Source organism: Coregonus clupeaformis, chromosome 29, assembly GCF_020615455.1.
Source record: "Coregonus clupeaformis isolate EN_2021a chromosome 29, ASM2061545v1, whole genome shotgun sequence".
In the NCBI taxonomy this organism is placed as follows: Eukaryota; Metazoa; Chordata; class Actinopteri; order Salmoniformes; family Salmonidae; genus Coregonus; species Coregonus clupeaformis.
This window is the reverse complement of record NC_059220.1, coordinates 51,099,946-51,388,303: the sequence shown is the minus strand read 5'-3', so window position 1 is coordinate 51,388,303 and position 288,358 is coordinate 51,099,946. Positions and strand designations below refer to the sequence as shown.

Genomic DNA, 288,358 nt, shown 5'->3' with positions numbered 1-288,358 from the left:
TTTGGTCATGTAGTGTATGTACAAATGAAGTACGCATTCGAGAAGTGCCCTCCGTGCTCCATTTGGCATACTTTGATTTGTACTCACACTCCGACTCTCCCATGCTCCAATTTGCATGCTCTGAGCACAGAAGTATGCATTTTGAGAAATACCCTATGTCTGATCTTGCAAACAATGTAAAGTACGTATAGATAGGTGTAATCTGATTTTTAATCAGAGATATCCTGCTATTGACACACTTGTTGAATAGAACGTGACAACAACAGTTATTAATGAGGCAGTCTAAACCGTGCAGGTGAGTGCAGGTAGGCCTAGACAGAGGACGTTTTTGTGGTTGCAGCCCTATTCCACCCCTGTATGTTAATGTCTTCAAATGCACCCAGTGGATTTATGCAAATAAGGCACATCTAATGTTCTTTATTTTAACACAAAATATAAAATAAATACCTGATACCATTAGAAAATGTATATATGAGTTCATTCTAAGAAAACAAAGTGACATTTTACAATAAATGTAATAGCTAAATTCCCACCAAAATCCCTGAAATCCATTATTTGTGTATGCCAGTAAAATGTTTTATGTGCTATAATTCAGTCAATACCTGATGGATTTTTGTAATTCAAACAGTTTGGAGTATCTTTATCTATTGTCGAGCTGTTGCATGTTGTAGAATTGTTTTTAAAACCTTTTAACAATTTTTAAGACCTTTGCTACATACACATACAGTAGATGCAAGGACTGTATTGTTGTCTGTATTACTTCCTCATTTTGCCACACGCAGCACTTTACAGACAATGCAAAAATGCATTTGATGATCCCAACACACACGCAGACACCCCCTCCACACATACAACTCATCCCCAACGACTCTTTGCGTAACAGTGCCTCTCAGACCTCCGACAACAGAACCGATTGCTGTTGCTCATGCAAATCCAAGAATTAGACAAGACTAATTGTTCACGTGTTGGGCAGCTCACAATGTCCCCATTCTGGGGCCAACACACACACACACACACGTGCGCGCACACGCTGTACTTTCCTAAAACAGCACCTGGATATGTTTCAACACCCACTCACCACCGCATGTCTCTCCAAGCTTCAATCCATCGCGCCAGCTCTCCACAACAAGTTTTCGGCTGATCTACAATTGAGGTGAACAGTGTAGAGTGTACCTCTTTTCCCTTGAACACTAAGCCTGGCTCAAATTACCTGCCGCTGTGGCTCCTAGCTGCTGTGTGTTCGAAAAGGCATGCTCTCTAAACTCGTATCGCTTGTGGGGTTTTTTGCTTGTTTGACTTATTTGTTCCAGTCTCTGCCTCCCTAATGAGTTAATTAGGACTATTAATGATTACGATTGTGAAGCTTCAGGGGGGCTAAGGCTGATTGGAGCTCAGGGTTTTAATCGTTGTTTAATTCTCTCCCTGTGGTTTGCAGTATGTTGGGTTTAAGAGTTGCACCCCAAAAAGTGTGCCTTATTCTCGATGTACAGGCCATGGTTAAATAAGATATTAGATGTACAGACTTGATATCAATTGAGATTTAGCAAAAAGGGGGGTGGGGGGTAACTTCAGTTTAAAGCAGTCCTTTGAATTAGCAATCGTACCTCAGATCAAATACTTTCAAATTTGAGAGAACCCACAGATGCTGAGAAATACAGACTATTCTGGTCGTCTTACATCTGCGGTCCACATTTTCGGCTGTGATAAATCAAAGTTGCGGATTCTTAAGCACTTATGCCAAGAGATGTTAAAAACCTCATAAATGTAACTAAATGTAATTGAAAATGTAATCTACGTAATCCCCAAAAGTAATTATTTATCATGAGAGGGCCATAAACAATAACTAGTAATGTTGCATACTCCAAGAAAGGTTAAAATCTCACCTTTCTGATAAAAATTGTTATAAATTGCTGAGGTGTAGTCACTATTGATGACACAAGCTCAAGCACACAGTACAAATATGATACAAATATGAAAATATTAAATGTTTTATATGATGTATTTCCTATTCCAGAAAACTGTATGAAAAAAGCTTGAAATTACTTAAATTTTTTCTAAATATTGTCAAATCAATTTATAAACTATAAGATTGCACCTTCCTTATAACTGTAAAATACATATTTGTATATTTTGTTTTAGAGAAAATGTACATATTTTCTAAAGGTCTCTATTTAACAAAATGTCTGCCCCCATCGCTGTGAATGTCTCATAGAGCTCAGGGCTTCCTGAACTCGTTAGGAACTAATCTTTCATCTCATACTAATCTTGTCCGTCTATGACAAACAGAAAGTGTTTGATGTTTAAAATCTATTAATTATTTTAGATTACTGGCTATAAATCGATCTCTGAATGTGCTACAGCGATGAAACCACCCTCTCCTGCTGCGTTACAATGTAGGGATTCCAGGCATATGTGTTGATAGTGGCGGTGACGCAGGGTTCCGCCAGGAGTTGAAGGACAGTCGGAAGAGGGAATGTAATGGTAGGAGGGACATCCCAGCTTCAAGTGGTGTCAGATTTCACATCCTGCTTCACACAGACATAAGAGACATACTCCTGTGTCCGTGAGAATCAGGCCTACAGCTCAATGCAAGCCATTTTGATCTATGGTGTCCACATACACTACATGACCAAAAGTATGTGGACACCTGCTCGTCGAACATCTCATTCCGAAATCATGGGCATTAATATGGAGTTGGTACCCCCTTTGCTGCTATAACAGCCACTCTTCTGGGAATGCTTTCCACTAGATGTTAGAACATTGCTGCTGAGACTTGCTTCCATTCATCCACAAGAGCATTAGTGAGGTCTGGAACTGATGTTGGGCAATTAGGCCCGCAGTCGGCGTACCAATTCATCCCAAAGGTTTTCGATGGGGTTGAGGTCAAGGCTCTGTGCAGGCCAGTCAACTTCTTCCACACCGATCTCAACAAACCATTTCTGTGTGGACCTCGCTTTGTGCACAGGGGCAATGTCATGCTGAAACAGGAAAGGGCCTTCCCCAAACTGTTGCCACAAAGTTGGAAGCACAAAATAGTCTAGAATGTCATTGTATGCTGTAGCGTTAAGATTTCCCTTCACTGGAACTAAGGGGTCTAGCCCGAACCATGAAAAACAGCCCCAGACCATTATTCCTCCTCCACCAAACTTTACAGTTGGCACTATGCATTCGGGCAGGTAGCGTTCTCCTGGCATCCGCCAAAACCAGATTTGTCCGTGGACTGCCAGATGGTGAAGCGTGATTCATCACTCCAGAGAATGCGTTTCCAGTGCTCCAGAGTCCAACGGCGGCAAGCTTTACACCACTCCAGCCGACGCTTGGCATTGGCATTGGTGATCATAGGCTTGTGTGCGGCTGCTCGGCCATGGAAACCCATTTCATGAAGGTCCTGACAAACAATTATTGTGCTGACTTTGCTTCCAGAGGCAGTTTGGAACTCGGCAGTGAGTGTTGCAACCGAGGGCAGGTGATTTTTACACACTACGCGCTTCAGCGCTAGGCAGTCCAGTCCTGTAAGCTTGTGTGGGCTACCACTTTGCGGCTGAGCCGTTGTTGCTCCTAGACGTTTCCACTTCACAATAACTGCACTTACATTGACCGGGGCAGGTCTAGCAGGGCAGAAATTTGACGAACTGACTTGTTGGAAAGGTGGCATCCTATGACGGTGCCTCGTTGAAAGTCACTGAGCTCTGCAGTAAGGCCATTCTACTGCCTATGTTTGTCTATGGAAATTGCATGGATGTGTGCTCGATTTTATACACCTGTCAGCAATGGGTTTGGATGAAATAGACAAATCTACTAATTTCAAGTGGTGTCTACATACTTTTGTATATATAGTGCATCGATTTATAAGCATACATATCTGTCAGAACCGGTACCAGAACCACGCAGTCCCCAAAACAGGGGACATTACATCTAAGAGGTTATCATTATTCACATTCAAACGCAGCATCTTATTTTCATCTGATTCCTACAGATTGCCGGGCCTTAAGGTAAATCCAATCTTGATCGACTCCGCTCATAAGAAAGAACATGTCTATTAGCCTGTCTCCAGGTCTATACGAGTTTGACGGTGTACCATTTGCATTCTGACACACTCCTTCCTTTTGTGGCGTCTTCCCTGCACTTGAGAACAGCGATTACTCAAGCTGTGGCGATGTGAAAGACAAGATATTCGTCAGCTAGCAGCCATGCGGGCCAAATTAATTGAGCAATGTGTCAAGTCTTTTTCATCCTATGCCATGCTAATTAACTCATCTGTCAAGGGGCCAACAAGTGATTCCCATTCATTAGCCAAAAACCAACTTGAGCCCCGGTGTATCTATCTCTTAAGCTCATCGTTCCCTTTGACAAGTCGAAATGTCTTGGGCATATCGTCGGTGACACATCTGTATTTCTCACCGGCTGCTATATTGGAATACAGATGAGCTGGTTATTCAGGAGAATCACAGCCTTCCGCACTGTTAGCATCCTCAAGTATGTCTCGCACGAAGCAAACAGGAGTGTTAGCGAAGGGACTGATGGATGAGTTCATTAACAGATCTCAGCAATAACAAATGTGTTTCAGCTTGTCTTTGTCTTTGACCCTGGTTGCGTATTAACACTGGATTATCAATTGTCATATTTGTTAAGTCCTGTTTATACACTTCTAGTTTGTTTCACTCTGAAGATATTTCTATTACTTACACATTGTCACCTGTCATTTTCACAGATGGATAAGTACCTCTGACAAGGCAGCAGCAAGTTCCCTTGGGGGACTTGAACCTCTAACCTCCTATTCCCTGCCCCATTTCCCCAACCCTTACACCATGCTGCTGCAGGCCTCTAATGGGGCGTTACTGCAAGTCTATACTCAGTGATTAGGTACACAGCGGCGGAAGGGAGTCCCCTGGCCCATCAATCACTCCTTTCCTGGGGAGCCTGGGGAGTGAAATTAGTTAGGAGATGGGTGGTGGAGTGGACAGAGTGTGTGTATATGGATGGATGGATGGAAGGACAGGTTGTAGTAGCAGGGTAAGAGGCTGGCCACATTGTTAGAGAACTGTAGACTCATACCACTGCAATGGCTGTGTGGCATTGAAGAATATTGTGTGGTAACTATTTTAGAACAAAATATTTCTCACGTACAAAATGTGCACCATGATTTGTACTGTTATGCTGGTTGCCTGTGAGATCTACCAAATTATACATAGGGTAGCAACAATGAGCTCCAATAGACTGTTACCGCACATGCTTAACCGTCCTCTATCAATTATCAGCTTTTTTCACAATTCTAGCATCTCTTTGAATTGATCTGGAATCAAGACCACCAGTTTATTGTAAACTAGTTGTAAACACATTTTCTATTTCACTAATAAACAGACTAGGTGTCTATCCTCTTGGTGAGATAAAGTACAGACATAGGCTTGCGTCCAAAATGGCACCCTATTCCCTACATATTGCACTACTTTTGACCAGGGCTCTGGAATAGGGTGACATTCGGGACACAGCCATAGATGAGAATGACATTAAATTAAATCAGTGGCAGGGACAACATTTAGAGACCCAATTGTAATCGAATAAGAATTGATTGATTTTGGTTAGCATAATTGTGATTTTATTTCAATCAGCGTAATAAATGTTAGGCCCACTGGTGAAACACTCATGAATCAATAAATGCATTGGGCTTGTAGATATATGCTCAGCCAAGTGGAGAGAATGTACATTTTAGTCATTTAGCAGACGCTCTTATCCAGAGTAACTTACAGTTAGTGAGTGCATACATTTTCATACTGGCCCCCCGTGGGAAACGAACCCAGAACCCTGGCGTTGCAAGCGCCATGCTCTACCAACTGAGCTACAGGGGACCTGTAAAATCACAATGCATGATGAGGATATTGGGGAATGGAAGTAGTAGGAGGGACACACACTGTAGCACACAGAAACAATTCCAGTGTGTGTGTGTGTGTGTGTGTGTGTGTGTGTGTGTGTGTGTGTGTGTGTGTGTGTGTGTGTGTGTGTGTGCGTGCGTGCGTGCGTGCGTGCGTGCGTGCGTGTGCACATCTGTACTACTGCAAATGTAAGATACGTATTTAAATAGTGTTTTGTTGCTTTTTTGGATTGAGGTACAGCTTTATTTTCATGTCATCCAACAAATGTAAATGCCTGGAGTTTGCAAAATTTGGATTGGAACCAGTGCTATGGTCAGATGACATGAAAATAAGAGGTCTTTGGCCATGCACACTAGTAGTGGTTTTTGAGAAAGAAAGATGCATATGCAGAAAAGAACCCCATACCAACTGTAAAATATGGTGGTGGATATTTTATGTTAAGGGGTAATTTGCTTCACTGGTCCTGGGGCCCTTTTTAAGGTCAACGGCATCATTAACTTTACCCAGTACCAGGATATTTTTGCCAAAAACCTGCTTGCCTCTGCCAGGAGGCTGAAACTCGGTCGCAGGTGGATCTTCCAGCCAGTGGATCATCCAGCAAGACAATAGCCCAAGCACACATCAAAAACCACAAAGAAAATATTAATTGACCACAAAATCAATTGGAGTGCCAATTGAAGATGGCAGTCCATAAGCGCAGATGAAGGATATCAAGGATCTGGAAAGATTCTTTATGGAGAAATGGTCTAAATCACTCCCAATGTCAAAACAAAGGTGATATATTGAAATCAGGGGTGTCAATAATTTTGACCTCTACCTTTTTGAAGAAAAAAAATATTACTTGTTAAACAAAATTTGTTTCTCTATGCAATTGTATTAGTATAAAATAAAACATGTTTTGCATACAATATAGCTTAGTATCAGTATTTTTTGCTCATCTTTATCAAGGGTGTCAATAATTTCAGACCCCATTGCACATCTTACCCCACAAAAAGACAACAACATATAAACAATCACTTTAATAGCATCAATAAGTTATGTTTTGCCTTAAATCTCATTTATCCACAACTTAGCTCAAATATCCACCCTCCCTTCTTTATCTTGCGGTTCTCAGCCTCATGTCCTCTTCTATCCCTCTGATCGCTACCTTTGGGCTCTTCAACAAACATCTTATGTGAAATGTTCCACTCTTTACCAATACAAACTGTGTTTGTATTACAAACCCACCCTCTCGGAGGCAATTATATCTGCGGGTCTTATTTGATGATATTGAGGAAGTCTTCAATGTCCCTGGGCTAGGTGGGTGGAATATTAATACAAAGACAGATGCCAACTACAACAGATGTCTGGATCAGCTTCCAGTCAGATGATAAAACATCTTACAATTAATTACATGTCACATGTACATCTTACAATTACATGTCACATGTTTTTACACAAAGAGGTCATGATAAGTGGCTTGTTCATAATAGTATTTCATGAGCCCATACAGAATTCAAGTGCAGTATGATTTTGATAACTTCACTTTGGTGGATGACTATAAACCCTGCAGCCCTTTTAGATCTTCAGTAGACTAGACAGTGGATCAACCCCAAAATGTCTCAAAACTCCCCGTACTTTAAAATCCCTTCACATGTCTGATGATTTCCTTTGAAAGGTACTAGAGAGCATCACTAGCTCCTCTGTGACCCAACGGATAGAGAGCCGTACATCAAGGACATGGGACCACCGAGGTATCAAAGCTGACTCCGTGTAGCACAGGGTGCTTTACAAAGAGACAGACAGCCGACCCCTTTCACACTCCCACCATTCTGTGGTGCTTTGATGTACCTCGCCATTCTGTACACTTTTGGTAGCTTCATATTTCTTTTAGCTATCCCTTTACTCCCCACTTCCTAAACTTCGCTTGTCCACATTAGTCTCACCATTTCATTCCATGAACATATAATTTCTGAGACACATTGTACACAAAAGTATTTTTAAATGAAAGGAAGATGTTTCTTTCTGTTTCTTTTCCATTTTGTCAAATTGGTCACCACACTCGCAATGCACCGGGCATACATCCCCCTTCTTCTCCTACTGAGCGGCATCCTCTGACAGAGATGGATCATGATTGGGCTCTACTCTGACCAATCGAGCGTGTCTCTGGACAGTTAATTGAATTCTTGAGCGAATGCCTCCTGTCCGCTGTCCAGAGGGAGCGTCAGGGGCATCCATCTTAGGATCCTTCCAACTGTAAATCTTCATGAATATCCCCCTTCTGCCTCCAGTGGATTTGCATGAGTGAAGCGCTCGCCCTTGTGTGAACCCTGACAGGCGCCCAGAGGCCCCTGGAGAGAGGGAAGAGCCCAGAGAAAAGCCCAGCATGTAAACAACGTAGTCGTGTGGTAGTACTTAATTTCAGCAGGTATTTGCCTGGTGTTTACAGTGAAACATTGGGGTACAAATGGGTACTTTCTGGTACATTCAACACAGTTGGTAACTACTAATTGAACAGCCCAGTATGGAAGCAAAGCAGTGGTGTGGTGGTAATCAGAGCAATATACTGTAGATACAGTGTTGCTCTGGGGGTAGCACATTTTACTGTCCTGTTTCAGCAGGTGTTTGCCTAGTGTTTACAGGGAAATATTGTGGTACAAATGGGTACTTTCTGGTAGTTCATTCAACATAACTGGTACCAAATAGTACAAAGTGGTGCTTGTTTCGATAAATCCCAAAGCAACCCTACTATTTAGTAATTATTGGATAATTATTACGTTACCATGTAATTAGTAAGTAGAACACCAGATAATAGGAGACTTTAAATTAAACCATAACCATTGTCCTTATTGGCGATAATAGGGACGGGGAAAGGGTTCAAACAAGAAAAGAGAGAAAATGGATGGGATAAGAAAGAATGTGAATAATTTAATTGGTATGGATATATACAGCATAAAGGCATACAATACATAGGGAAATTAGTATGGAATTACAACCGCAGAGAAAATACATGGTTCAGTTCAGTTCATGATATAACTCCGGAGTACTTCTACTAGTTTACTCACACGAATGGTTTAAAGTCATTATAATGATAAACACTAATAGGGAAGTCCATAGCATTAATATTGGTGTAATGTTGTTTGTATATCAGCAGGAAGGGATACTCAAGAAGATTAACTGAGGTCCTTATTAGAGGCTTGCAAAATAATGAGCTAGACATGATGGAGTTGTGTACAGAAACGTTTCAATTCGTTCCCCCAGACCTCAGGCCAGACACAATCATTGTAATTAACCTCTTAAGGATCAGACCCTTTTTTTTTTCAATTTTCGCCTAAAATGACATACCCAAATCTAACTGCCTGTAGCTCAGGACCTGAAGCAAGGATATGCATATTCTTGATACCATTTGGAAGGAAACACTTTGAAGTTTGAGGAAATGTGAAATGAATGTAGGAGAATGTAACACATTAGAACTGGTAAAAGATACAGTGAGGGAAAAAAGTATTTGATCCCGTGCTGATTTTGTACGTTTGCCCACTGACAAAGACATAATCAGTCTATAATTTTAAGGGTATGTTTATTTGAACAGTGAGAGACAGAATAACAACAAAAAAATCTAGAAAAGCGCATGTCAAAAATGTTATAAATTGATTTGCATTTGAATGAGGGAAATACAGTGGGGGAAAAAAGTATTTAGTCAGCCACCAATTGTGCAAGTTCTCCCACTTAAAAAGATGAGAGAGGCCTGTAATTTTCATCATAGGTACACGTCAACTATGACAGACAAATTGAGAATACTTTTTCCAGAAAATCACATTGTAGGATTTTTAATGAATTTATTTGCAAATGATGGTGGAAAATAAGTATTTGGTCACCTACAAACAAGCAAGATTTCTGGCTCTCACAGACCTGTAACTTCTTCTTTAAGAGGCTCCTCTGTCCTCCACTCGTTACCTGTATTAATGGCACCTGTTTGAACTTGTTATCAGTATAAAATACACCTGTCCACAACCTCAAACAGTCACACTCCAAACTCCACTATGGCCAAGACTAAAGAGCTGTCAAAGGACACCAGAAACAAAATTGTAGACCTGCACCAGGCTGGGAAGACTGAATCTGCAATAGGTAAGCAGCTTGGTTTGAATAAATCAACTGTGGGAGCAATTATTAGGAAATGGAAGACATACAAGACCACTGATAATCTCCCTCAATCAGGGGCTCCACGCAAGATCTCACCCCGTGGGGTCAAAATGATCACAAGAACGGTGAGCAAAAATCCCAGAACCACACGGGGGGGACCTAGTGAATGACCTGCAGAGAGCTGGGACCAAAGTAACAAAGCCTACCATCAGTAACACACTACGCCGCCAGGGACTCAAATCCTGCAGTGCCAGACGTGTCCCCCTGCTTAAGCCAGTACATGTCCAGGCCCGTCTGAAGTTTGCTAGAGTGCATTTGGATGATCCAGAAGAGCATTGGGAGAATGTCATATGGTCAGATGAAACCAAAATATAACTTTTTGGTAAAAACTCAACTCGTTGTGTTTGGAGGACAAAGAATGCTGAGTTGCATCCAAAGAACACCATACCTACTGTGAAGAATGGGGGTCGAAACATCATGCTTTGGGGCTGTTTTTCTGCAAAGGGACCAGGACGACTGATCCGTGTAAAGGATAGAATGAATGGGGCCATGTATCGTGAGATTTTGAGTCAAAACCTCCTTCCATCAGCAAGGGCATTGAAGATGAAACGTGGCTGGGTCTTTCAGCATGACAATGATCCCAAACACACCGCCCGGGCAACGAAGGAGTGGCTTCGTAAGAACCATTTCAAGGTCCTGGAGTGGCCTAGCCAGTCTCCAGATCTCAACCCCATAGAAAATCTTTGGAGGGAGTTGAAAGTCCGTGTTGCCCAGCGACAGCCCCAAAACATCACTGCTCTAGAGGAGATCTGCATGGAGGAATGGGCCAAAATACCAGCAACAGTGTGTGAAAACCTTGTGAAGACTTACAGAAAACGTTTGACCTGTGTCATTGCCAACAAAGGGTATATAACAAAGTATTGAGAAACTTTTTTTATTGACCAACTACTTATTTTCCACCATATTTTGCAAATAAATTCATAAAAAATCATACAATGTGATTTTCTGGGGAAAAAAATCTCATTTTGTCTGTCATAGTTGACCTGTACCTATGATGAAAATTACAGGCCTCTCTCATCTTTTTAAGTGGGAGAACTTGCGCAATTGGTGGCTGACTAAATACTTTTTTTCCCCACTGTACATGAAATCCAAATAAAAATCAATTTAAATTACAGGTTGTAATGCAACAAAATAGGAAAAATGCCAAGGCGGATGAATACTTTTGCAAGGCACTGTATTACTTGTTAGATATTACTGCACTGTCGTAGCGAGAAGCACAAGCACTTCGCTACACCTGCAATAACGTCTGCTAAACACATGTATGTGACAAATTAAATATGATTTGATTTGATAACGTAAAATGTAAGTTTACACACTTCCAGGAATGTCATACATGATGGATCATTAGCTTATACACTAACTTTCACACATTTAGATGCCCGGGCGGGGTGGGTGTGGAGCCAGAGACTGCAGGGGTTCAAACTGTAGAACCCAGTTCCTACATTTGAATATAAAAATGGGTTTTATCAAACAAAATTATTATACATTTGACCTCTGGGACCCTTAGGATGACAAATCAGAGCAAGATTACTGAATGTAAGTACATTATTTACCTTCAGAGGTGAATGTATCAAACCAGTTGCCGTGATAAGTTTTTAGTTGTTGTGCACTCTCGTCAAACAATAGCATGGGATTTTTTCAATGTAATAGCTACTGTAAATTGGACAGTGCAATTCGATTAACAAGGATTTAAGCTTTCTGCCCATATAAGACAGTCCTTGTCCTTGAAAGTTTGCTGTTGCTTACAACAGTCATGCTAATCACATTAGCGCAAGTTAGCTCAACCATCCCGTATACGGGACACCGATCCCATAGACATTAAACTAAGGTGACTCAACCTCTCATGGCAAATAACCAAAACAAAAATTCATCACCCCAGAAGTTAACTTTCATGTCTGCCATAGACTTGTTGTTGTATCAACGTTAATGATGCATGTTCAACAGACCTACTCGGTCAGTATTCAAATCACTGTTTCATTCTAAACACAGCCAGAGTGAAAGTTGTATTCAAATGAGGTCTCAGAACTTGTTTTCACGTGACCTTGCAATGAAAATATTGCCCCCAGACGTACTTACCGTCCTGATGTCAATCTCTGTCTATTCATTTGTCGTACTGAGCATGTCACAAGCACAGTTACATGTAAATCTTTTGGCAAATGTGGGTTGGTGTGCTATTCTTTTTTGTTCATTTTTTGTCCTGTTGCATTTTGTTTGTGCATCCATACAGACTCTGAGGCAATCCTAGTATGGACACCGTACATCCATATTAGCATCATCCAAGTATTATTCCAAGTTGTTTAGAGTAGGTTTGCTTGATGAGTTAAAGGGAAATTCCACCCAAAAACGATATTTTGGTATTTGTTTCATTAGTCCATAGTCCCAAAATGTTTTGCTTGTCAGCAATCAAGTTTTCAAGATATATAACTTTCAAAATACAGAAATCGCAAAACGTAGCAACATATGATGCCAAATGCATGGCTGTTTTTCATGGTTTGGGCTAGGCCCCTTAAATCCAGTGAAGGGAAATCTTAACGCTACAGCATACAATGACATTCATGCCTCCAACTTTGTGTCACCAGTTTGGGGAAGGTCCTTTCCCTGTTTCAGCATGACAATGCCCCCGTGCACAAAGCGAGGTCCATACAGAAATGGTTTGTCTAAATCGGTGTGGAAGAACTTGACTGGCCTGCACAGAGCTCTGACCTCAACCCCATCGAACACCTTTGGGATGAATTGGAATGCTGATTGCGATCCAAGCCTTATCGCCCAACCTCACTAATGCTCTTGTGGTTGAATGGAAGCAAGTCCCCACAGCAATCCTCCAACATCTAGTGGAACGAGATGTTCGACAAGCAGGTGTCCACATACTTTTGGGCAATGTAGTGCATCTTGAAAGGCTTTGGTTGCAAGTGTAACACATGGGATATGAACCCAGGTCTCCCACGGGATCAACCAACGTCTTAAACTGTTTTACACTCTTGGGCCAAGGGCAGACAATGGTTTTGAAGTTCGCAGGCGGGGCTACCTCTTCACGTGGCCATGACCGACTCATGTCCGCTACACAAGCAGGACTAAGTAACACATAATCTTTTAGGGAGCGGTAATGAGGTGACCAATAACGTATGCAATTGAGATCAGCTGTGCGGGTTAATTCAGCTTGTATTCATGGTTTAACGAGACAATAGGCTACATTCTGTAGGCCACCCGTTTGCCTATCAATCGTCATATAATGAAAGGTGTGTAAAACGATAATAGGCTACTGTTTCCCTGGCTGAGTTGATGAGCTGATTTGAGCCATCAGTTGATTGACAGATGTAGGCCTACTGTAGAACGATAAACTTTCCTCCAGTGTGGATGCTCGCCCACGTTTTATAGTTAGGCTATGTATAATTTGTCAATTTAGTTATGGTCTTTGGTGTGGATTGAAAGCCTGTATTGTGTGGCTTTAATATTTAATTTCGTAAAGCTGTCAAGATGTTTATGCATTTGAGCCCATCCAAAGACAATTCTGTTGAGCTGAGGCACGTTTCTATGATGTAGAAATTATCAGACTATTCGTTTAACTTCTTGAAAACATTGAAATAAATGCAATTAACTTGTGGACCTAATGTAGGCTCAGGCTTGTCAGTAGATCGCCCAGCACTGGGAGCTAATTCATGAGGCTCGGAGCTAGAGCGCGCTGCTTATACCACTGAGCTACAGCAGGTCACAATGCTAGCAATTAGAATGCTATGAATACTGATGATACATACTCTAGGCGCATTGTTTAAAACTATTTTGTTTTAAGCTTTCCCCAAACCATCCCCCACCCCTAACCTTAACCACTCAGAATTATGCCTAAACCGTTAACCTGTTTTTGTGTTAACCCTGTAGCCATGTGGAATTAACCCTGTAACCATGCAGAATGAATGCGACTCTGGCATATGTGTGCAGGGGTAAACCGCTGGACCACACAGGCACTGCGGTAACCAATAATGTATTCTCCCTATTGCTTGCCTTCAATATATAATATAAAACAATTGATCTAAAAAAACAGATTTTTCCTATCAAAAAATACATCTACCCCCTGCAAATATGTCAATTTATTATAATCCACATAAGAATTCACACGAGATGTGCTGTAGCCTGCATAAAGTACAATGTAGGTGCGGTACTGCATTGTATACAAACACCGCTTCCAGCTGCCCCCTGGCAGCGATTCTAAATATTTTCTTCATATATTAAAATCCTCCTTCTGCAAGATTATTTTCCTCCTGCAATGAAAGGGGTCAAATTAAGATCTGACATCTTTAGTTCAAATGACCTTGATGTTTATGATTTATAATATTTTTCTTAAAGAAGTACACCAGTAAGGTCAGTGTCAACAGCCTGACTAACATTCTTGGCACGATATTATATTAATTGAGTCTAATATTATTGTTCATTACTTAAATGTTGGCTGTTTTGGCACCTTTCAAAGAACAATAACCGCTCCCCACTGACACTAGCTTCATAAAATCTATCATATACTAATTCTTATCATCACTCTTTTTGACAGCTTGATGATGGCAACAGGAATCATAAGGGGGGAAAAGAAGCTTTAGATTACTAGTGCTCCATCATTCCTTGTCTCGCAATATCTTCTCACAGTGCATCATCACTTTAACAGGACCAGGCAATCAGCATTTCATAAGAGAGCCGAGCTATCACCGTACCTTATGGGCACAAACGTTGTCCACTGGTGGCTGCTGTAAAATATATATTTGATAACAAATCAAATCGCAGGACTGAAACAGTGGCTTACTGATTCTGGGCGGTGATATTGGAAATGTCATCATGAGGTGAAACTTGTTTGTGACCTGTGCTTTTCTAGACCTTGAGGCGGTATGAGAAAAAGTGAGTCATATGTGTTGCTTTGTAGCTCAGTTGATAGAGTATGGTGCTTGTAAAACCAGGGTAGTGGCTTCGTTTCCCGCAACCACCCATACATCTATCAGTGTTTGTGGCAGCCGTCTGATTCCAGCGGGTAAAGTTGATTGAAATAACATAATTAAACCATAACTGGTTGTTGTCTGGCTGTCATGACATAATTTCAACCAGAACTGGTTATTATCTGGTTATAATGACGTCATTCCAACCAGACCTCATTTTTATGTTTGTAATGACGTCACCTCAACCAATTTTGCCCGCTGAGATGAGAGTCCTCATTTTAAGTGGATATCTGATATAACTCAAAAAGAACATTCACAGAATGTTGACAGAATCCACTCGGCGGCCATTCACAGTGGCCTCTCCTGTGACCTCTTTGCCTTTCCTCCCCACATACATAATTACTAAGAGCCAGCACAGTCCTGGGCGACTGGGATTACAAAACCCGCTGACTCCCCTAGGCAATTCGTCCCGCACCTCCCGCTTGTTTTCAGAATCTGACAAGCATGACTAAGGCAGGCCAACTGCGGTCAGCTCAGAGGCACGTGTCTGCCTGGCCACAGTTAGTTGCTCTGTGAACTGAAGTCAAAGTTAGAGGTCTGCTTTGGTTTTCAACATGGCCTCCTTAAACACAAGGGATACAGGAAGTCTCACCTGAGACAGATATACAGGTAAGTACCTAGCTCCAAATTCTATAAGACGGTCGATGGTGCTACTGACACATGACTGTAGACTACAGCCATATGAGTATACATCTATGTCTCAAGGCGAGGTGCGATAATGAGGTGTAGGTTATGGTCTAGAAATCATGTTTTGTTTTCTAATCAAGTTGTGGAGTTGTCAGTTCTTCACAGTAAGCAACCAGGGAGTCAGAATCACATAATTACTATTGTCAAAATACCTAAACACTCAAGGCCATATAAAGCCCATATCATAATACTTAATTAACTGTATACAAAAGAGCTCACGTATGACCTTCCCCCCCACATAATACACACAGAACACTGGCATATAGCTCTTATTTCTACTATACTTTTGGCTAAGATTGTTGTTCTCATTAAACTCAAGGTGAGCATTAGCAAGCCTTTTCACTCCATCTAATGTAAGGGAAAAGCATTAACTGCCATGGTGATTACATGAGGTGGTGTCTTTTTACTCACTGTATGTGAATGAGGCTTTATAGCCAAGCGTTGGGAGAAATAAAGACCTAACACAAAAGAGGCAGAAAAGAAGGTTTATATTCATTTAGCATCTTTTTTTTTACTGAACATAATTGAAGGTCATTGTGAAGGAAGTCATTATTTGCGGATATACCCTACTGTGCTAACAAGTGGGGGGAAAGCATAGAGTTATGTCCCAAATGGCAGCCTATTCCCTATATAGTGCACTATTTTTAACAGAGCCCTATGGGCCCTGGTCAAAAGTAGTGCACTATATAGGGGATAGGGTGCCATTTGAGACACACCCCAGATTTACAGTTAGCTGGCTGTATATTTGACCACACAATTAGACCTAAGAGTTGTATCTTTCTAAAGACATCTATTGGAGCTATTTTTTTGCAATTTGCATTTTCGCTATGACACGTACATCATTATATTCCTACACCACCTGGTTTGTATTCAACAGAGAGTGTAGAACTGACTCTCAGCGGTCTTTCTTTGGTGTGTACTCATACTCGTAGGTTTTCAGGCCTAACTTAATCTTATATTGTCCCACACAGATCAAGGGCAAACTACGGTACAGTACACGGACACAGCCATCCGCGATAATATCGCTTTTTCTTTCTTCCCTATGAAAATGGAAAAAGTGATCCCCATCAGCAAGCTTCCTGCTTTTCTTTTTGTTCTCCCTTTATCGACGATCATCAGCTTCCGATGATGAACTCGGAGCGAGTTGTCCATTTTTACAAGGCTGCGTTCCAAATGTCACCCTAGTCCCAATGGGCCCTGATCAAAAGTAGTGCACTACTTAGGGAAGAGGGTGTCATTTGGGACGCAGCCAAGTCTGTCTGATGATGCTTCTGTTCTACAATTTGCATAGATATGCACATTTCCCCCAGCTACCATCTCAATGCTCCCGACCAATGGCCATGGTCTCATGGTGACATCATACATTTGTCAGAGATGCTATCCCCCTGTGCCACCCTACTGTATGTAGATCATTGTTTTGACAAATTGTGCTCCAGAGTTTACGTGATTTATGATGAGTTGGACTAAAGATGGTATTCAGATATTCATGGCTAGACTTATGGATTATCCTTATGATATACTTTGTCACAGACTTTACAATGTTGATGACTTGGACCGTGTACTCCAACACAAAAACATGCTGGTTTAAAAACATGGGTAAATTTGACCATCAGTTGGGTATTTTTTACATTCATGCTAGGTTGACCTAGCAGCTTTTCCTTTTTTTTATGTAATCCTTAGTTTATTTCCAGGAGGCATGGCTTATTAGGGGCGTGGCTTTCAGATAGATTTTATTGGCTACTCGTGAGAATAAAAGTAATTCCTGTTCATCATATTAAGTTTATATACTGCAAATACTAGTTTTCCTAAATAGTTTTTCATTTTACACAGTATTCCAGAATATTCCATTTATATATTTCATATTATAATAAGGTGGTATCTATCCCAACAATGCATCGGTAGTACCCAACTTACTAAGAACCGTCAGTTCACTAATGGCCTGGTACTCAGTGCTCTATTGTCCCTTTAACCACTCTGACATCAACGCAAATGCAATTGAAAATCACATCAAACACTTATCATCAAAACAGTATCATGCTGTGATGATCAATTTGAAGAAAGAAGTTCAACAACAGGTTGACACTGAGTGGAAAGCATGGTTGTTGTGGATGTTGTTTCAAAGCCAAACACAACGAAATGGACAGCGCTTTCTAAGGTGATGATTAATTCAAAGCATTTAAGACGTTGCATGTAGAACACCCATAGCCATATTACAGCTAATGCATATGGGAATTAAAATAATGATTGTGCAGTTATACAATACATAGCCTACTGCATATTACGCACTGCAGAAAAACATTAAAAGAAACAGATTTAAGATGTCTTTGGTACATAATTGGCCTAGCCTCGCCTCCAAAATTAAACACATTCTAGTAATCGCCTTTGAGTGTGGACTGTATTATTACACATACTGGATGGACTGGTTACCTTATGCTATGCGCCAAACATTATAATCATGAGTCTTTCGAATAGCCTAGTAATAGGGCATTTTTTATATTTTCATAATTAACCTTTACGGGATCTTACTATAAAATAATATAAAATAAAATAATGGCACGGGACAAAAGCCCCAAAACATCACTGCTCTAGAGGAGATCTGCATGGAGGAATGGGCCAATATACCAGCAACAGTGTGTGAAAACCTTGTGAAGACTTACAGAAAACGTTTGACCTGTGTCATTGCCAACAAAGGGTATATAACAAAGTATTGAGAAACTTTTGTTATTGACCAAATACTTATTTTCCACCATAATTTGCAAATAAATTCATAAAAAATCCTACAATTTGATTTTCTGGATTTTTTTCTCTCATTTTGTCTGTCATAGTTGACGTGTACCTATGATGAAAATTACAGGCGTCTCTCATCTTTTTAAGTGGGAGAACTTGCACAATTGGTGGCTGACTAAATACTTTTTTTACCCACTGTATCTTGTCAGCTAAATAAACAGGCCTACAGCCTATTGCATGGTGCATAGCCAGATAACATAGGCCTGCAGTAGGCCAACTCATATTCTATTAATATGCTGGTATTACCTTTAGCTACAGAAGATCTCACTACCGTGCGTTTCCATCTCCTCCTCTCTCTCCTTAATTCCTTTCACAAGCGTGCAGAGATAGTTTTATTAAATATGTTTCGTTGTGAAAACATGTTACTATCGATGTTCCCGAACAGATTTCACATGGTTTCCCAAATTAAGCACTGGGTAACTGCAGGAACATGGTTGGAGAGCCCATGACATATCACGGAATATCACCTGTCACGCAGCGAGTGGCTGCATGCCATTCAAACAGTGGTTGATGCATGAAGTGAAATAAGGGTTGTTATAAGCCCAGACATTTCTTTATGCAATCCCATGTGAAAGTTTTGATGGTTGCCACTAAAAAGAGGAGGATCCTAGCTGCTACTATTTGTTTTTCAGCTGCTGCACTATAAAACCGGAGTAGTCTACCTGGCTTTTTTTTTTTTAATGGGAAAGCATATGGATGTATTTTTTTCCCCTGCCCTTGTTCCTGCCCTGGGCCATTTTAATACTATTATTATTTTTTTTTTTTACATATTAGTAAAGACAAGATTAAATTGAGAATAGTCTGATGGGTGAAAATATGATCACTTGATGAGAGAACAGGGTGTGAAGCCTGAGGCAAGGAACAGAGCGCAGGCCTTTTTTGTGACTTTTTCAAATAGTCAATAGACTATAGTCGCATCATGCAGCCCATATACTGTATGTTTCGATTTCTAAGACATTCTAAGGTTTGTATCATTCACAACTAAATTAGCCAAATAACTCTAAATCTAGCATATAGGACCTGTTTCAAATTATCACTTTTATGCTCAACATAGCCACTTCATATGCACACTTTCTATTTTATTCAGCTACAGTGAGGGAAAAAAGTATTTGATCCCCTGCTGATTTTGTACGTTTGCCCACTGACAAAGATATGATCAGTCTATAATTTTAATGGTAGGTTTATTTGAACAGTGAGAGACAGAACAACATCAAAAAAATCAAGAAAAACGCATGTCAAAAATTTTATAAATTGATTTGCATTTGAATGAGGGACATAAGTATTTGACCCCTCTGCAAAACATGACTTAGTACTTGGTGGCAAAACCCTTGTTGGCAATCACAGAGGTCAGACGTTTCTTGTAGTTGGCCACCATGTTTGCACACATCTCAGGAGGGATTTTGTCCCACTCCTCTTTGCAGATCTTCTCCAAGTCATTAAGGTTTCGAGGCTGCCGTTTGGCAACTCGAACCTTCAGCTCCCTCCACAGATTTTCTATAGGATTAAGGTCTGGGCCACTCCTTTGTTGCCTTGGCCGTGTGTTTTGGGTCATTGTCATGCTGGAATACCCATCCACGACCCATTTTCAATGCCCTGGCTGAGGGAAGGAGGTTCGCACCCAAGATTTGACGGTACATGGCCCAGTCCATAGTCCCTTTGATGTGCTGAAGTTGTCCTGTCCCCTTAGCAGAAAAACACCCCTAAAGCATAATGTTTCCACCTCCATGTTTGACGGTGGGGATGGTGTTCTTGGGGTCATAGGCAGCATTCCTCCTCCTCCAAACACGGCGAGTTGAGTTGATGCCAAAGAGCTCGATTTTGGTCTCATCCGACAACAACACTTTCACCCAGTTCTCCTCTGAATCATTCAGATGTTCATTGGCAAACTTCAGACGGGCCTGTATATGTGATTTCTTGAGCAGGGGGACCTTGCGGGCGCTGCAGGATTTCAGTCCTTCACGGCGTAATGTGTTACCAATTGTTTTCTTGGTGACTATGGTCCCAGCTGCCTTGAGATGATTGACAAGATCCTCCCGTGTAGTTCTGGGCTGATTCCTCACTGTTCTCATGATCATTGCAACTCCACGAGGTGAGATCTTGCATGGAGCCCCAGGCCGAGGGAGATTGACAGTTATTTTGTGTTTCTTCCATTTGCGAATAATCGCACCAACTGTTGTCACCTTCTCACCAAGCTGCTTGGCGATGGTCTTGTAGCCCATTCCAGCCTTGTGTAGGTCTACAATCTTGTCCCTGACATCCTTGGAGAGCTCTTTGGTCTTGGCCATGGTGGAGAGTTTGGAGATTGATTGATTGATTGCTTCTGTGGACAGGTGTCTTTTATACAGGTAACAAACTGAGATTAGGAGCACTCCCTTTAAGAGTGTGCTCCTAATCTCAGCTCGTTACCTGTATAAAAGACACCTGGGAGCCAGAAATCTTTCTGATTGAGAGGGGGTGAAATACTTATTTCCCTCATTAAAATGCAAATCAATTTATAACATTTTTGACATAAATTTTTCGGGATTTATTTGTTGTTATTCTGTCTCTCACTGTTCAAATAAACCTACCATTAAAATTATAGACTGATCATTTCTTTGTCAGTGGGCAAACGTACAAAATCAGCAGGGGATCAAATACTTTTTTCCCTTACTGTAAATTAAATTATATTATTCTTACTATAGAATTATATAATTCATTTGCATTCATTTGCATGACAATAACCGGCTGACAAAATGTCATGACCGCCACAGCCCTAGCCACGCCCTTACTAAACTATGCCTCCAGTCTTCTGATCTGATCCGCTGGGTCATATCTCAATAACTCAACACCAATAACCCAGCATCAACAACCCAACCTTGTTCTTTTTAAAGAACATAACCAAACCAATTTGACCCAAAGCCTGCAACCCAGCAGACACTTCTATACTGTACAGTTGTAGGGCTATAAAATGATGATCCTGGAGGGCCGAAACATTTCCGTTTTTTATTTCTCCCTGGTAGTTCATTGATCCTTGACTGGAAGTTGACAGTATCTGTTGGAAGAAATGCAGTTTGAATCTCTTCTCCGATACACTTTCTTCAGTGTTACCCTGCTGATTCGTATAATGTCATCCAGCCCATTATCTCAAGTGAGAATATTATGTGACACCTTACAACAGACTTACACATGCACTAATGATGTTATGTATTAAATGGTGTACGATAGCAGTCTGGTGACATGGCTAATGACTGTGGAGATGTTTCATTGCTCTGATTTTTATTGTTTATGTAGAGATACATATATGGCAGGTATGAGAGAGGGAGACAGATCAGAGAGATAAATAGTGAAAGGGTAGACTAGGGGCCTCCAGGGGCAATATATGTGGACTCCATGGGCAATATACACTGAGTGTACAAAACATTAGGAACACCTTCCTAATATTGAGTTGCACACCCTTTTGCCCTCAGAACAGCCTCAATTTGTCGGTGCATGGACTCTACAAGGTGTCAAATGCGTTCCACAGAGATGCTGGCCCATGTTGACTCCAATGCTTTCAATAGTTGTGTCAATTTGTCTGGATGTCCTTTGGGTGGTGGACTATTCTTGATACACACAGGAAAACATTTTGCGTGAAAAACCCAGCAGCATTGCAGTTCTTGACACACTCAAACTGGTGCACCTGGCACTTACTACCATACCCCATTCATAGGCACTTAAATATTCTGTCTTGCCCATTCACCCTCTGATGACACACATACACAATCCATGTCTCAATTATCTTGAGTCTTACACATTATTCTTTAACATGTCTCCACCCCTTCATCTACACTGATTGAAGTGGATTTAAGAAGTGGCATCAATAAGGGATCATCGCTTTCACCCGGTCAGTCTATGTCATTAAAATAGTATGTTCCTAATGTTTTGTACACTCAGTGTATGTGAATAAATAAATAATAATAATAATAATAAATAATAATAATAATCTGGCGGTGGCAGCAGTACCACTAGACTAACCTCCACCGCTCATTGCTTTGTGTTTCTATCTCTCTCTGTGATTTTTCCAGATCCCTCCCCGTTCCACAACAACATGGGAGCATATAATATGTATATGAAGTATATGTGTGGATATGTATGCAAACTACACTTTTCTGTTGTAAATAGTACATGGTAGCGGTTTTGCTTACGATGTCCATTTTAGGACACCCTCAAGCCTCAACGATGTCATTGTGATGATGATTAATTTCTCTCTGTTGACAGATATGTCTCTTTCTCTTTGCTTCTCTCAAGATATCTCCCCTTTCCACAACATCACCCTCCAGGGACAGTACCACTGTCACCATGGCCCAGGGGTCCCTCTGAAACAGTTGTGTGACTTCACGATGGACTGCCCACTCGGTGACGACGAAGGTGACATGTGCAGTGAGTACAGCTTATCTATACTGAACAAAAATAGAAAACGCAACATGCAACAATTTCTACGTTTTTACTGAGTTACAATTCATAGGAGGAAATAAGTCAATTGAAATAAATAAATTAGGCCCTAATCTATGGATTGCAGGGGTGCAGCCATGGGTGGGCCTTGGAGGGCATAGGCCCAACCACTTGGCAGCCAGGCCCAACCACTGGGGAGCCAGGCCCAGCCACAAAAGGGCATTATTATGACATTGGAGGCATCCTCAACCTTGTAAAGTGGCAAAGCGGCAAAATAGGACAGCCATGGCAGGAGCTCCTTTAATGAAGCTGTTGTGCCCCAGCTGCCTACCATTACAGAACTATGGTTACGTACCAAATGGCACCCCATTCCCTACATAGTGCACTACTTTTGACCACAGCCCTATACGGTGACATTTGGGCCCAAAACTATGGCTGCCTGAACTTACTTGACAGAGGCACTCCAGAGCGCCGTCAGAGTAATAATGTTTCCCACGCCGACACCATGCATCACTAGTGTTTCTCACCCTTAACATGTTTCTGCATGTACACATTTGTTTTCTCAAGGCCCAGGAATGGTTTTATGCCAATGTTGGGTTGGAAAGTTCCCCTAGCCCTGCGTATTATTGTACGCACGTGTGGCTGGGTGTGTGTGTGTGTGTGTGTGTGTGTGTGTGTGTGTGTGTGTGTGTGTGTGTGTGTGTGTGTGTGTGTGTGTGTGCAAAAGGCGTCATGCCCATTGAAATGCACAGGTCTCAGTTATTTTCATTTGTACACTGAAAATATAGAAGATAGTGTTTCTTTAAGTCATGATTGCATGGCGCTTGCAACGCCAGGGTTGTGGGTTCGTTTCCCACGGGGGGCCAGTATGAAAATGTATGCACCCACTAACTCTAAGTCGCTCTGGATAAGAGCGTCTGCTGAATGACTAAAATGTAAAAATGTAAATGATTAATTAAAAGAAATTGAATTTGGCCATCAATGTACCCTCAAAAGAATTAGGTACATGACATGTGTGTATGTGTGTGTGTGTTAGTGTATGTGCGTGTGTGTGTGTGTGTGTGCAGTTCATCATATATACATATACATACAGTGCCTTCAGAAAGTATTCACACGTCTTGACTTATTCAAAATGTTGTTGTGTTACAGACTGAATTTAAAATGGATTACATCTGACATTTTTTTCACACACAATACCCCATAATGTTAAAGTGGAATTTTGTTTTCGAAATTGTTACAAATTAATTAAAAATGTAAAGCTTAAATGTCTTGAGTCAATAAGTATTCAACCCCTTTGTTATGGCAAGCCTAAATAAGTTCAGGAGTAAAAATGTGCTAAACAAGTCACATAACAAGTTGCATGGACACACAAAATATTCCAAAACATGAATCCTGTTTGCAACAAGCCACTAAAGTAAAATTGATAAGAATGTGGCAAAGCAATTCACTTTTTGTCTTGAATACAAAGTGTTACGTTTGGGACAAATCCAATACAACACTCCTCTCCATATTTTCAAGCACAGTGGTGGCTGCATCACGTTATGCTTTTAATTGTTATGGACTGGGGAGTTTTTCAGGATAAGAAAGAAATGGAATGGAGCTAAGCACAGGCAAAGTCCTAGAGGAAAACCTGGTTCAGACACTGGGAGATTAATTCAACTTTCAGCAGGATAATAACCTAAAACAGGCCAAATCTACACTGGAGTTGCTTACCAAGAAGAGAGTGAGAATGTTCCTATGGCAAAACTTGAAAATGGTTGTCTAGCAATGATTAACAACCAATTTGACAGAGCTTGAAGATTTTTGAAAATAATCATGGACAAACATTGTACAATCCAGATGTGCAAAGAGGTATGAATACTTTCTGAAGGCACTGTATATAATTGCATGTGTGTCTCTGCACATATCTCTGGAAATACATTTGAAATTAATTCCGGAAAAACGTACAGAATGTTAATGTACCCTAAATGAATCTCCGTTCATGCACATGCATATGAAGCTGACCAAAATTAATATCAGCATGCCTCACAGTGCATGATTATCCTCCTGTGTGTCACTTATTACCATGATGGCCACTCCCCTGTGCCTATAGGTCAGCGAACCGTGGGGGCTAGCAAAATAAGAGGCTAACATGAGTGTTCAAATCCCAGGTCTGATGGCTTTTTCCCTGCTAATGACGCTAGTACATATCAAGCTATCAATGACAATTAGACTAGCACGCCTACCCAGGGGGATAGTGTACATTTGAATGCGGCGTGTGCTGGAGATCCCCCAGAGAGACAGACCATTGCATGACAGTTGAATTATTCAATACTTAAAACATGAAATGCATGGAGATCGGTATGCTTGATGGCCTGAGGTTACACAGCCTGGGATTCACTGGAATTGTTGATACTGTTGCCTTTGTACAGTGAGTGACTTGAGAGGTGTGTATAATACATTATTTGGAAAGCTCGTTACACATCCAAAGCTCCCGCTTTGTGGCGACTTCTCTGTTGTATCTTACTTCAAATAGTGCCAGTCAACCCTGTCAATTATGGAGTAGTTATTTGTCAATGGTTACGTTAACACTAGTTACATCATTGATCTTCTTTATGAGATTGACTGTATTTGACATGAGAAGTGGAAAGTACTGTACATTACTCTACTTCTCATATCAAAAACAATGGATATTTTAGTCACCTGCCCTTTCCCACTCAATATGTCCTGATGATTGCAACGTGATGGTAAGCACAAATGTGTTGGGAACTCAAAAACATTACACTCAAAAAAGTTCCAAAAGAATAAACACGTTTCAAATGTAACATTATGTGCAAATAGTTAAAGTACAAAATATCAAATAAATAAACATAAATATGGGTTGTATTTACAATGGTGTTTGTTCTTCACTTGTTGCCCTTTTCTTGTGGCAACAGGTCACAAATCTTGATGTTGTGTTTATCAAAATTGTGTTTGTGTCAGTGATGCTGTAGGTGGGTGTAGTGGTGGAATCAAGCGCAGGACACCGAAGTACAGTCCAAAAGACTTTAGTGAAATTCCACAAGGGAAAACGAACAAACTGGCCCGAAGGCGAAACTCCGCACGTAGGCGGACAAAACAAACGGGCGCACTACACAGGTGCGTAAAACGCTCCAACACAGTGGAGAGATAGCTCGACCGAGCGAATAATGTAAACACGTCCAGTAACGCACGACAGACAATAAAGCAATCACACACAACACTGGACAAACACAACGAGTAACTTATAGGACGCTAATTAACCTAAACGATAACAGGTGTCACAACAAACAGACAAAAGCAAACGAACATAGAAACATGCAACGATGGCAGCTAGAATTCCGGAGACAACGAACGCCGAAGCCTGCCCGAACAAGGAAGAGAGGCAGCCTCGGCCGAAACCGTGACAGTTTGTTATGGAAGGTTTGGGAATCGCTTCCTTTTAGGTGGTTGTAGAATTTAACGGCTCTTTTCTGGATTTTGATAATTAGCGGGTATCGGCCTAATTCAGCTCTGCATGCATTATTTGGTATTTTACATTGTACACAGGGCATATTTTTGCAGAATTCTGCATGCAGAGTCTCAATTTGGTGTTTGTCCCATTTTGTGAATTATTGGTTGGTCAGACGGATCCCAAACCTCACAACCATAAAGGGCAATGGGTTCTATAACTGATTCAAGTATTTTTAGCCAGACCCTAATAGGTATGTCAAGGTATATTCTTGCCTTGTCTCTCAGATTGTTCACAGCTTTGTGGTAGTTACCTGTGGCGCTGATGTTTAGGCCGAGGTATGTATCGTTTTTTGTGTGCTCTAGGGCAACGGTGTCTAGATGTAATTTGCATTTGTAGTCCTGGCAACTGGAGCACTTTTGGAACAACATTATTTGTATCTTACTGATATTTACTGTCAGGGCCCAGGTCTGAAATAATCTGTGCAGAAGATCTAGGTGCTGCTGTAGGCCCTCCTTGGTTGGGGACAGAAACACCAGATCATCAGCAAACAATAGACATTTGACTTCATATTCTAGTAGGGTGAGGCTAGATTCGTTGATATATACAGTACCAGTCAAAAGTTTGGACACACCTACTCATTCAAGGGTTTTTCTTTATTTTTAGTGGTAGTGTGTTAATATAGCACTGCGCCATGCCAGGGGATGGTCTGTGTGGAAGATTAAGTTGCTTATGTTCCCATTTTTATAATAGTCAGCAAGAAGTGTCTCTTGATTTTCCATAAGGAGCTTCATTTTGTAATCTTTTCGTGCTTTCTCATTTTTTACAGGCAGAGGGTACTGTATTGTAATGACCTCTGAACAGCGGGAGGGGGCTTCAAAGGCCTCTGCATTTGGGTGGGGTAGGCTGTGAAACTCTCCTGCCATTGTTGGGTTCAAGGGCTTTGACACCTCTCACTTCACACCTCAGTGCTAATTGAAGTTGCAGTCAGATATGTTCTGTCCTAGCAAGCTTGGTAGCCTTAACTTACATTTACATTTACATTTTAGTCATTTAGCAGACGCTCTTATCCAGAGCGACTTACAGGAGCAAGTAGGGTTAAGTGCCTTGCTCAAGGGCACATCGACATATTTTTCACCTAGTAGGCTCGGGGATTAGAACCAGCGACCTTTCGGTTACTGGCACAACGCTCTTACCCACTAAGCTACCTGTCGCATTCACATTTACATTTACAGTTTAGTCATTTAGCAGATGCTCTTATCCAGAGTGACTTACAGTTAGTGAGTGCATACATTTTCATACTGGCCCCCCATGGGAATCGAACCCACAACCCTGTCGTTGCAAACGCCATGCTCTACCAACTGAGCTACACAGGACTATAACTGAGCATTCAGTCCTTATAAAGTAAAATAGATCATTTTAATGTATTTTTCTTCTTGGCTTTAAAAGTAGCTTCAGACTAAACATTACTCACTCAGTTCCAGGTTGGATGGTGTTTGCCAGAGCATTTGCTGTATAGCTTGGAAATAAGACTATTAGGTAGTAGGAATGCTTCCAGGTAATTTTGTCCAAAATCAGGTTGTAGGTTTGGAGTTTTGATTTGGAGTGAAGGTTATGTTGTGGAGGGTAGTATCCTGTGTCCAAGTTTATCTTACTCGAAATCTATCTTTTTGTAAAAACATGCTGAAAAGTGCGGGAGCTCATCTCTCTCACACTCTTTCTCGCTCGCTCATTGATATTGAAGATGGGGGGGTGGATTCGTTGTTACACATCCGCCCCGTTTGAGGATCGAAGACAATGCTGGTCGATGTGTTTACAGTCGTGGTCGTCATTTCCACCCACCCTTTCTCGCTCTGCCTCTGCAGATGAGTCGCCGCAGTTGAGCAGAGGCTTCAATGATCGGTGGAAGACAGAAATGTAATTGCATTTGTGGCCATTGATGCTGATTTGGTAGTGTGTGTTCGTGTGTGCATGCACGTGTGTTCCCTTCCCTGTGAGTATCTTTGAGTCTTCTTAATTGTGTCATCCAGTGCCAATTATTGTAGAGAGAACGAGTTACAGAAGGAACTATTTCAGCATGGGACCGAACAGCAGGGGTGGTACAGGCCCTTAAAGAGCTAGCAGCATGCATCCTTGCTGAGATGACTTGGTAGAGTCCATGTGAAACAGGCCTAATGGTCCTACTAGAAGCCTTGGGCAACTACCTGCCCCCTATGAAGTGACTTTTAGGCAGCTATATATATCAGTGGCGGTTGGTGCCATTTAAGATGAGAGATTATTGGATGACTGTCATTCATATTCCATTCACCCAGCTCAATGTAACATCGATAGGTTTAGGCTACTACATGATACTTGAACGTTCCCTGTACCCACCATGAGGTTGCTACAACCTTTGAATGAAAATGTACAACGTAGGAGCACAGGTCGAGAGAATTCTGAGTAATCAAGGTGACAGACAGTCACACATTCAATGCCTCCTCTCTGATGTTCCATCTCTCTCACTGTCTGTCTGTCTGTCTGTCTGTCTGTCTCTCTCTCTATCCTAGGTCAGTTGAACTGCAGCTACAGCTCTTATGAGGCTACTCACTCTCTTCTCTTTCTACCTCTCTTGCTCTCTCTATCTTTCTCTCCCTCTCAGGTCAATTTCTCAACGGCAGCTATTGCTCCTTCGAGGATGGTGAGTGCGGCTGGCAGCCGACAGCGGCCAAGGGATCCTCCTGGAGGCGTGTCCACACCCCGCCAAAGGGGGTGTGGCCCAGCTGTTCATCATCCTCAGGTGAATCCTCCATTCTGATATCGATCACACAAACCCTGTACACAACCCCTAGCTTCCGCCAAGGCAGTCTGTTACCCCTAAGGCACTTGTGAAGATCTGAAAGGACTGGATAGATGGTGGTAATATGTGGAAAAAAAATTCCCGAAGCAAAAAGAGGAGCTAAACCATATTGCTTATACAGTACCTTATACAGTTCTTTCAATGCTACTCAAGTGCCTAGAGAATAGGGTGTAGGGGTTGTTTCTGGATGTGGTCGTCATCAATTTACTGTATGCCTTTAGTGGCTGTAATGCAAAGTAAGGCCTATAATGTATGCTCAAATTCATATTGGGCGTAACAGAGAAAACCTATTTTCATAGCTTGTAAAATGATTTGTTTGTGTGCATGTATGCGTGTGTGTGCGTGTGTGTTTGTGTGTGCATTCCAGGTGCCATGTTCAGTGTGGACAGAGGGCAGTCCAAGGGTCATCAGGTGTCAACGTTGCTCAGGAGCCCTCTCTTCCCCCCTCCCCTACGGAACTCACGATGTGAGGTGAGAGCCCTCTCTCTCTCTCTCTCTCACACACACACACACACACACACACATACAGAGAGAGATACACACACACACATCAGACACTCAGAGACAGACAGACACACACTCACACACACAAAGCCCTCCTGTTGTGTGCACATTTGGAGACACAGCTTTGGGTAATTATAATTAAGGCTCATTGCACAAATAGATCAGATGTAGTCTTTTAAGTCTGACCAACCAGACTTACTGGGTGTGTCCCAAAGGGCACCTTATTTCCTTTATAGTGCACTACTTTTGACCAGGGCCCATATAGGGAATAGGGTGCCATTTGGGATGGAGACACAGAACATGTGGAGCACAAACAACAACATGAATGGACAGACAAATTATGTTAGACAGGAGAGTCTGGAAGAAAACAGGCACACCTTGAATAAAAATAGAGCAGTATTACTATTGAAAAACAAAGTTATTGATGATAGCAGGATTGCCGAATGACTGAAAGTTATTTGTATGTATAATGAGCAGAGCGCTCCTTACTTCAGGAAATTAATTCAACTAATGGATTTAAAAGTTCCTGTCACGAGTTGCTAAGCCAGAACCCAGAAGCAGACCAGGACAAGGTAAGTTGAAACGAAGGTGAGTGTTTATTACAAATTCAAGAGTGATGCTGAATAATCCAGGGAACAGATCGGGCGGCGTTGATTAGTTGTTGGGGGTGCAGTGGTTGATCCCATCCTGGGTCGGCAGCCGCCGACCACCAGGCAGAGGTTGGATGAAGGTTCCGGACGGGTGACTGCAGATGGAACAAAACGGGGGTAAGTAAGCAACAAACCAACACGGTGCAAAAACAACAAAACTAACGCTAGGCTCTAAGACTGATACTCTGGTAAACCTACTGTTCATGGCTAACGATCCGGCAGGGACTGGATGTTAGGCCAGAGCCTAAGAAGGGTGATGATCAGGACCAGGTGTGCAGATTGCTGATGGGATGCAGGTGCGGAAATCAAGAGAGCTCCCCGGAGCGTTCCCGAACCCTCGGGAAACTGGAGATCACGAACAGAAAAACTAGTCACCAGACAGGACCCGACTCAGACTGCCGGGATCGTTACAGTACCCCCCTCCGACCGAACGCCACCGGGCGGACTCCCGGAGCGCCAGGATGGAGGCGGTAGAAGTCACTGATGAGGTCAGCATCTAGGACCTGTCGCCGCGGAATCCAACTCCTCTCTTCAGGACCATACCCCTCCCAGTCCACGAGATACTGGAAACCCCGGCCCCGCCGTCTGGAATCCATGATGCGACGCACCGTGTAGGCAGGACCACCTCCGATCATCCGAGGAGGAGGAGGAGGAGGCGGAGGAGGCAACAGAGGACTGAGGAAGACAGGCTTGAGGCAGGAGACATGAAAGGTGGGATGGACTCTGAGCGTCCTCGGTAGTTTGAGTCGAACTGCCACTGGATTGATCACCTTCTCCACCACAAACGGACCAATGAACTTCGGTAACAACTTCCTAGACTCAGTCCGTAACGGAAGATCCCGTGTAGCCAACCAAACCCTATCTCCGATGGTATAGGTGGGAGCGGGGATCCGGCGACGATTCGCCTGGAGCTGATACCGGTCCGAAACTCTAAGGAGTGCCTTTCTGGCCCGATGCCAGGTCCGGTGGCAACGACGAATATGGGCCTGAACAGAAGGCACTGAGAGCTCCTTCTCCTGAGAAGGGAACAGGGGAGGTTGGTAGCCATACAGGCACTGGAAGGGAGACATCCCAGTGGCAGATGTAGGGAGAGTATTGTGGGCATACTCAACCCAAGGCAACTGAGAGACCCAGGAGGTGGGGTTGGAAGAGACCAGACAGCGTAGCGTGGATTCCATCTTCTGGTTGGCTCTCTCCGCCTGACCATTGGATTGGGGGTGAAAACCAGATGTGAGACTGACTGTAGCTCCAATGGCCAAACAGAAGGACTTCCAGACAGCAGAGGTAAACTGAGGGCCACGGTCGGAAACGATATCACTGGGCAAACCGTGGACCCTGAAAACCTCCCTAACCAGGATCTCGGACGTCTCCGAGGCAGAGGGAAGCTTGGCAATTGGCACAAAGTGGGCGAACTTGCTGAATCTGTCCACGATAGTCAGAACGACCGTGTTCCCCTCAGAAGCGGGCAACCCAGTGACGAAGTCCAGGGCCAGATGCGACCATGGTCGCCGGGGAATAGGAAGGGGGTGAAGTAGTCCAGAGCTGGGCCGATTGGTACTCTTATTCTGTGCACACACTGGACAGGCAGCAACAAAACCCCGAGTATCCTCGGCCATGGCAGGCCACCAAAAACGTCTGCGAAGAAACGCCATTGTCCGAGCCACGCCAGGGTGACAAGCCATCTTGCTGGCGTGGGACCATTTGAGGACAGCAGGACGAACCGACTCAGGCACAAACAACCGACCGGGTGGACCGTTACCGGGACCGGGCTGAGTCCGAAGGGCCGCCAGCACCTCCTCCTCAATCTTCCACATAACTGCTCCCACGACGCAGTTCCGGGGGAGAATTGTCTCGGTCTTGGACCCACTCTCCTCCGTCTTGGAGAACATCCGGGACAAGGCGTCCGCCTTGCCGTTCTTAGATCCAGGTCGGAACGTCAGGGAAAACTTGAATCGTCCGAAAAACAACGCCCACCTGGCCTGGACGGGAGTTGAGACGTTTAGCCGATTGCACGTAAGCAAGATTCTTGTGGTCAGTCCAGACAATAAACGGTTGCTCCGCCCCCTCCAACCAGTGGCGCCACTCCTCCAAGGCAAGTTTCACCGCGAGAAGCTCCCGGTTACCCACATCGTAATTCCTCTCCGCAGGCGAAAGGCGACGAGAGTAGTAGGCGCAGGGATGGAGTTTACTGTCCGTGGAGCATCGCTGCGACAGGATGGCGCCAACTCCCACATCAGACGCGGCCCACTTCAACGACGAACTGACGGGCCGTGTCCGGTTGAGAGAGAATCGGTGCGTTGGTGAATCGCCTCTTCAAATCCAGAAACGCTCGATCCGCCTCCGGATTCCACTTGAAGGTCCTGATACTGGAAGTCAAGGCAGTTAACGGAGTGGCCACACGGCTGTAATCCCGGATGAATCTGCGGTAGAAATTCGCAAACCCCAAAAATCTCTGGAGCTGCAATCTCGTACCGGGCTGGGCCCATTCCAAAACCGCTCTAACCTTCTCCTGGTCCATCCTAATCTCTCCCCTGGAGATGATGTACCCGAGAAAGGATGTCGTGTGGGCGTGAAACTCGCACTTCTCGGCCTTCACGAACAGGCGATTCTCCAACAATCGCTGCAGAACCTGCCGGACCTGCTGGACGTGGTCGGAAGGTTCCTTCGAGAAGATCAGAATGTCATCCAGGTAAACAAACACAAAGAGACCGATCATATCTCTCAGGACGTCGTTCACCATACTCTGGAATGCCGCTGGAGCATTGGTCAGTCCAAACGGCATCACCTGATACTCGAAGTGACCCATCGGTGTATTGAAACCCGTCAACCACTCGTCCCCCTCTCTGATCCGGACCATGTGATACGCATTGTGTAGGTCTAGCTTGGTGAACACCGTAGCACCCTGTAAGGAGTCGAAGGCAGAACTCATCAAGGGCAGGGGATACTTGTTCTTGACCGTGATGTCATTCAACCCCCGATAATCAATACACGGTCGAAGAGAGCCATCCTTCTTACCCACAAAGAAGAATCCTGCCCCCAGGGGGTGATGACGAGGGACGAACGAGACCAGCAGCTAGGGACTCCTTGATGTAGGTCTCCAAAGCCTCACGTTCAGGTCGGGAGATACTGTATAACCTTCCCTTGGGGTAGACAGCTCCAGGGAACAGGTTGATGGCACAATCATATGGTCGGTGGGGAGGGAGTGACAGAGCCTTCTGCTTACTGAAAACTTCCCCCAAATCGTGATATGTCTCGGGAACCAGGGACAAATCTGGGGGTTTAGCCTCAATCACCTGACTGGGAACCGAATGGGGGCAGGCAGTCTTGAGACAGTTAGCATGACAATCAAGGCTCCAACTCGTTACCTTGCCCGTCACCCAATCGAACGTGGGATTGTGTTCCTTCAGCCAGGGGTATCCAAGGACCAGAGGAACATGGGAAGACGGCAGAATGAAGAATGAAATCATCTCAGAATGATTCCCCGACAACCGCATCTTAACCGGTTCAGTCCTCATCGTGATACGTGCCAGACTACTGCCGTTCAGAGTGGTCGCTTCAATGGCTTCCGGCAATTGCTCCTTGGAAAGCCCCAGCTGTTCCACCAACTCGGCATCAAGAAAGCTTCCATCGGCACCTGAATCGATAAAAGCGTTAATCGCTAAGCTCTGATTCCTGTTCACAAGGGTAGCCGGGAAACGGGGTCTGACAGAGGTACTGAGAGGTTGAAACTGGCTCGCTAAAAGTCCTCCCAACTTTAGCGAGCCGGGCAGTTTGACGACCGCCGGGAACAAGTGGAGATGTAATGTCCCGAGCTACCACAGTAGAGGCAGCAGTTGGTCTTACGTCTATGTTGACGCTCCTCCTTGGTTAACCCGTGCCGCCCCACTTGCATGGGTTCAGAATCGGGAGAGAGGACCTCTCCACTAATCCTTTGTGGTGGAGAATGATCGACGTGTTCTGGTCCACCACCCGACCCGACTGGGAACTGAGAAGCTGATCGATTGGACGGACCCCATTGCTTCTCCCTCCTTCGCTCTCGGACTCGATTATCCACCCGAATAGACAAGGCTACCAAGCTGTCCAGGTCACTAGGCTCCGGATAGGAGATCAACTCATCCTTGAGCTGCTCCGACAGACCCTGGTAAAAGGCCGCTTGCAGAGACTCCTCGTTCCACCCACTCTCCACAGCCAACGTCTTGAACTCGATCACGAAGTCGGCCACGCTGCGAGTTCCTTGGTGAAGCGAAAACAGGCGCCTAGCTGCGTCCCTCCCTCGGACGGAATGGTCGAAGAGCTTCCTCATCTCGGCCGTGAACCCCTGGTATGAAGCCATGCAGGGGTCTTGTCGTTCCCAAACGGCTGAAGCCCACTCCAGCGCTCGACCACGCAGCAACGCAATCACAAAGGCTATCCTAGCCTTGTCTGTGGCATAAGAGTAGGGCTGTAGATCGAACACTAATCCACACTGCATAAGGAAGGAACGGCATCTTCCCAGCTCCCCCTCATATCTATCCGGCGTCGGAACCTTGGGCTCACGGAAGGACACAGCTCCAGAAGCGGCAGGCGAGATGGGTGAAACCGGTAGTGGATCCTCCACCGGAAACTTGCGTTGGTTCTGGACCTCCGTCAGACCGGTAGAAAGGTTCCGAACTGACAACGCGATCTCCTGTAGTACCGTGCTATGATGGCCCAACATCTTCTCCTGATGGGTAATGGCATGGCGAACAGAGTCCAGGTCCGCTGGGTTCATTACTGGCCGGATCGTTCTGTCACGAGTTGCTAAGCCAGAACCCAGAAGCAGACCAGGACAAGGTAAGTTGAAACGAAGGTGAGTGTTTATTACAAATTCAAGAGTGATGCTGAATAATCCAGGGAACAGATCGGGCGGCGTTGATTAGTTGTTGGGGGTGCAGTGGTTGATCCCATCCTGGGTCGGCAGCCGCCGACCACCAGGCAGAGGTTGGATGAAGGTTCGGACGGGTGACTGCAGATGGAACAAAACGGGGGTAAGTAAGCAACAAACCAACACGGTGCAAAAACAACAAAACTAACGCTAGGCTCTAAGACTGATACTCTGGTAAACCTACTGTTCATGGCTAACGATCCGGCAGGGACTGGATGTTAGGCCAGAGCCTAAGAAGGGTGATGATCAGGACCAGGTGTGCAGATTGCTGATGGGATGCAGGTGCGGAAATCAAGAGAGCTCCCCGGAGCGTTCCCGAACCCTCGGGAAACTGGAGATCACGAACAGAAAAACTAGTCACCAGACAGGACCCGACTCAGACTGCCGGGATCGTTACAGTTCCTGTTGAATGTCTTGAAGCAATTTCTCTCCATTTAACTCTTAGTTTACCTTTAAGTTGCCGGAAAACACACAGACAGAGAGACAGATGCACACACCCACGCACACACGCTTGCACACACACACTCACACACATTTACACTGGCCTGGGAAGAGCTGCAGTGGACAGGTGAGGGGGGTGCAAGTGGAAGCATGCGCTGCCTCATTTATCATTTATCAATTTAATTAATTAATTTAATTCAAATGTATTTCCTGAATTGAAAGATTACATGAAGTTTGATCCCAACCCTGATAGTGGCGGGTTAGCAAGCTATCATGAATGGAGTCGGTGACATTTCCCAGGGATCTCCAGACACGAGGTCAACCCAATTAATAAGAGGCCGTTCCTGTCAATCCGTTGGCAAAAAAAAATAGGATGGCGATATGGAATGCATTATTCGTGCCGTATTGGTCAGTCTGGGACCAGTGGGGTTGTCTGTCAGGTCTAGACCGGGTGAGTCCATGGCTATGGTTGTAAACGTCTGCCTCATTATAGAAGGTGTCTGGCAAGTGGGCCGATATCATATTTAGAGGTTAGTATGGTGTCCATATTAGGTCACCCTCAATGTGTTTACACCACTAAGCACTGTCACCCTTGACCTTTGTGTATTTGGGAGGAGGGGGAAGGTCCGTTGGATATGGAGTGCTGGGGAGAGAGAGTGAACAGGAGAGAGAGAGGAGTGTGTGGATAAGCATGACTAGACAGAGCGAGAGAGAGAGAGAGAGAGAGAGAGAGAGAGAGAGAGAGAGAGAGAGAGAGAGAGAGACAGAGAGAGAGAGAGAAGAGATAGAAAGAATAACAGAGGGGGATCAACTGAGGAGAGACATAGACAGAGATGGGGATATCAGTCCCGCTACAGCTACAGCACAGCTAGCCGCAGTCAGTGGTTCCTTGGCACGGCCCAAAGATTAGCCATGATTCCAGATTAGAACCTCAATCTCTCCCCTTACACGAACCTGAGCTGTCCAATGTACAGTACCTGCCTGTCTGCTCTGTCTGCCGCAGGACCCAATCTCAAGAGTAGATTGGCTTGGGTATTAGTTGCAGATCATGTCCACCTCGAAGTAATACCTGGCGAACACTGTTTGACTTCTATAATCTTGATGTCGGGGAACTTCTCACAGTTTCACAAAGGTGAAATCTGGATCAATGATTATTGAGTGAGGGAGATGGTACACTGCGATAGAATACCTTGTACTACATCATTGAAATTATAATTACACATTTTATCAGAGGGAAATCCTATTCGTCACCTGTGCATACTGGACAGACAGAAAGATAGCATTTAGACATGAGTAATGTTGTTCAGTTCATTTGAGAACAATATGAGCAATATGAATAGGGAACTTTGTACAGCCAAGTGTACAGCTGAGGTAATTGATGAATCTGCAGGTGTAACTTTCTTGAAAGAAAGACAGATACCGGCACACTGCTCCTGCAGTTTAATTTAGTTAAACATTTTATACCCAAATGTCTTCCCTGAAGGTCTGGCTGGATGAAGACCTTTTGGGTTAAAATGTTGCACTTAATAACACTGTGGGAACATTCAACAGAGTGCAGGTGTTTATCTTCATGATGTACCCTGCACCTGCAAGTAACTGGATGTGCGTACACTACTTCTAAACTAGTAATTATGACAGTATAACATCACAATCTGATGCGTTCAAACAAATTATTTGAGATGTCAATGTGTGTCTCAGTCAAGTCCTATTCAAGTCCTATTCAGACTCATTATATAACCTGACTTTTTTGATCTCCCCAACAGGTACGGTTCTGGATGTGTTCCGGAGGTGGCCAGAGAGGGGCACTGTCTTTGTGGCTGGTGGAAAACAGCACGCAACCAGAGGAGCAGCGTAGACTATGGTACTCTGCCAGCGAGCCCAAGACCAAGAAAGGCTGGAGACGCATTACCGTTCCTCTCTACGGACTTGTTGACTGGTACGGCAGATCAAGTTGCTCCATTAACAGACAGACAAGTGATTTGGCCAATCCCAGCCTTATGCAAACAGAGTAAAGTGTATGAATATGTAAAAGGGTCGAAACGGGTCACTGCGTCATTAGATTGTGAGATAGAATCATACTACATTTGAAACATGCACCACGTCAAAGCATTAAAGAACCAGCGAAACCACAGAGATGCATGTGCTTTGTGTATTCTTTTGGGATGAAAGAAAATACATAAAGCCTCTCACGTCCAAAGACACAGTAATTAATAGCTTTTTTCTTCAGTTCTTTCTTCAAAATGCAGATTTTCAACATTTACGTTCCATTTTAAGATAACCCTCCCTTTCACCCTGCAAACTTAATGAATCCCAATGGGTCCACTTGCCTTGTACTGTGAGTTCCCTATTCACCTTATCACTCACTGTATCACTTGTTAAAAAAAAACTAAAAAAACAGGGAAGTGAAAATCGATAGAGGCCACCACTCATCCGCCTTTTCCTCCAATTAGCTATGGCACTTGATTTTTCAGTAATTCAGTGTGAGGAGCTGAAATAAATCAAATAAAAAAGCTGGACAATTAGTTTCATCTCGGTGTGCTTGATTGGGCCCTCTCTATCGTTGGAGAGTTATTATATTTGTATTCCCGGTTTTACGGAGTTTGTTCTGCTCACGTTCCTAATTAAAAGGCGTGTCCTTGCGCCTTATGAACTCGCCCGGACTCGAGGTACGACCTTTGGTCTGGATCACTGACATATAGGCAGAGGAATAGGGAAGTCAGTGGATAAAGGTTAGGTTGTAGTAGTAACCTATGTTTTTGGACTGTGAAGGGCAGTATGGAAGTAGATAAGGGCCAAAAAGTTTTAGGAGTTAAGTTAGGAGTTAATTTTTCAACCTTTTGAGTACTATGAAAAAGACGGCCAACACCCCCACATTAAATATGACTTAGATGTATTCTCAATCTGGACTTACAATGGACGCATTTCGACCATGAAGTCTTAATTGACCTTTCCACCAAGCAAATTTTAAAGACATTTTTGTAACGCAAGATGGGAGGAAAAGATAAGTGTCTTCATTTTGATAGGATTTTGTTCCGTAACAAAGTAAAATGAAGCTTGCGGATGTCTTCAAAGTTGGCTCCCTACAGTAGTCTGTCATTTATCTTCTCTGTTCCCTTTGTCTCACCACTGCACACCAAATAGCATGAGCAAATGTAAGGGAAAAGAACAGTAGGTAATTGAAAGTCACTGTGACTTGAAAAATATCCTTATCCTCTATGGGATCGGTGTCCCGTATACAGGACGGTTGAGCTACCGTGCGCTAATGTGATTAGCATGACTGTTGTAAGTAACAGCAAACTTTCCAGGACATAGACATGTCTTATATGGGTAGAAAGCTTAATTTCTTGTTAATCTAACTGCACTGTCCAATTTACAGTAGCTATTACAGTGACAAAATACCATGCTATTGTTTGAGGAGAGTGCACAACAACAAAAAATTTATCACGGCAACTGGTTTGATACATTCACCTCTGAAGGTAAATAATGTACTTACATTCAGTAATCCTGCTCTGATTTGTCATCCTGAGGGTCCCAGAGATAAAATGTGCATAGCTTTGTTTGATAAAATCAATTTTTCTATTCAAATGTAGGAACTGGGTTCTATAGTTTGAACCCTTGCTGTCTCTGGCTCCACACCTACCCCGCCTGGCCATCTAGATGTGTTAGTGTATAAGCTAATGATCCATCATGTATGACATTCCTGGGAGTGTGTAAACTTACATTTTGTATTACCATATCATTTTTGTATGTTCTCTATAGTTATGTACTTGAAAATGTATGAATTGACCAATTCGGCACATTTGGGAAGACTTGATACAAAATAGTCCAGTATTGCAATGCTTCACTGGATCAATCTAAAGCTTTGCGAACACTGCTACCATCTAGTGGCCAAAATCTAAATTGCACTTGAACTGCAATATTATAGTGGCCTTTCTCTTGCATTTCAAAGGTGATGGAACAACATTTTTTTATAGAAAATGCATGTTTTATATACTTTCCTACATTAATTTAATATTTCCACAAACTTCAAAGTGTTTCCTTTTAAATGGTATCAAGAATATGCATATCATTGCTTCAGGTCCTGAGCTACAGGCAGTTAGATTTGGGTATGTCATTTTAGGCGAAAATTGAAAAAAAAAGGGTCCGATCCTTAATTATCAAGCTTCGAACATTATAGAGAAAATTCATCATTCTAACATCCTAAATATAATTTTGTGTGGTACACATGCCTGGGAAAATAGGTAAGTCAAGGTCTCACAGATCAGTACATTCAGTACAGGGTACAGTAATGTAAACTGTGGTCTTTGAGGCCATGCATCAGTGTTCTGTCTATTTGCCGTTACTAATAGAACACTATAGTGAGGTCAGAACTCACTCATTCTCTACATGAGGTCTTTATGACATGTTCTAGTACTGTCAGAAATCTCTTTATATAGGTTGTTTTCAACAATGTTACTTTTGAAATATGTAGTTGTGTTAGTAGAATATTTAAGTTATGTCCTGTTTAAAGTCCTTTATGTACTAATACCAGTAGAATACCTGAGTCAAGGATGGGAAGGATTAGAAAGGGATATCATTACTCTCAATATACTCTTTGCAAGTATATCTACACTCAGTAAACATACTCTGTCATTATCTTGTCCTAGACTTGAATCTGCATTGGGGGCAGAATACAGTGCCTTGCAAAAGTAGTCACCCCCCTTGGCGTTTTTCCTACTTTGTTGCATTACAACCTGTAATTTAAATTGATTTTTATTTGCATTTCATGTAATGGACATACACAAAATAGTGAAAATTGGTGAAGTGAAATGAAAAAAATTACTTGTTTCACAAAATGTTTAAGAATAAATAACGGAAAAGTGGTGTGTGCATATGTATTCACCCCCTTTGCTATGAAGCCCCTAAATAAGATCTGGTGAAACCAATTACCTTCAGAAGTCACATAATTAGTTAAATAAAGTCCAATCTAAGTGTCACATGATCTGTCACCTGATCTCAGTATATTCCGAAAGGCCCCACCTGTTCCGAAAGGCCCCAGAGTCTGCAACACCACTAAGCAAGGGGCACCACCAAGCAAGCGGCACAATGAAGACCAAGGAGCTCTCCAAACAGGTCAGGGACAAAGTTGTGGAGAAGTATGGATCAGGGTTGGGTTATAAAAAATATCAGAAACTTTGAACATCCCACGGAGTACAATTCAATCCATTATTAAAAAATGGAAAGAATATGGCACCACAACAAACCTGCCAAGAGAGGGCCACCCACCAAAACTCACGGACCAGGCAAGGAGGGCATTAATCAGAGAGGCAACAAAGAGACCAAAGATAACCCTGAAGGAGCTGCAAAGCTCCACAGCGGAGATTGGAGTATCTGTCCATAGGACCACTTTAAGCCGTACACTCCACAGAGCTGGGCTTTACAGAAGAGTGGTCAGAAAAAAAGCCATTGCTTAAAGAAACAAATAATCAAACACGTTTGGTGTTCGCCAAAAGGCATGTGGGAGACTCCCCAAACATATGGAAGAAGGTACTCTGATCAGATGAGACTAAAATTGAGCTTTTTGGCCATCAAGGAAAACGTCAAGTCTGGCGCAAACCCAACACCTCTCATCACCCCGAGAACACCATCCACACATTGAAGCATGGTGGTGGCAGCATCATGCTGTGGGGATGTTTTACATCGGCAGGGACTGGGAAACTGTTCAGAATTTAAGGAAAGATGGATGGCGCTAAATACAGGGACATTCTTGAGGGAAACCTGTTTCAGTCTTCCAGAGATTTGAGACTGGGACGGAGGTTCACCTTCCTGCAGGACAATGACCCTAAGCATTCTTCTAAAGCAACACTCGAGTGGTTTAAGGGGAAACATTTAAATGTATTGGAATGGCCTAGTCAAAGCCCAGACCTCAATCCAATTGAGAATCTGTGGTATGACTTAAAGATTGCTGTACACCAGCGGAACCCATCCAACTTGAAGGAGCTGGAGCAGTTTTGCCTTGAAGAATGGGCAAAAATCCCAGTGGCTAGATGTGCCAAGCTTATAGAGACACACCCCAAGAGACTTGCAGTTGTAATTACTGCAAAAGGTGGCTCTACAATGTATTGACTTTCGGGGGGTGAATAGTTATGCACGCTCAAGTTTTCTGTTTTTTTGTGCTATTTCTTGTTTGTTTCACCATAAAAAATATTTTGCATCTTCAAAGTGGTAGGCATGTTGTGTAAATCAAATGATACAAACCCCCCAAAAATCCATTTTATTTCCAGGTTGTAAGGCAACAAAACAGGAAAAATGCCAAGGGGGGTGAATACTTTCGCAAGCCACTGTACTCTACCGGTAAAAAGTTTTAGAACACCTACTCATTCAAGGGTTTTTCTTTATTTTTACTATTTTACTATTTTAATGGTGAAGACATCAAAACTATGAAATAACACATGTGGAATCATGTAGTAACTAAAAAAGTGTTCAACAAATCAAAATATATTTTATATTTGAGATTCTTCAAATTGCCACACTTTGCCTTGATGACAGCTTTGTACACTCTTGGCATTCCCTCAACCAGCTTCACCTGGAATGCTTTTCCAACAGTCTTGAAGGAGTTCCCACATATGCTGAGCACTTGTTGGCTGCTTTTCCTTCACTCTGCGGTCAGACTCATCCCAAACCATCTCAATTTGGTTGAGGTCGGGGGATTGTGGAGGCCAGGTCATCTGATGCAGCACATCATCACTCTCCTTCTTGGTAAAATAGCCCTTACACAGCCTGGAGGTGTGTTGGGTCATTGTCCTGTTGAAAAACAAATGATAGTCCCACTAAGCCCAAATCAGATGGGATGGTGTATCGCTGCAGAATGGTTAAGTGTGCCTTGAATTCTAAATAAATCACAGACAGTGTCACCAGCAAAGCACCCCCACACCATAACACCTCCTCTATTTTTTTTCGGTGGGAACTACACACGCGGAGATCATCCGTTCACCCACAATGCGTCTCACAAAGACACTGTGGTTGGAATCCAAAATCTCCAATTTGAACTCCAGACCAAAGGACACATTTCCACCAGTCTAATGTCCATTGCTCGTGTTTATTGGCCTATGCAAGTCTCTTCTTCTTATTGGTGTCCTTTAGTAGTGGTTTCATTGCAGCAATTCGACCATGAAGGCCTGATTCACACAGTCTCCTCTGAACAGTTGATGTTGAAATGTGTCTGTTACTTGAACTCTGTGAAGCATTTATTTGGGCTGCAATTTCTGAGGCTGGTAACTCTAATGAACTTATCCTCTGCAGCAGAGGTAACTCTGGGTCTTCCATTCCTGTGGCGATCCTCAAAGTTCTTGACATTTTCCGTGTTGACTGATCTTCATTTGTTAAAGTTATGATGGACTGTCGTTTCTCTTTGCTTGTTTGAGCTGTTCTTGCCATAATATGGACTTGGTATTTTACCAAATAGGACTATCTTCTGTATACCCCCACCACCTTGTCACAACACAACTGATTGGCTCAAACGCATTAAGAAGGAAAGAAATTCCACAAATTAACTTTTAAGAAGGCACACCTCTAAATTGAAATACATTCCAGTTGACTACCTCATGAAGCTGGTTGAGAGAATGCCAAGACTGTGCAAAGCTGTCATCAAGGCAAAGAGTGGCTATTTGAAGAATCTCAAATATAATGTATATTTTTCATTTGTTTAACACTTTTTTGGTTACTACATGATTCTATATATATATTATTTCATAGTTTTTGATGTCTTCACTATTATTCTATAACGTACAAAATAGTAAAAATAAAGAAACCCTTGAATGAGTAGATGTTCTAAAACTTTTGCCCGATAGTGTACTTCATCTCATACTAGAGTTGAGTAATGCAGCTTGTGGTCATAAATGTTGTGTTCTAAGACCAGGTTGTGTGTCTCTACTGTTCTAAGATCATATTGTGTTTCTCCTCAGGTTCTGGCTCCAGTTCAGCACTGACAATGGAACAGGACCAGGATCAGCCATTTGTCTGGATAACATCTCCTTCAGTATGGACTGCTTCCTGGCCTGTAAGTATTTTAGTTTAGGGGTTTAAAGCAACAATTTCAGACTGTGGTGAAATAAGTATAGCCAGTTATAATTGTAATGGCTTAGCAGATAATAACAAAAGAATAACAATATTTAAATGGCTCAAAGAGAAGGAATATAATATCTATTGTTTACAGGATACCCATTCAACAATTCTAGATGAAGTTGCGTGGAAAAAAGGAATGTGGGGGGTTGGGGAGGGGGGAATATACTTCTCCCATGGGCTAAGAAACTCAAAAGGGGTGATGATATTAATTAACAGTAATTTCGATCCGAATGTGCAAATTGTCCAAACAGATGCGCAAGGTAGATGGATTATTTTAAATATGTTATTGGACCATAAACAAATATGGCTCATTAACCTTTACGGACCAAATAATGATGATCCACACTTCTTTGAAAATATATATAATAAATGATTGACCTTGCAAGCAGATTATAATACCATTTTAAATAGCTCAATGGACCGTAAAGGAAATCACCCTCATGCTCTTAAGGAAATCGTGAATGTCATGGATACTTTAGAACTAGTAGATATATGGAGGCTTATATATCCTGATCTAGTGAGATATACAGTGGGGGAAAAAAGTATTTAGTCAGCCACCAATTGTGCAAGTTCTCCCACTTAAAAAGATGAGAGAGGCCTGTCATTTTCATCATAGGTACACGTCAACTATGACAGACAAAATGAGAAAATAAATCCAGAAAATCACATTGTAGGATTTTTTATGAATTTATTTGCAAATTATGGTGGAAAATAAGTATTTGGTCAATAACAAAAGTTTCTCAATAGTTTGTTAAATACCCTTTGTTGGCAATGACACAGGTCAAACGTTTTCTGTAAGTCTTCACAAGGTTTTCACACACTGTTGCTGGTATTTTGGCCCATTCCTCCATGCAGATCTCCTCTAGAGCAGTGATGTTTTGGGGCTGTCGCTGGCCAACACGGACTTTCAACTCCCTCCAAAGATTTTCTATGGGGTTGAGATCTGGAGACTGGCTAGGCCACTCCAGGACCTTGAAATGCTTCTTACGAAGCCACTCCTTCGTTGCCCGGGTGGTGTGTTTAGGATCATTGTCATGCTGAAAGACCCAGCCACGTTTCATCTTCAATGCCCTTGCTGATGGAAGGAGGTTTTCACTCAAAATCTCACGATACATGGCCCCATTCATTCTTTCCTTTACACGGATCAGTCGTCCTGGTCCCTTTGCAGAAAAACAGCCCCCAAAGCATGATGTTTCCACCCCCATGCTTCACAGTAGGTATGGTGTTCTTTGGATGCAACTCAGCAATCTTTGTCCTCCAAACACGACGAGTTGAGTTTTTACCAAAAAGTTATATTTTGGTTTCATCTGACCATATGACATTCTCCCAATCCTCTTCTGGATCATCCAAATGCACTCTAGCAAACTTCAGACGGGCCTGGACATGTACTGGCACTGCAGGATTTGAGTCCCTGGCGGCGTAGTGTGTTACTGATGGTAGGCTTTGTTACTTTGGTCCCAGCTCTCTGCAGGTCATTCACTAGGTCCCCCTGTGTGGTTCTGGGATTTTTGTTTTGATCATTTTGACCCCACGGGGTGAGATCTTGCGTGGAGCCCCAGATCGAGGGAGATTATCAGTGGTCTTGTATGTCTTCCATATCCTAATAATTGCTCCCACAGTTGATTTCTTCAAACCAAGCTGCTTACCTATTGCAGATTCAGTCTTCCCAGCCTGGTGCAGGTCTACAATTTTGTTTCTGGTGTCCTTTGACAGCTCTTTGGTCTTGGCCATAGTGGAGTTTGGAGTGTGACTGTTTGAGGTTGTGGACAGGTGTCTTTTATACTGATAACAAGTTCAAACAGGTGACATTAATACAGGTAACGAGTGGAGGACAGAGGAGCCTCTTAAAGAAGAAGTTACAGGTCTGTGAGAGCCAGAAATCTTGCTTGTTTGTAGGTGACCAAATACTTATTTTCCACCATAATTTGCAAATAAATTCATTAAAAATCCTACAATGTGATTTTCTGGAAAAATTATTCTCAATTTGTCTGTCAAAGTTGACGTGTACCTATGATGAAAATTACAGGCCTCTCTCATCTTTTTAAGTGGGAGAACTTGCACAATTGGTGGCTGACTAAATACTTTTTTTCCCCACTGTACATGGCGGAGACTCAATCAAGCTAGTCGTCTTGAATTCTTTCTTATGTCATTCTCGTTGGCACCAAAAGTTTAAAAAGTGTTGATAGGGGAAAGAATGCGGTCGGACCATCATATAATTGGCATATACATTACTCTTGCTGAATTTCCACGTGGGCGAGAATATTGGAAATGTAATCAAAGCCTATTGGATGATAACTTGTTTTTAACTAGGACAGAGGAATTTACAACTGATTTTTTCCGACATAACATAGGAACAGCAATCCCCTTATTGTATGGGGACACCTTTAAATGTGCCTTTAGAGGCCATGCAATTCAGTACTCATCTAGAAAACAAAAGCAATTTAGGTCAAAAGAGTCCACACTAACAAAGGAAATAGAAGGTCTAACAGAACAGATAGATAGCAATAAAAACTGTAACATAAATTAGAGGAAAAACAAAAAGAAATTGAAAAACTTATTCAAGAAAGATCAAGTGTAATATATTATAAAAATAAAGCAAACTGGATGGAATATGGGGAAAAATGCACCAAATTCTTTTTTAATCTTCAACATAGGAATGCTACCAAAAATAATTTATTGAAACTGGTTACAAATGACGGAGTCACCCATGATTCACCAAATTATATTTTGAAGGAGGAAACAAAGTACTTTAACCATATGTTTTCGTTTCAGTCGCCTCCATCTCCTCTAATTGAAGCAAATTGTAGAGATGGTGGTCCTCTGTAGCTCAGCTGGTAGAGCACGGCGCTTGTAACGCCAAGGTAGTGGGTTCGATCCCCGGGACCACCCATACACAAAAATGTATGCACGCATGACTGTAAGTCGCTTTGGATAAAAGCGTCTGCTAAATGGCATATTATTATTATTATTATTCTATTGATAATGTTAAATTAACAGCCATACAGAAAGACTCATGTGAAGGTGAAATTACAGAGGAGGAACTTCTGGATGCAATTAAAGACTTTAAGTCCGGGAAAACTCCAGGGTTGGATGGTATACCAGTCGAGTTATACCAAACCTTTTTGATATACTCAGAGGACCGTTATTAGCATGTTTTAACCACTCCTATGTAAATGGTAGATTATCAGACACTCAAGAAGGTCTGATTTCATTATAACTGAAACAGGATACAAGTGGAAAATATAAAGATCCAGTCCATTTAAAAAATGAGCGGCCCCTTACACTTCAGTGTTGTGATGCAAACATTCTAGCAAAATGTATAGCGCATAGAATAAAAAAAGGAATTGTCTGACATTATTCATTCTAATCAGACAAGTTTTTTACATGGGCAATACATTGGAGATAATATAAGGCAAGTACTGGAAACAATATAACACTATGAAAAATCTGGGAAGCCAGGCCTACTATTCATAGCAGACTTCGAAAAGGAATTTGATAAAGTATGACTGGGGTTTATATATAAATGCCTGGAGCATTTCAATTTTGGACAATCTCTTATAAATTGGGTTAAAATCATGTATAGTAACCCTAGGTGTAAAATAGTAAATAATGGCTATTTTTCAGAAAGTTTTAAACTGTCAAGAGGAGTGAAACAAGGTTGTCCACTATCGGCATATGTATTTATTATTGCCATCGAGATGTTAGCTATTAAAATCAGATCCAACAATAATATCAAGGGATTAGAAATCCAGGGCTTAAAAACAAAGGTGACATTGTACGCTGATGATTCATGTTTTTTTTAAATCCACAACTTGAATCCCTCCACAGCCTCATATAGGATCTAGATACATTTTCTAACCTCTCTGGATTACAACCAAATTATGATACATGTACTATATTACGTATTGGATCACTAAAAAATACAATTTTTACATTTACATGGAGATTACCAATAAAATTATCTGATGGTGATGTGGATATACTCGGAATACATATCCCAAATGAAATAAATGATCTCACTCCAAAAAAATGTAATAGAAAAATTTGCGAAAATAGATAAGATCTTGCTACCATGGAAAGGTAAATACCTGTCAATTTGTGGAAAAATCACCCTGATTAACTCTTTAGTATTATCCCAGTTTACCTATTTGCTTATGGTCTTGCCTACACCTAGCGAACAGTTTTTTAAATTATATGAGAAAAAAATATTCCTTTTTATTTGGAACGGCAAGCCAGACAAAATTAAACGGGCCTATTTATATAATGAATATGAATTCGGAGGACAGAAATTATTAAATATTAAAGCATTAGACCTTTCACTAAAAACTTCAGTCATAAAAAAATTATACTTAAATCCGAACTGGTTCTCTAGCAAATTAGTAAGATTGTCTCACCCAATGTTCAAGAAGGGACTTTTTCCCTTTATTCAGATTACAACCCCTCACTTTTAGGTATTTGAAAAGGAAATAATCTCCCAAATATCACTATATCTATAACAAGCCATAGAAAGTTGGTTGCAATTTTAATTTAATCCTCCAGAAATGACAGAACAAATATTGCAACAAATATTGTGGTTAAACTAAAATATACTAATTGATAAAAAACGTTATTTTTTTAGAAAATGTTTAAAAAAGGTATCTTCGTAAATGATATTATCAGTAGGAATGGTGGAGTTATGTCGCACATGCAGCTAACAAAAACATAAGGAAATGTCTGCTCTACCCAGAATTACACACAAATAATTGCAGCATTACCGCAAAAATGCAAGAGGAAAGTGGAAGGAGGTCTTGTCTGTCGGCCTTGCATTAAAGAACATAATTGGTTAAAGAAAATTGTGGTACATAAAAAAGTTTACCAGTTTCATTTAAGGACCAAAAGATTGACAGCCGTCACATATAGATTGCAAAATGGTTGGGAAGAGATTTTTGACGTACCGATTCCATGGCATAGTGTTTATGAACTGATACGCCTCTCACAGTTGAAGTGTACGTATGATAAAAATTACAAACCTCCACATGCTTTATAAGTAGGAAAACCTGCAAAATCGGCAGTGTATCAAATACTTGTTCTCCCCACTATATATGGACAAGCAATGACAGAGCGGCATGGACTAAGATACAGTAGATTATTATAGAATAGAATGCAGTATATACATATGAGATGAGTAGTGCAAGATATGTAAACATTATTAAATTGACTAGTGTTCCATTTCTTAAAGTGGCCAGTGATTTCAATAGGCAGCAGCAGCCTCTAATGTGCTAGTGATGGCTTTTTAACAGTCTGATGGCCTTGAGAAGAAGCAGTTTTTCAGTCTTTCGGTCCCAGCTTTGATGCACCTGTACTGACCTCGCCTTCTGGATGATAGCGGGGTGAACAGGCAGTGGCTCGGGTGGTTGATGTCCTTGATGATCTTTTTGGCCATCCTGTGATATCGGGTGCTGTAGGTGTCTTGGATGGCGGGTAGTTTTCCACAGGTAATGCGTTCGGCAGACCGCACCACCCTCTGGAGAGTTGCCGTACCAGGCGGTGATACAGCCCGACAAGATGCTCTCAATTGTGCATCTATAAATGTTTGTGAGGGTTTTAGGTGCTAAGGTTGAAGAGGCTCTGTTGCGCCTTCTTTACCACACTGTCTGCATGGGTGGACCATTTCAGTTTGTCGGTGATGTGTACGCCAAGGAACTTGAAGCTTTCCACCTTCTCCACTGCGGTCCCGTCGATGTGGATACAGGGGTGCACCCTCTGCTGTTTCCTGAAGTCCACGATCATCTCCTTTGTTTGTTGATGTTGAGTGAGAGGTTATTTTCCTGGAACAACACTCCAAGAGCCCTCACCTCCTCCCTGTAGGTGGTCTTGTCATTGTTGGTAATCAAGCCTACTACTGTTGTGTCGTCTGCAAACTTGATGATTGAGTTGGAGGCGTGCTTGGCCACGCAGTCATGGGTGAACAGGGAGTAAAGGAGGGGGCTGAGCACGCACCCTTGTGGGGCCCCAGTGTTGAGGATCAGCGAAATGGAGATATTGTTTCCTACCTTCACCACCTGGGGACGGCCGTCAGGAAGTCCAGGACCCAGTTGCACAGGGCGGGGTTCAGACCCAGGGCCTCAAGGTTAATGATGAGCTTGGAGGGTACTATGGTGTTGAATGCTGAGCTATAGTCAATGAACAGCATTCTTACATAGGTATTCCTCTTGTCCAGATGGGATAGGGCAGTGTGCAGTGTGATGGCGATTGCATCGTCTGTGGATCTATTGGGGCGGTAAGCAAATTGAAGTGGGTCTAGCGTGACAGGTAAGGTATGATATGATATGATCCTTGACTAGTCTCTCAAAGCACTTCATGATGACAGAGGTGAGTGCTACAGGGCGATAGTCATTTAGTTCGGTTACCTTTGCTTTCTTGGGTACAGGAACAATGGTGGCCATCTTGAAGCATGTTTGAACAGCAGACTGGGAAAGGAGAGATTGAATATGTCCATAAAGACACCAGCCAGCTGGTCTGCGCATGCTCTGAGGACACAGCTAGGGATGCCGTCTGGGCCGGCAGCCTTGCGGGGGTTAACATGCTTAAATGACTTAATCACGTCGGCCATGGAGAAGGAGAGGCCACAGTCCTTGGTAGTGGGCCTCGTCAGTGGCACTGTATTATCCTCAAAGCGGGCGAACGTTTTTAGCTTGTCTGGACGCGAGATGTCAGTGTCTGCGACGTGGCTGGTTTTCCTTTTGTAGTCTGTGATTGTCTGTAGACCCTGCCACATACGTCTCTTGTCTGAGCTGTTGAATTGCGACTCCACTTTGTTTCTATGCTGATGTTTTGCCAGTTTAATTGCCTTGCGGAGTGAGTAGCTACACTGTTTGTATTCTGCCATGTTCCCAGTCACCTTGCCATGGTTGAATGCGGTGGATCACACTTTCAGATTTGCGCGAATGCTGCCATCTATCCACGGCTTCTGGTTAGGGTAGGTTTTAATAGTCACAGTGGGCACAACATCACCTATACACTTCCTGATAAACTCAGTCACCGTTTCAGTGTATTCGTCTAAGTTATTTTCGGAAGCTACCCGGAACATATCACAGTCTGCGTGATCAAAACAATCTTGAAGCGTGGATTCTGATTGGTCAGACCAGTGTTGAATAGTCCTTAGCACGGGTACTTCCTGTTTGAGTTTCTGCCTATAGGAAGGGAGAAGCAAAATGGAGTCGTGGTCAGATTTGCCGAAAAGAGGGCGGCGGAGGGCCTTATGACCATCCCGGAAGTTCGAATAGCAATGGTCGAGGATTTTGGCAGCGCGAGTACAACAGTTGATATGTTGATAGAACCTCGGCAGCCTAGTCCTCAAATTTGCTTTGTTAAAATCCCCGGCTACAATAAATGCAGCCTCAGGATATGTGGTTTCCAGTTTGCATAAGGTCCAGTGAAGTTATTTGAGGGCCGTCGTGATATCGGCTTGAGGGGGGACATACACGGCCGTGACTATAACCAAAGAAAATTATCTTTGGAGTTATTTGATTGTGAGATATTCTAGGTCGGGTGAACAGGAAGGACTCGAGTTCCTGTATGTTACTACAGTTACACCATGAGTCGTTAATCATGAAACACACACCTCCGCCCTTCTGCTTCCCGGAGAGATATTTATTCCTGTCTGCGCAATGAACTGAGAACCCATCTGTCTGGACCGATTTCGACAGAATATCCCAAGAGAGCCATGTTTGCGTGAAACAGAGTATGTTACAGGCCTTGATGTCTCTCTGGAAAGAAATCCTTGCCCGTAGTTCGTCGACCTTGTTAACCAAAGACTGAACATTAGCGGGTAGTATACTTGGAAGCGGTGGGTGGTGTGCGCGCCTCCTAAGTCGAACCAGCAGGCCGCTGGATCTGCTTTGGGAAAGTCGTATTCCTGGTCATAATGCTGGTGAGTTACCGCCGCTCTGATAACCAATAGTTTTTCCCGGCTGTATGTAATGATGTAAAACACTTTTTGAGCTAATAATGTAAAAAAAATATATAGAAAAACATAGAGCTAGTCGCGAGGCCGCCATCTTTGTCGGCGCCAGGATACATTATACCTATAATGTATCCTGGCGATATAATTATGTGACTTCTGAAGGTAATTGGTTGCACCAGATCTTATTTAGGGGCTTCATAGCAAAGGGGGTGAATACATAAGCACGCGTCACTTTTCCGTTATTTATTTTTTAGAATTTCTTGAAACAAGTAATTTTTTCATTTCACTTCACCAATTTGGACAATTTTTTGTATGTCCATTACATGAAATCCAAATAAAAATCAATTTAAATTACAGGTTGTAATGCAACAAAATAGCAAAAACGCCAAGGGGGATGAATGTTTTTGCAAGGCACTGTAAGAATACAAACTAGGCCAAGGAAGAGTTTAAGATCCTTCTCCGACAGTTTTATGGAAATGTACGAAATGGGAAGGGGAAGCAGTACAGCAGTATAGCATAAGTAGCTACCTGGCACTCCGGAGTGGGCTCAACCGGTTTCTAAATGACCCACCCATCGGTCGCAGCTGGTGCCTTATGAAGGACACTGAATTTACCACCTCGAATAATGTATTTCTGGGCAACATCAAACAGCTAAGAAGGCAAGGAAAATATATCACCAACAGCCACCCTCCCATCACCGATAAGGACATGGCCCAGCTCCAAAACTCCCAGGCTCTGAATCCCGGTACACGAAGGGGTCTTGTCCAGAACGTGTGGTTCGACCTCCAGTTACATCTGGGACTTAGAGGAAAAGAGGGGAACAGACAACTAAAGCCCAACTCATTCCTTGTAAAAACAGACGAGAACAGTCTAAGGTATGTTGTTCATAGCCTGTTTGTGTTATTTCTAAGTTGCACTCGTAATTAGGATACTGGAAAACAATATTATAACAACGCATTCTTTCTCTCAGATATGCCACTCTCGCGTATAGGGGTTGAAAGGGTTCAGTGTTGGTGGGTTAACGAGCTTCGCCCCAGCAGTCTCCGGTGGGTTTAGGTCAGGTCGCCATTGCCCTGGCCTGCAGATTTACACTACTCCAGAGTATACCCACTGTGTCCCAGCCAGGCTGCAGTGGAATACCAATATCCCAAGCCTCTATGGTCTACAACACCACATCTGTACATCATGCTTTCCATGCTGAGAAGTTTGATTATGCAGGCCTTGTTAGTGAGTTTCTTAGACTTGATGAAAAATAGATCTCTACGGTATTGTAGTTTTGTGGAGCACTACTATGCCGTATGGGCCGTCAATGCCTTTCGTTTGTTCGAATTGTTGGATTCTAGCTTGAAATATACTTATTAATGTTACCATATTATAACTTATTGATTACTTTACATGTATAATGAATGTACAGTGGGGGAAAAAAGTATTTAGTCAGCCACCAATTGTGCAAGTTCTCCCACTTAAAAAGATGAGAGAGGCCTGTAATTTTCATCATAGGTACACGTCAACTATGACAGACAAAATGAGAGAAAAAAATTCCAGAAAATCACATTGTAGGATTTTTAATGAATTTATTTGCAAATTATGGTGGAAAATAAGTATTTGGTCAATAACAAAAGTTTCTCAATAGTTTGTTATATACCCTTTGTTGGCAATGACACAGGTCAAACGTTTTCTGTAAGTCTTCACAGGGTTTTCACATACTGTTGCTGGTATTTTGGCCCATTCCTCCATGCAGATCTCCTCTAGAGCAGTGATGTTTTGGGGCTGTCGCTGGCCAACACGGACTTTCAACTCCCTCCAAAGATTTTCTATGGGGTTGAGATCTGGAGACTGGCTAGGCCACTCCAGGACCTTGAAATGCTTCTTACGAAGCCACTCCTTCGTTGCCCGGGTGGTGTGTTTAGGATCATTGTCATGCTGAAAGACCCAGCCACGTTTCATCTTCAATGCCCTTGCTGATGGAAGGAGGTTTTCACTCAAAATCTCACGATACATGGCCCCATTCATTCTTTCCTTTACGCGGATCAGTCGTCCTGGTCCCTTTGCAGAAAAACAGCCCCAAAGCATGATGTTTCCACCCCCATGCTTCACAGTAGGTATGGTGTTCTTTGGATGCAACTCAGCATTTTTTGTCCTCCAAACACGACGAGTTGAGTTTTTACCAAAAAGTTATATTTTGGTTTCATCTGACCATATGACATTCTCCCAATCCTCTTCTGGATCATCCAAATGCACTCTAGCAAACTTCAGACGGGCCTGGACATGTACTGGCACTGCAGGATTTGAGTCCCTGGCGGCGTAGTGTGTTACTGATGGTAGGCTTTGTTACTTTGGTCCCAGCTCTCTGCAGGTCATTCACTAGGTCCCCCTGTGTGGTTCAGGGATTTTTGTTCACCGTTCTTGTGATCATTTTGACCCCACGGGGTGAGATCTTGCGTGGAGCCCCAGATCGAGGGAGATTATCAGTGGTCTTGTATGTCTTCCATGTCCTAATAATTGCTCCCACAGTTGATTTCTTCAAACCAAGCTGCTTACCTATTGCAGATGCAGTCTTCCCAGCCTGGTGCAGGTCTACAATTTTGTTTCTGGTGTCCTTTGACAGCTCTTTGGTCTTGGCCATAGTGGAGTTTGGAGTGTGACTGTTTGAGGTTGTGGACAGGTGTCTTTTATACTGATAACAAGTTCAAACAGGTGCCATTAATACAGGTAATGAGTGGAGGACAGAGGAGCCTCTTAAAGAAGAAGTTACAGGTCTGTGAGAGCCAGAAATCTTGCTTGTTTGTAGGTGACCAAATACTTATTTTCCACCATAATTTGCAAATAAATTCATTAAAAATCCTACAATGTGATTTTCTGGAAAAATAATTCTCAATTTGTCTGTCATAGTTGATGTGTACCTATGATGAAAATTACAGGCCTCTCTCATCTTTTTAAGTGGGAGAACTTGCACAATTGGTGGCTGACTAAATACTTTTTTTCCCCACTGTATATGTTGGGATCAATGGAGGGATAAGAACTGGGTGTACGGAAAGTTACTGAGTGAGAAAGGGGAGTGCAGAAAGTTTACATTCTGTCAGAACATGTTATTGTTAAATCTCATGGATCCTATGGAGAGGGGCAAAGGGCAACAGTCTGGTTTCAGTCACTGATAAGGTAGGACAGCCTTGGAGGAGTGATGAAGTGAGGAGGAACAGTCTGTCCTGTCACACACATATATTTCCAAGCCCATGAAGGTTCTAGCAGGAGGCTACAACAATGAGAGGAACCAATTCAGTTGCTGACTAGCAACAGAGATGTTTTGGCTGTCTAGATGTGCAAGGAGTTCACTCTGCCTACTAGGAGGTTATAAATATATGTGCTTGTGTAAACATGTCTTTGAATTTGCAGCTGTTTGACCTAGTGGGGAATAAACTTGTTTTGAGATTTTCCTAGTCAATCGTTTGAGTTTTTACTCTGTTTGTTTAGAACCTAACAGAATCAAGAGCTATAGTTGTAGCGTCTCAGTTTCCATTCCCAGAAAACATAATACACAGCCCATTAGGTACAATGAATCTATTGTAACTATTTATATAAAAAAACGTTGTATTCATCCACATTTTGACTCCAAAGCAGTCGAGAGTTGGGAGATTAAATTGATTTGAGGATTACTGAGTAGGGGGATTAGCTATTGATTTGAGCTGAACAATTTCTACTGCAGGTAGAGATTTCTCCACCCTGGAGCTGGGATTACATGAGTTCTGCCTCTCAGTCAAAGTTGGAGTGAGTTTTTTTATATGTAGACCACCACCCATTAGAGTGATTATCATCTGGGCCCATATCAAAGCATCGGGATATTACATTTACAGCTCACGGCTAGCAGCACCCAAGTAATCATCAATTTGGAGCGCATGATCAATTTGGTTTGACATTTGATAACCCTATAGGGCTAGTTAGGAACCATCAGTAAATTACACAATGTACATGGGACAAGACACTATATATACAAAACATATGTGGACACCACTTCAAATTAGTGGATTTGGCTATTTCAGCCACACCCGTTCTTGACACAGTCATGCAATCTCCATAGACAAAAATTGGAAGTAGAATGGCCTCACTGAAGAGCTCAGTGACTTTCAACGTGGCACCGTCAAAGGATGCCACCTTTCCAACAAGTCAGTTCATCAAATTTCTGCCCTGCTAGAGCTGCCCCGGTCAACTGTAAGTTCTGTTATCGTGAAGTGGAAACCTCTAGGAGCAACAATGGCTCAGCCGCGAAGTGGTAGGCCACACAAGTTCACATAACGGGACCGCCGAGTGCTGAAGCGCGTTGCGCATAGATATCGTCTGTCCTCAGTTGCAACACTAACTACCGAGTTCCAAACTGCCTCTGGAAGCAACATCAGCACAAGAACTGTTCGGGAGCTTCCTGAAATGGGTTTCCATGGCCGAGCAGCCGCACACAAGCCTATGATCGCCATGCGCAATGCCAAGCGTCGGCTGGAGTGGTGTAAAGCTAGTGGATTCTGGAGCAGTGTAAAAGCGTTCTCTGGAGTAATGATTCACTCTTCACCATCTGGCAGTCCGAAGGACGAATCTGATTTTGGCGGATGCCAGGAGAACGCTACCTGACCGAATGGATAGTGGCAACTGTAAAGTTTGGTGGAAGAGGAATAATGTTCTGGGGCTGTTTTTCATGGTTCGGGCTAGGTCCCTTAGTTCCAGTGAAGGGAAATCTTAACACTACAGCTTACAATGACATTCTAGACGATTCTGTGCTTCCAACTTTGTGGCAACAGTTTGGGGAAGGCCCTTTCCTGTTTCAGAATGACAATACCCTTGTGCACAAAGCGAGGTCCATACAGAAATGGTTTGTTGAGATCGGTGTGGAAGAACTTGACTGGCCTGCACAGAGCCCTGACCTCAACCCCATGAAACACCTTTGGGATGAATTGGAACGCCGACTGCGAGCCAGGCCTAATCGCCCAACATCAGTGCCCGACCTCACTAATGCTCTTGTGGATGAATGGAAGCAAGTCCCTGCAGCAATGTTCCAACATCTATTGGAAAGCCTTCCCAGAAGAGTGGAGGCCAGAAGAGTAGCAGCAAAGGGGGAACCAACTCCATGTTAATGTCTATGATTTTGGAATGAGATGGTGTCCACATACTTTTGGCCATGTAATGTATTTTAAAAGGTCAATAGCTCCAAATTTCAATATCTTAAAAATCTCAAACTGCTAATAAATTCTAGATATTCATATACAAATATTGAAAGCATTTAATGAGACAACTAAAAGATGTGCAACATAAAAATATTGTCCCATTTACATTGTGTAATTTGTTGACGGTCTCTAATTAGCCCCATAGATAGGCTATCCAATGTCAAACCAACTTTGCCACAGTCCCACACAACCCGGCTGAAGCTAATTTGCAAAAGAAGTTGGCTAGCACTAGGTAGCCTTGTCAAGACACAAGACCTAGTTAGGCTGTTTCAAGTTATCTAAAAGATTGAGTGACTAACTGTGTACTGTTTTGGCAGAGTGAATGTACAAACGCTTGCCACGTGCAAACACAGAAACACAAGAGACACCCACATTAAGCCACCCCCCCAAGACAACTTTGTTTGGCTTCAGTCATGGCTGCTGCATATCTTAATGACCAAGCCTAAAAAAACTTGGCCAATAATTAAGCATAAAATCTATATTTAAAAGAATCTTGTTAGTAATATCGACAACATAGGAACTGTTTCTGTTGACCTGACAAACAAAATGTCTGTCCCATTTTTTCCATCGGAGTTTGGGTCTTGAGTAAAATTCTACAGTGCATGGCTAAGACCGAAAGGCATGTACTCGAAGCGGTACGTACCGCACACAGCCGTGGCGGGAGCCCCCTGCCATATTGTGATGAACGAGAGCAGTTCAGCCCGCGGAGGTAGTGGTGGCAGAGGAGCCAGGTGGAGGGAACCGAGGGGGGTGTGTTTTTTAGGAGATGATTAAAGAGACAAAGATGAAAGGTAGCCTGTTGAACGATGCGTGGAGGAAAAGGGGATTATCTGTCTTTTTGGCGAGCCAGCAAGTCGATATGACGTGGGGAACTCGTGGCCTGTCATCATAATTAAGAAACATGCAGTCGGCTCTCGACTTGATATTCAGATGAGCTAGTCCCAAACAGAGTCCTCGATGCATTTTCCAGAGATGAATAGATGATGTATCTGGAGTAGAAAGGTGCTGTTCTTTCAGGAGAGAGAGAGAGAGAGAGAGAGAGAGAGAGAGAGAGAGAGAGAGAGAGAGAGAGAGAGAGAGAGAGAGAGAGAGAGAGAGAGAGAGAGAGAGAGAGAGAGAGAGAGAGAGAGAGAGAGACATTGTTGCACATTGTTACAACACTGTATATATACATAATATGACATTTGAAATGTCTTTATTCTTTTGAAACTTCTGAGTGTAATGTTTACTGTTAATATTTATTGTTTATTTCACTTTTTTTTACTATCTACTTCACTTGCTTTGGCAATGTTAACACACGTTTCCCATGCCAATAAAGCCCTTAAATTGAGAGAGAGAGAGAGAGAGAGAGAGAGAAAGTTTGCTAGATGTCCGTTCTTGATACAACAGCGCGTTGCATTTTCACCCGGTACGCTTGGCACCTATTACCATACCCTGTTCAAATTTTGTCCTGCCCATTCACCCTCTGAATGGCACACATACACAATCCATGTCTCAAGGCTTAAAAATCGTTATTTAACATGTCACCTCCCCAAAATGTCACAGTTGCTCAAAGAGTATGTTCACGAGTGAGTGACAGAGGCAGGTATGATATAACTTGGCTATTAACATTTGAATGGATCTCACATGGATATGACAAGGACTCCGACAATAGTCAGATGCTGTTGCACACCCAACACTGAAATTGTGTTCTTCAGAACTATTCTTCCAACTTTTTTAAATGGAGAATTTCAATGGTTTAGAATGGTTTTAGACACTATTAACCACATTGATTTCCACTGCTAGTAACAATACCATGAAATAGCAATGACTATATCAGCATTTTGATAGTGATTCAACAATCATAATTTTTTTGTACGGTTGTTTCATCGTATCATTTCTTGAGGAACGTCAAACCTCTTACAATCAGATTTTCTATTTCTACCTTGCCTTGGCCAGTTTCTCTGCTGCTGATTGGGGAACAGACCAATCAGAGACTGGGATTTACACCTGGCTCTTGCAGCTGATTATTGGAAAGAGTGTTATCCTCTTTCCCACTGCACCCTGGTCTGTGTGGGTTTTAACCATAAGTCCAGTATGCAGTCCCATATCATCAGAGCCCTCCTCACAGGCCCAATGCACAGCCTCGGAAAAGTCTAGTACTTCATATCCAGAGTAGCAATACCTAATTAACACCCCTTTTACCTGGGAGATGTATTTCTAGGTTAGAAATTGAGGGGGAAAAGATCAAGGCACTTGTGAGCTTTATGATTTTAGGCCTTGGGGTAGGTTGAGGTGGTTGTTCTGTCCATATGCTTTATTGAGTTGAGCTGGTGGTATGAAAGCCCTGGATCCAATGTACTTACCCACCTAGGGATGGAGGAAGATGGGAAGGAGTTGGATTTAAGCCCCTCCAACCTTTCCCACAACCACCAGTATATCCAACTCTATTGGTCTTGAGGTAAGAGTGCCCCCTACTGGACCAACCAACACCATGCAACTTCAGATAGGGGTTATCCAGCCAAGTATTCCCCAAGCTTAAACCTGCGCCATGTTCATTGGGGCACAAAACTACAAATGTTTAAAATGTTTAACAATGGAAAATGAAAATGAGCGTTTCTTATTGGACAAGTCCAGGTCGTCCCCATCTGTCTCAGTTTGTTTTCTTCTGTTTGTGGTCCCTAATGAAGACAACCCTGCTTATCTCCAACTGTTTGGAATTTAAGAGAGCTGTGCAAAGGTATGGCTTGCAAAGAATGTCACTAAGTTGTTATTTGTCTGTTTCTCTCCTCAGCCAATGGTGAATTTCCTCCTACGGTAACCGGCACCACTAAACTGCCATTGAAACCAACCAATCAGAACATCAAAACAACCACCTTGTCCAATGGAAACTCAAGAACATTGTCAGACCTTCCTACTCCAACTGACTGTAAGTGTCCATCTGCTGTCGTATAGTTGTGAGTTTCTCAGGCATGGGCGCTGTATTTGTAATATACAGAAAAGGCAGTCTGAGAGGGAAGATGATACATTTGTATCTCTGAATCTCAAGCTAGAACAATGTTTTCCACTCCCACACATAAAGACACTCTCTCCTCTCTCCATTCTCCTCTCCTGACACGCACACTAACACGCACACTAACACACACACCCACACAGTTACCCAGGCAGACTATTTACACTCACTCCACACATATTGTGAAAAGGCACAGTAAGTGTGCCACCTACCGGGTTCATCCATACCCACATCTGTATCGGTAGGTCTCATTTATGGATTAAATGGAGCAGGACGGGCAGTTTTGAAGTGCAAAACGCTCCAATTTGCCTCCAGAGAATGTCAATGTAGCTCGTTTCACCGAGTTGACATTTTCCACCTTAGATTCTTCCAACCTCTTACTGCATACATGAACACTGTGGATAGTACAGAGCTGGAATTAGCTCCTTTTAGAGAACTTGGACTGGATACATTTTACACAGCACGCAACAATGACTGACGTTTTCAAGGGGTATAATCAAGGTAATCATGTATTTTGTTTCGTTGGTGTATCTTCGAGACTTATCTTGAGCCAATTGTGCCACCGCAGACAAAATAAATACCTATCAGCCTCCCGAGTGGCACAGTGGTTTAAGGCACTGCAGCGCAGTGCTAGCTTTGGCACTAGAGATCCTGGTTCGAGTCCAGGCTCTGTCGCAGCCGGCGCACAATTTGGCCGGCAGGTACATTCTTGTCGCACTAGCGACTTCTGTGGCGGGCTGGGCGCAATGCACGCTGACACGGTCGCCAGGTGTACGGTGTTTACACCGACACATTGGTGCGGCTGGCATCCGGGTTAAGCGGGCATTGTATCAAGAAGCAGTGCGGCTCAGCTGGGTTGTGTTTCGGAGGAGGCGCGGCTTTCAACCTTCGCCTCTCCCGAGTCCGTACGGAAGTTGCAGCGATGTGACAAGACAAAAAAAAAACTATCTGGTGGCTGTGTTCTTGTACTCTGGGAATCTCAGAGTAATTGCATTACTTCTCCAAGCAACAAGATGGTGTTTATGATGTTCCCTTCATTGTCATCACAAAGCTAATCAATTTAAAAGTTCAATCAAGACTTGTTAGCCACAGCTTCATGCTAACACGCTCTCTTGCTGTCATTTTACTTCGTCGACATGCCTGATTCGATATGCATCGACTCGGTTAATGTCGGTCGGACAGACCTTATGTTACTGTGAGGGGCTATTTTATACGAGAAACAGGGATGCATCTATAAAATAAGAGCTGTGTCCGTTAAATTATGCAATAACAAGAGACCTCAAACACAGGTCACCTAGCCACTACAGCATACAAACATGCTGATGAACCTCAAACATCATCTAAGTTTATTCAATGAGTGTTGATCATTTGTTGGTAATAGTGATTTTGAGGGGTCTTCAGGGTATAGATTTCCAAAACTGACTGGATCTTCACCAGGAGATTGTATACTAAGCATTCACATGATGGTGTTTAAATAACAATGGCTAACATATTTTGGGTGTTAAGAAAAGCTGGACTCTGATTTCGGGATCACCCTTCTTTCGGGCCCTTGAAATATTCGCCCAGGAGATGAATAAGTGGACTTTCATTTATGTCTTGGCCTTCTGATAGGCGACCCTGAGGAGCGCTTTAACATCTGCTCGGTGTGTGTGTCACTCTGACGAGGCTCTCCTCCCTCCTCGACATGCTCAATGATCCCTGGGAAACGTCAATGTATTTTCTCGCCCTCCTCCTACATCTCTCCTTATCGCTCTTTCCCCACCTCTTTCGCACCACTCCCCCTCTCTTCGGCCAATGCCCCCTCTCTGTCATCATTGCTCTTTTCTTCAACATTTTCTCTCGCCTCCCTTTTTTACTGTTCCATCTCGTTTTCTCTCTTTTTCTCAGACTTTCTTTGCTCTTTCTCTAGCTAACCTGTCTTCCTTTCAGTCCTCCTCACTCATTTTCAGTGTCCTGTCTCTTGCTCTGCTTTTTTAGATTCCCTTCTTTTCCACTCGTCTCCGCCTCTTTTTAGCTCGTCACTCTTTCTCTCTGTATCAATCTGCTGAATACAATCTCCACACCTAGTGTGAAACTCAACTCTACAATGAGGTGTGCACTCAGACAGTAGCTGTATCTGAAATGGCACCCTGTTTACTACAGTATATAGTGCATATGCTCTGGTCAAAAGTAGTCCCCTCTACGGGGATAGGCTGCCATTTCAGATGCAACCCGTCTCTCACTGCTGACTCATCGTTTCTATGGGGGAAACGACAGAGCTCTCTCTCTGACTCTCCATCGATGAGCTCATTTCACGCGTGTGTGGTCTCATTTGAGAGAAAGTGAGTATGCCCCCCAAAAATTGCAACACCAAGGACAGAGGAAGAGGAGACCGGGTGATATTAATCTTAATATAGCCTAGAATTAAAATCTTGCGGGACATGGAATCACCTCAACATTAGAGTAGACCACTTTTTCATAATGAGTGATACATAAGGTAATACAATAACACTTGACATCAAGTTCTTATACATTGTTGTTAAATAGGACATTGGAAATTGCTTTATAATTACATAATATATATATTTTTTTATTTATTTAAGTGGAATAAGGACCAGTCACTATTCCTTGTGTACAGTAGTTACAAAAACTCTCAGCTCATTGCCATGCAATTAAAATGCAATGACCAAAGTATTATGTAACAACATGCTAATAAAATGTTGCTCCAAAAGTAATTACAGTTTTATTACACAGGCACAAGATTGTTAAGTGTTACTGAGAATGCTAACAGTAACAAAATATGGCTATTAAGTGTCGAACGAAATCTAAATATCCTTGAGTCAACAATAGCCAAGGTAGATGGAAAATCATGTTAGTTTGTATTCTGAGTAAACTTTCCCTTTAAAGATGGTATAGTGTGTGTTTGAAACAAAAACTTGTACCCTGAGATGGACAAAGAGGTTCAAAGTTGTTTTCGCTAAGCATCCAACTTGCTGTTTGCAAATGGCTTTGAATTTCTCTGCAGTATTTTCAGGTATCATAAAATGTATTGCATCTTTCGACCTTTTCAGTGGCATTTATTTATACTTATCTGTATAAAATAGGTTAATTGGTTTGACTTTATTATGGACACCTTGGGCAATGGACATTCAGGAGAATGGACATTTACAGAATGTTCAGCTAGAAATGTATTGTGTAGATAAAATAGGACTGTCAGACAGATCAGAATAGTATAGGACAGGGGTCTCCAACCCTATTCCTGGAGCGCTACCCTCCTGTTGGTTTTCGCTCCAACCCCAGTTGTAACTAACCTGGTGAAGCCTATCAACCAGCTAATTATTAGAATCAGGTGTGCTAGATTAGGGTTGGAGTGAAAACCTACAGGACGGTAGCTCTCCAGGAACAGGGTTGGAGAGTCCTGGTATAGGAGATTGTGTGTGTCTATTCATTATATGTATATCTTCAACATGCAGTTCCAGATAGAACCCTGCCATTAGTTGAAGGCAGTCAATCAAATAGTTTCTGAAAAGTAGTCACTTTCTGAGATCTGTATTCAAGTAGTTTAAAAAAGTAATCATTTTTTGGGATTTGTAATCAAATAGTTGTAGTCACCTCCAAAGTAACTATTTGTTCCCTCCAAAAAATAGTTACTTTCCACAAAGAATAGTTAAAACTATAGTTATCCCAGGTCTGTTAAGTACATTACTGTGATTGTTTTCAATTAAAATGGTCAAAAGAAACAATGCGCTTTTTAGCAAAGAGCAATTTCTCAAGCAATAATTTAGCTAGGACTGTCTGGGAGTGGTCTGAGTGGGGAGGGGAAAACTTAAAACTAGCTCTTATTGGCAGAGAGGTTAGGAATTATCTTTCTTATTGTGCTGTCATTTTCACAATGAGCAATTGTTGTTGCTCAATTACATTGTTACAGTGTAAATTAGCTAGCTAGCGGATTCTTGTCATATTAGTGTAGATGTGACATCAGTCAAAATATTTCAAAACAAGACATAGTATAGAGAACAAGGTAAAACTAGCTGAACCGAGCCACCTACGATTCCCTACATGGCAGCTTCTTGTCATTGTTGCTAGCTATCTGGCCATCCAGAACCACAACAACACACAGACTTCTGCCCCATTGAAGTATGTGCATTGTTTTTGTGACGTTGTCAGCCAATCCGTCTATAGCAGTCAACCTATTTCCTGTAGTAAATGATTAAATATTTTGTTTCTTGTAATAAAGTTTATGTCACGGTTCAGACAGACGACAAGAGGACCACAATTGCGTCACACCAGAAAGTTTATTTAAACTTAAGGGGAAAGGGATGTAGGGAGTGAGTGAAGGCTCCAGGGGTTATCCCGTCCGATGTGCTGGGTCTGTGCCTCCCCCCAGTGGCAGCGATGCGTCCGATGACGCCGGTGGTTGGTGGTCCAGAAGTCCTGGGGGGGGGAGGAAACACAGACACAACGGGGCGGAATGAAACCAGGCAGCAGTACAGTTCAAGGGAAATCCAAAATACGTAGTAGCAAGGCAGAAGGCTGGTCAGAGTTACCGGGATTGAAGAGTAGTCAGGAGTCGTAATGGCAGAAGCAGGCCTGGATCTCCTGAGGCAGAAGAGTATCCAAAAACCAGGCAGGTCCGGGGTCACAAAACCAGGGTGAGCCAGAAGCGCGAGCAAACAGGTTCCGGGGTGTGAGCTTTGCAGACGATCTGACAAAGGAGAGCTGAAAGACAGGGCTATAAATACTGGGAGAGGTTAGTGGGTAATGCAGCGCAGCTGGCAGAGTAATTAGAGCCGAGCAGAGCAGGGACAGGTGGAGCTAGTTAGGCTGAGTAGAGAGAGTGGTGAGCAGAGTGGAAGAAAATTAAGGTGGTAACCCGGTGGAGTGAGAGGCTCATGACAGAACCCCCCCCAAGGGACGGCCCCAGAAGTCCCAAGAGCAACACCACGCCGGGCGGGAGGAGGGGAGCCGGAGGAGGGCTAGAACTCCTCCGAACGGTCCGAGTGAACGTCCTCATCCTCGGAGGAAGCCGGAGGGCCGTGGTCGGGAGATGGGACAGGTCCCGAGACCGGATCAGGCACAGGACAGGAAGCCGAGCGGGCAGGACGGTTAGAGACCCCTCTGGGGCGGCCCCTACGGATTGCAGGTTGATCAGGATGCCGTTGGTGGAAAGCGGTGATGAGAGTCCTATCCACAATCCGACTAGCTGGCACCCAGGTCCTTTCCTCAGGTCCATAGCCCTCCCAGTCAATGAGGTACTGGAGACCCCTACCCCTCCGTCTGGACCGAAGCAGGCGGCGGACGGTGTAAACCAGACCACCATCGACGAGCCGTGGAGGAGGAGGACAAGGCGCAGCAGGGACCAGCGGACTCCTGGGCACAGGCAGGGGCTGCAGCAATCCGGCTGGGGGCTGGCAGGACGACTTGTGTTGGTTGCAGATGGGGCAGGCTTGGACGAATTCCCGTACATCCTTCCTCAGAGAGGGCCACCAGAACCTCTGGGCGAGCAGGTTGTAAGTGCGGGTGGAGCCAGGGTGACAAGCTAGGCGGGGAGTCATGTCCCCACTGAACGACCTGGGACCTCAGGTCTTCGGGGACAAAAAGGCGGTCAGCTGGGCAAGTGCTGGGACCTGGCTGGTTACGGAGAGCCTCCAGCACCTGTTCCTCAACAGCCCAGGTCAGAGCTGCAACGATGCAGGGACTTGGCAGAATCGACACAGGGTCCTTGGAGGGGTCAGGAGCGGAGTTAGTAGGTACTGGCCGAGGGGGGTAGTGCGGCGGCAAGCAGGCAGGTTCGGTGGCAGTCCTCTCCCCACTCCCTGATCACCCCGGTCACCCAGTCGAGCTGAGGGTTGTGCCGGGCGGAGCCATGGGTAACCCAGGATGAGGGGTTGGCCTGGAGAGGGGAGCAGGTGAAACTGGATAGTTTCTTGATGGTTTCCGGACAGACCCATCGAGACCGGGGCCGTGACATGAGTGACCGATCCGAGTAAGTGTCCGTCCAGTGCCCGGGCAGGAATAGGAGGTGTCAAACGGAGGTTCTCCAGTCCCAGTTGGCGTGCCAGCTTGATGTCCATTATGTTGGCTTCGGCGCCAGAATCCACCAGAGCAGCCAGGGTGTGAGTTGAGTCAGAGAGGCGGAGGTGAACTTGCAGCAGGGGTTTGCGGTCGGAGGACTGGATGGTCATTGAACTCAACCGGACTCCCCCTATGCCCGGTGAGCTTCGGCCCTTTAAAGGGCAGGTTACCACACGATGTCCATCACCTCCACAATAGAGGCAGAGGTTTGAGGTGAAGCGTCGCTGGCGCTCTGCAGGAGTGAGAGAGGCTCGCCCAATCTCCATAGGCTCAGACTGATCAAGCTGAACTGGGTGAGTGGCAGTAGATGACAGGAGCCCAGTCGGATCTCTCCGAATGCCGGTAGTAGGTGGACCTTGGCGCCCCCTCTCACGACGACGGGTCTGTATCCTTCTGTCGATCCTGACAGTCAGTGCGATGGCTTCATCAAGAGTGGAAGGCAGTTCATGGGAGACCAACTCGTCCTTGATATAGTCAGCCAAACTATGGAAGAACGCGTCCACCAACGATGGTGTGTTCCAAGAACTTCGTCTAGCCAGGGTTCGGAAGTCGATGGAATGGTCTGCGACTGTACGTCTGCCTTGTCGAATACTGAACAGTTCACGAGACGCCTCTGCGGTTGGTGAATCCAGGTCAAACACCTTCAGCATCTCCTCAGCAAACAGGTCGAAGGTTGCACATGCGGGGGTTTGACGTTCGAACTCTGCTGTTCCCCAGAGTCGAGCTCGGCCCGTCAGGTGAGTGATGGCATACCCAACTCTAGCCCCTCCGTGGCGAAGGTCCTTGGCTGCAAGGAGAACTGAAGTCGGCAGCTAGTCAGGAATGGCCGGACCTGGGTTGAATCGCCGTTGAACCGCTCGGGGTTTCCAATCTTGGGTTCCGGAGCAGCGGCTGCAATGACCGGGGCAGGTAACTCGGGGGCAGGGCTGGTGGGCAGACTGGCTGGGGTCAGGTTGGTGAGGAGTTGAATGATCATGGCGAGTTGTTGTTGCTGCTGCTGGGACTGCTGCTGGTGCTGCTGGAACTGCTGATGCTGTTGGTGGCCGACCTGAAGCAGAGAGGAGATGACGCCGCTCATGCGGCCTAGCTCTCTCTCAGTGTGTTCCAGGCGTAGCATGGCGGTGGGTTGCTCAGGCTCTTCGGTTTCCATGTCGGGGGAAGTGTGCGCTGAGTCCATGATGGTCAGATCGTACTGTCACGGTTCAGACAGACGACAAGAGGACCACAATTGCGTCACACCAGAAAGTTTATTTAAACTTAAGGGGAAAGGGATGTAGGGAGTGAGTGAAGGCTCCAGGGGTTATCCCGTCCGATGTGCTGGGTCTGTGCCTCCCCCAGTGGCAGCGATGCGTCCGATGACGCCGGTGGTTGGTGGTCCAGAAGTCCTGGGGGGGGGAGGAAACACAGACACAACGGGGCGGAATGAAACCAGGCAGCAGTACAGTTCAAGGGAAATCCAAAATACGTAGTAGCAAGGCAGAAGGCTGGTCAGAGTTACCGGGATTGAAGAGTAGTCAGGAGTCGTAATGGCAGAAGCAGGCCTGGATCTCCTGAGGCAGAAGAGTATCCAAAAACCAGGCAGGTCCGGGGTCACAAAACCAGGGTGAGCCAGAAGCGCGAGCAAACAGGTTCCGGGTGTGAGCTTTGCAGACGATCTGACAAAGGAGAGCTGAAAGACAGGGCTATAAATACTGGGAGAGGTTAGTGGGTAATGCAGCGCAGCTGGCAGAGTAATTAGAGCCGAGCAGAGCAGGGACAGGTGGAGCTAGTTAGGCTGAGTAGAGAGAGTGGTGAGCAGAGTGGAAGAAAATTAAGGTGGTAACCCGGTGGAGTGAGAGGCTCATGACAGTTTATTTTCGATTTCTACCTCAAATGGAGCACACTTTGTTAATAACTTATTAAATCACATTAAATAATATCATTCAAATGAGTTGACTCATCCAGATAAGTATACCTGATGCACATGTATCAACTTTTCTTTTTGTTTGGGTGGCTAGGCTAATGGTTTCTACCTGGTTGGGGTGCTGCAGGGCGGTGGACCCTAGGGGCAGGACGGGGTGATCCAGCTATATTGTGTAAAAGTAAAAAGAGCTCTACAGTACTATTAGGCCTATTATATGAATTACAGTGCACTCCGTAGTTATTGGGACAGTAAATCATTTTTTTTGGCTCTATACTTAAAATCAAACAGACTATGAAGTTAAAGTACAGACTGTCAGCTTTCATTTGAGGGTATTTTCATCCATATCGGGGGAACCGTTTAGAAATGACAGCACTTTTTGTACATAGTCCCCCCCCCCCTCCCCATTTTAGGGGGGCAAAACTATTAGGACAAATTCACTTAAAGTAGTAAAAAGTTAAGTATTCGGTCCCACATTCATTGCATGCAATGACTTCATCAAGCTTGTGACTACACATTTGTTGGATGCATTTGCTGTTTGTTTTAGTTGTGTTTCAGATTATTTTGTGCCCAATAGAAATGAATGGTAAATAAAGTATTGTGTCATTTTGGAGTCCCTTTTATTGTAAATAAGAATAAACACTTCTACATTAATGTGGATGCTACCATGATTACGGATAATCCTGAATTAATTGTGAATAATGATGAGTGAGAAAGTTAGACGCACAAAAATCATACCCCGAAGACATGCTAACCTCTCACCATCACAATAACATGGGAGGTTAGCATTTTTGGGGGGGTATGATATTTGTGCGTCTATAACTTTCTTATTCATCATTATTCACAATTCATTCAGGATTATCCATAATCATGGTAGCGTCCACATTCATTTATTTAACCAGGCAAGTCAGTTAAGAACAAATTCTTATTTAGAAACATATTCTGGGCCTAAAATACTTATTTTGACCCACCAGCCACTGTGGCAGGTAGATTTAAAAATCTACCAGCCACTCAGATTCTTTACCAGCCAAAACAAATTTTCAACAAAACACCCAAAAATGGATGAGCATGCTTTGTAATGTTTCTAAAACAATACATGTATTACTAGTAAGAAGTAATGTGGTATATTGTTTTTTGTGACCTGAGTCTTTTAACCAAAATATCACAGATGAAACAAACATTTTCACCTGCCCCTTTAAGGACGGGAGGTTACCATGGTAACGTGAATCCTCATGTTTGTGCCTGTGAGATTGAGTCTGACTAGTAGCAGTGTTGTCTTCTCTTCCCTAGCAGTTGAAACTTAAACATTGAAAAACAACCTAGCTTGTGAACAGAACAATGTAAATAGTCAAGAAACACAAGGACAAAGTCTCACTTCAGTAGACTTTTGTTTCAAGTAAATTAGACCAACTTTTATGCCTGTGCGCAGCTCTTAAATTTGTTTTATCTTTCACTCAGATCTTCGCGTGCACACAGCCCCCAGCCAGGTGGTGTTTTAGCACGAGGTGGGATAGGCTATATAGCATTCATAGTTTTTGACTTTGTGCGATTAATTTACCAGCTATGAAACAGAATGGCAGAAATAGTTTGAAACAGCTACTGCAAGCGTTGATTTTTTACTTTAAATATAATCATACTTGACTATTTTTATTCACAAACACGAGTGAAATGCTCACACTGTGGAGCCCTGACCACCCGCTAACGTGGCTAGTGAAATAGACATCTTACCCGCCAATGGCAAAATCTACCCGCATTTGGCAGGTGTTCATTTTAGGCCCTGAACATATTCTATTCTTATTTACAATAAGTGTCCCCAAAATGACCCCAAAAGAGTCATATTAGATTGTGTAGAAATGCAGGAAATGAACTTTAGATGCTCAAAGAATTCTGAGGGAGGACTCCCAGACACCCCGCCAGGTTATGTTTGACGAGCAGGTGTCCACATACTTGTCATGTAGTGTAGGTTTGAAGTCCTGGAGTGGGGGGAATGTATGTTGTCTGTGGGTGAATGCGGCTTTGAGTCTGGAGTGAAGGAGTTTGTTTGTGTCTGAGAAGGTGCTGATGAGGGGTATATTCTGGAGTTCTGTCTCTGTTGGGGGGATGGGGACAGGGGGTCTGGGAAAGGTTTGAGGGTGGAGGGCAGAGATGGGGTGTGGGGGATAGGGACACAGACCCAGATTAGGGAAAGGGTTAAGGTGTGGGCTGTTCGCCCAGGTCAGGATTCAGTGCCAGGTCTAGGGTTCTGCAGGGAGAGTTATGGAGGTTACGGTTAGGGTTAGGTTTAGGGTTACAATTAGGGTTAGAATTAGGGTTAGGGGTTAGATTTAGGGCTACATTTACGAGTTAGAATTAGGTTTAGGGTTAATGTTAGGGGTTAAGGTTAGGGTTAAGGTTAGGTTAAGGGTTAGGGAAAGTAGGATTTTTTATTGGAATCAATTGTTTGGTCCCCAGGGCCTTGCACAGACCTTTCACAGAACAGGTGCTCAAAATGAAAAAAGAGCATCCCCGCCCTTGAATTTTATATCTCGAAATTCATAACATACTGTCTCTAGCGAATATTTTTCTTGTTGTTGCATAGGCCTATTTATTTCTGCCACAACACTCATCACAAATTGTAAGCAAGCTAGTTACATTGTCTCCTAATGACATGATTGACATTTGGAAAAGAGACTATCAGCTGATCATTGACATTGATGATTGTTGTAAATTTGCTAGTTAGCTAGCTCAATAGATTTTTTACTGATTGTAATTCATCTTCAATGCTCTTAAATAATAACTTATATAAATAGACTTATAAATAAGTCATGATATATGGCTGGCTGGCTTAGTGTGAATATTTTAGTACGTGGTGGTAAACTAGAGTCTAGACTACCGGTGTTCAGTGCTTCATTTGTAAAATCGGGAGGTGCCAGAACAAAAAGTAAGCGCAAGAGGGGGGTGACTGAACCAATGAGATATTATAAAACATTTTTTTACAATAAAGCATTGCATGCATATTAGCACATTTGCATATTGGCATAGAGCAGTAGAGTAGAAGAGCTTACAGAAATCACACGTGGACCATTTTTAGTAGCCTAGGTCTGGGAAAAATGTGGCCTTTTATAAACGCATTTCATGCAATTCTACGTCATTTTACAAATCAAATCAAATCAAATTTTATTGGTCACATGCGCCGAATATAACAGGTGCAGACATTACAGTGAAATGCTTACTTACAGCCCTTAACCAACAGTGCATTTATTTTAAACAAAAAAAGTAAGAATAAAACAACAACAAAAAAAGTGTTGAGAAAAAAAGAGCAGAAGTAAAATAAAGTGACAGTAGGGAGGCTATATATACAGTAAAATAAAGTGACAGTAGGGAGGCTATATATAGAGGGGGGTACCGTTGCAGAGTCAATGTGCGGGGGCACCGGCTAGTTGAGGTAGTTGAGGTAATATGTACATGTGGGTAGAGTTAAAGTGACTATGCATAAATACTTAACAGAGTAGCAGCAGCGTAAAAAGGATGGGGTGGGGGGCAGTGCAAATAGTCCGGGTAGCCATGATTAGCTGTTCAGGAGTCTTATGGCTTGGGGGTAGAAGCTGTTGAGAAGTCTTTTGGACCTAGACTTGGCACTCCGGTACCGCTTGCCGTGCGGTAGCAGAGAGAACAGTCTATGACTAGGGTGGATGGAGTCTTTGACAATTTTGAGGGCCTTCCTCTGACACCGCCTGGTATAGAGGTCCTGGATGGCAGGGAGCTTTGCCCCAGTGATGTACTGGGTCGTACGCACTACCCTCTGTAGTGCCTTGCGGTCAGAGGCCAAGCAGTTGCCATACCAGGCGGTGATGCAACCAGTAAGGATGCTCTCGATGGTGCAGCTGTAGAATTTTTTGAGGATCTGAGGACCCATGCCAAATCTTTTTAGTCTCCTGAGGGGGAATAGGCTTTGTCGTGCCCTCTTCACGACTGTCTTGGTGTGTTTGGACCATGATAGTTCGTTGGTGATGTGGACACCAAGGAACTTGAAGCTCTCAACCTGTTCCACTACAGCCCCGTCGATGAGAATGGGGGGCGTGCTCAGTCCTCTTTTTTTTTCCTGTAGTCCACAATCATCTCCTTTGTCTTGGTCACGTTGAGGGAGAGGTTGTTGTCCTGGCACCACACGGCCAGATCTCTGACCTCCTCCCTATAGGCTGTCTCATCGTTGTCGGTGATCAGGCCTACCACTGTTGTGTCGTCGGCAAACTTAATGATGGTGTTGGAGTCGTGCCTGGCCATGCAGTCATGGGTGAACAGAGAGTACAGGAGGGGACTGAGCACGCACCCCTGAGGGGCCCCTGTGTTGAGGATCAGTGTGGCAGATGTGTTGTTACCTACCCTTACCACTTGGGGGCGGCCCGTCAGGAAGTCCAGGATCCAGTTGCAGAGGGAGGTGTTTAGTCCCAGGATCCTTAGCTTAGTGATGAGCTTAGAGGGCACTATGGTGTTGAATGCTGAGCTGTAGTCAATGAATAGCATTCTCACGTAGGTGTTCCTCTTGTCCAGGTGGGAAAGGGCAGTGTGGAGTGCGATAGAGATTGCATCATCTGTGGATCTGTTGGGGCGGTATGCAAATTGGAGTGGGTCTAGGGTTTCTGGGATTATGCTGTTGATGTGAGCCATGACCAGTCTTTCAAAGCACTTCATGGCTACAGACGTCAGTGCTACGGGTCGGTAGTCATTTAGGCAGGTTATCTTAGAGTTCTTGGGCACGGGGACTATGGTGGTCTGCTTGAAACATGTTGGTATTACAGACTCAGTCAGGGACATGTTGAAAATGTCAGTGAAGACACTTGCCAGTTGGTCAGCACATGCTCGGAGTACACGTCCTGGTAATCCGTCTGGCCCTGCGGCCTTGTGAATGTTGACCTGCTTAAAAGTCTTACTCACATCGGCTACGGAGAGCGTGATCACATAGTCGTCCGGAACAGCTGGTGCTCTCATGCATGCTTCAGTGTTGCTTGCCTCGAAGCGAGCATAGAAGTGGTTTAGCTCGTCTGGTAGGCTTGTGTCACTGGGCAGCTCGCGGCTGTGCTTCCCTTTGTAGTCTGTAATAGTTTTCAAGCCCTGCCACATCCGACGAGCGTCAGAGCCAGTGTAGTATGATTCAATCTTAGACCTGTATTGACTCTTTGCCTGTTTGATGGTTCGTCGGAGGTCATAGCGGGATTTCTTATAAGCGTCCGGGTTAGAGTCCCGTTCCTTGAAAGCGGCAGCTCTACCCTTTAGCTCAGTGCGGATGTTTCCTGTAATCCATGGCTTCTGGTTGGGGTATGTACGTACGGTCACTGTGGGGGACGACATCATCGATGCACTTATTGATGAAGCCAGTGACTGATGTGGTGTACTCCTCAATGCTGTCTGAAGAATCCCGGAACATGTTCCAGTCTGTGCTAGCAAAACAGTCCTGTAGCTTAGCATCTGCGTCATCTGACCACTTTTTTATTAACCGAATCACTGGTGCTTCCTGCTTCAGTTTTTGCTTATAAGCAGGAATCAGGAGGATAGAGTTATGGTCAGATTTGCCAAATGGAGGGCGAGGGAGAGCTTTGTATGCGTCTCTGTGTGTGGAGTAAAGGTGGTCTAGAGTTTTTTTCCCTCTGGTTGCACATTTAACATGCTGGTAGAAATTAGGTAGAACGGATTTAAGTTTCCCTGCAGTTTCCCTGCATACATGACTGAAGACTTTGGCATAATCTAACACACAAACAATTGAAATGACAGGCGACTTTGACACTGACAAACTGAGAATCTGAGATCAATAAAAATGACCTTGTCTTGAATCCATCAATAGCCTAGGTGTGTGGAGACACACATATTGTACAATATAAGGAGGAAATTATAGTCCTAAAAAAGCTTTCCAGTTTCACTGACTCAATGATGCACAGCTCACCCGCCGGCGATGCGTTCGTGTCAAAAGCCTACCTCTCTCTTGTTTTACATTGTAAAACAATGTTCGCTCAATAGACCTATTTGGAAGTTGATAAAAATATTACGGTAACCTACAGAAGCAGACAGATTAGTCTTCTCTTTTCAGCAGGAGCCATTTGCTTTCCAACCTGTATTTTCTCGCAACTGTTTTGTCTGCATGCTGTTCACTGACAGATTTGCAGCGCATTCCCGACTGTAGGCTATGCCTTGTTATTGGGCTCCACACAATCCACTCCTAGGCTATTTCTTTAAATAATCTAATGATCCTTTGTGGCTAAATTATAGGCCTACTCATGGTGTAGTAGGCTATTCTGAATTATTTCATTTATTTCTGAACAGACAGCAGTAATTCTATAACTTTGCCAAATTTATTTCAATTAATCAGGGGTAGTGCAGCACCTCCAGCACCCTTACTGCGGCTATGATTCTATGAGGAAATAAATGATGAAGTGCTGCTGCGCGTAGGCTATCAACCAACCAGACCGAATATTGATGATGATGTAAATCAAGTGTTATCAAATGTTAATCAAATGTTATTGTTACAAACCCCGTGGCTTTAAACGTCTAGGGTGGATGGACAAGAGACCCGTAACATAATTCATGCAAATTAGAATCGTGACATGGAACAGTGAGAACAAAAACTACACGACAACCATAAACTACCGTCAAACATAAAATGTTTATTTTTGAACACACGGTAAAGGTTTGGGAAAAAGGGCTGAGCAGGACCCAAGAAATGAAACAATAGTGTAAAAAAAAACTAAACTGATCTTGCCTGCCTCAAGAACCACTAAGCTACTGCTAATCATTCAAAAATACAGTGGGTGGTCCGCTCAGGTCTAACTAGTGTTTTTAGACAGTTTTCTTCCTACAGGTAATGTATGCCCAAGGGCAACTTGCTTAAATTCCCCTTTTCCCAGAAACACACAACAAAGTTACCAAACAGAGTAACCAGCAAATGAGTGAGTACACAAAACACAGGACACCACAGTATCCATACTCACATACGGAAATAGTCTTCTCTACACAAACACAACTGACCGGCTTTTAAACAATGGGATGTGTGATTGAAAAACCAGAAACAGGTGGTGCAATGCAGAGGAATGTCCACTGATTGGTCCACCTCAGCAATCAGCAGACCCCAACGACCACCAATCAGGAACATACAGGACACCTGTGATTAGGGCAGAAGGAGAGGAAAAACACCAAAAAAAACACAGGATACCTGTATCCGTAACAGTTATGCTGTTGTGGCAGTACTGTTGATATTTAAACTAGGTAACTAAGCTTGCTACACACACTCGACCGGTGACAGCATTTCAAGCCATGCATGTTTGGATACCGGGCGAGTGCAATCAACATACTGGGCAGACTGGGAGGGTGGTGAACTTGACGTCGTCATTACGACTTGGGGGCAGTGGGTTCAGAACAACAACAAAAACGGTATAAAGAAAATGTGGGAGGGCAAAGGGGCAGGTGCTCAGGCACAGGTAGATCCCTATCTGTGCATGTGCCAGTTTGTCCCCACAAGGATAGTAAAACAAATGCAAGTGTGCGTGTGAGTGTGAGAGAGTTAGAGGGTGTTCGTATGTGTGTGAGAGGGTGTGCGTGTAGTGTGTGGGTGTGTGTGTGTGTAGGACTGGCCATTTCTGTAGCCTACTGGGTTAAGGAGAATTGTCAATCGTCCACGGGCAAGCAAAAACTATCAGAGTCAGGCCCAACCACCAGGCTAACGAAAAATGGTGGCGGAGGAAGAGACTAAACAGAGAGACTCTTACACATAACTTTGTAGTCTCCAACCATTTCTCGTTATTTGTTGCTTACTGCATTCGTTTTTACTTGTACGTTCTAAACAGTATGTAGTACGATTAGTACACAGTCTGCAGTTTAAGTGAGTAGTAGGCAAGCCAGACCTCAGACACGACCTGAATCTAGCATTGACTACACACCCTCTTCCTTCCCGCCTGTGTGTGTGCCTGTGTGTGTGTGTGAGCATGACCTCCATAGGTTATCGGAATAACGGAATAAGTAGGGCTGGATTTACGTCAGGCACCGACCAACAAGTCTGTAGGCGGTTGCTGTTCCTGGGTTGTAAATGATGCATTCGGCCTGGGGGCTTCACAGCTTCTTTATCTTGTTTGGTGGCAAGAAAACTAGCTTAAGAATCCATGTACTTCTACCGGATAGTTTAGAGTCCTTGCCCCTCTTACCTCAGATTCATGTCTGTGTTTGGGGCTGGTATTGACAGGTGGGGGAGGTATCTGGATGACAATTTAGAGCTCAAGTCCGGGATTTATTCCAACGCAGACCTGGGTACAACGAGAGACTTTTAAAAGCAATTGCACAGATGTTTGTGGAGATCGCGCTCACTGTAAACTCAGCAAATATCGACTCAAGCAGAAATCACCTTTACTGTAAATGTCACTCGCAGTTCTGGTCGTTTATCTGTGTTTGTTTGAATCACAGCCCATGTCTGTTGTCAGCAATGATGTCATTGGGTCCACAACAGGCCATGTTCGCTTAGGGATTACAAATTGTGATTATTTACAAAAAAAATACATGTTATTAGCATTATTTGATAGATTATGGTAATCGCAACAACATTTGTTGCTAAATTTTTACATATCATTGATTTCATAAATCTCAATGGAGAAAATTAATATAAATGATTTTCCTATGGCTCCAAGATGGCGGCTTTATCACAACAACCATTTGGCTGACAGTGGTACCTCCCAAACAGGCCTAAACCATTACAGGCACACCAAGAGTTCTAATTAATTTTCCTTCAATTTGGTGAAACACACTGGCTATACATGCTGTACTTTGTTCAAATTCAAAACGGGCGACAATGTAAAACAGGACTGTAGTAGCATAATTACTTTGACTTTCACTTGGCACTTTGTGATTGATCCACATAAATGTAATTATACTGAAGCAACTGCAAAAACCAGCTGTGCTATATATCTTTCTTTACCACCTAGTCAGTTCAAGGCCGGTTAAACCTGACTGAACACTCACTCACCATTGTTTCACTTCACAACAGTGAAACATACAGTGAGGGAAAAAAGTATTTGATCCCCTGCTGATTTTGTACGTTTGCCCACTGACAAAGAAATTATCAGTCTATAATTTTAATGGTAGGTTTATTTGAACAGTGAGAGACAGAATAACAACAACAAAATCCAGAAAAACACATGTCAAAAATGTTAGAAATTGATTTGCATTTTAATGAGGGAAATAAGTATTTGACCCCCTCTCAATCAGAAAGATTTCTGGCTCCCAGGTGTCTTTTATACAGGTAACGAGCTGAGATTAGAAGCACACTCTTAAAGGGAGTGCTCTTAATCTCAGCTTGTTACCTGTATAAAAGACACCTGTCCACAGAAGCAATCAATCAATCAATCTCCAAACTCTCCACCATGGCCAAGACCAAAGAGCTCTCCAATGATGTCAGGGACAAGATTGTAGACCTACACAAGGCTGGAATGGGCTACAAGACCATCGCCAAGCAGCTTGGTGAGAAGGTGACAACAGTTGGTGCAATTATTCGCAAATGGAAGAAACTCAAAATAACTGTCAATCTCCCTCGGCCTGGGGCTCCATGCAAGATCTCACCTCGTAGAGTTGCAATGATCATGAGAACGGTGAGGAATCAGCCCAGAACTACACAGGAGGATCTTGTCAATGATCTCAAGGCAGCTGGGACCATAGTCACCAAGAAAACAATTGGTAACACACTACGCCGTGAAGGACTGAAATCCTGCAGCGCCCGCAAGGTCCCCCTGCTCAAGAAAGCACATATACAGGCCTGTCTGAAGTTTGCCAATGAACATCTGAATGATTCAGAGGAGAACTGGGTGAAAGTGTTGTGGTCAGATGAGACCAAAATTGAGCTCTTTCACATCAACTCAACTCGCCGTGTTTGGAGGAGGAGGAATGCTGCCTATGACCCCAAGAACACCATCCCCACCATCAAACATGGAGGTGGAAACATTATGCTTTGGGGGTGTTTTTCTGCTAAGGGGACAGGACAAGTTCACCACATCAAAGGGACGATGGACGGGGCCATGTACTGTCAAATCTTGGGTGAGAACCTCCTTCCCTCAGCCAGGGCATTGAAAATGGGTCATGGATGGGTATTCCAGCATGACAATGACCCAAAACACACGGCCAAGGCAACAAAGGAGTGGCTCAAGAAGAAGCATATTAAGGTCCTGGAGTGGCCTAGCCAGTCTCCAGACCTTAATCCCATAGAAAATCTGTGGAGGGAGCTGAAGGTTTGAGTTGCCAAACGTCAGGCTCGAAATCTTAATGACTTGGAGAAGATCTGCAAAGAGGAGTGGGACAAAATCCCTCCTGAGATGTGTGCAAACCTGGTGGCCAACTACAAGAAACGTCTGACCTCTGTGATTGCCAACAAGGGTTTTGCCACCAAGTACTAAGTCATGTTTTGCAGAGGGGTCAAATACTTATTTTGCTCATTAAAATGCAAATCAATTTATAACATTTTTGACATGCATTTTTCTGGATTTTTTTGTTGTTGTTCTGTCTCTCACTGTTCAAATAAACATACCATTAAAATTATAGACTGATCATGTCTTTATCAGTGGGCAAACGTACAAAATCAGCAGGGGATCAAATACTTTTTTCCCTCACTGTAGCTAAATCAGTTTTAGCCAGGCTAAATTCTACAAATTGTGGTGGAAAGTGGAGGCACTCGACACCTTGAAACTGTCCCAGTTCCCTAGAAGCCGTTCCCATCGTTCCCCCAAATCAGGATTTAGTGACTAAATCAGTGTTAAATCCAGTCACGTCCATCTGAACTGGAAAAAACGGAACTGGAAAAACTGCCATATTCCCATTCACAAAAACACAAAGACGCAACTTCAGAATACATTTGGAAATACATGTTCTTGGTCCTAGTCATGACATTTTCAGAGTAGGGGAGACTGTGGGCAATTGTAAAATGTTTGGTATTTTACTCTATTGCTCAGAGAACACTTGAACTATGCCAGTATTTTAAAAAATAAAAAACATACATCTGTCTCCTAATCATTCATATCATTTATAGGTCTGTACATAAGACGGTCGGATCACAATATTTGATTTGAATCCGAAAAGTCTGGACGTTACATTAGCTTAGGTCAAATGTAACACCTAAAAAATAGACCAAATAAATTCACCTAACTTCATGTTATGAATTATCATAGACATATGTAATGATTTTGCAAGAAATATAATTATGTCTATGTACATGACCAATATTTACAGTAACACCCCTGTTTGTGCATGGCCATTCGGTTCCTCTCAAAACATCTGAATAGTCTGATGGTGCCCAAATTATACAGTGGGGGAAAAAAAGTATTTAGTCAGCCACCAATTGTGCAAGTTCTCCCACTTAAAAAGATGAGAGAGGTCTGTAATTTTCATCATAGGTACACGTCAACTATGACAGACAAATTGAGATTTTCTTTCTCCAGAAAATCACATTGTAGGATTTTTAATGAATTTATTTGCAAATTATGGTGGAAAATAAGTATTTGGTCACCTACAAACAAGCAAGATTTCTGGCTCTCACAGACCTGTAACTTCATCTTTAAGAGGCTCCTCTGTCCTCCACTAGTTACCTGTATTAATGGCACCTGTTTGAACTTGTTATCAGTATAAAAGACACCTGTCCACAACCTCAAACAGTCACACTCCAAACTCTACTATGGCCAAGACCAAAGAGCTGTCAAAGGACACCAGAAACAAAATTGTAGACCTGCACCAGGCTGGGAAGACTGAATCTGCAATAGGTAAGCAGCTTGGTTTGAAGAAATCAACTGTGGGAGCAATTATTAGGAAATGGAAGACATACAAGACCACTGATAATCTCCCTCGATCTGGGGCTCCACGCAAGATCTCACCCCGTGGGGTCAAAATGATCACAAGAACGGTGTGCAAAAATCCCAGAACCACACAGGGGGACCTAGTGAATGACCTGCAGAGAGCTGGGACCAAAGTAGCAAAGCCTACCATCAGTAACACACTACGCCGCCAGGGACTCAAATCCTGCAGTGCCAGACGTGTCCCCCTGCTTAAGCCAGTACATGTCCAGGCCCGTCTGAAGTTTGCTAGAGTGCATTTGGATGATCCAGAAGAGGATTGGGAGAATGTCATATGGTCAGATGAAACCAAAATATAACTTTTTGGTAAAAACTCAACTTGTCGTGTTTGGAGGACAACGAATGCTGAGTTGCATCCAAAGAACACCATACCTACTGTGAAGCATGGGGGTGGAAACATCATGCTTTGGGGATGTTTTTCTGCAAAGGGACCAGGACGACTGATCTGTGTAAAGGAAATAATGAATTGGGCCATGTATCGTGAGATTTTGAGTGAAAACCTCCTTCCATCAGCAAGGGCATTGAAGATGAAACGTGGCTGGGTCTTTCAGCATGACAATGATCCCAAACACACCGCCCGGCCAACGAAGGAGTGGCTTCGTAAGAAGCATTTCAAGGTTCTGGAATGGCCTAGCCAGTCTCCAGATCTCAACCCCATAGAAAATCTTTGGAGGGAGTTGAAAGTCCGTGTTGCCCAGTGACAGCCCCAAAACATCACTGCTTTAGAGGAGATCTGCATGGAGGAATGGGCCAAAATACCAGCAACAGTGTGTGAAAACCTTGTGAAGACTTACAGAAAACGTTTGACCTGTGTCATTGCCAACTAAGGGTATATAACAAAGTATTGAGAAACTTTTGTTATTGACCAAATACTTATTTTCCACCATAATTTGTAAATAAATTCATAAAAAATCCTACAATGTGATTTTCTGGAGAAAAAAAATCTCATTTTGTCTGTCATAGTTGACGTGTACCTATGATGAAAATTACAGGCCTCTCTCATCTTTTTAAGTGGGAGAACTTGCACAATTGGTGGCTGACTAAATACTTTTTTTTCCCCCACTGTACCTGTTTACAACTTCTTTGGCACTCTACATGACACCAAGGCTATTTAAAGTTAGTTTTTGTATAAGTCAGCCATGTCAAAATCTCATGTGCCTAGAATGATATAACAATTAAATTCAATTATGTCTATGTTTATCCAAAATATAGTGATGAAACTTATCCTAGTTTGAATTCTTGGACATTAATGCTCAGGACAGTATAAGGCAAAATACAGCCAGTGGAAAAAACTACTTTCACCCCTAAAAAACTAACATTTGGCCATAAAACATGTAAATAGTGAGATACTTGGCTGAAACTTTTCAAGCAGGGAGAGAACCCAAATGGGAATGTACTGAGAGTTTCATCACTGTAGCTCAGCTGGTAGAGCACGGCGCTTGTAACGCCAGGGTAGTGGGTTCGATCCCCGGGACCACCCATACACAAAAATGTATGCACGCATGACTGTAAGTCGCTTTGGATAAAAGCGTCTGCTAAATGGCATATTATATTATATATTATTATATTATATCACTCTGGGTGTGTTCATAAATAAAATCTGGAGTGCCAGAGCGCATTCAGAGTGCACTCTGGGCATTTGTAAATTCAGAGTGTTTCGCTCTTGGAGCATTCAGAGCTCACACTGGACGCTCTGGCCGAGGAGTAGGTTTGATCCGAGCGTTCTGACCTCACAAAGGCAGTCAAGCACCTACGCTAACTTGCTAATATTGGCTAGCTTGCTAGCTACTTCCAGACACAAATGAGAGAACACCTCACTCTGACCATTTTACTCGCCCTAGCAGAGCTGGTTAGGCTGTTTTCATGTTATCCAGAGCGTTGGTGACTGTAAGTGTGCTGCTGGCAACAATTTAGTTACGTTTTTTTCCCGACGTTTACTGACACCGGCCATATTCAACGGGTGTAATTCGTCAATTATTCTGCACTCTGGCACACTCAGATGAGAGTGCTCTAAAATCTGAGTAAATAGCCATAGTAAATGTACAAACGCACCCTCTATCTTGTTTCTGTTTGGAGAAATTAAGGGTGTTACAATTGTAAAAATAAATCATGTAAAAATAAATATTGACAAAAATGGACGGTATAGATTTTAGGTTTTCTTTGGACATTGACAATAGCATTGGCATTTCTTACTTCAGTGAAACATGATGAAGATGCTTATTTAATTCATTCCATGAATGATCAGGACTCAGACAAGCAGGATGCAAAATTATTTCTGCCGTTTCAGTGTGTTGAGGTTTATTGATGTGATAATATAGAGCGTTGGAGGGGCTTGCTGAAGTGAAATAAAACAAATGTGATGAGTTTCAACAGTGTTCTGAATGATGACTGTCTTCATTTGCCTGTGTGTGTGTGTGTGTGTGTGTGTGTGTGTGTGTGTGTGTGTGTGTGTGTGTGTGTGTGTGTGTGTGTGTGTGTGTGTGTGTGTGTGTGTGTGTGTGTGTGTGTGTGTGTGTGTGTGTGTGCATAATGTGTTAATGTGTGTACGTATGCATACGCAAATGTTCATTTATGTGTAACACTGTGTTTTACAGCAATGAAATGGGCCTTTCACACTTGTGGGGCAGTTGGTTCAGAGGGGCCCACTCCAACCCAGTGTAGCAGCTCCTATCGGAACAGCAATGTCAATGTTACCGTGGCAACCAGAAGCCCATTCAAAGGCATCCAAATATGGAGGGTACCGGAGACTGGCATCTACAGGTAAGACATCAGCTGCATGTAAATAGTCTCTATTGCCGTCCTTTTATAATTATCAAGTAAGATAACATAGCCTGAATCTCAATAGTCTTAACTGGCTTCCTTTCATGGTAGTTGTAACATATAGGCTGAATATCCATAGTCTAAATTGCATTCCTGTCATGATAGGTGTAACATGCTGAGTCTCAATTGTCTAAATTGGCTTCCTTTCATGATAGGTGTAAGGTATAGGCTGAGTCTCAATCTTAACTGGCTTCCTTTCATGGTAGGTGTAACACAGACTGAATATCCAGAGTCTGAATTGGCTTGGTAGTTGTAGAACATAGGCTTAATGTTGATAGTCTAACTTGGATTACGTGGTAGGTGCACTCTTAGAATAAAAGGTGCTAAGTAGAACCATATAGGGTTCTTCGGTTCGTCCCCTTTTTGGTGCTGGGTAGAACCCTTTGCAGAGGGTTCTACCTAGAACCCTCTATGTAGGGTTCTTCATAGAAACTGCTGTACATGGTTCTTCCTAGAACCCTCTATGAAGGGTTCTACCAAGAATAATTTTATAATCTAAAGGTTCTTCCTAGAACACTGTATGAATGGTTCCACCAGCCTTATTAGCCTTTAAAATTAAAGTATTAATGATAATACATTTTGTGTGTACAGTTGAAGTTGGAAGTTTACATACACTTAGTCATTAAAACTAGTTTTTCAACCACTCCACAAATGTCTTGTTAAAAAACTATTGTTTTGGGAAGTCGGTTAGGACATCTACATTGTGCATTTTCCATACATTTGGAAAGTCGGTTAGTAATTTTTCCAACAATTGTTTACAGACAGATTATTTCACTTATAATTCACTGTATCACAATTCCAGTGGGTCAGAAGTTTACATACACTAAGTTGACAGTGCCTTTAAAAAGCTTGGAAAATTCCAGAAAATGATGTCATGGCTTTAGAAGCTTCTGATAGGCTAATTGACATCATTTGAGTCATTTGGAGGTGTACCTGTGGATGTATTTCAAGACCTACCTTCAAACTCAGTGCCTCTTTGCTTGACATCATGGGAAAATCAAAAGAAGTCAGCCAAGACCTCAGAAAACAAATGGTAGACCTCCACAAGTCTGGTTCATCCTTGGGAGGAATTTCCAAACACCTGAAGGTACCATGTTTATCTGTACTAACAATAGTACGCAAGTATAAACACCATGGGACCACACAGCCGTCATACCGCTCAGGAAGGAGACGCGTTCTGTCTCCTAGAGATGAACATACTTTGGTGCGAAAAGTGCAAATCAATCACAGAACAACAGCAAAGGACATTGTGAAGATGCTGGAGGAAACAGGTACAAAAGTATCTATATCCACAGTAAAACAAGTCCTATATCGACATGACCTGAAAGGCCGCTCAGCAAGGAAAAAGCCACTGCTCCAAAACCGCCATAAAAAGGCCAGACTACATTTTGCAACTGCACATGGGGACAAAGATCGTACTTTTTGGAGAAATGTCCTCTGGTCTGATGAAACAAAAATAGAACTGTTTGGCCATAATGACCATCATTATGTTTGGAGGAAAAAGGGGGTCGCTTGCAAGCCGAAGAACACCATCCCAAACGTGAAGCACGGGGGTGGCAGCATCATGCTGTGGGGGTGCTCTGCTGCAGGAGGGACTGGTGCACTTCACAAAATAGATGGCATCATGAGGAAGGAAAATTATGTGGATATATTGAAGCAACATCTCAAGACATCAGTCAGGAAGTTAAAGCTTGGTCGCAAATGGGTCTTCCAAATGGATAATGACCCCAAACATACTTCCAAAGTTGTGGCAAAATGGCAAGGACAACAACGTCAAGGTATTGGAGTGGCCATCACAAAGCCCTGACCTCAATCCTATAGAAAATGTGTGGGCAGAACTGAAAAAGCCTTTGCTAGCAAGGAGGCCTACAAACCTGACTCATTTACACCAGCTCTGTCAGGAGGAATGGGACAAAATTTACTCAAATGTTTGACCCAAGTTAAACAATTGAAAGGCAATGCTACCAAATACTAATTGAGTGTATGTAAACGTCTGACCCACTGGGAATGTGATGAAATAAATAAAAGCTGAAATAAATCATTCTCTCTATTATTCTGACATTTCACATTATTAAAATAAAGTGGTGATCCTAACTGACCAAAGACAGGGAATTTTTACTAGGATTAAATGTCAGGAATTGTGAAAAACTGAGTTTAAATGTATTTGGATAAGGTGTATGTAAACTTCCGACTTCAACTGTATATACAGTGGGGAGAACAAGTATTTGATACACTGCCGATTTTGCAAGTTTTCCTACTTACAGAGCATGTAGAGGTCTGTAATTTTTATCATATGTACACTTCAACTGTGAGAGACGGAATCCAAAACAAAAATCCAGAAAATCACATTGTATGATTTTTAAGTAATTAATTTGCATTTTATTGCATTTATATAAATATTTGATACATCAGAAAAGCAGAACTTAATATTTGGTACAGAACCCTTTGTTTGCAATTACAGAGATCATACGTTTCCTGTAGGTCTTCACCAGGTTTGCACACACTGCAGCAAGGATTTTGGCCCACTCCTCCATACAGACCTTCTCCAGATCCTTCAGGTTTCGGGGCTGTCGCTGGGCAATACGGACTTTCAGCTCCCTCCAAAGATTTTCTATTGGGTTCAGGTCTGGAGACTGGCTAGGAAACTCCAGGACCTTGAGATGCTTCTTACGGAGCCACTCCTTAGTTGCCCTGGCTGTGTGTTTCGGGTCGTTGTCATGCTGGAAGACCCTGCCACGACCCATCTTCAATGCTCTTACTGAGGGAAGGAGGTTGTTGGCCAAGATCTCGTGATACATGGCCCCATCCATCCTCCCCTCAATATGGTGCAGTCGTCCTGTCCCCTTTGCAGAAAAGCATCCCCAAAGAATGATGTTTCCACCTCCATGCTTCACGGTTGGGATGGTGTTCTTGGGGTTGTACTCATTCTTCTTCTTCCTCCAAACATGGCGAGTGGAATTTAGACCAAAAAGCTCTATTTTTGTCTCAAGAGACCACATGACCTTCTCCCATTCCTCCTCTGGATCATCCAGATGGTCATTGGCAAACTTCAGATGGGCCTGGATATGCGCTGGCTTGAGCAAGGGGACCTTGCGTGCGCTGCAGGATTTTAATCCATGACGGCGTAATGTGTTACTAATGGTTTTCTTTGAGACTGTGGTCCCAGCTCTCTTCAGGTCATTGACCAGGTCCTGCCGTGTAGTTCTGGGCTGATCCCTCACCTTCCTCATGATCATTGATGCCCCATGAGGTGAGATCTTGCATGGAGCCCCAGACCGAGGGTGATTAACCGTCATCTTGAACTTCTTCCATTTTCTAATAATTGCGCCAACAGTTGTTGCCTTCTCACCAAGCTGCTTGCCTATTGTCCTGTAGCCCATCCCAGTCTTGTGCAGGTCTACAATTTTATCCCTGATGTCCTTACACAGCTCTCTGGTCTTGACCATTGTGGTGAGGTTGGAGTCTGTATGATTGTGGACAGGTGTCTTTTATACAGGTAACGAGTACAAACAGGTGCAGTTAATACAGGTAATGAGTGGAGAACAGGAGGGCTTCTTAAAGAAAAACTAACAGGTCTGTGAGAGCCGGAATTCTTACTGGTTGGTAGGTCATCAAATACTTATGTCATGCAATAAAATGCAAATTAATTACTTAAAAATCATACAATGTGATTTTCTGGATTTTTCGTCTCTCACAGTTGAAGTGTACCTATGATAAAAATTACAGACCTCTACATGCTTTGTAAGTAGGAAAGCCTGCAAAATCGGCAGTGTATAAAATACTTGTTCTCCCTACTGTATATATATATATATAGTTTTAGAACACCTACTCATTCAAGGGTTTTTCTACATTGTAGAATAATAGTGAAGACATCAATACTATGAAATATATGGAATCATGTAGTAACCAAAAAAGTGTTAAACAAATCTAAATATATTTTAGATTTTAGATTCTTATTGTTGAGATGTGTCTGTTACTTGAACTCTGTGAATCATTTATTTGGGCTGCATTTTCTGAGGCTGGTAACTCTAATGAACTTATCTTCTGCAGCAGAGGTAACGCTGGGTCTTCCATTCCTGTGGTGGTCCTCATGAAAGCCAGTTTCATCATAGCGCTTGATGGTTTTTGCGACTGCATTTCAAGAAACTTTCACATTTCTTGAAATGTTCCGGATTGACTGATCTTCATGTCTTAAAGTAATATGGACTTGGTCTTTTACCAAATAGGGATATCTTCTGTCCCCCCCCCTCCCCCCCTCAAATATAAAATATTTTTTTAAGGATCTGACCCTTTTTTTCAATTTTCGCCTAAAATGACATACTCAAATCTTACTGCCTGTAGCTCAGGACCTGAAACAAGGATATGCATATTATTGGTACCATATTAAAGGACACACTTTGAAGTTTTTGGTAATTTGAAATTAATGTAGGAGAATATAACACATTAGATCTGGTAAAAGATCAAACAAACAGAAAAACATGCACTTTCTATATATATATTTTTGTTACATCATCTTTGAAATAAAAGAGAAAGGCCACAATATAATATTGTAAGCTAGGCGCAAGTTAGATGTTGGCCACTCGATGGCAGTAGTGTGCGCGCACATTTCAGATTGATCCAGTGAAGCATTGCAATACTGGACTATTTTGTATTACCACAAGATGTAAACCGTTGGTAAACCTCAAAAACAGGAAGACCAGATTAGAGTTTGCCATAAAACATATTTAAAAGCCTGTCAAGTTCTGGAAAAACATCCTATGGACAGATGAGACAAAGATCAACTTGTACCAGAATGATGGGAAGAGAAGAGTATGGAGAAGGGAAGGAACTGCTCATGATCCGAAGCATACCACCTCATCTGTGAAGCATGGTGGAGGTAGTGTTATGGCGTGGGCATGTATGGCTGCCAATGGAACTGGTTCCCTTGTATTTATTGATGATGTAACTGCAGGATGAATTCTGAAGTGTTTAGGGCTATATTATCTGCTCAGATTCAGCCAAATGCTTCAAACTCATTGGACGGCGCTTCACAGTGCAGATGGACAATGACCCGAAGCATACTGCGACAGCAACCCAATACTTTTTTAAGGCAAAGAAGTGGAATGTTCTGCAATGGCCAAGTCAATCATCTGACCTAAATCCAATTGAGCATGCATTTAACTTGCTGAAGGCAAAACTGAAGGCAAAACACCCCAAGAACAAGTAGGAACTGAAGACAGCTGCAGTAAAGGCCTGGCAGAGCATCACCAGGGAAGAAACCCAGTATCTGGTGATGTCTATGGGTTCCAGACTTCAGGCAGTCAATGGCTGCAAAGGATTTGCAACCAAGTATTAAAAATAACAATTTAATTTATGATTATGTTAGTTTGTCCAATTACTTTTGAGCCACTAAAATTGGGGGGCTATGTATAGAAATGGTTGTAATTCCTACACGGTTCATACAATAATTTTGACAAAACCCTTAAATTAAAGATGAAAGTCTACACTTAAAGCACATCTTGATTGTTTCCTTTCAAATCCATTGTGGTGCAGTACAGAGCCAAAATGATGCAAATTGTGTCACTGTCCAAATACTTATGGACCTGACTGTATATGTGTGTATTGGGGGGCTTTCAGAACGTATTCACAACCCTTGACTTTTTCCACAATCTGTTTTGTTATAAAGTGGGATTAAAATTGTCAGCGATCTACACAAAATACTCTGTAATGACAAAGTGGAAGAAACATTTGAATATTTGAAAAATATTTAATGAAAATGATATGTTGATTAGATAAGTATTCAACCCACTGAGTCAATACATGTTAGAGTCACCTTTGGCAGCAATTATAGCTGTGTCTTTCTGGGTACATCTCTAAGAGCTTTGCACATCTGGAATGTACAATATTTGCACATTATTGTTTTTAAAATTCTTCAAACTCTGTCAAGTTGGTTGTTGATTGTTGCTAGACAGCCGTTTTCAAGGGTTATTTGATTATTCTTTGGAAGGCAAGAAGGATTCTTTGGAAGGCAAGAAGGGTTCTACATAGAACAATTTATCATATTTCCCAGCATTCTCTATTGCAGGGTGATTTTCAAAATTGTTTGTTTTAATATCTGCGTTTTTGTATTGATTGGCTGATAAATGTTATGCTACACAAAGATAAATAGCACATTATTCTGAACTAATCCAATCTGTTAGTAGTTGGAATTATTGCACCCGTTACTGAGATGGTTGTTCCAGTTTAGATGATTGAGGTAGTCTCAGTATTCAATCTTCCCTACCCTGGCAATAATTCTGAATGCAGGTTATAAAAAATTCTGCTAGTTGGATATCCTAACTCTTGCTGGAATACAATAGGAATTAAACATCACTTTGCAAGCCAGCATAATGTGATTTGCAGGCCTGATGTGGCCTATAAGCCAGGAGTTTCCTAACACCACTGTGTCTTTCCCTCAAAGAAAGGCCTTATTATATAGGCAATGCATTGTCATAAATCATTTAATTTTAAAGTCAAATAAGGCTGTTGGAACCGTTCATAGAGCGTTCTAGGAAAAACCCTCCTAAGATGAAAGGGTTCTCAGTAGAATCCTTCATAGAGGGTTCTAGGAAGAACCTTTAGAGGATAAAAGTGTTCTTGGTAGAACCCTTCATAGAGGGTTCTAGGTAGAACCATTTACAGGGGGTTCTATGAAAAACCCTACATAGAGGGTTCCATGTAAAACCCTCTGCAAAGGGTTCTACTTAGCACCAAAAAGAGATCCCCTATGGCTGGGGTGCCAAACTCATTCCATCGAGGGCCTAGTGTCTGAGGGTTTTTGTTTAGACATAGACAACCAAGTGATGTGAGTCCTTTACTAATTAGGAGCGAAAAGCCGCAGACACATGGCCCTCCGTGGAATGAGCTTGACACGTGCCCTATGGGGACAAACTGAAAAAAACAATATGGTTCTACTACTTTCTAAGAGTGTAGTGTGAAGACAGCCAACGTTTGATTTGATATTGTGATCTGTTTCAGAAGCCTTATAATGCACTATACCACCTGTGTGTAATGCTTTATGAATGCATTTACAGTCATTGTGCATTTGGAATGTTGTTATTATAACAAGCCTTAAAGGTGCAATCAGTAGAAATCGCTCCACCATTACCTGGCTGCTAAAATGTATAATTTCAGTTTTGAACTAAACAAGCCATGTTTAGTGTTGGGAATCATTGTACAATCTAAACCGCTGTGAAATAAATCAATAACCAAAGATATTGTATTTTCAGCTGTTTGAAACTGGTGTACAAAACCGGAAGTAAAAAGACACAAAACTGAAAAATACAAATAGTGCATAGAACGGATCTACTGCTTATCAGTTTTGCTTTCAATGAGGATGACAGTTCTTTAACTCACATTTCTATGTGAATTTGGTTGGGTCGCCCACAAAGCAACATACAAAGCAAATGCCTTATGCACAGGTGGTTCATACAAAGTAGTAATCCCAAAGTCATGCCTTTCTGTTTATGTGTATTTCCAAAACAGGATCACAGCTTGCGGGGCGGCTGGCGGTCGCAGCGTATTGGCCATGACCAAGTCACATGGTATCCAACTCACAGCGGACTTCCTGCTTCAGAAGGGCGAGTTGCTTCACATCCTGGTGGGCCAAAAAGGAGATGACGCTTGCCCCAACGTGAGTACCATCTTCCCAAAAGCTCAGAATACATGTCAAGGCTCAATACTTTCACAATTATGCCTCATCCCAAATTCAAATCAAATCAAATGGTTTGGGGGGCAGTGCAAATAGTCCGGGTAGCCATGATTAGCTGTTCAGGAGTCTTATGGCTTGGGGGTAGAAGCTGTTGAGAAGTATTTTGGACCTAGACTTGGCACTCCGGTACCGCTTGCCGTGCGGTAGCAGAGAGAACAGTCTATGACTAGGGTGGCTGGAGTCTTTGACAATTTTGAGGGCCTTCCTCTGACACCACCTGGTATAGAGGTCCTGGATGGCAGGAAGCTTGGCCCCAGTGATATACTGGGCCGTACGCACTACCCTCTGTAGTGCCTTGCGGTCGGAGGCCGAGCAGTTGCCATACCAGGCAGTGATGCAACCAGTCAGGATGCTCTCGATGGTGCAGCTGTAGAATTTTTTGAGGATCTGAGGACCCATGCAAAATTTACCCCTAGACCCTGCCTCCTAGGCAGGCACTTGGATCTAAAAAGACTGTGTAGATCTAAGAGGACTGTATCTAAGAAGGGTCTGATAACCTGGGAAAAACCAAATACACTGAAGACAAACGCAGGTTAAACCAGGGTTCTTAGTCCAGGGGGGCTACAGTAATGCTTCATTTTGCTTACTGATTAACCAGGTGGAATCGTTGCTTTATCACTTACACCTATACGCAATCCTGTCAGTTATTTACAAGTGCATAAATAGCCTATTATAGACTACAGCGTGGTCTAGCTCGATCCAAACTGGAATGTTGAAGTCTCAGGGCTACGGCAAAAGAAGAACATCCTCAAAACTTCTCTCATACCATGAAGGAGCACGTTTGAATTAATATCCCATCGAATGCTTTGCCATTTCCACTGTAAACATTGTCAGCTAGGGAAGTGAGAAATTGAAAACATTTCTTAACGTTAAACAGCTTTGTTATCAGTTTTCTGTACAAAAATTATAACACAAATTCATACAATTTCACGTGAATTCACAATGCAGCTGCGCTGCTGCCAGCAACGGTTTGGGTCTCACGGTGCTTCCCTTTCAGATGGTTAAGCATTGCACCTATTACTGCCATTACTGTACCTCAATTACGCCTCGCAACGTTTGCATTTCACCACGTTAAGAAATGTTTTCCATTTGTCACATCCCTAGGTGAGAGTCTCAATCCAACAGTGGAAATGGCAAGATGCTTGATTTAACTTCTCAAAGTATTGCCATACAGGTCTCTGCTGCTGTCGCTTGCCTTTCTCTGCCATTTTATCAAACATTATTGATGACGTAGTCATCTCCAAAGTCAACTCCAAAATCATTGATTCCTCGACTCCTTGCACGTCGACTCCTGGTGTCGACTCCCATTTCTGAGTGTCAAGATTCAATTCTGCTAGGCCTATCTATCGGTAATCAAAAGCTGTATCTCACAATGGAATGCTGTATCTCGCAATTGTTTGGCTTGCAATGTATCGCAACTTCAGTAAAGCAGGGCCTATCATCAATGAATAGGCTAGGATATTCTACACGCAACAGACCGATGACTGAACACACGCGCATCATTAGTGAAGAGAACGAACAGGCAAGCAGGCGAGACAGCGTGAGGGAGAGAGAGGAAGGGGCAGGCAGAAAGAACCATGCGCATATGTCTTAGTAATCTGTATCTCACAATGTATTGTCTTGCATGCCTCACAAATTCACCAAAGTAGCCTAAAGTTTAACTCTTCCTCTCTGGTTTTATTTAAATTACACAACTTTCCCCCAGGCCTTTATAGCCAATCGTCTACTTAGGCTATAACACATAAAATAATATGTTTTGTGATAACTGCACTGTGATTTAAATTTAGTGGGGGGAAAATAAAAAATAAACATTGTTTTTCAGTTAGGGATTCTTTCTTAACGTTAAGGATCCCAATTTTGTTGAAACATTTTAACGGTTAAACGTTTACACCCCTACTCTCAGCCCATTATGTTGTTTTTGGCCTCGTCCCAGAGTTGTCTTATACTTTGGAGTTCTCAGTCAGGAATCATTTGGATCAAAATATATTGGAGAAAAATGTCAGACAAGGAAAAGCTGAGAGGTGGCCCAGATGCATTGTCAGTGGGGAACTGGAGTCATTTGAGGTCTATAATTTCTATCAGGTCCATAATCCTGAAGGGAGTAGATACTCTCAAAGGTGGCTTTTAAAACTGATTAGTTCAGAGTGCTGGTGTGTTCTATGTTTCTCACAGCCTCCCCTCTGTAGGAGTATTAATATCCTTTTAGGCTTTTACACACCATATCGGACACTCACACATACACACATGCATGCATGCACGGACACACACACACAAAAGCGACAGCCAGAGGTGGGAGGGTGTGGGGTAATTCTGTGTGCACTGGCCAATGTCGGAGTCCATTGCACTCTCCGCCCCCTCTCCTCCTGCAGCTGTCAATCAAACTCCCTGTTGGCCCATCCTTCTCCAGCTCTGGCTGTAGGAGCCTGAAGGCCAGATTGATGAAAGGTCTCATGGTTGGAAGGAAGAGGACTAACTTTGATGTTTGGTTATTATTACCTGTCATCAGCACCGCTGGTCGTTTGGCTCTCGATAAATATCTCATTTGTTGCAATAGCCCAAGGTGGCGATGGGTAGATTGGGTAGAATAACACATTAGGTGTAGTACTCCTATGCTCTTGGTCACGTTTTGTTTTGCATGACAATGACTACAGAAGTCGGTAAGACAGCACAAACAGATCTGGGAATAGGCTAGTAGGCTAGTAAAAGCTCAATCCTACCTTAAGATATGAGCATGGAACTTGACTTTAGCAGATATCTTCCATTGACATCAATGCATGATTTGTGAGGAAGTCAGGATTACACAGACGTACAGTGTCTCAAATGTGTTATTTTCCCTGAATAAAGAAACTCAAGTATCACTCTCTCTCCATTCTCATTGGTAGACCAACGGAATACTGAACAAGATCTGTGTAGAGCAGACGCCATTGGACAACAAGACACAGGTCAAAGGGGGCGGGGGCGGAGGAGGAGGAGCCACCTATGTGTTCAAGGTAAGGAGAAAAGCCGCTTCGCAATACTCTTAAAAAGCTTTCCCTGTTTTCTTGCCCTCCTTGATCACTGATAGGTGAAAAGATTGGGTATGCCTCCTCCATATTGCTTTCAACTGTCAGATGTGAAGGAAGGAATGGAAATAAAATAGTCTGGTAAGGATTAGGGCTGTTGCGGTGACCCTATTACCGCCACTCCGGCAGTCCTGAGTCATGACCGCAGTCAGATTCCACGTGACTGTTGAGTCACAGTCATCTCCTCCTATGCACATGAATGGCGCTAATGCATTGGTTAGTACCTATCTCGCTAACGGCCGCTAACGGTCTGGTACTCAGCTCTCTATTGTCCCTCTAATCACTCTGACATCATTTGACATTTACATTTTAGTCATTTAGCAGACGCTCTTATCCAGAGCGACATACAGTTAGTGAGTGCATACATTTTCATACTGACCCTCCGTGGGAAACGAGCACACAACCCTGGCGTTGCAAGCGCCATGCTCTACCAACTGAGCTACAGGGGACTATACAGCAATGCAGACATAATTGGTCTAGCCTATAGGCTAATCCAAAATTAAAGAAACTCTAGTAATCACCTTTGCGTGTGGGCTGTATAATTATGCATACTGAATGGACTGGTTACCTTATGCTACACTCCAAACTTTATATCCAAGAGTCTGGGAGAGAACCTATAGGCCTAGGCGATGCTGTTGGTTCATTGATTGTGCAGGGCGGCTTACAGAGTATAGTTATTTACTTTGTTTAAATACGTAATAAGAAACCTCAGGACTCCAAATGTAAATTGTAATCAGGCAGAAAATCGATTGATTGTATTGATTGATTCAGAAGCACATATTCTAGGAAAAAGTTATATATTGAAACAAATACCAACCACGCAATTTGTAGAGTTGTTTGGCAAAAATAGGTTCATTAGAAACCTTGGAATCTGCTGTTTCTGTTAGGCTATAGCAATCAAAACATCTGGCCTGCATGGACCTCTGTAGCATGATATGGAAGAAGTGCTTTTTGGTAAGCTTTGTTCCCTTCTTTGTCAATGCTGGTCATCAGCCTCCTCATTATTTTTTTGACAATCGATAATATTGTCACCCAGACTATTGTCAATTCAATCTTGTCTTTAGGCCACATCTATTGTTATTATTATTATTATTATTATTATTATTATTATTATTATTATTATTATTATTATTATTATTATTATTATTATTATTATTATTATTATTATTATTATTATTATTATTATTATTATTATTATTATTATTATTATTATTATTATTATTATTATTATTATATGTGTTAAATTAGTTTCAATATAGTTTAGATGTAGTTTGGATGGGCCAGCTGGGCAGGCAACTGTTGTCTTAGTCAGACAATACAATCTTATTTGAGTTTTTACTGTCTAACTGTGGCTCCATGTGTTCCTCATGTGAATAGGCTACTGGTGACAATTAGCAATAGCCATTTGGGAAAAATATCCTTTCTATTTTATTCTGTTATATTCCATTATATTCTTACTGTAACAGTGTTTTTTTATGACTAAATGAAATATTAATGGATCTATTTGTGATTGTGTATATTAACACTAGAAAGGCAGAGAGCATCATAATGACACAAAACGAATGTAAATGTTTAATTACTCTGCCATTTTTAAAGTCATGTCCCACTCGTCCTTGACTTTTCCTACATTAGTCTATATAACACACTGTCGTTAGAATCTTAAAATCACAAACAGAAGTGGAGTTATAACCAGTTTTAGGAGGGCATGTACTTTTTTGAATGGTTTTCCCCCATTGCCCCTCCTTCTCCCCGACAGTAGGGCCTGCTCCGCTCCTTCACCATAACACTACATGACCAAAAGTATGTGGACACCTGCTCGTCCAACATCTCATTCTTAAAACATGGGCATTAATATGGAGTTGGTCCCCCTTTTGCTGCTATAACAGCCTTAACTCTTCTAGGATGGCTTTCCAGTAGATGTTGGAAAATTGCTGCAGGGACTTGCTTCCATTCAGCCACAAGAGCATTACTGAGGTTGGGCACTGATGTTGGGCAATTAGGCCTGGCTCGCAATCAGCATTCCAATTCATACCAAAGGTGTTCGATGGTGTTGAGGTCAGGGCTCTGTGCAGGCCAGTCAAGTTCTTCCACACTGATCTCAACAAACCATTTCTGTATGGACCTCGGACCTCGCTTTGTGCGCAGGGGTATTGTCATGCTGAAACAGGAAAGGGCCTTCTCCAAACTTTTGCCACAGTGTTGGAAGCGCAGAATCGTCTAGAATGTTACCATGAAAAACAGCCTGAACAATGAAAAACAGCCCCAGACCATTATTCCTCCTCCACTAAACTTTACAGTTGGCAATATGCATTTGGGCAGGTAGCGTTTTCCTGCTATATGGAATTGTTTTAAGAAAGTCATACCAAGGATTGTTTAGCTATTTGATTTAGAATTTTAAGATCCCTTGAAGTATCCCCAAAATATGTAATAAAAAAAGTATTTTTGGCCTTATTGCTAATATCCCATACAAACGCATTGAATAAGAAATTCACTACATGGAACAACAGATAGTCCCCAAAAATATCAAAAGGACGTTTGTTCTGAAGTCCCTAAACTCGGCAAGAGTCTATTGTCCTGCTCATAGCCCATCAAGGGTGGATGGCTTCTTTTGTATTCCAATTTACTGGAAAGGCTGCTAAACCATTTACACCTGGCCCACAGCGTTGTTGCATACTTACAGTAGAATGTACTTTCACTCCATTCTCCGCCTGACTCTCTACCAAATGCCACCAGATTATTCTTTCTATTGTTAATAAATAAAACACCTACATTAAATAGCTCAAGTCTTGAAAATATGTGAACACTTTTTTTTTTAAATCTGTGCTTAGCCATCAACTTGGTAATTTAGCAGACATCACTTGTGAATATTCAGTCAACACATATATTATAAGAATGTAATGGAATGTAAGACCATTTTAGTTTTTCTTAGAATTAAAAACCTTACAGTATAACAACAGTTTTAGTAAGTAATACGCTACAGTCCAGTTACAGCTTCTTCTGACAAAGTAGAAACAAAAAAAGTGTATTTTTTTTGTGTGAGCGCGGGACAGAGGAAGAGCAATTCTTACAATATTGTTCTAAATTCAATCACTCTCTTCTTCATCCTCATCAATTAGTTAATTCAAATTCAATTGTCACTCCTGTTCAACAACTCCAAATTGATTTTGCATGTGCTCCAAAGGGATAACATGATATAGGTTAATTTGTCACGTTCGTTGAATACAGGATTGGACCAAGGTGCAGCGTGGAATGCAGACATGTTTATTCACGAAGTTAACACACGATAAAACAACAAAAGCAACGTAACGTGACGCTCACAATGGCTACACACAAACAAGCCAAACAAGAGTCAAGATCCCACAACATAGGTAGGCAAAATGGCTACCTTAGTATGATCCCCAATCAGAGACAACGATCGACAGCTGCCTCTGATTGGGAACCACACCCGGCCAACATAGAAATACACAACATAGATATACACATAAAAATTCACACCCTGACCAAACCAATTAAAGAAAACCGGGCTATCAAGGCCAGGGCGTGACAGTACCCCCCCACCCCAAAGGTGCGGACTCCGGTCGCAAAACCTAACTTAACAGGGGAGGGTCCGGGTGGGCATCTAGCCTCGGTGGCGGCTCCGGCTCCGGGCGTGACGTCCTCTCCCTTACTGCCTCCCCGTTGCACCCCTGGTCCAGTCTGGACCTCGGCGCGATGCTCCCCCTCTCAGTCCTCCCACGATGCACCAAGCCCTTTCTGGACCCTGGTGTGGGAGGCCCCGACCCTGGAGAGGGGCTGACGTCTGGGCCTGGACAGGCAATCCCCCCGCGATGCACCAAGCTCTGTCTGGACCCTGGTGTGGGAGGCCCCAACCCTGGAGAGGGGTTGACGTCTGGTTCTGGAGTGGAGCCGCTGACCGGAGCTGAACTGGACCCCGGTGGAGCGGACTGCTCTGGCTCTGGACTGGAGCAGCTGACCGGGGCTGGACTAGGAACCGGTAGAGCGGACTGCTCTGGCACTGGAGTGGAGCAGCTGATCGGAGCTGCTCTGGCACTGGAGTGGAGCAGCTGACCAGCGCTGGACTGGACACCGGTGGAGCGGACTGCTCTGGCACCAGCCGTACCGGGCTGGGGACACGCACCACTGGTCTGGTGCGAGGAACAGGCACGGGCCGTGCCGGACTGGAGACACGCACCACTGGTTTGGTGCAAGGAGTAGGCACGGGGCATACCGGGCTGGCGACATGCACCACTGGTTTGGTGCGAGGAGCAGGTACGGGCCGTACCGGACTGGATAGACGCACCACTAGTTTGGTGCGGGGAGCAGGTACCGGGCTGGCGACACGCACCAATGGTTTGGTGCGGGGAGCAGGTACGGGCCGTACCGGACTGGATACCTGAGTATGATCCCCAATCAGAGACAACGATCGACAGCTGCCTCTGATTGGGAACCACACCCGGCCAACATAGAAATACACAACATAGATATACACATAGAAATTCACACCCTGACCAAACCAACTAAAGAAAACCGGGCTCTCAAGGCCAGGGCGTGACATAATTAAATAATTGAAAGGAAATGTTTTATTATTTATTAGCCTAGTGGATATAAGTACGTTAGGCATATCATTTGAATTAGGCCTCATGTAAAATCATTGTCAAAAGCGAAAGAGATACTGTTGCATGACAAACAGGTGCTATTAGATTACAATATATCTATCTGCCAGTTAGGAACAGTGTAAACAATACTAAATAAATAAATAAAGTATAAGTAATACCAGAGTCTGTTCTAATGAAAACATTTTTTTAAAGTCTTTAATACAGCATAGAAAGCTTAAAAACAGCAGGATTTGTGAAATTGCTTTATCCGATATTTTGCGGTTGCTTGGTGATCACAGAATCAGTAGGATATTAAACAAACACTCAAATAGGCAACAGAAGCAGGAACATCATAGGGCTGAGTGACTCACTCATTCCTGGCTTTCGTTCAAAATAAGTTATATTATAATGCAGGGTTAAAGACACATTTTCACATTCTTTGATATTGAGTTAGAAATGTACCGCTAATTTCGTTTGAATTATTATGTGGATTATAATAAATTAATATATTTGTAGTGGTTGATGCATTTTTTGTTAGGGCAAATCTTGTCTGTGATGTTGAGTTACAAATGTAAAACTTTACGAGTACTTAAGCATCGAATACATTGCAGGTTTGCCCTTTTTTTGGCCAATAGGCTACACTTTACAATAGGACTCAACTCTGACTGACAGCAGCATCTATAGGTAGTCTAAACTGTGGCACGAATTGGGGGATTTTTCACACCTAGTCGAGCTATTAGACTATCCTTTTGTAGATTAATGGAGGTGTGAATGTTTCAGTCAGTCTCTCTCCTATCGCACTAGAGTCCTGCATCAGGTAAAAAATATCAGCTGGCGAGTGGTCCCGGAGTTGAGAGAGAACTTGGATAAATACAATGGCGCAATTACACTTGACATGTGGACTGACGATTTTCTAAATATAGGATACTTGTGCCTTAAAGCCCATTACATAAACAAAGACTGGATGTTATCCACCATGGAGTGGGACAGTGCATCTCAAAACTGCATATAACAGAAGGCCAGCTATTGTGAAAGAATACTTGTGGATCTTGTTGATTTCCTCTATCGCTTCAAGAGGCCTACTGTCCACCTGGTAATTGTGTGGTTCCAAAGGATAAAGCGTCACCTTCAGATGGATGTGTGGTTTCAGAGAGAAGCCAGCTGTGAGCCTGCGACCTGGCATGGTAGATTACATCCTTTTCCTGCACAGCAATTTGAAGAAATCCAGTGATGAATGGACTGTTTATTAAGTTATTGTTTTAGTATATTTATTTGTTGTCTAATATTAGAAGGCTCTTTAAAGCGATTTGAGTTGTCAATGTGCTGCATCGCATTGTGAAGAAAAAAAGATATCTGTTCTTAATTCATGGCATGGTTTCTTTTTAGCCAAATTGACATTTTTTATATATATATATATATATATATATATATTAACCTTTATTTAACTAGGCAAGTCATTTAAGAACAAATTCTTAGTTACAATGACGGCCTACACCGGCCAAACATGGACGACACTGGGCCAATTGTGCACCGCCCTATGGGACTCCCAATCACGGCCGGTTATGATACAGCCTGGAATCGAACCGGGGGTCTGTAGTGACGCCTCAAGCACTGAGATGCAGTGCCTTAGACCGCTGCGCCACTCGGGAGCACTGAGATGCAGACAAATTAATTAATGCAGGAAAAGAGGAGACTATCAGAAAGAATGTTCGTACGTATTTATTTTGATCCAAAGCCACGAATGAGTGAGTCATTCAGCTTTATGCTGACAAATATAGCTTTATGGTGGAAAAGAGCCTACTAAATAGGCCAAGCCTAAACAAATCTATTAAATTGCCTAAATAAACAAGTACATTTCATAAATAAATGAAGTAGCTCAGGTCTTGAATATATGGACACTTTTATCCCCTCCCTGTCCTCGCTGGACTCTCTGTCATTCAGTTTCTTCTTCACATCAACAAAGAAGGACTCCGTGTTTCAGAAACTCACTTTATGTAGAGGGGCTATCACTCTTTTACACTGTGGTAAATAAAGCCAGTTTGTTATTTATAATTATTTATTTCTGTTTTTAGAGGGAGAGAAACCAAAAGCCCACTGTGCCTATTTTTCAAAAATCGTCAGTCCACATGTCAAGTGTAATTGCGCCATTGTATTTACCCAAGTTCTCTTTTAACTCCGGGACCACCCGCCAGCTATTTTTTTGTTGCTGCCTGATGCAGGACTCTAGTGCCAGAGAAGAGAGACTCTCGGACTGAAACATTCACACCTCCATAAATTTATGAAAAGATAGTCAATTTGTGCCACAGTTTAGACTACCGATAGATCACCATTCTATCTCCCCCTTGTGATAGTGTGGTGCAATGACAGAATAACGCAATGTACCATAATCTGACACCATCTACGACAAACGGTTGCTGCATGAGCTCGAAAATTTTAATTGAGGAACCACTGTATATCTGAGAGATATAAGAAAGATCAGGACACGTTTGTGATTTTTTTTTTTTACAGGTATTGAACCCCTTATTTTTGGCATTAAACTGTCTCAATATATACACTACCAGTCAAAAGTTTTAGAACACCTACTCATTCAAGGGTTTTTCTTTATTTTTACTATTTTCTACATTGTAGAATAATAGTGAAGACATCAAAACTATGAAATTACACATATGGAATCATGTAGTAACCAAAAAAGTGTTAAACAAATCAAAATATATGTTATATTTGAGATTCTTCAAATAGCCACCCTTTGCCTTTGTCACGCCCTGACTCTGAGGACTCTCATTTGTTGAGTCAGGGTGTGATTTTCCTTGTTGTGTATGTTCCTATGTGTTATATTCTAGGGTTGGATCTAGTAGTTATAGATCTATGTTGGCCTGTGTGGTTCCCAATCAGAGGCAGCTGTTGCTCGTTGTCTTTGATTGGGGACCATACTTAAGCAGCCTTTTGGCACCTGTTAGTTGTGGGATCTTGTTCTGTGTGAGGTTTGTTGTGTGTACCTTAGGACGTCACGTATCGTTAGTTTATTGTCTTTGTTCGTTGTGTTTATTCTATATATAATAAACATGAATGCATGTCATGCTGCGCCTTGGTCCTTCTCGTTCGTAAACGATCGTGACAGCCTTGATGACAGCTTTGCACACTCGTGGAATTCTCTCTACCAGCTTCACCTGGAATGCTTTTCCAACAGTCTTGAAGGAGTTCCCACATATGCTGAGTACTTGTTGGCTGCTTTTCCTTCACTCTGCAGTCCGACTCATCCCAAACCATCTCAATTTGGTTGAAGTCAGGGGATTGTGGAGGCCAGGTCATCTGATGCAGCACTCCATCACTCTCCTTCTTGGTAAAATAGCCCTTACACAGTCTGGAGGTGTGTTGGGTCATTGTCCTGTTGAAAAACAAATGATAGGCCCACTAAGCCCATATGTTTTGATTTATAAGACATTTTAAGGTTTGTATCATTCACAACTAAAGTTGCCAAATGACTCTAAATCTAGCGTATAGGACCTGTTTCAAATGATCACTTTTGCGCTCAACATAGCTCATATGTGCACTCGATCAGGAATGGGAAGAATATCCTTTCAATTTTATTCAGCTAAGTTAAATTATATTATTCTTACTATAAAGTCATTTAATATAAAATAATGACACAGAATTTATAAGCATATCTTGTCTGCTAAATGAACTAGCCTACAGCCTTCCATTTGCATTGCACATAGCCAGATAACATAAAGTAGAATATGCTATTCTGTTCTTCTGAAATACATTTTCTTCATATCATAATGTTTCTTTAGACCAGCCTAAAATAAATAATGGATTTATTGTGATGGTGTATATTAAATGGATTTATTACACTTTTTAAAAATGGTATATGTTCTAAAGGCATGCATCATGCGAGGAGGCCTGGAGATGCTAAATGTGTTTATGTTAATTAATGGTTAATTACCCTGAGATCTGCAGGCATTTGCATGACAGTTACCATCTGACAAAATGTAAGGATAAGGAAGTTAGGAAAGGAAATTAAAGGGGATGTATTAGATGATTTGTATGATTTATAAAAATATGTTGTTGTTTCTTTCCTCAATTGAGCACCTGTGCATTTTTTATTGAAGCTGGGCTGAAACGGGTCTGGGCAAACCAACATTAAATGTATAATATGTGCTAGAGATTGATGTAACACTGACTAATTTGCCATGGTAACAGGTGCAGAGGGGTGTCCACATCCCCCTGATCATCGCAGGTGGAGGTGGGGGACGTGGTTACAGCAGCCAATCGGACAGCCAGGATGAGTTAATGGACGACCCCAATGTACCAGGGCACAACGGAAAGTCTGGAGCGGCAGGTAAAACTTCCAACAACACAGTGTTTTGTGTTGTGAAGGACTGCTTGACAGTGTGTGTGTGTGCCTGCCTGTGCGCGCGCCTTTGTTGTGTGTCTGTTTGCTCGTTCCGGTGTGTTTGTGTGGGCGTCTGCCTCAGTGTTTGCCCCCAATCCATTCTGGCCCCCGGTGTCCCGCTCCCTTGGTGCAGTTTGAATTCAATACAACTACAGCCTTTTAAAGGCTGGCTCCCCAACTGAGTTCTATTAACAACTCAATATAAATATTTACCACTTTCATCTCTCAACCCACCCAGTGTTTTCAGTGTCTTGTGCTCCATTATGTGTTTCAAGTACATGTTCTGTGTGGCTTGTTTGTACTTAGAGCTAGAGTATGCTTTAGCGGGGATAGACAATGTTTGTTTACAGTATTGTATTACGTTGGTTTATATATTATAATTTTTTTGAGGAATTTACCGTAGAACGTTGCATTTGAGACTATGTACTCCAGTTTTGTGGTTTGTTTATGGTAATAGAAAATGAGTTTCATAGGAGCGCTACCTATGTGCATAGTAATATTTATATTTCTTACTAGTAAAACAAGACAGGACAAGATGACAAGCTTGCATGCCTATTATTTTCACAATTTGTCTCTCTCCGCTTCTACCCGGGGTGCAAACACACATTACCTCTACATTACCGTTATTTTTTACACATCTCTGTATCCATTATTCAATCATTTTGAGTCATATTCGGCTGTTCAGTAGGCCTTAGACTTACTGTGAGTGTAGCCCGGTGAGCGCAAATGAAAAATTCACTCTGTCTGGTCTGTTTGCTGTTTGTTGCTGGCGTAGAGTTTTCTATTTTTAGAGGTTTTGGATATACTTGTTTGTCTCAATCGAGTGGTGGGAGAGAAGAGGAGAAAATAGGGCAAGACGCAAGCCGGAAGAGTTTGTGTAGGATTATTTGTGGGTGTCTTCGTGCTAACTACAGCCCAAGCCTGGTTTTGGCCCCTACTACAAGCTACTGCCAAGTCTCTATCAGATAGAGAGGTGGTTACTGTCTTTCTGGCTCGGCGCTGGAAGCATTCCTGTTGCTTTTTCAGACAATGGACCTGAGTGTGAATGGGTGGATGTTAGGGAGTTTCAATCAAATTAATCATAATAGTATCATCTCCCATCCATAAGAACAACCTTTATCTACATGTTGGTGCCCCATATGAGGATGATCCTCTACATTATGGTGCCCCATTTGAGGATTGACTTGCAACTTTCAAGGACTGTGACTATCCAGGAATCAATCAATCAAGCATTCAATCAATGATTCATTGATTGATTGGCTATCCAGAAGTTGTCTGTAAATGTGTGTACATTATTTAATCCAGTGTATAACTGTTTTAGTGTTTGTCCTTTATATCTTTGTGTGTGTTAGGTGGAGGCGGAGGTTGGAATGACAGTAACCCTGGGTCTCAGGGTGGGAGACCCCTCATACTTGGAGGCCAGGGGGGGCAACCCTGCCAGGTGTTGGGCTGGAAGACCCGAGGGGGCTTCGGGGGAGGGGGAGGCGCCTGTACATCCGGTGGTGGAGGAGGGGGGTATAGAGGTAGGTAAAAAATATTTACAATAAATATACAGTATATAGTAACATGACTATAAAGCAATGCAGTGCATTCGGGAAAGTACTCAGACCACTTGACTTTTTCTACATTTTGTAACGTTACAGCCTTATTCTAAAATTGATTAAATCGTTTTTTCCCTCATCAATCTACACAAGATACCCCATAACGACAAAGCAAAAACAGGTTTTGAGAATGTTTTGAACCCCCCAAAAAATGACATTTACATTAGTATTCAGACCATTTACTCAGTACTTTGTTGAAGCACCTTTGGCAGCGATTACAGCCTCGAGTCTTCTTAGGTATGACGCTACAAGCTTGGCACATATGTATTTGGGGAGTTTCTCCCATTCTTCTCTGTAGATCCATTCAAGCTCTGTCAGGTTGGATGGGGAGCGTCGCTGCAAAGCTATTTTCAGGTCTTTTCAGAGATGTTCGATCGGGTTCAAGTCCGGGCTCTGGCTGGGCCACTCAAGGACATTCAGAGACTTGTCCCAAAGCCACTTCTAAGTTGTCTGAGAAACCAATCTTGGTTTCATCAGACCAGAGAATCTTGTTTCTCATGGTCTGAGAGTCCTTTAGGTGCCTTTTGGCAAACTCCAAGCAGGCTGTCATGTGCCTTTTACTGAGGAGTGGCATCTGTCTGGCCATTCTACCATAAAGGTCTGATTGGTGAAGTGCAGCAGTGATGGTTGTCCTTCTGGAAGGTTCTCCCATCTCCACAGAAGAACTCGGGAGCTCTGTCAGAGTGACCATTGGGTTCTTGGTCACCTCCCTGACCAAGGCCTTTCTCCCCCGATTGCTCAGTTTGGCCGGATGGCCAGCTCTAGGAAGAGTCTTGGTGGCTCCAAACTTCTTCCATTTAAGAATGATGGAGGCCACTGTGTTCTTGGGGACCTTCAATGCTGCAGACATTTTTTGGTACCCTTCCCCAGAGCTGTAACTTGACACAATCCTGTCTCAGAGCTCTACGGACAATTCCTTTGACCTCATGGCTTGGTTTCTACTCTGACATGCACTGTCATTCGTGGGACCTTGTATAGACAGGTGTGTCCCTTTCCAAATCATGTCCAATCAATTGAATTTACCACAGGTACAATCAAGTTGTAGGAACAACTTAAGGATGATCAATGGAAACAGGATGCACCTGAGCTCAATTTCGAGTCTCATAGCAAAGGGTATGAATACTTATGTAAATAATGTATTATTTGTAATACATTTGCAAAAATGTCTAAGAACCTGCTTTCGTTTTGTCATTATATTGATGAGGGCAAATTTTTTTTAAATTAATTTTAGAATAAGGCTGTAACGTAACAAAATGTGGGAAAAGTGATGCACAGTATAACAATATATTACATTACATCTTCAGTCTTATCTTAACATCCAATAACAGTCAAAAGTTTGGACACACCTACTCATTCAAGGGTTTTTCTTTAGTTTTACTATTTTGTAGAATAATATTGCAGACATCAGAAATTGAATCTTGTAGTAAGCAAGAAAGTGTTAAACAAATCAAAATATATTTTATATTTGAGATTCTTCAAATAGCCACCCTTTGCCTTGATGACAGCTTTGCACACTCTTGGCATTCTCTCAAACAGCTTCATGAGGTAGTCACCTGGAATGCCTTTCAATTAACAGGTGTGCCTTCTTAAAAGTTAATTTGTGAAATGTCTTTCCCTCATAATGCGTTTGAGCCAATCAGTTGTGTTGTAACAAGGTATCGGGGGTATACAGAAGATAACCCAATTTGGTAAAATACCAAGTCCATATTATGGCAAGAACAGCTCAAATAGGCAAAGGAAAACAACCGTCCATCATTACTTTAAGACATGAAGGTCAGTCAATATGGAAAATTTCAAGAACTTTGAACGTTTCTTCAAGTGCAGTCTCAAAAACCATCAAGCGCTATGATGAAACTGGCTCTCATGAGGACCGCAACAGGAATGGAAGACCCAGAGTTAACTCTGCTGCAGAGGATAAGTTCATTAGAGTTTCCATCCTCAGAAATTGCAGCCCAAATAAATGCTTCACAGAGTTCAAGTAACAGACACATCTCAACATGAACTGTTCAGCGGGACTGTGTGAATCAGGCCTTCATGGTCGAATTACTGCAAAGAAACCACTACTAAAGGACACCAATAAGAAGAAGAGACCTGCTTGGGCCAAGAAACATGAGCAATGGACATTAGACCGATGGAAATCTGTCCTTTGGTCTGGAGTCCAAATTGGAGATTTTTGGTTCCAACCGCCGTGTCTTTGTGAGACGCGGTGTGGGTGAATGGATGATCTCCGCATGTGTGTTTCTCACCATAAAGCATGGAGGAGGAGATGTTATGGTGTGGGGGTGCTTTGCTGGTGACACTGTCTGTGATTTATTTAAAATTCAAGGCACACTTAACCAACATCACTACCACAGCATTCTACAGCGATACGCCATCTGGTTTGGGCTTAGTGGGACTATAATTTGTTTTTCAATAGGACAATGACCCAACACACCTCCAGGCTGTATAAGGGCTATTTTACCAAGAAGGAGAGTGATGGAGTGCTGCATCAGATGACCTGGCCTCCACAATCCCCCGACCTCAACCCAATTGAGATGGTTTGGGATGAGTTGGACAGCAGAATGAAGGAAAAGCAGCCAACAAGTGCTCAGCATATGTGGGACCTCCTTCAAGACTGTTGGTAAAGCATTCCAGGTGAAGCTGGTTTAGAGAATGCCAAGAGTGTGCAAAGCTGTCATCAAGACAAATGGTGGCTATTTGAAGATTCTCAAATATAAAATATGCTTTGATTTGTTTAACACTTTTTGTTTACTACATGATTCCATATGTGTTATTTCATAGTTTTGATGTCTTCACTATTATTCTACAATGTAAAAAATAGTAAAAATAAAGAAAAACCCTTGAATGAGTAGGTGTGTCCAAACCTTTGACTGGTAGTGTATATATTGTAGATGTCATGTAGATTTTCAATAACTATCTGTCACTTTGACATTGTTGGTCCATAAAATGTTATTATCATTATATATCATTAGATAATATCATCAGGTAGCACTTTAGATTAAATTATACCTACTGTACATACCAGCGGTGTCAAACTCATTCCATGGAGGGCCTAGTGTCTGCGGGTTTTTGGTTTTTCCTTTCAATTAAGACCTAGACAACCAGGTGAGGGGAGTTCTTTACTAATTAGTGACCTTAATTCATCAATCAAGTACAAAGGAGGAGCGAAAACCTGCAGACAATCGGCCCTCCGTGGAATGAGTTCGACAAGTGCTATATACCATGGAGGTACAATCAGTTCACTGACTGATTGTGTAATTTGATTACCACGGCCATCCCCTTCCCTTTCTCTAGGTGGCAGCACCTCTGAAGCAAATGACCCAAAGCAGGACGGAGAGGATGGCTCCTCTTTCACCAACCCAGAGGGTGAGATCTTCCTGGACGCTCTGAAAGGTAACGGATTATGAAATGAGAGACAATTACAGTACACTATAGGGCGGCAACCGGCAAGGTAGAGGTTAGTGAGGCGGACGAGTAGTAAGGTTGCTGGTTCAAGCCTCAGGCAGGGCGATAAAGGTGGGAATTGAACAGGCAACCAGAGGCTTGCTGGTCTCTGCTCCCAGGTACCTTTCATTACTGTTACCCTTGAGCAAGGTACTTTGCCCATACAATTGCTCTGGCGGTGCTGCTCTGCGGTTGACACGGTGTTGCTCCCAGCCTATTCTATTCTATTATGTAGGCTAGTGCAGCTGGAACATTGTATATTGTGGGATGAGGAATAAAGCAAAGGGGCAGCATATACGGTGGGACAAATGCATGGGGCATATCCTTTGACCATTTCATGTGTCTGTGCCTGTAGGGATGGAAAGTGATGGAGAGGTGATCATCGGCCCCGTGCAGAACTGTAGCCACTGTGAGACGGGCGAGTGTCATGAGATCGAGGAGGGGACCATGTGTTACTGTGAAGAGGACCTCGTACTTGCCCCCGACGGTGTCTCTTGTGTCAACGCATCAACAGGTCAGAGACACACATACACACACTCTCTCACTCTGACGCACACACACACACACACTCATTTACATTTTAGTCATTTAGCAGACGCTCTTATCCAGAGCGACTTACAGTTAGTGAATACATATTTTTTTATACTGGCCCCCCGTGGGAAACGAACCCACAACCCTGGCGTTGCAAACGCCATGCTCTATCAACTGAGCTACATCCCTGCCGGCCATTCCCTCCCCTACCCTGGACGACGCTGGGCCAATTGTGCGCCGCCCATGAGTCTCCCGGTCGCGGCCGGCTGCGACAGAGCCTGGATTCGAACCAGGATCTAGTGGCACAGTTAGCACTGCGATACAGTGCCTTAGACCACTGCGCCACTCAGGTGTCGCCACTCACACACACAAACACACACACACTCTCACACACATACCCTTTGAAATATAACATAGTCATTGATGAATAGAATAGCATTCTACATATAAATGAAACCATAATTAACCTTCCTTAAATCATCCTCCTAAAAGTAATCTATTAGCAGGTGTTCTATACTTTATTGAATCCTACTCATAGGAAATGCTTTTTAATGGTGTAGTAATAATGCACTAATTGTTAATTTTTTGGGGATAAATTCTTAGGATAGCTTGTAACATCAGGTATCTACAGTATGTTGGAGGTGAAATCATTGTTCCATATTACTCTTCCAGTCTTGGGTCAAAAACATAGGTCACATACTTTTAAAAACTTCAAAGGTTAGAACTTGAAAATATTTTCATGTGTGCTTGATTGACCTTGGAGTTTGCATTTTGGGGACTATACCATTGGTGACCATTGTGCAGCACATGGAAAGTATTGAGATAATATGTAGTATGCAGGTATGCCGGCGCTAATAGAAGTTTATAATGGTTCTTGTCTGGGTAAACAAAGATTCTGAGCCACCCCAAAAACATTCTCCAACACCCAAAGATGACCACAACAACAATATATTCTGTAGTGGTGGGCATAAATATCGATCATTTTATATGATATAGCTCTCAGAACATTCACACCTGGCACAATGGGCAATCAGCAAGCAGTTGTCTGGGCTTAACAGAGCTCTGGAAGTCAACAGAAAAGTGAATGTTTTTTATAAAACCGATATCTAACATTATCTTATCGGGAAAAGAATGCAGCTGATATGGGAATAGATTTTCCATATCTGTATCCATCCATAGAATTAGGAATTAGGACTCATGCCCTTCACTAATATTCACTTAATTTTGTGATGCTCTTCTAATAAGATGTATTTGACCCAGGTCTGAACTCTTCTCTCCCCTGGCAGAGGTGTCTCCCCTGCCACCCCAGCCCTCCCTGTCCCATCTGGCCCTGTGTCTGTCTGTAGGGACCTCAGCCCTCATCGCTGCCCTGCTGCTAGCTGTGTCTGGAGTCATAATCAGTGAGTGGTGAAATGCGTCGGATACACACATGTGGTTGTGTGGCACACACACACACGCAGGCTCATGCGGACTCACACAGGCACACACACATGCACACACACATTTTGGTGTAAGGCCAATTAAAAACATGTAGGTATTTGGGGTTATCTATACATACTGTGAGAACACAACACACACCATTGCATGTGAACACATGTTATGTGCGCACGAGCACACGTATGTGCATACACACACACAGGAAGATTGATGCACACACACAAACACATCATTTCATTTGCACTCTGCACAAACACACACTTTTCCACACTGCCACTCACAAAGGCTGTAGATTCCCTGTAGATTTCTACACAGAATCAGAAAGCGCTTGCTTACTGGAATAAATACCCTTGGGGGTTTATACGCTAAACGTTGCTGCTGGCTGCTAGCTGACAAGAGTGAGCGCTATCGCACGCAGACACATGCACTCGCTCATTGAGCCGTCAAGCCACACATCACAACAACAGCAGCATGATGTGCTGGTGGGGGAAGAATGATGAATTACACGCAAGCATGTGGGCGTGCACGCACACACACTAATTAATTAAACACGCTAATGATAGACATCAAGTTAAGCAGCAGTTGACAGATCTCATACATTACCACATTACCACTAAGTCCACATGTTCCACGACTAATGTGTTTATAGCCCGGGTCAGGACCATTTCAGTCTCTCTGCTGCCGCGCTCTACACTCTTAGAAAAAAAGGTTTAGATTTGTTCCTAAAGGGGTACAAATGCTTGTCACTGGGGTGGTACCCTGTAAGGTATGTCCTTTGTACCTTTAGTTACAGGTACATATTTGTACCCCAGTTCATACCTCAGATAGTACTTTTCTTACATACAGTGCATTCAGAAAGTATTCAGACCCCTTCACTTTTTCCACATTTTGTTACATTACAGCCTTATTCTAAAACGGATAGAATTATTTTTTCCCCTCATCAATCGACACACAATACCCCATAATGACAAAGCGAAAACAGGTTTTTAGAAAAAAAAAACATATTTACATAAGTATTCAGACCCTTTGCCATGAGACTCGAAATTGAGCTCAGGTGCATCCTGTTTCCATTGATCATCCTTGATGTTTCTACAACTTGATTGGAGTCCACCTGTGGTAAATTCAACTGATTGGACATGATTTGGAAAGGCACACACCTGTCTATATAAGGTCCCACAGTTGACAGTGCATGTCAGAGCAAATACTAAGCCATGAGGTCGAAGGAATTGTCCATAGAGCTCATAGACAGGACTGTGTCGAGGCACAGATCTGGGGAAGGGTACCAAAACATTTCTGCAGCATTGAAGGTTCCCAAGAACACAGTGGCCTCCATCATTCTTAAATGGAAGAAGTTTGGAACCACCACGACTCTTCCTAGAGCTGGCTGTCCGGCCAAACTGAGCAATCTGGGGAGAAGGGCCTTGGTCAGGGAGGTGACCAAGAACCCGATGGTCACTCTGACAGAGCTCCAGAGTTCCTCTGTGGAGATGGGAGAATCTTCCAGAAGGACAACCATCTCTGCACCACTCCACCAATCAGGCCATTATGGTAGTGGCCACATGGAAGGCCCTCCTCAGTAAAAGGCACATGACAGCCCGCTTGGAGTTTGCCAAAAGGCACCTACCGACTCTCAGACCATGAGAAAGAAGATTCTCTGGTCTGATGAAACCAAGATTGAACTCTTTGGCCTGAATGCCAAGCGTCACGTCTAGAGGAAACCTGGCACCATCCCTACGGTGAAGCATGGTGGTGGCAGCATGATGCTGTGGGGATGTTTTTCAGTGGCAGGGACTGGGAGACTAGTCAGGATCAATGGAAAGATTAACGGAGCAAAGTACAGAGAGATCCTTGATGAAAACCTGCTCCAGAGCGCTCAGGACCTCAGACTGGGGCTAAGGTTCACCTTCCAACAGGACAACGACCCTAAGCACACAGCCAAGACAATGCAGAAGTGGCTTCGGGACAAGTCTCTGAATGTCCTTGAGTGGCCCAGTCAGAGCCCGGACTTGAAACCGATCGAACATCTCTGGAGAGACCTGAAAATAGCTGTGCAGTGACGCTCCCCATCCAACCTGACAGCGCTTGAGAGGATCTACAGAGAAGAATGGGAGAAACTCCCTAAATACAGGTCTGCCAAGCTTGTAGTGTCATACCCAAGAAGAGGTGCTTCAACAAAGTGCTTCAACAAAGTACTTAGGTGCTTCAACAAAGTACTTAGTAAAGGTTCTGAATACTTATGTAAATGTCATATTTCAGTTTTGTATTTGTAATAAACTTCTAAAAACCTGTATGTCTTCACATATCTGTCCATATTTCCTCATAATATATTCATATTCTTGTCTATGCAGTGTACAGACGGAAGCACATAGAGCTACAGTCCATTCAGCTGGAGCTCCAGAGCCCAGACTGTAAGCTGAGCAAACTGAGGGCCTCCACCATCATGACCGACTACAACCCCAACTACTGCTTCGCTGGGAAGAGCGCCTCTGTCAACGACCTGAAGGAGGTGCCCCGACGCAACATCTCCCTCACCAGGTAAAGCTAGCCTGTAAAAATAGTCATAATCAACAGCAATATAATATATGCCATTTAGCAAATGATTTTATCCAAAGCGACTCAGTCAAGTGTGGATAAATGTTTTGCGTATGGGTGGTCCCGGGAATCGAACCCTCTATCCTGACATTGCAAGTGCCATGCTCTACCAACTGAGCGACAGAGGACCACAAAAAAAAGAACAACTAGAATACGTTGTTGTTTTAGACTACACCCAAAAATGAGTTTCTGGAACACCACAGGTGTTCATTCCCTAATACTGACAAAGTGTAACAGCATCAGCTCTAATAAAGTGTTAATTTAAGTCGGAATTTGCAACACCCATGGAGTTAGGGACCCAACACTCTTGGGGTGTTAGCGTCACACTATTCCGGTGGGTCACATACTGTATACACACTAAGAAAGTGTTACATTTAATACTGTGGGTGTAAGAATTCTGATCTCAAATTTGTAGTGTAACTAAAATTCAACTCATGCTTTTGAAAAGCATGGCCGATTTCATGTTCAGTATCACTAAATTACTATTACATTTGTTTGCTGAGATGAGTTCAAATGGAATCAACAGTTGTGTTTTTGCTAAGTAGTGATGGGGAAACAAAGCTTTCTGAAGCATTGAGGCTTTCCAGCCAATCCTGTTGAAAATAAGTGCATTTCTCGAGACTTTGATCAACAGAGTGTACACTAGTGGCACCTGCTGATCAAAAGAATTTAGAGCAGCCAAATTATTGTAGATGACGTCCCACGCGCTATAGCGCGTGCGCAGTGTAGCCTTTTTGTCTTCTACTGGTTGTTTGACTAAGTGAAGCTTTGGACTTCATTGATCATGTACTTCTGATAAAATGATACAGGCATCGACACACTGCTTTGAAGTGCACTGCTTAGCGATTTAAACGCATGTCTCTGAGCTCCGGTATCAAACGTAACATCACTATTGTTTGACATAAATTTCCGCCTGAGGCGAAACATAGTTGGTATTTGCTTCTCAAACTGCACAACCAAAACGATTTGAAACATTTTACAAAGTACTTAGGAATGGAAATGAGGATGTGAGTCATAACATATGCCACTTCCCTGCTGAAAAAAACAGCATAGACCATCATACATTTCAAGCTGGTCCATGCTGGTCCATGCTGGTCTATGCTTGTCTATGCTGGTTGGTGCTGGTCGGATGCTGGTCAATCAGGTCTGACCAGCATGGTCGAGCTGGTTCTGCTGGCCGACCAGCATGGTCTAGCTGGTTATGTTGGCAGACCGGCATGGCCCCTAACTTCGTTCAGTTTTCACTGGTGACCAGCATTCATTGTGTTTTTGCTGGTGGCCAGCTTTCATTGTGTTTTTGCTGATGACCAGCCTTAGTTGTGTTTTTTGCTGGTGACCAGCCTTCGTTGTGTTTTTGCTGATGACCAGCCTTAGTTGTGTTTTTTGCTGGTGACAAGCCATTGCTGTGTTTTGGACACTGGTGACCAGCATAAGCTAAAGCAAAACCAGCATCAAGTCACATATGCTGGCTAGCAAAGTGATGTTTAATTCCTATTAGAATCCAGTCAGAGTGGATTCCCACAATCTCCATCATATTTCTCATCATGCTCTATTGCAGATTTGTTGAATTGTTTGTTTTAGTGTCTGTGTTTTTGCATGTACATTGATTGATGAATTAACCAATTAATTTATCTTATGCTACACAAAGATAAATAAACCAGGGATGGGCAACTGGCGGCCAATTTGTATGGATGTGGGTGTGTAGACCAAGAGCCACTGTGGCCCCTCATGATGGGTTCTGTTTTTTTGTGGCCACCACCCCCATCAAAGTTGCCTATCCCTGTTTTAAACTAATCCAAATCTGTTAGTTGGATTTATTGCACCCGTTACTGAAAAGGTTGTTCCAGTTTAGATGGTTTAGGTAGTCTCATTTATTCATCTTTCTAACCCTGGCAGTCATTCTGAATTCAGATTTAGGCTGGATTCCAATAGGAATTAGACATCACTTTGCAAGCCAGCATAATGTGACTTGATGCTGGTACGCTGGTAACCAATGTCCAAAACACAGCAAAGGCTGGTCACCAGCAAAAACAAAGCAGGGTTAGCAGACACTTTTATCCAAAGTGACTCATAGTACAGTACATTTTTAGCTTGTGATCCCTGCAGGAATTGAACCTATGACCTTTGATTTATTAACACCATGCTCTTACGACTGAGCCACACAGTACCAGAAAGCATATCTTCAGCTGCCTTTGAGTGGAATGTCAGTTGTTCCTTCTCCTTTGCAAAGTAAAGCAATTCAGTAAAATGACTTCCATGCTAAAATCGGAAGAATCTTCCTAATATTTGAAAACTGATCAACCTCATTTAAATATTATACGGATGGTAGTTTCACACGGTAGTTGCCTGTACCAACCCACTGCAATGTTCTCACAAAGTACCAACATTACAGCTGACCCAGTGAACCCTGAAAGCCATGGCATTTATTGTTAGGAGGCGTCAGTACTTCAGATGTCAGAGAAGGTTACATCACTGTGAAAGGCTAAGCTATCCACCTGCTGCACATACTGTCCATAGGCCCACTTTCCTTCCACTCAGTAATCAATGACCTCAACTGTAGAAAGATTACTAAGTGCTGTGTGTGTGTGTGTGTGTGTCTGTGTGTGTGTGTGTCTGTGTGTGTGTGTGTGTGTGTGTGTGTGTGTGTGTGTCTGTGTGTGTGTGTGTGTCTGTGTGTGTATAGGGGTCTGGGACATGGTGCCTTCGGTGAAGTGTATGAAGGGATGGCAGTGGGGATACCTGGAGAGCCCAGTCCCATGCAAGTAGCGGTTAAGGTGAGCCCTGACACAAACAAACAAAACAACAAACAAACAAGCAATTTACACACAGAATATACAGGGCCTCATACATCACTAGTATCAGCAATAATGTGTGTGTATTTTGTACATATGAGCATTTTATTCAATAAGGGGGGAATTCTGACCCGGAGTAAAGCCGCATAAATGGAATGTAATTCCCTTTTCATGCACTTTTCTCTCTACGTGTATTCTGATTTTGCACTTAAATCATGAGAATAGCATGCTATTCACCCATTATTAGTTTGGGGTGCGGATCAAAGAAATGAAGGTGTGGCGGTGTCTTCAGATAAGTTGAATTCTGACCTTGACTTAATTACATCATAATTCCACCACCTTTACGCACGAGGAAACGGTGAATACGGTTCCAAGTGGAACAACATCTAATGTATTGTTTTCCAATAGAAATAACACCATTCTCCATGCACTGTAATTTACAAATTAATGAGAGCTATTGATAACAGCTAGGTCGTTTGGATAAGGGGGTTGTAAATATAAATGACAATTGTTTTATATATTTTACCTTATGGTCACTGGAGACAAATGTGAAACCAGTCATATGGCAGCAAACTGAAGCATATCAACATATCACGGTAGCCACCGTCACTTATACCCACATACATTCATAACTGTCACTTTAGTGTTAGTTCCCTTACATTTTGCATCATTCAATTACATCATTAGTTTACCTTTATTTTATCTGTCACGTTCGTGTGGTTGATCCTGAGGATCACTAGCAATAGTGGATCATATTAGGCTAAGGTATTACAAGTTGTGCTATAATTTGGGACATGTAGCATATTTGAGTTAATATGGAATGCAGACCTTACTTTCCTCAACTTCCAATATTTCATGGAATGAACAATTGAATATGGCAACTTTCAGGATTAATCAAACCTCTATTTTTTATTCACCAATATCTTTTGTGCGTAAAGGCTCTCCAAACTGTCAAGGGGTGCTGAAGGTGGGTGTGGTGCATGAATCAAGCGCAGGACGCAGAAGCTCAGTCCAAAAGACTTTAGTGCAATATTCACGTAGAAAATAAGCACAATAAGCCCGAAGGCGAAATAACGGCGCACACAGGCGTCAAACAAACGGCGCACTAACATGTGCGAAAAACCTCTCCAAAACACTGGAGGGAAGTACGTAGCTCCAACACGAAACAGAAGAGCAATCACACACAAAGACAAACACACACAACGAGAACTAAATAGGACACTAACGAGGACTAACAAGACACAGGTGTACAACATCAAGACAAAACCAAACGAACATGAAACATAGGTCGGTGGCAGCTAGTACTCCGGGGACGACGACCGCCGAAGCCTGCCCGAACCAGGAGGAGGAGCAGCCTCGGCCGAAACCGTGACACAAACCTGTTTTTATTTTTATTATAAAATACTTTCCTAACCCTAAATAATATACAAGATCAGATAATTTTCTAATCTACCAATTGGTGCTGAAAAGGAGACTATAATGAGCTGGCCAGCAAGTGGGAGGGTTTTCAGCGGTTGAATTAAATGTATTCAGCGTGCGCAAGGGAGCCCGTTATGAAACTGCATAAGGTAAGTCTGAGTACCAACTACTGGGAAGTGCGTAGGAAAGGCGTGTGTAGGAAAGGCGTACATTTCCTAAATTTGAATCAGGCCCTAAACAATTTCAGTCGGATTTCTTAGCTCAAACACGTAAGAGGTCAAGTTTGAGAAATCTCACAGGTTTTGCATACCGGTTTGCATTTTTCATTGGAACAAATATACACTGCCGTTCAAAAGTTTGGGGTCACTTAGAAATGTCCTTGTTTCGGAAGAAAGCTATTTTTTGTCCATTAAAATAACATCAAATTGATCAGAAATACAGTGTACACTACCGGTCAAAAGTTTTAGAAGACCTACTCATTCAAGGGTTAATCTTTATTTTTACTATTTTCTACATTGTAGAATAATAATGAAGACATCAAAACTATGAAATAACACATATGGAATCATGTAGTAACTAAAAAAGTGTTAAACAAATCAAAATTGAGATTCTTCAAATAGTCACCCTTTGCCTTGATGACAGCTTTGCACACTCTTGGCATTCTTTCAACCAGCTTCAGCTGGAATGCTTTTCCAACAGTCTTGAAGTAGTTCCCACATATGCTGAGCACTTGTTGGCTGCTTTTCCTTCACTCTGCGGTCGGGGGATTGTCCTGTTGAAAAACAAATGATAGTCACACTAAGCCCAAACTACATAGGATGGCATATCGCTGCAGAATGCTGTGGTAGCCATGCTGGTTAAGTGTGCCTTGAATTCTAAATAAATCACTGACAGTGTCACCAGCAAAGCACCCCCACACCATAACACAACCTCCTCCATGCTTTACGGTGGGAAATACACATGCGAAGATCATCCATTCACCCACACCGCGTCTCACAAAGACACAGCGGTTGGAACCAAAAATCTCCAATTTGGACTCCAGACCAAAGGACACATTTCCACCGGTCTAATGTCCATTGCTCGTGTTTCTTGGCCCAAGCAAGTCTCTTCTTCTTATTGGTGTCCTTTAGTAGTGGTTTCTTTGCAACAATTCAACCATTAAGGCCTGATTCACACAGTCCCCACTGAACAGTTGATGTTGAGATGTGTCTGTTACTTGAACTCTTTGAAGCATTTATTTGGGCTGCAATTTCTGAGGCTGGTAACTCTAATTAACTTATCCTCTGCAGTAGAGGTAACTCTGGGTCTTCCATTCCTGTGGCGGTCCTCATGAGAGCCAGTTTTATCATAGCGCATGATGGTTTTTGTGACTCCAATTGAAGAAACTTTCAAAGTTCTTGAAATGTTCCATATTGACTGACCTTCATGTCTTAAAGTAATGATGGACTGTCGTTTCTCTTTGCTTATTTTTTTTTATTTTTCACCTTTATTTAACCAGGTAAACCAGTTGAGAACAAGTTCTCATTTACAACTGCGACCTGGCCAAGATAAAGCAAAGCAGTGCGATAAAAACAACAACACAGAGTTACATATGGGGTAAAACAAAACAAAGTCAAAAATACAACAGAAATACATATAATATACAGTGTGCAAATTTAGCAAGTTATGGAGGTAAGGCAATAAAATAGGCTATAGTGCAAAATAATTACAATTAGTATTAACACTGGAATGATAGATGTGCAAGAGATGATGTGCAAATAGAGATACTGGGGTACAAATGAGCAAAATAAATAACAATATAGGGATGAGGTAGTTGGGCGGGCTAATTTCAGATGGGCTGTGTACAGGTGCAGTGATCGGTAAGGTGCTCTGACAACTGATGCTTAAAGTTAGTGAGGGAGATAAGTGTCTCCAGCTTCAGAGATTTTTGCAATTTGTTCCAGTCATTGGCAGCAGACAACTGGAAGGAATTGCGCCCAAAGGAGGTGTTGGCTTTGGGGATGACCAGTGAGATATACCCGCTGGAGCGCAGACTACAGGTGGGTGTTGCTATGGTGACCAATGAGCTAAGATAAGGCGGGGATTTGCCTAGCAGTGATTTATAGATGGCCTGGAGCCAGTGGGTTTGGCGACGAATATGTAGTGAGGACCAGCCAACAAGAGCGTACAGGTCACAGTGGTGGGTATTATATGGGGCTTTGGAGACAAAACGGATGGCACTGTGATAGACAACATCCAATTTGCTGAGTAGAGTGTTGGAGGCTATTTTGTAAATGACATCGCCGAAGTCAAGGATCGGTAGGATAGTCAGTTTTACGAGGGCATGTTTGGCAGCATGAGTGAAGGAGGCTTTGTTGCGAAATAGGAAACCGATTCTAGATTTAACTTTGGATTGGAGATTCTTAATGTGAGTCTGGAAGGAGAGTTTACAGTCTAACCAGACACCTAGATATTTGTAGTTGTCCACATACTCTAGGTCAGACCCGTCGAGAGTAGTGATTCTAGTCGGGTGGGCGGGTGCAAGCAGCGTTCGGTTGAAGAGCATGCATTTAGTTTTACTAGTGTTTAAGAGCAGTTGGAGGCTACTGAAGGAGTGTTGTATGGAATTGAAGCTCGTTTGGAGGTTTGTTAACAAAGTGTCTAATGAAGGGCCAGATGTATACAAAATGGTGTCGTCTGCGTAGAGGTGGATCTGAGAGTCACCAGCAGCAAGAGCGACGTCATTGATATACACAGAGAAAAGAGTCGGCCCAAGAATTGAACCCTGTGGCACCCCCCATAGAGACTGCCATAGGTCCAGACAACAGGCCCTCCGATTTGACACATTGAACTCTATCTGAGAAGTAGTTGGTGAACCAGGCGAGGCAGTCATTTGAGAAACCAAGGCTATTTAGTCTGCCAATAAGAATGCGGTGGTTGACAGAGTCAAAAGCCTTGGCCAGGTCAATGAAAACGGCTGCACAGTACTGTCTATTATCGATCGCGGTTATAATATCGTTTAGGACCTTGAGCGTGGCTGAAGTGCACCCATGACCAGCTCGGAAACCGGATTGCATAGCGGAGAAGGTACGGTGGGATTCGAAATGGTCGGTGATCTGTTTGTTGACTTGGCTTTCAAAAACTTTTGAAAGGCAGGGCAGGATGGATATGGGTCTGTAACAGTTTGGATCTAGAATGTCACCCCCTTTGAAGAGGGGGATGACCGCGGCAGCTTTCCAATCTCTGGGGATCTCAGACGTTACGAAAGAGAGGTTGAACAGGCTAGTAATAGGGGTTGCAACAATTTAGGTGGCTAGTTTTAGAAAGAAAGGGTCCAGATTGTCTAGCCCAGATGATTTGTAGGGGTCCAGATTTTGCAGCTCTTTTAGAACATCAGCTGTCTGGATTTGTGTGAAGGAGAAGCGGGGGGGCATGGGCAAGTTGCAGCGGAGGGTGCAGAGCTGGTGGCCGGGGTAGTGGTAGCCAGGTGGAAAGCATGGCCAGCCGTAGCAAAATGCTTGTTGAAATTCTCGATTATTGTAGATTTATCGGTGGTGATAGTGTTTCCTAGCCTCAGTGCAGTGGGCAGCTGGGAGGAAGTGCTCTTATTTTCCATGGACTTTACAGTGTCCCAAAACTTTTTGGAGTTAGTGCTACAGGATGCAAATTTCTGTTTGAAAAAGTTAGCCTTTGCTTTCCTAACTGCTTGTGTATATTGGTTCCTAACTTCCCTGAAAAGTTGCATATCGCGGGGGCTATTTGATGCTAATGCAGTACGCCACAGGATGTTTTTGTGCTGGTCAAGGGCAGTCAAGTCTGAGGAGAACCAGGGGCTATATCTGTTCTTAGTTCTGTATTTTTTGAATGGGGCATGTCTATTTAAGATTGAGAGGAAATTACTTTTAAAGAACAACCAGGCATCCTCTACTGACGGAATGAGATCTATATCCATCCAGGATACCTGGGCCAGGTCAATTAGGAAGGCCTGCTCGCTGAAGTGTTTTTGGGAGCGTTTGACAGTGATGAGGGGTGGTCGTTTGACCGCGGACCCGTTACGGACGCAGGCAATAAGGCAGTGATCGCTGAGATCCTGGTTGAAGACAGCGGAGGTGTATTTAGAGGGTAAGTTAGTCAGGATGATATCTATGAGGGTACCCATGTTTACGGATTTAGGGTTGTACCTGGTAGGTTCGTTGATAATTTGTGTGAGATTGAGGGCATCTAGTTTAGATTGTAGGATGGCCGGGGTGTTAAGCATATCCCAATTTAGGTCACCAAGCAGTACGAACTCTGAGGATAGATGGGGGGCAATCAATTCACATATGGTGTCCAGGGCACAGCTGGGGGCTGAGGGGGGTCTGTAGCAAGCGGCAACAGTGAGAGATTTATTTCTGGAAAGGTGGATTTTTAGAAGTAGAAGCTCAAACTGTTTGGGCACAGACCTGGATAGTATGATGGAGCTCTGCAGGCTATCTCTACAGTAGATTGCAACTCCACCCCCTTTGGCAGTTCTATCTAGACAGAAAATGTTATAGTTGGGGATGGAAATTTCAGAATTTTTGGTGGCCTTCCTAAGCCAGGATTCAGACACTGCTAGAACATCAGGGTTGGCGGAGTGTGCTAACGCAGTGAATAACTCAAACTTAGGAAGGAGGCTTCTGATATTTATGTGCTGAAAACCAAGACTTTTACAGTTACAGAAGTCAACAAATGATAGCTCCTGGGGAGTAGGAGTGATACTGGGGGCTGCAGGGCCTCTACATCACCAGAGGAACAGAGGAGGACTAGAATAAGGATACGACTAAAGGCTTTAAGAACTGGTCTTCTAGTGCGTTGGGTACATAGAATAAAGGGGGCAGTTCTCCGGGCGTTGTAGAAAAGATTCAGGGCATTATGTACAGAAAAGGATATGGAAGGATATGAGTACAGTTCAGGTAACCCTAAGCGTTGGGTAACAATGAAAGAGATAGCGTCATTGGAGGCATCGATTGAGCCGGTCTCGGCGTGTATGGGGGGAGGAACAAAGGAACTATATGAGGCAGTTTGAGAGGGACTAGGGGTTCTACAGTGAAATTGTATAATAAGAACTAACCCAAACAGCAATAGGCAAGGCATAATTGACATGGGAGAGAGGCATAAAGCAGTCACAGGTGTTATTAGAGAGAGCTAAGACACAACTGGAAATAGCGATAACGTTTGGGCTAAGACTAAACAGAATAAACAGGACAGGGTACCGTGTAAAGGAACAGTCCAGCAGGCATCAGCTGTGCAGCTGAGTGATCATAAGGTCCAGTGAACAGCAATATGTGAGTCCGAGAGCAGTTCAAATTGGTGCTTCAGCACAGCTAGCAGGGAGCACAGTTGTAGTTTGCGTGTGCTAGCGGGCCGGGGCTGGCAGATGGATCTTCGTGGGACGTCGCAACGGGAAGCCTGTTGAAACCACATCAGACTATTTCGTCGGCAAACCAGTCGTGTTGGATCGGCGGGGCTCAGTGTCAACACTAGGAGGTCCCGTCCGGTTGACAGAGAGGTAGATAGCCGGGAGATGGGCCTGAGGCTAGCTCAAGGCTAACTGGTGCTTGCTATAGGGCAATGGTAATGGTAATCAGCCAACAACAGGTTGCAGCTAGCTAGCTGGTTGTGATGATCCGGCGCTAGGGTCCAGTGATTTCTTGCAATAATATGGACTTGGTATTTTACCAAATAGGGCTATCTTCTGTATACCACCCCTACCTTGTCACAACACAAATGATTGGCTCAAACGCATTTAGAAGGAAATAAATTCCACAAATTAATTTTGAAGAAGGCACACCTGTTAATTGAAATGCATTCCAGGTGACTACCTCATGAAGCTGGTTGAGAGAATGCCAAGAGTGTGCAAAGCTGTCATCAAGGCAAAGGGTGGCTATTTGAAGAATCTCAAATCTCAAATATATTTTGATTTGTTTAAAACTTTTTTGGTTACTACATGATTCCATATGTGTTATTTCATAGTTGATGTCTTCACTATTATTATACAATGTAAACAATAAAGAAAAACCCTTGAATGAGTAGGTGTTCTAAAACTTTTGACCGGTAGTGTAGATTGATCCCTAGCACTGCAAGACAATGTCTATGTTCTTTCTGAATGTCCTCATTGTGTGTTCTGTGTATGTGTAATATAGACACTCCCTGAGGTGTGCTCTGAGCAGGATGAGCTCGACTTTCTCATGGAGGCTCTCATTATCAGGTAACACACACACATGTACACACGTGTAAAAACACAAACTCACACACAAACTCACACAGTCACACACACAAAGCTTTGGTTGAGGACATATTACAAACATGCTCCTACCATGGCAGACCATTCTTCAACAACCATGCAATAACTTTTCCTTTCTGACCCTCTTCTCCCACCTTCCCCCGCTCCTCCCTTCCTCCTTCCCCCTCTCCTCTCCCCTCGTCCATCACTCTCTCCTTCCTCCTTCTTCCTCCCTCGTTTCTTCTCTCCTCCCTCCTTCCCTCTCTCCTCCCTTGCTCCCCCTCTCTCCTCCCTCCTTTCCTCGCTCCTCCCTTCCTCCCCCTCTCTCCTTCCCTCTCCTCCCTCATTCCGCCTCCTCCCTCCCCCTTTTCTCCCTTCTTCCCTCTATTCCTTCCCTCTCTCTTTTCTCTGTCTCTCCCCCTGCAGTAAATTCAGCCACCAGAACATAGTGCGGTGTATAGGGGTGAGTCTTCAGGCCCTGCCACGCTTCATCCTACTGGAATTGATGGCTGGAGGAGATCTCAAGAGTTTCCTGAGAGAGACGCGGCCCAGACTGGTCAGTTGAGTTGCCTGCTTGTTCCGTGTATTTCAATTATATCAGTGTGTTAGTTGACAACGTTATTACATTAGTTCACAGTGCAGGTATTTTTGCGGCATGAAAATGTAGCCTTAAGTGTTTTGCTCACAACAACAGGAGACGGTACCTTGGACCAGAGAGTTCTGAAATCTTAAAGTGTGTTTGACTACATTTGCCAAAATGTAACAACAAGGCGCATAGAGAGCAAAATACATGAGTTACAATATGTTCTTTGTTAGTATTGGTTGTGGATCTTTGCTTGCCTTCATTAGGATAAACGCAAAAAAATAAGTGCTAGTTAGTATCAAAAAAGTGTTCTTAATTTTGTCCCTGTAGGGGAACCCATTTCTGGGCTGTGGAGAACCGTTTGATATTGGTTCTTTGAATAACCCTTTGTATAACCATTGATATGGTTATTCATTACACTGCTATAACCCGAGGGTTCTTCATTACAATGTTAAACATTTCCCGGCTACTGGTTATCGTGAAAATACAGTAAATATACAAAAACTTAATTATTTTTTATCTGGATTAAGGTATTATTGCTATAAGGGACAGTATGCTGCAGTATTCTGATTACTTGGGAGTCAATCTTGTGATTTGAACTCACAACCTCTCGGTTGCCAGTGAACTTAATTTCCTGGTACACCACCGGGTCTGTGGGTATAATAGAGATTGTTTAAAGATTAGAACCAGTAGAGTCGGACATTCTGTAATTTGTCCCTATGAGGGAACCCTTTTTCGAACCCTTCGATTTTTTTCAACCCTCTCACAAGGAACCATGGTGGGGTTCTTTGTTTTGTCCCTGTAGCTGAACCCAATTGGGTTCTACATAGAACCCTCTCATGAAGAACCCTCTGGTTGCAGGGTTTTGTCATCTGTCCCTATAGGGGAACCCTTTTGAGTTCCATTTAAAACCCTTTCATGAAGAACCCTCTGGTTCCAGGTAGAACCAATGACAGGTTCTACAGTTATACTTATAGGATACTTCAGATGCGCTTATGCCACACACTGTTAGGTACTCACATGGTACTGGTCAGTACCTTTAAGGGTAGCGTAACATGAGGAATCCCAAAAAATTGTCAAAAGCCACCAACGGACCCCCACACCAATCCCACCCCAACAACCAGTATCAGTTCTCTATGTCTAACAAGTTGTATGGAGCTGCGACTTTGGAGTATTGTTTCTTCATACTATGTAATGTATTCCCAGTGAATTGGGTGATGGTTATTTTCCCCTGTTCAGAGAAATGTGTCATTTAAGTTGGTAGGTTTATATCCCAACATACATCCTGATATAACCAGGTTCTGACCACTAGATGGTGCTGTTCCTACTATTAGGTGGAACAAGTGTGAATACTTCCCCCCTTAATGTTAAAGGGATAGGTCACCCAAATTACAAAATGACATATTGGTTTCCTTATGCTGTTGGCATTCTATGGACAAGTTATGACAGCAATCCATGCTTTGGTTTTGTTTAGCTGGCTACTGTTTCAAATACGATTTTATTTGCATTTATGGCACAAATCCAATGCCAGTCAATGGTACCTATATTAGCATTTTCGCGCTTCATGTCAAAATCATCCTAAAGTATCTAAAAATGTATTGTGTAACTCAATGAAGTTACTTATATTATTTGGACATGAAACACAAGCTAATATAGGCACCAGTAGCTAGGTGTCCATCCAATTTGCGACAGATTTCCATGCAAATATTATACAATCTTTTCCATCAAAACTGACTTTTTGTGGCTAAAAGGCTGTGGGTGATGACGTAGCGCACACAAACAACCACTTTTGCGCTAAAGTTATCATGTACCGAATGTGTTTTCATTGCATTTTCTACTCTATCAATGGTTTTGTCACACAAACTGTTGCGATAAATGTCAAACTTGCCCAATTCGCTCATTCTCTCTAGACAACAGTTTTGCTGATAAAGTGGACAGGACAGGTTAGGTTACACACTGAGTATACAAAACGTTAAGAACACCTGCTCTTTCCATGACATAGACCAGGGTTCTTCAATTCCAGTCCTGGAGGGCCGAAACACCTCTGTTTTTCATCCTCTCCTTCTAATCAGGGGCTAATTCAGACCTGGGACACCAGGTGAGTGCAATTAACTACCAGGTAGAAATAAAAAACAGAAGTGTTTCGGCCCTCCAGGACCGGAATTGAAGAACCCTGACATAGACTGACCAGGTGAATCCTGGTGAAAGCTATGATCCCTAATTGATGTCACTTGCTAAATCCACTTCAATCAGTGTAGATGAAGGGGAGGAGACAGGTTAAAGAAGGATTTTTAAGGCTTGAGACAATTGAGACATGGATTGTGTTTGTGTGCCATTCAGATGGTGAATGGGCAAGACAAAATATTTAAGTGCCTTTGAACGGGGTATGGTAGTAGGTGCCAGGCTCACAGGTTTGTGTCAAGAACTGCAATGCTGCTGGGTTTTTCACGCTCAACAGTTTCCCGTGTGTATCAAGAATGGTCCACCACCCGAAGGACATCCAGCCAACTTGACACTGTGGGAAGCATTGGAGTCAACATGGGCCAGCATCCCTGTGGAATGCTTTCGACACCTTGTAGAGTCCATGCCCCGATGAATTGAGGCTGTTCTGAGGGCAAAGGGGGGTGCAACTCAATATTAGGAAGGTGTTCCTAATGTTTAGTATACTCAGTGTATGACAAGATGGATAACAGCAAGATCATTGTTCTTTGTCAATTGGTATCTTAGCATACAGATTACGACCCTCAAAATGTATTGGAAAGGAGCATCAAGCTGATCATCGTGCACTTTCACTACCCTGTGAAGTTCATGATAACTTATTTCATCTGTTTATGCTTTTTAAAGTTGTAGTGGGAGGACCGCACAATATAGCACTGTGTGATTGCAAATTTACATCATCTACACACAATACCCCATAATGACAAAGCTAAAACTGGTTTTTAGACATTTTTGCAAAAAAAAAGGAGAAAATAAATAACACATTTACATAAGTATTCAGACCCTTTACTCAGTACTTTGTTGAAGCACCTTTGGCAGCAATTACAGCCTCGAGTCTTCGTGGGTATGACGCTACAAGCTTGGAAAAGAAAAGGAAAGCCGCACACTCTAGTAGCTCAGATGCAATAATTTAATAACCTAATAACCAACGATTCGACAGACAAGCTGTCTTCATCAGGGTATAATGACAAACACTGCAGGTCACTAGTTTATATAGTGTCAAAGGACACACGCAGGTGTCTGTAATCATGGCCGGGTGTGGCCAAATAGCATTGGTGTCACGTTAGTTTACAGACGGGTCAGACCAAGGCGCAGCGTGATATGCATACATGTTTATTATACAGAATAAACACAACGACAAAACAACAAACTAAATGAAACGTGAAGTCCAAGGTAGACACAAACAACATACCTTACACGGAACAAGATCCCACAACACCTAATGCCAATAGGCTGCCTAAGTATGGTCCCCAATCAGAGAAAACGAGCGACAGCTGCCTCTGATTGGGAACCACACCGGCCAACATGGATCTACACCACATAGAATATCACACCCTGACTCAACAAATAAGAGTCCCCAGAGTCAGGGCGTGACAGTACATCCCCCCCCAAAGGTGCGGACTCAGACCTCACAACCTTTACTTAACAGGGTAGGGGCCGGGTGGGCATTCTGCCTCGGAGGCGGATTCGGCTCCGGGCGTGACAACCACCTATTCTCCGCCTCCCTGTTGCGCCCCTGGTCTGGTCTGGACCTCGGCGCGCTGCTTCCCCTCTCCTTCCTCCCACAATACTCCAAGCCCTGTCTGGACCCTGGTGTGGGAGACCCCGAACCTGGAGAGGGGCTGACGTCTGGGTCTGGACTGGAGCCGCTGACCGGAGCTGGACCGGGCACCGGTGGAGCGGACTGCTCAGGTTCCGGACTGGAGCCGCTGACCGGAGCTGGACTGGGCACCAGTGGAGCGGACTGCTCTGGCTCCGGAGTGGAGCCGCTGACCGGATCTGGACTGGGCACCGGTGGAGCGGACTGCTCTGGCTCCGGACTGGAGCTGCTGACCGGAGCTGGACTAGACCCCGGTGGAGCGGATTACTCTGGCTCCGGAGTGGAGCAGCTAACTGGAGCTGGATCAGGCACCGGTGGAGCGGACTGCTCTGGCTCCGGAGTGGAGCAGCTGACCGGTGCCGGACCAGGCACCGGTGGAACTGGCACGGGCCGTGCCGGACTGGACACACACACCACTGGTCTGGTGCGAGGCGCAGGCACGGGCCGGACCGGACTAGGAACACGCACCACTGGTTTGATGCGAGGAGCAGGAACGGGCCGGGCTGGCGACGTGCACCACTGGCTTGGTGCGAGGAGCAGGAACAGGCCGGGCCGGACTGGCGATGCGCACCACTGGCTTGGTGCGAGGAGCAGGAGCGGGCGGGCCGGGCTGGCGACGCGCACCACTGGCTTGGTGCGAGGAGCAGGAGCGGGCGGGCTGGGCTGGCGACGCGCACCACTGGCTTGGTGCGAGGAGCAGGAACGGGCCGGACCTACTGCGAAGGCGGACTGGAGGTCTGGAGCGGAGAGCTGGCACAACCCGTCCTGGCTGGCTGCCCAGTTTCGCACTACACGTGCGGGGCGCTGGCACAGGTCGCACTGGGCTGTGCACGCGCACTGGCAATATAGCTCGTAGAACTGGCACAGGATATGCAGGACCGAGGAGGCATACTGGAGACCAAGAGCGTTGAGCCGGCACACCCCGTTCTGGCTGGATGCCCATCTTCGCACGGCACGTGCGTGGTGCTAGCACAGGACGTACAGGACTGTGCCGGCACACTGGCGACACAGTACGTAGCTCCGCATAACACGGAGCCTGCCCAGTCACACGCTTCCTCGCGTGAGTACGGGGAGTTGGCTCTGCTCTAACACTAGGCTCCGTCAACCACCCTTTTAGCCCCCCCAAATTTTTTTATTGGGGCTGTCTCTCGGGCTTCTTCCTCGACCGGCGTCCTCTGTGTTGCCGTTGCTCCTCTCCTGCCTGGGTGTTACGAACCCCGTACTGCAGAGCTAACAACAAAGTTAGAGCTTCTTGTTCAATGGTGGAATAGTTTGTCTGACATTTGTTAAATTTCCGTGAAAAATAACAGACAGGATGGTCCACTCCACTCTGGTCCTGCTGTAGTAGAACAGCACCAGCACCTCTGGCACTTGTATCTACCTCCAGTTTAAACGGTCGTTCAAAATCTGGCGCAGCAAGAACAGGAGTACTACATAAGAGTGCTTTAGCAGTGTTGAAAGCAGTACTACAATCTTCAGACCATACACATTTTCTCGCCGGACTGAGCAAATCCGTTAATGGAGCAACTACCGCAGATACATTTTTACAGAAACTACGGTAGTAGCCAACCATCCCTAAAAAGCGGCGTAGCTCTCTTCTGGTGGTAGGTGCGGGAAATGCATTTATAGCTGAGACCTTGGCATCTACAGGGCGCACCTGACCATGGCCGACCTGTTTACCGAGATAAGTAACAGTGGCCTTCCCAAACTCGCACTTTGCTAAGTTCAGGGTTAGAGAAGCGGCTGCTAGACGTTCACACACTACCCTTAGAGTGTTAACATGATCAGACCACTCAGTTGAATAAATTACCAGATCATCAAGGTAAGCACTACAATTAGGAACTCCAGCCAATACTGTGTTAACCAGGCGTTGGAAAGTGGCTGGTGCGTTTCGCATCCCAAATGCCATGACAGCATATTGTAGGAAGTGATCTGGGGTCACAAAGGCAGAGATGTCGGAGGCACATGAGGTTAACGGCACCTGCCAGTAACCTTTTAGAAGATCTAGTTTGGTTACATAAGTAGCAGCACCAACAGTATCAATACAGTCATCCAATCTGGGTAACGGGAACGAGTCGGGCACTGTGACCGCATTGACCTTCCGATAGTCCGTACATAATCTGGATGTCCCATCAGGTTTAGGAACCAGAATGCATGGAGAACTCCAAGGACTTGAACTTGGCATAGCCAGGTTATTCTCCAGCAAATAACCGACCTCATCCCTCATTATCTTTCTTTTAGAGACGTTGACACGATAAGCATGTTGCTTGATAGGTGCAGCGTTTCCAACATTAATGTCATGTTCTAACACATTTGTGCATGTAGGAACATCATTAAAAAGACATGGAAAGCTGTGTAATAGTCTCACAATATCATCTGACTGTCCGTCCGTTAAATGAATCAGGCTTGACGGGAGAGACAGCAGCATCTCTGAATTGGGCAATCTAGCACACTGCTGCTGAGTATTGCGCAACTCCAACCCATCTCCGTCCACATCATTAACATGACCTCCCACTACAGCTGTAGCAGCAATAGAGCTCCCATCACCCACGACGGCCAAAATATTCACATTTACCTGGACTACATGGCGGCAGTCATGAAGAAGAGGTCAGCCTTCAACGAGGTGAGGGGGTTCCTACATCGCTGCCGGGACACCAAGTTCGGCATACTCTACCCAGCAGTGCTGAAGATCACTACTCCCTCCGGCGAGCAGAAGACATTCGTGGACCCAACCAGGGCCAAAGTATACATCGTCGCGCACCTACATCCATCCACTGGAGGAAAGACAGCATTCGACTAGCTAGCCATTGTATGCCCATACTCTGCCCCTGGCCCTAATACACTAGCCATGCTAACGCGACTAAGGACCAACTAACTAGTGAACTCATCTCTTGATGAGAAACGTGCCTCCACCCTGCCAAAAAATGACAATTATTCTTCCATTAACTTAACGTTATGAACAATGATGGTATGTACTGTTTATGGTGACATGTTTTCACAAGGACAATATAGTTTGAATAGTATTTTATTTACATGGCACAATCAGCTTTTGCCAACTAGCTGCAGCTGGACAGCCTCAGTGCTAGGTGGTGCGGTACTAGTTAGCCTTGTGGCTACCTAAGACTAGCCACTGAGCTCTATTTCCATGCCTTAATAGGATTCCCTACCAGTATACTGTGGACATGTTTAATGCCTACAAGTTTTTTTTTCTCTTTTGCTGTGATTATAGAATTCTCACTAAAGTCCTCTTGCGCTGTTTAGAGACAGTGATGCATAATATATTTAACTCTGACCATACCGGCTTTATCTCAGGTAGGCAATCTTTCTATAATATGCGTCGGCTATTTCATATTCTTTATTCTGCCCACTCTACTCAACAGCCAGAGGTCATCATCTCTCTTGATGCTGAGAAGGCATTTCGACCAGGTTGAGTGAGAATATGTATTTGGGGGGGGCTACTTCCTTGTTCAAGCAGGTTAGGAGAATTAAGGTAGCAGGTCAGGATAATTAACGTGGCAGGGTAGGATAACTAATGTAGCAGGTTAGGATAATTAACGTGTCAGGTTAGGAAAACTACCATAGCAGGTTAGGATAATTAACATGGCAGGTTAGGATAATTAACATAGCAGGTTAGGATAACTAATATAGCAGGTCAGGGGAACTAACATAGCAGATTAGGAGAATGAAGTTAAGGTTAGGAAAAGGGGTTAAGGTTAGGCTTAACTAAAATGCTACAAGGAAGTTGCCAAGTGCTAATATAGAAGAGGTGGCAGGGTTTCCCTGGGCGTTTCGTCCCTGGTCTTGGCCAGGACGCTTCTCGACCCTTCTTGAATTTGGCTGGTCTGCAAAACCATATCATTATCATATTTCCCAGCATGCGCTTTTGCAGTTGGATTTTTGCACAAAGATAAATAGCATACATTTTTCTAATGTAATCCAATCTGTTAGTTGTATTTATTGCACCCATTACTGAAATGGTTGTGTAGGCCAGCCCAACAGATAACTTCACTTTTGTCAACACTCTATGCAAAAGGTTTTATTGTCTTCTTAGGAATTCAGCCTCCTCCGTTTTGCTCTCACCATCCCCCATTATGTCACACCTCTGTTGTGATAACATCCTGTAGGTCTGATATCTGATTGGAGGTTAACTTTACAGCAATACTATTGATCAACAACTCAGATTTTGAATCCAAACATGGTCAAATGGTGATAAAAGGGTCTTAGCGTCATTGTCTTTTTCTCTTTGTTCCTGACCTGGTGTGGGGAGATACACTCTCCCTTTCCTCTCCAGGGATTCTTGGGGGCATGGCTTTTCAGGCTTCCTTCTCTCTCTCCCTCTCTGATCATGCCTAGAATAATGTCTTGTAATGGTTGTTGATGCTTTGTAACTTAAGTGTATGCCTTGTATGTGAATCCATTTATTTAACAGTTGTATTAAATCTGTTTGCCTTTAGAGTTCCATTCTCAGACCTTTCTTGATCTTTCTATTACTGTAACTAAACAATAGTCCTGCTTGCTAAATCCTCTTTATGGAGTCAAATCAACATTAATTTATTTGAGAAAAAAAATGAACCCCCTTTTTCTCATATCCAATTACGATCTTGTCTCATCGCTGCAACTCCCCAACGGGCTCGGGAGAGGCAAAGGTCGAGTCATGCATCCTCTGACACATGATCCGCTAAGCCGCGCTTCTTAACACCCGCTCGCTTAACCTGGAAGCCAGCCGCACCAATGTGTCGGAGTCAGCTTGCAGGCGCCCGGCCCGCAACAAGGAGTCGCTAGAGCACGATGAGCCAAGTAAAGCCCCCCTGGCCAAACCCTCCCCTAACCCGGACGACGCTGGGCCATTTGCGCACCGCCCTGTGGAACTCCCAGTCACAGCCAGTTGTGACACAGCATGGGATTGAACCCCAGGCTGTAGTGACGCCGCAACACTGCGTGTTGTTTAATAGACTTTGTTAACATAGAAATTACATACTCTTATTATGGGTCGAATGTGAGATATGTATATATAATATCATATACTGTATGATAAATATTACCCACTACAGTTGTTACAGTTTAGATGGTTTAGGTAGTCTCATTTATTAATCTTTCTAACCCTGGCAGTCATTCTGGATGCAGATTGTCGGAATCCACTCTGGCTGGATTCCGTTTAGGAATTAAACATCACTTTGCAAGCCAAAACACAACGAAGACTGGCCACCAGAAAAACACAGCGAAGGCTGGTCACCAGCGAAAACACAACAAAGGCTGGTCTGCCAGTGAAAACAAAACCAAGGCTGGTCTGCCAACATAACCAGCTAGACCATGCTGGTCAGCCAGCCGAACCAGCTAGACCATGCTGGTCAGACCAGCTTGACCAGCATTCGCCAAGCACTGACCAGCATAGAAAAGCATGGACCAGCTTGAAATGTATGATGGTCTATGCTGTTTTCTTCAGCAGGGTCACCCCAGAGAAAGAACCCCTCAATAAACGTTTTTTTTTTTGAGTGTAGGGGTACTTTATTGAGTAGACTAAAATATTTCAGTCTGAAAGCTAACAGAAGAACAACAGAGGATACAACAGCTGTTTGGCTACTCTGCTCTGCATTACACATGTCTCCCTATTTTGTTTGGAATCTGTTTAACAGTTGGTCTTCTGTTTATCGGTTTGATTCTCTGTCTGTCTTTCTGTGTCTACTTGTTGTCTTGTGTGTAGCAGCTTGAATGTCTGTCCGTGTGTCTGTCTGTCTGCCCATCTGATTCTCTGTCTGACTTCTATCCTATCTTTTAGTCTGTCTGTTTGATTCTCTGTCTGTCGGATTCTTTGTCTATACATCTGTCTGTCTGTATCTCTGTATCTGTCTCTCACTCTCTGATCTCTCCCTCTCTGTCTGGTATGTCTGTATAGGAGCACCCCTCTAGTCTCTCCATGGTGGACCTGCTCAATGTGGCCAGAGATATCGCACAGGGATGCCAATACCTGGAGGAGAACCAGTTTATACACCGGTAGGCCTACTGTGGTAGAAAAAAATACATGGACTTACACTACATGACCAAAAGTATGTGGACATCTGCTCATCGAACATCTCATTCCAAAATCATGGGCATTAATATGGAGTTGGTCCCCCATTTGCTGATATAACAGCCTCCACTCTTCTGGAAGGCTTTCCACTAGATGTTGGAACATTGTTGCTGGGACTTGCTTCTATTTAGCCACAAGATCATTAGTGAGGTCGGGCACTGATGTTGAGCGATTAGGCCTGGCATGCAGTTGGTGTTCCAATTCATCTCAAAGGTGTTCGATGGGGTTGAGGTCAGGGCTCTGTGCAGGCCAGTCAAGTTCTTCCACACCGATCTCAACAAACTATTTCTGTATGGACCTCGCTTTGTGCACGGGGGCATTGTCATGCTGAAACAGGAAAGGGCCTTCCCCAAACTGTTGCCACAAAGTTGGAGGCACAGAATTGTCTAGAATGTCATTGTATGCTGTAGCGTTAAGATATCCCTTCACTGGAACAAAGGGGCCTAGCCCGAACCATGAAAAACAGCCCCAGACCATTATTACTCCTCCACCAAACTTTACAGTTGGCACTATGCATGGAAACCCATTTCATGAAGCTCCCGACGAACAGTTATTGTGCTTACGTTGCTTCCAGAGGCAGTTTGGAACTCGGTAGGGAGTGTTGCAACCAAGGACAGACACTTTATACGTGCTATACGCTTCAGCACTCGGCGTTCCCGTTCTGTGTGCTTGTGTGGCCTAACACTTCGCGGCTGAGCCGTTGTTGCTCCTAGACGCTTCCACTTCACAATAACAGCACTTACAGTTGACCGGGTCAGCTCTAGTAGGGCAGAAACTTTACGAACTGACTTGTTGGAAAGGTGGCATCCTATGACGGTGCCACGTTGAAAGTGACTGAGCTCTTCAGTAAGGCCATTCTACTGCCAATGTTTGTCTATGGAGATTGCATGGCTGTGTGCTCAATTTTATATACCTGTCAGCAACGGGTGTGGGTGAAATAGCCGAATCCATTAATTTGAAGGGGTGTCCACATACTTTTGTATATATAGTGTAAGTGTGTGCACATAGTGTTCACATATAGTAAAACCAGCACAATATGCCGTGACAGACACATACTCTTTCTTACACACATACTAATTTTACCCACTTATACACACAGGCAAACACACGTGCGCACGCACGCACGCACAAACACACACACACAAAGACACAGTCCACCACATTCACACCCTCCCAAACAAATGCAAACACATTCTCAAACTACAACAACATATGGGTGTCCACATACACTCACCGGCCAGTTTATTAGGTACACCACCCTGTTCACGAAAATTGATCACTTTGAGTGATGTGGCCATGGCTTGCTATATAAAGCAGGCAGACAGGCATTGATGCATTCAGTTGCTGTTCGATTGAACGTTAGAATGGGCAAAACGAGTCGGTTATAGTCACAGCTGTGTATATTCCCCCTCAAGCCGATACCACGACGGCCCTCAAGGAACTACACTGGACAACACATCAACTGTAGTACTCGCTCTTCAAACACTCTCAAACTATTTCTCTCCCTTCCGGGATGGCTACAAGGACATCCCTTGCCTTCCCTTCGGCAAATCAGATCATTACATTTACATTTTAGTCATTTAGCAGACGCTCTTATCCAGAGCGACTTACAGTTAGTGAGTGCATAATTTTTTTTTCATACTGGCCCCCCATGGGAATCAAACCCACAACCCTGGCGTTGCAAGCACCATGCTCTACCAACTGAGCTACACGGGACTCCATTCTGCTCCTCCCTTCTTATAGGCAGAAACTCAAACAGGATGTAACCTATTCAACGCTGGTCTGACCAATCGGAATCCATGCTTCAAGATTGTTTTGTTCATGCGGACTGGGAAATGTTCCGGGTTGCCTCTGTGAATAACATTGACGTATACACTGACACGGTGTGCTCAGCCCCCTCCTGTACTCCCTGTTCACCCATGACTGCATGGCCACGCACGCCTCCAACTCAATCATAAAGTTTGCAGACGACACAACAGTAGTAGGCCTGATTACCAACAATGGTGAGACAGCCAAAAGGTAGGAGGTGAGGGCCCTGGCGGAGTGGTGCCAGGAAAATAACCTCTCCCTCAACGTCAGCAAAACGAAAGAGCTGATTGTGGACGTCAGGAGACAGCAGAGGGAGCACGCCCCCATCCACCTCGATGGGACCGCAGTGGAGAAGGTGAATAGCTTCAAGTTCCTCGGCGTACACATCACTGACAATCTGAAATGGTCCACCCACACAGACAGTGTGGTGAAGAAGGCGCAAATTCGGCTTGGTCCCTAAGACCCTCACAAACTTTTACAGATTCACCATTGAGAGCATCCTGTCGGTCTATATCACCACCTGGTACGGCAACTGCACCGCCAGCAACCACAGGGTGGTGCGGTCTGCCCAACACATCACTGGGGGCACACTGCCTGCCTGCCCTCCAGGACACATATAGCACCCAATGTCACAGGAAGGCCAAAAAGATCATCAAGGACATCAACCACCCGAGCCATGGCCTGTTCACCCCGCTATCATACAGATGGCGAGGTCAGTACAGTTGCATTAAAGCTGGGACCGAGAGACTGAAAAACAGCTTCTATCTCAAGGCCATCAGAGTGTTAAATAGACATCACTAGCCGGCCTCCACCCAGAACCTCACCCTGAAGTTGGTCACCGTCAATAGCCGGCTACCACCTGGTTACTCAACCCTGCACCTTAGAGGCTGCTGCCCTATGTACTGTACATAGACATGGAATCACTGGTCACTTATGTAATGGAACACTGGTCACTTTTATAATGTTTACATAATGTTTTACTCCTTTCATATGTATATGCTGTATTCTACTGTATTCTAGACAATGACACTCCGACATTGTTCATCCTAACATTTATATATTTCTAAATTCCATTATTTTACTTTGACATTTGTGTGTATTGTTGTGAATTGTTAGATACAACTGCACTGTTGGAGCTAGGAACACAAGCATTTCGCTACATCCGCAATAACATCTGCTAAATATGTGTATGTGACCAATAAAATGTGATTTGATTGGAATTGAACACACACACACCTCTGTAAGGTTCTTCTTGTCTTGTCACTTTGCAGGGACATTGCAGCTCGGAACTGCCTGCTGACCACCAAAGGACAGGGGAGAGTGGCCAAGATAGGGGACTTTGGAATGGCCAGGGACATTTACAGGTACTGCCATCACGCAAACTCTTTAAACCCAGCTACTATAAAGGTATACCTCTTTGGTCTGGGGTGGTCTGGCGGTCTGGGCCGCTGTACAAGCATGGGTTTGAGTCCGGCCTACTGCTATTTCAGCACTCTCTCTTCTACATTTCACCTCTATCCAAACATGACAAAATACGGAAGGAGTGGGACTGTCCCAAATCTTCGCCCAGGTCTAAAGCTGTTTGCACTCTGAAGCAGGTTCTCATCAAGGATTTGTCTGTATTTTTCTCCATTCATTGTTCCGTCTATCTTTACCAGTCTCCCAGTCCCTGCTGCTGAAAAGCATCCCCATAGCATGATGCTGCCACCACCATGCTTCACAGTAGGGATGGTGTTAGATGGGTGATGAGCTGTGCCTGGTTTTCTGCAGACATAGCGCTTTGCATTCAGGCCACAGACAGGGTGTGGTACCTCGTATGTCTAAAGTTTAGTAATGATGTTAGGTACAGTGGGACTTTTTGTAAAAGGGCTTTATAAATGAAAACATAGCAATGTATCAACCTACGTGACATCAAAGTGGGCCAACCAACTTTCTGGTAGAGAATGCAGTGATGAGTACTAAAATTGTTGCCCGTAATAAAGCACAGAGTGCTATGATAAACTGCATCTAATGGCTTTAATGAAGTGGCAGTTGCGTTCATATAGATGATGTCGCCATAGTGTAGGACCGATAGGAACATCGACTGAATAATCTGCTTTCTACTATTTAGCGAGAGGCAGGACCTATTTCTATAGAAGAAGCCCATTTTTATTCTCAGCTTCTTAACTAACTCATCAATATGCTTTAAAAGACAGCTTTTCATCTAACCAGATGCCCAGATACAGTATTTGTAAGCACATACATGATCAATATGGACACCATCCAAAGTACATACAGTATGCTTAAATCATCAGACTTATTTTTATGCGCTCTAGAGAACAACATATACTTAGTTTTACCTGCATTCAGTACTAATTTCAGGTCAGTAAAGTTTTTCTGTAATACAATGAGGGCAGACTGTAGTTCAGATAGAGCCTGGTCAACCGTGGGAGCAATAGCATACACAACAGTATCATCGGCATACATGTGCAGGTACATTATCTTTTACAAACAAGTCGATATTGTTAATGTAAACAGTAAAAAGTACAGGACCCAGAATCGACCTCTGCGGGACACCATTCATAATATCCAGGAAACCTGATTTAACACCATTAGTAGATATGAATCGAGTTCTATCTGTCAAGTAATTTTTCAACCAGTTACATGCAGCCTGGTCTAGGCCAATTGAGGAAAGCCTCTGAATTAGCAGTGAGTGATCAACATTATTGAAAGCCTTTGACAGGTCAATGAAGAATGCTGGCACAATGCTGCCTTTCATCCATACAGTTAACCACATAATTTATAACTAGGGATGCAGCAGAGATAGTGCTATGACCTGGTCTAAAACCCGACTGAAAGTTTAGAAATAGGTCAATAATTATTTAGGTCACAAGGGTCACTACCTTTGTTAAGAGGTAGCACATGAGCCACCATCCAAACCTTGGGGATAGTACCAGATATAATTGTCAGGTTAAAAATATGGATTAATGATTCAACAATCAGAGGGGCAGAGAGCTGCAGCAAAAATGGATCAAGCATATCAGCTCCAGTGGATTTGTTTTTACATCAATCTTAAGCAAGGGATGTAGCACATCACAGATAGTAAATTGTTGAAATGAAAACAAAGATTCACTGAAATGTACTAGATGTTATTAACTTGATGTTATTGATCATAATTTGTTATTGAAAAAATTCACTTATATCTTCACATCACCTGCCATGCTTGGAGAGTTACTTATCAAATATAACTCAGAGGGTATTCTTCAATGGAAGCTTCTCTAACATCAGATATGTACAGTGCGGTATCCCTCAGGGCAGCTGCCTTGGGCCGTTACTTTTCTTTATTTTACAAATGATTTGCCACTTGTCTTACAAGAAGATAAAATGCTGATGATTGCACAGTCTACACATCAGCACCTACAGCCAGTGAGCTCACTGATACTCTTAGCAAGGAGTTACAGTCAGTGTCAGAATGGGTAATTAACAATAAACTGGTCATAAATACATCTAAAACCAAAAGCATTGTATTTGGTTCAAAGCATTCTAGACCTAAACCTCAACTGCAGTTGTGCATAAATGGTGTGACCATTGAAGAAGTTGAAGAAGCTGAACTCCTTGGAGTAACATTGGATGGTCAGTTATCAGGGTCAAGTCATATTGACAAAGTTGTTGTGAAGATGGGGAGAGGTATGTATGTCTGTTATAAAAAATATATTCTGCATTTTTTACACAAAGATCAAGGCTTTGATCTTGTCCCATCTTGATTACTGTCCGGTAATATGGTCAGGTGCAGCAAAGAAAGACTGCACTTGTGTCACGCCCTGACTCTGGGGACTCGTATTTGTTGAGTCAGGGTGTGTATTTTTCTGTGTGGTATGTTCTATGTTGCATTTTCTATGTTTAGATCTAGATCATGTAGATCTATGTTGGCCGGTGTGGTTCCCAATCAGAGGCAGCTGTAGCTCGTTGTCTCTGATTGGGGACCATACTTAGGTAGCCTATTGGCACTAGTGGGTTGTGGGATCTTGTTCCGTGTTAAGGTATGTTGTGTTGCCTTGGACTTCACGTTTCGTTTTGTTTGTTATTTTGTCGTTGTGTTTGATATCTAATAAACATGTACGCATATCACGCTGCGCCTTGGTCCGTCCCGTCTATAAACAAACGTGACAACTTGGCTCAAAACAAAGCAGCACACCTTTCCCTTAACTGCACACACATAAATAACATCAACAACATGTATGATAGTCTTTCATGGACTCTGGAGCAGTGGAAACACGTTCTCTTGAGTGATGAATCACGCTTCACCATCTGGCAGTCCGGTGGACAAATCTGGGTTTGGCGGATGCCGGGAGAACGCTACCTGCCCCAATGCATAGTGCCAACTGTAAGGTTTGGTAGAGGAGGAATAATGGTCTGGGGCTGTTTTTCATGGTACGGGCTAGGACCCTTAGTTCCAGTGAAGGGAAATCTTAACGCTACAGCATACAATGACATTCTAGACAATTCTGTGCTTCCAACTTTGTAGCAACAGCTTGGGGAAGGCCCTTTCCTGTTTTTGCATGACAATGCCCCTGTGCACAAAGCGAGGTCCATACAGAAATGGTTTGTCGAGGTCAGTGTGGAAGAACTTGACTGGCCTGCACACAGCCCTGACCTCAACCCTTAGTTGTCCCTTGGTGTCTTTCCTGTATATAACTCTTATTTTACTTGTCATTTATTTGTACGTTTTATGTGGACCCCAGGAAGAGTAGCTGCAGCATGTACAGTAGCTAATGGGGATCCTAATAAACTAAACTAAACCCTCCAGAAGGAGTCTCTTCACAGTCCCCAAGTCCAAAATGAATACATGGCAATGCACAGTTTTATACAGAGCCATGATTGCATGGAACTCCCTTCCATCTCCAATTACTCAAGCAAACAGAAAAATTACCTCTAAAATACTGACTAACAATAACTCATGGAATGGTGGACACACACACGCACACACACAGACACACTCTAACACACGCATCATGTTTTAGTTGTATTGTTTGTGTTATTTTTTAGTTGTATTCTTTGTATATTGTTTTATTTGGGTGACTTTCCTTGGCTATCAGTGTATCAGTGTTTAGTTACTTGTCATGTTTTGTGTTTTTTGTGGACCCCAGGAAGAGTAGCTGCTGCTTCTGCAAAGGCTAATGGGGATCCAAATTAACAAATAAATGCTAAATTGGCGTCCATCTGCCTGAGAAAAAAAGATGGGGTATTTAGAAAATTCTGTTGCTATGAAAACGTTTTTTTTTTGTTATGATGAGGACACCTCATGCCATTTCAAGACATGGAAATGGTTACAGAAATGGTACCACATAACTCCACATCCAGGTATGAAGCAGTCTTATTATTAGTGTCTATCTAGAGTAGGGGCTTTGAAAAATGTCTTGCCTAGAGACCCCCGCCCAGGCAAACAGCCGACCCAGGGACCCCCATCATATGTTAGCAAAACAATTGTTATCATGTCTTATCATCAGGTGAATGATAATGGCAGTAGAAGTAATCTACATTTTAAAATGAATAGATTTGGTAGACAGTTTCATTATTTTGACCTCCCCACAGATCATTGGAAGAGGAAGTATAAACTCATAGTCATAAAAACATAGTCTATTAGCTATGCATTTTCAGCAATTCTACACAGTTTGGCATGGCGCTGAGAGACAATTTTGCAGTTTTAAAGCTAATTTCCTGCAATTCTATGCAATTTGCCATGGCTAATGCTGTGTTCCTCTGCTCAATCATTATAACAAAATCAATGAGCATGAGCCCTGAATGCCCAGCTTTTGAATTTTAGATTCTCCATGACTATCTAGCTTTTATTTGATTGTTAGTTCTCGAAGATCTTTTCTGCATGCTTTCTATCTGGTTTTGGTCGTTTAAGTTGATACTGAAAAGTTTTTTCCATCCCGAAAATGACCACTTAGACCAGTGTTTCCCAACCCCAGTCCTCGTGTACCCTCAACAGTACACATTTTCATTGTAGTCCTGCAACACCCCTCATTCAACTCATTGAGGGCTTGATCATTAGTTGACAAGTTGAATCAGGTGTGCTTGTCCAGGGTTACAATGAAAACGTGTACTGTTGGGTTTACTCGAGGACCAGTGTTGGGAAACACTGACTTAGACGGCCCGCCTAAGAATTTTCTATAGATAACAAAACCTGTAATTAGCTCCAATGACTGTAATTTACTCCATGTTAAAGGGATAGTTTGAGATTTTGGCAATGAAGCCATTTATTTACTACCCCAGAGTCAGATGAACAGGAACTGTTAGCATGTGAACTGTTCCTGTAGACTTCCAGTCATTGCAGCAAGCCATATTCATAAAATAATTATTTTTCATATAAAAAATCCCCCCAAATCATTTTTTATATATAATAATTGCAGACATCCTGCAGCACCTCTGCAGACCCCTAGGGGACCGCAGACCCCAGTTTGAAAACCCCTGATCTAGAGAACACAGGCACTGTTCCCGTAGCTACCAGAGTTATCTGGCTACCTAGCTACGCTAGCCTGCTGTAGCACATAGTTAGCTAGTGGTACAACCAACAGAAAACAGCACATTTTTACATTCAAAGTTAGTAACTAGCTAGCTACTAACATTATTTAACTGTAATAAACAGGGCATTGTGGAATAAAGATAGTTAGCTAGATAGCCTAGCAGTAGCTACAATATTTGCAGGGAAGAAAATACAAATACAATACATGTGTTATTTAATTACTTCTTATTTTTTGGAAGGGGCTGCGAATATATTTTTATTTATCTCTGTGTTATCTTGTACACTTCTTTTTATTTTTTATTTCATTAGAGATGTTGAATTTTATTATTTTACTTTTCAACTCTTTTGACAAATAAAATCATGTTTATATAGTAAACACTTGGGGAGAATTCCGCCGCGAGTTAAGAGCGCATAAATGGAACGTAATTCCCTTTTCATGCACTTTTCTCTCTACGTGTACTCTGACTTTGAATTTAAACATGAGAATTAATTCCCTACTAATTCCACCATCTTTACGCACGAGGAAACAATAAATAAAGTCGAGCGAACCTGCCGGTTCCAAGTGGGAAAAGCATCTGGTTAATTTATTTCGATAGAACCACCATGCACTGTAATTTATAAATTGATAAGAGCTATTGATAACAGCTAGGTAAATTAGTCATCTGTTTGGAGAAGGGGATTGTAAATACACATATCCTAGCAATTGTTTTAGACAATTTTTCGTTATGATCCCTGGAGACAAATGTAAAACCAGTCATATGGAAGCAAACAGAAATTCACATCAACATGACATGTATTGCGGCCCCTTTTCCACAGTGAAGTAGGCTATAAATAGCAGTGCTGTTATTCCGAATTTGAATTTTCTGTCCTCAGAATTTGCAGGGAAGAAATTTGGAGACCCAGGCTTTTCTCAGTATCATGTTAAATATTAGCCACTGTCGGGAGCCACCATCGGTAATACCCACATACATTTATAACTAACTTTAGTGTTAGTTTCCTTTAAATTGTAGCTTACATTTTGCATAATTCCCTTCCATTACGTTTACCTTTCTTTCCTCTGTCACATTTGTGTAGTTGTTCCTGAGGTTCACTAGCAATAGTGGGTCATATTAGGCTATCGTTGTAGAATAATTATGGAACTCAGACCGCACTTAGCAGCTTAAACCTGGAGCTTGGTGCATGGTTCACGACGACTGGACCTTTGTCATACAGTTCCATGATGAGTAAGGGTAGATTTATAGGACTATTGGGGCTGTAACAATGGTGAGGTGTGATTGTCAGGATAACTTAATGGCATGTCTCAGGCATTCAGGATCCTTAGTCTCCACCGAGTGTTGTTAACACCCCATGTTCCCCTTATACTACATTGGATGGAGAACAACTTTTGAGTGTTCAGAGATAAAACACTTAAGTTCTTCCAACTGGCATGGAAGTGGCTAGAGTTCAGAGGTTGAAGGATAATTAGGAGTCTGAAACTATCTTATTTCTCCATTTATTTTCCTACTTTTCTTTCCATCACTTTCTTTTCTCTGTTTTCATCCCTTTTTATAACTGCTGTGCTGTCAATAAAGTCAAGCAGCAGGTCTAACAAGATCACCCCTGTGTGTGTGTGTGTGTGTGCGCACGGGTGTGTCTCCACACAGGGCGAGCTACTACAGAAAGGGTGGGCGCGCCATGCTGCCTGTGAAGTGGATGCCTCCCGAAGCGTTCATGGAGGGGATCTTCACGTCCAAAACGGACACGTGGTACGTTCCATTGTAAATCACTCTCAATGATGTCTTAGTTCTCTTGAATTTCACCCTTCCAGTCTACCTCACCTCCCTCTTTCTGTCCTTCAATGGAACTTTCTATTTTTCACCTTTTGAAAGCCTCCTCTCTTTTACTCCATCTGCAATCCTCCGTCCTTCCTCCCTCCCTCCTTCACCCCTCACTTTGCCCTTATCACCCTTAAGAATTACGATTCTCTCTCCCGTCTAAAAAATAAATAAAAAGTATTCCTCTCTTGCTCCTCACCTACCTCTCTCTCCCCCCACCCTCTCGCTTTCCTTCTTCCTCCCACCTCTCTCTCCCACTTTCTCTCAGGTCCTTTGGGGTTTTGCTATGGGAGATCTTCTCTCTGGGATATATGCCCTATCCCAGTCGCAGTAACCAGGAAGTGTTGGAGTTTGTCACCAGCGGTGGAAGGATGGACCCTCCCAAAAACTGCCCAGGGCCCGTGTAAGTCCAATATACACCTTGAACAATCACACACCACCCAAACACATGTAGCAGATGTGAGCTAGCAGGCTAGTAAAGCACTAGGAGCCATCATGTGGTGACGTCACCTTCCTTAAGATTGAAAGCGAACTGTCGCTCAGTCAACTTCCGGGCCTGTCTGAACTGTCACTCACATAGGGATGGAACTTACTCTGTTACATACAGATTACACACACACCCTCACACTTACAGTATACTGTTTTCAATCATGCACACACATAGAATGCAGACATACACTGGGATACAAGCGTACAAACACACAAAACACCCATAACTTCTCAGACTTGCATCACGTTCTTGCCCCTCGCTGATTTTTCACGCCCCCTCCATGCATGACGAACCGCTTTTATCGTCCAATTCTCCTTTGAACTCTCCCAAATGGCAGATTCTTTGCCTTTTTATCACCACAGAAAAGCCTAAATGTTTCTTCTTTGATCGTTTTTTCCCCTGAAAAATAAACACAGTCCCCATGTGGTACAATGAATCTGCGTCACGAAGGGCTCACAATAGGCATGTCACATTGCCAAATAATATTACACAAGAGTAATGATTGCAAGTCAAATCTAATTAAGAAACAAGCTTGATTTTGTAGTGACTTGGGGGGTACCCCAGGATTCCGCTTGACCCCTACTGACTTTTCAACGGTAATCACTCAAACTAGCGGGATGTTACATTTCATTCAGAATGTTTTGTATTTAATCAGTCTTGTGGTATTATGACGGGGAGGCGGCACTTTTGATAAAGTGTGCGTGAGTTTGTGTCTAAAAGTGTATTAGCGAAGGGGGAAATATGCCTTTTAATTTTCTGATGTGTTTATCAATTTGTGCAAAGTTCAAATAGAGGAAACGTTTTTGATTGTGCTTGGTGTCGTGTGTGTGTGTGTGTTTCAGGTACCGGATAATGACACAGAGTTGGCAGCATCAACCGGAGGACAGGCCCAACTTCTCCACCATCTTGGAGCGGATTGACTACTGCTTACAGGTAGGGAGTTTGAACATCGAGAGTCAACACCCATCTGCACTGGAACTGTGCTCAAGTATTAATGTCTGTTTGACTACCAAGAGGTTATTTTATTATGTAGGACTATTTTAAAATGTGATACAGCTCATAATCTGTCTGTCTATGTGTAAATGCTGTATTCCTTTTGGGATAGTTCTGTCATCTAGCCTTAACTTAAGCTCTAACTTCTAAAATGAAGTCAATGTTGGTTGCATTAGAAGTGACATTTTGAACTCTACTTTGATAAGTATGTCATTTTCTACAAATTCAGTCTTTGGTAATGTTAATGATGTCATTACTCGTTGTTCGCCATTGTTAGTATCCAATGCTCCCCTATCCTCTCCAGGACCCCGATGTGGTGACTGTTACATTGCCTGTGGAATATGGCCCCCTCCCCGAAGAGGAGGAGCGGGTGCCCATGCGCCCTGAGGACCCCACAGCCTCTCCCCTGCTGGTGTCCACTCAGATGCCCGACGGAGAGGGCCCTGCACCGGCACCCTCTGCCCCCGACCCCAACGAGGAGAACCGAAGAGTCGAGCAGCCCCTCCTCCTTTCCAGCCAACCCCCCGAAACTGCCAAGCCCCAGGCGATGGCGCAACAACCCCAGTCCTACCCCAACCCTCACCCCCAGACCTTCCCCACGACCACCATCACAGCCACCTCTTTCATCTCCACCTCCAAGGCGCCTCCCCCCATCTCCATCCAGCAGCCCAACCCAGAGGGGGGCCACATCAATCTGGCCTTCACCCAGGGCCACCCTAAGGATAAGGAGGGTCGCAATGGGAAGCCCACCAACCTGTGGAACCCCACCTACGGCTCCTGGTTCCTCCAGCAACAGCAGAAGAAGCAGCAGCAACAACAGCAGCAGCAGCAAATGCAGGGAGGCATGGGCAGTGGAGGTGAGGGGGTTGTAGGTGGGAGGGTGCCGGGCGAGGGGCAGCAGCACCAAGGGCGGACTGTGGCCGAGGCGGCGGGGACCCTGGGTCTCCAGCAACAGCAGCACAAGCAGCAGCAGTTCCAGCCACCGTATCCCTTCCATCCGCAGCAGCAACAGCAACAGCAGATGCAGCTGCAGCAGATGCAGCTCCAGCACCACCAACAGCAGCAGCAACAGCAGGGGCTCTGCAGGCCCCTCTTGCCCCCTCCGCCTCCACCCCAGGCCACCTCCTCGGATATCACTGCCCCTACCCCTTCCCCGCTCCTGTTGGATTCGGCCACTCTCCCCCCAGTCCCCCTCTTCAGACTTCGCCACTTCCCCTGCGGGAACATTGGCTACGGCTACCAGGAGCAAGGTTTGCCCCTGGAGGCGACCCACCACCACCCCAACCCTGTCAACCCCCCTCCTCCCCCGCCACCCGTGGCCATCCAGAGAGGAGTGGCGGGGACCCAGCTGTCGCTGAGCTGCTCGACGATGGGCAATTCCGAGGACAGCCGCCCGCTGCTGGTCACCATGGGGACAGTGCAGGACCCCACGCTGCCCCGGATGGAGGGCCACAATGCCACGGTGCTTTAGACCAACCCCGACCTCCATCTTGCTTTTTGGCTCCCACCTCGGAGACCATGTGTACAGGCAGCCAGACTAGATGGTACACCGCACAACATTGTGTCAGGACAGTACCCGCCGCCTTACGACCCCCCCTCCTGTCTCGACACCTTGGTTTCATCCACAGATTGGATCGACCCATTGGATTGACCCATTTTCACCTGGCCGATGAGTCCAAAAATCTCTAAAATGGTTGCGGAAATGCCAATGGGGTAACTGCCTAGCGTTTCCAGATTTCTATGAAGTATGACCTATAATTACTTACAATATGAGTGAAATAGTTTTCCTTCCAAAAATGGGTAATTGAGTATGTTAAAAACCAGCTGCATACCCCAACAACAGAATGGTGTGGGCTTATACCAGTCATAAACAATATTCACGTAAGTAGCTGCTGATTGGACAGCTCATCCTCCTCTAGACCACTGATTGGCCAGCTCATCCTCCTCAGGGAGATGGCATGTTCTATGAGGAAATAGCAACCATTTTTTAAACGGTCTGTTTGAGATACAAGTTTAAGATGGGGTTTTTAAGTGTTTTTTTCTCCAATTTATGCTTTGGCCACAAATACGAGAATAGGACGAGTCAACAACATGAACAGAATATAAACTTTTAAAAGTTAGATTTTCACTGGGCAGTTACTTTAAAGCACATTGGAGAGCTGCAAAGACCATTGGGAAGAATGATGTACATTTTGCAACACTGGCTAAAATGTAGCCACTAAGGGAGTGATACACTATACGAAGAGAGTGGGCTGAATGAGTTGTTGGCTATTGTAACAGGACAGGGTGAAATGTTTCCATCTAGTTAGCTAATTTATCCGCTATGTGTTCACGAGCCGACCGCTCATCTTCGTGGCTCTGTAGATGTCAATGCAGACTTTCATCACAAGTCATTCTGGAAACACACAAACAGAATGTGTGTTTCACAAACAAAAACACAAACATGTAGAACATGGTAACTAAGAACAATACACATCTGCCAGATGTCTAACTGACTGTAACATTAATTAACTTTGGCTGTCAATCATTGCGGTTCATCCATTTCCTTTGGGATTTCTGGCCTTGGCAGTTGATTCACCAATCAGAAATGATTTTTTACAAGAATATCGTGAGAATCATACACTGGATTCCGGAGAGGAGGAAATTGTGTTTGTTGATGTTTGCTTGCCTTCTCGTTTATTTATTCATTTGGGAGCTCTGTATATTGTTAATGGATACACTTATTACACCCAACCATATCCAAATTCATTTCACGTTGGTTGGCTATTTGGCATTTTTTTTTAGATGTAGGCATTTTTGTCCAATGTCGACCAATTAATGGTATTTCAGATAGTTGGAAACGAAATGTACTCATCTAGGTGAATGTTGCTATGCTATGAGGGTGGAAGTGAACGGGAATTATTGGTGGGTATAATGGTACCATAAGTAATGTATGTGGGTGGCTGTCTTTGCACTTTAAGGTGTGTGAGTAAGTGGTATTAATCTGTGTGTGCATATGTTTGCGTGTTTGAGAGAGAGAGAAAGAGAAGGGGGAGAAAGAAAGACAGCGAGAGAATGTTATTCGAGGCACAATACTATGGAGCTTACTTTATACCCATCTCAACCGTTTATTCAGGCAAGTTTACCTTCCATTTCTCGTTGGAGATTTTTGATATGTATATATTATTGCCCTCTATGGAAAGACAAAAATTACTGTTCCATCAACTTCCACAGACTCACACATAGTTGGAGATTAATTTAATTGAAAGTGTGCTTTTAAATGAGGAAATGTTGGCATTTTTGCTGGGGCCTTTTTTCAACAACCTTTTCTTGATTCATAACTTTTTTTGTTTGTTTTTTCCTTACCCAGCAACTATATTTAACGTTGCTGAATAGGTATTACCCGCAAACTGCTATTTTAAAGTACTCAATGTTACTACATTTGCATAATTTATATTTTCTATTTGAATAAAGACTATTGTAGAATATAAAGTATAATGAGTTAAAAGTTTGAATACAAATTGCTTGTGGTCCACTTGTGAATAAATCTATGGTAAATATTTTGTGAGGATCTAACTTCTTACTCCATCAGTCATCAACCAAATCTACATTTACATTCAATGTGGATAGCCTCAACACTGTCAATGCAGTCTGCTTTTATACATTCAAAAAGATCAATGTTTGATTATTTTATGTGATTATTAATTCATTATAATGTGCTCGAATCAACTTTCATGTACATAAGTCTCAAATGGACATGAGTGCTAGTCTATGCTAAAATAAGATGAAGTTGATTTGAGTGTATCCAGGAAGTGCCAATGTGTCAGTTGTTTGCCTGTCTATGTTGTTAACCCTTTGCTTGAACACTCTTTCATAAAGCCTTACAAGCTGTTATAGACATGTCACAGGTAGTGAAGACATTTTATCATTTAACTGGCTTATGTCTTAAAGTAGGCTTATGACAGAGGGTTCAAGTAACATGTTGCACTATTGTTCATCTCCAGTGGCTGTGTTCACATAATTTGCTGTTTCTTTGCAGCAGCTCATCTCAACTCCGTTGCTCCTCGTAAAAAACAATTGAATTGCACCTGTAAAATGTTGTAATTATGAAGTATTGTACTATGACTCTGGTAACCCCTGTAAGTTGCCCTTCAGATGACATCTGCCAAAATGAATAAATTACTATATAATGACTATTGGTTGCTGCTCTACAGACTTGACTGAACTCACTCAGACTTAGGGTTAGATTAAATCCGTATCGCGGAAGTTCAGCGTTATAGCGCAATTGAAATGTAAAGGTAATTCCCGATTGAGCCGACCTATGTAGCGTTTACTGTGAATGCAGTCTCCGCTAACTCGGGAACATTGCCTTTACATTTTTATCGCGATGTAGCACGGATCTTCAGTGCTACGGATTGAATCAAGCCCTTATACAGCTCAATTCAAACATCCATTGCAGTATTTTACACAGTAGCAGATAAGTATTGGTTTTGTCCATGTGGCAAATGCAAAGAACAGTGGCTAGACTCTTTCCCAGTTGAATTGGGACATACTATACAATATCATTACAGAGGCCTTTAATTGTTCAAAGTACATTTGCATAATTATATATTTCTTGGGGAAGTCACACATCTCGTAAACTCGCATATTTTTCGTGGGCCCCAATAGAGTTAGAGGTAGCCATGTAGTTCAGCATAAAACAGTGTGCCAGGGCAGTATTTGAATCAACAAAGAAAGGGAATAAACAATGTTATTACAGGACTGATGGAATCTGGCATCCAAATGAGAACTGTTGAGACCCATTTTGTAATCAAACAAAAAGTGTAGCAATTTCAATGTACTTTTTCTGTCCCCCCCTCCCCCAAGACATCTTTCTTCTCATCAGATAAACAGCGGAGGGATGGAGAGTTTGCTAAGAGACAGTCCGCCCACACGGGAGGTTCGGCACGCAGCCATCAAAGAGATGGAGGAGAAACAAACAGTGAAATTAGAATATAATCTTTATTAATTTTACAAATACAATTTTTACACTACGTGCCACTATTTCACAGTGAAACCCTTTCACTACAAACACAAATTATTCCAAATGTACACATGGGACATGACCAGAAATAAATCCAAAACCGTTTGCTGCCCACACACAGACTGCAACCAATGACTTTCAAGTGCATTTTAACTCGGGATTTCCGATAATGTATCATCCATGAAGACATTATAGAACCCAACAGTACTAAGTAACACTGTTACAGAAGTGACTGATAAGGCGATGACTGTTACATTAATGACTGTTAAGGGAATGACTCTTACAGAAATGTCACAACAATGACCGTAACAGACCTGACTGTTACGACAATGACTGTTACAGAAATAACAGAACTGACTGCGGATAAGAGCAGTTGAATTAGCATTCATACCACCTAGCTTCTTTCATCTCCAAACCTCAGGCGAATATCTCAGGCAATCATGATTTGTCCTACCAACGCGTTTCAATTGCATGGGGCCCAACCAGATCGATTAATGGTACATCGCATTCAGCATATGGGCTACTGTTGCGCTCTACCTTTTTAATTGGGTGGAACATGGACGTTTTGTTAAAGTCTCTCTTTTTTTTCTCCACAGATACAATCAATAGCTTGTTGCCTGCTGACTTGCCAAGACTGTAAACGTTATCTGTATAGAATTTTGGAATGCGCTTCACGTAAACCAGCTTTCAAAGCATTTTGTCATAAGGACGACATAATAGATGTCGTTAGCATGTGTGCTGATGTAAATGATCTTTAGACAAATCTTATGTCACACAGCCAGTTGGGTGTCCAATCTGACCAAAAGTAGCTAGCATACATCAATAGGCCTAGAAGTGTCACTTCAGTGTAGGATCATGTTAGCATAAATTGGCATCACTTGACGGCACTATACCAGTGCTCAAGTGGTGCCATAGCATTAATGGCTGAATTCCAAATCAACCCCTAGCCTATATCCCTTATGCACTCCTGTAGATCTGAAAGAGATTGATAGGTATAAGCAATATTTCTACCCAGCCAATCAGAAGGCAAGGTGAAGCTATTACCATATTGCTTCCACCTATCCAATCCTCTCAGATCCACAGCAGTGCCTAGGGTGCAGGAGCTGAGGGTCAATTAGCAATTCAGCACAAGTTGGCAGTGACTGCAGTTTCAAGTGAATACGAACCATCACAGATTCAGTGTTGGCCAAACACAGTGCACATTCTCTCTCAGTTAGGACAGTCATCAGTGAACCCAGATAACCCTGCATTATAATTACAAATAGGCTTATCCATTCCCTCCAAAGTGCTCAAATCCAGGGATATTTTAGTACCTCTGTACCAGGACATTGTCTTGCATTAAGGTGCTTAGCTGCGTTGTTGGCCAGGTTAGCTTTGATAACAGTTAAAATCTCTACATACAGTACAGAGTGAGGGAGCTTAGGGAAGAATGGAAGTATTAATTTACTGTATCTGATTTATACATATCTTCCATCGAATATAAAGTATAAATATTTCTGAAAATTATTTTCTTTCACCCTACCAAACCAAGCTATGACAATCAAAGCTTGTTGCCTCATACCTACAGTATGTTCAATAGCATGACAACTCTAGTAGTCTCAATTCGAAATGTAATTTATAGTTTTCTAGTGTCCATTGATGGTCAACGGGTAGAGTAGACAGGTAAAACAAAAAGGTAAATCAGCCAGGAAATAGGACAAACTAGTTGATGTGTAGTTAAAATGTCGGCTGGCCACACCACCTTAACATAAATCTTAAAATAAAACATTTCTTAAATGTATATAACAATATGCTAATAACTGATTAGGTAGTGTCGTTTTTGGGGGACATTTCAAGGAGCAAAATAAACAAACCCGACCCCCTGGGTCCTAGTGTCCTCAGCTGTTCTCGTCCACGAGCCGGGCGCCGTTAATGCCGCGGTAGGTGACACGGCTGGGCCTCACCAGCACACCGTATCCCGGGCGGCACATGAAATAGCGGCGGCCGCCCACCTGGCCGTCATTCTTGCCCTTGGCGGTGCGCAGCTCCAGGCCCAGCCACAGGCCTGGGGCGAAGTCAGCCTGGCCCACGTAGCGGATCAGGGCCATCTCCTTCGCGCTGCTCAGCAGCACTTGCATGCCCAGGTGGAGACGCACGGACGCCTCCGAGCCAGAGGAGGTGGTGGTGGTAGCGGTGGTTCCTCCGGTGCTTCCTGGGCCGCCTGTTCCCGGACCCCAGCCGCCACTCAGGGTGCTCCAGCGCCGACGGTGGGAGTTGGAACGTGACCTGAGGGGAGAGGGAGAGATAAAGATGGATGAATGGGATTAGAGGTGGAGAGAGAGGGAGGGAGGAAAAGAGGGGTGGGTATAGAGGGAGAGAGGCAGAGTAAGGTAGCAGAGAGGGAGAGAGATTGAGAAGAAATCAGGGGATGGAGAAAGGAGAGTAAAAATAGTGAAAAAAGGGCGTCGTGAAAAAGTGAGACAATGGACGGGGACGAACGTAGAGAGCAACAAGGGGAGGAAGGAAAGGAATGAGAGGGGTCAGAGAAAGATGTGAAACGAGAGAGGGAGAGGAACGCGAAGGAGAGGGATTGATCTTGGATTGCTTTCATACTCATTATAACCCTGCTATCAAGCATTGGCAATTCCCCAAAATGATAACTTTTGCTGACCACTATTGATTTTACCTCCGGTGGTGGGGGGAGTAGGGAGAAAGCGGAAAACGGTCAGGGAGGAGAAATGCAGAGACGTGGAATGTGGAGAAGAGTGCTTATGAGAAAATGGCCACCTGTTGACAGGACTCTTCCGGCTCGGCTCCTTCTGGGCAGCAATGGCCGTCGACGTGCTAAAGCTGCGTCTGATTCCTGAATTAATGACAGACATGTGTGAATACACATAGACACATTCACAAATATGTAGTACACACACAATCATACACAAATACAAAAATACAGATGCATGCACGTGCACACACACTGTGAAGGGTCCCAAAATAATTGTGACATGACGACAACTGTGTTTTCTGTCATTAAAATGCTATCTACTGCATTTTTCATCATTCAAATTCTATCATCGTTAAGTTTATTCAGCGTTTGTATTAAGTAAATAAATGAATAAATAAGGAACAAACAAGGCCAAAAACTCACTGGTAAAAGGACGGTTGAGACGTGAGGAGGACAGCTCTGAAAGACAATCCATAGAGCCATGGATCCTGTGGAAAAAAAATCAATTAAATAAAAACACATTGACACTAAAGCCTTAGTCTAAGACACACAATCTTTAAATCCCTTACTGAGTTCCGGAAACAGCAGCCTGCTTAAATAACACTCTACAAAACCGGCAGCGCTTTCTCTTACAGTACAAGGTTGGGGTCAGTTCCATTTAAACTCTAGTATAGTCACTAGACAAGGAATGAATTGAAATTCACTAAAATAATAGGGCAGGAAACAAGTCGTCATTTCAAATAATGGGCTATTTCTCCAATTAAACCATTGATTATCCATTAATTTCCGGAATGGAATGAGTCGAGATGGAATTGACCCCGAACTGCTATCCCTCCATCCCTCAACTCTCGAATAGACACAAAATAAATAAAACATTCGGTATCCCAGCACAAGGTGCCTGTCCAACTTGGTGGATGTGTTTGCCTAAGCCGCTGTGTGTCGGTGATAATAACTGGAGCTTTGAAAACCATTAACACAGAGGCAGGCGAAGTGGAGAAATTAGCAAAAAAAACTGCCTTATCTTGTTTGGAAAGCAGAAAAGGAGAGGAGAGAGTGGGGAGTGAGTGAGAGAAAGCAGAACAAATTATAAGAAAAAAGTAACGCCTTGCTGTTTGTTATCTAATGGGTCCTGATAGCTGCTGACAGGAAGAGAAAGACAGAGAAGGAGAGAGCGAAAGAGCGGCTGTTCTGGCTCTCGGTGATGGAGAGAATGCGAGAGGGAGATCTCTATTAGCCCAAGCCACAATTTAGCGTAGTGTCCCGCTTGCCCCGCAGTTTAATTAGAAAAAAAAAAAGAGGAGGGGAAGAATGAGAAAACAAGTGCAGTCCTTTCAGAAAACATTCCCCTTATCACACAGTAAAAGTAGGGTAAGAAGAAAAGTGAAAAGAAGATGATTGCAGGTGTGGAGCTAAGAGAGGAATGAGTGAGAGAGAAAACATGTAAGGGGGTAAAAAATGTACTTTAGCCAAATAAATCAACTTAAAATGGAACTTAAGTTAAACCTGCTACCTCATTAAAGCTAATATTTAACTTAAACCTGTTTTTTGTATTAATTTCCAGGTTTTTTCCCCCGGAAGGTCTGATAATAGCACAAGTCTTGCCACCAAACATTATTACTGTGCATTATAACTATTTGAAATCACATAAAACATTACTGTCAATGGTTGGTTTTCAAAATGGTACAACTCTTTAACAGTTTACGCAGACACTAGACCACTGTAAAAGGTCTTACAATTACAAAACTAGTTTATGAACTATATAATTATTTAAATTTGCACACATTTGCATAAAATGAATACATTTACCACAGTACCCAACTTCCACCATTATGTTTTTTCTGAATACAGTCGCAGGTAAATGTGAATGCCTCGCGTGCCTTGCTTTTATAAAACAGTTACCAACATATCAAAATAACAATAAATTACATTTTCTAAACTTTATTTTGATAAGTAAATTCATATATATAATGCGGTGAAAAATCTGGTTGTTAGTTATTTTGGTCATGTTGCTACAGACTCGACCCAGTCGTTAATTCTTCTTGCATAGTTGCTATAAACGGGTTGGTTGTTTAGCAACTAAAACTGACATGTGTGCAACTATGGGGAAAAATAGACGGGGTTGGCATAGACTGTTGACAATATGTAAACTATATTTATTCTCCACATATTGGAAACAAATACATTTGCACAATGAGCACTTGTTGTCTCTCAAATACATTGTTACAGTTGTTGGTTAGCTAGCTAGAGATTTTTTTTGCCATATTAGTATAGACATGACATCAGTCAAAACACTTCAAAGCAAGACATGGTATGAATAACAAGATGTATGTGGACACCCCTTCAAATTAGTGGATTCGGCCATTTCAGCCACACCCGTTGCTGACAGGTGTATAAAATCGAGCACACAGCCATGCAATCTCCATAGACAAACATTGGCAGTAGAATGGCCTTACTGAAGAGCTCAGTCACTTTCAACGTGGCACCGTCATAGAATGCCACCTTTCCAACAAGTCAGTTCGTCAAATTTCTGCCCTGCTAGAGCTGACCCGGTCAACTGTAAGTGCTGTTATTGTGAAGTGGAAACCTCTAGGAGCAACAAAGGCTCAGCCGCAAAGTGGTAGGCCACACAAGCTCACAAAACGGGACCGCCAAGTGTTGAAGCGCGTAAAACTTGTCAGTCCTCGGTTGCAACACTCACTACCAAGTTCCAAACTGCCTCTGGAAGCAACGTCAGCACAATAACTGTTCGTCGGGAGTTTCATGAAATGGGTTTCCATGGTCGAGCAGCCGCACAATAGCCTAAGATCACCATGCGCAATGCCAAGCGTCGGCTGGAGTGGTGTAAAGCTCGTCGCCATTGGACTCTGGAGCAGTGGAAATGCGTTCTCTGGAGTGATGAATCACGTTTCACCATCTGGCAGTCCAACGGACAAATCTGGGTTTGACAGATGCAAGGAGAACGCTACCCAATGCATAGTGACACCTGTAAAGTTTGGTGGAGGAGGAATAATGGACTGGGGTTGTTTTTCATAGTTCGGGCTAGGCCCCTTAGTTCCAGTGAAGGGAAATCTTAACGCTACAGCATACTAATATCTGGCTATATATTGCTTTGACCTAGCTAGCTAGTTCACGTTATCAACCAGAGAGACAGAGGTCTTACTTAGCTATGATTCCTAGCTAGTTGTCTAACGCTAGCTGTAAACAGTAAAGTTGATTTCCTATTAAAAGGCCTTGATGAGTAGAATAACTAGCTTGCTAATTAACGTCAGTATTTGAAAAAATCCAGTCCTATGATTAAATGTCTATCATTTAAAAATCATTATTTGTTTCTGGTAGTCATACCTGATGTGTCGTAAAGAAAAATTTAAATACACATTTTCTAGATACATTTACATTTACGTCATTTAGCAGACGCTCTTATCCAGAGCGACTTACAAATTGGTGCATTCACCCTATAACCAGTGGGATAACCACTTTACAAGATCAAGGATATCCAACTGTAACCCGCCAACACGTTTGAAAATATAGTACAACCACAATCAAAGTACAGAATAACACCTTTTTTTTGTACATTTACCCTTTTCTCAATATTGTAATATTGTAATAACATGATGTTCTACTGGAAACGTGCCTTTATCTACAGTGCATTTGGAAAGTATTCAGACCCCTTGACTTTATACACATTTTGTTACGTTACAGCCTGATTCTAAAATGGATGAAATACAATTTTTTCCTCATCAATCTACACACAATACCCCATAATTTATTACAAATAAAAAACAGAAATACCTTAATTTACATAAGTATTGTATGAAAATGTATGCACTCACTAACTGTAAGTCGCTCTGGATAAGAGCGTCTGCTAAATGACTAAAATGTAAATCAGACCCTTTGCTATGAGACTCGAAATTGTAAATTCAATTGATTGGATATGATTTGGAAAGGCACACACCTGTCTATATAAGGTCCCACAGTTGACAGTGCATGTCAGAGCAAAAACCATGCCATGAGGTCGAAGGAATTGTCCGTAGAGGTCCGAGACAGGATTGTGTCGAGGCACAGATCTGGGGAAGGGTACCAAAAAGAGTTCCTCTGTGGAGATGGGAGAAACTTCCAGAAGGACAACCATCTCTGAAGCACACAGCCAAGACAATGCAGGAGTGGCATTGGGACAAGTCTCTGAATGTCCTCGAGTGGCCCAGCCAGAGCCCGGACTTGAACCCAATCGAACATCTCTGGAGAGACCTGAAAATAGCTGCGCAGCGACGCTCCCCATCCAACCTGACAGAGCTTGAGAGGATCTGCAGAGAAGAATGGGAGAAACTCCCCAAATACAGGTGTGCCAAGCTTGTAGTGTCATACCCAAGAAGACTCAAGGCTGCAATCGCTGCCAAAGGTGCTTCAACAAAGTACTGAGTAAAGGGTCTGAATACTTATGTAAATGTGATATTACCTGTTTTTGCTTTGTCATTATGGGGTATTGTGTGTAAATTGAACAGGGGAAAAAAAACAATTTAATCAATTTTAGAATAAGGCCGTAACGTAACAAAATGTGGAAAATGTCAAGGGGTCTGAACACTTTCCGAATGCACTGTATGTACGTGGGTGTGTGTAATAACGTGTACATCTCCCGCCAATGCGACACCCCCAGGTGTGATCCCCGCTTTGAGAAGGTTTCTGGAAGAGGTTACCCACTACACCCCTCGCTACATGGAGACCAACCACAGAAGGAGGAGAGGAAGAGGATCAGCAATGGGCATCAGCAACAATGAGAGGTAGGCTACACCTGCAGTCAGACTGTTACTAGGAGGTGGTCTTTCTTTATCTCATGCCCTGATCTCTCATTCCCTCTCTCTCACCCTCCCCTTTCTATCTCTCCCCCGTTTCTCCCTCGCTCCTTCTCTCTCCCAGTGTGAAGGCTGTGTATAGTGAGCCCCACAACACTCTAATGGCCATTAATGAACACCCAGACCGGGCATGCCCACTGACTAGCCTCATTTACAGCTGCAACACACACACACACAGACTAAAGGAAGTTAAATGGGGCCTAATGGAGTGTACTGTAATATGGGATGATGTAGTCGTCAGCCCCTTTATTATTGCCAAAGTTAGTCTAATGTAGTGAACAGTGTTACAAGCTAATGTACAGTTGCTTGCGAAAGTATTCACCCCCCTTGGCATTTTTCCTATTTTGTTGCCTTACAACCTGAAATTAAAATCGTTTTTTGGGGGGTTTGTATCATTTCATTTACACAACATGCCTACCACTTTGAAGATACAAAATATTTTTTTTGGGTGTGAAACAAACAAGAAATAAGACTCTATAAGCTTGGCACATCTAGCCACTGGGATTTTTGCCCATTCTTCAAGGCAAAACTGCTCAGGCTCCTTCAAGTTGGATGGGTTCCGCTGGTGTACAGCAATCTTTAAGTAATACCACAGATTCTCAATTGGATTGAGGTCTGGGCTTTGACAAGGCCATTCCAAGACATTTAAATGTTTCCCCTTAAACCACTTGAGTGTTGCTTTAGCAGTATGCTTAGGGTCATTGTCCTGCTGGAAGGTGAACCTCCGTCACAGTCTCAAATCTCTGGAAGACTGAAACAGGTTTCCCTCAAGAATTTCTCTGTATTTAGCGCCATCCATCATTCCTTCAATTCTGACCAGTTTCCTTAATGGCCAAAAAGCTAAATTTTAGTCTCATCTGACCAGAGTATCTTCTTCCATATGTTTGGGGAGTCTCCCACATGCCTTTTCACGAACACCAAATGTGTTTGCTTTTTTTTTTTTCTTTAAGCAATGGCTTTTTTCTGGCCACTCTTCCGTAAAGCCCAGCTCTGTGGAGTATACGGCTTAAATGTCTTGGAGTGGTCCTCTGTAGCTCAATTGGTAGAGCATGGCGCTTGTAACGCCAGGGTAGTGGGTTCGATCCCCGGGACCACCCATACGTAAAAATGTATGCACACATGACTGTAAGTCGCTTTGGATAAAAGCATCTGCTAAATGGCATACTATTATATTATTATTATTATTAAAGTGGTCCGATGGACAGATACTCCAATCTCTGATGTGGAGCTTTGCAGCTCCTTCAGGGTTATCTTTGTTGCATCTCTGATTAATGCCCTCCTTACCTGGTCCGTGAATTTTGGTGGGTGGCCCTCTCTTCGCAGGTTTGTTGTGGTGCCATATTCTTTCAATTTTTTAATAATGGATTTAATGTTAATATTTTTTTAAACCCAACCCTGATCTGTACTGTTTGGAGATCTCCTTGGTCTACATGGTGCCGCTTGCTTGGTGGTGGCCCTTGCTTAGTGGTGTTGCAGATTCTGGGGCCTTTCAGAACAGGTGTATACAGTGGGGAAAAAAAGTATTTAGTCAGCCACCAATTGTGCAAGTTCTCCCACTTAAAAAGATGAGAGAGGCCTGTCATTTTCATCATATGTACACGTCAACTATGACAGACAAATTGAGAAAAAAAAATCCAGAAAATCACATTGTAGGATTTTTAATGAATTTATTTGCAAATTATGGTGGAAAATAAGTATTTGGTCACCTACAAACAAGCAAGATTTCTGGCTCTCACAGACCTGTAACTTCTTCTTTAAGAGGCTCCTCTGTCCTCCACTCGTTACCTGTATTAATGGCACCTGTTTGAACTTGTTATCAGTATAAAAGACACCTGTCCACAACCTCAAACAGTCACACTCCAAACTCCACTATGGTCAAGACCAAAGAGCTGTCAAAGGACACCAGAAACAAAATTGTAGACCTGCACCAGGCTGGGAAGACTGAATCTGCAATAGGTAAGCAGCTTGGTTTGAAGAAATCAACTGTGGGAGCAATTATTAGGAAATGGAAGACATACAAGACCACTGATAATCTCCCTCGATCTGGGGCTCCACGCAAGATCTCACCCCGTGGGGTCAAAATGATCACAAGAACGGTGAGCAAAAATCCCAGAACCACACGGGGGGACCTAGTGAATGACCTGCAGAGAGCTGGGACCAAAGTAACAAAGCCTAACATCAGTAACACACTACTCCGCCAGGGACTCAAATCCTGCATTGCCAGACGTGTCCCCCTGCTTAAGCCAGTACATGTCCAGGCCCGTCTGAAGTTTGCTAGAGTGCATTTGGATGATCCAGAAGAGGATTGGGAGAATGTCATATGGTCAGATGAAACCAAAATATAACTTTTTGGTAAAAACTCAACTCATCGTGTTTGGAGGACAAAGAATGCTGAGTTGCCTCCATAATAACACCATACCTACTGTTAAGCATGGGGGTGGAAACTTCATGCTTTGGGGCTGTTTTTCTGCAAAGGGACCAGGACGACTGATCCGTGTAAAGGAAAGAATGAATGGGGCCATGTATCGTGAGATTTTGAGTGAAAACCTCCTTCCATCAGCAAGGGCATTGAAGATTAAACGTGGCTGGGTCTTTTAGCATGACAATGATCCCAAACACCCCCCCCGGGCAACGAAGGAGTGGCTTCGTAAGAAGCATTTCAAGGTCCTGGAGTGGCCTAGCCAGTCTCCAGATCTCAACCCCATAGAAAATCTTTGGAGGGAGTTGAAAGTCCGTGTTGCCCAGCGACAGCCCCAAAACATCACTGCTCTAGAGGAGATCTGCATGGAGGAATGGGCCAAAATACCAGCAACAGTGTGTGAAAACCTTGTGAAGACTTACAGAAAACGTTTGACCTGTGTCATTGCCAACAAGGGGTATATAACAAAGTATTGAGAAACTTTTGTTATTGACCAAATACTTATTTTCCACCATAATTTGCAAATAAATTCATAAAAAATCCTTCAATGTGATTTTCTGGATTTTTTTTCCTCATTTTGTCTGTCATAGTTGACATGTACCTATGATGAAAATTACAGGCCTCTCTCATCCTTTTAAGTGGGAGAACTTGCACAATTGGTGGCTGACTAAATACTTTTTTGCCCCACTGTATATACTGAGATCATGTGACACTTAAATAAAGGCCACCTGTGTGTAATCTAACTAATTATGTGACTTCTGAAGGTAATTGGTTGCACCATATCTTATTTAGGGGCTTCATAGCAAAGGGGGTGAATACATATGCACGCACCACTTTTCTGTAAAAAAAAATTTAAGTTATTTTTTTCATTTCATTTCACCAATTTCGAGTATTTTGTGTATGTCCATTACATGAAATCCAAATAAAAATCAATTTAAATTACAGGTTGTAATGCAACAAAATAGGGAAAACACCAAGGGGGTTAATACTTTTGCAAGGCACTGTAGCAGACTGTATAACAGTAGTGTATGGTTCAACAATGTGACCATTATTAGAGACTGCTGGAGGGTAATATACTGGACCGGTATCTTGTTCAATGGAGTCGAATGAAACCTCTCTTTCAGGAATTGGCATCAGAAAAGAAAAGCAAATCAAGAAAGAGGTGTACAGCAAGGCACAATAGAGGTGAGCATGTCGCCATCTGTCTTTATGACCTCATGCTACAGTACAACTATCTCAGTGATGCTAAAGGCCTTTGCAGACTGTACATCGGATTCAGTCTTTTACAATTACACGTCACACTGTGCGATGTCACCACATTAACATCTTGTTAACAATCTGGACAGATCGTACGATTTGTGCCAGTTCTGTTATCACATTCTGCGATTGGTTTGCGATGCTACGTCAGCCATTGTAGGCTACGTCAACTATAGCAATGTATTTAATCTGCGCTTGTGCCAGCACCAGCAGCGCAAACCTCTCTCTCTATGCTTATGTACGAGTGAAGTGAGTTCGGAAAAACTGAAAGTAGGCCTATACATCTTAGAAATTGTTTTCACATACCGAAGTTATATGTTCGAACTCAGAATAAAATATGCTTCCCCAAAATAACATGGTCGTTGTGGTAGAACGTTTGTTTTCATTGGCGATTTTGTGCATTTATCAAAATCCCATCAAGTAGCCTGATTTCAGATGTGTCATGTAAACAAGATTATTAGGGAAATATTTATTATTGCACAGAATGTAAATGTTAAAATCAAACTTATATTCATCTGACTATTCACAATAATCGTATTATTGTATGCATATTCAGTGCAGCCCGTGTTCCTATTGGTCAGTCACCGGGATTGGCTCGTAACACCAGCCAAACTACACAATAAAGGCAAAACAATTCTGACGCTGCCAGAACTTTTGTCGGAGCCTACCACGTAGTGGTACTTAATTGGCAGACCTAGAACCTGTCACATTGAAGAGCCATTAAATAGTCTATAATGCGCACCACTGTGGCACTCAACTCAAACAGCAGTGTGTAGCCTACTGTAGCTGCTGGCAAAGTAATTCAAAGCCTCTACTTTATCACTCAGGTCAAGATGCAACATTCCAGTGCTACTATTTTTGCCATGCAATGTTGTTATTAAAACAAAAAAATCAGACAACCCGTAGTAGAATAGTTTACCCATTCACCTAGTCGGCTTGTTGTTGCGTGTTCTATGTGAGAGAAATAATCCTCTCGAGGCGCATTCAAATTGCGAGAGCCATAGGGAGGGAAACGTATTCTGACAAGCAGTCGATGCACAAAATTTCTTAATGCAATCACGGGAAAAAACTTTGAAAGCAGTTTTAGCCTTTGTTAAAAGTCCCAGTTTTCCATTGCTACAATTTTTTTTATTTACTCCTTCAATTGTGCGATTGGCATCGCTTTACAAATTCAGTTACAACCGGAGTTTCAAGCATGTTTAGGAGAAGCTACGCAACAATAATGATGGGCCGTTCTTTTTTGATGAACGTCGGGAACCGAATCGCATGTGAAAGGAACGTTCATTTGGCTCCCTGATTTGCATACTGTTACTAATGCTTTTTAAGCTCCAGACATCGACTATCTGCAAATAAATTATAAAAACATTCTCTTAAGATGGTAATTCCTCAGTGCAGGAACAATATAGTGAGGAGAGAGCCTCATTCTGGTTGGTCCATGCTCATTTTTTCAGTGCGGAAATTGTTTGTTATTGCAGGCCATCTAATAATTTGGTCGGGTAAACATTTCTTTGAACTCGCAGTTCACGATCAGACATAAAGGTAGGCAACGTTTTAGGCTTTAAATTAGAGATGAACAATTGATTTATGTTTTTTCAACGTCTAAGCATTACTCAGTGAGGAGCCGTTTGGGAGCCAAATGAAAAGGCCTGTTTAGGTGAATGGAGCCAAATGATCCGACTCACATGAAAGACTCGGAATGCCCATCACTATGCGACAGAGCTCAAAAGGGGACAATGGCGTCCTAAAAGTGCAATGACACACTTCTAATACAATTATTTATACTGTAAATGTATCATTAATAACAAATCAGGATGTTGTGTCCAATAGGGTAAATGCAGATGGACAAACCCCATGCTTCAGCATACAGTTGAAGTCGGAAGATTACATACACCTTAGCCAAATACATTTAAGTTCAGTTTTTCACAATTCCTGACATTTAATCCTTGTAAAAATTCCCTGTTTTAGGTCAGTTAGGATCACCACTTTATGTTAAGAATGTGAAATGTCAGAATAATTGTAAAGAGACTGATTTATTTCAGCTTTTATTTCTTTCATCACATTCTCAGTGGGTCAGAAGTTTACAAACACTCAATTAGTATTTGGTAGCATTGCCTTTAAATGATTTAACTTGGGTCAAACGTTTCGGGTAGCCTTCCACAAGCTTCCTACAATAAGTTGGGTGAATTTTGGCCCATTCCTCTTGACAGAGCTGGTGTAACTGAGTCAGGTTTGTAGGCCTCCTTGCTCGCACATGCTTTTTCAGTTTGGCCCACAAATGTTCTATAGGATTGAGGTCAGGGCTTTGTGATGGCCACTCCAATACCTTGACTTTGTTGTCCTTAAGCCATTTTGCCACAACTTTGGAAGTATGCTTGGGGTCATTGTCCATTTGGAAGACCCATTTGTGACCAAGCTTTAACTTCCTGACTGATGTCTTGAGATGTTGCTTCAATATATCCACATAATTTTCCTTCCTCATGATGCCATCTATTTTGTGAAGTGCAACAGTCCCTCCTGCAGCAAAGCACCCCCACAGCATGATGCTGCCACCCCCGGGCTTCACGGTTGGGATGGTGATCTTCGGCTTGCAAGGCACCCATCTTTTCCTCCAAACATAACGATGGTCATTATGGCCAAACAGTTATATTTTTTGTTGCATCAGACCAGAGGACATTTCTCCAAAAAGTACGATCTTTGTCCCCATGTGCAGTTGCAAACCGTAGTCTGTAGTAACCGTAGTCTGTAGTAACCGTAGTCTGTAGTAACCGTAGTCTGTAGTAACCGTAGTCTGTAGTAACCGTAGTCTGTAGTAACCATAGTCTTTTTAGGTTATGTCCCCTGTAGCTCAGTTGATAGAGCATGGTGCTTGCAACGCCAGGGTTGTGGGTTCGTTTCCCACGGGGGGCCAGTATGAAAATGTATGCACTCACTAACTGTAAATTGCTCTGGATAAGAGCATCTGCTAAATGACTAAAATGTAAATGGGACTCGTTTTACTGTGGATATACAGTGGGGAAAAAAAGTATTTAGTCAGCCACCAATTGTGCAACTTCTCCGACTTAAAAAGATGAGAGAGGCCTGTAATTTTCATCATAGGTACACGTCAACTATGACAGACAAAAATAGATTTTTTTTCTCCAGAAAATCACATTGTAGGATTTTTAATGAATTTATTTGCAAATTATGGTGGAAAATAAGTATTTGGTCAATAACAAAAGTTTCTCAATACTTTGTTCTTTTTTTTTCATTTTATACATTTTACATTGTTATATACCCTTTGTTGGCAATGACACAGATCAAACGTTTTCTGTAAGTCTTCACAAGGTTTTCAGAAACTGTTGCTGGTATTTTGGCCCATTCCTCCATGCAGATCTCCTCTAGAGCAGTGATGTTTTGGGGCTGTCGCTGGGCAACATGGACTTTCAACTCCCTCCAAAGATTTTCTATGGGGTTGAGATCTGGAGACTGGCTAGGCCACTCCAGGACCTTGAAATGCTTCTTACGAAGCCACTCCTTCATTCCCCGGGCGGTGTGTTTGGGATCATTGTCATGCTGAAAGACCCAGCCACGTTTCATCTTCAATGCCCTTGCTGATGGAAGGAGGTTTTCACTCAAAATCTCACGATACATGGCCCCATTCATTCTTTCCTTTACACGGATCAGTCGTCCTGGTCCCTTTGCAGAAAAACAGCCCCAAAGCATGATGTTTCCACCCCCATGCTTCACAGTAGGTATGGTGTTCTTTGGATGCAACTCAGCATTCTTTGTCCTCCAAACACGACGAGTTGAGTTTTTACCAAAAAGTTATATTTTGGTTTCATCTGACCATATGACATTCTCCCAATTCTCTTCTGGATCATCCAAATGCACTCTAACAAACTTCAGACGGGCCTGGACATGTACTGGCTTAAGCAGGGGGACACGTCTGGCACTGCAGGATTTGAGTCCCTGGCGGCGTAGTGTGTTACTTATGGTAGGCTTTGTTACTTTGGTCCCTGCTCTCTGCAGGTCATTCACTAGGTCCCCCCGTGTGGTTCTAGGATTTTTGCTCACCGTTCTTGTGATCATTTTGACCCCACGGGGTGAGATCTTGCGTGGAGCCCCAGATCGAGGGAGATTATCAGTGGTCTTGTATGTCTTCCATTTCCTAATAATTGCTCCCACAGTTGATTTCTTCAAACCAAGCTGCTTACCTATTGCAGATTCAGTCTTCCCAGCCTAGTGCAGGTCTACAATTTTGTTTCTGGTGTCCTTTGACAGCTCTTTGGTCTTGGCCATAGTGGAGTTTGGAGTGTGACTGTTTGAGGTTGTGGACAGGTGTCTTTTATACTGATAACAAGTTCAAACAGGTGCCATTAATACAGGTAAAGAGTGGAGGACAGAGGAGCCTCTTAAAGAAGAAATTACAGGTCTGTGAGAGCCAGAAATCTTGCTTGTCTGTAGGTGACCAAATACTTATTTTCCACCATAATTTGCAAATAAATTCATTAAAAATCCTACAATGTGATTTTCAGGATTTATTTCTTCTCAATTTGTCTGTCATAGTTGACGTGTACCTATGATGAAAATTACAGGCCTCTCTCATCTTTTTAAGTGGGAGAACTTGCACAATTGGTGGCTGACTCAATACTTTTTTTCCCCCACTGTAGATAATTTTGTACCTGTTTCCTCCAGCATCTTCACAAGGTCCTTTGCTGTTGTTCTGGGATTGATTTGCACTTTTTGCACCAAAGTACATTTGTCTCCTTCCTGAGCGGTATGACGGCTGCGTGGTCCAATGGTGTTTATACTTGCGTACTATTGTTTGTACAAATGAACGTGGTACCTTCAGGCGTTTGGAAATTGCTCCCAAGGATGAACCAGACTTGTGGAGGTCTACCAATTTTTTCCTGAGGTCTTGGCTGCTTTCTTTTGATCTTCCCATGATGTCAAGCAAAGAGGCACTGAGTTTGAAGGTAAGCCTTAAAATACATCCATAGGTACACCTCCAATTGACTCAAATTATGTCAATTAACGTATCAGAAGCTTCTAAAGCCATGACATCATTTTCTGGAATTTTCCAAGCTGTTTAAAGGCACAGTCAACTTAGTGTATGTAAACTTCTGACCCACTGGAATTGTGATACACTGAATATAAGTGAAATAATCTGTCTGTAAACAATTGTTGGAAAAATTACTTGTGTCATGCACAAAGTATATGTCCTAACCGACTTGCCAAAACGATAGTTTGTTAAAAAGAAATTTGTGGAGTGGTTGAAAAACAAGTTTTAATGACTCCAACCTAAGTTTATGTAAACTTCCGACTTCAACTGTATGTACATTTTATAGCTACTATGCTGCATTACATTTATATCATTTAGCAGACGCTCTTATCCAGAGCGACTTACATCATCAGTTTGGTCTACAGGTAATAATGCTTAATGCTAATACCACTTCTGATAATAGACCATGAATTCGGCTATATAAATAGTACCAATATGTTTTTGGGCTCATTTCTGGAGTAGGAAATTCTATTTTAGATGGTGCCAGCATAATTTTATTTTCATTCATTTTGGAGTAGGCTGTCCTTTTAAAAAGTCACCAGAACTGAGCTTCTTGGGCCCACTAAGCAAAGGGACTGGAATTGGCCAAACACTCAGTTTAATACATGTACAAAACTATCCTCTTTCCCTAAAAGCATGATGATCATGACTTTCTTACATGAAAGGGAAGGTTAACTTGGCCCCAGACAAGTTTCAGTCATGAGAATTTTTGTTGTTGTTGCTTTAACCCCTGGAGTCATTCAGTACTCACTTACCATCTCATTACATTTACATTTTAGTCATTTAGCAGACGCTCTTATCCAGAGCGACTTACAGTTAGTGAGTGCATACATTTTCATACTGGCTCCCCGTGGGAAACGAACCCACAACCCTGGCGTTGCAAGTGCCATGCTCTACCAACTGAGCTACAGGGGACTTGAGATTACGATGAATCTTCAATTCCTAATTACTGATTGGTTTGTTAATTGTTTGTAGATAGTGTTAGTGTTATGTCTCCTCTCTCTGTGTGTGTGTGTGTGTGTGTGTGTGTGTGTGTTTGTGTTTGTGTGGGGATGCATTCACAGACACAGTGATCAGCTTGTTGGGGGTGAACTGGGAGCACAGTGCTGTAGGCAGTGGGACAGAGGAGATGGCAACAGAGAGGGCTTCGTCCTGAGCCCTATACTAAGAATCAGGTTTGAGGAGTTAGCAAGGTAACTTTGGTCAACTATGAGTTCAACCCGGGATAACCGGTACCATGAAAGTGGCCAGGTACATTTCTATGGCAATGAATCCTTCAGAACTAACATGCAGGCTAAATCAGTGCTAACTCCATTTATCCAGAATTATTTGTCTGAGCCACGAGTTGAGGACCAGTGAAATCAGATACCCCCACTCTCGCAAAGATTGTCATAATCCCCTTCATTTGAGGAAGACTGATAAAATATTTTAATAAACAAAGGTTTTGTATGTAAATTTTTTTTTAAAATACCTATCACATTACACATTTAGTAAGGACAGCATTTGCTTCCCAAACGGTACATTTCTCGCACTATTGTATTTTGAAATTTGCGAAAGGCAAACTGAAACCAACCAAGCATAGACATATAATCCATAGATGGTAGTTCCCATTCAAGTCAAGACTGGCAGCCATTGCCAAGGTACCCATGAGTTTAACAGTCAAATTGACAGGGTTAGAGGTTCCAAAACCCTTCTATGGATTACAGTGTCTTCAGAAAGTATTCATATCCCTCGACTTATTCCACATTTTGTTGTGTTACAGCATGAATTTAAAATTGATTAAATATATATTTTTTCCTCACCCATCTACACACAAAACACCATAATGACAAAGTGAAATTATGTTTTTAGAAATGTTAGCAAATCTATGAATATTAAATACAGAAATATCTCATTCACATAAGGATTCACACCCCTGAGTCAATACTTTGCAAAAGCACCTTGGCAGTGATTACAGCTGTGTGTCTTTCTGGGTATGTCTGTAAGAGCTTTCTACACCTGGATTGTGCAACATTGGCCCATTATTCTTAAACAATTATTCAAGCTCTGTCAAATTGGTTGTTGATCATTGCTAGACAATTGTAATGTCTTGCCATAGGTTTTCAAGTAGATTTAAGTCAAAACTGTAACTCAGCCACTTAGGAACATTCATTGTCCTCTTGGTAAGTACCTCCAGTGTAGATTTGGCCTTGTGTTTTAGTTTACTGTCCTGCTGAAAGGTGAATTAATCTCCCAGGAAAGCACACTGAACCAGGTTTTACTCTAGGATTTTGCCTGTGCTTAGCTCCATTCCGTTTCTTTTTTTATCCTGGAAAAACTCCCTAGTCCTTAATGATTACAAGCATACCCATCACATGATGCAGCCACCACTGTGCCCCAAACATAAGACTTTGTATTCAGGACAAAAAGTGTATTGTTTTGCCACATTTAAGCCAATATTACTTTAGTGCCTTGTTGCAAACAGGGTGCATCTTTTGGAATATTTTTTATTCTGTATAGGCTTTTTTCTTTTCACTCTGTCAATTAGGTTAGTATTGTGGAGTACCTACACTGTTGTTGATCCATCCTCAGTGTTATATCATAGCCATTCAACTCTGTAACGGTTTAAATGTCACCATTGGCCTCATGGTGAAATCCCTGAGCGGTTTCCTTACTCTCCGGCAACTGAGTTAGGAAGGACGCCTGTATCTTTGTAGTGACTGGGTGTTTTGATAAACCATCCAAAGTGTAATTAATAACTTCACTATGCTCAAAGGGATATTCAGCTTTTTTTATCTTTACCCATCTACCCTTTAGGTGCCCTTCTTTGCGAGGCATTGGAAAACCTCCCTGGTCTTTCTGGTTGAATCTGTGTTTGAAATTCACTGTTCGACTGAGGGACCTTACAGATAATTTGTATGTGTGGGGTACAGAGATGAGGTAGTCATTCAAAAATCATGTTAAACACTATTATTGAACACAGAGTGAGTCCATGCAACTCATTATGTGACATGTTAAGCAAATTTTACTCATGAACTTATTTAGGCTTGCCATAACAAAAGAGGTTGAATACTTATTGACTCAAGACATTTCAGTTTTTATTAACTAATTTGTTTAAAAGAAAGTAAAACCTTATTCCACTGACATTATGGGATATTGTGTGTAGACCAGTGACAAAAAAAATCTTAATTGAATCCATTTTAAATTCAGCCAGTAACACAACAAAATGTGGAAAAAGTCAAGGGGTGTGAATACTTCCTGAACGCACTGTATATGCAATGGCCACAACGCAACAAGCTGTTCCACAAGGAGCGATAGGAGTGGGAAAAAGGTGCATGTGCATTGATAAGCACACCAAAGACAGCATTAACGATAATTCATAAGATAAAGTCAACACTTCTAAAAGCCTATTTCCCACCATAGCATAATGAATTTGCAAGATACGTTGTCTTTCATTTTGATTTCGGCACAAACTAAAAAGTGGCACTGACTCACCCAAGGATTGATGTTTCAACATTGTCTCAATGAAGAGTTTGGCGTTCGACTAGCCATGTGTGACTTGCACGCTCAGTTAGAAGCCTGCTAGAATTAGCGGGAGGCGGGAGGGTGAGCAATATCCACCGTTGTAGTACGGATGAAGCCTGAGCTGGAATGTGAAGCTAACTGAAGCTGGCTAGATTATAAAAGCCTGAGTAGATCTAGCTTGCGTTGTGATATACCACTCTGGTGACAGACAGCGAGACACACAATGTGACACACACACACACACACACACACACTAACCATAATTCCCTTGCATCTCTCTCTGTTAGTCTAATGGCTGGGATGCCAGTGAGATGTTCAACTAGGAGACGTAGAGTCAACTCCACCTATGGCTTCATCTCAATGTACAAGTGAGTATCCTCCCCTCAGCTCCTCAATGTCTTAACATCTCCTCAATCTCTTTTTTAGAAGGTTTAGTAATGCATTATTTGCCTCGACAAGCACCCCATTTCTAACCAGAATACCAGTATTTATACTAGTATACCTTCCTGATAAGACCATCCCTCCCCCCCTCAGTGTTCCTCTGGAGAGGCCTGCCTCGGAAGAATGAGACCGTGGGCAACCCCCCAATACCACCACCTCGTCTCAGTGAAGAACGATGAAGGCAAGACTGAGGAGTACAAGTACAGTACGATGGTCTAAGAGAGAGGCGACATGCATGAGTGGTGCCGAGGGCAGGTGGGTCACGAGAGGAATGACAGACATACTGTACACTAATGCATGATCACATACAAACGTGTAACAGAGTTAAAGGAGAAGTTCTGTTTTATCACCAAATCGCTATTTTTGATGTAAATGGCATGTTATAGAAGGGTCCAGACACTTTTTTTGTGATTTGGCTTGTTTTTGAGAAACTTACCCCAGCCGCTTCTTCACTTCCTCATTGCTCGTTGTGAGGTACCAGGGCACACTAAAGACATGAACAAAAGCAAAAAAACAAAAACAAATATGTCCTTTTAGAAACTGACACTCTCAGTATAGTGATGTAGGTCTTTAGATGTTGTACCCATGAAATTGTGTCATTCCGAACTTCATCCACAACTTTATAGTTCAGAATGACACAATTTAATGTGTACAACATCTAAAGACCTGCATCACTACACTGAGAGCTTTGCCGTTTCTCTATTTTGATGTTTTTGGAGACTTTGTTCATGCTTTGTTGGGGCCCCCATACTACACAAAGAGGATGAGGAAGTGATTTGCTGTTTGGGTTTCTCAAAAATCACAAAAAATAGAGATTTGGTTGTAAAAAAAATACTTATTATTTAATAAAGTGCAGTAAGCTCAATCCACAGCTAGCTTGAAATGTCACAGATGGAGCCATCCAATTGGTACCTTTTGGGTGTCTCAAACCGATAGTACATTGTCAAGGAGGATGGTCAAGTGTATTTCCGAGCAGAGGATCACTGGTTCAAGCCCAGTGAGTGACAGGGACAGTGGAGGAAAATATACTGCTTTAGCACTACACACCTTTTTCAAATCACACACAAATCATCAACACACTGTGTAGTGCTAGGACAAAAATGTGTACCCCTTTGGGTCCCCAGGACCATGATTAAGAAATGATGTTCCATCTAGACTACTCACATTCCCCACCTCACCTCTTACTGGCTACCGTATGTAGACATGTTCCAACTCTGTGAACACAATGACTATACTTCAATGAATGTTTGTTACGTGTACCTGTTTGTTTCTTTGCTGACCACAAGCATGTAGGTTAGATATGAGAGCATTGCTTAGTTTTTAAGAAGTTTCAGTGTTGCTACAGTTTGCAAACAAAGTAATTGCGACACTATTTATGTTTTTCAGGTGATCATGGTGGCAGTCATCATAGAGATGGACAACTCTGGTCCTCGGAATGCAATTATTTTAATCAGGTGTGTTAGCTGGGGCTGAGGAAGAAGTGTGACACCAATCAGGCCACAGAGGGCTGGAGAACCACGATGAGGATGACCAGATCGAGATGGAATCAACAGACTCGATGCAAGATCCAGACAGGGCTCTCCTGGAGAGTTACCGTCTTGTAGGTGTTCTCCAACCCTAATCTAGTGAACCTGATTCTAATAACTTGCTGGTTGATAAGCTACAGGAGGGTAACTCTCCATGAGATCTGAACCTCCACCTAGTCCCCCAACCCTTTTCTCTTGTAATCTCTCTCCCTCTACTATAGCTGTCTTTGGTGATTGGACTGAGAGGGATGTAAACACAGACAGCTTGCAGCTACCACATTTAACAATGTGTGATTAATACACCCTTACATCATCATTTAAAATAAAGTGAATAATCTTTGTTTCATATTCTTGTTTGTTTGTGCTAAGGAGGTCCAGTAGGTCAATATGAATAGTACTGATGATTTTATTACAATCATGTTGTTAAGGTTGACTTGAGTGAAATATTGTTATGTTTTGGTATTGTAATACTTTCTGTAACTGGTCTCATCACCTGCTGCTTGCATTTCAATAGCTAAGTTGTTTATGAATTACACAATTGTCAGAGAGTCAGGATAAGTCAGGCTAAGTCAACAGCCATCTTAGTGCAGAACAACATTGCCTGGACACGTATTATTTGGGGTTACTCAAAATAACATTGGAGATATGGGCAAAGATTAGCTAATACTGACGAACAAGGTAATAATAGACATAGCTACAGTGGGGGAAAAAAGTATTTAGTCAGCCACCAATTGTGCAAGTTCTCCCACTTAAAAAGATGAGAGAGGCCTGTAATTTTCATCATAGGTACACGTCAACTATTACAGACAAAATGAGAAAAAAAAATTCAGAAAATTACATTGTAGGATTTTTTATGAATTTATTTGCAAATTATGGTGGAAAATAAGTATTTGGTCAATAACAAAAGTTTCTCAATACTTTGTTATATACCCTTTGTTGGCAATGACACAGGTCAAACGTTTTCTGTAAGTCTTCACAAGGTTTTCACACACTGTTGCTGGTATTTTGGCCCATTCCTCCATGCAGATCTCCTCTAGAGCAGTGATGTTTTGGGGCTGTCGCTGGGCAATACGGACTTTCAACTCCCTCCAAAGATTTTCTATGGGGTTGAGATCTGGAGACTGGCTAGGCCACTCCAGGACCTTGAAATGCTTCTTACGAAGCCACTCCTTCATTGCCCGAGCGGTGTGTTTGGGATCATTGTCATGCTGAAAGACCCAGCCACGTTTCATCTTCAATGCCCTTGCTGATGGAAGGAGGTTTTCACTCTAAATCTCACGATACATGGCCCCATTCATTCTTTCCTTTACACGGATCAGTCGTCCTGGTCCCTTTGCAGAAAAACAGCCCCAAAGCATGATGTTTCCACCCCCATGCTTCACAGTAGGTATGGTGTTCTTTGGATGCAACTCAGCATTCTTTGTCCTCCAAACACGACGAGTTGAGTTTTTACCAAAAAGTTCTATTTTGGTTTCATCTGACCATATGACATTCTCCCAATCCTCTTCTGGATGATCCAAATGCACTCTAGCAAACTTCAAACGGGCCTGGACATGTACTGGCTTAAGCAGGGGGACACGTCTGGCACTGCAGGATTTGAGTCCCTGGCGGCGTAGTGTGTTACTGATGGTAGGCTTTGTTACTTTGGTCCCAGCTCTCTGCATGTCATTCACTAGGTCCCCCCGTGTGGTTCTGGGATTTTTGCTCACCGTTCTTGTGATCATTTTGACCCCACGGGGTGAGATCTTGCGTGGAGCCCCAGATCGAGGGAGATTATCAGTGGTCTTGTATGTCTTCCATTTCCTAATAATTGCTCCCACAGTTGATTTCTTCAAACCAAGCTGCTTACCTATTGCAGATTCAGTCTTCCCAGCCTGGTGCAGGTCTACAATTTTGTTTCTGGTGTCCTTTGACAGCTCTTTGGTCTTGGCCATAGTGGAGTTTGGAGTGTGACTGTTTGAGGTTGTGGACAGGTGTCTTTTATACTGATAACAAGTTCAAACAGGTGCCATTAATACAGGTAACGAGTGGAGGACAGAGGAGCCTCTTAAAGAAGTTACAGGTCTGTGAGAGCCAGAAATCTTGCTTGTTTGTAGGTGACCAAATACTTATTTTCCACCATAATTTGCAAATAAATTCATTAAAAATCCTACAATGTGATTTTCTGGAATTTTTTTTTCTCAATTTGTCTGTCATAGTTGACGTGTACCTATGATGAAAATTACAGGCCTCTCATCTTTTGGGAGATACTTTTTTTCCCCCACTGTATAACATTCTACTTTGTTTGATGAAACTGTCGCGGCATTATGCTATTGTATGTAATTTGAGCATTGGTTTGATTAGCTAACATAGCTAACTAGCTAGCTAGCTACAGTGGAGAGGTCGATTTGATGCAACAAAATGAACGGTTGTAGCCGGTCTGAGCTCATGCCTGTTAGATAGTTAATCTATCTTGAATTTAATTGTGAACATGGCTGAGATAATTGAACAAAATAAGTTTGTTGAGGGTCAATGTTGTCAAGGTAAAATTAGTTCGCTGTCCAGCTAGCCAACTTGTGCTGTAGCTGGGCTGCTTGGATGATACGTGAACCTGGGGCTGTATCGCATTAGTGGAAACCAAGACTGTTCTCAGGGCAGGTTTGCCAGTTTTGACCAGCACAAGTGACTTTTCGTAGCACAGGTTAGGAGAACTCCCTGGACTTTCTTAGTGTCCAGCACGCTTTCTCTGCCTGTTCTGAAAACCTCCAAAACAAAGGTCAACGGAAGGAAGTGGTCATAATTAATCATTCTCTGTGATTTGAGTGTCACTGTTGACAACTTTGTGGAATTTCTTGGAGGTCATTTCAAAAAGTGCCTATTGGATAATGCTAATAAATTAAAAACCCTTTTTGCAAGAAAACGAGTGAACTGATTGCGGCGCCATCTGGTGACCATTTAGGGAATGGAGTTCTCAGCTGAGGTCCCAAACGTCATTCAGGAATATTGTATTGATGAAGAAAAGAGGGGGGGAAAAACTATCGTCATGTCTATAATATTAGTGTAGGGTGAAGTTGCCCTTAGATGCTGACCTTGGGTTAGTTTAGCATTTCCCCCACTAATGGTTCAGGTAAGGAAGGATTGGGGAAGGAGAAGCTGATCCTAGATCTGTACCTAGGGCAAACTTCACCCCAGACTGTATATATTTGTAACAGACAGACCAGCCCAGGTAGCCCTTTGGCCTTCCCTGTTTCGTCAGTTTTCGTCCGTTTAGAGCCTAATGAACACAGCCCAGATGGCTTGGTTGTGAATAGGCCGTAAGCTTCCTGTCCCTGTTTGACACCCGTAGTCTAGTATATCACCAATCTGGACTGTTTGCAGTGTCCACAAGAAAGTGAAAATGAAATATTCCAACAGCTCTCACAAATGGCATTGTCGAGAACTGGCTCGTTAGTGCCTTCCAAATATTGATGAGTGTAATGAATAGGGCTGTGACGGTCATGGAATTTTGGATGATGGCTATTGGCCAGCCAAATGACTGATAACCATTTCTCTTCTCCTCCACTACCACGTGCATGTGCTGCCATAGAAATAGAATGAATAGAACGGGCGTCCCCATTGAAGTCAATGATGTCATAATGGGTGGACTGGAGGCCATTGCGAGCGTACCCATAGGAGCAAAGAAGGAATTAAAAGCAGGAAGTGTACCCATTAATATGTACTGTGATTTGTTGATTCAACTCAACTGACATTACAAAAAATACATTCCATGCATTAATATAATTTTAATGAACATTCTACATTACCATGGAAATTATTGCATTACAATACCAGGCAGCCATTGTGAGTGTGCCTATGAGTTTACCAGTCAAATTTCCAGGGTTAGAGATTCCAAGCCTGTTCTATTCATTCTATTTCTAGTTTCATTACGTTGTTAAGAGTCCATGTTACAGCAGGAACAGACTCAACCGCACGAATGCCTGAGTGAGCTGTTCGTTCCACATATGGCTGTTATTTTATTTTCATGACAGTCTTCATCCCTAACCGTCAGTTACACAGTTATACGGTAATTGTGCCAGCCCTAGTAATATGGGGGATTGGAAGTGATGCAATTACATTTACAATATATCAGTATGAAAAATGTTTGCACTCACCAACTGTAAGTCGCTCTGGATAAGAGCATCTGCTAAATGACTAAAATGTAAATGTAATGAAACGTTACTACCTCCAGCGACATTCACCAGATGCGCCTTTGGTTTGGTTAATTTTTTCTCTAAACCAATTTCTAAATGTGAGAAATAGAGAGACAGATTTTTTATGTTGTTATTTAGCCCAGGGGTATGTACCTACCTCTGTACACGTGATGGAGGGGCAAAGACACCGTGTTTGGGAGGGCAGCTGAAGTAGTTAACCCCGCCGACCGAGCCATCGTTCTTCCCGCTGGGCTTGTCCAGCTCGATCCCCAGCCAGAACCCTGAGGGATGGATGGATATATGGAAGAAGAGGCAGACAGACGGTCAAGGTCAAGCCATGAATAGAGCAGTGGGACAAGAGACACAAAATTGTGGGTGACTGTGCGCATGTGCGCGAGCGAGCGTGTTTCTGCCAGCCTGCTTGTCTGCTGTGAGTGTCATGAACTTAAAGTCCCACAAGAACAAGTGAATGGCCCTTGAGTGTACTGTACCCTAGCTAAGCTGTATGAAAACATACTGTGTGCAGCTTCGAGGCCATCAATACTTCAATGCAAAAATATCACAATGCAAAACAAGAGTAAGTGCATTCATGTAGAATAAATTCTTGCACGCTGTGGCTACAATAACTAATGTAGTCATATTCTTAAACAACTGTCTTCTACGAGATTGATGCATTCCAATGGATGACGTTAAGGACAGATCAACATTTACTGTGTTGAAGGGGTGGTCCAAAATAGGGGAGGGTTGTAAAACATATTTTTTTTGCTTTGAGGTTGGTTGTGTGTTTAAAACAATTTTTTTTTGGGGGGGGGGGGCACAGGGGGAGGGTAATACGTTTTTTCCCTGGTGTACATTTGCTCTTCTGCTCGTATTTTCCCTATAAACAATGGCTTGACTTACTTTTGATATTACCCTAATAAAACGTTTAGAAACGTTTGGTATGGTGTGGCAATTATTAAGCTTTAGCAGGCCTATGATATGAAGGCAGTGTGCCCCTGAGCTCCAACTGACTCCGACAGTTGAACTTAAGCTGAGGAAGACTGTTTCAGGCCTACCAGAGTTACTACTATAATCTAACAATATAATGCTTATCTTTATACAAATTATTCGGATTTAAATTAATGAATTACCCTCCTGTGTATGTCTATATCTGTATAGCAGACGCAGTAGCCATCTGAGAAATGCATGTCGGTTTCGTAGCATGCCACATCTCTATCTCTCTGGGGTTAGGCCTAAGCTTATCTTCATTTATATAGGATATACAGTATCTCACAAAAGTTAGTACACCCCTCACATTTTTGTTAATATTTGAGTATATCTTTTCATGTGACAACACTGAAGAAATGACACTTTGCTACAATGTAAAGTAGCGAGTGTACAGCTTGTATAACAGTGTAAATTTGCTGTCCCCTCAAAATAACTCAACACACAGCCATTAATGTCTAAACTGCTGGCAACAAAAGTGAGTACACCCCTAAGTGAAAATGTCCAAATTGGACCCAAAGTGTCAATATTTTGTGTGGCCACCATCATTTTCCAGCACTGCCTTAACCCTCTTGGGCATGGAGTTCACCAGAGCTTCACAGGTTGCCACTGGAGTCCTCTTCCACTCCTCCATGACGGCATCACAGAGCTGGTGGATGTTAGAGACCTTGCACTCCTCCACCTTCCGTTTGAGGATGCCCCACAGATGCTCAATAGGGTTTAGGTCTGGGGACATGCTCGGCCAGTCCATCACTTTTACCCTCCGCTTCTTTAGCAAGGCAGTGGTCGTCTTGGAGGTGTGTTTGGGGTCGTTATCATGTTGGAATACTGCCCTGCAGCCCAGTCTCCGAAGGGAGGGGATCATGCTCCGCTTCAGTATGTCACAGTACATGTTGGCATTCATGGTTCCCTCAATGAACTGTAGCTCCCCAGTGCCGGCAGCACTCATGCAGCCCCAGACCATGACACTCCCACCACCATGCTTGACTGTAGGCAAGACACACTTGTCTTTGTACTCCTCACCTGGTTGCCGCCACACACGCTTGACACCATCTGAACCAAATAATTGTATCTTGGTCTCATCAGACCACAGGACATGGTTGCAGTAATCCATTACCTTAGTCTGCTTGTCTTCAGCAAACTGTTTGCAGGCTTTCTTGTGCATCATCTTTAGAAGAGGCTTCCTTCTGGGACGACAGCCATGCAGACCAATTTGATGCAGTGTGCGGCGTATGTTCTGAGCACTGACAGGCTGACCCCCCACCCCTTCAACCTCTGCAGCAATGCTGGCAGCACTCATACGTCTATTTCCCAAAGACAACCTCTGGATATGACGCTGAGCACGTGCACTCAACTTCTTTGGTCGACCATGGCGAGGCCTGTTCTGAGTGGAACCTGTCCTGTTAAATCGCTGTATGGTCTTGGCCACCGCGCTGCAGCTCAGTTTCAGGGTCTTGGCAATCTTCTTATAGCCCAGGCCATCTTTATGTAGAGCAACAATGATTTTTTTCAGATCCTCAGAGAGTTCTTTGCCATGAGGTGCCATGTTGAACTTCCAGTGACCAGTATGAGGGAGTGTGAGAGCGATGACACCAAATTTAACACACCTGCTCCCCATTCACACCTGAGACCTTGTAACACTAACGAGTCACATGACACCGGGGAGGGAAAATGGCTAATTGGGCCCAATTTGGACATTTTCAATTAGGGGTGTACTCACTTTTGTTGCCAGCAGTTTAGACATTAATGGCTGTGTGTTGAGTTATTTTGAGGGGACAGCAAATTTACACTGTTATACAAGCTGTACACTCACTACTTTACATTGTAGCAAAGTGTCATTTCTTCAGTGTTGTCACATTAAAATATATACTCAAATATTTACACAAATGTGAGGGGGTGTACTCACTTTTGTGAGATACATATATATATATATATATATATATATATATATATATATATATATATATATATATATATATATATATATATATATATACACAGTACCAGTCAAAAGTTTGGACACACCTACTCATTCCAGGGTTTTTCTTAATTTTTACTATTTTCTACATTGTAGAATAATAGTGAAGACACCTCAACTATGAAGTAACACATTTGGAATCATGTAGTAACCCAAAAAGTGTTAAATCAAAATATATTTCATATTTGAGATACTTCAAAGTAGCCAAACTTTGCCTTGATGACAGCTTTGCACACTCTTGGCATTCTCTCAACCAGCTTCACCTGGAATACTTTTCCAACATCTTGAAGGAGTTCCCACATATGCTGAGCACTTGTTGGCTGTCGGTCTTCACTATTATTCTACAATGTAGAAAATAGTAAAAATAAAGAAAAACCCTTGAATGAGTAGGTGTGTCCAAACTTTTGACTGGTACTGTATATACTGAACAAATATATAAACGTAACATGAAACAATTTCATTGATGTTACAGTTCATATGAGGAAATCAGTCAATTTAAATAAATTCATTAGGCCCTGATCTATGGATTTCACATGACTGGGAATACAGATATGCATCTGTTGGTCACAGATACCTTTTAAAAAAAAAGGGCCTCAGGATCTCGTAACTGTATTTTTGTGCATTCAAATGGACATAGATAAAATGCAATTGTGTTCGTTGTCCATAGCTTATGCCTGCCCATACAATAACCCCACCGCCATCATGGGTCACTCGCCCACACAACGCCATACACGTGGTCTGTGGTTCTGAGGCCTGTCGGACGTACTGCCAAATTCTCTAAAACAACGTTGGCGGCTTATGGTAGAGAAATTAACATTCAATTCACTGTCAACCGCTCTGGTGGACATTCCTGCAGTCAGCATGCCAATTGCACACTCCCTCAAAACTTCAGACATCTGTGGCATTGTGTTGTGTGACAAAACTGCACATTTTAGAGTGGCCTTTTATTGTCCCCAGCACAAGGTGCACCTGTGTAATGATCATGCCGTTTAATCAGCTTCTTGATATGCCACACCTGTCAGGTGGATGGATTATCTTGGCAAAGGACAAATGCTCACTAACGGGGATGTAAACAGATTTGTGCACAAAATTTGAGAGAAATACGCTTTTTGTACGTATGGAACATTTCTGGGAACATTTATTTCAGCTCATGAAACATGGGATCAACACTTTACATGTTGCGTTACATTTTTTTTTGTTCAGTGTCTATATAGACAGACAGACAGACAGACAGACAGACAGACAGACAGACAGTATATATACAAAGTATGTAGACACCCCTTTAGTGGATTTGGTTATTTCAGCTATTTCAGCCACACCCATTGCTAACAGGCGCATAAAAATCATCGGTCCTCGGTTGCAACACTCACTACCGAGTTCCAAACTGCCTCTGGAAGCAACGTCAGCACAAGAACTGTTCGTCGGGAGCGTCATGAAATGGGTTTCCATGGCCAAGCAGCCGCACACAAGTGCAATGCCAAGCGTCACCATGTGCAATGCCAAGCGTCGGTTGGAGTGGTGTAAAGCATTGGACTCAGGAGCAGTGGAAATGCGTTCTCTAGAGTGATGAATCACACTTCACCATCTGGCAGTCCAACGCACGAATCTGGGAACGCTACCTGCCCCAATGCATAGTGCCAACTGTAAAGTTTGGTGGAGGAGGAATAATGGTCTGGGGCTGTTTTTCATGGTTCGTGCTAGGCCCCTTAGTTCCAGTGAAGGGAAATCTTAACGCTACAGCATATAGTGGGGGAAAAAAGTATTTAGTCAGCCACCAATTGTGCAAGTTCTCCCACTTAAAAAGATGAGAGGCCTGTAATTTTCATCATAGGTACACGTCAAGTATGACAGACAAATTGAGAAAAAAATTCCAGAAAATCACATTGTAGGATTTTTTATGAATTTATTTGCAAATTATGGTGGAAAATAAGTATTTGGTCACCAACAAACAAGCAAGATTTCTGGCTCTCACAGACCTGTAACTTCTTCTTTAAGAGGCTCCTCTGTCCTCCACTCGTTACCTGTATTAATGGCACCTATTTGAACTTGTTATCAGTATAAAAGACACCTGTCCACAACCTCAAACAGTCACACTCCAAACTCCACTATGGCCAAGACCAAAGAGCTGTCAAAGGACACCAGAACAAAATTGTAGACCTGCACCAGGCTGGGAAGACTGAATCTGCAATAGGTAAGCAGCTTGGTTTGAAGAAATCAACTGTGGGAGCAATTATTAGGAAATGGAAGACATACATGACCACTGATAATCTCCCTCGATCTGGGGCTCCACGCAAGATCTCACCCCGTGGGGTCAAAATGATCACAAGAACGGTGAGCAAAAATCCCAGAACCACACGGGGGACCTAGTGAATGACCTGCAGAGAGCTGGGACCAAAGTAACAAAGCCTACCATCAGTAACACACTACGCCGCCAGGGACTCAAATCCTGCAGTGCCAGATGTGTCCCCCTGCTTAAGCCAGTACATGTCCAGGCCCGTCTGAAGTTTGCTAGAGTGCATTTGGATGATCCAGAAGAGGATTGGGAGAATGTCATATGGTCAGATGAAACCAAAATATAACTTTTTGGTAAAAACTCAACTCGTCGTGTTTGGAGGACAAAGAATGCTGAGTTGCATCCAAAGAACACCATACCTACTGTGAAGCATGGGGGTGGAAACATCATGCTTTGGGGCTGTTTTTCTGCAAAGGGACCAGGACGACTGATCCGTGTAAAGGAAAGAATGAATGGGGCCATGTATCGTGAGATTTTGAGCGAAAACCTCCTTCCATCAGCAAGGGCATTGAAGATGAAACGTGGCTGGGTCTTTCAGCATGACAATGATCCCAAACACATCGCCCGGGAAACAAAGGAGTGGCTTCGTAAGAAGCATTTCAAGGTCCTGGAGTGGCCTACCCAGTCTCCAGATCTCAACCCCATAGAAAATCTTTGGAGGGAATTGAAAGTCCGTGTTGCCCAGCGACAGCCCCAAAACATCACTGCTCTAGAGGGGATCTGCATGGAGGAATGGGCCAAAATACCAGCAACAGTGTGTGAAAACCTTGGGAAGACTTACAGAAAACGTTTGACCTGTATCATTGCCAACAAAGGGTATATAACAAAGTATTGAGCAACTTTTGTTATTGACCAAATACTTATTTTCCACCATAATTTGCAAATAAATTCATTAAAAATCCTACAATGTGATTTTCTGGAAAATATTTTCTCATTTTGTCTGTCATAGTTGACGTGTACCTATGATGAAAATTACAGGCCTCTCATCTTTTTAAGTGGGAGAACTTGCACAATTGGTGGCTGACTAAATACTTTTTCCCCCCCACTGTATATGGCACAGCTGTCTGTCCATTTTTTGGTCCTTAAATTAAACTGGTATACTTTTTTATTTATCAAAATGTTCTTTAAACAATTTTGGCCTTTGATGCTTGTTCTCAACTGGCTTACCTGGTTAAATAAAGGTGAAAAAATAAAAAATTCAGGGCCGACAGACAAGTTCCTTACTTTTTCCCCCTTCTGCTTGCCTCTTCCATTTTTGCGGTAATGCTGCCATTAGTTGGTTGTAATTTTGGGTAGAGCAGACATTTCCATATATTTTTGTTAGTTGCATGTGTAACATAACTCCACCAGTCCTAATTTTATATCATTTACAAAGATTATAACTTTTTTTTTTATGTTATTGAAAAATCATGTTTTTTTTAAAATCAATTAGTATTTTGAGTTTAACTACAATATTTGTTGTATTTTTTGTTCTGTCTTTTCTGGTGGATTAAACTGAAATTGGAACCAACTTTCTATGGCTTGTTTTAAAAATAGTGATATTTTGGAGATTATTTTATTTTCAAATAACTGAAAGTGAGAGGTTGTAATCTGAATAAAGGGAAAAAGGCCATTCTTGAACATTGGGTGAGACATTCTTACTAATTTGCTAGAGAACCAGTTCGGATTTAAGTATAACTTTTGTATGACTGACGCCTTTAGTGATAGGTCTAATGCTTTAATATGTAATAATTTCTGCCCTCCGAATTCATATTCATTATATAAATAGGCCCCTTTAATTTGGTCTGGCTTGCCATTCCAAATAAAATGGAATATGTTTTGCTCATATAATTTAAAAACAGGTTGCTAGGTGTAGGCAAGACCATAAGCAAATAGGTAAACTGAGATATGACTAAAGAGTTAATCAGGGTGAATTTTCCACAAATAGACAGGTATTTTCCTTTCCATGTTAGCAATATCTTATGTATTTTTGATAACTTTCTATTTCAATTTATTGGAGTGAGATCATTTCTTTCTTCAGGATATGTATACCGAGTATGTCCACATCACCATCAGACCATTTTATTGGTAAACTACACGGTAATGTAAAAGTTGCATTTTTCTGTGATCCAATACGTAATATATTGTACATATCATAATTTGGTTGTAATCCAGAGAGGTTAGAAAAAGTATCTAGATCCACTATGAGGCTGTGGAGGGATCAAAATTGTGGATTTAAAAGAAAACAGGAATCATCAGCGTAGAATGACATTTGTTTTTAAGCCCTGGATTTCTAATCCCTTATATTATTGTTGGATCTGTTGGATTTTAACAGCTAACATTTCGACGACAATAATAAATAGATATGCCGATAGTGGACAACCTTGTTTTACTCCTGTTGACAGTTTAAAACTTTCTGAGAAGTAACCATTATTTACTATACATAACTTCATCCCATTTTATAAGAGATTCTCCAAAATTGAAATATTCCAGGCATTTATATATAAACTCCAGTCATACTTTATCAAAAGCCTTTCAAAGTCAGCTATGAATACCAGGCCTGGTTTTCCAGATTTTTCATAGTGTTCTATTGTTTCCAGTACTTGTCTTATATTATCTCCAATGTATTGCCCATGTAAAAAACCTGTCTGTTTCGGATGAATAATATCTGACAATACCTTTTTAATTCCATGCGCTATGTATTTTGCTAGAATTTTTGCATCACAACACTGAAATGTAAGAGGCCTCCAATTTCTTTAATGGACTGGATCTTTATATTTACCACTTGGATCCTGTTTCAGTAATTATGAAATCAGACCTTGTTGTGTATCTGATAATCTACCATTTATATAGGAGTGGTTAAAACATACTAATAATGGTCCTCTGAGTATATCAAAAAAGGTTTGGTATACCTCCACTGGTATGCCATCCAGCCCTGGAGTTTTCCCAGACTTAAAGGCTTTAATTGCATCAAGAAGTTCCTCCTCTGTAATTTGGCCTTCACATGAGTCTTTCTGTACAGCTGTTAATTTAACATTATTAATAGAAAAAAATCCATACAATTAGCTTCAGAGGAGACAAACAAAAAAATATACTTAAAGTACTTTACTTCCTCTTTCAAAATATTGTTTGATGAATCATGGGTGACTCCATCATTTCAGAACACTTTCAGTATTGACTAAATTGAAATAGAATTGACCGCAACCCTGTTAGTATGGCAGTTCTCATGGTTACCAGTGGATGTAGTGTGATGTGTGTAGTGGGTTTGGGGAATAGACAGTGATCTGACCTGGGGCAAAGTTGGTCTTGCCGTAGAAGCGGACCACCCCTGTTCTCTGGCCCACCACCAACACCCTCTCCCCTAGGCGCACCTCGGGCCCGTCGCACATGGAGCTACTGGCCGAGGGAGTCCGGCTCCGGGGTACTGGAACATGGGAGGGGTAGAGAGAATATTAATGTTATTACCAACACCATAAACAGCTGTAACATCAGGGAAGCCATTATTATAATCATCATTATCATCATCACTACTGTATCATCACCATCATCTTCACTAATGCCACCACCATAATAATGGCTTATTATTCAAGCACCTTTATGGCCATAATAATATTAGTAATCTCAGCTCTCAACATTACCACGGCCTCATGGTCATTACTAAAGTAAGGATCGTCTATACTGCTCGAGAGCTCACTAATCAATATGACTCAATTGCCAATGTAACTAACTCATAATCGGATCAGAGAGCAATATAAAAGGCTCCTCTATGACTTTAAACTGGTTCCATCATATAAGGTACATGTACAGTCGAAGTCGGAAGTTTACATACACCTTTGCCAAATACATTTAAACTCAGTTTTTCAAAATTCCTGTAATTCTAGTAAAAATTCCCTGTTTTAGGTCAGTTAGGATCACCACTTTATTTTAAGAATGTGAAATGTCAGAATAATAGTAGAGAGAATGATTTAATTCAGTTTTAATTATTTTCATCACATTCTCAGTGGGTCAGAAGTTTACATACACTCAATTAGTATTTGGTAGCATTGCCTTTAAATTGTTTAACTTGGGTCAAACGTTTAGGGTAGCCTTCCACAAGCTTCCCAGAATAAGCTGGGTGAATTTTGGCCCATTCCTCCTGACAGAGCTGGTGTAACTGAGTCAGGTTTGAAGGCCTCCTTCCTCGCACACACTTTTTCAGTTCTGCCCACAAATGTTCTATAGAGTTCAGGTCAGGGCTTTGTGATGGCCACTCCAATACCTTGACTTTGTTGTCCTTAAGCCATTTTGCCACAACTTTGGAAGTATGCTTGGGGTCATTGTCCATTTGGAAGATCCATTTGTGACCAAGCTTCAACTTCCTGACTGATGTCTTGAGATGTTGCTTCAATATATCCACATAATTTTCCTTCCTCATGATGCCATCTATTTTGTGAAGTGCCTCCAAACATAACGATGGTCATTATGGCCAAACAGTTCTATTTTTGTTTCATCAGACCAGAGGACATTTCTCCAAAAAGTACGATCTTTGTCCCCATGTGCAGTTGCAAACCGTAGTCTGGCTTTTTTATGGCGGTTTTGGAGCAGTGGCTTCTTCCTTGCTGAGCGGCCTTTCAGGTTATGTCGATATACAGTGGGGGAAAAAAGTATTTAGTCAGCCACCAATTGTGCAAGTTCTCCAACTTAAAAAGATGAGAGAGGCCTGTAATTTTCATCATAGGTACACGTCAACTATGCCAGACAAAATGAGGAAAAAAAACCCAGAAAATCACATTGTAGGATTTTTAATGAATTTATTTGCAAATTATGGTGGAAAATACGTATTTGGTCAATAACAAAAGTTTCTCAATACTTTGTTATATACCCTTTGTTGGCAATGACACAGGTCAAACGTTTTCTGTAAGTCTTCACAAGGTTTTCACACACTGTTGCTGGTATTTTGGCCCATTCCTCCATGCAGATCTCCTCTAGAGCAGTGATGTTTTGGGGCTGTCGCTGGGCAACACAGACTTTCAACTCCCTCCAAAGATTTTATATGGGGTTGAGATCTGCAGACTGGCTAGGCCACTCCAGGACCTTGAAATGTTTCTTACGAAGCCACTCCTTCGTTGCCCGGGCGGTGTGATTGGGATCATTGTCATGCTGAAAGACCCAGCCACGTTTCATCTTCAATGCCCTTGCTGATGGAAGGAGGTTTTCACTCAAAATCTCACGATACATGGCCCCATTCATTCTTTCCTTTACACAGATCAGTCGTCCTGGTCCCTTTGCAGAAAAACAGCCCCAAAGCATTATGTTTCCACCCCCATGCTTCACAGTAGGTATGGTTTTCTTTGGATGCAACTCAGCATTCTTTGTCCTCCAAACACGACGAGTTGAGTTTTTACCAAAAAGTTATATTTTGGTTTCATCTGACCATATGACATTCTCCCAATCCTCTTCTGGATCATCCAAATGCACTCTAGCAAACTTCAGATGCGCCTGGACATGTACTGGCTTAAGCAGGGGGACACGTCTGGCACTGCAGGATTTGAGTCCCTGGCGGCGTAGTGTGTTACTGATGGTAGGCTTTGTTACTTTGGTCCCAGCTCTCTGCAGGTCATTCACTAGGTCCCCCCGTGTGGTTCTGGGATTTTTGCTCACCGTTCTTGTGATCATTTTGACCCCACGGGGTGAGATCTTGCGTGGAGCCCCAGATCGAGGGAGATTATCAGTGGTCTTGTATGTCTTCCATTTCCTAATAATTGCTCCCACAGTTGATTTCTTCAAACCAAACTGCTTACCTATTGCAGATTCAGTCTTCCCAGCCTGGTGCAGGTCTACAATTTTGTTTCTGGTGTCCTTTGACAGCTCTTTGGTCTTGGCCATAGTGGAGTTTGGAGTGTGGCTGTGAGGTTGTGGACAGGTGTCTTTTATACTGATAACAAGTTCAAACAGGTGCCATTAATACAGGTAACGAGTGGAGGACAGAGGAGCCTCTTAAAGAAGAAGTTACAGGTCTGTGAGAGCCAGAAATCTTGCTTGTTTGTAGGTGACCAAATACTTATTGTCCACCATAATTTGCAAATAAATTCATAAAAAAATCCTACAATGTGATTTTCTGGATTTCTTTTCTCAATTTGTCTGTCATAGTTGACGTGTACCTATGATGAAAATTACAGGCCTCTCTCATCTTTTTAAGTGGGAGAACTTGCACAATTGGTGGCTGACTAAATACTTTTTTTCCCCACTGTAGGACTCGTTTTACTGTGGATATACAGTGCGGAGAACAAGTATTTGATACACTGCTGATTTTGCAGGTTTTCCTACTTACAAAGCATGTAGAGGTCTGTAACAAAAATCCAGAAAATCACATGGTATGATTTATAAGTAATTAATTTGCATTTTATTGCATGACATAAGTATTTGATACATCAGAAAAGCAGAACTTAATATTTGGTACAGAAACCTTTGTTTGCAATTACAGAGATCATACATTTCCTGTAGGTCTTGACCAGGTTTGCAAACACTGCAGCAGGGATTTTGGCCCACTCCTCCATACAGACCTTCTCCAGATCCTTCAGGTTTCGGGGCTGTCGCTGGGCAATAAGGACTTTCAGCTCCCTCCCAAGATGTTCTATTGGGTTCAGGTCTGGAGACTGGCTAGGTCACTCCAGGACCTTGAGATGCTTCTTACGGAGCCACTCCTTAGTTGCCCTGGCTGTGTGTTTCGGGTCATTGTCATGCTGGAAGACCCAGCCAAGACCCATCTGCAATGCTCTTACTGAGGGAAGGAGGTTGTTGGCCAAGATCTCGCGATACATGGCCCCATCCATCCTCCCCTCAATACGGTGCAGTCGTCCTGTCCCCTTTGCAGAAAAGCATCCCCAAAGAATAATGTTTCCACCTCCATGCTTCATGGTTGGGATGGTGTTTTTGGGGTTGTACTCATTCTTCTTCTTCCTCCAAAACACGGCGAGTGGAGTTTAGACCAAAAAGCTAAATTTTTGTCTCATCAGACCACATGACCTTCTCCCATTCCTCCTCTGGATCATCCAGATGGTCATTGGCAAACTTCAGATGGGCCTGGACATGCACTGGCTTGAGCAGGGGGACCTTGGGTGCGCTGCAGGATTTTAATCCATGACGGCGTAGTGTGTTACCAATGGATTTCTTTGAGACTGTGGTCCCAGCTCTCTTCAAGTCATTGACCAGGTCCTGCTGTGTAGTTCTGGGCTGATCCCTCACCTTCCTCATGATCATTGATGCCCCACGAGGTGAGATCTTGCATGGAGCCCCAGACCGAGGGTGATTGACCGTCATCTTGAACTTCTTCCATTTTCTAATAATTGTGCCAACAGTTGTTGCCTTCTCACCAAGCTGCTTGCCTATTGTCCTGTAGCCCATCCCAGCCTTGTGCAGGTCTACAATTTTATCCCCGATGTCCTTACACAGCTCTCTGGTCTTGGCCATTGTGGAGAGGTTGGAGTCTGTTTGATTGAGTGTGTGGACAGGTGTCTTTTATTCAGGTAACAAGTTCAAACAGGTGCAGTTAATACAGGTAATGAGTGGAGAACTGGAGGGCTTCTTAAAGAAAAACTAACAGGTCTGTGAGAGACGGAATTCTTACTGGTTGGTAGGTGATCAAATACTTATGTCATGCAATAAAATGCAAATTACTTAAAAATCATACAATGTGATTTTCGTTTTAGATTCCGTCTCTCACAGTTGAAGTGTACCTATGATAAAAATTACAGACCTCTACATGCTTTGTAAGTAGGAAAACCTGCAAAATCGGCAGTGTTTCAAATACTTGTTCTCTCCACTGTAGATGCTTTGTACCTATTTCCTCCAGCATCTTCACAATGTCCTTTGCTGTTGTTCTGGGATTTATTTGCACTTTTCACAACAAAGTATGTTCATCTGTAGGAGACAGAACGCGTCTCCTTCCTGAGCGGTATGATGGCTGCGTGGTCCCATGGTGTTTATACTTGCGTACTATTATTTGTACAGATGAACATGGTACCTTCAGGCGTTTGGAAATTGCTCCCAAGGATGAACCAGACTTGTGGAGGTCTACAATTTTCTTTCTGAGGTCTTGGCTGATTTCTTTTGATTTTCCCATGATGTCAAGCAAAGAGGCACTGAGTTTGAAGGTAGGCCTTGAAATACATCCACAGGTACACCTCCAATTGACTCATATTATGTCAATTATCTTATCAGAAGCTTCTAAAGCCATGACATCATTTTCTGACATTTTTCAAGCTGTTTAAAGGCACAGTCAACTTAGTGTATGTAAACTTCTGACCCACTGGAATTGTGATACAATGAATTATAAGTGAAATAATCTGTTTGTAAACAATTGTTGGAAAAATTACTTGTGTCATGCACAAAGTAGATGTCCTAACCGATTTACCAAAACTATAGTTTGTTAACAAGAAATTTGTGCAGTGGTTGAAAAATGAGTTTTAATGACTCCAACCTAAGTGTATGTAAACTTCAGATTTCAACTGTATGTCACTCAAAGCAACGTAAATGGATTACGTTGGTCAGAAATTATGACACGAGTGTGCAGTACCAATGAGGCTAGGGCTGGGATTTGAGCGGGTCGGAGGGGGCATGGTTTTGGAGCTGGGGTGGAGCCGTTCTCGCCGCTGCCTTGCAGGAGGCCGTTGTCGCGGCAATGGCCGAGGCCGCACGGTCAGGCCATGTCTGGAGTCCAGGGAGGACGAAGAGGAAGAGAAGGAACGAGAGAGAGCACCTGGGGGAGGAAAGGAAGAAGTGGACAGAGTTAGCGAAGAGGTAAAAGAAAATTCACTATAAGCAATGGAAAATAAATGGGAAAAACAAGATCTGCGATCAGAAGACAGTGTTTAGAATTTCCCAAATGGGTCACCCGATTTGGCTTTTACAAAACAATTTTGGAGGCAGGACCTCATTAAGCTTTAACTTTCACAGACCTTCACAGGCCAATAGTTCATTAATTGCAAAAGTAAGAGGGAGTAATTGTTTAAACACGCATCAAAACATTTTAAGCAAATTAGGGATAGATTCTGTTCCAAACTTATTATGAACTAGATTCCAGGGGGAAAGTAAGTGATTCTATTCCAAAACTTCTAAATGGAAGATGTTAGCAGATGTATTGGGTGTCAGCAGACAAGATGCAAAATTGTTGATTCCGTCTGCCTGCTTTGGTCTAATTACGTATTCATTGCAGCAGAGAAGTTTCTGAAGTCTCAACTTTCGATCTGACAAATCCAGGATAGCTATGAGAAGCCTTTTGGCATTGCTTTCTTTAGGTATCTTGTGTTTTTATTGTGATGCTCACAGCATTGAGCTGTTGGGAAGGTTGACAGGGATGGTAGGTTCAGTATCAAGGTACACTTTGTACTAGTGATGGGACATATGGCGACGTGAGGGTCAAACATAGGCGGGATTATCATACCGACTCCATTATCAGTTGTCTGTGATTGAGCCAACTTCACTTTAAAGATACTTTTTTTTTTACCCAGGGTAGCTGGTTAGTTGAAGTACAAAATAAGCCAAAAAAGTTAACTATCCCCTTAAAGTAGCTCTTCACTCCCATAACATGATTGACATATGATAATTCTTCCCAGAATGGGTTCCAAAGGCTTCATACCTCCCATACACAGTGCAACACAGCCCATTCCTATGTGACTGTAGTACCTGTCTTGGCCTCAGGGGTGTCGTCTGTGCCCTGTTCAGGAACTGGGCAGCTTTTCGGTTTATCGGGTGATTTTTGGGAGGATGGAGAACCTTTTCCCCACACGTAGACAAAAAGAGGCACATTCATAAAGAAAGAAAGAGACAAAATATGAGAGAGAAAATTAAAACATGAGAAGTTGACAGGGACAAGAGTGTGAAAAGGAGGCAAACTAAGAAAAACTGAGGAAAAGTGGGAAGGTTGCCAACGAGAAAAATAAGCAAGAAAGAGAGAAAGAGAGAGAGAGGGAGAGAGATGGCGATGCAAATGTAATGAAAGACAGCGTGACATTGCAGTGAAGGGGACTATAGAGAGCGTTGGAGAACAAAAATAGATATATTGAAAAGCAGCACTTGTCACCAATGCCCTCAGAGATTCCAACAAAGCGCGAATGAGAGGTCACTCCCATGCAAGAGCCCCAATCAAAACCGGACCTGCCTCCAAGGATAGTGGAAGCGGCCATTCATTGTTAACCAATATAGGGAAATGATTTCACCACAATGCTCCTCTTCTCATAGTTCAGACTTCAGGTGTCTGACGCTAAATGGTTGAATGGTGAGGCTGACTAGATACTCATTACAAGAAAGTCCAGAGCCTTTCAATATGATGCTAGTCTTCCTTTTTCATCCTAAGTGAAGGGGGATAACACTGCAGGTAAACTACAGGTATTTAACAAGTACTTGGTAGGGATGGGCATGAGTAACCGAGTACTTGAACTGACGTCAAAGCTTGATCTTTAACCAGCGATTTAAAACAAATCTAATACTGTAAAACTATTTGGTGGAATGTGCTTTGTGGCCGCCAGAATGGGAAAGTCAAATGTTGTCTTGAAGACAACGTTAATATGCTTTGACTCTAGTGTTCCATTTGTACATGTGCATTTGCGAAAAAATTACTTACAAAAACAAGCCAATCATCACACAGTTCTTCTCCCTAAATTCCCTTTTCCCTCCTTGTCTCATTCACTCAATTGGGTTCCAACCGCTCCCTACACACACACGTGCTGAGTGCGAACACAAGCTCCCATTAGGCCTACAGAAATAAATGCCTATAAAAACGTATCTAACTTATGAGATACACAAGCTACATTCCTTGCAAAAATGACGACAGTGTTATCACAAATTCAAAATGGACTGGTCGATTGAAGTAGGGAAATATGTGTTCCAACATGAGCTGCAGTTTTGGAATAATTGCTTTCCATCTATTTTCCACTTAGGCTACTTTGCGAACTGCTAGTGGCATTTAGAATTGGTTGCCTATGCTATAACCACCCTAAACATAGACAGGTTCCACACTGAAAATAGTATACACAAAAACATTAGTTTGATAAAGATAAAGAGCATATTTTCATCAGAATCATTAAGCATAGGTCTACTCACCAAACATGGCTGTAATTCATCACCATGCATTGTTCAATGTGGAATTGTTCATCCGTTTAGAAAATTCCAAAGAACAGGCAGAATAAACTAAATTGAGCGTCTGTATATCAAAAAGAAGACCAATTTTGGTTTGTAACCCTGAATTGTTTTTCTTTCAACTCACCAAATTGAGCCCCGTTTCAAATGAGCACTCTTTCAGAATAACCGTTCCAGACTCCAAATGCGCATCACTTCACCCTGGTAACTTTTTTCATTTGGAAAAATATTCTGTTCTATTTTATACTGTTATATTACATCATCTTTTTTTTACTATAAAATACACTGAGTGTACAAAACACCTGCTTTTCCATGACATAGCCGGAACAGGTGAATCCAGGTGAAAGCTATGATCCCTTATTGATGCCACTTGTCAAATCCATTTTAAATCAGTGTAGATGAAGGGGAGACCGGTTAATGAAGGATTTTTAAGCCTTGAGACATGGACTGTTTATGTGTGCCATTCAGAGGGTGGAAAGGCAAGACACAATATTTAAGTGCCTTTGAACGGGGTATGGTAATAGGTACCAGGCGCACCGGTTTGTGTAAAGATCTGCAATGCTGCTGGTTTTTTCATGCTCAACAGTTTCCCGTGTGTATCAAGAATGAGCTCCGTTTAACACGCTCTAATAGGGGCCAGCCCTGCGGTTTGCGGATTCTGTCTCTCCTAGTGTTTTCCACAATTACATAGAGTAACCGAAAGAGCCACCTATTTTGGTGGCCTCTCGTACATTCAAATGTCTTAATTTCATCAGAAATACACAGCATAATTATTGAATACTTTATCGAGTTTACCTCTCAGATTGGACAAATCATAGTAGTTAGGGTATTATGTAGAAATACATGATTTTACAATTTAAATGACTGAAAATGTATGAATTCAGTGTATTGTTGTTTTGGATATCGTCTAGGCTTATATGATCAGGACTATTTTCAAAATAAGAGAACATTAACCCTTTTTTTTTTTTTTTTTTTTTACATTTAACCTGCTTTCTCATGAGACTAAAGTCTTATTTAGAGTTTTACTGCAAGATATGAATTGCCACAATGATGTTTGTTCTTCAAATTGTGTATTTTATTAAAACAGAAAAATGAACTAAATAGCCCACATTATCTTGAAAAATAAATTAAAGGTTAAATAGAAAAAACTAAAGGGTTATATCAGTCTTAAGTATTATGTCTTTCTGATTTTACATAGCCTAAATTAATTAAAAAATAACATTAGGTACGGCCTTATAAAATTCTGTTTTCTCTGTTTTGTTTTTCCAGGTTTCCGTTGTTCAAAAAAATTGTCAGGTTTTCGCATTTTATTAACCGAAAAACAAAACAATTTGATGTTCCATGTCCACAACAATGCCTCAACCACATCAGGAAACCACTTTTGAGGTCTGGAAAAAAAAAAAATCTGATACATTCTTATTTTTTGGTGTAGTTACCCTTTAATTCAAGTGTGCTCCTAGCAAGAGGTTGTTGTATAGGCGTGTTTTTGTAGCTCACGTGATGGTAAAGTTTGCAAAACAAATACCCACTGGATTTATGAACATAATCATGATATCATTCTGCCAGGTAAGCATAGGCTACTTTGTAGTTACCATTTAATTGAGGTTTTTGGGAAAGCCTTTCCATGTACCAGAACACTGTTTTCAGCATCATCGCTAACGGCTACACAAAGTGATAGACCCACGCACAGCACACACATAGCCAGGGGCATTGTCGTTGCCTCTTCTGAAAGTTGCAGGAAATACAAATCACTGATGCATTCTGTTAATGTCCTTTGATAAACTTGGGAAAATTTATTAATTTTCAATACATTCAGCTGATTCCCTACTAAGGTCAAATTTTTCTTGAATATTGTAGAATTCAGTTTTAATTCCTGGACTCCGTGAGGGCCCTAATTATCATATTTGGACCAGAATGAGGCTCTCTGCAGTGATGATTCACCATCTTTCATAATTTACCTGCAGATAATCGCCAAAAACCCAAGGCCTACCAGTAGCCTATGCAAATTAGGGAGCCAAATGAACGTCTCTCCCACTGATGCGATTCAGTAGGTTACACTGACTAACGAGATGAGTCACTCTCTTTAGCGTCACTGTCTGGCAAACCTGACATCCTAGGAAAGGAAACCTAGGAAATCCTTTGGTTTACTTGTCCCGATGCGATACCATGGACATATAACCACATTGTATGATTTATGAATAGTACAGGGATATACTGTAGGAGAAAATAAATGAATGTGCAAGAAAACAATAATTACGCTAAGTCGTAGATTTCAACTCATCGTTACCACTTACATTACATGGGACGTGCAAATTCATGACTGCAACCAACCACAGCGCACACAAATTGTACCAGAAGACGGGACAGACAGCAGTCTGCGTTTCCCTGTCGTCGCTCGCTTTGTGACTGATATGAGCCTATCCTATCAATAGATCGCTAGAAGATGCATATAGTTCATTCTAGCGAGAGAGGGCTCCATGGACTAGTGAATTGAAACGTTTAAATGAAAAGTAGCCTACAGTGGTTCTTCCTTTAAAAGTTGTCATACTGCAGCACAGCTTGTGGCATGATGCGTAATTGTATGGCATGTTAGAGTGCATGACGAAATTATTTTACTGTCAGCATTTGTTGCCGTTAAATGCTATTTTGACCACCAGAGGGCATCTTTGAGAGGCCAAGTTATTTAAATGACATGGAGCTGTAGGCCTAAGAGTCTTGTTTACTGTAGCTGTTTTAGCGTAACTTACTTCTTGGCATAAAGGCCTACTTCAATATACAGTATATCAATCAATCATTCATTCATTTGTGCATGTCATCACACATCATACAAGTCATCCATGTCTTTAAATACAGTAAAGAATTTTTGTTATAAAACGAAAATACAAAGGGAGCCTTGAATAATTAAACAATGAATAAACTGCAACATGTCGGCTAAAGCGATTGAATTCACGAATGCATTTGACTGTTTTTAATATTGGCTGTGCTAGAGACTTTAAAACCTTTTTTTGTAGAAATGTAGCTTAATTAAATTGATTAATATTATGGTGTTTCTATTCCAAGAAAAACGAAAATGCATTTTACAGTAGCCTATGTAGGCCTCAGGGTTTCCATTAGGAAAATATGCCGCTGTACAACGTGACTGGTCAGGAGTAGACCTACGCTCCTAACTGACTGCGAGTGAAGAGCAAAATAATCCTAACATTTCCACATCCTAATTGTAGGCTAACCAATACCCAAACAGAGATTCAGTGAAAATAAAAATCTGATTGATTTATCAAGACCAGTCCCCATGCTTGTCTCAGAGCAGCGCGACACGGTGCTGAAATAGTTGACCACACTCGGGTAGGCTATTGCTTCAAATCCTATTATAACAATTGTATGACTTTAGGTGTTTCAGTAAGCAACAATTTGTTGCTTTCATTAGCCTACTTTATTCCAATATTTCTGTCATTCAGTGATATTTATTACCATAGTAATTCGTTATGGATCAATTTGGTGGGCTATGCAAAGAGATGGGAGAAGTGACATGCCTCGCAAACAACCATTAATACATTTAACGTCCCTAAACTCGGCATGAGTATTGTCCTGCTGATAGCTCATCAAAGGTGGAGGGCTCCTTTTGGATTGTTGAAAGAACTCCAGCACAGATAAGTGTGTTTCTATTCCAAGAAAAAGGAGTCATGAATAATTAAAAAATAAATAAACTGCAACATGTTGGCTGAAGCAATTTAATTCAGGTATTAATTCTTAATTAATTTTGATGGCTTCATCATCAACCAAAAACACAGCATCTACAGTGGTATAAATATATTATTGAATTCGATAATTTTTTTACTCTTTCAAAATGCATGTTTATTAGGCTACTGTGCAGTATTCAATTAAATACAATGCTCCTCCCACCCTCCTTCTTGGCAAGATTATTTTGTCCTGCTAATAGTCCATCATGGGTGGATGGCTTCTTTTGTATTCCAATGTATTGAATGAATGTATTAATTACAATCATTTACCATTCTCATTCACATTGTTTGCAGAGTTTACAACCTGCTACACTTGTGAAAAAAATGTTTGAAAACATGTTTTGAGTTTTGAGTGGCTCATTAAGATATTTTTTTTTGTTAAGGCCTTTTACGCTAATATCATAGTAGGCCACCTATTACAGTGAGGGAAAAAAGTATTTGATCCCCTGCTGATTTTGTACATTTACCCACTGACAAAGACATGATCAGTCTATCATTTTAATGGTAGGTTTATTTGAACAGTGAGAGACAGAATAACAACAAAATAATCCAGAAAACGCATGTAAAAAATTGTATAAATTGATTTGCATTTTAATGAGGGAAATAAGTATTTGACCCCTCTGCAAAACATGACTTAGTACTTGGTGGCAAAACCCTTGTTGGCAATCACAGAGGTCAGACGTTTCTTGTAGTTGGCCACCAGGTTTGCACACATCTCAGGAGGGATTTTGTCCCACTCCTCTTTGCAGATCTTCTCCAAGTCATTAAGGTTTCGAGGCTGATGTTTGGCAACTCGAACCTTCAGCTCTCTCCACAGACTTTCTATGGGATTATGGTCTGGAGACTGGCTAGGCCACTCCAGGACCTTAATGTGCTTCTTCTTGAGCCACTCCTTTGTTGCCTTGGCCGTGTGTTTTGGGTCATTGTCATGCTGGAATACCCATCCACGACCCATTTTCAATGCCCTGGCTGAGGGAAGGAGGTTCTCACCCAAGAGTTGACGGTACATGGCCCCGTCCATCGTCCCTTTGATGCGGTGAAGTTGTTCTGTCCCCTTAGTAGAAAAACACCCCCAAAGCATAATGTTTCCACCTCCATGTTTGACGGTGGGGATGGTGTTCTTGGGGTCATAGGCAGCATTCCTCCTCCTCCAAACACGGCGAGTTGAGTTGATGCCAAAGAGCTCCATTTTGGTCTCATCTGACCACAACACTTTCAACCCAGTTCTCCTCTGAATCATTCAGATGTTCATTGGCAAACTTCAGACGGGCATGTATATGTGCTTTCTTGAGCAGGGGGACCTTGTGGGCGCTGCAGGATTTCAGTCCTTCACGGCGTAGTGTGTTACCAATTGTTTTCTTGGTGACTATGGTCCCAGCTGCCTTGAGATCATTGACAAGATCCTCCCGTGTAGTTCTGGGCTGATTCCTCACTGTTCTCATGATCATTGCAACTCCACGAGGTGAGATCTTGCATGGAGCCCCAGGCCGAGGGAGATTGACAATTATTTTGTGTTTCTTCCATTTGCGAATAATCACACCAACTGTTGTCACCTTCTCATCAAGCTGCTTGGCGATGGTCTTGTAGCCCATTCCAGCCTTGTGTTGGTCTACAATCTTGTCCCTGACATCCTTGGAGAGCTCTTTGGTCTTTGCCATGGTGGAGAGTTTGGAATCTGATTGATTGATTGCTTCTGTGGACAGGTGTCTTTTATACAGGTAACAAGCTGAGATTAGGAGCACTCCCTTTAAGAGTGTGCTCCTAATCTAAGCTCGTTACCTGTATAAAATACACCTGGGAGCCAGAAATCTTTCTGATTGCAAGGGGGTCAAATATTTATTTCCCTCATTCAAATGCAAATCAATTTATAACATTTTTGACATGCGTTTTTCTGGATTTTGTTGTTGTTATTCTGTCTCTCACTGTTCAAATAAACCTACCATTAAAATTATAGACTGATCATTTCTTTGTCAGTGGGCAAACGTTCAAAATCAGCAGGTGATCAAATACTTTTTTCCGTCACTGTATGTGTATGTTTGTATTGTCTAAAAATATCAAATAAAATCTTACAAAAACATTAAACAAGGACAAATGACAAGCTTGCAACACACATCTGATTATTCATTATGAATAGGATTTATTTGATTTATTTCGTTTACATTCTTCATTATAACCACAATGTCACAAATAATTGAACACACACAACATGAGCAGATTAACAAATAAATGTTTTGACCAAGTTAAAGACTTTCAGAAATAATGTTGGTACTATTTATTTTGATCCAAAGCCACGAATGAGTGAGTCATTTAGCTTTATGCTGACAGATATAGCTTTATGGTGGAAAATAGCCTACTAAATAGGCCAAGCCTAAACAAATACATTAAATTGTCTAAATAAACAAGTACATTTCATAAATAAATGAAGTAGCTCAGGTCTTGAATATATGGACACTTTTATCCCCTCCCTGTCCTCGCTGGACTCTCTTTCATTCAGTTTCTTCTTCACATCAGCAAAGAAGGACTCCGTGTTTCACAAACTCACTTAATATAGAGGGGCTATCACTCTTTCACACTGTAGTAAATAAAGCCAGTTTGTTATTTAGAATAATTTATTTCTGGTTTCAGGGGGAGAGAAACCAAAAGCCCACCGTGCCTATTTTTTCAAAAATCGTCAGTCCACATGTCAAGTGTAATTGCGCCATTGTATTTACCCCAAGTTCTCTCTCAACTCCAGGACCACTCGCCAGCACATTTCTTTTGGCCTGATGCAGGACTCTAGTTTCAGAGAAGATAGACTCTCGGACTAAAACATTCACACCTCCATTAATTTACAAAAAGATAGTCAATTTGTTCCACAGTTTAGACTACCGATAGATCAGCGTTCTAACTCCCCTGATAATGTGGTGCAATGACAAAATAACGCAATTTACCACAATCTGCCACCATCCACCACAAACGGTCGCGGCATAAGCTCAAAACTTTACCCCATCCCTGAGAACTGGTCAGTCATAAATTACACTTATTGCAGAGTAGGTGCGCAGCACACGCACACACACGCTCGGCTTGGGCAGTATACCGTATATACAGTTTACCGGGGTATTTGGAAAAAGCCACGGGATGGTTTTTCAATACCGTTTAATAAATTTGAATATCTGTAGCTACTTTTTAGGTAAATGCCTGCAGTCAACATTTGCAATACGTTAGGAGATAAAGAACACTGCGTTCTTCATTTCATCTGTCAGATTACTAGAGACTGGAGCCTTGTGATTCACTCAATATCATGCAGCATGCGCCAGGTGATCAAATTACAGCATGGAATTCACAACTAAATGTTTGCCAGCTAGATACAGTGGGGAAAAAATGTATTTAGTCAGCCACCAATTGTGCAAATTCTCCCACTTAAAAAGATGAGAGGCCTGTAATTTTCATCATAGGTACACGTCAACTATGACAGACAAAATTAGAAGAAAAAAAACCCAGAAAATCACATTGTAGGATTTTTTATGAATTTATTTGCAAATTATGGTGGAAAATAAGTATTTGGTCAATAACAAAAGTTTCTCAATACTTTCTTATATACCCTTTGTTGGCAATGACACAGGTCAAACGTTTTCTGTAAGTCTTCACAAGGTTTTCACACACTGTTGCTGGTATTTTGGCCCATTCCTCCATGCAGATCTCCTCTAGAGCAGTGATGTTTTCGGGCTGTCGCTGGGCAACACGGACTTTCAACTCCCTCCAAAGATTTTCTATGGGGTTGAGATCTGGAGACTGGCTAGGCCACTCCAGGACCTTGAAATGCTTCTTACGAAGCCACGCCTTCGTTGCCCGGGCGGTGTGTTTGGGATCATTGTCATGCTGAAAGACCCAGCCACGTTTCATCTTCAATGCCCTTGCTGATGGAAGGAGGTTTTCACTCAAAATCTCACGATACATGGCCCCATTCATTCTTTCCTTTACACAGATCAGTCGTCCTGGTCCCTTTGCAGAAAAACAGCCCCAAAGCATGATGTTTCCACCCCCATGCTTCACAGTAGGTATGGTGTTCTTCGGATGCAACTCAGCATTCTTTGTCCTCCAAACACGACGAGTTGAGTTTTTACCAAAAAGTCCTATTTTGGTTTCATCTGACCATATGACATTCTCCCAATCCTCTTCTGGATCATCCAAATGTACTCTAGCAAACTTCAGACGGGCCTGGACATGTACTGGCTTAAGCAGGGGGACACGTCTGGCACTGCAGGATTTGAGTCCCTGGCAGCGTAGTGTGTTACTGATGGTAGGCTTTGTTACTTTGGTCCCAGCTCTCTGCAGGTCATTCACTAGGTCCCCCCGTGTGGTTCTGGGATTTTTGCTCACCGTTCTTGTGATCATTTTGACCCCACGGGGTGAGATCTTGCGTGGAGCCCCAGATCAAGGGAGATTATCAGTGGTCTTGTATGTCTTCCATTTCCTAATAATTGCTCCCACAGTTGATTTCTTCAAACCAAGCTGCTTACCTATTGCAGATTCAGTCTTCCCAGCCTGGTGCAGGTCTACAATTTTGTTTCTGGTGTCCTTTGACAGCTCTTTGGTCTTGGCCATAGTGGAGTTTGGAGTGTGACTGTTTGAGGTTGTGGACAGGTGTCTGTTATACTGATAACAAGTTCAAACAGGTGCCATTAATATAGGTAACGAGTGGAGGACAGAGGAGCCTCTTAAAGAAGAAGTTACAGGTCTGTGAGAGCCAGAAATCTTGCTTGTTTGTAGGTGACCAAATACTTATTTTCCACCATAATTTGCAAATCAATTCATAAAAAATCCTACAATGTGATTTTCTGGATTTTATTTTCTCAATTTGTCTGTCATAGTTGACGTGTACCTATGATGAAAATGACAGGCCTCTCTCATCTTTTTAAGTGGGAGAACTTGCACAATTGGTGGCTGACTAAATACTTTTTTCCCCCACTGTATATTCAACTATTAAATTAACTGTCTAATGTGCTAAATGCTCTGCATTTGTGCATTTGGATTGCTAATTTATAGTGAGCAAAAATAAGTGCAACATGCAACAATTTCCCCAAAAAATCTGAGTTACAGTAAATCAGTCAATTGAAAGAAATGAATTAGGCCCTAATCTATGGTTTTCACATGACTGGGCAGGGGTGCAGCCATGGGTGGGCCTGGGAGGGCAAAGGCCCACCCACTGGGGAGCCAATCAGAATGATTATTACAGACAAAAATACTAGTCAGTTTCATCAGCTGTCCGGGTGGCTGGTCTCAGACGATCCCACAGGTGAAGAAGCAGGATGTGGACGTCCTGGGCAAGATTGGTAACATGTGGTCTGCGATTGTGAGGCCTGTTGGACGTACTTCCAAATTCTCTAAAACAACATTGACCTCCAATGTATGGTAGAGAAATGAACATTCAATTATCTGGCAACAGCACTGGTGGAAATTGCTAGAGTCAGCATGCCAATTGCACACTCCTTCAAAACTTGAGACATCTGTGGCACTGTGTTTACATTTACATTTTAGTCATTTAGCAGACACTCTTATCCAGAGCGACTTACAGTTAGTGAATGCATACATGTTTTGTTTTTTTTGGTTGCTTTTTGTGTGACAAAACTGCACATTATAGAGTGGCCTTTTATTGTCCCCACCACAAGGTGCACCTGTGTAATGATCATACTGTTTAAGCTTCTTCATATTCCACACCAGTCAGGTGGATGGATTATCATGGCAAAGGAGAAATACTCACTAACAGGGATGTAAACAAATTTGTGCACAACATTTTAGAGAAATAAGCTTTTTATTCGGATGGTACATTTCTGGGACCAACACTTTACATGTTTCTCATCAAAAAGAAAGGAGGACCAAGGCTCTCTTCATACACAGTGCATTCGGAAAGTATTCAGACCCCTTCACTTTTTCCACATTTTGTTACGTTACAGCCTTATTCTAACATTGATTACATCGTTTTTTCCCCTCGACAATCTACACACAATACCCCATAATGACAAAGAAAAAACAGTTTTTTATAAATATTTGCAAATTTATAAAGAATTAAAACATTTACATAAGTATTCAGACCCTTCACTCAGTACTTTGTTGAAGCACCTTTGGCTGCGATTACAGCCTTGAGTATTCTTGGTTACGAAGCTATAAGCTTGGCACACCTGTATTTTGGGAGTTTCTCCCATTCTTCTCTGCAGATCCTCTCAAGCTCTGTCAGGTTGGATGGGGAGTGTTGTTGCACAGCTATTTTCAGGACTCTCCAGATATGTTAGATCGGGTTCAAGTACGGGCTCCGGCTGGGCCACTCAAGGACATTCAGAGGCTTGTCCCAAAGCCACTCTTGCATTGTCTTGGCTGTGTGCTTAGGGTCGTTGTCCTGTTGGAAGGTGAACCATCGCCCCAGTCTGAGGTCCTGAGCGCTCTGGAGCAGGTTTTCATCAAGGATCTCTCAGTACTTTGCTCTGTTCATCTTTCCCTCAATACGGACTAGTCTCCCGGTCCCTGCCACTGAAAAACATCCCCACAGCATGATGCTGCCACCACCATGCTTCACCGTAGGGATGGTGCCAGGTTTCCTCCAGACGTGCCGCTTGGCATTCAGGCTAAAAAGTTCAATCTTGGTTTCATCAGACCAGAGAATCTTGTTTCTCATGGTTTGAGAGTCCTTTAGGTACCTTTTGGCTAATTCCAAGCAGGCTGTTATGTGCCTTTTACTGAGGAGTGGCTTACGACTGGCCACTATACCATAAAGGCCTGATTGGTGGAGTGCCGCAGAGATGGTTGTTCTTCTGGAACGTTCTCCCATCTCCACAGAGGAACTCTGGAGCTCTGTCAGAGTGACCATCGGGTTCTTGGTCACCTCCCTGACTCAGGCCCTTCTCCCCCGATTGCTCAGTTTGGCCGGGCGGCCAGCTCTAGGAAGGGTCTTGGCGGTTCCAAACTTCTTCAATTTAAGAATGATGGAAGCCACTGTGTTCTTGGGGACGTTCAATGCTGCAGACATTTTTTGGTACCCTTCCCCAGATATGTGCCTTGACACAATCCTGTCTCGGAGCCCTACGGACAATTCCTTCGACCTCATGGCTTGGTTTTTGCTCAGACATGCACTGTCAACTGTGGAACCTTATATAGACAGGTGTGTGCCTTTCCATATCATGTCCAATCAATTGAATTTACCACAGGTGGACTACAATCAAGTTGTAGAAACGTAAACTTCTCAAGGATGATCAATGGAAACAGGATGCAGCTGAACTCAATTTCGAGTCTCATAGCAAAGGGTCTGAATACTTCTGTAATTTAGGTATTTCTGTTTTCTATTTTTAATACATTTGCAAAAATCTAAAACCCTGTTTTCACTTTGCCATTATGGGGTATTGTGTGTAGATTGATGAGGGGGAAAACAATATTTAATCAATTTTAGAATATGTCTTTAACATAACAAAATGTGGAAAATGTGAAGGGGTCTGAATACTTTCCAAATGCACTGTAAAAATGTAAAGTCTTTGTTTCCATTGAACATGCCATACAAATAAAGGCATTTTAATTAATTATATGAAGAGTGCCTTGGTCCTCCTTCTTTTTGATGACCAACTTACCCCTTTTACCAAAGAGCACCTTCTGTCTACAAAAACCTACTATTGCGTACCTTAGCAGCACTTCCCTTCCTTCTTATTTTTTATTTGACATGTTGCGTTCATATTTTTGTGCAGCGTAGTAGCTAGTAAACCACTTAGCTAGTTAGCTATCTAGCTAAGGTTCTCTTGTTTAAAAAATCAAGCATTCACTTGGTAACAACAGAGAATCCCCTCCTGGATCAAGAGCCTTTGCTGGCTAATATTTGTTTTGTGTGTGCTGCAAACTGCGTTTTGAGATACTTGCATAACTTTATGAGCTGGGTTGTCTGTCCTAGAAGTAAATGTTTGCATGTGCTTGTTAGCATTTACCTAGCATCTGCAATGAGAATTCCTTAGAACTTGTTAGCATTTTGTCAGCATTCTGATAAGTGAAGTTTTAGTGGGGGTTTTTACGTTCGAAAATAATAATAGCGCCCCTTGTGTGCACTACCGGTAATACCATATATCCCGGGAAGGCACAGGCATGGTATGAAGGTATGGAAATCTGGATACTGCCCAATCCTAACACACACGCTCTCTCGAACACACACACACACACCGTCTCTCACACACACACACACCGTCTCTCACACACACACACCGTCTCTCACACACACACACCGTCTCTCACACACACACACCGTCTCTCACACACACACACACCGTCTCTCACACACACACACACACACACCGTCTCTCACACACACACACACCGTCTCTCACACACACACACACCGTCTCTCACACACACACACACCGTCTCTCACACACACACACACACCGTCTCTCACACACACACACACCGTCTCTCACACACACACACCGTCTCTCACACACACACACCGTCTCTCACACACACACACCGTCTCTCACTCACACACACACACACACACACCTTGTGATCAATGGCTGGCTGGCCATTCAGGCTGTCTGTCTACTGGTTATTAAACCGGCATAATTGGACTATCAATCAGCGGGAGCGGCGGAATTCCACGGGACACTCAGCGGTCCCTTTATTCCCCTCAAGTCCCATCAAGTAGCACCCAAGGGCACGGAATACCCCACATAGGAAAGAGGATGTAAAAAGGCTTATACGTAACTACCAGAGAGGAAAGATCATTTTGTTTCTTCCTAATCATATTTGTCACAAAAATTGCCATTGTTTTCACCTGCACATCGCCATTGTAGCTTTGTTTGTAAGAGGCTGAGTCACAAGAATGTAATTGGGACCACGGAATTGCCGGCTCATTTTTCATGAATCTTCAGGGTTGGAAATTCTAAAGGTCACAAAAAGCGGTTGAAAAGCTGAATATCAGCTAGAATCGTGACTCAGTGTGCTTTACTGGCACTCAATGGCAGTCAAGATTAGGGCTGCTACTGTGACTGTATTACCACCATACCGGCAGTCATGAGTCATGACCGCAGTAAAATTCTACGTGACCGCTGAGTCACAGTAATCTCCTGTTACGCACTCTGGACATGCATTAGTAGTACTCAACTCGCTAACGATCATCAGGTCGCTAATGGCCTGGTACTCAGGGCTCTATTGTCTCTATAACCACTCTGACGTCAAAGCAAATGCAATCGAAAATCACATCAAACACTTATCATCAAAACAGTATGTGCTTTTAAACAGGTTCAACAATAGGTTGAAACTGAGTGGAAAACATGGTCCTTGTGGATGTTTCAAAGCCTAAGAGATGCTCTGCTTTCTTGACACTACACTCCACAAAGCAAGTCCTGCAAGCTCTAGTTTTATCTTATCTTGATTATTGTCTAGTCATATGGTCAAGTGCTGGCGCAGAACAGAGCCGCACGTCTTGCTCTTCATTGTAATCAGAGGGCTAATATTAATACTATGCATGCCAATCTCTCTTAGCTAAGAGTTGAGGAAAGGCTTTCTGCTTCTTTCTACTTCTTGTTTTATAAGAAACATTAATGTGTTGGAAATTCCAAATTGTTTGCATAGTCAACTTACACACAGCACTGACACACACACTTACCCCACCAGACATACCACCAGGGCCTTTTCACAGTCCCCAAGACCAGAATAAATTCAAGGAAACGTACAGTATTATACAGAGCCATAAGTGCATGGAACTCCATCTTATATAGCGCAAGTGAACAGCAAACCTGGTTTCAAAAAACAAATAAAGCAACACCTCTTCCCCCATGTGACCTACTTGCTGTGTATATGTACTGACATGTATGTGTAACTGATAGATGCACACACACACTACATGTTAATGTTTTTGAATGTATGTCAAATCATCAATAGCTTATAGTCGCACCATGCAGATCATATATGTTTTGATTTCTAAGGCATTCTAAGATTTGTATAATTCACAACTAAAGTTGCCAAATAACTCTAAATCTGGCGTATAGGACCTGTTTCAAATGATCACTTTTACGCTCAACATAGCCACTTCATATGCGCGCACTCTAGCTCCAGAATGGGAAAAATATCCTTTCAATTTTATTAACTTAATTATATTCTTCTTACTATAAAATTTTATAATATTAAATAATGGCACGGGACTTATAAGCATATCTTGTCTGCTAAATGAACAAGCCTACAGGCTCTGGCATGGCGCATTGCCAGATAACATACAGTAGGCCAACTCATATTCTGTTCTTCTGAAATACATTTTCTTCATATCATACCGTTTCTTTAGACCTGCTTAAAATAAATCATGTATTTATTGTGATGGTGTACAGTATATTCAATTGATTTATTATACTATTTTAAATGTAGATGTTCCAAAGGCTCACATCAGCGGCTTGTATACTTGGAGGCCTGGAGATGCTAAACGTGTTTATGTTAATTAACAGTCAATTACCGTGAGACATGCAGGCTTTTGCATGACAATAACTGGCTGACAAAATTTCATGACCGCCACAGCCCTAGTCAAGATGGTTATTATCAACAAAAACGAGCTAGCAGAGAAAGAATGTGAGAAGTAATAGCACCAGAGGAAGAGACCCAAACCCGAGGCTTGCCATCTTTCCTCTGAAGAAGCCTTATCACCGTGGGCAGCTCTCCGTAACCATATGTATACATTAAGCAGCGAAAGAGGTCAAAAGCCGGGCCACTACGACAGGCAATCCAATCAAGGCGTGGGAGAGACCTTGGCTTGTGCCCCGGAGAGCTCCGACAGACAGATAAACCTACTCATTCCCAGGTGAGGTGGGGGAAAGATCGAGTCACAAACATCAGAGGTGGCGTTGCGCCTTTCCGTCGGGCATCCGCGGAAATCTGGTTAGCGGAGATAGGTGGCCTCGCTTTTCATGGGGTTCGTGACTTCGTCGTTGGCCCCTCTGCTAGCCACCCCCGAGCAGCGGGGAGATGGAGAAGCTGTAGTTTTCATGACCATTACTGTCTTTATCATGGCTTTGTGTTCTACACTACACCCCCCCAGCGTGGATTAATTTCAGAGTTATGTCTCAGTCAGTGGAAGCATATTGAGGTGGGAGGGGGTTGGAACATTGCATCCAAAACTAATGTCATTAGGGAGGGAGAGGTGGCGAGGTGTGTGTTTCTGTGGTTCCTGTGATGTGTGGCCTCTAATAATGCATTCATGTGTATGGGTCTACAGAAAGCAGGTCCTGGATGGGGTGTAATGAGATAAATGTTGAAGTGGAAAATGGCTCTCCTCCCTTTATGCCATTCTCCATCTTCTTCCCCCTTCCTGACTCTGCTCCCTACCTCCGTAACTCAACCTCTCAGCCCTTCAGGCTCAGGAGTTTCTCTGTGCTTTCATAACGATGTGAGGTTTCCATCACAGGTAGGTCCATTTGTCTTTGTGCCCCTTGGGACTATAGGCCTAGCTATCCTTTACCCTGTAGCCTATCCATCCATCCATCCATTGACGTGGCACAAATATTTGACGTCCCTGTCGGAGAAACTGTTACCTGTGTTGATCTTGGAGGTGACGTGTGACAGGTTGATGCGCCGAGAGGGCTGTATGGGGGTGGCGCTCCTCTGTGGGTTGGCTTTGCATCGCTCCGAGGGTTTGCTGATCTTGGACAGGGGTGCAAAGATCCCTGTCAGGGGGGAGATGTATTTACATTTACATTTTTTACATTTTTAGTCATTTAGCAGACGCTCTTATCCAGAGCGACTTACAGTTAGTGAATATTATTTTTTATTTTTTTTTATACTGGCCCCCCGTGGGAATCGAACCCACAACCCTGGCGTTGCAAACGCCATGCTCTATCAACTGAGCTACATCCCTGCCGGCCATTCCCTCCCCTACCCTGGACAACGCTGGGCCAATTGTGCGCCGCCCATGAGTCTCCCGGTCGCGGTCGGCTGCGACAGAGCCTGGATTCAAACCAGGATCTCTAGTGGCACAGTTAGCACTGCGATGCAGTGCCTTAGACCACTGCGCCACTCAGGAGCCCGTGACAGCTTTGTAGTAACCAAAAAAGTGCCAAACAAATCAAAATACATTCTACATTTGAGACTCCTCAAATAGCCACCCCCCGCCCGATGACAGCGATGTAGAATGTGAGAAAATGAGAGCGTGAGAGAGATAGAGAGAAAGAGATTGCTAAAAGTAATGAAGAGAGCAAGAGATCAAAATGGGCCAAACACCAGATTGGGGCAGTCATTTGAGATGTCGAATTCACTCACATCTCACATGAGGAGAATAGCTATTGCCATGGTGAGACACCATTGAGCAACCGACTTGTTCGATAGGTCCTAATAGCTTTGGATGGAGGATATAGATTGAGTCTATGATTGTCGCAGCGTTTGGATTGATTAATGCTTAGAGAGTACTGTCAGTCGGGGTTGCAGCGGACATACCGTGTTTGAGGCGGCAGGTAAAGTACTGGACTCCAGCGACGGATCCGTCGTTCTTCCCCTCCGCTTGGTCGAGTTCCACACCGGCCCAAAGACCGCCGGCGAACTCGGTGCTGCCACAGAACTGCAGAGTGCCCACCTGAATACACACAGGCACACACACATTAAACAGCTATAGAGCCAACAAGCAGGGCCCTACTCCTAAAGATAAACAGAGTAAAAAAAACTCTCTCAATATGATTGTTTCATCCTCTATCTGCCCATCCTCGGGAGAGAGCGGCGGAAAGTGATTACATCTTCATTCAGAAACGCACACGTGCCGCTGCGCATTTAGGTAAGGGCGGGCTCCCCTATCAAGGACCTGCCGCAACTTAAGCATGTTTTGATGAGTCCAAATCTATAAACACGCAGAGAAGGGACAAAAATGAATTAAAAGAAAATAGAGATCAAAGTGCCTGGCTCGCCAGAGCAGCAGGGAGAAAATAGGGTTTTGATTAGCCAATCTGGGGAAACTCAACGCCCAGCGTTTTCGCTCTCAGTGTGGCTCGAGAATTAATTAATAGCTTATTCTTTGTGGGGGCCCCGTCTGTCTGTATACGTGCGTAGGAGTGAGGGTGTCTTCAGGCAGGAACACAACGCAGATTACAAGTCCTTCATTTCACAGTTTCGCATTCCCTTTTCTATTATTTTTCATCGCTTTCTTTCCTTCACTTGTCTTAAGAAGAAGAAAAACATACTTGACAGCCAAAGATGGTGTTGTCAAATACAATTTCCCGGGGCTAGAGAGTCAGAGGTGGGGTGAATAGCATGATCAACATGATAGCAACATGACCTTTCATCGAGTGCTGTATTGTTATGAGTTACAATCAGTAGAAGGGAAAAGAGGCTTCTGTTCTGATTGACTTGGTACATGAGCTGTTAACCATTCACTCAAATAAGCAGACTAAGAAGGCTCCTTTTTTCTACCTCAGTTATGGACAATCAACCAATGACAGTCTGTGGACTTGAGACCCTTCATTGATGGCTATGGAACTGGCCGCCTACCTTCTGACCGGCGATGACCACGCGGTCGCCCAGCCGGATGCCCATGGTGGTGAGCTGGACCCGAGCCTTGTCAGAGAGGCCTGATGGTGCTCGGACAGCGAGGGTCAGGGGCAGGGGGGCGCAGGGCCGGGGCAGGGCCTTCCTCAGCAGGCTGCGCAGCTCCTTGGCCAGGACGGCGGCGTCCGCCATCTCCAAGAGCATGTCCAAGGGCTCGGACACCACGTCGGCCGGGCACTGGCCCCTCTCATTCTGGAGAGAGAGAAAGAGAGTGAGAGGAGGAGGAGGGGGCAAGAAGAGGAAAATAATTGAGAGGGTACAGAGAGAGGGAGAAAGACAGGGAGAGAATGAGGGAGAGAGAATAAAAAAGAATGGCAGAAAGAGAGTCAACACTAGACGGATTTATCCCCAGCTGATTTATAAAACAGCAACTGTCCGTAGTAATAGCCCAAAAATGAGCCTCCCAAAAAGTTAACAACAATGTCACTTCATGAGGATGGTGGTCCTACTCAGGTCCGGAGAGCTCAGTTTGGACTTGATTACCACCATTACCAACAAAAACACACCCTATCAGTGGTTTCCTGTGCAGTACATTGACACGGGCACACACCCTGGGGGTTCAGTGAAATGGCTCAGCCTCAGAGATTCTCATAACTGTCAGAGAGACAGTCAGAGCACTGAGGTGTCAGGGGAGAGAGAGGAGAGATGGCTTCAGAGGTGTAATAGACGAGGAAGGGAGTTTGAAGTGGTGCTGCTGAAGTAATTGGGACTCCACTCACCCACCCCTCTGGAGAGGCGAGTGGTTCTTTATGAATCGTCAAAGGAGCTCTCTGCGACAGCCTGCCTTTCACACTGTGCTAATGGACACGCTGCTGATTGACTTCGGTGTGTGTGTACGTGCAATGTCTGTCGATATGATATGAATGTTATGTAAGTAATTTATCATGTTGTTGTACTAAAGCATTTCTTTAGTACATTAAGGCCTTTGGAGATAGAAGGGTGTGTGTGTGTGCCTTCAGAAAGTATTCACACCCCTTGACTTTTTCCAAATGTTGTTGTGTTACAGCCTGAGTATAAAATGGATTAAATTGAGATTGTCACTGGCCTACACACAATACAGTAGTAATTATGTTTTTCTAAATGTTTACAAATTAATTTAAAATGAAAAGCTGAAATGTCTTGAGTCAATAAGTATTCAACTCCTTTGTTATGGCAAGCCTAAATAACCTCAGGAGTAAAAATATGCTTAACAAGTCACATAACAAGTTGCATGAACTCACTCAATAGTGTTTAACATCTCTGTACCCCACACATACAGTTATCTGTAAGGTCCCTCAGTCGAGCAGTGAATTTCAAACACAGATTCAACCACAAAAACCAGGGAGGTTTTCCAATGCCTCGCAAAGAAGGGCACCTATTTGTAGATGAAAAAAGCAGACATTGAATATCCCTTTGAGCATGGTGAAGTTATTAATTACACTTTAGATGGTGTATCAATACACCCAGTCCCTACAAAGCTACAGGCATCTTTCCTAAACTCAGGGATTTCACCATGAGGCCAATGGTGACTTTAAAACAGTTGCAAAGTTGAATGGCTATGATAGGAGAAAACTGAGGATGGATCAACAACATTGTAGTTACTCCACAATACTAACCTAATTGACAGAGTGAAAAGAAGGAAGCCTGTACAGAATAATAATAAAAAAGTGTTATGTTTGGGGCAAATCCAATAAAACACATTACTGAGTACCACTCTCCCTATTTTTAAGAATAGTGGTGACTGCATCATTTTATGGGTATGCTTGTAATCGTTAAGGACTTGGGAGTTTTCAGGACAAAAATAAAAGGAATGGAGCTGAGCACAGGCACAATCCTAGAGGAAAACCTGGTTCAGTCTGCTTTCCACCAGACACTGGGAGATAAAATCACCTTTCAGCAGGACAATAACCTAAAACACAAGACCAAATCTACACTGGAGGTGCTTACCAAGAAGACAGTGAATGTTCCTGAGTGGCGAGTTACAGTTTTGAGTTAAATCTGCTTGAAAATCTATGACAAGACCTGAAAATGGTTGTCTAGCAATTATGAACAACCAAATTGACAGAGCTTGAAGAATTTTCAAAAAAAGAATGGGAACCAGGAAAGACTCACTGCTGTAATCACTGCCAAAGGTGATTCTAACATGTATTGACTCAGGATGAATACTTAGTTATATTTTTCATATTTTATTTTACAAATGTTAGAATTTTTCTTCCAGTTTGACATTAGAGTATTTTGTGTAGCTCGTTGACAAAAAAGGAGAATTAAATCCATTTTAATCCCACTTTGTAAGACAACAAAATGTGGAAAAAGTCAAGGGGTGTGAATACTTTCTGACGGCACTGTATGTGTGAGCTGGAATGTATTTAAAGTCAGGCCATGGGTGTAAATGCGATGCTAATTTATTATGTGTTAAAAAAAAGTCATTCCGTGACCAGGAAGGGATTTAATGGCAGTGGCAATGGGTGTGTGGGTGGTTGGCAGGTACTCTTTTTCTTCCAAACTTTAATTCAGTTAAATTATTTCATTCCTAGGAAAACCTTGACCCTGCCAGTCCAGCACTACTGTAATTTTCTCTTTTACATTTCCAGCAACCTATAGTACTTTCTAGTAACCTACAGTAGCTGCATTTAACTGCCGACAGGTGTTAAGGAGATTCAACGGACCAATTAGCGCATTGAGATATTTTCCAATGCAGTCATTTAGTGCTCAGAGGAGACGCGGGGAAGATAACGCTCACATATAATCACAACCAGATACGGAACTTTGCAGAGTAAGCCTTCATTAACAACCAAAACTAATTGTTTGTTTATTTCTTGACATCTGTTTCGGACAGCAACAGTTGCCATGGGGGGTGGTCGGGACAAAAAGGTCAGGTTCCCGCTCCTCTGATTGGGCGAAGGGATTCGTTGTGAAAGGGGCAGTAGTTTGCCGAGGGGTTGTAAAGGTAGGTGGCCTGTGGTGGAAGATAGCAGATGGTGCAGGTTGGGCGGGCAAATCTAACCCAGTCTTGAACCTTTTTTTTGTTTGTTTTTTTGTGAGAGAGGAGCTAGTCGGCAGCCAATTACAGAGCCATGACATACATTTGGACAGGCTTTTTCTCCTAACGGTGAATGGTGAGTAGCTCGGCAAAGAAGCAAGATAGCAATTTCAGCCACTGACTTTGATATGGTTCCTGTGCTAGTGCTAACAGCTGACCTGGACCAGTTTCAAACTAAAGCTGGCTAGCTAATACTAGTCTTTACTAAATAGCTCAGAGGGATGGACACGTACACAGTAGCAACCATGTTGTTTTCCATCGTTAGATAGACGTTAATGCACTACTAGCATTAGCAGACACATTTTCAATTGCCACTCATGTACAGTCGTGGTTAAACGTTTTGAGAATGACTTATTGGTCTTCAAAGTTTGCTGCTTCTGGGTTTTTTGATTTTTTTGTCAGATGTTACTATGGTATACTGAAGTATAATTACAAGCATTCTGATATGATGTTTTTATGGTATAATGATGTCATGTCATAGTATTGTTAGGACAGAGGTAGAGTTACTATATAAGTGGTTTGGGGCCATGAAGTCTACATTCCTTATGTCAAGGAGATTAGTGATGTTTAGGATAGCATGAGTGATGTTTAGGATAGCATGAGTGATGTTTAGGATAGTGACTGGGTAAAGAGTGATGAACATCAAAGACAGGGAGTGCCCATGGAGACTTGCCAGATGTATGCCAGGAAGATGGTAATAAAGGGTATATAAAGTGTCTTCTTTTTTTCAAGTGAGTTCAACTGACGAAGGGCAAAGCTATGTCCGTTGGTTAGATGAACCCACGAGCTCGTGATTCAATAAATACTTGGTATGAAATCTCCACAGAATGTCTAAGTAAATTCTTGCATTGTGAACTTCTCAATACCAGAAACTCATTATAACACATTCCATAAGTGTCAAAGGCTTTTATTGACAATTACATTAAGTTTATGCAAAGAGTCAATATTTGCAGTGTTGACCCTTCTTTTTCAAGACCTCTGCAATCCGCCCTGGCATGCTGTCAATTAACTTCTGGGCCACATCCTGACTGATGGCAGACATTCTTGCATAATCAATGCTTGGAGTTTGTTAGAATTCATAGGTTTTTGTTTGTCCACCTGCCACTTGAGGATTGACCACAAGTTCTCAATGGGATTAAAGTCTGGGGAGTTTCCTGGCTATGGACCCAAAATGTTGATGTTTTGTTCCCCGAGCCACTTAGTTATCACTTTTGCCTTACGGCAAGGTGCTCCATCATGCTGGAAAAGACATTGTTCGTCACCAAACTGTTCTTGGATGGTTGGGAGAAGTTGCTCTTGGAGGATGTGTTGGTATTCTTTATTCATGGCTGTGTTCTTTATTCAGTCTGTCCCTGATGTTTTTCCTGGAGAGAAGTGGCTTCCTCGCTGCCCTTCTTGAAACCAGGCCATCCTCCAAAAGTCTTTGCCTCACTGTGCGTGCAGATGCACTCACACCTGCCTGCTGACATTCCTGAACAAGCTCTGCACTGCTGGTGCCCCGATCCCGCAGCTGAATCAAATTTAGGAGACGGTCCTGGCGCTTGCTGGACTTTCTTGGGCGCCCTGAAGCCTTCTTCACAACAATTGAACCTCTCTCCTTGAAGTTCTTGATGATCCGATAAATGGTTGATTTAGGTGCAATCTTACTAGCAGCAATATCCTTGCCTGTGAAGCCCTTTTTGTGCAAAGTAATGATGACGGCACGTGTTTCCTTGCAGGTAACCATGGTTAACAGAGGAAGAACAATGATTTCAAGCAGCACCCTCCTTTTAAAGCTTCCAGTCTGTTATTCTAACTCAATCAGCATGACAGAGTGATCTCTAGCCTTGTCCTCGTCAACACTCTCACCTGTGTTAACGAGAGAATCACTGACATGATGTCAGCTGGTCCTTTTGTGACAGGGCTGAACTGCAGTGGAAATGTTTTTTTTTTGGATTAAGTTCATATTCATGGCAAAGAGGGACTTTGCAATTAATTGCAATTCATCTGATAACTCTTCATAACATTCTGGAGTATATGCAAATTGCCATCATAAAAACTGAGGCCACGACTGTACAGGAAAACCTTTCTGACCATCTGACATTTCTCATTCATGAGAGTAAAGCACTTGGAAAAATTTAGCATATTCTGAAAAGCTCAGACCCCTTGACTTTTTAAACATACAGTGCATTCGGAAAGTATTCAGACCCCTTGACTTTTTAAACATTTTGTTACGTTACAGCCGTATTCTTAAAATTGATTAAAATGTTTTTTCCCCCTCATCATTCTACACACAATACCCCATAATGACAAAGCAAAACCAGGTTTTTAGAAATAATTGCAAATGTATTTTAAAAAACTAAACTGAAATATCACATTTACATAAGTATTCAGACCCTTTACTCAGTACTTTGTTGAAGCACCTTTGGCAGCTATTACAGCCTTGAGTCTTCTTGGTTATGACGCTACAAGCGTGGCACACCTGTACTTAGGGAGTTCCTCCCATTCTTCTCTGCAAATCCTCTCAAGCTCTGTCAGGTTGGATGGGGAGCGTCACTGCACAGCTATTTTCAGGTCTCTCCAGAGATGTCAGATTGGGTTCAAGTCCGGGCTCTGGCTGGGCCACTCAAGAACATTCAGAGACTTGTCCCGAAGCCACTCCTGCGTTGTCTTGGCTGTGTGCTAAGGGTCGTTTTCCTGTTGGAAGGTGAACCTTCGCCCCAGTCAGGTTTTCATCAAGGATCTCTCAGTACTTTGCTCCGTTCATCTTTCCCTCGATGCTGACTAGTCTCCCAGTCTCTGCCGCTGAAAAACATCCCCATAGCATGATGCTACCACCACCATGCTTCACCGTAGGGATGGTACCAGGTTTCCTCCAGACGTGACACTTGACATTCAGACCAATGAGTTCAATCTTGGTTTCATCAGACCAGAACATTTTGTTTCTCATGGTCAGAGTCCTTTAGGTGCCTTTTGGCAAAATCCAAGCAGGCTGTCATGTGCCCTTTACTGAGTGGCGGCTTCCGTCTGGCCACTCTACCATAAAAGGCCTGATTGGTGGAGTGCTGCATAGATGGTTGTTCTTCTGGAAGGTTCTCCCATCTCCACAGAGGAACTCTGGAGCTCTGTCAGAGTGACCATCGGGTTCGTGATCACCTCCGTGACCAAGGCCCTTCTCCCCCGATTGCTCAGTTTGGTGGTTCCAAACGTCTTCCATTTATGAATGATGAAGGTGACTGTGTTCTTGGGGACCTTCAATGCTGCAGAAATTTTTTGGTACCCTTCCCCAGATCTGTGCCTCGATACAATCCTGTCTTGGAGCTCTATGGACAATTCCTTTGACCTCATGGCTTGGTTTTTGCTCTGACATGCACTGTCAACTGTTGGACCTTATATAGATACAGTTGAAGTCGGAAGTTTACATACACTTAGGTTGGAATCATTAAAACTCGTTTTTCAACCACTCCATAAATTTCTTGTAAGCAAACTATTGATTTGACAAGTCGGTTAGGACATCTACTTTGTGCCTACATAAGTAATTTTTCCGACAATTGTTTACAGACAGATTATTTCACTTATAATTCACTGTATCACAATTCCAGTGGGTCAGAAGTTTACATACACTGAATTGACTGTGCCTATAAACAGCTTGGAAATTTCCAGAAAATGATGTAATGGCTTTAGAAGCTTCTGATAGGCTAATTGACATAATATGAGTCAATTGGAGGTGTATCTGTGGATGTATTTCAAGGCCTACCTTCAAACTCAGTGCCTCTTTGCTTGACATCAGCCAAGACCTCAGAAAACATATGGTAGACCTCCACAAGTCTGGTTCATCCTTGGGAGGAATTTCCAAACGCCTAAAGGTACCACGTTTATCTGTACTAACAATAGTACGCAAGTATAAACACCATGGGACCACACAGCCGTCATAACGCTCAGGAAGGAGACACGTTCTGTCTCCTAGAGATGAACATACTTTGGTGCGAAAAGTGCAAATCAATCCCAGAACAACAGCAAAGGACCTTGTGAAGATGCTGGAGGAAACAGGTACAAAAGTATCTATATCCACAGTAAAACGAGTCCTATATCGACATAACCTGAAAGGCCGCTCAGCAAGGAAGAAGCCACTGCTCCAAAACCGCCATAAAAAAAGCCAGACTACGGTTTGCAACTGCACATGGGGACAAAGATCGTACTTTTTGGAGAAATGTCCTCTGGTCTGATGAAACTAAAATAGAACAGTTTGGCCATAATGACCATCATTATGTTGGGAGGAAAAAGGGGGTTCTTGCAAGCCGAAGAACACCATCCCAACCTTGAAGTACGGGGTGGCAGCATCATGCTGTGGGGGTGCTTTGCTGCAGGAGGGACTGGTGCACTTCACAAAAAAGATGGCATCATAAGGAAGGAAAATTATGTGGATATATTGAAGCAACATCTCAAGACATCAGTCAGGAATTTAAAGCTTGGTCGCAAATGGGTCTTCCAAATGGACAATGACCCCAAGCATACTTCCAAAGTTGTGGCATAATGGCAACAAAGTCAAGGCATTGGAGTGGCCATCAAAAGCCCTAACCTCAATCCTAGAGAAAATGTGTGGGTAGAACAGAAAAAGCGTGTGCGAGCAAGGAGGCCTACAAACCTGACTCAGTAACACCAGGTCTGTCAGGAGGAATGGGCCAAAACTCACCCAACTTATTGTGGGAAGCTTGTGGAAGGCTACCCGAAATGTTTGACCCAAGTTAAACAATTTAAAGGCAATGCTACTAAATACTAATTGAGTGTATGTAAACTTCTGACCCACTGGGAATGTGATGAAATAAATAAAAGCTGAAATAAATCATTCTCTCTACTATTATTCTGACATTTCACATTCTTAAAATAAGGTGGTGATCCTAACTGACCTAAGACAGGGAATTTTTACTAGGATTAAATGTCAGGAATTGTGAAAAACTGAGTTTAAATGTATTTAGGCTAAGGTGTATATAAACTTCTGACGTCAACTGTAGGTGTGTGCCTTTCAAAATCATGTCCAGTCAATTGAATTTACCACAGGTGGACTCCAATCAAGTTGTAGAAACATCTCAAGGATGATCAATGGAAACAGGATGCACCTGAGCTCAATTTCGAGTCTCATAGTAAAGGGTCTGAATACTTATGTAAATAATGTATTTCTGTTTTTATTTTGAATACATTTGAAAACATTTCTAAAAACCTGTTTTTCGCTTTGTCATTAAGGGGTATTGTGTGTAGATTGATGAGGAATACAATTTATTTAATCAATTTTGCAATAAGGCTGTAACGTATCAAAATGTGTAAAACGTGAAGGGGTCTGAATACTTTCCGAATGCACTGTACGAGCAGTGAAACATAACTATATTTTGCAGTTGACCTCTCATTAAATTCCTTCTCAATGATCATTTATGTAAAATGCAGGTAAAGCCACACAGGGCAAGGACTGTGATGGAGTATGAAAAGGTAAAAAGTCCCTTGATTTACTGTCTCATAGAGATGACAAGATTTTTTCGTGGCACGGACAGAGCGGAGACTGAAGCCCAAGAAAGCTTCCAAATTATGGATGACGAGGCACGTACTGATACCAGGACATGCTGACCAAGGATACTGATGTGGAGCCTGTAAATACCCTTTGACCTTGAGTCTCCACCCAACACCTTATACCATCCTGCACTGTAAATACTTTTAGAGTACTGCACTTTGTCAAGAGTAGCATTCTGGAATTATCAACTTATATGATGGTGGCCTAGCGGTTAGTGTTGGGCCAGTAACCGAAAGGTTGTTGGTTCGAATACCGGAGCCAACAAGGTGAAAAATCTGTTGATGTTCCCTTAAGCAAGGCACTTAACCCTAATTTGCTCCAGGGGCGGCATACTACTATGGCTGACCCTCTAAAACCACACATTTCACTGCACCTATTCAGTGTGTGACAGTAAAAAACCTATTTTTGTAGGTCTTATTTTGGGAAGTCCCTCTTGCAATGACGAAGCGCTACCGAGGTCAACAAACAAACATGTGTTCACACACACACACACACACTGAGCTGACCTAGAAGTAATCCGTTTTGAGAGCCAGCAAATCCATCACTCGCTTTGTGAAATCTTGACTGGCAGGTGATCTGATGCGTCTGGTAGAGATCTGATGCGTCGCAGATTTCACAAAGCGAATGACTGATTTGCTGGCTCTCAAAACTGATGAATTCTAAGTCAGCTCTGTGTGTGTGTGTGTGTGTGTGTGTGTGTGTGTGTGTGTGTACACGTTGTTTGCTGGTGATCTGTGCCAATCGAGATCTGATGCGGCGCAAATGTTACAAAGCGAGCACTGACCGAGCTATAACAAACCCCCTGAAAAACTACCAACCTAGAAATTAGAAAGTGGTGGTATGAGCCAACAGTCAATACACCAAAGAACTGAGTCGAGCAGATAGACAGAAGTGGTAGCACTGCTGATTCCGGACTACACATTACCCCCAGAGGCAGAAGTTCAAACCACATCCTGTCGCCTGATCCCTTTCCTTGCTGTCTGAATAAAAGTACACAGCATTCTCCTTAAAAAAGTAAGAAGAAAAGGAGCAGACAAAATGTTCTACTTATATCAACAGTACTTTTCTTGACAGCTCAGTGAGTTTAAGGATGACAGCTCATAGACTTTGTAACAGCTAGGTCAATTAGGACTATAGAAAAACAGCAATATCTTTTTGCCCTGCATCCTTTTCATGCTTACGTGTTAAGCTGCCGATTAATGTTCATGACCTCTAGCACTGTCATAGCCTTGGATCTTTGTATTCCTTGGAGACCAAGTCATGTTTTCGAGAGGTTGAAAATTATAGCCAGTGCACTGTGCCAAATAACACATCAGTTTTCTCCACAAAGCTCTCTAGTTGTGTAAGGAGCAGAATCCATTCACAGATACGCTAGCACTCTGCTGCCCTCACGTGATCAAATAAAGCATATCTAATGACGCAGAATGGGCAGAATGATTTGGGTAAATCCACTCGAATACAAATATGGACAACATTGCATGAGGGCGCATTGTCAATTTCACCTGGTGCGAGTCTCTATTCAAAGTAAATGTCAGAGTTGAATCAGGGAGCCACTGCAGCAAAGCTCTCAGCATACGCTTTGCAGAGCTACAGAGACAAAAAGTCTCATAGTCAGAGCTTACATGAGAGAGCATTTTGTCTAAGATGAGAGAGGGCAATTCAAAGCACATCAAAGACATTGGTATTCCAAACTAATGCCTGTTTAGTGTACTGTGCCAACTGATTTGGAATAAAGCCAAATGGTAAATGTGATACACACAAAAAGTTTGAATATCTGAAATTGACTTCAAGGTAAGCCTAACTGTGCGGGTGAACGATGATGTTTCTTTGATTTCTACTTGCTATGGTCCCCGTCAAATTAATATGATGTAATGTCATCTCATGACCATTTCGACTTACAGCGGTGTATAAAAAAATAAAGAAAACATATTACAATAGACCAAGTAAATCAAAACCAATACACACTGGGTAACATCAGCCTGTTCAAATAGCTTGCCTCTCATGAGCACAGTTACAGCTACGCTCCGTTGAGAAGGCTATGCTACAAGACTGCTTTACTAGCGCTGGCTGGAATATATTCCGGGACTCTGCCAATAGCGTCGATGAGCTACCCACCTGCGTCACCGGCTTCATTAGGAAATGCATCGCCGATGTTGTCCCCACAGTGACGCGCCGCTGCTTCCCCAATCAAAAGCCCCAGATTAACACAAGAGGTTGGCGCTAAAATAAAGGACAGGGCTACCGCTAACACAGCAAACCCAGAGGCTACGGCTGAGGACACAAACAAGTACAAGAAGTTCCGCTACGTCCTCCGCCGAGCCATCAAACAAGCAAAAGGACAATATAGGAACAAGGTGGAATCCTATTACCCAGGCTCCGATGCCTGATGCATGTGGCAGGGGCTACAGTCCATTACAGATTACAAAGGAAGATCCAGCCATGATCTGTCCAACAATGCCTTTCTACCAGATGAACTCAATGCATTTTATGCACGCTTAAAAAAAATGTATACAAAAAAACGGAGCCGTGCACGAGGGCAACGGCTGACCCAGGGGACTGAGTGATCTAGCTCTGCGAGGTCGACATGAGTAAGGTTATTAATCAGGTCAACACTCGTAAGGCCGCGGGGCCGGACAGTATTCCAGGGCTCGTTCTCAGAGCATGTGCAGAACAGCTGGCAGGCATATTCACGATCATCTTCATCGATGGGTCTGCAGTGGAACGGGTCGAGAGCTTCAAGTTCCTCTGTGTCCAAATCACTAAGGACTTAAAATGGTCCACACACACGCAATCAGTCGCGAAGAAGCCATGACAGTGCCTCTTCCCCCTCAAGAGGTTGAAAAGATTTTCCATGGGCCCTCAAATCCTCTAAAAGTTCTACAGCTGCACCATTGAGAGCATCTTAACTGGCTGCATCACTGCTTGGTATGGCAACTGTACCGCCTTCAATGCATGGCCCTACAGAGGGTGGTGCGGACAGCCCAGTATATCACTGGAGCTGAGCTCCCTGCCATCCAGGACCTCTATATCAGGCGGTGTGAAAGGAAGGCCCAGAAAATGTTTCTAAACTCCAGCCACCCAAGCCATAGACTGTTCTCTCTGCTTCCGCACAGCAAGCGGTACCAGAGCAACAAGTCTGACACCAACAGGCTCCTGAACAGCTTCTATCCTCAAGACCGCTAAATATCTACCAAAATGGCTACATGGACTATCTGCATTGACCCTTTTAGTTTGTTTATATTTTTGCACTGTCTCTATGCACACTCCCAAACACTCACACTCCAACACACACTTAATTTGCTCACGCACACACATTCATACGGACTCTACACACATGCACACACACTCATATACGCTGCTGCTACTCTGTCATATATCCCGATGCCTAGTCACCTTACCCCTATACATATCTAACCCTACCACTCCAGTATCCCTGCACATTGTAAATATGGTATTGGCACTGACCATGGAACTGACCCTGTATATAGCTTACTTACTTTCTCGTGTTCTTCTTATTTCTATTTCTCGTTTGTTTTTGTTCTACTTGACTTTATTTATTTTGATAGTACTACTGATATTAATTACTGCATTGTTGGGAAAGAACAAGCATAAAATTACACTGTACTTGTGCACGTGACAAAAACTAGAAACTACAGAGGAAGGAGAAGCTCCACGCTCCTTCCCCCCCCAAGAAAATTGGCAGAACTACAACGTGTAGTTAACAATCATTATCATCATCATCCTCGGGAATGTTATTGGAAGTATACACATGAAGCTACACTTCTTGATGGATGTAATCTAACAATAGTTAGACTGTCCTATCTTTCTAATTGACAGAATGTGATCAGGCTTGGAGAGATGATTAGAAATGCTTATGAACCTCAAATGACCAAGCCTGTGCCTTTCACAACATGAATGAACTCCCATCACCTCTCCTGCTCCTTACTTATTGCACCATCTCACTGATTAACAATGTGCAGTGGTGAGTCACAAGCATTACTGAATCAAACAGAGGGGATGGCAGTATGGAGGACTAACGCAGGAGCTTTTCTTTAAATTGATTTATCGGGACATGACAGTAGAGTGGGAGGGGCCGAGAACTTATATCCTCCGCCTACATCGCTGCAATCTAGGTGTTTTCTACTGCATTTATTTATCCACATTTGTTAGTTTTTTGATAATTTGTTGAGAGATTAACTGAAATATCTGGTGGTGACCCACGGAATTGAAGGATTGATTATGGCAAGTCTGTTTTGTTTTGGCTAGGCTAGCACATATAGCTAGCTAATATGATTTGTATGATGCAACAACACCAGATCAACAGCATCAGCTTTTTGGCCACCTGCCCCGAGAGGGGAGTGGACTGCGGTGTGATGGGATGCAGAGGCTCGCCTCGTAGGGGGCTTTTCCAGACTACTGCTGAGGTGTGGTGGTCTTACTGATGCTTTTACAGTCACCGAAGCATCACCCAGGTGGGTGCTACATTTCAGTAGTGGACGATCCAGCCTACCTACGGAAGAGGGACTGTGAACATCGAAGAAGACAAGGTGCCCGATGAAGAACTCCCTGGCCTGTTTGTCAGATGTTTCTACCTCCCTGCCTGGCTGTTCCATCTATGATCAAGATACTACCTTTCCGAACTGCCTATCATCTATAGCTGTGGAAGGTCATCACCGAAGAACTGCCAGATCCCTAAATTAGTTTTTTGTGTGTTTTATTTTTAAAGCGACTTTGAGATTGTACTTGTAATGAAAAGTGCTATTTAAAACAAATATATTATTATTTATACTATACTACACCATCGTGGTATGGCCTGGGCATCTGAAAGAGTGCAATCTTTAGCACTGCTAAAGCTAACTCTCTCTCCTCTGCTCTTATCCTTCTAGACCTATCCGCTGCCTTTGATACTGTGAACCATCAGATCCTCCTCTCCACCCTCTCCGAGTTGGGCATCTCCGGCGCTGCTCACTCTTGGATTGCGTCCTACCTGACAGGTCGCTCCTACCAGGTGGCGTGGCGAGAATCTGTCTCCGCACCACGTGCTCTCACCACTGGTGTCCCCCAGGGCTCAGTTCTAGGCCCTCTCCTATTCTCTCTATACACCAAGTCACTTGGCTCTGTCATATCCTCACATGGTCTCTCCTATCATTGCTACGCAGACGACACACAAATAATTTTCTCCTTTCCCCCTTCTGATAACCAGGTGGCGAATCGCATCTCTGCATGTCAGGCAGACATATCAGTGTGGATGTCAGATCACCACCTCAAGCTGAACCTCGGCAAGACAGAGCTGCTCTTCCTCCCGGGGAAGAACTGCCCGCTCCATGATCTCGCCATCACGGTTGACAACTCCATTGTGTCCTCCTCCCAGAGTGCAAAGAACCTTGGTGTGACCCTGGACAACACCCTGTCGTTCTCCGCTAACATCAAAGCGGTGACCCGATCCTGTAGGTTCATGCTCTACAACATTCGCAGAGTACGACCCTACCTTACACAGAAAGTGGCACAGGTCCTAATCCAGGCACTTGTCATCTCCCGTCTGGATTACTGCAACTCGCTGTTGGCTGGGCTCCCTGCCTGTGCCATTAAACCCCTTCAACTTATCCATAATGCTGCAGCCCGTCTGGTGTTCAACCTTCCCAAGTTCTCTCACGTCACCCCCCTCCTCCGCACACTCCACTGGCTTCCAGTTGAGGCTCGCATCTACTACAAGACCATGGTGCTTGCCTACGGAGCTGTGAGGGGAACGGCACCTCCTTACCTTCAGGCTCTGATCAGACCCTACACCCAAACGAGGGCACTACGTTCATCCACATCTAGCCTGCTAGCTCCCCTACCTCTACGGAAGCACAGTTCCCGCTCAGCCCAGTCAAAGCTATTCGCTGCTCTGGCACCCCAATGGTGGAACAAGCTCCCCCACGACGCCAGGACAGCGGAGTCACTGAGCACCTTCCGGAGACACTTGAAACCGTACCTCTTTAAGGAATACCTGGAATAGTATAAAAGTAATCCTTCTTCACCCACCCCCCATAAAAAAAATAAAAGTGGTTGTCCCACTTGCTATCATAAGTTGAATGCACCAATTTGTAAGTCGCTCTGGATAAGAGTGTCTGCTAAATGATGTAAATGTAAATGTAATCAATCAACCAATCAATCAATCGTTTTCATTTGACCTTGACAAAATGAACATTCCCTCATACCGTTACCTCTACCTGAGAACCAACCAAAATGTTCCAGGAACATTTCTCGTTAGCTAGAGACTCAGAGGCTGAGCCACAGAGACTCTTTACTTGTCCCCCCTCTGGGCCTTACACGCTTAAACAGGCGTCGCACGTTGTTCGAGACACAGTGTGCCGGGGTGCCTCGCATGACCTCTGGGTGTTGCGTTCCTCTCCCCTCGCACCGAGGGCGTGTAAAATTAGTTTAGGAGATAAATTAGTGCTGTTAATTTGCAGAAAAAGCCCGTGGGAGAGAGCTAAATGAGAGAGTTGGGGAGGGTAAAGCGAAGCGCGAGTCAGGTATAGGCGGGATGTGTGACATCTTCAGTGCCGAAGAAACACACATCTGCTCGACGGAGTCTTTGTGTCACTAGGATTGCACATTCCTGAGGGGTATGATTTCGAAAGAGAGGGGAATGAGTGGAAAGGAGGTGTGACGGTATGTGTGACTGTGTGTGTGGTGTGTATATTTATGTGCTATGATGACTATGCATGAGTGAAATGGAGAACGTCCATATGTAGAAATGCAGACTTTTCATAGGAATGAGAAGGCATGTGTACGTGTGTTTGCGTGTGTGTTGCGTACATTCGTTTGTGCATGTGTATTTACAAACAAATGTGGCGAGCATGTGTATTTGAGTGTGTATTTAAACACAACCCACTCCTATAATTCAAGCCGACATTGGGTTTGTCGGCCTACTTTGTCACTGTCCCACTTCCTAGTCCTCTCTATGGTGTTGAGAACTATTTGTGTGACACTCCAAATGTTGTGTTGTGCCAATTAAGATCTACAGGTTGCATGCATACTCCTCTCTACACAGTGACTGCTCATATCAAGGGGCACGTTGGTCATAAACATGAAAAGGTTATAGGGTCTCCATTTCTGAAGAACTACGTAAATATATTCAGCACAAAGTTCAACATTTAAAAATGGTATGGGGTTATGGTAAAATGGGGTTATGGTAAAATGGGGTTATGGTAAAATGGGAGTAAAGTGGTCTTGAGTTGTGTTTTACATTAGTCAAATGTGAGGAGAGACAGCTGAACAGCCTCTAAGCTGGTCAGGTAGGTGGTACCAGGTAGCTACCAACTGAGTTGAATTATGTTACAAGAAGTAAAAACTCCCGAGTGGCGCAGTGGTCTAAGGCACTAGACCAGTGCTAGCTGTGCCACTAGAGATCCTGGTTCGAATCCAGGCTCTGTCGTAGCCGGCCGCGACCGGGAGACCCATGGGGCGGCGCACAATTGGCCCAGCGTCGTCCAGGGTAGGGGAGAGAATGGCCGACAGGGATGTAGCTCAGTTGGTAGAGCATGGTGTTTGCAACGCCAGGGTTGTGGGTTCGATTCCCACGGGGGGGCAGTATGAAAAATTAAATAATGTATGCACTAACTGTAAGTCGCTCTGGATAAGAGCGTCTGCTAAATGACTAAAATGTAAAAATTTTAAAAGGTACCCATTGACACCACATTTCCCAGTAAGCAGCAGGCAAATAAACAGCACAGAGCGATTTAGGCCTGGTTTCCTGGACCCAGCTTCAGCCTAGTCATAGACTAAAAAACATGTTCAATGGACATTCTCTGTTGAAAGTGTCTGGGAAATCAGCCCAAAGTGTTCATCCAAGGGGAAGGGCAATTTGGGGCGAACATACCCTGAAGGCGGGGTTAGCTCCCAGCTCCAGCAGACACTTGACTGCAGAGGTGCACAGGTTGGAGGCGGCAATGTGTAGGGCCGTGCCGAAGTCAAAGTCACTGCAGGTGGCGTCTACCTCTGAAACAAGGTCATAGATCAAATTAAATTAGATTAAATTACACTTCATTGTCTGCTTTTGAAGAAATGTGCTTTGTATCTCAATGCTTCATCACCACAAGAATACAAAACGTTTAAGGAGAGAGAGAAGTGTCATATGCTGAAAGTCAGCAAATGTTATTGAGTAAGTGTTGTCTATTTACTGTTTGTGTCTGTTTATTCAGTATATTTGAAAAAGAAAGTGAGAGCCTCACACTCTAGGAGCTCAGTGCTTGTCATTATACCTTGATAAACACAGTATCTCGAAACATTAGTTATAAAATTATTGCGTCTGAGCTCCTAGAGTGTGAGGCTCTCCTTTTCTTTTTGAAGTGTTCTACTCCGCTAGACATCACCTTGCCTAAACAGGTTTGCCTCCAGATTATTCTGTATATTTGCCTACACAAGTACACCCTTTGCACATACTGTATGAGCGTCCTATTCTGAAAACTGGAAGCTTGAATCCCTATTCTTTGAGATCATGTGAGTGTGGTTGCAGGGGACAAAGTATCAAATGACATTGTTCGTGGCAAGTTTCTTTCCCTTCGTAGCATTCTCTCCACTTATCTGTTACGCAGTTTATCTACCCTGACCACAATGTCTTTCCTTTTTTGTTGTCTCTCTTCTCCCCTCTCCCCTCTCTTCTCCCCTATCCCCCTCCTTACTCCCCCTTCTCCAAACTCTCCTCAGTCTCTGTGCCCTGACCTTACTCCCCCCCCCCCCCACCTACTCCTCCTCCCCTCTCTCCCCCATCTACCCCCTTTCCTCACCCCCGGGCTGGGAGGCATGCAGCACCACCCGGATGAGCTGGGGCACATCGAAGTAGGCGGCGTAGTGCAGGGCATTCATGTTGGTCCAGCGCGACCGCAGACCAGGCTCCGCCCCCAGGGACAGGAGCTGCTGGGCGAAGCTGGCCGCCGTGTCTGCGTCACCTGAGGGGACAGAGAGACAGTCAATGGCCGCCAGAACACTACAGTACACAATGTCCGTGCGGACTTTAAACCTTTCAAACAATATTTCTCACAGACAGAGAGACCGAGAGAGATAGAGACAAACAAACAGACAGACACTCCTTCAATCACTTGCACGTGTGTGCGACTGCACTAACACACCTACATACTCTTTCCTCTACTCACCTATGCCGGGTGCCCCCGCCTTGCAGCAGTAGTGCAGGAGGCTCATGTCTGTCAAGCCATCTCGGTCGTTCACACCACAGCCCCTCTTTAGGATCTAACAGTGGCGCAACGATAAGCATCACTGCTATGTCTAAATAGTCAGTTAGCTATGTGGAACACAGATCTAATAATAGCCATGATAACCTAGAAATGTCTGAAACCAAGGGATTTTACAGCACTGAACCAATGCTAACTTGAGAGGCTGAAAACCCAAACAAAGATGGCTATCACTTTTGTTGTGGGAAGTCATGCGTGAGGAGGTCTTTTTTTTTTTTTTTTTGCAATGCTATGTTATCACTGAAGCAAGTTGTAAGCTTTGGAATTCACAGAGAAATGTCCACCTGCCTAAATGCTACATTTCACTAAGGACAGAGGCAGAGTTGTTCCCTTTCTCAGGGGGTCAATTATCCAGTTGCACACTATCTAGAGAAAGTAATAAAAAGTTAAAGAATTTTGTTGGAGTCTTGTACAACACTGAGCACTAAGACATGGGAGGGCGAGAGATTACATTTGAGTTCAATTAAGATCAGAGCTCATTGTACTGTACAGTATGTTACAGTATTTAAATTAAAAAAGTTGTTTTCCACAGGTGATATAGCTACACTGAATAGTTATTTTATCATACAAATGAATGTTTTTGTGTTAACTATAAAACATATGTGAGTGTGAGTGTGACTGACTGACTGATGCCGGATTCAAACTATAGACCCAAATCGAGCCAGCACAGTATGGTTCGGGTCAGCCCCATAGTGTCAATCAGGCATTAGTGTCCTCATTGACAATGTCCTATGTGTTGACTGTTTGTCTACAACCCCAGGAAGATAAGCGTTGGACAAATGGGTTATCTTAATGAACTAACCTAGAGAGATATTAATGATGCGTCCCAAATGCCACCCTATGCCCTTTATATAGTGCACTACTTTTGACCAGAGCCATATGGGCACTAAATAGGGCATTTGGGACACAGACTAGGTGTAATGGAGGAAGAAGGGTCACCTCGTTGCCGATCAGGCTGATATTCTTCTGGACCTGGGGCACCCACTGCCTGAGTACGGCGAACAGCTCCGGTACAGTGGTGCTGGGCTCCAACAGCACCTCCCTGCACTGGGGCTCCTCGGGGTCAAAGAAGGAGAACTCTGGAGGAGGGAACGAGAGCAAAAACAGAAAGACTCTTTTCATCCTGTCACTTGCAATCAGACCTGGGGTGTATTCACTAGGAACCAAACGGAAGCAAATGGCCGAAACGGGGAGAGACTAACCTGAACTTGTCTAATTAGATACGCTCCATTTTGTTATGGTTGGCAACTGTGTGCATTAATGAATACACCCCTGGGTTCAAATAGTATTTGAAATAATTTCAACTACTTCCTCTGGGCTTGATAGAGGATGTCTGGTAAAATGGAAGCAATACAATCTAGTTGCAAAACTGCAAACCCTGCCCATCTGGCACGCAAGACAGGCTACAACAAATGCTGAAAGTATATTAAAGATTTCGATTAATATTTAAACCCAGGTCTGCTTGCAATTAATACATTCAGTATACTGTATGTGTGCACGATAAGTACTATGAGTGAAACCTACAACCAAGGCGATATGAAATGTCACGAATAGAGCTGATGTGATTCCTTATGCTACATATCAATGCCAGGCAACTTCATACTACGGAATATAGTTCTATATGAACATCCCACAACGTTGTGCTGTGGTGAACGCAGCCCCGGTGTTGCAAGTACCATGCTCTAACCAACTGTGCCATCTGAATCACAGAAGAATGTGGGTGGATGAGAAAAGAGCCAAGATGCCACCATCACTTACTTGCGCTTTTCTGTTCTTACTACCACTGACTTCAGCAAGTAAGGTTTTAATTGCAATGGCTGTGATCTGTGGTTGTCTTACATGGTTTTTGAAGGAGGAATAACTTGCAATGACTTTGATATGTGATTGTCTTATCAACCTTAGTTGAATACAATGAGTGTAAGTCGCTCTGGATAAGAGCTTCTGCTAAATGACCAAATTGTAATGTAAATGTAGGAAATTAGGGACCTTGTCTGGAATCTGAGGTATCGTGTTGTCGAAACCAAGCCTCACACACACCGCTCCAAACAATTTCTTGCCTGGAATTTGAATTTGAATTTTAAAAGGTCAATCTGCATTTTCTACATACATTTTTGGATTTGTAAATTAATTATATACACCTATTGATTCTTGAAGATTATAACTTAGAAATGCCTCGTGAGCATAGTTGAACAGTCGTACCCCATCAGAACCCAAAACATAAGCTTGTCTTCCTCCAATGTTTGCAAACAATTTAAATGTAAACAAACTGTATAGCCACAAAACATATTTTTTATATAAAATATCCTTGCATCTATAGCTCTATCTATGAATTTGAGAGTGGTTACATAGTTTCTACCCTATACCTCAGCTTTTTACAAAAACAGTGGTGGGATGTCACTTTGTTATCTGAGGAATTGTGTTGCCGAAACCAAGTCTCACACACACACACACCCCCACCCATCCATATTGGTACAAACAGAAGCATTGACTACTACAACAACACCACTCATGGCTCAACAAAGTTGAGGATCCAACAGTTAGGTCTTGCCAACTGCAGTGCACAAACAATTGTGCTCTCAACCATTACAAGTTAGTGTAGCAGTATATATTGAACCTATTCTTTGGCAAACCCTAGGGTTGCAATATTCCGGTAACTTTCTCCAAATTCTCAGGTTTTCCATAAATCCCTGTTGGAAGATTCCCATAATATGAAGGGAATAAGCAGAAAACCAGGAATCCTTCAAACAGGTTTCTGGGAAAGTTCCCGGAATATTGCAACCCTCAACGAACCTATGCAAGTTTACAAATCATAAATCATTAGGGAGAGAAAATGTGCTCCAAATTTCACATTGGCCTTATCTGCCTGCCATGACTCAACTTCAATATCAGCAAGAAAAGTGTCAGAGTTGTCCTTTTCCCCCTTAACCAGTTACAAAACGATGTGACAGTCAAATACAGGTAGGCAGAGATATTTTGAAGAGATGGGAAACTCCATTGGAATCGTATTAACGGCCATTGTGACGTTGCAAGTACGTTGTCAATGGGAGTCAATTGTGCGCAAGCACAAAATGACAACATGAGCATGACTTACATGATCAAGTGCATTTCTCCATTCATTTCCCGCTGGGATTCTTATCTCCTTCTTTTCTAATATCTCTGAGGTAGGCATATTTGGTTTATAGCTAATTTGTTTACAAGTACTGTGCGGCAACATGGTATTCTTACAGGAGTAGTTCAGAATTTTACAACTTGATGTTGTATGGTTCCTCACCCTGAAAGTAGTCTATGGGCCAGGAGAAACTGTAATACAAGGTTCAGTTTTAGTTTACCAGCCACTCCAAACTTCAGCTAACTTTAGCCAACACAAGCTAACAATCAATGGAAATTACAGGGGCAACGAAATAAGTTTTTTTTACAGAATGGCTGTGGATCCGACTTTTCCGGACCTTTCCTCCTAACAGCTAAATATCCCAAAACCTCTGTGCATGTGCGGAACCCTCCACTCCACGCAGAGTCTCCGCTCCATTTGTAGAGAAAGTTATTTTACAGCCCAATGGTAGAGAACAGGCTACTCTAGCTAATGGTGCTTGTTTAATAAAGTTAGATCAAAGCTGAATTAATGTCTGCAAGATCACATAATGAAAGTATTCTACATAACAGAAACAAATATAATAGCATAGTATAACGTTACTGTAAGACAAAAAACACAACCATTTCTTAAGAGGTGTTAGGACGATTGTGCGAATGGCGCATTTTTCCTCTCATGTATCCAAAACTCAACAGCTCGTGCCACAAGGCAAAATATGTGCTTTGATTTAAACTAAACACAGGTATACTATGCTACGGTTTGTTAACACCATCTACTCTAAAATTTGCTCACTGCACATAATTCAAAACCACACTGTAGGCTACTTTGAAACTGTAGCCTATACAGTGCATTCGTTAAGTATTCATACCCCTTTACTTTTTCCACATTTTGTTACGTTACAAGCTTATTCTAAAATTGATTAAAAATATTTTTTTCCTCCTCAGTACCCCATAATGACAAAGCGAAAACATTTCTGCAAATGTATAACAAAAACAAAACAGAAATACCTTATTTACATAAGTATTCAGACCCTTTGCTATGAGACTCAAAATTGAGCTCAGGTACATCCTTATTCCATTGATCATCCTTGAGATGTTTCTACAACTTGATTTGAGTCCACCTGTGGTAAATTCAATTGATTGGACATGATTTGGAAAGGCACACACCTGTCTATATAAGGTCCCACAGTTGACAGTGCATGCCAGAGCAAAAACCAAGCCATGAGGTTGAAGGAATTGTCTGTAGAGCTCCGAGACAGGATTATGTCGAGGCACAGATCTGGGGAAGAACACCAAAGAATGTCTGCAGCATTGAAGGTCCCGAAGAACACAGTGGCCTCCATCATTTTTAAATGGAAGACGTTTGGAACCACCAAGACTCATCCTAGAGCTGGCCGCCCAACCAAACTAAGCAATCGGGGGAGGGAGAAGGGCCTTGGTCAGGAAGGTGACCCGATGGTCACTCTGACAGAGCTCCAGAGTTCCTCTGTGGAGATGGGAGAATCTTCCAAAAGGACAACCATCTCTGCAGTACCCCACCAAATCAGGCCTTTACGGTAGAGAGGCCAGACGGAAGCCACTCCTCAGTAAAAGACACATGACAACCTGCTTGGAGTTTGCCAAAAAGCTCCTAAAGACTCTCAGACCACGAGAAACAAGATTATCTGGTCTGATGAAACCAAGATTGAACTCTTTGGCCTGAATGCCAAGTGTCACATCTGGAGGAAACCTGGCACCATCCCTACTGTGAAGCATGGTGGCAGCAGCATGCTGTGGGGATGTTCTTCAGCGGCAGGGACTGGGAGACTAGTCAGGATCGAGGCAATTTAATTTTTCTGTAGTCTATTCCTCGTGTTACTATTTAATTTTTAATTTTTAACTCTGCATCCTTATGAAGGGATTGTAAGCAAGCATTTCACGGTAAAGTCTACATCCGTTGGATTTGACGCAAGATTTGATTTGAGTAGAGCAAGGACGATAAACCGAAAATTATCGACACCGACCAAAACAACACTTATCGTGGACATTTTGCTGATATTGTTCATTAAGGTAAATACTAGAGAAACTAGAGAAATGTGAAGTTTGAAATTATATAAGTGGTAATATGGGTGATTGTTAAAGCCCCAGCGCCTGTGTTTTATATATCTATAAACACAGTACCAGTCAAAAGTTTGGACAAACCTACTCATTCCAGGGTTTTTCTTCAATTTTACATTGTAGAATAATACACTAATGACATTCTCTCAACCAGATTCATGAGGTAGTCACCTGGAATTCATTTCAATTAAGACCAAGTCCATATTATGGCAAGAACAGCTCAAATAAGCAAAGAGAAACAACAGTCCATCATTACTTTAAACAGTCCATCATTACTTTATCTTACCAAGAAAGAGAGTGATGATGTGCTGCATCAGATGACCTGGCCTCCACAATCCCCTGACCTCAACCCAATTGAGATGGTCTGGGATGAGTTGGACCGCAGAGTGAAGGAAAAGCAGCCAACAAGTGCTCAGCATATGTGGGAACTCTTTCAAGACTGTTGGTAAATCATTAAAGGTGAAGCTGGTTGAGCGAATGCCAAGAGTGTGCAAAGCTGTCATCAAGGCAAAGGATGGAAATCTCAAATATAAAATATATTTTGATTTGTTTAACACTTTTTTGGTTACAACATGATTCCATATGTGTTATTTCATGGTTTTGATGTCTGCACTATTATTCTACAATGTAGAAAATAGTTATAATAAAGAAAAACCCTTGAATGAGTAGGTGTGTCCAAACTTTTCACTGGTACTGTGTGTGTGTGTATATATATATATATATATATATATATTACACACATACATACACACACACACACACACACACACACAGTGCCTTCGGAAAGTATTCAGAAGCCTTGACGTTTTCCACATTTTGTTACGTTACATCCTTATTCTAAAATTGATTAAATGTTTTTTTTCCCACATCAATCTACGCACAATAACCCATAATGACAAATTAAAAACTGGTTTTTAGAAATGTTTGCTAATTAATTAAAAATATAAAACATAAATATTACATTTACATATGCTACCAGTCAAAAGTTTGGACACACCTACTCATTCAAGGGTTTTTCTTTATTTTTTAAATTTTTTACATTGTAGAATAATAGTGAAGACATCAAAACTATTAAATAACACATATGGAATTTGTTTAACACTTTTTTGGTTACTACATGATTCCATGTGTTATTTCATATGGGTTATTTCATAGTTATTTAACTTCACTGTTATTCTACAATGTAGAAAATAGTAAAAATAAAGGAAAAACCCTTGAATGAATGGGTGTGTCCAAACTTTTGACTGGTACCAAGTATTCAGACCCTTTACTCAGTACTTTGTTGAAGCACTTTTGGCAGCCATTACAGCATCAAGTCTTCTTGGGTATGATGCTACAAGCCTGGCACACCTGTATTTGGGGAGTTTCTCCCATTCTTTGCTGAAGATCCTCTGGATGGGGAGCGTCGCTTCACAGCTATTTCCAGGTCTTTCCAGAGATGTTCGATTGGTTTCAAGTCCGGGCTCTGGCTGGACCACTCAAGGACATTCAGAAACTTGTCCCGAAGCCACTCCTGCTTTGCCTTGGCTGTGTGCTTAGGGTCGTTTTCCTGTTGGAAGGTGAACCTTCCCCCCAGTCTGAGGTCCTGAGCACTCTGGAGCAGGTTTTCATCAAGGATCTCTCTGTACTTTGCTCCGTTCATCTTTGCCTCAATCCTAACTAGTCTCTCAGTCCCTGCCACTGAAAAACATCCCCACAGCATGATGCTGCCACCACCATGCTTCACCGTAGGGATGGTGCCAGGTTTCCTCCCCCGATTGCTCAGTTTGGTCAGGCGGCCAGCTCTAGAAAGAGTCTTGGTGGTTCCAAACTTCTTCAATTTAAGATGATGGAGACCACTGTGTTCTTGGAGACCTTCAATGCTGCAGACATTTCTTGGAACCCATATTCAGATCTGTGCCTCGACACAATCCTGTCTCGGAGCTCTACGGACAATTCCTTGGACCTCATGGCTTGGTTTTTGCTCTGACATGCACTGTCAACTGTGGGACCTTATATAGACAGGTGTGTGCCTTTCCAAATCATGTCCAATCAATTGAATTTACCACAGGTGGACTCCAGTCAAGTTGTAGAAACATCTCAAGGATGATCAACGGAAACAGGATGTACCTGAGCTCAATTTCGAGTCTCATAGCAGAGGGTCTGACTACTTACGTAAATAAGGTATCTGTTTTTTATTTTTAATACACTTGCAATCATTTCCAAAAACGCTCTGCCAATAACAGCTAGTTTTCAGTTTTCCCCTCCTCACTCAGACCACTCCCAGACAGTCTTAGCAAAATTCTTGCTTGAGAAATTGCTCTTTGCCAAGAAGCTATTCTTGTTTCTTTTTGACCATTTTAATTGAAAACAATCACAGTAAGGTACTTAATTGTTACCAGAAATGATTTGATATTGAGATAAAATGTCTGCATTGGACCTTTAATAGGACAATTGATAAGTACAACATTCAAAGCAGTAGTAGTAGTAGTAGTAGTAGTAGTAGTAGTAGTAGTAGTAGTAGTAGTAAGGGTAATAAAACATAACTGTGGTGCATGTTAATTTTATAAACATAAACAATACATTTATAATTATCGTGATCATTCACTCAAGTTATCGCGAAATGGAATTTTGTCCATATTTCCCAGCTCTAATAGAGAGGGCCATGAAGAATAGACGAGTAAATGATTATATCCACAGAAAGCTGGAAGGATGTAGAATACAGTGGGCTGGTCCATATTTGTGTGAGACTTACTGAATTGGCACAACACAGGCTCAAAAACATCATACAAATAAATAAAAAATGTAAAGTATGAAATACAAATTTATATAATTATTCATGTAAATGAATAACGCTTTTCATCCTTTGAATCCTTTACAAATATTGTTTCAAGCAGAGGGTTCATGACATGAGATGAAGGAATATTTTCAGTGTTTCCCCTATATTAATTTAGTATAATCAAGTATGTTGAAAATATACTAAATCGGTGCCACCCCTCCAAAACATATGGAGTGGATGGTCAAACATTTTCAGTGTAAACTTAAATGACTAAAGCCAGATATAAAGTATGTAGAAAATATAATGGATCTATATATTTTTTAAATAAGATAATCTTTGAGAACTAAAAATCACCAAAATAAAAACTAGACAGTCAGGGAGAATCTAAAATTAAAGAAATGGCCCTCCATTGATTTTGTTATAATGTTTGAGTCACTCAGATAGTATAAGAACACGGCATAAGCCATGGCAAAATGTTTAGAATTGCTGGAAATTTGCTTTAAACCCCCCCACGCTAACTTTGCCACCGCTGCTGAAAGAAATCCTAAGGGAAACACTGATTTGTATAATACTGTTATACTACGTATACTATGAAGTTGAATATTTGTAAAAAAATTATTAAAAACATTCTCAAATTTTGAGGCACTAGTTCCATGAATTTCACTCTGTCGGACACGGACAAACGGTACACCATACAACTCACAAGGCCCAAGCGCTTATTTTGGTACAACTTGTGTCCCTATCAGACAAACCTGTGTCCATATTTATAGAAAATGCTAATGTGATGTCAAGCCCTATAGACGAAATACATATTTTTGGATTGTCCCGGTCGAGACTCATTCAATGGTACCTCGCAGTTCACTCTACCTCACACCGAAGTCCGTCTATAGCTGTTGACATCACATTAGCCTCTCTGAGCCAATTCAAATTTTGAAAGCACACTTATGAAACGTGGTGGAGTAGTACCGCTTATGTCACCTGGATGGCAGCATAATACACACCATTGAAATCACCGCAGCGAGCTGAATCCATATGTCAGATGTACAGGATATGTCAGACCTATAGTTTTTGATTTAATGGATCCATTCATTTTTGTCAGCTCAAGAGGTTTTAAGGCTTAGATTAACAATCAAAGGATGTATGTACTCTGTGTGTGTGTGTATGTGTGTGTGTGTGTGTCTGACTGACATGTCTTTAGTGCGTGTATTACATTTTCTTACGTGTAGGCCTGTTGAAACGTTTCACATGCACTTTCAGCTTTCAATACACTTAGATTTGAATTTCATGTGACGTTGTGTATCCTTACCACAGTCAGTGGGCATGGGGGCCGAGGCCACCTGGTGGATGGTGGGGTGCTCTACACCACCGTGGGACAATGTGCTGTGACGGCCCAGGTCAGAGTCCCCCTCCGAAGACTCTGGCACCGGGACATCCTCTTTGGTCATCTCCCGCCCAGAGCCTTTAGACACACAGACAAGAGCAGAGTAATAAATACGGGTCATGATAATCTACCAATCAATCAAATGTTGTAGGCTACATCAGCAGTTATCACGTGCTTTACAGTACAGAAGACCAGAAGAAAAAACAGCATTGGCCTACATGCTACATTGTGACCGATTGTGAAAAAACTGTGATAGCCCCCTGAGCTAAAGCCCAGGCATTACATCTTACCATCAGAATCCATCTAGCCTAGTACTATTTCATCATCATTGCTGTCAAAGCAGAACATAAATGAGAAAATGGATGGTAACAACATGCAAATAAAAGGTCAAATTCTCTTAAACGTAAGGCCTATTCATTCATATGCACAATTACATTTCTAAAAGGCAGATACAAAGGTTTTAGAAGGTCACTTGGTCCAAGTCCAACACCACTGCATGTATTTTGACAAATTATATGAAATGGGCCACACCTACTCTCTTTTTTATTTTTATTGCTTAGCAGAAATCTTCAACCACTACACATTATGTGGTTGTTGTGTTGGATTAAAAACCATGTTAGAAAATGTGGTTGTATAACTACAGGGTCCTTTCCAAATGACTAAGATTTAAAAAATGACTAAGATTTAAAAAACATACATACATATACACACACATACATACATACATACATACATACATACAGTGTGTATATACAGTGGGGAAAAAAAGTATTTAGTCAGCCACCAATTGTGCAAGTTCTCCCACTTAAAAAGATGAGAGAGGCCTGTAATTTTCATCATAGGTACACGTCAACTATGACAGACAAAATGAGAAAAAAATTCCTGAAAATCACACTGTAGGATTTTTTATGAATTTATTTGCAAATTATGGTGGAAAATAAGTATATGGTCAATAACAAAAGTTTCTCAATACTTTGTTATATACACTTTGTTGGCAATGACACAGGTCAAACGTTTTCTGTAAGTCTTCACAAGGTTTTCACACACTGTTGCTGGTATTTTGGCCCATTCCTCCATGCAGATCTCCTCTAGAGCAGTGATGTTTTGGGGCTGTCGCTGGGCAACACAGACGTTCAACTCCCTCCAAAGATTTTCTATGGGGTTGAGATCTGGAGACTGGCTAGGCCACTCCAGGACCTTGAAATGCTTCTTACGAAGCCACTCCTTCGTTGCCCGGGCGGTGTGTTTGGGATCTTTGTCATGCTGAAAGACCCAGCCACGTTTCATCTTCAATGCCCTTGCTGATGGAAGGAGGTTTTCACTCAAAATCTCACGATACATGGCCCCATTCATTCTTTCCTTTACACGGATCAGTCGTCCTGGTCCCTTTGCAGAAAAACAGCCCCAAAGCATGATGTTTCCACCCCCATGCTTCACAGTAGGTATGGTGTTCTTTGGATGCAACTCAGCATTCTTTGTCCTCCAAACACAACGAGTTGAGTTTTTACCAAAAAGTTATATTTTGGTTTCATCTGACCATATGACATTCTCCCAATCCTCTTCTGAATCATCCAAATGCACTCTAGCAAACTTCAGACGGGCCTGGACATGTACTGGGGGACACGTCTGGCACTGAAGGATTTCAGTCCCTGGCGATGTAGTGTGTTACTGATGCTAGCCTTTGTTACTTTGGTCCCAGCTCTCTGCAGGTCATTCACTAGGTCCCCCCGTGTGGTTCTGGGATTTTTGCTCACCGTTCTTGTGATCATTTTGACCCCACAGGGTGAGATCTTGCGTGGAGCCCCAGATCGAGGGAGATTATCAGTGGTCTTGTATGTCTTCCATTTCCTAATAATTGCTCCCACAGTTGATTTCTTCAAACCAAGCTGCTTACCTATTGCAGATTCAGTCTTCCCAGCCTGGTGCAGGTCTACAATTTTGTTTCTGGTGTCCTTTGACAGCTCTTTGGTCTTGGACATAGTGGAGTTTGGAGTGTGACTGTTTGAGGTTGTGGACAGGTGTCTTTTATACTGATAACAAGTTCAAACAGGTGCCATTAATACAGGTAAGGAGTGGAGGACAGAGGAGCCTCTTAAAGAAGAAGTTACAGGTCTGTGAGAGCCAGAAATCTTGCTTGTTTGTAGGTGACCAAATACTTACTTTCCACCATAATTTGCAAATAAATTCATAAAAAATCCTACAATTTGACTTTCTTTTTTTTTTCCTAAATTTGTCTGTCATAGTTGACGTGTACCTATGATGAAAATTACAGGCCTCTCTCATCTTTTTAAGTGGGAGAACATGCACAATTGGTGGCTGACTAAATACTTTTTTTCCCCACTGTATGTACAGTGAGGGAAAAAAGTATTTGATCCCATGCTGATTTTGTACGTTTGCCCACTGACAAAGAAATTATCAGTCTATAATGTTAATGGTAGGTTTATTTGAACAGTGAGAGACAGAATAACAACAAAAATATCCAGAAAAACGCATGTCAAAAATGTTATAAATTGATTTGCATTTTAATGAAGGAAATAAGTATCTGACCCCCTCTCAATCAGAAAGATTTCTGGCTCCCAGGTGTCTTTTATACAGGTAACGAGCTGAGATTAGGAGCACACTCTTAAAGGGAGTGCTCCTAATCTCAGCTTGTTACCTGTATAAAAGACACCTGTCCACAGAAGCAATCAATCAATCAGATTCCAAACTCTCCACCATGGCCAAGACCAAATAGCTATCCAAGGATGTCAGGGACAAGATTGTAGACCTACACAAGGCTGGAATGGGCTACAAGACCATCGCCAAGCAGCTTGGTGAGAAGGTGACAATAGTTGGTGTGATTTTTCGCAAATGGAAGAAACACAAAAGAACTGTCAATCTCCCTCGGCCTGGGGCACCATGCAAGATCTCACCTTGTGGAGTTGCAATGATCATGAGAACGGTGAGGAATCAGCCCAGAACTACACGGGAGGATCTTGTCAATGATCTCAAGGCAGCTGGGACCATAGTCACCAAGACAACAATTGGCAACACACTACGCCGTGAAGGACTGAAATCCTGTAGCGCCCGCAAGGTCCCCCTGCTCAAGAAAGCACATATACAGGGCCGTCTGAAGTTTGCCAATTAACATCTGAATGATTCAGAGGAGAACTGGGTGAAAGTGTTGTGGTCAGATGAGACCAAAATGGAGCTCTTTGGCATCAACTCAACTCGCCGTGTTTGGAGGAGGAGGAATGCTGCCTATGACCCCAAGAACACCTTCCCCACCGTCAAACATGGAGGTGGAAACATTATGCTTTGGGGGTGTTTTTCTGCTAAGGGGACAGGACAACTTCACCGCATCAAAGGGACGATGGATGGGGCCATGTACCATCAAATCTTAAATGAGAACCTCCTTCCCTCAGCCAGGGCATTGAAAATGGGTCGTGGATGGGTATTCCAGCATGACAATGACCCAAAACACACGGCCAAGGCAACAAAGGAGTGGCTCAAGAAGAAGCACATTAAGGTCCTGGAGTGGCCTAGCCAGTCTCCAGACCTTAATTCCATAGAAAATCTGTGGAGGGAGCTGAATGTTCGAGTTGCCAAACGTCAGCCTCGAAACCGTAATGACTTGGAGAAGATCTGCAAAGAGGAGTGGAACATGCCACCAAGTACTAAGTCAAGTATTTGACCCCTCTGCAAAACATATTTCCCTCATTAAAATGCAAATCAATTGATAACATTTTTGACATGCGTTTTTCTGGATTTTTTTTGTTGTTATTCTGTCTCTCACTGTTCAAATAAACCTACCATTAAAATTATAGACTGATCATGTCTTTGTCAGTGGGCAAACGCACAAAATCAGCAGGGGATCAAATACTTTTTTCCCCTCACTGTATGTATATTATTTTACTGCTCTAGGGTTTAATTATTGTTTGGATAACCTTATTTACTATTATGTATTGATTTTTACCTTACATACACTCTTTATGCGATGCGCAATGCAGAGAACACTGGAAGAAGAATTATCATTTAATTACCACAGTGAATTATTGTAATGTTTGTTTATGTGTCAATTAATCCCATGAGGGATGGGTTGCCAATTGGCGATTTGACACGAAAATAAAATTTCAATCATTCATTCATACAGTGAGCTCCAAAAGCATTGGGACAGTGACACATTTTTGGTTGTTTTGGCTCTGTACCCCAGCACTTTGGATTTTAAATTATACAATGGCTATAAGATTAAAGTACAGGTTGACATCCATATCAGGTGAACCATTTAGAAATTGCAGCACTTTTTGTGCATAGTCCCATCAAAGTATTGGGACAAATTCCCTTATGTGTATTAAAGTAGTCAAAAGTTTAGTATTTGGTCCCATATTCCTAGCGTGCAATGATTACACATCAAGATTGTGAATCTTCAAACTTGTTGGATACATTTGCTGTTTGTTTTGGTTGTATTTCAGATTAACTGTGTAATGTATTGTGTCATTTCAGGTCGCAGTTGTAAATGAGAACTTGTTCTCAACTGGCTTACCTGGTTAAATAAAGGTAAAAAATTAATAAATAAAAAATGTATTATTTCGGAGTCACTTTCATTGTAAATAAGATTAAATCTAAAATCAAATCAAATGTTATTTGCCAAAGGTGTAGACCTTACCATGAAATACTTACAAGCCAGGAGCCTATGTCAATCTACTATCCCCCAGTACAAAAGTCGACCTATTCTATTGTGTGCAAGAAATAAATATTCCAAACATAGTCTGGGACAGTTGTGGGATGCAATAGATCCCAAATCAATACATCCACTAGTATCAAAAAAACTTTTTTTATGGAATGTGGCTGACGCAACAGATCAGAACATTTAGCTTAAAATGTTAATAAACTATTAGGCTATTTCTTCACATTATAAGCGCAGCAATGCGCCCATGGTAGTAGGCTATAAGCGCAAACGTTCCAATTGCAGAAAACACCATTATCAAAAGTGACCGCAAATGCAATTATGCATGTAATGCTTTTATTATAAAAGGTGCATTTTTATGGTGAACATGATCTTCCCCAAAATTGAAACTCATGCGCTGCTTATAAACTCAGCAAAAAAAGAAATGTCCCTTTTTCAGGACCCTGTCTTTCAAAGATAATTTGTACAAATCCAAATAACTTCACAGATCTTCATTGGAAACGCTTCAATGAACCATAAACAATTAATGAAAGTGCACCTGTGGAACGGTCGTTAAGACACTAACAGCTTACAGACGGTAGGCAATTAAGGTCACAGTTATGAAAACTTAGGACACTAAAGAGGCCTTTCTAATGACTCTGAAAAAGACCAAAAGAAAGTTGCCCAGGGTCCCTGCTCATCTGCGTGAACGAGCATAAGGCATGCTGCAAGGAGGCATGAGAACTGCAGATGTGGCCAATAAATTGCAATGTCCATACTGTGAGACGCCCAAGAGAGCGTTACAGGGAGACAGGACGGACAGCTGATCGCCCTCGCAGTGGCAGACCACGTGTAACAACACCTGCACAGGATCGGTACATCCGAACATCACACCTGCGGGACAGGTACAGGATGGCAACAACAACTGCCCGAGTTACACCAGGAACGCACAATCCCTCCATCAGTGCTCAGACTGTCTGCAATAGGCTGAGAGGCTGGACTGAGGGCTTGTAGGCCTGTTGTAAGGCAGGTCTTCACCAGACATTACCGGCAACAATGTCGCCTATGGGCACAAACCCATCGTCGCTGGACCAGACCGGACTGGCAAAAAGTGCTCTTCACTGACAAGTTGCGGTTTTGTCAAAGGAATGAGCGTTACTAACTGTAAGTCACTCTGGATAAGAGCGTCTGCTAAATGACTAAAATGTAATGTAATGTAATACACCGAGGCCTGTACTCTGGAGCGGGATCGATTTGGAGGTGGAGGGTCCGTCATGGTCTGGGGCGGTGTGTCGCAGCATCATCCGACTGAGCTTGTTGTCATTGCAGGCAATCTCAATTTTTTATTTATTTTATTTCACCTTTATATAACCAGGTAAGCCAGTTGAGAACAGGTTCTCATTTACAACTGCGACCTGGCCAAGATAAAGCAAAGTAGTGCAATAAAAACAACACAGAGTTACATATGGGGTAAAAAAAACATAAAGTCAGAAATACAACAGAAAATATATATACAGTGTGTGCAAATGTAGCAAGTTATGGAGGTAAGGCAATAAATAGGCTATAGTGCAGAATAATTACAATAGTATTAACACTGGAATGCTAGATGTGCAAGAGATTATGTGCAAATAGAGATACTGGGGTGCAAAAGAGCAAAATAAATAACAATATAGGGATGAGGTAGTTGGGTGGACTAATTTCAGATGGGCTGTGTACAGGTGCAGTGATCGGTAAGGTGCTCTGACAACTGATGCTTAAAGTTATTGAGGGAGATAAGAGTCTCCAGCTTCAGAGATTTTTGCAATTCGTTCCAGTCATTGGCAGCAGAGAACTGGAAGGAATGGCGGCCAAAGGAGGTGTTGGCTTTGGGAATGACCAGTGAGATATACCTGCTGGAGCGCAGACTACGGGTGGGTGCTGCTATGGTGACCAATGAGCTAAGATAAGGCGGGGACTTGCCTAGCAGTGATTTATAGATGGCCTGGAGCCAGTGGGTTTGACGACGAACATGTAGTGAGGACCAGCCAACAAGAGCGTACAGGTCACAGTGGTGGGTAGTGTATGGGGCTTTGGAGACAAAACGGATGGCACTGTGATAGACTACATCCAATTTGCTGAGTAGAGTGTTGGAGGCTATTTTGTAAATGACATCGCCGAAGTCAAGGATCGGTAGGATAGTCAGTTTTACGAGGGCATGTTTGGCAGCATGAGTGAAGGAGGCTTTGTTGCGAAATAGGAAGCCGATTCTAGATTTAACTTTGGATTGGAGATTCTTTATGTGAGTCTGGAAGTTGAGTTTACAGTCTAACCAGACACCTAGATATTTGTAGTTGTCCACATACTCTAGGTCAGACCCGTCGAGAGTGGTGATTCTAGTCGGGTGGGCGGGTGCTAGCAGCGTTCGATTGAAAAGCATGCATTTAGTTTTACTAGTGTTTAAGAGCAGTTGAAGGCTACTGAAGGATTGTTGTATGGCATTGAAGCTCGTTTGGAGGTTTGTTAACACAGTGTCCAATGAAGGGCCAGATGTATACAAAATGGTGTCGTCTGCGTAGAGGTGGATCTGAGAGTCACCAGCAGCAAGAGCGACATCATTGATATACACAGAGAAAAGTGTCGGCCCAAGAATTTAACACTGTGGCACCCCCATAGAGACTGCCATAGGTCCAGACAACAGGCCCTCCGATTTGACACACTGAACTCTATCTGAGAAGTAGTTGGTGAACCAGGCGAGGCAGTCATTTGAGAAACCAAGGCTATTTAGTCTGCCAATAAGAATGCGGTGGTTGACAGAGTCGAAAGCCTTGGCCAGGTCGATGAAGACGGCTGCACAGTACTGTCTATTATCAATCGCGGTTATAATATCGTTTAGGACCTTGAGCGTGGCTGAAGTGCACCCGTGACCAGCTCGGAAACCGGATTGCATAGCGGAGAAGGTACGGTGGTATTCGAAATGGTCGATGATCTGTTTGTTAACTTGGCTTTCGAATACTTTCGAAAGGCAGGGCAGGATGGATATAGGTCTGTAGCAGTTTGGATCTAGAGTGTCACCCCCCTTTGAAGAGGGGGGATGACCGCGGCAGCTTTCCAATCTCTGGGGATCTCAGACGTTATGAAAGAGAGGTTGAACAGACTAGTAATAGGGGTTGCGACAATTTCGGCGGCTAGTTTTAGAAAGAAAGGGTCCAGATTGTCTAGCCCAGCTGATTTGTAGGGGTCCAGATTTTGCAGCGCTTTCAAAACATCAGCTGTCTGAATTTGTGTGAAGGAGAAGCGGGGGGGGGGCATGGGCGAGTTGCAGCAGAGGGTGCAGAGTTGGTGGCCGGGTTAGTGATAGCCAGATGGAAAGCATGGCCAGCTGTAGCAAAATGCTTGTTGAAATTCTCGATTATTGTAGATTTATCGGTGGTGATAGTGTTTCCTAGCCTCAGTGCAGTGGGCAGCTGGGAGGAAGTGCTCTTATTCTCCATGGACTTTACAGTGTCCCAAAACTTTTTGGAGTTAGTGCTACAGGATGCAAATTTCTGTTTGAAAAAGTTAGCCTTTGCTTTCCTGACTGCTTGTGTATATTGGTTCCTAACTTCCCTGAAAAGTTGCATATCGCGGGGGCTATTTGATGCTAATGCTGTACGCCACAGGATGTTTTTGTGCTGGTCAAGGGCAGTCAAGTCTGAGGAGAACCAGGGGCTATATCGGTTCTTAGTTCTGTATTTTTTGAATGGGGCATGTTTATTTAAGATTGAGAGGAAATTACTTTTAAGGAACAACCAGGCATCCTCTACTGACGGAATGAGATCTATATCCATCCAGGATACCTGGGCCAGGTCAATTAGGAAGGCCTCCTCGCTAAAGTGTTTTAGGGAGCGTTTGACAGTGATGAGGGGTGGTCGTTTGACCGCGGACCAGTTACGGACGCAGGCAATAAGGCAGTGATCGCTGAGATCCTGGTTGAAGACAGCTGAGGTGTATTTAGAGGGTATGTTAGTCAGGATGATATCTATGAGGGTACCCATGTTTACGGATTTAGGGTTGTACCTGGTAGGTTCGTTGATAATTTGCGTGAGGTTGAGGGCATCTAGCTTGGATTGTAGGATGGCTGGGGTATTAAGCATATCCCAATTTAGGTCACCAAGCAGTACGAACTCTGAGGATAAATGGGTGGCAATCAATTCACATATGGTGTCCAGGGCACAGCTGGGGGCTGAGGGGGGTCTGTAGCAAGCGGCAACAGTGAGAGACTTATTTCTGGAAAGGTGGATTTTTAGAAGTAGAAGCTCAAACTGTTTGGGCACAGACCTGGATAGTATGATAGAGCTCTGCAGGCTATCTCTACAGTAGATTGCAACTCCACCCCCTTTGGCGGTTCTATCTAGACGGAAAATGTTATAGTTGGGGATGGAAATTTCAGAATTTTTGGTGGCCTTCCTGAGCCAGGATTCAGACACTGCTAGAACATCAGGGTTGGCAGAGTGTGCTAACGCAGTGAATAACTCAAACTTAGGAAGTAGACTTCTGATATTTATGTGCAAGAAACCAAGACTTTTGCGATTACAGAAGTCATCAAATGATAGCGCCTGGGGAGTAGGAGTGATACTGAGGGCTGCAGGGCCTGGGTTAGCCTCTACATCACCAGAGGAACAGAGGAGGACTAGAATAAGGATACGGCTAAAGGCTTTAAGAACTGGTCTTCTAGTGCGTTGGGTACATAGAATAAAGGGGGCAGATTTCCGGGTGTTATAGAAAAGATTCAGGGCATTATGTACAGACAAGGATATGGAAGGATATGAGTAAAGTGGAGGTAAACCTAAGCGTTGGGTAACAATGAAAGAGATAGCATCGCTGGAGGCATCAATTGAGTCGGTGCTGTGCGTTACAGGGAAGACATCCTCCTCCCTCATGTGGTACCCTTCCTGCAGGCTCATCCTGACATGACCCTCCAGCATGACAATGCCATCAGCAAATACTGCTCGTTCTGTGTGTGATTTCCTGCAAGACAGGAATGTCAGTGTTCTGCCATGGCCAGTGAAGAGCCCGGATCTCAATCCCATTAAGCAAGTCTGGGAACTGTTAGATCGGAGGGTGAGGGCTAGGGCCATTTACCCCAGAAATGTCCGGGAACTTGCAGGTGCCTTGGCGGAAGAGTGGGGTAACAGCTCACAGCAAGAACTGGCAAATCTGGTGCAGTCCATGAGGAGGAGATACACTGCAATACTTAATGCAGCTGGTGTCCACACTAGATACTGACTGTTACTTTTGATTTTGACCCCCCCTTTGATCAGGGACACATTATTCAATTTATGTTAGTCACAAGTCTGTGGAACTTGTTCAGTTTATGTTTCAGTTGTTGAATCTTATGTTCATACAAATATTTACACATGTTAAGTTTGCTGAACATAAATGCAGTTGACAGTGAGAGGACGTTTCATTTTTTACTGAGTTTATATGCCAGTTAGGCGATACACCCCTTCTAAAGCGGATTAATGTGCTTAATTTTAAGAAGTTATTTGGCCACTTTAGTTGTTATACAAACCTTATTAAAACATATAGGCCTATGGGCTAGGCTACATGAGGTGTGTGACTATGATTCGAACAAGTCGCAAAAAAAAGGCATTGTTTCTTATGCTGGGCATCATTCACAAGTGATAATATATCATTCACAAGTGATAGGCTAATATTGTCACCCATCAGACTATTCTTGATTTAATCTTGTCTTTACATATACTAAATAATTTATGTGTGACATTTGTTTTGATTTAGAATGGACCATTATCATGCACCTGTATCAAAACAGGGCAGTGGGAAAAAATTAATGTAATCTATGCACTTAAATGGAGGACGCTTTTCACCGTGGTTTATTTTCATGCCAGCCAGGTAGGCTACACTCCTGTTGTAAATTTAAGCAATGTACTTAATATTAGGAAAGTTGAGAAATAAATATACAGTGGGGAGAACAAGTATTTAATACACTGCCGATTTTGCAGGTTTTCCTACTTATAAAGCATGTAGAGGTCTGTAATTTTTATCATAGGTACACTTCAACTGTGAGAGACGGAATCTAAAACAATAATCCAGAAAATCACAATGTATGATTTTTAAGTAATTAATTTGCATTTTATTGCATGACATAAGTATTTGATCACCTACCAACCAGTAAGAATTCCGGCTCTCATAGACCTGTTAGTTTTTCTTTAAGAAGCCCTCCTGTTCTCCACTCATTACCTGTATTAACTGCACCTGTTTGAACTCGTTACCTGTATAAAAGACACCTGTCCACACACTCAATCAAACAGACTCCAAGACCAGAGAGCTGTGTAAGGACATCAGGGATAAAATTGTAGACCTGCACAAGGCTGGGATGGGCAACAGGACAATAGGCAAGCAGCTTGGTGAGAAGGCAACAACTGTTGGCGCAATTACAGTGGGGAAAAAAAGTATTTAGTCAGCCACCAATTGTGCAAGTTCTCCCACTTAAAAAGATGAGAGAGGCCTGTCATTTTCATCATAGGTACACGTCAACTATGACAGACAAAATGAGAAAAAAAAATCCAGAAAATCACATTGTAGGATTTTTTATGAATTTATTTGCAAATTATGGTGGAAAATAAGTATTTGGTCAATAACAAAAGTTTCTCAATACTTTGTTATATACCCTTTGTTGGCAATGACACAGGTCAAACGTTTTCTGTAAGTCTTCACAAGGTTTTCACACACTGTTGCTGGTATTTTGACCCATTCCTCCATGCAGATCTCCTCTAGAGCAGTGATGTTTTGGGGCTGTCGCTGGGCAACACGGACTTTCAACTACCTCCAAAGATTTTCTATGGGGTTGAGATCTGGAGACTGGCTAGGCCACTCCAGGACCTTGAAATGCTTCTTACGAAGCCACTCTTTCGTTGCCCGGGCGGTGTGTTTGGGATCATTGTCATGCTGAAAGACCCAGCCACGTTTCATCTTCAATGCCCTTGCTGATGGAAGGAGGTTTTCACTAAAAATCTCACGATACATGGCCCTATTCATTCTTTCCTTTACACGGATCAGTCGTCCTGGTCCCTTTGCAGAAAAACAGCCCCAAAGCATGATGTTTCCACCCCCATGCTTCACAGTAGGTATGGTGTTCTTTGGATGCAACTCAGCATTCTTTGTCCTCCAAACACGACGAGTTGAGTTTTTACAAAAAAGTTATATTTTGGTTTCATCTGACCATATGACATTCTCCCAATTTTCTTCTTGATCATCCAAATGCACTCTAGCAAACTTCAGACGGGCCTGGACATGTACTGGCTTAAGCAGGGGGACACGTCTCGCACTGCAGGATTTGAGTCCCTGGCGGCGTAGTGTGTTACTGATGGTAGGCTTTGTTACTTTGGTCCCAGCTCTCTGCAGGTTATTCACTAGGTCCCCCCGTGTGGTTCTGGGATTTTTGCTCACCGTTCTTGTGATCATTTTGACCCCACGGGGTGAGATCTTGCGTGGAGCCCCTAATCGAGGGAGATTATCAGTGGTCTTGTATGTCTTCCATTTCCTAATAATTGCTCCCACAGTTGATTTCTTCAAACCAAGCTGCTTACCTATTGCAGATTCAGTCTTCCCAGCATGGTGCAGGTCTACAATTTTGTTCTGGTGTCCTTTGACAGCTCTTTGGTCTTGGCCATAGTGGAGTTTGGAGTGTGACTGTTTGAGGTTGTGGACAGGTGTCGTTTATACTGATAACAAGTTCAAACAGGTGCCATTAATACAGGTAAGGAGTGGAGGACAGAGGAGCCTCTTAAAGAAGAAGTTACAGGTCTGTGAGAGCCAGAAATCTTGCTTGTTTGTAGGTGACCAAATACTTACTTTCCACCATAATTTGCAAATAAATTCATAGGTAACGAGTGGAGGACAATATAGCTTTTTGGTCTAAACTCCACTCGCCGTGTTTGGAGGAAGAAGAAGGATGAGTACAACCCCAAGAACACCATCCCAACCGTGAAGCATGGAGGTGGAAACATCATTCTTTGGGGATGCTTTTCTGCAAAGGGGACAGGACGACTGCACCGTATTGAGGGGAGGATGGATGGGGCCATGTATCGCGAGATCTTGGCCAACAACCTCCTTCCCTCTGTAAGAGCATTGAAGATGGGTCGTGGCTGGGTCTTCCAGCATGACAACGACCCGAAACACGCAGCCAGGGCAACTAAGGAGTGGATCCGTAAGAAGCATCTCAAGGTCCTGGAGTGGCCTAGCCAGTCTCCAAACCTGAACCCAATAGAAAATCTTTGGAGGGAGCTGAAAGTCCGTATTGCCTAGCGACAGACCCGAAACCTGAAGGATATGGAGAAGGTCTGTATGGAGGAATGGGCCAAAATCCCTGCTGCAGTGGGTGCAAACCTGGTCAAGACCTACAGAAAACGTATGATCTCTGTAATTGCAAACAAAGGTTTCTGTACCAAATATTAAGTTCTGCTTTTCTGATGTATCAAATACTTATGTCATGCAATAAAATGCAAATTAATTACTTAAAAATCATACAATGTGATTTTCTGGATTTTTGTTTTAGATTCCGTCTCTCACAGTTGAAATGTAAGTATGATAAAAAAATTACAGACCTCTACATGCTTTGTAAGTTGGAAAACCTGCAAAATCGGCAGTGTATCAAATACTTGTTCTCCCCACTGTAGTAGGCCTAGCCTATAGAAAGCTGATGGGACACTCTTTTTATTAGCGGCCATCACTCTGTTTTCTCTCGCAATTGCATAGCCAATAGAAATGTTGCGCAACATGAGCTCTCATGAAGTGTTTGATTACATTTTAGAGTACATTTTCATTGATGTCAGAGTGATTAGAGGGACAATAGAGTGCTGAGTACCAGGCAGTCAGCAGGTTTGGAAGGCTACTAATGACCAGCAGCAGCATCAGAGCTTGGCCAAGACTAATTACCGTGACGGTCATGTGGAATTTGACTGCCTTCATGACTCGTGACCGCCGATGTGGCGGTAATATGGTCACCGCAACAGCCCTACTCATCATCAAACTTTGATTATTTGAATTGGCTGTGCAGCGGTAGGGCAAAAAACAAAACGTGCACCCATGGGGGCAGGACCCTGTACTAGGGTATAGGCTAGGGTTGGGTGGTATCCAGATTTTCATATCGTCATACCGTCCTTCTCTCATGCCAGGAGTTACGGTATTACCCACTAAATACACAAGTGGACGCCAAAAACCCCCGCAAAAAAGCCCATTGGGTGTCTATTACCAAAATGCTAACACATTTAGCACAAGTAATTGCGATCTTGTATGAAGGCTGCTAGCTAAATATGCTAATGAGCGTGAACAAAAATAAACACATTTCAAAGACAGGCAATCCAGCTCATAAAGTTATACATATATAGGTAGGAGCTACCGAATGTCATTTTTGGTCTGTTTGGACATTTACAAGTGATTGTGACCGAGAGACATTGTCAAAATGAACAAAGTTTTGCCGCATGCTTGTCTGAAGGAAGAACAGCAGCATCTGTACACGCTGTGTCTGTGTGGGGTCTGGAGTCGCTAGGGCAACGGGCCTGCTTGCTCTGCTCAGAGAAGAGGGGGGAGGAGCAGACGGGCTGAGAATGGAGAGGAGAAAAAAATGCAAGGAAATCAAGATCGCAGGCAGCTGTACAGATTTCTCAAACACAAAAGAAAGCTAACACTAAATGATTCCCCATCTCCTTATTAATTCAGCCACTTACCTAGATATTGCAGAATTCTGCGTTTTTCACGCGGGAAAAAAGACAACGCATAAGAGATATCTTGCTACGTTCTGCAAACGCAGATCTAAAACGCTTCTTATTGTAATTTTTGCACGGCATCAGACACATTTTGTGCTTCCGTTGCACTTCTCCACTCAGATCAAAATTCACGAACGGGCATTCTAACAGCAGACAGCACTCTGACTGATGTGTAGTTACTTTTCTCCGGTACTTTTCAGTGTAGCCTATTTTTCTCTGGTAAAATGCAAGATTAACATTAAGCAAAACATTAGGAAATGTAGCTGGCTACTTTCTTTCTATGATAAACATTATAAATAAATATAAATAAAAAATACCTTGCTTTTTCATTGTAAGCTTATTTAAGTTAATTCATATCATCCAAGATGGCGAAGTAGTGCAGTCCTGTTTCTGTCGTGTGTCTGTAAATAGCCTGTAAATACCCTGTTTTTTGTATTTTTCGTACATATTTCCCTATCAGACTTTTCATCCTTCTACAAAATATACTTTCCTGCAACCCGCCTCACTCAATGTGGAACGGATTCTATTATTGACTTACCTTTTATCTAGAATCTAGAATCTCCAGTTGAAACTAGCTAGCCAGCTAACTAGCTACTTGCTATTAGCCACAGCTAGCGGTGTTTCACCCAGATCATTGGATTTTTTCCGCGGGATTAATTTTAATCACTGGACATTGATCACCGGATATTCGGCCAGTCTGCACAGCGCGTTATCGACCCAGAACATATCAGTTTTTCTGCCGGAATCACTGATTCTCTGGACCTTTAACTCCGATTCATCGCTACCAGCTGGCTACAACAACAACAAAACGGACGCTGTGGTCTGGCTAATCATCCCGAGCTAGGCCCATCTCCCGGCTATCTACCTCTCTATCAACCGGACGGGACCACCTAGTGTTGACACGGGGCCCCGCCGATCCTACACGACTGGTCTGCCGACGAAATCGTCTGATGTGGTTACGACGTTAACCACGAAGATTCCATCCATCTGCTAGCCCTGGCCCGTTAGCACACGTTATCCGTGGCCTCTTACTCACTAAACTGAACTAGCTACTGAACTAGCTACTTGCTATTAGCCACAGCTAGCGGTGTTGCACCCAGAATATTGGATTTTTTTCCGCGGGATTAATTTTTAATCACTGGACATTGATCACCGGATATTCGGCCAGTCTGCACAGCGTGTTATCGACCCAGAACATATCAGTTTTTCCGCCGGAATCACTGAATTCACTGGACCTTTAACTCCGGATTCATCACTACCAGCTGGCTACAACAAAACGGACGTAGCACACGCTAGCCGTGGCCTCTTACCACCGGACCTTATGATAACTCAGCTATACAGCTGATATCTGCTGGACTGTTCCTTTTTACGGTACTACATCCTGTTTATGTTTAGCCTCAGCCCAAACATGGTTAGTTTATTGTTGTTTCGGTTATTTCTAATTGTACTATATCACTGTAGACCCCCAGCCTAGCTAAACCTGCCTTAGTTAGCTCCTTTGTCCCTCCGCCCATACACTCAGAGACCGACTCAATTGATGCCTCTAGAGATACTATCTCTTTCATTGTTACCCAACGCTTAGGTTTACCTCCACTTTACTCATATCCTTCCATATCCTTGTCTGTACATAATGCCCTGAATCTTTTCTATAACACCCGGAAATCTGCCCCCTTTATTCTATGTACCCAACGCACTAGAAGACCAGTTCTTAAAGCCTTTAGCCGTATCCTTATTCTAGTCCTCCTCTGTTCCTCTGGTGATGTAGAGGCTAACCCAGGGCCTGTAGCCCCCAGTATCACTCCTACTCCCCAGGAGCTATCATTTGATGACTTATGTAATCGCAAAAGTCTTGGTTTCTTGCACATAAATATCAGAAGTCTACTTCCTAAGTTTGAGTTATTCACTGCGTTAGCACACTCTGCCAACCCTGATGTTCTAGCAGTGTCTGAATCCTGGCTCAGGAAGGCCACCAAAAATTCTGAAATTTCCATCCCCAACTATAACATTTTCCGTCTAGATAGAACTGCCAAAGGGGGTGGAGTTGCAATCTACTGTAGAGATAGCCTGCAGAGCTCTATCATACTAGCCAGGTCTGTGCCCAAACAGTTTGAGCTTCTACTTCTAAAAATCCACCTTTCCAGAAATAAGTCTCTCACTGTTGCCGCTTGCTACAGACCCCCCTCAGCCCCCAGCTGTGCCCTGGACACCATATGTGAATTGATTGCCCCCCATTTATCCTCTGAGTTTGTACTGCTTGGTGACCTAAATTGGGATATGCTTAATACCCCAGCCATCCTACAATCCAAGCTAGATGCCCTCAACCTCACGCAAATTATCAACGAACCTACCAGGTACAACCCTAAATCCTTAAACATGGGTACCCTCATAGATATCATCCTGACTAACATACCCTCTAAATACACCTCAGCTGTCTTCAACCAGGATCTCAGCGATCACTGCCTTATTGCCTGCGTCCGTAACGGGTCTGCGGTCAAACGACCACCCCTCATCACTGTCAAACGCTCCCTAAAACACTTTAGCGAGGAGGCCTTCCTAATTGACCTGGCCCAGGTATCCTGGATGGATATAGATCTCATTCCGTCAGTAGAGGATGCCTGGTTGTTCCTTAAAAGTAATTTCCTCTCAATCTTAAATAAACATGCCCCATTCAAAAAATACAGAACTAAGAACCGATATAGCCCCTGGTTCTCCTCAGACTTGACTGCCCTTGACCAGCACAAAAACATCCTGTAGGCGTACAGCATTAGCATCAAATAGCCCCCACGATATGCAACTTTTCAGGGAAGTTAGGAACCAATATACACAAGCAGTCAGGAAAGCAAAGGCTAACTTTTTCAAACAGAAATTTGCATCCTGTAGCACTAACTCCAAAAAGTTTTGGGACACTGTAAAGTCCATGGAGAATAAGAGCACTTCCTCCCAGCTGCCCACTGCACTGAGGCTAGGAAACACTATCACCACCGATAAATCTACAATAATCGAGAATTTCAACAAGCATTTTGCTACAGCTGGCCATGCTTTCCATCTGGCTACCACTAACCCCGGCCACCAACTCTGCACCCTCTGCTGCAACTTGCCCATGCCCCCCCGCTTCTCCTTCACACAAATTCAGACAGCTGATGTTTTGAAAGCGCTGCAAAATCTGGACCCCTACAAATCAGTTGGGCTAGACAATCTGGACCCTTTCTTTCTAAAACTAGCCCGAAATTGTCGCAACCCCTATTACTAGTCTGTTCAACCTCTCTTTCATAACGTCTGAGATCCCCAGAGATTGGAAAGCTGCCGCGGTCATCCCCCTCTTCAAAGGGGGTGACACTCTAGATCCAAACTGCTACAGACCTATATCCATCCTGCCCTGCCTTTCGAAAGTATTCGAAAGCCAAGTTAACAAACAGATCACCGACCATTTCGAATACCACCGTACCTTCTCCGCTATGCAATCCGGTTTCCGAGCTGGTCACGGGTGCACTTCAGCCACGCTCAAGGTCCTAAACGATATTATAACCACGATTGATAATAGACAGTACTGTGCAGCCGTCTTCATCGACCTGGCCAAGGCTTTCGACTCTGTCAACCACCGCATTCTTATTGGCAGACTAAATAGCCTTGGTTTCTCAAATGACTGCCTCGCCTGGTTCACCAACTACTTCTCAGATAGAGTTCAGTGTGTCAAATCGGAGGGCCTGTTGTCTGGACCTATGGCAGTCTCTATGGGGGTGCCACAGGGTTCAATTCTTGGGCCGACACTTTTCTCCATGTATATCAATGATGTCGCTCTTGCTGCTGGTGACTCTCAGATCCACCTCTACGCAGACGACACCATTTTGTATACATCTGGCCCTTCATTGGACACTGTGTTAACAAACCTCCAAACGAGCTTCAATGCCATACAACAATCCTTCAGTAGCCTTCAACTGCTCTTAAACACTAGTAAAACTAAATGCATGCTTTTCAATCGAACGCTGCTAGCACCCGCCCACCCGACTAGAATCACCACTCTCGACGGGTCTGACCTAGAGTATGTGGACAACTACAAATATCTAGGTGTCTGGTTAGACTGTAAACTCAACTTCCAGACTCACATAAAGAATCTCCAATCCAAAGTTAAATCTAGAATCGGCTTCCTATTTCGCAACAAAGCCTCCTTCACTCATGCTGCCAAACATGCCCTCGTAAAACTGACTATCCTACCGATCCTTGACTTCGGCGATGTCATTTACAAAATAGCCTCCAACACTCTACTCAGCAAATTGGATGTAGTCTATCACAGTGCCATCCGTTTTGTCTCCAAAGCCCCATACACTACCCACCACTGTGACCTGTACGCTCTTGTTGGCTGGTCCTCACTACATGTTTGTCGTCAAACCCACTGGCTCCAGGCCATCTATAAATCACTGCTAGGCAAATCCGCCTTATCTTAGCTCATTGGTCACCATAGCAGCACCCACCCGTAGTCTGCGCTCCAGCAGGTATATCTCACTGGTCATTCCCAAAGCCAACACCTCCTTTGGCCGCCATTCCTTCCAGTCCTCTGCTGCCAATGACTGGAACGAATTGCAAAAATCTCTGAAGCTGGAGACTCTTATCTCCCTCAATAACTTTAAGCATCAGTTGTCAGAGCACCTTACCGATCACTGCACCTGTACACAGCCCATCTGAAATTAGCCCACCCAACTACCTCATCCCTATATTGTTATTTATTTTGCTCTTTTGCACCCCAGTATCTCTATTTGCACATCATCTCTTGCACATCTAGCATTCCAGTGTTAATACTATTGTAATTATTCTGCACTATAGCCTATTTATTGCCTTACCTCCATAACTTGCTACATTTGCACACACTGCATATATATTTTCTGTTGTATTTCTGACTTTATGTTTTTTTTACCCCATATGTAACTCTGTGTTGTTTTTATTGCACTACTTTGCTTTATCTTGGCCAGGTCGCAGTTGTAAATGAGAACCTGTTCTCAACTGGCTTACCTGGTTAAATAAAGGTGAAATAAAAAAAATAAAAAAATAAAACAGTGCCTTCAGAAAGTATTCATACCCCTTGACGTATTCCATATTTCGGTCTGCTACAGCCTGAATTCAAAATGGATGAAATGTGTTTGTTTTTTTACCCATACACACACACACACACACACACACACACACACACACACACAATACCCCATATTTTAGAAATGTTAGCAAATTTTTCGAAAATTTAATATAGAAATATCTCCTTTACATAACTATTGCCACCCCTGAGTCAGTACTTTGTAGAAGCACCTTTGGCGACGATTAAAGCTTTGAGTCTTTTAGGTTAAGTCTCTAAAAGCTTTGCGCACCTGGATTGTACAATATTTGCCCATTATTATTTTTACAATTCTTCAAGCTCTGTCAAGTTTATGGTTGATCATTGCTAGACTGCCATTTTCAAGTCTTGCCATAGATTTTCAAGCCGATTTAGGTTAAAACAGTAACTAGGCCACTCAGGAACATTCAATGTTGTCTTGGTAAGCAACTTCAGTGTAGATTTGGCCTTATGATTCAGATGATTGTCCTGCTGAAAGGTGAATGTCTCCAGTGGCTGTTGGAAAGCAGACTAAACAAGGTTTTCCTCAAGGATTTTGCCTGTGCTTATAGCTGTATTCCATTTACTCCCTAGTCCTTGCTGAAGACAAGCATACCCATAACATGATGCAGCCGCCACCATGCTTGAAAATATGAAGAGTGGTACTCAGTGATGTGTTGGATTTGCCCCAAACATAACACTTCGATTCAAGACTAAAAGTTCATTTCTTTGCCACATGTTTTGCAGTATTACTTACAGTACATTCGGGAAAGTATTCAGACCCCTTGAGTTTTTCCACATTGTGTTACGTTACAGCCTTATTCTAAGATGGATTAAATTAAGAAAAAAATTCTCAGCAATCTACACACAATACCCCATGACGTCCAAGTGAAAACAGGTTTTTAGAAATGTTTGCAAATTTATGAAAATATAACAGAAATACCTTATTCACATAAGTATTCAGACCCTTTGCTATTACACTCGAAATCCAGCTCAGGTACATCCTGTTTCCATTGATCATCCTTGAGATGTTTCTACAACTTGATTGGAGTCCACCTGTGGTAAATTCAATTGATTGGACATGATTTGGAAAGGCATACACCTGTCTATATAAAGGTCCAACAGTTGACAGTGCATGTCAGAGCAAAAACCAAGCCATGAGGTTGAAGGAATTGTCCGTAGACCTCCGAGACAGGATTGTGTCGAAGCACAGATCTGGGGAAGGGTACCAAAACATTTCTGTAGCATTGACGGTCCCCAATAACAGACTGGCCTCCATCATTCTTAAATGGAAGATGTTTGGAACCACCAACACTCTTTCTAGAGCTGTCCGCCCGGCCAAACTGAGCAATTGGGGGAGAAGGGCCTTGGTCAGGGAGGTGACCAAGAACCCGATGGTCACTTTGACAGAGCTCTAGAGTTCCTCTGTGGAGATGGGAGAACCTTCCAGAAGGACAACCATCTCTGCAGCACTCCACCAATCAGGCCTTTATGGTAGAGTGGCCAGACAGAAGCCACTCCTCAGTAAAAGGCACATGACAGCACGCTAGGAGTTTGCCAAAAGGCACCTAAAGACCATGAGAAACAAGATTCTCTGGTCTGATGAAACCAAGATTGAGCTCTTTGCAAAGTGTCACGTCTGGAGGAAACCTGGCACCATTGCTACGGTGAAGAATGGTGGTGGCAGCATCATGATGTGGGGATGTTTTTCAGCAAAGTACATAGAGATACTTGATGAGAACCTGCTCCAGAGCGCTCAGAACCTCAGACTGGGGCAAAGGTTCACCTTCCAACAGGACAGCGACCCTAAGCACATAGCCAAGACAACGCAGGAGTGGCTTCGGGACAAGTCTCTGAATGTCCTTGAGTGGCCCAGCCAGAGCCCGGACTTGAACCCGATCGAACATCTCTGGAGAGACCTGAAAATAGCTGTGCAGCGACGCTCCCCATCTAACCTGACAGAGCTTGAGAGGATCTGCAGAGAAGAATGGGAGAAACTCCCCAAATACAGGTGTGCCAAGCTTGTAGCATCATACCCAAGAAGACTTGAGGCTGTAATCACTGCCAAAGGTGCGTCAACAAAGTACTGAGAAAAGGGTCTGAATACTTATGTAAATGTGATATTTCCGGGGGTTTTTTTATATAAATTTGCAAAAATTTCTAAAAACCTGATTTTGCTTTATTGTGGGGTATTGTGAGTAGATTGATGAGAGGGGAAATCAAATGTAATCCAATTCAGAATAAAGCTGTAACATAACAAAATGTGGAGAAAGTCAAGGGGTCTGAACACTTTCCGAATGCACCAATGTTCCCTCTAATTTTTTGGGACACTCAGCAAATATTTGGTCTTGAAAGTTGTGAGAATTCTGTGCAACTTCCGGCGCTTTGAAAGTGAACACTGAGGCTGTACCCTAGACTATTTGAGCATAATGTAGGCCTACCAACAAAACCAATGGAGCAAATCCCATAACATTTTCATATGGAAATAACTTTTGATTTCTATGATATAGCCTACAGTAGCCTATATGTGGTGTTTAATGCAGGCCTACATTGCATGAGACTTTTAAAAACGTTTTTACATTATGAAGGGCTTGACATTAATTCATGATTTTTTACTTGGTCTGTAACACCATGGGCGAAATAGGTAACTGTAAATTGTATTGTGTTGTATGATGCAAGAAACCACTTTACAAAATACAATTAATTATTATTACCATACAGATAATTAGACAATGTATGCTACCCCTCTGCCTAATGGATTATTTGCATATTCAAGCCTGTCTCAAAATACAACACTGCCCCTTTAATTAAGACATAATCTTTTTACCTGACTGGCTTTTCAAAGACAGCTTGTAATGTAGCCTTCACGTTTTGTGCTCTTGTTGGAAGCAAGAACTCCCCATTGCTGACCTATACTTATCTATAACTGGGCTAATAACTCGCTAAATAGCAAAGAATATCAACTAAATGTGCACACGCGCTCTGAACTGATCTGAAAAGCCCATTCACTCGCAGGTGATTGAAAGACCGCTCGTGGGCTACCCCCGCCAATAGAATTCTACTCCGTTGCGCTCTGGCTCTGCCTACAACAAAATCATTTGTTTTTGTTTGTTGCGTTGAAAAGGGGCTGCTATAATGTTGATTCGATCACAGAAACAACGTTGATTTATATAGTGCAAACTAATGGGGCGAACTCAGTGAAGTTCAATCTCTTGCATCTGTGAAGCATGGCATTTCTCATGCGTGGCAGTCCTGGAGGAGGTGATGTGCGTAGCTTAGAGGGAACATTGTAAGGGACTTTGAGCAAACTGCATATCCTGAGGTCGCGTTTGTTGTAGCTGGGGACTTTAACAAAGGAAATCTGATTAAAATTCTCCCGAAATTCCATCAACACAAAGCCTGTGCTACACACAGAGAGAAGACGCTTGACCACTGTTATTATATTACAATGTGTTTTTATCAGGGGCGCAACGTTGGTTTTAGAAGTGGGGGGGGACATAGTTAAAATAAAACATTAAAATATAGCTGGGTCACCCCGTCCTGCCCCTAGGGGTCCACGGTCCTGTAGCGCTCCAACACACCCCTCTCAGCATTAGGATCTTAGTGAAACATTCATTATTGGTTTCAGATGTGTTAGGCCAAGGCAAGAGTGACAACAGTACAACAGACCCCCAGGGCCAGGACCATGCAGCCCAGCAGCTAGGGGTTGCCTAAGGCTCCCCTGACGTGGGCATGTTTTCAATACAGACTCCTTTTGTCTTACAGGATTCCATAAAAGGCATCCAGCCTTATGAAAGTTGCACAGTATACCCTTAATCTTAAAACAAATCTAGAGATACTGTACATAACTTGACATTTCTTCCACACAGTGTGGGAGGATAACCAACCTTCCAATTAATGGCAATGCATTTATTAGCCACTATAAATGCTAGGTTAAACAGTTTCTTCTGATGACAGTCTCCAGTATCAACATTTCCAAGCAAACAAAAACAGGGAAAAGGGAGAATCTGTAGACATGCTGAGATAAAAGAACATACTCTTTGCCAGAATTCAGCCAGCCTTCACAAGGATACAACATATGCAAATATGTCCCCTTTTGTGCTTTACACCTCCAGCAGAATAATACAATTTCTGAGTGCATGATATTCAGTTTCACTGGCATATAGTACGTTCTATGGATGGTCTTAAACTGCAGTAATCTATGTCTGAGATTATATGAAAATGACTGGGCATTCTAACATATCTGTATCCATTCATCAACAATAGCATCTCCCAGGTCTTCCTCACATTTTGTTTTACATGTTTTGTGTCATCGGGAAAAGCCTCTATCAACCCTTGATACCATTTGGAAATCAACTTTGGAGGTTTGTCAGACTGCCTTAAAATAGCATCTGGCTTGTCCAGTGTTTGCTGGACATAGAGAATAAAGTGTTGTATCTGTAAAAATTAATCTCACCTCTGTCACAGACTGGTCTTCCCTGGCTGCCTGACTCTGCTGAGACCCCTGTCACCATCTGATCCTCCTAAAATGAGGCATGACAAAGAATTACCTTGGTGTGCATTCATACATTATGTTATCCAAGAATAGAATCAATGGTTCAATAATTGAAATGACCATTATTCCCAGATCCCAGACTGTAGCTTTAAGCTTAAGCTGCTGTCCTGTAGCTACTGTAGGTCTACCCATCAATTCAAGATGGAACTTTGTATCATTCACTGAATATACTGCTAAATTCACCTGAGCTCCGTAGACTGGTCTTCCCTGGCTGTCTGACCCTGCTGGGACCCCTGTCACTATCTGATCCTGCTAAGACATGATGAGCATAGTGTTGTGTACTGACTGCACTAGAGGGCTGCATTCCCACGGGATGCCTGAGGGACCTGCGGTTCCCGACAGAGATTGTGGCGCGGTCTGCATTTTTTTGTTGTCCCACAGATTATTTTGAAACGGTCCTCTCGTTCTGCTTTGTATGCGTTAACCTATTGTGTTTTTAATACATATTTTTCACATTATTCACACAGTCAGAATTTGCTGCTTCAACTTCAGTAGCCTACCTCTCCTAGCTGGGCGTGAGAGTTCAAGTGCGCGTAGTATGTGTGGTCTCATTGAAATAGAGTAGGCTGCCTACATCGGCGGAGAATCACGTGGCAGTTAACTTGAATATGAAATTAACTTCAATATGATTAGACTGTAGTTTACTACAGTGTCTGTAAATAAATATTGATAATGAAAAGAAGTGGAGGGCGCTCAACCAACGTGAGTCGAAGTGCAATCAAAATTTTCTATCATGATCATGATTGAAAAGGCACAACGTGCACATAGGTTAGGCTACTATGGTGAGCGAGCTTTGCGCCTTTTCATTTTCAATAAGTATAGATTACCCATTTATTTGTCTCTGCCTGCAAATCATCATCCTAAAAGGTAGGCTATATCCTATAGGACTATGCAAAACATAGCAAATGTCGCTGTCATCGTTCTTGCTGCCTCCATTTCAGTAGCCATACCTGTGAGATCAGGTGCGCATGTGGTCTCATTTAAATAGAGTAGGCTATAGCCTATGTATACATGGGCAGAGAAGCACGGGACAGTTATCTTTCCAAGGAAATGTACTTCCTAAATAGGCTTATAATTAGGATATAGTTTACTACATTGCCTAGAAATAGGCCTAAATATTGCTCACCCATATTTCTCAGTCTGAAAATCTTCCCACTCCTAAAAGGTAAGCTATAAAAATAGCTCAATAGAAAGTGCAAGTCTCTCCAACTCTGCTCTCTTCAAACTACATCTAGCATATTGGCTGATATAGCCCAGTAATAGAATGTAAGAGCCATGTGAGAATCTCTGGTAATTTAACCTATTTCTTAAGTTATTTTTGCACATTTGATATTGCCTACAGGGCGCAAAATTGCTGGGACCATGGCTGGCAAATTAGCTGCGTCACATTCGCCTAAAATAATATTGCGGGACTGCGGTTGGGTTTGGGACCAGTTCTTGCGGTAGCGGGTGGGAGTTGGACAGAAAGCCAGTGGGTGCGGGCAGGAGCGGGATGAAGAAATCGGTCCTGTGCAGACCATGACAGTGAAGCCTGTAACGTTAGAGCTGTTTATTACTGTGTCAGTGTGAAAAGTAGGGAATTAGCTAGGGAAACTTACAGATCAATAACGTTACATTGACATACTGACTAATACAACTCACATTGCACTGAAAAGATCAATCTTCAATCATTTGGCCGATGGTTTCGTCGTTTGATTCAGGCAAAAATAATAGCTAATGTAAGTTAACATTTGGCCAGCTCTCTCTCTAGTGGTCCATCAACTGGCGAAAGCTTGCCAAGTTCATTTACTTCTGAAACGTGACAAAACAAAGGCTACAAAACATTTCCATACAAACAACTGCTGTTAGATAGTAATAATAGCCACCTCATATCGCTGACAGATAACTAGAGGCTAGAGCTGACCTGGCTGTGGTAGCTACTCACTAGCGTAGCTTATTCATTCACCTCAGTCGAGAGGGGATGAAACATTAGCTAACTTTACATGTCAGTTACAATACTAGCTCAGCACAGCGAATAAACACTAGTTTCGTTTTTTTCTGTTAATTTATTTTTAATTTATTTAATTTTAAACTTTATTTAACTAGGCAAGTCAGTTAAGAACAAATTCTTATTTACAATGACGGCCTACACCGGCCAAACCCAGACGACGCTGGGCCAATTGTGCGCTGCCCTATGGGACTCCCAATCACGGCCGGTTGTGATACAGCCTGGAATCGAACCAGGGGGTCTGTAGTGACGCCTCAAGCACTGAGATGCAGTGCCTTAGACCATTGGAATGTGAACAGCAGTTACCTTGCAAACTACATCAGTCAACTACAGAGTAGCCAGTTCCTTTTACAACTCGGTGAAAGAGCCCAACACGTACACTGACCTATGCTCAACTCTCCTGTGCTGGTCCAGCCAGCCTTCCAGAAGCTTTGCCTTCACACAGCCTGTCAGCCCGCTCTGTGGTGTCCGTGTGGTCCTAAATCCAGTCAGATAAAAACTCCAAACAGCCTACCTGACCACTCGGAGGCGTCTGCATTGTCCTAAAGCACACTGTTGCCTCGTTTTGTATCACATTCCAATGATAAAACTGGGGGGATCAAAAATGCAATTTCTGAATGTGGGGGGGGGGGGGACATGCCCATCCCCAGTGAAAGTTGCGCCCCTGGTTTTTATATGGAGTGTGTGTGTATGTGTGTGTATGCATGTGTGCAGTGGAGGGTCAAAAGCTTCAAAGCATGCACATCATTGAGGACCATTTTGCATACCCCACCATACCATGAGACATCCATATCTTAATCACTGGAAAATATAAAACGGTTGAGTTTGATATAATTTGAAAGCTTAAAAACAGGGTTGTCAAACTATTTAAAAATTTATTTTAAAAAAGCTTCAGAGATATTTACATTTAACGTCAATTATCTGAACGTCAATTATCTGAAAACCCGTAAACTCCGATCTGTTCTTATTCGCATATGTTGTAGCTTAGACACTTCATCTGAAGTTGTGTTGTGCCTGCCATCGTTTGAGACACAACATGCTCGAATACAGGGTGGGTGTCATTTCAATCACAGAAATACAATTCATAGCATAGACCTGTCCCTTCAGATTACTGCAATTTAGCTGGTGCACTATTTACATTTTAACTGAACTGAAATGTTTACTTCTATTTACTACCACAAAGATGGCCGCCGGTCCAACGTCAACTTAAATGGTCATGTCTATCTACAGTGGGGAGAACAACATTTACATTTTAGTCATTTAGCAGACGCTCTTATCCAGAGCGACTTACAGTTAGCGCATACATTATTTTATCGAACCCACAACCCTGGCGTTGCAAACGCCATGCTCTACCAACTGAGCTACATGTATTTGATACACTGCCGATTTTGCAGGTTTTCCTACTTACAAAGCATGTAGAGATCTGTAATTTTTTATCATAGGTACACTTCAACTGTGAGAGACGGAATCTAAAACAAAAATCCAGAAAATTACATTGTATGATTTTTAAGTAATTAATTTGCATTTTATTGCATGACATAAGTATTTGATCACCTACCAACCAGTAAGAATTCCGGCTCTCACAGACCTGTTAGATTTTCATTAAGAAGCCCTCCTGTTCTCCACTCATTACCTGTATTAACTGCACCTGTTTGAACTCATTACCTGTATAAAAGACACCCGTCCACACACTCAATCAAACAGACTCTAACCTCTCCACAATGGCCAAGACCAGAGAGCTGTGTAAGGACATCAGGGATAAAATTGTAGACCTGCACAAGGCTGGGATGGGCTACAGGACAATAGGCAAGCAGCTTGGTGAGAAGGCAACAACTGTTGGCGCAATTATTAGAAAATGGAAGAAGTTCAAGATGACGGTCAATCACCCTCGGTCTGAGGCTCCATGCAAGATCTCACCTTGTGGGGCATCAATGATCATGAGGAAGGTGAGGGATCAGCCCAGAACTACACGGCAGGACCTGGTCAATGACCTGAAGAGAACTGGGACCACAGTCTCAAAGAAAACCATTAGTAACACACTACACCGTCATGGATTAAAATCCTGCAGCGCACGCAAGGTCCCCCGGCTCAAGCCAGCGCATGTCCAGGCCCGTCTGAAGTTTGCCAATGACCATCTGGATGATCCAGAGGAGGAATGGGAGAAGGTCATGTGGTCTGATGAGACAATAATATAGCTTTTTGGTCTAAACTCCACTCGCCGTGTTTGGAGGAAGAAGAAGGATGAGTACAACCCCAAGAACACCATCCCAACCGTGAAGCATAGAGGTGGAAACATCATTCTTTGGGGATGCTTTTCTGCAAAGGGGACAGGACGACTGCACCGTATTGAGGGGAGGATGGATGGGGCCATGTATCGCGAGATCTTGTCCAACAACCTCCTTCCCTCAGTAAGAGCATTGAAGATGGGTCGTGGCTGGGTCTTCCAGCATGACAACGACCCGAAACACACAGCCAGGGCAACTAAGGAGTGGCTCCGTAAGAAGCATCTCAAGGTCCTGGAGTGGCCTAGCCAGTCTCCAGACCTGAACCCAATAGAAAATCTTTGGAGGGAGCTGAAAGTCCGTATTGCCCAGCGACAGCCCCGAAACCTGAAGGATCTGGAGAAGGTCTGTATGGAGGAGTGGGCCAAAATCCCTGCTGCAGTGTGTGCAAACCTGGTCAAGACCTACAGGAAACGTATGATCTCTGTAATTGCAAACAAAGGTTTCTGTACCAAACATTAAGTTCTGCTTATGTGATGTATCAAATACTTATGTCATGCAATAAAATGCAAATTAATTACTTAAAAATCATACAATGTGATTTTCTGGATTGTTGTTTTAGATTCTGTCTCTCACAGTTAAAGTGTACCTATGATAAAAATTACAGACCTCTACATGCTTTGTAAGTAGGAAAACCTGCAAAATCGGCAGTGTATCAAATACTTGCTCTCCCCACTGTATTTCTATGATTCCAATAGGCTACTGAACTGGAGGCAGCAAGAATGATGACAGCGACACAATAGAATGACAGTATAATTTAAAACAACAGATATTCACATTCAAGTCATCATTCTCTGTTGTGTGGACCTCCAACCATCTTTTTGGTACCATTTGAAAGTTGAAATTTCAATTTTATTTCCGTTTTAGTACATTTATCAGCCAAAACATGACACACAGCCTGTATTCAACAGCATGCTGTGTCTCAATCGATGGCAGGCACAACACAAATACGTAAGATTATGTCAAGTTGGGTCTAAGTTGGAACATATGCGAATATGAAAAATAAATCTGTGTTTTTATTTATTTTCAGATAATTTACGTTAAAGGGTAGGTATCAGCGGCAGGTAGCTTAGTGGTTAAGAGCGTTGTGCCAGTAACCGAAAGGTCGCTGGTTCTAATCCCCGAGCTGACTAGGTGAAAAATCTGTCGATGTGCCCTTGAGCAAGGCACTTAACCCTAATTGCTCCTGTAAGTCGCTCTGGATAAGAGCGTCTGCTAAATGACTAAAATGTCAATGTAAATGTATGGATTGGATATGGATTTGGATTAGTATATGCATCAAAAGTCCCAATGCAAAGTTATGACTAACCTTTTTATTTTTGGAGTTATTACATAAAACAGATCAGAATTACAAAGAATGCCGATATCATGTCGGAAAATGTTTTTCCGGGGTGTGATGTAATATGGAAGACCCGGCAAGCCAGAGTATTCCCTATGATGTAAACTCCAACAGAAATAACTTCAAATGTATATCTTAAAATTAAACCAAATCATTTGCACTCAAACAATTGCCAGCTTAAAAGCAAATACTTAATGAATTTAATGTTACAAATCAACTTGCAAGGTTGCTAGCCAACTAGCAGGGCTTGACATTTACTTTTTTTGCCGTTTGTCCTTCGGACAAGTAGGACAGATTTTTATCTTGTCCGAAAGCTCAAGTCATAATAATTTTTATTTTATTTGTTTATATACAAAAATACATCTAACACCATGGCCCAAAAAGGTGACTGAAAATTGTGTTTTTTGCAAGGAACCACTTCACAAAATAACCTTATTATCACTGGTATTGACAATGGAAGGCTGCCGGGCTCTGATCCCATGTATTATAACCCCTGCATTTGTGGCCTTGAGCAAGGCACATAACCCCCCACAAATTAAAGTAGGCTACTGCACTGATAGGCTACTGTATAAAACACACATGTGGTTCGTCAACCCTCCATCTGGAGCGCTACTGGGTGTGCAAGCTTTTTATCCAACCCTGCTAAAACACACCAGTCAGCCAATCCATTTTTTTAACACTGTTGTGTGTTTGAGCAGGGCTGGAGAAAAAGCCTGCACCCCAGTAGCTCTGCTGGACTCGCCAGGAGGGTTGGCCACCCTGCACCATTACAAATATAACCAAATACTTTTTATGTCTTTATAAAATTATCCCCTCATTCAATGAACTATGGATCAAATGGCTAAGGTGGGCGAGGTAGCTAACTAAGAAGTGTATCTATTTGTAAGGTTAAAATATTCAGTGTTAAGGGAGATCTTGACAGCATATCAGTTACTTGTCAATTAGGCTAGTCTAAGAATATTTTTTAACTTTGTTAGAATTACATGGCCAGTATTGAATAGAGGAGAATCCTAGCCAATGTTGAGCGCTTGAGAGACGGTTTTACAACCGGAGTATGCAGCATTGGTTTCATCAACTGCGCACCCGTATCAACTGAACTGGGTGTTGGCTATTTGCAGAGTGCCGGTGGAAAGTTATTTTAGGACATCAGACATGACAATTACATTAATGCATGCTAATAAATAAATAGTTAGCTAGCGAGATAGCCAATTCAAAATATATTGTGTAGTTTAGCTGGTTATCTGCTGTATATCATTATTTTACCAGCTACACAAATGTCACTCTCTCTCTTCTGACAACGGCCCACTGGCACACACGCAGGTGATGCACCACCATCACTTTTCCAAGATTTTCATTGGCTATAACTGGTTAAATAACTCACTAGCAATTATTACCAACAAATGTGCAAACGCAGCTAGGCTCGCTTTGATCTCAAAAACGCATCTCGCAACTGCATGACTGAAAGACAACTTTGCTGTTACATGAAGCAACTCAAACACAATTAAAATAGCATGCAACAGCCAATCAAATCGAAACTGCTTGTCATGTTGTTTGAGTGTTCTAAACTCACCCCATGTTGATCTGCTGCATTACATTGTGGTTTCACAAATCATTTGTTTAGTTATTGTAACAGCATGGATATAAACAAAATGCAGCCTGTACAATTTAGCTAGCTAACCAAAATGGCATCGCAAACACCAACACAGCTAGCTAGCAACGAGCTAACCAAGCGAGCAAGGAATTAAGCTAATGTTAGCTAGCTAGCACAGTTCATGGTGAACAATGTCAGTTGAAACTGGTCAGGCAAAGGTTTGGGTTCCCTTCGATAATTACATTTATTGACTGCCAAACCATATACATAAACCATGATTTGTATACATCTCCCATTGTGCTAATGACTCTTCTGTCAACCTTGATCGCGGGTTGCCTACTGGCAGTGACAGTTGTGTTGACATGACAACTGGGTCAGAATTCAGAACCTTCATGTGACAAAGGTATTTGTTTTGATTGGCTGTTGCTTGCAACAAGTTGCACAAAGTTTAAAAGTTTCAACTGGATGCAACCAAGTTGCAGATGAGTTGCTTATTAGTTGCAGGGGGGTGTTTCACAAACCAATCAAGAAGCAACTCAGTTGCAAGCAACCTAAGTTGCGTGAAACTTCATGTGTAGTGCCAGCCTAAAAGCATTCCACACCATTATTTTCAAAATTCTTCAAGCTCTGTCAAATTGGTTGTTGATCATTGCTAGACATTTTCAGGTCTTGCCATAGATTTTCAAGCAGATTTAAGTCAAAACTGTAACTCGGTCACTCAGGAACATTCACTGTCTTCTTGGTAAGCAACTCCAGTGTAGATTTGGCCTTGTGTTGTAGGTTATTGTCCTGCTGAAAGGTGAATTCATCTCCCATTGTCTGGTGGAAAGCAGACTGAACCAGGTTTTCCTCTAGGATTCCTGAAATACTCCAGTCCTTAATGATTACAAGCATACCCACAACATGATGCAGCCACCATTATGCTTGAAAATATGGAAAGTGGTACCCAGTAATGTGTTGTATTGGAGTTGCCCCAAACATAACACTTTGCATTCAGGACAAAAAAGTGAATTGCTTTGCCACATTTTTTGCAGTATTACTTTAGTGCCTTGTTGCAAACAGGATGCATGTTTTGGAATATTTTTGTTCTGTACAGGCTTCCTTCTTTTCACTCTGTCAATTAGGTTAGTATTGTGGAGTATCTACAATGTTGTTGATCCACCAGTTTCTCCTATCACAGCCATTAAACTGTGTTTTAACCATTGAGACCCCAATAGAATTCTAGAATGCTGCTGTAGATTACTGAGAATTTTCAAGATAAAGCTAATTTCCTCACAAATTTCAAATGAACAGACATAGCTCAAAAACAAAGAACAAATGACAATTACAAGTTAACTTAGTTGTAAAGAGCATAACCTCTTGTTTAATATGACACCATATTAAAGTCAATAGGAATAACACTCATTTTGTCATCCATTGTGTAAAGACACTCGCTATCAAAAAATTATTAACACTCAAAAACCCTAGAGTATTTAAAAGTGTAGTATATTTGACTAAATTACTTCCTCAAAATGTACCAAGTATAATATATTATACTTATAAATATTTACTAATAAATACTTTAAACAATAATCCAAAATGTGACCAGAGGACAATATTCAGAAAGTTAAAAAACCCACACATAGTAGGCTATTTGATTGACAACGATTCTTACATCTGTAACAATGTAAAAATGCAAACAACTATTCAGAGACTATTTCGAAATGTAGATAACCTCTCTCAATAAGATTTAGTACAGACCAGGCCTGACACAAAATGTAGAAATAGTAGCCTACTTTGACAATTCAGTGAATGCAACAAGTATTAGATAGAGACAGATAAAGAGAGAAGACACAAAACACAACTGTTCAGAGACTATTTTTAAAAGTACATTATTTCCCTATAAGATTTGTAGGACAAATTCATGTCACACTGTCACTTCATTGTTTACATTTAGCCTACAACATGCCATGAAACTTCTTGAAACACGGCCCCATCCTACAAAGCGGCACAATATATATATATATATATTTTTTAATGTACTTTGACAACAATTCAGTAAATGCAATAAGTATTAGCTCGAGGAAGACTCAGAAGAAAAATAAATCCAGAAACAAAAATCTAAATGCACCCACACAAAGTAGGCTACTGTATTCACAAAGATTCTTACTTCTGTAACAATGTAAACATGCAAACAACTATTCAGACACTATTTCAAAATGTAGATAACCTCTCTCAATAAGATTTAGTACAGACTAGGCCTAACACAAAATGTAAAAATAGTTATTAAATGGATGTGGGGCAGACAGGTTGGTGTTAAACACCAGATCTGAAATGAACAAACAGACTCCTTCCACTTTTAAAACCAACTCCAAAATCCCTGCCACTGTCACTCCCCTCTCGGGTGTGCTCTCCTTCTTCCTCTCCTTCTGCTTCCTCCTCCTTTCCATGTTCCTCTCCCTCCACATCTCTATTCCTCCAATCATCTAACTCCTCTTCCTCCCTGCCTTCTGCTGCTGAGCCCTGACTCTCCACATCACTTCCTTCGCTTTCACTGACCTAGAGGAACAGAGTAACAGAGGGAGAGGGAGAGGAGCGGAGCAATAAATAGGATACAATAGTGGTCAGGGACATTATCGCTCTCTCTCCCAGTCTCTCTTCCTTCCTCTTTTTCCTCAACCATACACATACTCTCTTCATAATAATCACCTCTTAGGGGTTTCCATAATAAATTGTGTGATACAGTTACACGCCTCCCATTCCACACACACACACACAGTAAACAGTATCATCATGATGCTATACAGCACTTTCAATCAATCAAAATTATTTTAGGAAGTCCTTCGTGGCCAGATTGTTTCTCAGTTTATGGTGTGCATTTGTATGTCAGACTGATGGATAATCAGACAGGATAGAGTACACAAAAAGACATTTGTGAATATGTTCATAGATGGGTCAGATTATAATCATAAAAGCTATATAGGGTACACACACTTGAAGACCCATGGTCAAATGACTTTTCATACATGGTAAGAAGTCAAAGTATGAGGCACAACGATTTACAGATTCAACACATCATCAACTATCGTTTATTTATTTAGGATGTTGAAAGTAAAAGATTACAAAGATGACTGTGCCATTTAGCCAAACAGGTTTCTCCATCTATTTCAATGGGCATAGTTAGCTGGTTGTCTTTGTAGGGAGGGAGTGAGATGATCAAGTGACAGCATCGCGAGCGAAGCACAATGTTGCCTCCAATCAACTCTCGCTTTCTTGCCTGACAGACTAACTACAGAGTTATCTAATGTTAGCTGATTAGTTACAAAGCTGAGACAGTTTCCAATTTAATTGCATCGGTAGAAACAGGACAAAACAAACAACTTGTTAGCTGGCTGTGTAAACAAATATCACTGCAACTCAATATCATATGAGCTCCACTGCACAGGCATCTACCCTAACACGACATCTAATCTGTCAAATAATAGGAAAACGAGGCAATCTACAGCCTATGAATATCTGTACCTAGTAAACATGACAAACCCATCAGATAAACACAAATTACTCTATTCTCCATTTAGGTGGCTAGTTAGCTGGTTGTCTGTATGGCTAACTAGTGAAAGTGACAGCTGAGGTTGATGCTTCGTGAGAGCAGAACCATATTTACCGCCACACACAACTTTTCTTGGCAGACAGACTAGCTAGCCATAGCAAGCAGCTTGGGCCGTTTCCATATGAATTACACATCGGTAGAAACAAGAGAAAACAACCAACTAGTTAGCTGACTAAACACTATATTAGCAACTATTTCCATGAGACAGAGAGCAATCATTTGTGCTCCTGCTCCACCGTTGATGTGCTCGCCTGTACCAACCAAGTGATCACGACAGTACTTGCTCATCTGAGAGCTATTCCCCAAGTTTCACAGCATCAAACATCGACAACACCAAACATATCTGCTGTTTACTTATTTCACTCAACTCGACATCATCACTTTTAAAGTGCAAGGACGTGTCCGAATCCGTATCACATAGATACAGCCTCTTCCACAGTGAAAAGTCATAGCCGCATTGGCGGCGTCATTTTGAGTCAAATGACAGCATACCCTGTTTCCGGTTTCTGGTTGATGACAACAGCCACGTGAATATGACAACAGGTTGTTAGCAAGTTAATTTTGCGATATTGACAAATATATTATTGTTAAAAAAACAAGGCTGTTTGCGGCCGCTATAGTAATGTAAAGAAAGGCCGTTGACAGCCGCTATGGGTTCTAAATTGTTAAAGTCACCATTGGCCTCCTGAGTGGCGCAGTGGTCTAAGGCACTGCATCGCAGTGCTAACTGTGCCACTAGATCCTGGTTCGTATCCAGGCTCTGTCGCAGCCGGCCGCGACCGGGAGACTCATGGGCGGCGCACAATTGGCCCAGCGTCGTCCAGGGTAGAGGAGGGAATGGCCGGCAGGGATGTAGCTCAGTTGATATAGCATGGCGTTTGCAACGCCAGGGTTGTGGGTTCGATTCCCACGGGGGGCCAGTATAAAAAAATATGTATTTATTAACTGTAAGTCGCTCTGGATAAGAGCGTCTGCTAAATGAGTAAAATTTAAATGTGAAATCCCTGAGCGGTTTCCTTCCTCTCCGGCAACTGAGTTAGGAAGGACGCCTGTATCTTTGTAGTGACTGGGTGTATTGATACAACATCCCAAATCTGTTTTTCTTTTTTTTCAATTTCATGATTCCAATTGGTAGTTACAGTCTTGTCCCATCGCTGCAACTCCCGTACGGACTCGGGAGAGGCGAAGGTCGAGAGCCATGCGTCCTCCGAAACACGACCCGGCCAAGCCGCACTGCTTCTTGACACACTGCGCGCTTAACCCGGAAGCCAACCGCACCAATGTGTCGGAGGAAACACAGTACAGCTGTGGAGTCGCTAGAGCGCGATGGGACAAGGACATCCGAGCCGGCCAAACCCTCCCCTAACCCGGACGACAATGGGCCAATTGTGCGCCGCCTCACGGGTCTCCCGGTCGCGGCCGGCTGCGACACAGCCCTGGGTAGAAACTGGATCTGTAGTGATGCCTCTAGCACTGCGATGCAATGCCTTAGACCGCTGCGCCACTCGGGAGGCCTCACCATCACTAGTCTAATTAATAACTTAATCTTGCTCAAAGGGATACTCAATGTCTGATTTTATATTTTTACCCATCTACCAATAGGTGCCCTTCTTTGCGAGGCATTGGTCTTTGTGGTTGAATCTGTGTTTAAAATTCACTGCTCGACTGAGGGACCTTACAGATAATTGTATTTGTGGGGTACAGAGATGAGGTAGTCATTAAAAAATAATGTTTAAATACTATTATTGCACACAGTGAGTCTACGCAACTTATTATGTGACTTATAAGCACATTTTATCTACTGAACTTATTTAGGCTTGCCATAACAAAGACGTTGAATACTTATTGACTCTAGACATTTCAGTTTTTCATTTTTAATTAATTTGTAAACATTTTGAAAAACACAATTCCACTTTGACATTATGGGGTATTAGCTCAATTTAATAAATGTTTAATTCAGGATGTAACAACAAAATGTGGAAAAAGTCAAGGGGTGTAAATACTTTCTGAAGGCACTGTATCTACCCCTGGATTGTTAATTGGACTCGTTCTGTTATTTCTTGATTTCTTGTTTATTTGCGCGACATTCTACATAAGCATTTTGCTGCACCTGCAAATGTGTGTACGCGACCAATAAACGTTCATTTGATATTGATCCATTAGGCCTAGGCAATAGCTTTAGCTTGCAATTACATTAAGTGCTCATTTGACAGACTGAGCCTGTCAAGCATTTTGCTAGAGCGCTTGGCTACTGGGGCCAAAGATTATGAAACATATTACGAGCATGCAAATTCATATGTGGATTTTTCAAACAGACACGCATATGGATTTGCCTGTTAACATGAACACACACACTCCATGAAACTAATACAAGTCAATGTCAAAGCAGTTATTTACGAGAGAGATTATTCATGTTCAGGCTTACGTTTTTGCCTTTTTGGAAACAATTATTGTTGACCAACATCATCCACACTGACTGCCAAAAACGGTTGGAATAAGAGCGGAGGTGCATAAAGATGACGGCCCCCATGCACTTACAACAAATTCCTAGTTTTGCTAAGTTCGGTGTATTTTACATTGCGCTCAGTTACTATTTATTTATTTTTGTATGGTCATTAGCACAGTATACATGATCAAAATGTTTGCTTCTAGAGGTCGGCAATTTGAAAAACTGAAAAGGTAGATTGTGCTGATTTATTAGCACATTGAACCATGTCACGCGCCGTAGTTTACAAACTCAGTGGATAGTGCTAAAACAATGACGTCATATTTGAATTATGCCATCTTTATGCACGTTCTCCATCGCCTATTTAGCCTACAGTACCAACATATTACATAAAGGTGTAAAGCCCCATTTCACATTCAGCTCAGGGGCCCAGTGGCTTAAGAGGTCTTTGTTGTATTGTTTCAGGTAGAATCAACTTAAAAGCTATAAAAGGCTACATATCAACACATACAAGAGTTTAACTCAATTACTATCCTAGTATAGGTTCTTTATTGGAAGAGGACACGCAATTGGTGACAATGGAAAGGCCTACAGCAGCCAGGTGGCACCACCTGGGTAACCACACATCCTGCCTAGCCCTTCTGAGAGAGAAATGGAGACCTTTTTCACTGCCACCGATCCTCTTTGATGCCAGGCAAATAAAGAAACACACTAGTCTTAGAAAGCCCTAGGTCGGATCATTGTTAATGTGGGAGGCAACCCCTCTGCCTAGGGAGACAGACTTCACACACAGACACACTCATGGGCTAGGTCAAAACCAACAAAAGAGCTGTCTCTCACACACACACACACACACACAACTGGGTTTCCTTTAGCCGGCAAATGCCGGCTTTTGGCCGATAAAAAATTTATAAAAGCCGCTAAAACTGTTGCCGGAAAAAATGACTAGGAAAAAAATTATCCCATTGCAAAATAATGCTTTTTATTCATTGATGGAAATACCAGTCGATGGAAATACATTTGACCATCATGCTTATCGGTCTATAGGTTAATTTGCATAAAATAGTGGAATTAAATTGGTGTGTATGTGTATTTGTTAGGCTACATGATGACTATCTTATTTATCTAACACAACTATCACACATGCAGCTCCTCAGCTGGTTGCTGTTGAAGTAAAACATGTGCTTTTAAAAGTCCATTCATTGCCCAACAATCCTACATGCAATCTTAAAAACATTTTTGGTGCACACTTAAAAAGAGCTAGGCCTACTATTTGTATTTCTCAACTGGTAGCCTAATTGAAGCGCACTTCCCATACACCATTCAAGTGCAGGCAACAGGCTATCAGTGCGTCACCACCACTTTATAATGTGAGCTGGAGGCAGTATGCATTTTGAAAACATACTTAATTGTTTGAAACCTGAATGTTTTACTGCATATTATGAGGCATGTCTTACCTTGCTCCAAAGTAGCCTATAGGCAAATCCGACCATGGAAACGTGGAGGCAATTATTTGATAAAGACTTCAAAGGCGGCGCGTGAGTTTCAAGTTTGGGGAAGCTTACAATTTATCATACCATTTCTACTGATCTGCGTGCCAATGCAGCAGTAGGCCTATAACTTCCATCTTCAACTAAGTCAAAATACATAAAGCCGACAAATAAACAGTCCAAAATATAATGACAATTCTGGTTCTTTCAATTGCATTTATCTCTCTACTCAGCCTGTCTGCCTCCCTTTCTATGTGTCTTGACTTGAGCTACTCTTTTCATCAATTCCCCATTACATATGTTTACTACTGATGACATATCTAATGGGGAATTTTTACAAATAAACAATCAAAGGGCAAACAATTCACACAATGAAACGATGAATACGCAAGAATTGGCGGGAGACAGCTGAGCCATTCTGGAGAGAGACTAGCCTATATCTTTGCCAAACACCCCTCCCCTTCTTCTTGTCTCAACATTTTAAAGTTATACTCAAGACACATTATCTTCACACATATTTGAGATGCTTTTCACTGACAGCTGCAACTCAAATTAAATTGTGTGCTTCCAAATAGGCATACAAGTTTGATATGAAACAATCCACAGCTATATAAAATAAAATACAATTGACTCCTCCCTCTGTGGCCAAGTCATGCTTTCTGGTGAATTATTTTAAATTATTTTATTTATTTACGTATAGACAGGAGTAACAATATAATTTTGGCAAATGAATTTCTATTTACTCCTCATATGCCATTTCTCTCCTGTTCTATTGGTTTTCATATCAACTTTTTTTCGTTGTCCAGAAGCCAAAGGCACAATCCCAGTCATATTAGCAACCCATCCTAGTTGTTGCATCTTTAGATTCCCCCTCTATCTAACGGAGATTTTCATTTCTGTCACATATGAAACTGCTCTCATCAGGTGCACTGTTTAGAATGGAGTTTTCCCCTGAATTGCATTTTGGCAAATGTTTGAAAATGACGTTTATTGGCTGCTTCATTACAGGAGTTGCATGTTCTGTTAAAATGAATTACCATAGTATAAATGTGATTTACGTCATTCTGAGCAACGTCGGTGGACTCCCCAATGCATATGGGTCCTTTAAATTTCTCCAATGGCCAGTAAATAATAAATATTCCAGGTCACATGGTCCGGCGCCACATTGTCCTTACGGAAACCCTGGCCTGAAACACAGATATAACTCAATTTCTGTCCCTCACAAATGAACATGCCATTGTGGCAGCAGTTAGCAATAGGGACTCCAAAGTGGGATAGCTTTTTGACTATTAACCAGGCCAACTATACAATTACCAAAAGCACCTGTATAGCCTATTTGGTTGTTTTGTCATTTTCCACTAGCTAGCTAGGTAGCTAGCTAGCTAGCAGCAGGAGACATGATAATCTTGTTAATTTACTATCACAAACCAGAACAAGGGATGCAGGTGGCGCGCACATTTTAAACATCATATGCATTTTAATAACTAGAAGATTCAATACAGTCAGATTCAACTCGGTCTAATCGAAAACAATATTTCGATTAGACCGGGTTGCTAGCTTAGTCCATTTCATGCAGACAGGCTCTGCATCGTCGCCGTCGGTAGTTGACGCTAACTACACAAGAGTTCCCCATTCACATACACTGTTGTTCATTTTCGCGGATACTAGCTACGGTGTCATTCACGAGTAAATGATGACGCTTACTCAAAATATTCCATGGATGACAATGATATGAAAAGGTAACGTTAATTTACGCTCAGCTAGCTAGCTACACACCTGCATGAATGGCCAAGCTTGCTGCGCATAAAAACAACAACAAACCGCAACCTCACACCAATGTGCCACTCTCTAGCTATTGGTGCAATGTCAAATACTTTAGAGAGAACGATTTACAGTACCTGGTCTTCCTATGGACAAAGTAACCTGTGAGCAATCTGTCTCTCTGTTTGGTCCAGGATGCTCATGATGATGAAACAAAATTCCTCAACTCGCTGTTAATGTTGACGTGTATGTTGTGCGCAACAATAGTGGAATCGGCGGTTCGGCTTCCAAATAAAAGTCCCCCATTGAAACCGATACAAATGGTGGAATCAAGCCACAATTGGACTAGATAATGCTAAACAAGGTTTGAATGTTTAAGCAATAAGGCATGAGAACCCAGGATTTATCGTGTGATAACTGCCTCGGGCCTAACAACAGCTAGGAGGGTTATAATCCCCAGGTTCGAGGGTCTTAATGCTTTTATAAAACGGTTGCCAACATGACATTTTTTCATTAAAACATTATTTTAAAGAGTCAGTTCGTTTTTGCATTCTGAAGTTGCTAGCCAAGCGGGCTGATCGTAGTTATTTTCTCATGTTTTGACCCAGTCGTTAATTCTAATCATTCTATTCATTTGACATTGCTATGCTAAAGAAATCATTGGCATGGAGCTAGCTTGCATAGATTCAATGAGAGACAAGAACTTCAATAAATAATGGGATGGGGGGGTTTAAGCTGACATATGGAATTGTTTTAAGATGGTCATACCATAGATCATGTAGCTATTTGATTTTGAAATGTAGGACCCCTTTAGGTATATATATATATAAAAAGATAAAATATTGAATTTGACCTTTACTACATTTTATTTACATTTCAGTCATTTAGCAGATGCTCTTATCCAGAGCGACTTACATTTTTTCCCCCATACTAATATGAATTGAATAACACATTCATAAATGGCTAAAAAAGACAGTCAAAAAATTAATCATAAAGAATAAGGAGATATAAGAAAGCTCAGGAAATATTTATAATTTTTTTTACACAGATTTAACCCCTTTTTGGGGGTAGGCACAAAACTACCTTCATACTTCCATAAAAATGTTTTAGAGGTACAGGTTACCTTCAGATGAATTGTGTTCGTGAGAGTCTCATCTTTCCATAGAGTGGTCGTATTAGTTTGTAGGCCAACCCATTTGGACACTACAGATGTTTTCATGAGAAGACCAATGTTCAGGATGTCTCATGGTCTGACAAACACCACAGTAGCTCGGCCACCTTCCACCGCAGATGGGAAGGCTGCCATAGGTGGATTGACGGATTTCGATGGAGATTTTTTGTTATGTTACTTAGATTGACACAACGGTGCGTCAATAGACTCTAGGGGGGTTTAATGAATGAATGGAATTCTGAGTGTTTCCGATTTCCATGGTGAATTATTAGTTTCACGTTCATTCTTTGGCTAGCTAGCCTAATGGCACAGGAGAGATGGCATTTGTAAAACGATACATTGTTGCACAGGTAGGTTTATACAACCCCAACTGTTGCAAACTAAATAGTAGCATGGACAAATATTGTGTAGATGCTTTGTTCCCGAGGGAGAATACATTTATGAATTTCTTGCCTGGGCAGCAGGACAGGGGAATTATGAGTCGTATTTTGCCGCATATCAACCAATCAGCATCCAGGATCCAAACAACCTGTTTATTTTATTTTATATAAATTCAACATAAGACAATAATTACTTAATTTGACACAAAAAAAGTTTTAAAAAAACAACATTCCAACCTTGTTAAGCATTATCTAGTACAACTGTGGCATGATTCCACTCTTTTTCTCAGTTTCTATCAGTTTTAATGGATGCTTTTATTTTGAAGGCGAACCGCTGATTCCACTATTGTTGCTGACGCTAATGTTGTTCACAAATATGTGTTCCAAAATGCGCACTTCCGTTTTGCGTTCTCCAGTTCTTTCAAGCTCCACGGCATATAGTCAAATCAGAACATACCCAGGGTAGCTGTTGCTTTAAGCTATTATTTTCAGCGTCAAACCAATCAAACCTCAGAATGTTTTCCGAGCCTCTGGAGCTGCTAAATTGCGGATGGGCAGATTTCCTTCTAGTTCACTGACTAGGAACCAAATGAAAAATACGATTTAGCTACCAGTTTGATGTCACATAAACCCGTCGTAGCAAACTTCTGTCAACTTGCTACTGAGACTGAATGTGTTTTGTGTATAATCCGCTTTTTATTCAAGCCTCCGATCTATCCTGTTGCCAATTTAACATAAATTGCCCATAGTCTACAGATGATTGTCTTGTCCACTGTTTTTATAAAATAAAACCAATACAAATGTTTGTCAGTGTGTATTCATTTGAAAGTTCAATTCACGTCCTAGAAATAAGTAGAGCTTCAGAACTTCCCAGTATATTGTAATTTAGTCCCTCTTCATGGGCTCCTGTTGCACAGAACACATTTTCTGATCTGAGGGGTGGAGCCCTAGGTTACTTCACCACAGGCCCTGTTTCAAAGAGAAACCTGCACCTACAGAAAGTACCTCAGGACAAGACAAAACATTCCTATGAGGTAAGTTTTAACTCCTTTAAAAATATATATATCCTTATACCATTAAGTTTGTATCACCTTATACCATTATAACAAAAATATATTCTGAAGTAATAAAAAGATAAAAGGGTGTATGGATTAGTATCCACATCAATGACAACATATACCGTAGCTCAAATCAAGTTTTTCAGTTGTCTATACTTGTGAAGTCCAGGTACATTTCCATAGATGAGTTTGTATTCCCCAGATTGTTAATATCAATACAAAAAAATTACAATAATTTACCCTCTGTGCCAGTTCCACCCCTTTGTTCCAATTCGCTCTCTCAGACAAGGCACGCACCTCGTGAAGGCCTTCCTTCACAGGGAGTAGGGAGGTGCGGGTTGTCAGGGTTAGTTTCGGTCCAGGGGGTAATGCAGGTAGCTGGTTTCTGTATTGGGTTGCTGCAGTGGAACATCACAGATGCCAATACCAGTGTGGCAGAATTCATCAAGCAGATGGTGTTGGATGAATTGCCAGTAAAAGGGGATACAAAGGTTGAGGTCCATGTGATTAAAAAAAGAAACGAACATCACACAATTAAAAAAAAAAAAAATACCTGGAGGACATAAACCAAAGGCTTTCTGGTAGATTCCAAAACACGCAACACAAAAGAAAAAGTGAGCCTGAATGTGGTCAAATACAAGTTTGTTACACTCTTCTCAATTGATTTGGCAAATTGTGGGGAAATCCAATGCACTCAAAACAGTGATGGCCAGAAAGCTTTTGTCACGGACGTTGAAGGACGGGTCAGACCAAGGCGCAGCGTGAAATGCATACATGTTTATTTTATAAAATAAACACACAAACAAAACAACATGAAGTCCTCAGGCTAACCACCATACAAGCCTATACACGGAACAAGATCCCACAACAACTGATTGCCAACAGGCTACTTAAGTATGATCCCCAATCAGAGACAACGAGCGACAGCTGCCTCTGATTGGGAATCACACCCGGCCAAACATAGAAACACACAACATAGAATGAGAACATAGAATGTACAACACAGATTTCCACACCCTGACTCAACATACAAGAGTCCCATAAGTCAGGGTGTGACAGCTTTCCATAAAGTAAAGAAATCAAAGTATGTGAGAATAGGGTTTGCCGACAGAATAAGGGCTGCCAATATGTGGTGGTATGGTAGTTTAGCATCCTGATGGTGGCGGGGAAACAGGAAGGCAGATCCAAAAAGAGGCATTAACAGCCCTGAGCCGTGGTCCTAAGGCCTCAGGACCTCTGGCTGAGGAGATACAGAGAAAGAGAAAGTAGGGGGTTGTTACCCCCCCCCCATACTTTCTGAATTGTCCTCTGGTCACATTTTCACATTTTGAGCCAAGAGTGTGGTGTCACACTCTTGGCACCCTGCTTCCTGACACTGTAGCCATCACAAAGTGAATAGACAAGCTCAATTTTGAATGCCTTCAGGGACCAGCGCCTGCAGTTTATGGGAAGGCACCATATTTGGATCCCCCTTTGGCATGTACTGTTTCCACAAAAGTCTACTGTCAAATTGTATCATTGCCTCATCTACTGAGAGGGCTTGCCAGGGGTGAAATAGTTTGGAGAAGTTGTGTTTCAACATTTGGATGGAAGGCCTTACTCTATGCAATATGTCTGTCTCATTTGTTGAATTTGGATCTGAAAAGTGCATGTACCTACACTGAACAAAAATATGAATGCAACATGCAACAATTTCAAAGATTTTACTGAGTTAGAGTTCATAAAAGTAAATCAGTCGATTGAAATACATTTATTAGGCTCTAATCTATGGATTTCACATGACTGAGAATACAGATATGCATCTGTTGGTCACAGATACCTTAAAAAAAGTTGCTGTATATTGCCGGGAACTGGAGCACGCTGTTGTACACGTCGATCCAGAGCATCCCAAATATGCTCAATGGGTGACATTCAGACCATGGAAGAACTGGGACATTTTCAGCTTCCAGGAATTGTGTACAGATCCTTGCGACATGGGGCTGTGCATTATCATGCTGAAACATGAAATGATGGCAGCGGATGAATGTCACGACAATGGGCCTCAGGATCTCGTCACGGTATCTCTGTCCATTCAAATTGCCATCGATAAAATGCAATTGTGTTCGTTGTCCATAGCTTATGCCTGCCCATATCATAACCCCACCGCCACCTCTGGTCACAACGTTGACATCAGCAAACCTGCCATCTACCCTGTACAGTTGAAACCGGGATTCATCTGTGAAGAGCACACTTCTTCAGCGTGCCAGTGGCCATCGAAGGTGATCATATGCCCACTGATGTCGGTGACGACGTCGAACTGCAGTCAAGTTAAGACCCTGGTTAGGATGATGAGCACGCAGATGAGCTTCCCTTAGACAGTTTCTGACAGTTTGTGCAGAAATTTTTCGGTTGTGCAAACCCACAGTTTCATCAGCTGTCCAGGTGGCTGGTCTCAGATGATCCCGCAGGTGAAGAAGCCGGATGTGGCGGTCCTGGGCTGGCGTGGTTACACGTGGTCAGTGGTTGTGAGGCCGGTTGGACGTACTACCAAATTCTCTAAAATTACTTTGGATGCCGCTTATGGTAGAGAAATTAACATTCAATTCTCTGGTGAATGGATTATCTGGGCAAAGGAGAAATGCTCATTAACAGTGATCTAAACACATTTGTGCTCAACATTTGAGAGAGATATATGCTTTGTGTGCGTATGAAAAATTTCTGGGATCTTTTATTTCAGCTCATGAAACATGGGACCAACACTTTACATGTTGCGTTGATATTTTTGGTCACACATAGCTTCTCAAAGTGGTTGCGTGTCATTTTGCTAGCTATGTATGGTACCCTGAGGGCGGTGTCAGTAGACCAGTAGTTGATGAGAGAGGGTAAGCGGTGGATGCCCATGAGAATTTTGATGCCTATGAAGCGTTTAATCTGGGGATGCTGGGGAGGCATTGGATGTGGTGGCGGACAGGTTGGTGTTAACAACAGATCTGTAAAAAATTCAGACTCCTACCACTTTTAAAAACAAATCCAAAACCCCTGCCACTGTCACTTTAGGCCCAGGCTGTGTGGTTCAAGGGTGAATGGTGGGACTGGATGTAGACACACTCTCTTCCTCTCTCCCTCCACCCTCCTCCTCCTCTTCACTCTCCTCTTCCTCCTTGCTCCAGATCTCTATCCCTCCAATAATCTCTAACTCCTATTCCTCCCTGCCTTCTGCTGCTGAGCTCTGACTCCCCTCATCACTTCCCTCGTTTTCACTGACCTAGAGGAACAGAGGGAGAGAGAGAGAGGGACAGAGGAACAAATAGGATACAATTGTGGTCAGCATTATAATCTCTCTCTGTCAGAACGCTGAGTGTGGATGTGGTGCAGGGAATCAAGCGCAGGAACAAGGGTGTTCGTCAACAGACTTTAGTAATCCAAAAATAGTAACTCCACACAGGTGAAATAGCCAACCCGACCGGGAGGCATGAACAAATTACGCACACAACCAACAGTGCGCAAAAACAAGAAAAGGCGCACGTAGTGCGGACTCTCGAATACAAACAACACGAGAGAGAAAACCCAACAATGGCAACAGCTGACAATAATAATCATACATAACACCTGACCCAACACACGATAACTAAATAGGAAACAAAATCAAACACTAACAAGGGACAGGTGTACAAACAGACAAAACCAAACAAACATGAAACATCGAACGGTGGCAGCTAGTACTCCGGGGACGACGACCGCCGAAGCCTGCCCGAACAAGGAGGAGGCGCAGCCTCGGCCGAAACCGTGACAGTACCCCCCCCTTGACGCGCGGCTCCAGCCGTGCGCCGATCCCGGCCTCGGGGACGACCAGGACGACGCGGAGCAGGGCGCGTAGGATGACCCCGATGGAACTCGGTCAGCAGGGACAGGTCTAATATGTCCCTCCTCGGCACCCAGCACCGCTCCTCCGGGCCGTACCCCTCCCACTCCACGATATATTGGAGACCCCCATCCGGCGTCTCGAATCAAGGATGGACCTCACAGTGTGCGCCGGAGCCCCCTCGATGTCCAACGGGGCGGAGGAATCTCCTCTATCTCATAATCCTGGAGTGGACCAGCTACCACCGGCCTGAGGAGAGACACATGGAACGAGGGGTTAATATTCCTGTAATCAATAGGCAATTCTAACCTGTAACACACCTCGTTCAACCTCCTCAGGACTTTGAATGGCCCCCACAAACTGCCGACCCAGCTTCCGGCAGGGCAGGCGGAGGGGCAGGTTTCTGGTCGAGAGCCAGACTCGATCTCCAGGTGCGTATACAGGCCCCTCACTGCGGTGGAGATCGGCGCTCGTCTTATGCCGACGGATGGCCCGCTGCAGATGGACGTGGGCAGCGTTCCATGTCTCCTCTGAGCGCCGCACCCACTCATCCACCGCAGGGGCCTCGATCTGGCTCTCGTGCCAAGGTGCCAGAACCGGCTGGTACCCTAACACACACTGGAAAGGGGTTAGTTGGGTGGAGGAGTGGCGGAGAGAGTTCTGCGCGATCTCGGCCCACGGAACGTATCTTGCCCACTCCTCCGGCCGGCCCTGGCAATAAGACCTCAGAAACCTACCCACATCCTGGTTGACACGTTCAACCTGCCCATTACTCTCCGGGTGGTAACCCGAGGTAAGGCTCACCGAAACCCCCAACCGTTCCATAAAGGCTCTCCACACTCTGGAGGTGAACTGGGGGCCTCGATCAGACACTATATCCTCGGGTACCCCGTAATGCCGGAAGACATGGGTAAACAGAGCCTCAGCGGTCTGTAGGGCAGTAGGGAGACCCGGCATGGGAAGGAGACGACAGGCCTTCGAGAACCGATCCACAACGACCAGGATGGTAGTATTCCCCTGTGAGGGGGGGAGGTCTGTAACAAAGTCCACCGAGAGGTGGGACCAGGGTCGTTGTGGAACGGGCAGGGGTTGTCGCTTACCCCTGGGCAAATGTCTGGGCGTCTTACACTGTGCACACACCGAACAGGAGGAGACATAAACCCTCACATCCCTGGCTAACGTTGGCCACCAGTACTTAGTGCTAAGGCAGTGAACTGTCCGGCCGATACCTGGATGTCCAGAGGAGGGGGACGTATGAGCCCAATAAATGAGGCGATCGCGTACCTCGAGCGGAACGTACGTCCGACCCACTGGACACTGTGGAGGACTTGGGTCGGTGCGTAACGCCCGCTCGATCTCTGCATCGACCTCCCATACCACCGGTGCCACCAGACCAGACTTTGGTAGTATGGGAGTGGGCTCAACGGACCTCTCCTCCGTGTCATACCGCCGAGACAGGGCATCTGCCCTCCCGTTCTGGGACCCAGGGATGTAAGTGATTTTAAACACAAACCGGGCTAGAAACATAGTCCAGCGGGCCTGGCGAGATTCAGTCTCCTAGCTGCCCGGATGTACTCCAGGTTACGGTGGTCCGTCAAAATGAGGAAAGGGTGTTGAGCCCCCTCAAGCCAATGCCTCCACACCTTTAGGGCCTGTACCACGGCTAACAGCTCCCTGTCCCCTACGTCATAATTCCGCTCCGCCGGACTGAGCTTCTTAGAATAAAAGGCACAGGGGCGGAGCTTAGGTGGTGTGCCAGACCGTTGTGAGAGGACGGCCCCAATACCGGCCTCGGGCGCGTCTACCTCTACCTGGAATGGTAAAGCGGGATCCGGATGCGCCAACACCGGCGCCGAGGTAAACAGGTCCTTCAGTCTCCCAAAAGCCATGTCCGCCTCAGCTGACCACCGCAAGCGCACCGGACCCCCCTTCAACAGAGACGTTATGGGAGCTGCCACCTGTCCAAAACCTCCGGATAAACCTCCGGTAATAATTCGCAAAACCCAAGAACTGTTGCACCTCTTTCACAGTGGTTGGGGTTTGCCAATTACGCACAGCTGACACCCGGTCAACCTCCATCTTCACCCCTGACGCAGACAACTGATAACCCAAAAAGGAGACCGACTTCTGAAAGAACAGGCATTTCTCTGCCTTGACATATAGGTCATGCTCCAACAGTCTCCTCAACACTCGGCGCACCAGGGCTACATGCTCAGCTTGGGTAGAACTGTACACCAGAATATCGTCTATGTACACGACTACTCCCTGCCCCTGCATGTCCCGGAAAATCTCATCTACAAAGGATTGGAAGACTGAGGGAGCATTCATTAACCCATATGGCATGACGAGATACTCGTAATGACCGGAGGTCGTGCTAAATGCTGTCTTCCATTCATCGCCCTCTCTAATGCGCACCAAGTTATATGCGCTCCTGAGATCCAATTTTGTGAAGAACTGAGCACCGTGTAATGACTCCGTCATAGTCGCAATCAGAGGAAGTGGATAACTGTACTTCACCGTAATCTGATTGAGACCGCGGTAATCAATACACGGGCGCAAACCTCCATCTTTTTTCTTCACAAAAAAGAAGCTTGAGGAAGCGGGTGAAGTGGAGGCCCGTATGTATCCCTGTCTCAGAGACTCGGCGATGTAAGTTTCCATCGCTTTCCTCTCCTCTTGAGACAAGGGATACACATGGCTCCGCGTTAGTGCTGCTCCTAACTGGAGATCTATCGCACAATCCCCCTGTCTATGAGGTGGCAGCTGCGCCGCCCTTGTCTTACTAAACACCAGTGTCAAATCCTCATACTCGGGGGGAATATGCAGTGCGGGCATTTGATTTGGACTCTCCACCGAGGTCGCCCCTATGGAAACACCCAGACATAGCCCCTCACACTGAACAGACCACCCTTTAAGAGCTTTCTCTCGCCACGAAATAGTAGGATCATGGGTAACTAACCAGGGAAGTCCCAGCACCACCGGATACGCAGGAGAGTCAATCAGATAGAGCTGAATCGTCTCCTCATGACCCCCCTGCGTCTTCATCCTAAGGGGCGCTGTGACCTCCCTAATCAACCCAGATCCTAACGGACGGCTATCTAGGGCATGTACAGGGAAAGGCTTATCAACGGGAAGGAGAGGAATCCCTAACTCTACACAGAACTGGCGATCTACAAAATTCCCAGCTGCGCCTGAATCTACGAGCGCCTTATGCTGGGAACGAGGTGCAACCTGTGGGAAACAAACAGGCAAGGTTATGTGAACGACAGAAAGCTCTGGGTAAGTAGGGCGCCTACTCACCTGGGAGGACTCCCCAATGCGTGGCCTGCCTTCACCTCCACCGGGGGACCTTCCCCAACACCTAGCCGCGGTGTGCCCTCCACGGCCACAGTTGGTGCAGGGAACGGCCCCCTCGGGTTCCTACTCCTCCGTTCTCTAGCGCCAGCACCTCCGAGCTCCATAGGGCTCGGCTCGGAGGTGCCGGAAGGTGGAATGGGCAACCCCCACCCGGGACGTCCACGGGTGGCGAGCAGGGTGTCCAGCCGAATGGCCATGTCGACCAGTTGGTCAAACGACAACGTGGTATCCCTGCACGCCAACTCTCTCTGGACGTCCTCCCGGAGGCTGCAGCGGAAGTGGTCTATGAGGGCCCGCTCATTCCACCCTGCATCTGCCGCTAGAGTCCGGAACTCCAAAGCAAAATCCTGTGCGCTCCTCATCCCCTGTCGGAGGTAGAACAGACGCTCCCCCGCCGCCTTCCCTTCTGGTGGATGGTCAAACACGGCACGGAAGCGGCGGGAGAACTCCGCATAGGTAATAGTAGCGGCGTCTATTCTCCTCCAGTCGGCGTTGGCCCACTCCAACGCCTTGCCGGTGAGACAGGAGATGAGGGCGGAGACGCTCTCGTGTCCCGAGGGCGCCGGGTGTACGGTGGCGAGGTAGAGCTCCACTTGCAGCAGGAACCCTTGACACCCGGCAGCGGAGCCGTCGTACGCCCTCGGGAGCGAGAGCCGAATCCCGCTGGGTTCCGGAAGGGAGACAGGAGGACTGACCGATGGGGATGGTCCGGTAGGTGGGGCGTGGGTACCCCGCTGCTCTCCCATCGGTGGAGAGTGTTCATCACCCGATCCAGGGCGTGACCGATCTGGTTGATCCTGTCCTCCTGCCCACGAAGACGGTCCTCCATAATGTCCGTTGGCGCGGTTGCTCCTGCTGATTCCATAGTGTGATGTGTGATTCTGTCAGAACGCTGAGTGTGGATGTGGTGCAGGGAATCAAGCGCAGGAACAAGGGTGTTCGTCAACAGACTTTAGTAATCCAAAAATAGTAACTCCACACAGGTGAAATAGCCAACCCGACCGGGAGGCATGAACAAATTACGCACACAACCAACAGTGCGCAAAAACAAGAAAAGGCGCACGCAGTGCGGACTCTCGAATACAAACAACACGAGAGAGAAAACTCAACAATGGCAACAGCTGACAATAATAATCACACATAACACCTGACCCAACACACGATAACTAAATAGGAAACAAAATCAAACACTAACAAGGGACAGGTGTACAAACAGACAAAACCAAACAAACATGAAACATCGAACGGTGGCAGCTAGTACTCCGGGGACGACGACCGCCGAAGCCTGCCCGAACAAGGAGGAGGCGCAGCCTCGGCCGAAACCGTGACACTCTCACTCTCACTCTCACTCACACACACACGCATATACAGTATCATCATGAAGCTATACAGCACTTGCATTCAATCAATCAATCACCAATTACAATTTTATAAAGCCATTAGTGGCCAGATTGTTTCTCAGTTCATTGTGTGCATATACGTTTGTCAGACTGATGGATAATCAGACAGGATAGAGCACACAAAAAGACATTCATAAATATATTCATAGATGACTAGCAGGGTCAGATTATGACGTAAAGGCTATATATGGAACACACTTCAAGACCCATGGTCAAATGACTTAGTTAGCTGGTCATCGCGGATGAAGCACAATGTTGCCACCTCCACTTAACACTAGTTTTCTTGCCTGACAGACAACTACAGAGTTATCTAATGTTAGCTGATTAGTTATGAAGCTGGGACAGTTTCCAAATGAATAGCACTGGTAGAAACAGGACAAAACAAGCAACTTGTTAGCTGTCTATGTAAACAAATATCACTGCAACTCAATATAATTTGATGTCCACTGTGCGGGCTTCTACTATATCACAACAGCTAAGCAAGCAGTCAAATAATAGGAAAACGAGGCAAAGTATAGCCTATGAATATCTGTAACTAGCAAACATGACAAACCATAACCGAAG

At 42.9% G+C, this 288,358-nt stretch overlaps 2 protein-coding genes across 3 annotated transcripts; one reads left to right on the top strand and one right to left on the bottom strand.

The window, feature by feature from the left end:
- The first annotated feature begins 43,652 nt into the window (after window positions 1-43,652).
- ros1 (c-ros oncogene 1, receptor tyrosine kinase) lies at window positions 43,653-146,400 on the top strand. The gene is made up of 20 exons (XM_045209227.1): window positions 43,653-43,723; window positions 59,714-59,848; window positions 82,324-82,489; window positions 90,053-90,200; window positions 93,161-93,268; window positions 102,136-102,274; window positions 103,681-103,851; window positions 107,224-107,322; window positions 107,729-107,887; window positions 109,191-109,304; window positions 111,690-111,876; window positions 114,617-114,707; window positions 122,288-122,352; window positions 122,794-122,923; window positions 132,661-132,758; window positions 135,915-136,007; window positions 142,795-142,896; window positions 143,234-143,368; window positions 144,298-144,388; window positions 144,753-146,400. Exons 1-20 carry the CDS (start codon window positions 43,705-43,707, stop codon window positions 145,917-145,919), a joined length of 3,417 nt encoding a protein of 1,138 aa, XP_045065162.1. The 5' UTR covers window positions 43,653-43,704; the 3' UTR covers window positions 145,920-146,400.
- A 3,009-nt stretch (window positions 146,401-149,409) lies between these two features.
- On the bottom strand, window positions 149,410-276,834 carry LOC121545191 (CAP-Gly domain-containing linker protein 4). 2 transcript variants are annotated; one of them, XM_041855648.2, is made up of 16 exons: window positions 260,004-260,038; window positions 236,002-236,154; window positions 227,693-227,832; window positions 226,658-226,751; window positions 226,292-226,453; window positions 225,385-225,503; window positions 208,903-209,151; window positions 207,862-207,997; window positions 206,964-207,095; window positions 190,253-190,342; window positions 189,144-189,326; window positions 183,879-184,013; window positions 175,513-175,636; window positions 152,575-152,639; window positions 152,217-152,292; window positions 149,410-151,715 (listed from the first exon to the last, which is right to left on the bottom strand). In XM_041855648.2, exons 2-16 carry the CDS (start codon window positions 236,138-236,140, stop codon window positions 151,328-151,330), a joined length of 2,232 nt encoding a protein of 743 aa, XP_041711582.1. In that variant the 5' UTR covers window positions 236,141-236,154; window positions 260,004-260,038; the 3' UTR covers window positions 149,410-151,327. The 2 variants fall into 2 exon arrangements, with proteins under 2 accessions (XP_041711582.1, XP_041711583.1); XM_041855649.2 differs by lacking the exons at window positions 190,253-190,342; window positions 260,004-260,038 and adding an exon at window positions 276,725-276,834.
- Between the last annotated feature and the right edge of the window lie 11,524 nt (window positions 276,835-288,358).

What these genes read in the sequence shown, in the direction of transcription:
- ros1 (XM_045209227.1), top strand. An exon ending in CCTTCCTACTCCAACTGACT is followed by an intron (nt 59,849 to 82,323) that starts GTAAGTGTCCAT and finishes TGTGTTTTACAG; the next exon opens with CAATGAAATGGGCCTTTCAC. An exon ending in GAGATGACGCTTGCCCCAAC is followed by an intron (nt 90,201 to 93,160) that starts GTGAGTACCATC and finishes TCTCATTGGTAG; the next exon opens with ACCAACGGAATACTGAACAA.
- LOC121545191 (XM_041855648.2), bottom strand. Translation starts at nt 236,140, where the DNA reads ATGACCAAAGAGGATGTCCCGGTGCCAGAGTCTTCGGAGGGGGACTCT. An exon ending in TCAGCCTGATCGGCAACGAG is followed by an intron (nt 226,752 to 227,692) that starts GTGACCCTTCTT and finishes CGCCACTGTTAG; the next exon opens with ATCCTAAAGAGGGGCTGTGG. An exon ending in GAGCTAACCCCGCCTTCAGG is followed by an intron (nt 209,152 to 225,384) that starts GTATGTTCGCCC and finishes CTCTCTCTCCAG; the next exon opens with AATGAGAGGGGCCAGTGCCC.